We start from the raw sequence: 288,358 nt of genomic DNA, 5'->3' as shown, positions 1-288,358 counted from the left end.
TTCATGTTCCAATTCTGCCTACCAACAGAAAAATTAACATTTCCATCTCTAGGAAATGATTGCCCATGTTCCAACCTTTCATCCTTGAATCCTAACTGGCATGAACCACCATAATCAACACAATATTGCCTTGAAAGTTCTACCACAGCTTTGGCAGCTAGGCCTGCATGTTCTGCAAACTTAGCCGCGGCTTGAGCAGCAGAGGTAGCATCCTTAAATTTCATGTACCAATTCTGCCTACTAACAGAAAAATTACCATTACCATCTCCAGGAAATGATTGCCCATGTTCCAACCTTTCATCCTTGAAACCTAAGTGGCATGAACCACCATAATCAACACAATATTGCCTTGAAAGTTCTACCACAGCTCTGGCAGCTAGGCTTGCATGTTCTGCAAACTCAGCCATTGCTTGAGCAGCAGAGGTAGCATCCTTAAATTTCATGTTCCAATTCTGCCTACCAACAGAAAAATTACCATTACCATCTCCAGGAAATGATTGCCCATGTTCCAACCTTTCATCCTTGAATCCTAACTGGCATGAACCACCATAATCAACACAATATTGCCTAGAAAGTTCTACCACAGCTTTGGCAGCCAGGCCTGCATGTTCTGCAAATTTAGCCGCGGCTTGAGCAGCAGAGGTAGCATCCTTAAATTTCATGTTCCTATTCTGCCTACCAACAGAAAAATTAACATTTCCATCTATAGGAAATGATTACCCATGTTCCAACCTTTCATCCTTGAAACCTAAGTGGCATGAACCACCATCATCAACTGAATATTGCCTTGAAAGTTCTACAACAGCTCTGGCAGCTAGGCTTGCATGTTCTGCAAACTTAGCCGCTGCTTGAGCAGCAGAGGTAGCATCCTTAAATATCATGTTCCAATTCTGCCTACCAATATAAATATTACCATTACCATCTCTAGTAAATGATTGCCCATGTTCCAACCTTTCATCCTTGAAACCTAAGTGGCATGAACCACCATCATCAACTGAATATTGCCTTGAAAGTTCTACAACAGCTCTGGCAGCTAGGCTTGCATGTTCTGCAAACTTAGCCGCTGCTTAAGCAGCAGAGGTAGCATCCTTAAATATCATGTTCCAATTCTGCCTACCAACAGAAATATTACCATTACCATCTCTAGGAAATGATTGCCCATGTTCCAACCTTTCATCCTTGAAACCTAAGTTCTACAACAGCTCTTGTAGCTAGGGTTGCATGTTTTGCAAACTCAGCCGTTTCTTAAGCAGCAGAGGTAGCATCCTTAAATTTCATGTTCCAATTCTGCCTGCCAATGGAAAAATTACCATCTCTAGGAAATGATTGCCCTTGTTCCAACCTTTCATCCTTGAAACCTAAGTGGTATGAACCACCATCATCAACATAATATTGCATTGAAAGTTCTACCACAGCTCTGGCAGCTAGGCTTGCATGTTCTACAAACTCAGCCGGTTCTTGTACAGCAGAGGTAGCATCCTTAAACTTCATGTTCCAATTCTACTTGCCAACTGAAAAATTACCAGTACCATCTCTAGGTAATGATTGCCCATGTTCCAACTTTTCATCCTTGAAACCTAAGTGGCATGAACCACCATAATCAACACAATATTACCTTGAAAGTTCTACCACAGCTCTGGCAGCTAGGCTTCCATGTTCTGCAAACTCAGCCGTTGCTTGAGCAGCAGAGGTAGCATCCTTAAATTTCATGTTCCAATTCTGCCTACCAACAGAAAAATTACCATCACCATCTCGAGGAAATGATTGCCCATGTTCCAACCTTTCATCCTTGAAACCTAAGTGGCATGAACCACCATTATCAACACAATATTGCCTTGAAAGTTCGACAACAGCTCTGGCAGCTAGGCTTGCATGTTCTGCAAACTCAGCCGCTGCTTGAGCAGCAGAGGCAGCATCCTTAAATTTCATGTTCCAATTATGCCTGCCAACAGAAAAATTATCAATACCATCTCCAGGAAATGATTGCCCATGTTCAAACCATTCATCCTTGAAACCTAATTGGCATGAACCACCATCATCAACACAATATTGCCGAGAAAGTTCTACAACAGCTCTGGCAGCTAGGCTTGGATGTTCTTCAAACTCAGCCGCTGCTTGAGCAGCAGAGGTAGCATCCTTAAATTTCATTTTCCAATTCTACTTGCCAACAGAAAAATTACCATTACCATCTCCAGGAAATGACTGATCATGTTCCATCCTTTCATCCTTGAAACCCTAGGCATAAACCACCATCATCAACACAATATTACATTGAAAGTTCTACAACAGCTTTGGCAGCTAGGCCTGCATGTTCTGCAAACTTAGCCGCGGCTTGAGCAGCAGAGGTAGCATCCTTAAATTTCATGTTCCTATTCTGCCTACCAACAGAAAAATTAACTTTTCCATCTATAGGAAATGATTACCCATGTTCTAACCTTTCATCCTTGAAACCTAACTGGCATGAACCACCATAATCAACACAATATTGCCTAGAAAGTTCTACCACAGCTTTGGCAGCTAGGCCTGCATGTTCTGCAAACTTAGCCGCGGCTTGAGCAGCAGAGGTAGCATCCTTAAATTTCATGTTCCTATTCTGCCTACCAACAGAAAAATTAACATTTCCATTTATAGGAAATGATTACCCATGTTCCAACCTTTCATCCTTGAAACCTAAGTGGCATGAACCACCATCATCAACTGAATATTGCCTTGAAAGTTCTACAACAGCTCTGGCAGCTAGGCTTGCATATTCTGCAAACTTAGCCGCTGCTTGAGCAGCAGAGGTAGAATCCTTAAATATCATGTTCCAATTCTGCCTACCAACATAAATATTACCATTACCATCTCTAGGAAATGATTGCCCATGTACCAACCTTTCATCCTTGAAACCTAAGTGGCATGAACCACCATCATCAACTGAATATTGCCTTGAAAGTTCTACAACAGCTCTGGCAGCTAGGCTTGCATGTTCTGCAAACTTAGCCGCTGCTTGAGCAGCAGAGGTAGCATCCTTAAATATCATGTTCCAATTCTGCCTACCAACATAAATATTACCATTACCATCTCTAGGAAATGATTGCCCATGTTCCAACCTTTCATCCTTGAAACCTAAGTGGCATGAACCACCATAATCAACACAATATTGCCTTGAAAGTTCTACCACAGCTTTGGCAGCTAGGCCTGCATGTTCTGCAAACTTAGCCGCGGCTTGAGCAGCAGAGGTAGCATCCTTAAATTTCATGTACCAATTCTGCCTACTAACAGAAAAATTACCATTACCATCTCCAGGAAATGATTGCCCATGTTCCAACCTTTCATCCTTGAAACCTAAGTGGCATGAACCACCATAATCAACACAATATTGCCTTGAAAGTTCTACCACAGCTCTGGCAGCTAGGCTTGCATGTTCTGCAAACTCAGCCATTACTTGAGCAGCCGAGGTAGCATCCTTAAATTTCATGTTCCAATTCTGCCTACCAACAGAAAAATTACCATTACCATCTCCAGGAAATGATTGCCCATGTTCCAACCTTTCATCCTTGAATCCTAACTGGCATGAACCACCATAATCAACACAATATTGCCTTGAAAGTTCTACCACAGCTTTGGCAGCTAGGCCTGCATGTTCTGCAAACTTAGCCGTGGCTTGAGTAGCAGAGGTAGCATCCTTAAATTTCATGTTCCTATTCTGCCTACCAACAGAAAAATTAACATTTCCATCTATAGGAAATGATTACCCATGTTCCAACCTTTCATCCTTGAAACCTAAGTGGCATGAACCACCATCATCAACTGAATATTGCCTTGAAAGTTCTACAACAGCTCTGGCAGCTAGGCTTGCATGTTCTGCAAACTTAGCCGCTGCTTGAGCAGCAGAGGTAGCATCCTTAAATATCATGTTCCAATTCTGCCTACCAACATAAATATTACTATTACCATCTCTAGGAAATGATTGCCCATGTTCCAACCTTTCATCCTTGAAACCTAAGTGGCATGTACCACCATCATCAACACAATATTGCCTTGAAAGTTCTACAACAACTCTGGCAGCTAGGCTTGCATGTTCTTCAAACTTAGCCGCTGCTTGAGCAGCAGAGGTAGCATCCTTAAATATCATGTTCCAATTCTGCCTACCAACAGAAATATTACCATTACCATCTCTAGGAAATGATTGCCCATGTTCCAACCTTTCATCCTTGAAACCTAAGTGGCATGAACCTCCATAATCAACACAATATTGCCTTGAAAGTTCTACCACAGCTTTGGCAGCTAGGCCTGCATGTTCTGCAAACTTAGCCGCGGCTTGAGCAGCAGAGGTAGCATCCTTAAATTTCATGTTCCAATTCTGCCTGCCAAAAGAAAAATTACCAATACCATCTCCAGGAAATGATTGCCCATGTTCCAACCTTGAAACCTAAGTGGCATGAACCACCATCATATACACAATATTGTCGAGAAAGTTTTACAACAGCTCTGGCAGCTAGGCTTGCATGTTCTTCAAACTCAGCCGCTTCTTTAGCAACAGAGGTAACATCCTTAAATTTCATTTTCCAATTCTACCTGCCAACAGAAAAATTACCATCACCATCTCCAGGAAATGATTGATCATGTTCCATCCTTGAAACCTAAGTGGCATGAACCACAATCATCAACACAATATTTCCTTAAAAGTTCTACAACAGCTCTGGCAGCTAAGCTTGCATGTTCTCCAAACTCAGTCGCTGCTTGAGCAGCAGAGGTAGCATCCTTAAATTTCATGTTCCAATTCTGCCTACCAATAGAAAAATTACCATCTCCAGGAAATGATTGCCCAAATCCCAACCTTTCATCCTTGAAACCTAAGTGGCATGAACCACCATCATCACCACAATATTGCCTTGAAAGTTCACCAACAGCTCTGGCAGCTAGGCCTGCATGTTCTGCAAACTTAGCCACTGCTTGAGCAGCAGAGGTAGCATCCTTAAATTTCATGTTCCAATTCTGCCTACCAACAGAAAAATTACCATTATCATCTCCAGGAAATGATTACCCATGTTCCAACCTTTAATCCTTGAAACCTACGTGGCATGAACCACCATCATCAACACAATATTGCCTTGAAAGTTCTACAACAGCTCTGGCAGCTAGGGTTGCATGTTCTGCAAACTCAGCCGTTGCTTGAGCAACAGAGGTAGCATCCTTAAATTTCATGTTCCTATTCTGCCTACCAACAGAAAAACTAACATTTCCATCTCTAGGAAATGATTACCCATGTTCTAACCTTTCATCCTTGAAACCTAAGTGGCATGAACCACCATCATCAACTCAATATTGCCTTGAAAGTTCTACAACAGTTCTGGTGGCTAGGCTTGCATGTTCTGCAAACTCAGCCGCTGCTTGAGCAACAGAGGTAGCATCCTTAAATTTTATTTTCCAATTCTACCTGCCAACAGAAAAATTACCATTACCATCTCCAGGAAATGATTGATCATGTTCCATCCTTTCATCCTTGAAATCTAAGTGGCATGAACCAGTATCATCAACACAATATTGCCTTGAAAGTTCTACAACAGCTCTGGAAGCTAGGCTTGCATGTTCTGCAAACTCAACCGCTTCTTGAGCAGCAGAGGTATAATCCTTAAATTTCATGTTCCAATTCTGCCTGCCAACAGAAAAATTACCATCTCCAGGAAATGATTGCCCTTGTTCCAACCTTTCATCCTTGAAACCTAAGTGGCATGAACCACCATCATCAACATAATATTGCCTTGAAAGTTCTACCCCAGCTCTGGCAGCTAGGCTTGCATGTTCTACAAACTCAGTCATTGCTTGAGCAGCAGAGATAGCATCCTTAAATTTCATATTCCAATTCTACCTGCCAATAGAAAAATTACCATTACCATCTCTAGGAAATGATTGCCCATGTTCCAACCTTTCATCCTTGAAACCTAAGTGGCATGAACCACCATCATCAACACAATATTGCCTTGAAAGTTCTACAACAGCTCTGGCAGCTAGGGTTGCATGTTCTGCAAACTCAGTCGCTGCTTGAGCAACAGAGGTAGCATCCTTAAATTTCATGTTCCTATTCTGCCTACCAACAGAAAAACTAACATTTCCATCTCTAGGAAATGATTACCCATGTTCCAACCTTTCATCCTTGAAACCTAAGTGGCATGAACCACCATCATCAACACAATATTGCCTTGAAAGTTCTACAACAGCTCTGGCAGCTAGGCTTGAATGTTCTGCAAACTCAGCCGCTTCTTGAGCAGCAGAGGTATAATCCTTAAATTTCATGTTCCAATTCTACCTGCCAACTGAAAAATTACCAGTACCATCTCTAGGTAATGATTGCCCATGTTCCAACTTTTCATCCTTGAAACCAAAGTGGCATGAACCACCATAATCAACACAATATTACCTTGAAAGTTCTACCACAGCTCTGGCAGCTAGGCTTCCATGTTCTGCAAACTCAGCCGTTGCTTGAGCAGCAGAGGTAGCATCCTTAAATTTCATGTTCCAATTCTACCTACCAACAGAAAAATTACCATCATCATCTCGAGGAAATGATTGCCCATGTTCCAACCTTTCATCCTTGAAACCTAAGTGGCATGAACCACCATTATCAACACAAAATAGTAATGAGTTGTCAGAAGCTGAAAAGGAGCTTATACGCCAAATTGAGGAGCTAAAAGTGGAGAGCCAATCATTCGAGCATATTTCTGTTGATGATGCCCATGTTGAGAAAAGTACACTAGAGCCATGCGAGGTAGCAGATAATGTTATATTTGAAGACTCTAATGTGTGCACATATGAGGATATAAATAGTAATACAATTCTAAAGTTGGGGCGTGTTGGTCCTCATTCTAAACATTTTTCGACATTGTATTTGGATGATGACATGGAAATCGAGTCATCTAAGCCTTTGGAGGAGTCAATGGAAGAGGAACATGATGCCTATATTTTTGAATTTGTCATGCCAAAAAGCAAAAAATACATTCCTCATCTAAAGGCCGAGAAGTGTAGAGTGAAAAATTTATTACTTGGCCTGGTTATCTTTGTAGCCCCACCACTGGAGCATAGCCGCAAACTGGATGCCATGTTAGGGGCTCAATTCATAAGTTCGAGGTGGAGGCAAAAAGTGGTTCACGTCGTGCCGCTACGTTAAATCAGGCGCTTGTTGGGAGGCAACCCAGCATTACTGCTTTCTTTTATTTTTGTTTACTTTTTATTTTATTTTATTTTTATTATTTTGTAGTATTTATTTTTATTTTGTAGGATTATGAGCATAGGAAGCAAAGCCATTAGAAGAGTGCAAAAGTGAGCTAGATGGTGAGGACTAAGTGTGGGGTGCCCACACAAAGGACGATGTCTGGGGGAAGTCTGAGTACCTCGTGAGCCGCTATTGCTTCGGCCTTTGGCCTACCAGGGAGTCTCGTTTACCCTCTTATTATTTATAATGTGCATTGAGGACATTGCAAAATTTTAAGTGTGGGGTGAGAAGATCGTTTGGATGAGTTTCTGTGCTATTTTAGCTTAGTTGTAGTACTCATTCTTAAGTGTAGTAGCTTTTGTGAAAAAAAAGAAAAAAAGAAATTAAAAAAAAAAAAAACGAAAAAGTAGAAAAATTGGACTTTTCCCGACGATTGATCTCCTAGACAGTTTTCTTGAGGGATTAAAGTCTAAACAAAAATTCAAAATATATCTTTTAGCTTTCTTTAGGTAGTAATAATCCCCTGTGGTTTTTCTTTGTGCCTCGGTTCTTTTCCATGGGATGTAGTTTGAACCGAGTAATTTTTTTCTTTCCGAGTAGATTAGGAATTTAGGGAATAAAAGGAGCAAGAATGATGAACCTAGGCGCCCTTGACTTGTTTGATAGTAACATATTTATACTTTCGCATGTGTAGTATCTTCTGTATGATTTGAATTTATTGATGATGCCTTGTTAAATTGGATAACATGTTTTGTGGCGCCTATGTCTCGTTTACATGACTTATGTTCACCTTGTGCTTAATGCTTAATATCTCGTTGCTCTGTGAATACTTGCATTGTTTGAGAGTCGGAATGTGACCGTCCTTAGCGAGTCATGTGCCATGTGTGGTGAGGTTTTTGTGTAGTCCATGTATTATACTTGTGTCTAGAACTTGCCCGGTATGTGAGTTGAAGCGAAATTTTAGGTGATGCTCGGTTTGAAAAATAATTTTAGGCTTTCTTTGATCTTTTTGAGCTTATTGCTTATCACAAATAAAATCTATCCCTAGTTAAACCTTTTGAGCCTGTAGACCTTTTATTTGGTACCCACATTACAAGCCTATACCCTTTTTATTCTTAATTGACATTGTTTTGATCCTTTTACCTCTTAAAGCACTTTAATTGTTAGATGAGCGCTAAAAGAAGTAAGAAGGGACTAAGTGTGGGGTGACTTTTGAGTGGAACCAATGAAAGAAAGAAGGGTGCACTTATTTTGTAAAATAATACACCACTAGCGGAAATTGAAAGAGAAAAAAAAAAAAGAAAGAAAAATATAAATGAATAAATTGTTATCTTGTTCTTGCTAGTGGGTATGAACTAAAGTAGTGCTTAAAGAAAAAGGGACTGTTTTGGGGGTGATATTGTTTGTGAAATTGAAGTGGGGTTGAAGAAAAAAAATGCTTAAAGTAATTTTGTGATGTATTAAAGTGCTTAGGAGGGTGAGTCACTATTCCTTAAATATATCCTACCCGTCCCTTAGCCCACATTACAACCATGAAAAAGTCCTAATTGATTTTAGATCGAGCGAGCTTACATTAGTAGAGATTTACATTAAGGGCAAGCCTATGGTACCAACTACATGCATGTGACTTCTTTTGTGAGAGTGAGCGATTTTCTTTGTGATCATGAGATTCGAATGTGTGGATTGAACTCGCTCTCTTATTCTTGTTGTGAGGGCACATGGTTTCACGAGGGATAGGTAACGTTATTAGACTTCTCTATGATGTTGGGTGTTCAAGCCATGAGTGCATAGTGACATTGAGTCGGTTTTTGAGGTTAGGATTGTTGTGAGCATGTTGTCTTTGTTCGAATATGTTTAAAGAAGGGCATAAGTAAAGGGAAGTGTATGTGATGCATAGTCTAGAGCCTAATTGTTGCAAATAACCACGGTCATAGGTGCAGTGTGCTTTGAATGATAAGAGCTTAATTTTGTTTCGTCTACTATAGGATGGTTTGTTCGAGGACGAACAAAGGTTTAAGTGTGGGGTAGTGATGTTTGGCATATTTCGATATGTGTTGATGTTAATTTACCCATGTTTTAACCACTTCTTGATGTTATTTAATCTGTAAAACGCCCAACATGGTTTAATTATTGGTTTTATGACTAATTAAGTTATGTGTGACGATTTAAGGTGTTTGGAGTGCAAAATATGAAGAAAAGGTGGTCTAGCCAGAGGAAGAAGGGTTGGATGCGTCGCATCCAACCTAGAAAAACTACATCTTTCGTGCACCCTTAGCAGTGAAGTCGGCCCATAGCGTCCACCGTAGCATCCGAAGCTGAGAAGTGGAGGACGAGGTGGATGCGAAGCATCCACCGTAGCATCCGAAGCTGAGAAGTGGAGGACGAGGTGGATGCGACGCATCCACCCTAGCATCAATCCCTGAAGCTGATTTGGATTAGAAATAGGAGAACTTTGGCCCACGACTTTGGTACGCAATATATAAGCCAAAAACGCCTCTTTTAGGTCATCTAACATATTGGGAAGGGGGAAAAAAGCCACGAAAAAGCCGTGGAGGCCGGAATTCATCAAGTTCCATCTTTCTCCCACCAAACTTAGTAATTTTTATGTTTCCGTATATGATTTGTTGTTTGGCTACCATGTCTATGTGGAGCTAAACTTCACGTTCTAGGGTTGTGGTTCTTTCATGACTATTGTTATTCGGATATTGATTTTGACTTCTTGATTTATCATATTAGTTTATTTATTCAATCTTGCACTTAATTATTTAATTGTTTGATCACCAATTGAATATTATCTACGAATCTAGAATTGAACTCGAAAGTGGGAATTCTATATTGCATATAGGATTGAGTAGGGCAAGTTCTTGAACTCGGGCATCGGGGAACGGATTCGTGGTTAGGATAGACATATACCTAATTGCCTTGCTTGGTTGATTTACAGGAATTATAAATGCGTTCTTGTTGATTCTAACTCCATAGACATATAGGCGTTAGGTTAGCTTGAATAGGCAAGTAAGAACTCGACAGATTCTTATGAGCATTAACCCTGTCAACCAATAAGCTAGATAAATTAGTCGGTCAATTCAATTGAAGAATACAATAGGATTGTTAGATAGCCCATAACCCTAGATCGTTTTCATTACATTGATATCATAAAAATCTGCTCTTTCTCTGTTCAAAGTTTATTATTTATATTTTTCTTATTTAATTAGTTTAGAATAAAATATTTTTAGATTTAATTCGTGTTTAGATAATTGGGATAGTCTAATTTAGTTAATAGTTAATCATAAGTCCTCGTGGGTTCGACATCCGACTTTTAGTCACTTTATTACTTGACGACCGCGTATACTTGCGTGAGTGTGTTTGGTCGCAACAATACCCCATTATCAACACAATATTGCCTTGAAATTTCTACCACAGCTCTGGTAGCTAGGCTTGCAAGTTCTGCAAACTCAGCCGTTGCTTGAGCAGCAGAGGTAGCATCCTTAAATTTCATGTTCCAATTCTGTCTACCAACAGAAAAATTACCATTACCATCTCCAGGAAATGATTGCCCATGTTCCAACCTTTCATCCTTGAAACCTAAGTGGCATGAACCACCATCATCAACACAATATTGCCTTGAAAGTTCTACAACAGCTCTGGCAGCTAGGCTTGCATGTTCTGCAAACTCAGCCGCTGCTTGAGCAGCAGAGGTAGCATCCTTAAATTTCATGTTCCAATTCTGTCTACCAATAGAAAAATTACCATTACCATCTCCAGGAAATGATTGCCCATGTTCCAACCTTTCATCCTTGAAACCTAAGTGGCATGAACCACCATCATCAACACAATATTGCCTTGAAAGTTCTACAACAGCTCTGGCAGCTAGGCTTGAATGTTCTGCAAACTCAGCCGCTTCTTGAGCAGCAGAGGTATAATCCTTAAATTTCATTTTCCAATTCTACCTGCCAACAGAAAAATTACCATTTCCATCTCCAGGAAATGATTGATCATGTTCCATCCTTGAAACCTAAGTGGCATGAACCACAATCATCAACACAATATTTCCTTAAAAGTTCTACAACAGCTCTGGCAGCTAAGCTTGCATGTTCTGCAAACTCAGTCGCTGCTTGAGCATCAAAGGTAGCATCCTTAAATTTCATGTTCCAATTCTGCCTACCAATAGAAAAATTACCATCTCAATAAAATGATTGCCCAAATACCAACCTTTCATCCTTGAAACCTAAGTGGCATGAACCACCATCATCAACACAATATTCCCTTGAAAGTTCACCAACAGCTCTGGCAGCTAGGCCTGCATGTTCTGCAAACTTAGCCACTGCTTGAGCAGCAGAGGTAGCATCCTTAAATTTCATGTTCCAATTCTGCCTACCAATAGAAAAAATACCATTACCATCTCCAGGAAATGATTGCCCATGTTCCAACCTTTCATCCATGAAACCTAAGTGGCATGAACCACTATCATTAGTACAATATTGCCTTGAAAGTTCTGCAACAGCTCTGGCAGCTAGGCTTGCATGTTCTGCAAACTCAGCCGCTGCTTGAGCAGCAGAGGTAGCATCCTTAAATTTCATGTTCCAATTCTGCCTGCCAAAAGAAAAATTACCAATACCATTTCCAGGAAATGATTGCCCATGTTCTAACCTTGAAACCTAAGTGGCATGAACCACCATCATATACACAATATTGTCGAGAAAGTTCTACAACAGCTCTGGCAGCTAGGCTTGCATGTTCTTCAAACTCAGCCGCTTCTTTAGCAACAGAGGTAACATCCTTAAATTTCATTTTCCAATTCTACCTGCCAACAGAAAAATTACCATTACCATCTCCAGGAAATGATTGATCATGTTCCATCCTTGAAACCTAAGTGGCATGAACCACAATCATCAACACAATATTTCCTTAAAAGTTCTACAACAGCTCTGGCAGCTAAGCTTGCATGTTCTGCAAACTCAGTCGCTGCTTGAGCAGCAGAGGTAGCATCCTTAAATTTCATGTTCCAATTCTGCCTACCAATAGAAAAATTACCATCTCCAGGAAATGATTGCCCAAATCCCAACCTTTCATCCTTGAAACCTAAGTGGCATGAACCACCATCATCACCATAATATTGCCTTGAAAGTTCACCAACAGCTCTGGCAGCTAGGCCTGTATGTTCTGCAAACTTAGCCACTGCTTGAGCAGCAGAGGTAGCATCCTTAAATTTCATGTTCCAATTCTGCCTACCAACAGAAAATTTACCATTATAATCTCCAGGAAATGATTACCCATGTTCCAAGCTTTAATCCTTGAAACCTACGTGGCATGAACCACCATCATCAACACAATATTGCCTTGAAAGTTCTACAACAGCTCTGGCAGCTAGGGTTGCATGTTCTGCAAACTCAGCCGTTGCTTGAGCAACAGAGGTAGCATCCTTAAATTTCATGTTCCTATTCTGCCTACCAACAGAAAAACTAACATTTCCATCTCTAGGAAATGATTACCCATGTTCTAACCTTTCATCCTTGAAACCTAAGTGGCATGAACCACCATCATCAACTCAATATTGCCTTGAAAGTTCTACAACAGTTCTGGCAGCTAGGCTTGCATGTTCTGCAAACTCAGCCGCTGCTTGAGCAACAGAGGTAGCATCCTTAAATTTTATTTTCCAATTCTACCTGCCAACAGAAAAATTACCATTACCATCTCCAGGAAATGATTGATCATGTTCCATCCTTTCATCCTTGAAATCTACGTGGCATGAACCAGTATCATCAACACAATATTGCCTTGAAAGTTCTACAACAGCTCTGGAAGCTAGGCTTGCATGTTCTGCAAACTCAACCGCTTCTTGAGCAGCAGAGGTATAATCCTTAAATTTCATGTTCCAATTCTGCCTGCCAACAGAAAAATTACCATCTCCAGGAAATGATTGCCCTTGTTCCAACCTTTCATCCTTGAAACCTAAGTGGCATGAACCACCATCATCAACATAATATTGCCTTGAAAGTTCTACCCCAGCTCTGGCAGCTAGGCTTGCATGTTCTACAAACTCAGTCGTTGCTTGAGCAGCAGAGGTAGCATCCTTAAATTTCATATTCCAATTCTACCTGCCAATAGAAAAATTACCATTACCATCTCTAGGAAATGATTGCCCATGTTCCAACCTTTCATCCTTGAAACCTAAGTGGCATGAACCACCATCATCAACACAATATTGCCTTGAAAGTTCTACAACAGCTCTGGCAGCTAGGGTTGCATGTTCTGCAAACTCAGCCGCTGCTTGAGCAACAGAGGTAGCATCCTTAAATTTCATGTTCCTATTCTGCCTACCAATAGAAAAACTAACATTTCCATCTCTAGGAAATGATTACCCATGTTCCAACCTTTCATCCTTGAAACCTAAGTGGCATGAACCACCATCATCAACACAATATTGCCTTGAAAGTTCTACAACAGCTCTGGCAGCTAGGCTTGCATGTTCTGCAAACTCAGCCGCTGCTTGAGCAGCAGAGGTAGCATCCTTAAATTTCATGTTCCAATTCTGCCTGCCAAAAGAAAAATTACCATTACCATCTCCAGGAAATGATTGCCCATGTTCCAACCTTTCATCCTTGAAACCTAAGTGGCATGAACCACCATCATCAACACAATATTGCCTTGAAAGTTCTACAACAGCTCTGGCAGCTAGGCTTGAATGTTCTGCAAACTCAGCCGCTTCTTGAGCAGCAGAGGTATAATCCTTAAATTTCATGTTCCAATTCTGCCTGCCAACAGAAAAATTACCATCTCCAGGAAATGATTGCCCTTGTTCCAACCTTTCATCCTTAAAACCTAAGTGGCATGAACCACCATAATCAACACAATATTGCCTTGAAATTTCTACCACAGCTCTGGTAGCTAGGCTTGCAAGTTCTGCAAACTCAGCCGTTGCTTGAGCAGCAGAGGTAGCATCTTTAAATTTCATGTTCCAATTCTGTCTACCAACAGAAAAATTACCATTACCATCTCCAGGAAATGATTGCCCATGTTCCAACCTTTCATCCTTGAAACCTAAGTGGCATGAACCACCATCATCAACACAATATTGCCTTGAAAGTTCTACAACAGCTCTGGCAGCTAGGCTTGCATGTTCTGCAAACTCAGCCGCTGCTTGAGCAGCAGAGGTAGCATCCTTAAATTTCATGTTCCAATTCTGTCTACCAACAGAAAAATTACCATTACCATCTCCAGGAAATGATTGCCCATGTTCCAACCTTTCTTCCTTGAAACCTAAGTGGCATGAACCACCATCATCAACACAATATTGCCTTGAAAGTTCTACAACAGCTCTGGCAGCTAGGCTTGAATGTTCTGCAAACTCAGCCGCTTCTTGAGCAGCAGAGGTATAATCCTTAAATTTCATTTTCCAATTCTACCTCCCAATAGAAAAATTACCATCTCCAGGAAATGATTCCCCTTGTTCCAACCTTTCATCCTTAAAACCTAAGTGGCATGAACCACCATAATAAACACAATATTGCCTTGAAATTTCTACCACAGCTCTGGTAGCTAGGCTTGCATGTTCTGCAAACTCAACCGTTGCTTGAGCAGCAGAGGTAGCATCCTTAAATTTCATGTTCCAATTCTGTCTACCAACAGAAAATTACCATTACCATCTCCAGGAAATGATTGCCCATGTTCCAACCTTTCATCCTTGAATCCTAAGTGGCATGAACCACCATCATCAACACAATATTGCCTTGAAAGTTCTACAACTGCTCTGGCAGCTAGGCTTGCATGTTCTGCAAACTCAGTCCGCTGCTTGAGCAGCAGAGGTAGCATCCTTAAATTTCATGTTCCTATTCTGCCTACCAACAGAAAAACTATCATTTCCATCTCAAGGAAATGATTACCCATGTTCCAACATTTCATCCTTGAAACCTAAGTGGCATGAACCACCATCATCAACACAATATTGCCTTGAAAGTTCTACAACAGCTCTGGCAGCTAGGCTTGCATGTTCTGCAAACTCAGCCGCTGCTTGAGCAACAGAGGTAGCATCCTTAAATTTCATTTTCCAATTCTACCTGCCAACAGAAAAATTAGCATTACCATCTTCAAGAAATGATTGATCATGTTCCATCCTTCCATCCTTGAAATCTAAGTGGCATGAACAACCATCATTAACACAATATTGCCTTGAAAGTTCTACAACAGCTTTGGCAGCTAGGCCTGCATGTTCTGCAAACTTAGCCGCAGCTTGAGCTGCAAAGGTAGCATCCTTAAATTTCATATTCCAATTCTGCCTATCAACAGAAAAATTACCATTACCATCTCCAGGAAATGATTGCCCATGTTCCAACCTTTCATCCTTGAAACCTAAGTGGCATGAACCACCATCATCAACACAATATTGCCTTGAAAGTTCTACAACAGCTCTGGCAGCTAGGCTTGCATGTTCTGCAAACTCAGCCGCTTCTTGAGCAGTAGAGGTATAATCCTTAAATTTCATGTTCCAATTCTGCCTGCCAACAGAAAAATTACCATCTCCAGGAAATAATTGCCCTTGTTCCAACCTTTCATCCTTGAAACCTAAGTGGCATGAACCACCATAATCAACACAATATTGCCTTGAAATTTCTACCACAGCTCTGGTAGCTAGGCTTGCATGTTCTGCAAACTCAGCCGTTGCTTGAGCAGCAGAGGTAGCATCCTTAAATTTCATGTTCCAATTCTGTCTACCAACAGAAAAATTACCATTACCATCTCCAGGAAATGATTGCCCATGTTCCAACCTTTCATCCTTGAAACCTAAGTGGCATGAACCACCATCATCAACACAATATTGCCTTGAAAGTTCTACAACAGCTCTGGCAGCTAGGCTTGCATGTTCTGCAAACTCAGCCGCTGCTTGAGCAGCAGAGGTAGCATCCTTAAATTTCATGTTCCAATTCTGCCTGCCAACAGAAAAATTACCATTACCATCTCCAGGAAATGATTGCCCATGTTCCAACCTTTCATCCTTGAAACCTAAGTGGCATGAACCACCATCATCAACACAATATTGCCTTGAAAGTTCTACAACAGCTCTGGCAGCTAGGCTTGCATGTTCTGCAAACTCAGCCGCTGCTTGAGCAGCAGAGGTAGCATCCTTAAATTTCATGTTCCAATTCTGCCTGCCAACAGAAAAATTACCATTACCATCTCCAGGAAATGATTGCCCATGTTCCAACCTTTCATCCTTGAAACCTAAGTGGCATGAACCACCATCATCAACACAATATTGCCTTGAAAGTTCTACAACAGCTCTGGCAGCTAGGCTTGCATGTTCTGCAAACTCAGCCGCTGCTTGAGCAGCAGAGGTAGCATCCTTAAATTTCATGTTCCAATTCTGCCTGCCAACAGAAAAATTACCATTACCATCTCCAGGAAATGATTGCCCATGTTCCAACCTTTCATCCTTGAAACCTAAGTGGCATGAACCACCATCATCAACACAATATTGCCTTGAAAGTTCTACAACAGCTCTGGCAGCTAGGCTTGCATGTTCTGCAAACTCAGCCGCTGCTTGAGCAGCAGAGGTAGCATCCTTAAATTTCATGTTCCAATTCTGCCTGCCAACAGAAAAATTACCATTACCATCTCCAGGAAATGATTGCCCATGTTCCAACCTTTCATCCTTGAAACCTAAGTGGCATGAACCACCATCATCAACACAATATTGCCTTGAAAGTTCTACAACAGCTCTGGCAGCTAGGCTTGCATGTTCTGCAAACTCAGCCGCTTCTTGAGCAACAGAGGTATAATCCTTAAATTTCATGTTCCAATTCTGCCTGCCAACAGAAAAATTACCATCTCCAGGAAATGATTGCCCTTGTTCCAACCTTTCATCCTTGAAACCTAAGTGGCATGAACCACCATAATCAACACAATATTGCCTTGAAATTTCTACCACAGCTCTGGTAGCTAGGCTTGCATGTTCTGCAAACTCAGCCGTTGCTTGAGCAGCAGAGGTAGCATCCTTAAATTTCATGTTCCAATTCTGTCTACCAACAGAAAAATTACCATTACCATCTCCAGGAAATGATTGCCCATGTTCCAACCTTTCATCCTTGAAACCTAAGTGGCATGAACCACCATCATCAACACAATATTGCCTTGAAAGATCTACAACAGCTCTGGCAGCTAGGCTTGCATGTTCTGCAAACTCAGCCGCTGCTTGAGCAGCAGAGGTAGCATCCTTAAATTTCATGTTCCAATTCTATCTACCAACAGAAAAATTACCATTACCATCTCCAGGAAATGATTGCCCGTGGTCCAACCTTTCATCCTTGAAACCTAAGTGGCATGAACCACCATCATCAACACAATATTGCCTTGAAAGTTCTACAACAGCTCTGGCAGCCAGGCTTGAATGTTCTGCAAACTCAGCCGCTTCTTGAGCAGCAGAGGTATAATCCTTAAATTTCATGTTCCAATTCTGCCTGCCAACAGAAAAATTACCATCTCCAAGAAATGATTGCCCTTGTTCCAACCTTTCATCCTTAAAACCTAAGTGGCATGAACCACCATAATCAACACAATATTGCCTTGAAATTTCTACCACAGCTCTGGTAGCTAGGCTTGCATGTTCTGCAAACTCAGCCGTTGCTTGAGCAGCAGAGGTAGCATCCTTAAATTTCATGTTCCAATTCTGTCTACCAATAGAAAAATTACCATTACCATCTCCAGGAAATGATTGCCCATGTTCCAACCTTTCATCCTTGAAACCTAAGTGGCATGAACCACCATCATCAACACAATATTGCCTTGAAAGTTCTACAACAGCTCTGGCAGCTAGGCTTGCATGTTCTGCAAACTCAGCCGCTGCTTGAGCAGTAGAGGTAGCATCCTTAAATTTCATGTTCCAATTCTGTCTACCAACAGAAAAATTACCATTACCATCTCCAGGAAATGATTGCCCATGTTCCAACCTTTCATCCTTGAAACCTAAGTGGCATGAACCACCATCATCAACACAATATTGCCTTGAAAGTTCTACAACAGCTCTGGCAGCTAGGCTTGAATGTTCTGCAAACTCAGCCACTTCTTGAGCAGCAGAGGTATAATCCTTAAATTTCATGTTCCAATTCTGCCTGCCAATAGAAAAATTACCATCTCCAGGAAATGATTCCCCTTGTTCCAACCTTTCATCCTTAAAACCTAAGTGGCATGAACCACCATAATCAACACAATATTGCCTTGAAATTTCTACCACAGCTCTGGTAGCTAGGCTTGCATGTTCTGCAAACTCAGCCGTTGCTTGAGCAGCAGAGGTAGCATCCTTAAATTTCATGTTCCAATTCTGTCTACCAAAAGAAAATTACCATTACCATCTCCAGGAAATGATTGCCCATGTTCCAACCTTTCATCCTTGAATCCTAAGTGGCCTGAACCACCATCATCAACACAATATTGCCTTGAAAGTTCTACAACAGCTCTGGAAGCTAGGCTTGCATGTTCTGCAAACTCAGCCGCTGCTTGAGCAGCAGAGGTAGCATCCTTAAATTTCATGTTCCTATTCTGCCTACCAACAGAAAAACTATCATTTCCATCTCAAGGAAATGATTACCCATGTTCCAACCTTTCATCCTTGAAACCTAAGTGGCATGAACCACCATCATCAACACAATATTGCCTTGAAAGTTCTACAACAGCTCTGGCAGCTAGGCTTGCATGTTCTGCAAACTCAGCCGCTGCTTTTGCAACAGAGGTAGCATCCTTAAATTTCATTTTCCAATTCTACCTGCCAACAGAAAAATTAGCATTACCATCTTCAGGAAATGATTGATCATGTTCCATCCTTTCATCCTTGAAATCTAAGTGGCATGAACAACCATCATTAACACAATATTGCCTTGAAAGTTCTACAACAGCTTTGGCAGCTAGGCCTGCATGTTCTGCATACTTAGCCGCTGCTTGAGCTGCAAAGGTAGCATCCTTAAATTTCATGTTCCAATTCTGCCTATCAACAGAAAAATTACCATTACCATCTCCAGGAAATGATTGCCCATGTTCCAACCTTTCATCCTTGAAACCTAAGTGGCATGAACCACCATCATCAACACAATATTGCCTTGAAAGTTCTACAACAGCTCTGGCAGCTAGGCTTGCATGTTCTGCAAACTCAGCCGCTTCTTGAGCAACAGAGGTATAATCCTTAAATTTCATGTTCCAATTCTGCCTGCCAACAGAAAAATTACCATCTCCAGGAAATGATTGCCCTTGTTCCAACCTTTCATCCTTGAAACCTAAGTGGCATGAACCACCATAATCAACACAATATTGCCTTGAAATTTCTACCACAGCTCTGGTAGCTAGGCTTGCATGTTCTGCAAACTCAGCCGTTGCTTGAGCAGCAGAGGTAGCATCCTTAAATTTCATGTTCCAATTCTGTCTACCAACAGAAAAATTACCATTACCATCTCCAGGAAATGATTGCCCATGTTCCAACCTTTCATCCTTGAAACCTAAGTGGCATGAACCACCATCATCAACACAATATTGCCTTGAAAGATCTACAACAGCTCTGGCAGCTAGGCTTGCATGTTCTGCAAACTCAGCCGCTGCTTGAGCAGCAGAGGTAGCATCCTTAAATTTCATGTTCCAATTCTATCTACCAACAGAAAAATTACCATTACCATCTCCAGGAAATGATTGCCCGTGGTCCAACCTTTCATCCTTGAAACCTAAGTGGCATGAACCACCATCATCAACACAATATTGCCTTGAAAGTTCTACAACAGCTCTGGCAGCCAGGCTTGAATGTTCTGCAAACTCAGCCGCTTCTTGAGCAGCAGAGGTATAATCCTTAAATTTCATGTTCCAATTCTGCCTGCCAACAGAAAAATTACCATCTCCAGGAAATGATTGCCCTTGTTCCAACCTTTCATCCTTAAAACCTAAGTGGCATGAACCACCATAATCAACACAATATTGCCTTGAAATTTCTACCACAGCTCTGGTAGCTAGGCTTGCATGTTCTGCAAACTCAGCCGTTGCTTGAGCAGCAGAGGTAGCATCCTTAAATTTCATGTTCCAATTCTGTCTACCAACAGAAAAATTACCATTACCATCTCCAGGAAATGATTGCCCATGTTCCAACCTTTCATCCTTGAAACCTAAGTGGCATGAACCACCATCATCAACACAATATTGCCTTGAAAGTTCTACAACAGCTCTGGCAGCTAGGCTTGCATGTTCTGCAAACTCAGCCGCTGCTTGAGCAGCAGAGGTAGCATCCTTAAATTTCATGTTCCAATTCTGTCTACCAACAGAAAAATTACCATTACCATCTCCAGGAAATGATTGCCCATGTTCCAACCTTTCATCCTTGAAACCTAAGTGGCATGAACCACCATCATCAACACAATATTGCCTTGAAAGTTCTACAACAGCTCTGGCAGCTAGGCTTGAATGTTCTGCAAACTCAGCCACTTCTTGAGCAGCAGAGGTATAATCCTTAAATTTCATGTTCCAATTCTGCCTGCCAATAGAAAAATTACCATCTCCAGGAAATGATTCCCCTTGTTCCAACCTTTCATCCTTAAAACCTAAGTGGCATGAACCACCATAATCAACACAATATTGCCTTGAAATTTCTACCACAGCTCTGGTAGCTAGGCTTGCATGTTCAGCAAACTCAGCCGTTGCTTGAGCAGCAGAGGTAGCATCCTTAAATTTCATGTTCCAATTCTGTCTACCAACAGAAAATTACCATTACCATCTCCAGGAAATGATTGCCCATGTTCCAACCTTTCATCCTTGAATTCTAAGTGGCCTGAACCACCATCATCAACACAATATTGCCTTGAAAGTTCTACAACAGCTCTGGCAGCTAGGCTTGCATGTTCTGCAAACTCAGCCGCTGCTTGAGCAGCAGAGGTAGCATCCTTAAATTTCATGTTCCTATTCTGCCTACCAACAGAAAAACTATCATTTCCATCTCAAGGAAATGATTACCCATGTTCCAACCTTTCATCCTTGAAACCTAAGTGGCATGAACCACCATCATCAACACAATATTGCCTTGAAAGTTCTACAACAGCTCTGGCAGCTAGGCTTGCATGTTCTGCAAACTCAGCCGCTGCTTGAGCAACAGAGGTAGCATCCTTAAATTTCATTTTCCAATTCTACCTGCCAACAGAAAAATTAGCATTACCATCTTCAGGAAATGATTGATCATGTTCCATCCTTTCATCCTTGAAATCTAAGTGGCATGAACAACCATCATTAACACAATATTGCTTTGAAAGTTCTACAACAGCTTTGGCAGCTAGGCCTGCATGTTCTGCAAACTTAGCCGCTGCTTGAGCTGCAAAGGTAGCATCCTTAAATTTCATGTTCCAATTCTGCCTATCAACAGAAAAATTACCATTACCAATTCCAGGAAATGATTGCCCATGTTCAAACCTTTCATCCTTGAAACCTAAGTGGCATGAACCACCATCATCAACACAATATTGCCTTGAAAGTTCTACAACAGCTCTGGCAGCTAGGCTTGCATGTTCTGCAAACTCAGCCGCTTCTTGAGCAACAGAGGTATAATCCTTAAATTTCATGTTCCAATTCTGCCTGCCAACAGAAAAATTACCATCTCCAGGAAATGATTGCCCTTGTTCCAACCTTTCATCCTTGAAACCTAAGTGGCATGAACCACCATAATCAACACAATATTGCCTTGAAATTTCTACCACAGCTCTGGTAGCTAGGCTTGCATGTTCTGCAAACTCAGCCGTTGCTTGAGCAGCAGAGGTAGCATCCTTAAATTTCATGTTCCAATTCTGTCTACCAACAGAAAAATTACCATTACCATCTCCAGGAAATGATTGCCCATGTTCCAACCTTTCATCCTTGAAACCTAAGTGGCATGAACCACCATCATCAACACAATATTGCCTTGAAAGATCTACAACAGCTCTGGCAGCTAGGCTTGCATGTTCTGCAAACTCAGCCGCTGCTTGAGCAGCAGAGGTAGCATCCTTAAATTTCATGTTCCAATTCTATCTACCAACAGAAAAATTACCATTACCATCTCCAGGAAATGATTGCCCGTGGTCCAACCTTTCATCCTTGAAACCTAAGTGGCATGAACCACCATCATCAACACAATATTGCCTTGAAAGTTCTACAACAGCTCTGGCAGCCAGGCTTGAATGTTCTGCAAACTCAGCCGCTTCTTGAGCAGCAGAGGTATAATCCTTAAATTTCATGTTCCAATTCTGCCTGCCAACAGAAAAATTACCATCTCCAAGAAATGATTGCCCTTGTTCCAACCTTTCATCCTTAAAACCTAAGTGGCATGAACCACCATAATCAACACAATATTGCCTTGAAATTTCTACCACAGCTCTGGTAGCTAGGCTTGCATGTTCTGCAAACTCAGCCGTTGCTTGAGCAGCAGAGGTAGCATCCTTAAATTTCATGTTCCAATTCTGTCTACCAATAGAAAAATTACCATTACCATCTCCAGGAAATGATTGCCCATGTTCCAACCTTTCATCCTTGAAACCTAAGTGGCATGAACCACCATCATCAACACAATATTGCCTTGAAAGTTCTACAACAGCTCTGGCAGCTAGGCTTGCATGTTCTGCAAACTCAGCCGCTGCTTGAGCAGTAGAGGTAGCATCCTTAAATTTCATGTTCCAATTCTGTCTACCAACAGAAAAATTACCATTACCATCTCCAGGAAATGATTGCCCATGTTCCAACCTTTCATCCTTGAAACCTAAGTGGCATGAACCACCATCATCAACACAATATTGCCTTGAAAGTTCTACAACAGCTCTGGCAGCTAGGCTTGAATGTTCTGCAAACTCAGCCACTTCTTGAGCAGCAGAGGTATAATCCTTAAATTTCATGTTCCAATTCTGCCTGCCAATAGAAAAATTACCATCTCCAGGAAATGATTCCCCTTGTTCCAACCTTTCATCCTTAAAACCTAAGTGGCATGAACCACCATAATCAACACAATATTGCCTTGAAATTTCTACCACAGCTCTGGTAGCTAGGCTTGCATGTTCTGCAAACTCAGCCGTTGCTTGAGCAGCAGAGGTAGCATCCTTAAATTTCATGTTCCAATTCTGTCTACCAACAGAAAATTACCATTACCATCTCCAGGAAATGATTGCCCATGTTCCAACCTTTCATCCTTGAATCCTAAGTGGCCTGAACCACCATCATCAACACAATATTGCCTTGAAAGTTCTACAACAGCTCTGGAAGCTAGGCTTGCATGTTCTGCAAACTCAGCCGCTGCTTGAGCAGCAGAGGTAGCATCCTTAAATTTCATGTTCCTATTCTGCCTACCAACAGAAAAACTATCATTTCCATCTCAAGGAAATGATTACCCATGTTCCAACCTTTCATCCTTGAAACCTAAGTGGTATGAACCACCATCATCAACACAATATTGCCTTGAAAGTTCTACAACAGCTCTGGCAGCTAGGCTTGCATGTTCTGCAAACTCAGCCGCTGCTTGAGCAACAGAGGTAGCATCCTTAAATTTCATTTTCCAATTCTACCTGCCAACAGAAAAATTAGCATTACCATCTTCAGGAAATGATTGATCATGTTCCATCCTTTCATCCTTGAAATCTAAGTGGCATGAACAACCATCATTAACACAATATTGCCTTGAAAGTTCTACAACAGCTTTGGCAGCTAGGCCTGCATGTTCTGCATACTTAGCCGCTGCTTGAGCTGCAAAGGTAGCATCCTTAAATTTCATGTTCCAATTCTGCCTATAAACAGAAAAATTACCATTACCATCTCCAGGAAATGATTGCCCATGTTCCAACCTTTCATCCTTGAAACCTAAGTGGCATGAACCACCATCATCAACACAATATTGCCTTGAAAGTTCTACAACAGCTCTGGCAGCTAGGCTTGCATGTTCTGCAAACTCAGCCGCTTCTTGAGCAACAGAGGTATAATCCTTAAATTTCATGTTCCAATTCTGCCTGCCAACAGAAAAATTACCATCTCCAGGAAATGATTGCCCTTGTTCCAACCTTTCATCCTTGAAACCTAAGTGGCATGAACCACCATAATCAACACAATATTGCCTTGAAATTTCTACCACAGCTCTGGTAGCTAGGCTTGCATGTTCTGCAAACTCAGCCGTTGCTTGAGCAGCAGAGGTAGCATCCTTAAATTTCATGTTCCAATTCTGTCTACCAACAGAAAAATTACCATTACCATCTCCAGGAAATGATTGCCCATGTTCCAACCTTTCATCCTTGAAACCTAAGTGGCATGAACCACCATCATCAACACAATATTGCCTTGAAAGATCTACAACAGCTCTGGCAGCTAGGCTTGCATGTTCTGCAAACTCAGCCACTGCTTGAGCAGCAGAGGTAGCATCCTTAAATTTCATGTTCCAATTCTATCTACCAACAGAAAAATTACCATTACCATCTCCAGGAAATGATTGCCCGTGGTCCAACCTTTCATCCTTGAAACCTAAGTGGCATGAACCACCATCATCAACACAATATTGCCTTGAAAGTTCTACAACAGCTCTGGCAGCCAGGCTTGAATGTTCTGCAAACTCAGCCGCTTCTTGAGCAGCAGAGGTATAATCCTTAAATTTCATGTTCCAATTCTGCCTGCCAACAGAAAAATTACCATCTCCAGGAAATGATTGCCCTTGTTCCAACCTTTCATCCTTAAAACCTAAGTGGCATGAACCACCATAATCAACACAATATTGCCTTGAAATTTCTACCACAGCTCTGGTAGCTAGGCTTGCATGTTCTGCAAACTCAGCCGTTGCTTGAGCAGCAGAGGTAGCATCCTTAAATTTCATGTTCCAATTCTGTCTACCAACAAAAAAATTACCATTACCATCTCCAGGAAATGATTGCCCATGTTCCAACCTTTCATCCTTGAAACCTAAGTGGCATGAACCACCATCATCAACACAATATTGCCTTGAAAGTTCTACAACAGCTCTGGCAGCTAGGCTTGCATGTTCTGCAAACTCAGCCGCTGCTTGAGCAGCAGAGGTAGCATCCTTAAATTTCATGTTCCAATTCTGCCTGCCAACAGAAAAATTACCATTACCATCTCCAGGAAATGATTGCCCATGTTCCAACCTTTCATCTTTGAAACCTAAGTGGCATGAACCACCATCATCAACACAATATTGCCTTGAAAGTTCTACAACAGCTCTGGCAGCTAGGCTTGAATGTTCTGCAAACTCAGCCACTTCTTGAGCAGCAGAGGTATAATCCTTAAATTTCATGTTCCAATTCTGCCTGCCAATAGAAAAATTACCATCTCCAGGAAATGATTCCCCTTGTTCCAACCTTTCATCCTTAAAACCTAAGTGGCATGAACCACCATAATCAACACAATATTGCCTTGAAATTTCTACCACAGCTCTGGTAGCTAGGCTTGCATGTTCTGCAAACTCAGCCGTTGCTTGAGCAGCAGAGGTAGCATCCTTAAATTTCATGTTCCAATTCTGTCTACCAACAGAAAAATTACCATTACCATCTCCAGGAAATGATTGCCCATGTTCCAACCTTTCATCCTTGAAACCTAAGTGGCATGAACCACCATCATCAACACAATATTGCCTTGAAAGTTCTACAACAGCTCTGGCAGCTAGGCTTGCATGTTCTGCAAACTCAGCCGCTGCTTGAGCAACAGAGGTAGCATCCTTAAATTTCATTTTCCAATTCTACCTGCCAACAGAAAAATTAGCATTACCATCTTCAGGAAATGATTGATCATGTTCCATCCTTTCATCCTTGAAATCTAAGTGGCATGAACAACCATCATTAACACAATATTGCCTTGAAAGTTCTACAACAGCTTTGGCAGCTAGGCCTGCATGTTCTGCATACTTAGCCGCTGCTTGAGCTGCAAAGGTAGCATCCTTAAATTTCATGTTCCAATTCTGCCTATAAACAGAAAAATTACCATTACCATCTCCAGGAAATGATTGCCCATGTTCCAACCTTTCATCCTTGAAACCTAAGTGGCATGAACCACCATCAACAACACAATATTGCCTTGAAAGTTCTACAACAGCTCTGGCAGCTAGGCTTGCATGTTCTGCAAACTCAGCCGCTTCTTGAGCAACAGAGGTATAATCCTTAAATTTCATGTTCCAATTCTGCCTGCCAACAGAAAAATTACCATCTCCAGGAAATGATTGCCCTTGTTCCAACCTTTCATCCTTGAAACCTAAGTGGCATGAACCACCATAATCAACACAATATTGCCTTGAAATTTCTACCACAGCTCTGGTAGCTAGGCTTGCATGTTCTGCAAACTCAGCCGTTGCTTGAGCAGCAGAGGTAGCATCCTTAAATTTCATGTTCCAATTCTGTCTACCAACAGAAAAATTACCATTACCATCTCCAGGAAATGATTGCCCGTGGTCCAACCTTTCATCCTTGAAACCTAAGTGGCATGAACCACCATCATCAACACAATATTGCCTTGAAAGTTCTACAACAGCTCTGGCAGCCACGCTTGAATGTTCTGCAAACTCAGCCGCTTCTTGAGCAGCAGAGGTATAATCCTTAAATTTCATGTTCCAATTCTGCCTGCCAACAGAAAAATTACCATCTCCAGGAAATGATTGCCCTTGTTCCAACCTTTCATCCTTAAAACCTAAGTGGCATGAACCACCATAATCAACACAATATTACCTTGAAATTTCTACCACAGCTCTGGTAGCTAGGCTTGCATGTTCTGCAAACTCAGCCGTTGCTTGAGCAGCAGAGGTAGCATCCGTAAATTTCATGTTCCAATTCTGTCTACCAACAGAAAAATTACCATTACCATCTCCAGGAAATGATTGCCCATGTTCCAACCTTTCATCCTTGAAACCTAAGTGGCATGAACCACCATCATCAACACAATATTGCCTTGAAAGTTCTACAACAGCTCTGGCAGCTAGGCTTGCATGTTCTGCAAACTCAGCCGCTGCTTGAGCAGCAGAGGTAGCATCCTTAAATTTCATGTTCCAATTCTGCCTGCCAACAGAAAAATTACCATTACCATCTCCAGGAAATGATTGCCCATGTTCCAACCTTTCATCCTTGAAACCTAAGTGGCATGAACCACCATCATCAACACAATATTGCCTTGAAAGTTCTACAACAGCTCTGGCAGCTAGGCTTGAATGTTCTGCAAACTCAGCCACTTCTTGAGCAGCAGAGGTATAATCCTTAAATTTCATGTTCCAATTCTGCCTGCCAATAGAAAAATTACCATCTCCAGGAAATGATTCCCCTTGTTCCAACCTTTCATCCTTAAAACCTAAGTGGCATGAACCACCATAATCAACACAATATTGCCTTGAAATTTCTACCACAGCTCTGGTAGCTAGGCTTGCATGTTCTGCAAACTCAGCCGTTGCTTGAGCAGCAGAGGTAGCATCCTTAAATTTCATGTTCCAATTCTGTCTACCAACAGAAAATTACCATTACCATCTCCAGGAAATGATTGCCCATGTTCCAACCTTTCATCCTTGAATCCTAAGTGGCCTGAACCACCATCATCAACACAATATTGCCTTGAAAGTTCTACAACAGCTCTGGCAGCTAGGCTTGCATGTTCTGCAAACTCAGCCGCTGCTTGAGCAGCAGAGGTAGCATCCTTAAATTTCATGTTCCTATTCATGCCTACCAACAGAAAAACTATCATTTCCATCTCAAGGAAATGATTACCCATGTTCCAACCTTTCATCCTTGAAACCTAAGTGGCATGAACCACCATCATCAACACAATATTGCCTTGAAAGTTCTACAACAGCTCTGGCAGCTAGGCTTGCATGTTCTGCAAACTCAGCCGCTGCTTGAGCAACAGAGGTAGCATCCTTAAATTTCATTTTCCAATTCTACCTGCCAACAGAAAAATTAGCATTACCATCTTCAGGAAATGATTGATCATGTTCCATCCTTTCATCCTTGAAATCTAAGTGGCATGAACAACCATCATTAACACAATATTGCCTTGAAAGTTCTACAACAGCTTTGGCAGCTAGGCCTGCATGTTCTGCAAACTTAGCCGCTGCTTGAGCTGCAAAGGTAGCATCCTTAAATTTCATGTTCCAATTCTGCCTATCAACAGAAAAATTACCATTACCATCTCCAGGAAATGATTGCCCATGTTCCAACCTTTCATCCTTGAAACCTAAGTGGCATGAACCACCATCATCAACACAATATTGCCTTGAAAGTTCTACAACAGCTCTGGCAGCTAGGCTTGCATATTCTGCAAACTCAGCCGCTGCTTGAGCAGCAGAGGTAGCATCCATAAATTTCATGTTCCAATTCTGCCTGCCAACAGAAAAATTACCATCTCTAGGAAATGATTGCCCTTGTTCCAACCTTTCATCCTTGAAACCTAAGTGGCATGAACCACCATAATCAACACAATATTGCCTTGAAATTTCTACCACAGCTCTGGTAGCTAGGCTTGCATGTTCTGCAAACTCAGCCGTTGCTTGAGCAGCAGAGGTAGCATCCTTAAATTTCATGTTCCAATTCTGTCTACCAACAGAAAAATTACCATTACCATCTCCAGGAAATGATTGCCCATGTTCCAACCTTTCATCCTTGAAACCTAAGTGGCATGAACCACCATCATCAACACAATATTGCCTTGAAATTTCTACAACATCTCTGGCAGCTAGGCTTGCATGTTCTGCAAACTCAGCCGCTGCTTGAGCAGCAGAGGTAGCATCCTTAAATTTCATGTTCCAATTCTGTCTACCAACAGAAAAATTACCATTACCATCTCCAGGAAATGATTGCCCATAATCCAACCTTTCATCCTTGAAACCTAAGTGGCATGAACCACCATCATCAACACATTATTGCCTTGAAAGTTCTACAACAGCTCTGGCAGCTAGGCTTGAATGTTCTGCAAACTCAGCCGCTTCTTGAGCAGCAGAGGTATAATCCTTAAATTTCATGTTCCAATTCTTCCTGCCAACAGAAAAATTACCATCTCCAGGAAATGATTGCCCTTGTTCCAACCTTTCATCCTTAAAACCTAAGTGGCATGAACCACCATAATCAACACAATATTGCCTTGAAATTTCTACCACAGCTCTGGTAGCTAGGCTCGCATGTTCTGCAAACTCAGCCGTTGCTTGAGCAGCAGAGGTAGCATCCTTAAATTTCACGTTCCAATTCTGTCTACCAACAGAAAAATTACCATTACCATCTCCAGGAAATGATTTCCCATGTTCCAACCTTTCTTCCTTGAAACCTAAGTGGCATGAACAACAATCATCAACACAATATTGCCTTGAAATTTCTGCCACAGCTCTGGTAGCTAAGCTTGCATGTTCTACAAACTCAGCTGTTGCTTGAGCAGCAGAGGTAGCATCCTTAAATTTCATGTTCCAATTCTGTCTACCAACAGAAAAATTACCATTACCATCTCCAGGAAATGATTGCCCATGTTCCAACCTTTCATCCTTGAAACCTAAGTGGCATGAACCACCATCATCAACACATTATTGCCTTGAAAGTTCTACAACAGCTCTGGCAGCTAGGCTTGAATGTTCTGCAAACTCAGCCGCTTCTTGAGCAGCAGAGGTATAATCCTTAAATTTCATGTTCCAATTCTTCCTGCCAACAGAAAAATTACCATCTCCAGGAAATGATTGCCCTTGTTCCAACCTTTCATCCTAAAAACCTAAGTGGCATGAACCACCATAATCAACACAATATTGCCTTGAAATTTCTACCACAGCTCTGGTAGCTAGGCTTGCATGTTCTGCAAACTCAGCCGTTGCTTGAGCAGCAGAGGTAGCATCCTTAAATTTCATGTTCCAATTCTGTCTACCAACAGAAAAATTACCATTACCATCTCCAGGAAATGATTTCCCATGTTCCAACTTTTCTTCCTTGAAACCTAAGTGGCATGAACAACAATCATCAACACAATATTGCCTTGAAATTTCTGCCACAGCTCTGGTAGCTAGGCTTGCATGTTCTACAAACTCAGCCGTTGCTTGAGCAGCAGAGGTAGCATCCTTAAATTTCATGTTCCAATTCTGTCTACCAACAGAAAAATTACCATTACCATCTCTAGGAAATGATTGCCCATGTTCCAACCATTCATCCTTGAAACCTAAGTGGCATGAACCACCATCATCAACACAATATTGCCTTGAAAGTTCTACACCATCTCTGGCAGCTAGGCTTGAATGTTCTGCAAACTCAGCCGCTTCTTGAGCAGTAGAGGTATAATCCTTAAATTTCATGTTCCAATTCTGCCGGCCAACAGAAAAATTACCATCTCCAGGAAATGATTGCCTTTGTTCCAACCTTTCATCCTTGAAACCTAAGTGGCATGAACCACCATAATCAACACAATATTGCCTTGAAATTTCTACCACAGCTCTGGTAGCTAGGCTGCATGTTCTGCAAACACAGCCGTTGCTTGAGCAGCAGAGGTAGCATCCTTAAATTTCATGTTCCAATTCTGTCTACAAACAGAAAAATTACAATTACCATCTCCAGGAAATGATTGCCCATGTTCCAACCTTTCATCCTTGAAACCTAAGTGGCATGAACCAACATCATCAACAAAATATTGCCTTGAAAGTTCTACAACAGCTCTGGCAGCTAGGCTTGCATGTTCTGCAAACTCAGCCGCTGCTTGAGCAGCAGAGGTAGCTTCCTTAAATTTCATGTTCCAATTCTGTCTACCGATAGAAAAATTACCATTACCATCTCCAGGAAATGATTGCCCATGTTCCAACCTTTCTTCCTTGAAACCTAAGTGGCATGAACAACCATCATCAACACAATATTGCCTTGAAAGTTCTACAACAGCTCTGCTAGCTAGGCTTGCATGTTCTGCAAACTCAGCAGCTGCTTGAGCAACAGAGGTAGCATCTTTAAATTTCATGTTCCAATTTTTCCTGCCAACAGAACAATTACCAATACCATCTCCAGGAAATGATTGCCCATGTTCCAACTTTTCATCCTTGAAACCTAAGTGGCATGAACCGCCATCATCAACACAATATTGCCGAGAAAGTTCTACAACAGCTCTGGACGCTAGGCTTGCATGTTCTTCAAACTGAGCCGCTGCTTGAGCAACAGAGGTAGCATCCTTAAATTTCATGTTCCAATTCTGTCTACCAACAGAAAAATTACCATTACCATCTCCAGGAAATGATTGCCCATGTTCCAACCTTTCTTCCTTGAAACCTAAGTGGCATGAACCACCATCATCAACACAATATTGCCTTGAAAGTTCTACAACAGCTCTGGCAGCTAGGCTTGCATGTTCTGCAAACTCAGCCGCTGCTTGAGCAGCATAGGTAGCATCCTTAAATTTCATGTTCCAATTCTGCCTGCCAACAGAAAAATTACCAATACCATCTCCAGGAAATGATTGCCCATGTTCCAACCTTTCATCCTTGAAACCTAAGTGGCATGAACCACCATCATCAACACAATATTGCCGAGAAAGTTCTACAACAGCTCTGGTAGCTAGGCTTGCATGTTCTTCAAACTGAGCCGCTGCTTGAGCAACAGAGGTAGCATCCTTAAATTTCTTTTTACAATTCTACCTGCCAACAGAAAAATTACCATTACCATCTCCAGGAAATGATTGCCCATATTCCAACCTCTCATCCTTGAAACCTAAGTGGCATGAACCACCATCATCAATACAATATTACCTTGAAAGTTCTACAACAGCTCTGGCAGCTAGGCTTGCATGTTCTGCAAACTTAGCCGTTGCTTGAGCAGCAGAGGTAGCATCCTTAAATTTCATGTTCCAATTCTGCCTACCAACAGAAAAATTACCATTACCATCTCTAGGAAATGATTGCCCATGTTCCAACCTTTCATCCTTGAAACCTAAGTGGCATGAACCACCATAATCAACACAATATTGCCTTGAAAGTTCTGCAACAGCTCTGGCAGCTAGGGTTGCATGTTCTGCAAACTCAGCCGTTGCTTTAGCAGCAGAGGTAGCATCCTTAAATTTCATGTTCCTATTCTTCCTACCAACAGAAAAACTAACATTTCCATCTCTAGGAAATGATTACCCATGTTCCAACCTTTCATCCTTGAAACCTAAGTGGCATGAACCACCATCAACAACACAATATTGCCTTGAAAGTTCTACAACAGCTCTCGCAGCTAGGCTTGCATGTTCTTCAAACTCAGCCCCTGCTTGAGCAACAGAGGTAGCATCCTTAAATTTTATTTTCCAATTTTACCTGCCAACAGAAAAATTACCATTACCATCTCCAGGAAATGATGGATCATGTTCCATCCTTTCATCCTTGAAATCTAAGTGGCATGAACCACCATTATCAACACAATATTGCCTTGAAAGTTCTACAACAGCTTTGGCAGCTAGGCCTGCATGTTCTGCAAACTTAGCCGCTGCTTGAGCAGCAGAGGTAGCATCCTTAAATTTCATGTTCCAATTCTGCCTACCAACAGAAAAATTACCATTACCATCTCCAGGAAATGATTGCCCATGTTCCAACCTTTCATCCTTGAAACCTAAGTGGCATGAACCACCATCAACAACACAATATTTCCTTGAAAGTTCTACAACAGCTTTGGCAGCTAGGCTTGAATGTTCTGCAAACTCAGCCGCTTCTTTAGCAGTAGAGGTATAATCCTTAAATTTCATGTTCCAATTCTACCGGCCAACTGAAAAATTACCATCTCCAGGAAATGATTGCCCTTGTTCCAACCTTTCATCCTTGAAACCTAAGTGGCATGACCACCATAATCAACACAATATTGCCTTGAAATTTCTACCACAGCTCTGGTAGCTAGGCTTGCATGTTCTGCAAACTCAGCCGTTGCTTGAGCAGCAGAGGTAGCATCCTTAAATTTCATGTTCCAATTCTGTCTACCAACAGAAAAATTACCATTACCATCTCCAGGAAATGATTGCCCATGTTCCAACCTTTCATCCTTGAAACCTAAGTGGCATGAACCACCATCATCAACAAAATATTGCCTTAAAAGTTCTACAACAGCTCTGGCAGCTAGGCTTGCATGTTCTGCAAACTCAGCCGCTGCTTGAGCAGCAGAGGTAGCATCTTTAAATTTCATGTTCCAATTCTGTCTACCAACAGAAAAATTACCATTACCATCTCCAGGAAATGATTGCCCATGTTCCAACCTTTCTTCCTTGAAACCTAAGTGGCATGAACAACCATCATCAACACAATATTGCCTTGAAAGTTCTACAACAGCTCTGCTAGCTAGGCTTGCATGTTCTGCAAACTCAGCCGCTGCTTGAGCAGCAGAGGTAGCATCTTTAAATTTCATGTTCCAATTTTGCCTGCCAACAGAACAATTACCAATACCATCTCCATGAAATGATTGCCCATGTTCCATCTTTTCATCCTTGAAACCTAAGTGGCATGAACCGCCATCATTAATACAATATTGCCGAGAAAGTTCTACAACAGCTCTGGCAGCTAGTCTTGCATGTTCTTCAAACTGAGCCGCTGCTTGAGCAACAGAGGTAGCATCCTTAAATTTCATGTTCCAATTCTGTCTACCAACAGAAAAATTACCATTACCATCTCCAGGAAATGATTGCCCATGTTCCAACCTTTCTTCCTTGAAACCTAAGTGGCATGAACCACCATCATCAACACAATATTGCCTTGAAAGTTCTACAACAGCTCTGGCAGCTAGGCTTGCATGTTCTGCAAACTCAGCCGCTGCTTGAGCAGCAGAGGTAGCATCCTTAAATTTCATGTTCCTATTCTGCCTGCCAACAGAAAAATTCCCAATACCATCTCCAGGAAATGATTGCCCATGTTCCAACCTTTCATCCTTGAAACCTAAGTGGCATGAACCACCATCATCAACACAATATTGCCGAGAAAGTTCTACAACAGCTCTGGTAGCTAGGCTTGCATGTTCTTCAAACTGAGCCGCTGCTTGAGCAACAGAGGTAGCATCCTTAAATTTCTTTTTCAATTCTACCTGCCAATAGAAAAATTACCATTACCATCTCCAGAAAATGATTGCCCATATTCCAACCTTTCATCCTTGAAACCTAAGTGGCATGAACCACCATCATCAATACAATATTACCTTGAAAGTTCTACAACAGCTCTGGCTGCTAGGCTTGCATGTCAAACTTAGCCGTTGCTTGAGCAGCAGAGGTAGCATCCTTAAATTTCATGTTCCAATTCTGCCTACCAATAGAAAAATTACCATTACCATCTCTAGGAAATGATTGCCCATGTTCCAACCTTTCATCCTTGAAACCTAAGTGGCATGAACCACCATAATCAACACAATATTGCCTTGAAAGTTCTACAACAGCGCTGGCAGCTAGGGTTGCATGTTCTGCAAACTCAGCCGTTGCTTGAGCAGCAGAGGTAGCATCCTTAAATTTCATGTTCCTATTCTGCCTACCAACAGAAAAATTACCATTACCATCTCCAGGAAATGATTGCCCATGTTCCAACCTTTCTTCCTTGAAACCTAAGTGGCATGAACAACCATCATCAACACAATATTGCCTTGAAAGTTCTACAACAGCTCTGCTAGCTAGGCTTGCATGTCAAACTCAGCCGCTGCTTGAGCAGCAGAGGTAGCATCTTTAAATTTCATGTTCCAATTTTGCTTGCCAACAGAACAATTACCAATACCATCTCCATGAAATGATTGCCCATGTTCCAACTTTTCATCCTTGAAACCTAAGTGGCATGAACCGCCATCATCAGTACAATATTGCCGAGAAAGTTCTACAACAGCTCTGGCAGCTAGTCTTGCATGTTCTTTAAACTGAGCCGCTGCTTGAGCAACAGAGGTAGCATCCTTAAATTTCATGTTCCAATTCTGTCTACCAACAGAAAAATTACCATTACCATCTCCAGGAAATGATTGCCCATGTTCCAACCTTTCTTCCTTGAAACCTAAGTGGCATGAACCACCATCATCAACACAATATTGCCTTGAAAGTTCTACAATAGCTCTGGCAGCTAGGCTTGCATGTTCTGCAAACTCAGCCGCTGCTTGAGCAGCAGAGTTAGCATCCTTAAATTTCATGTTCCAATTCTGCCTGCCAACAGAAAAATTACCAATACCATCTCCAGGAAATGATTGCCCATGTTCCAACCTTTCATCCTTGAAACCTAAGTGGCATGAACCACCATCATCAACACAATATTGCCGAGAAAGTTCTACAACAGCTCTGGTAGCTAGGCTTGCATGTTCTTCAAACTGAGCCGCTGCTTGAGCAACAGAGGTAGCATCCTTAAATTTCTTTTTCCAATTCTACCTGCCAATAGAAAAATTACCATTACCATCTCCAGGAAATGATTGCCCATATTCCAACCTTTCATCCTTGAAACCTAAGTGGCATGAACCACCATCATCAATACAATATTACCTTGAAAGTTCTACAACAGCTCTGGCTGCTAGGCTTGCATGTTCTGCAAACTTAACCGTTGCTTGAGCAGCAGAGGTAGCATCCTTAAATTTCATGTTCCAATTCTGCCTACCAATAGAAAAATTACCATTACCATCTCTAGGAAATGATTGCCCATGTTCCAACCTTTCATCCTTGAAACCTAAGTGGCATGAACCACCATAATCAACACAATATTGCCTTGAAAGTTCTACAACAGCGCTGGCAGCTAGGGTTGCATGTTCCGCAAACTCAGCCATTGCTTGAGCAGCAGAGGTAGCATCCTTAAATTTCATGTTCCTATTCTGCCTACCAACAGAAAAACTAACATTTCCATCTCTAGGAAATGATTACCCATGTTCCAACCTTTCATCCTTGAAACCTAAGTGGCATGAACCACCATCATCAACACAATATTGCCTTGAAAGTTCTACAACAGCTCTGGCAGCTAGGCTTGCATGTTCTTCAAACTCAGCCGCTGCTTGAGCAACAGAGGTAGCATCCTTAAATTTTATTTTCCAATTTTACCTGCCAACAGAAAAATTACCATTACCATCTCCAGGAAATGATTGATCATGTTCCATCCTTTCATCCTTGAAATCTAAGTGGCATGAACCACCATCATTAACACAATATTGCCTTGAAAGTTCTACAACAGCTTTGGCAGCTAGGCCTGCATGTTCTGCAAACTTAGCCGCTGCTTGAGCAGCAGAGGTAGCATCCTTAAATTTCATGTTCCAATTCTGCCTACCAACAGAAAAATTACCATTACAATCTCCAGGAAATGATTGCCCATGTTCCAACCTTTCATCCTTGAAACCTAAGTGGCATGAACCACCATCATCAACACAATATTGCCTTGAAAGTTCTACAACAGCTCTTGCAGCTAGGGTTGCATGTTCTACAAACTCAGCCGTTGCTTGAGCAGCAGAGGTAGCATCCTTAATTTCATGTTCCAATTCTGCCTACCAACAGAAAAATTAACATTTCCATATCTAGGAAATGATTACCCATGTTCTAACCTTTCATCCTTGAAACCTAAGTGGCATGAACCACCATCATCAACACAATATTGCCTTGAAAGTTCTACAACAGCTCTGGCAACGAGGCTTGCATGTTCTGCAAACTCAGCCGCTTCTTGAGCAGCAGAGGTAGCATGCTTAAATTTCATGTTCCAATTCTGCCTGCCAACGAAAAAATTACCATCTCCAGGAAATGATTGCCCTTGTTCCAACCTTTCATCCTTGAAACCTAAGTGGCATGAACCACCATCATCAACAAAATATTCCATTGAAAGTTCTACCACAGCTCTGGCAGCTAGGCTTGCATGTTCTACAAACTCAGCCGTTGCTTGAGCAGCAGAGGTAGCATCCTTAAATTTCATGTTCCAATTCTACCTGCCAACAGAAAAATTACCATTACCATCTCTAGGAAATGATTGCCCATGTTCCAGCCTTTCATCCTTGAAACCTAAGTGGCATGAACCGCCATAATCAACACAATATTGCCTTGAAATTTCTACCACAGCTCTGGCAGCTAGGCTTGCATGTTCTGCAAACTCAGCCGTTGCTTGAGCAGCAGAGGTAGCATCCTTAAATTTCATGTTCCAATTCTATCTACCAACAGAAAAATTACCATTACCATCTCCAGGAAATGATAGCCCATGTTCCAACCTTTCATCCTTGAAACCTAAGTGGCATGAACCACCATCATCAACACAATATTGCCTTGAAAGTTCTACAACAGCTCTGGCAGCTAGGCTTGCATGTTCTTCAAACTCAGCCGCTGCTTGAGCAACAGAGGTAGCATCCTTAAATTTTATTTTCCAATTTTACCTGCCAATAGAAAAATTACCATTACCATCTCCAGGAAATGATTGCCCTTGTTCCAACCTTTCATCCTTGAAACCTAAGTGGCATGAACCACCATCATCAACACAATATTGCCTTGAAAGTTCTACCACAGCTCTAGCAGCTAGGCTTGCATGTTCTACAAACTCAGCCGTTGCTTGAGCAGCAGAGGTAGCATCCTTAAATTTCATGTTCCAATTCTACCTGCCAACAGAAAAATTACCATTACCATCTCTAGGAAATGATTGCCCATGTTCCAACCTTTCATCCTTGAAACCTAAGTGGCATGAACCATCATAATCAACACAATATTGCCTTGAAATATCTACCACAGCTCTGGCAGCTAGGCTTGCATGTTCTGCAAACTCAGCCGTTGCTTGAGCAGCAGAGGTAGCATCCTTAAATTTCATGTTCCAATTCTGTCTACCAACAGAAAAATTACCATTACCATCTCCAGGAAATGATTGCCCATGTTCCAACCTTTCATCCTTGAAACCGAAGTGGCATGAACCACCATCATCAACACAATATTGCCTTGAAAGTTCTACAACAGCTCTGGCAGCTAGGCTTGCATGTTCTTCAAACTCAGCTGCTGATTGAGCAACAGAGGTAGCATCCTTAAATTTTATTTTCCAATTTTATCTGCCAACAAAAGAATTACCATTACCATCTCCAGGAAATGATTGATCATGTTCCAACTTTTCATCCTTGAAACCTAAGTGGCATGAACCACCATCATCAACACAATATTGCCTTGAAAGTTCTACAACAGCTCTGGCAGCTAGGCTTACATGTTCTGCCAACTCAGCCGCTGCTTGAGCAGCAGAGGTAGCATCCTTAAATTTCATGTTCCAATTCTGCCTGCCAACAGAAAAATTACCAATACCATCTCCAGGAAATGATTGCCCTTGTTCCAACCTTTTATCCTTGAAACCTAAGTGGCTTGAACCACCATAATCAACACAATATTGCCTTGAAATTTCTACCACAGCTCTGGCAGCTAGGCTTGCATGTTCTGCAAACTCAGCCGTTGCTTGAGCAGCAGAGGTAGCATCCTTAAATTTCATGTTCCAATTCTATCTGCCAATAGAAAAATTACCATTACCATCTCCAGGAAATGATAGCCCATGTTCCAACCTTTCATCCTTGAAACCTAAGTGGCATGAACCACCATCATCAACACAATATTGCCTTGAAAGTTCTACAACAGCTCTGGCAGCTAGGCTTGCATGTTCTTCAAACTCAGCCGCTGCTTGAGCAACAGAGGTAGCATCCTTAAATTTTATTTTCCAATTTTACCTGCCAACAGAAAAATTACCATTACCATCTCCAGGAAATGATTGCCCTTGTTCCAACCTTTCATCCTTGAAACCTAAGTGGCATGAACCACCATCATCAACACAATATTGCCTTGAAAGTTCTACCACAGCTCTAGCAGCTAGGCTTGCATGTTCTACAAACTCAGCCGTTGCTTGAGCAGCAGAGGTAGCATCCTTAAATTTCATGTTCCAATTCTACCTGCCAACAGAAAAATAACCATTACCATCTCTAGGAAATGATTGCCCATGTTCCAACCTTTCATCCTTGAAACCTAAGTGGCATTAACCACCATAATCAACACAATATTGCCTTGAAATATCTACCACAGCTCTGGCAGCTAGGCTTGCATGTTCTGCAAACTCAGCCGTTGCTTGAGCAACAGAGGTAGCATCCTTAAATTTCATGTTCCAATTCTGTCTACCAACAAAAAAATTACCATTACCATCTCCAGGAAATGATTGCCCATGTTCCAACCTTTCATCCTTGAAACCTAAGTGGCATGAACCACCATCATCAACACAATATTGCCTTGAAAGTTCTACAACAGCTCTGGCAGCTAGGCTTGCATGTTCTTCAAACTCAGCTGCTGCTTGAGCAACAGAGGTAGCATCCTTAAATTTTAATTTCCAATTTTACCTGCCAACAAAGAAATTACCATTACCATCTCCAGGAAATGATTGATCATGTTCCAACTTTTCATCCTTGAAACCTAAGTGGCATGAACCACCATCATCAACACAATATTGCCTTGAATGTTCTACAACAGCTCTGGCAGCTAGGCTTACATGTTCTGCCAACTCAGCCGCTGCTTGAGCAGCAAAGGTAGCATCCTTAAATTTCATGTTCCAATTCTTCCTGCCAATAGAAAAATTACCAATACCATCTCCAGGAAATGATTGCCCATGTTCCAACCTATCATCCTTGAAACCTAAGTGGCATGAACCACCATCATCAACACAATATTGCCTTGAAAGTTCTTCAATAGCTCTTGCAGCTAGGGTTGTATGTTCTGCATACTCAGCCGTTGCTTGAGCAGCAGAGGTAGCATCCTTAAATTTCATGTTCCAATTCTGCCTACCAACAGAAAAATTAACATTTCCATCTCTAGGAAATGATTACCCATGTTCCAACCTTTCATCCTTGAAACCTAAGTGGCATGAACCACCATCATCAACACAATATTGCCTTGAAAGTTCTACAATAGCTCTGGCAGCTAGGCTTGTATGTTCTGCAAACTCAGCCGCTTCTTGAGCAGCAGAGGTAGCATGCTTAAATTTCATGTTAAAATTCTGCCTGCCAACGAAAAAATTACCATTACCATCTCTAGGAAATGATTGCCCATGTTCCAACCTTTCATCCTTGAAACCTAAGTGGCATTAACCACCATAATCAACACAATATTGCCTTGAAATATCTACCACAGCTCTGGCAGCTAGGCTTGCATGTTCTGCAAACTCAGCCGTTGCTTGAGCAACAGAGGTAGCATCCTTAAATTTCATGTTCCAATTCTGTCTACCAACAAAAAAATTACCATTACCATCTCCAGGAAATGATTGCCCATGTTCCAACCTTTCATCCTTGAAACCTAAGTGGCATGAACCACCATCATCAACACAATATTGCCTTGAAAGTTCTACAACAGCTCTGGCAGCTAGGCTTGCATGTTCTTCAAACTCAGCTGCTGCTTGAGCAACAGAGGTAGCATCCTTAAATTTTAATTTCCAATTTTACCTGCCAACAAAGAAATTACCATTACCATCTCCAGGAAATGATTGATCATGTTCCAACTTTTCATCCTTGAAACCTAAGTGGCATGAACCACCATCATCAACACAATATTGCCTTGAATGTTCTACAACAGCTCTGGCAGCTAGGCTTACATGTTCTGCCAACTCAGCCGCTGCTTGAGCAGCAAAGGTAGCATCCTTAAATTTCATGTTCCAATTCTTCCTGCCAATAGAAAAATTACCAATACCATCTCCAGGAAATGATTGCCCATGTTCCAACCTATCATCCTTGAAACCTAAGTGGCATGAACCACCATCATCAACACAATATTGCCTTGAAAGTTCTTCAATAGCTCTTGCAGCTAGGGTTGTATGTTCTGCATACTCAGCCGTTGCTTGAGCAGCAGAGGTAGCATCCTTAAATTTCATGTTCCAATTCTGCCTACCAACAGAAAAATTAACATTTCCATCTCTAGGAAATGATTACCCATGTTCCAACCTTTCATCCTTGAAACCTAAGTGGCATGAACCACCATCATCAACACAATATTGCCTTGAAAGTTCTACAATAGCTCTGGCAGCTAGGCTTGTATGTTCTGCAAACTCAGCCGCTTCTTGAGCAGCAGAGGTAGCATGCTTAAATTTCATGTTCCAATTCTGCCTGCCAACAGAAAAATTACCATTACCATCTCTAGGAAATGATTGCCCATGTTCCAACCTTTCATCCTTGAAACCTAAGTGGCATGAACCACCATCATCAACACAATATTGCCTTGAAAGTTCTACAACAGCTCTGGCAGCTAGGCTTGTATGTTATGCAAACTCAGCCGCTGCTTGAGCAGCAGGGGTAGCATCCTTAAATTTCATGTTCCTATTCTGCCTACCAACAGAAAAACTAACATTTCCATCTCTAGGAAATGATTACCCATGTTCCAACCTTTCATCCTTGAAACCTAAGTGGCATGAACCACCATCATCAACATAATATTGCCTTGAAAGTTCTACAACAGCTCTGGCAGCTAGGCTTGCATGTTCTTCAAACTCAGCCGCTGCTTGAGCAACAGAGGTAGCATCCTTAAATTTTATTTTCCAATTTTACCTGCCAATAGAAAAATTACCATTACCATCTCATGGAAATGATTGATCATGTTCCATCCTTTCATCATTGAAACCTAAGTGGCATGAACCACCATCATCAACACAATATTGCCTTGAAAGTTCTACAACAGCTTTGGCAGCTAGGCCTGCATGTTTTGCAAACTTAGCCGCTGCTTGAGCAGCAGAGGTAGCATCCTTAAATTTCATGTTCCAATTCAGCCTACCAACAGAAAAATTACCATTACCATCTCCAGGAAATGATTGCCCATGTTCCAACCTTTCATCCTTAAAACCTAAGTGGCATGAACCACCATCATCAACACAATATTGCCTTGAAAGTTCTACAACAGCACTTGCAGCTAGGGTTGCATGTTCTGCAAACTCAGCCATTGCTTGAGCAGCAGAGGTAGCATCCTTAAATTTCATGTTCCAATTCTGCCTACCAATAGAAAAATTAACATTTCCATCTCTAGGAAATGATTACCCATGTTCCAACCTTTCATCCTTGAAATCTAAGTGGCATGAATCACCCTCATCAACACAATATTGCCTTGAAAGTTCTACAACAGCTCTGGCAACTAGGCTTGCATGTTCTGCAAACTCAGCCGCTTCTTGAGCAGTAGAGGTAGCATGCTTAAATTTCATGTTCCAATTCTGCCTGCCAACGAAAAAATTACCATCTCCAGGAAATGATTGCCCTTGTTCCAACCTTTTATCCTTGAAACCTAAGTGGCATAAACCACCATCATCAACACAATATTTCCTTGAAAGTTCTACCACAGCTCTGGCAGCTAGGCTTGCATGTTCTACAAACTCAGCCGTTGCTTGAGCAGCAGAGGTTGCATCCTTAAATTTCATGTTCCAATTCTACTTGCCAACAGAAAAATTACCATTACCATCTCTAGGAAATGATTGCCCATGCTCCAACCTTTCATCCTTGAAACCTAAGTGGCATGAACCACCATAATCAACACAATATTGCCTTGAAATTTCTACCACAGCTCTGGCAGCTAGGGTTGCACGTTATGCAAACTCAGCCATTGCTTGAGCAGCAGAGGTAGCATCCTTAAATTTCATGTTCCAATTCTATCTACCAACAGAAAAACTACCATTACCATCTCCAGGAAATGATTGCCCAAGTTCCAACCTTTCATCCTTGAAACCTAAGCGTCATGAACCAGTATCATCAACACAATATTGCCTTGAAAGTTCTACAACAGCTCTGGCAGCTAGGCTTGCATGTTCTGCAAACTCAGCCGCTGCTTGAGCAGCAGAGGTAGCATCCTTAAATTTCATGTTCCAATTCTGCCTGCCAACAGAAAAATTACCAATACCATCTCCAGGAAATGATTGCCCATGTTCCAACCTTTCATCCTTGAAACCTAAGTGGCATGAACCACCATCATCAACACAATATTGCCGAGAAAGTTCTACAACAGCTCTGGCAGCTAGGCTTGCATGTTATTCAAACTCAGCCAATGCTTGAGCAATAGAGGTAGCATCCTTAAATTTCATTTTCCAATTCTACCTGCCAACAGAAACATTACCATCTCCAGGAAATGATTTCCCTTGTTCTAACCTTTCATCCTTGAAACCTAAGTGGCATGAACCACCATCATCAACACAATATTGCCTTGAAAGTTCTACCACAGCTCTGGCAGCTAGGCTTGCATGTTCTACAAACTCAGCCGTTGCTTGAGCAGCAGAGGTAGCATCCTTAAATTTCATGTTCCAATTCTGCCTACCAACAGAAAAATTAACATTTCCATCTCTAGGAAATGATTACCCATGTTCCAACCTTTCATCCTTGAAACCTAAGTGGCATGAACCACCATCATCAACATAATATTGCCTTGAAAGTTCTACAACAGCTCTGGCAGCTAGGCTTGCATGTTCTTCAAACTCAGCCGCTGCTTGAGCAACAGAGGTAGCATCCTTAAATTTTATTTTCCAATTTTACCTGCCAATAGAAAAATTACCATTACCATCTCATGGAAATGATTGATCATGTTCCATCCTTTCATCATTGAAACCTAAGTGGCATGAACCACCATCATCAACACAATATTGCCTTGAAAGTTCTACAACAGCTTTGGCAGCTAGGCCTGCATGTTTTGAAAACTTAGCCGCTGCTTGAGCAGCAGAGGTAGCATCCTTAAATTTCATGTTCCAATTCAGCCTACCAACAGAAAAATTACCATTACCATCTCCAGGAAATGATTGCCCATGTTCCAACCTTTCATCCTTAAAACCTAAGTGGCATGAACCACCATCATCAACACAATATTGCCTTGAAAGTTCTACAACAGCACTTGCAGCTAGGGTTGCATGTTCTGCAAACTCAGCCATTGCTTGAGCAGCAGAGGTAGCATCCTTAAATTTCATGTTCCAATTCTGCCTACCAATAGAAAAATTAACATTTCCATCTCTAGGAAATGATTACCCATGTTCCAACCTTTCATCCTTGAAATCTAAGTGGCATGAATCACCCTCATCAACACAATATTGCCTTGAAAGTTCTACAACAGCTCTGGCAACTAGGCTTGCATGTTCTGCAAACTCAGCCGCTTCTTGAGCAGTAGAGGTAGCATGCTTAAATTTCATGTTCCAATTCTGCCTGCCAACGAAAAAATTACCATCTCCAGGAAATGATTGCCCTTGTTCCAACCTTTTATCCTTGAAACCTAAGTGGCATGAACCACCATCATCAACACAATATTTCCTTGAAAGTTCTACCACAGCTCTGGCAGCTAGGCTTGCATGTTCTACAAACTCAACCGCTGCTTGAGCAGCAGAGGTTGCATCCTTAAATTTCATGTTCCAATTCTACCTGCCAACAGAAAAATTACCATTACCATCTCTAGGAAATGATTGCCCATGCTCCAACCTTTCATCCTTGAAACCTAAGTGGCATGAACCACCATAATCAACACAATATTGCCTTGAAATTTCTACCACAGCTCTGGCAGCTAGGGTTGCACGTTATGCAAACTCAGCCATTGCTTGAGCAGCAGAGGTAGCATCCTTAAATTTCATGTTCCAATTCTATCTACCAACAGAAAAACTACCATTACCATCTCCAGGAAATGATTGCCCAAGTTCCAACCTTTCATCCTTGAAACCTAAGCGTCATGAACCAGTATCATCAACACAATATTGCCTTGAAAGTTCTACAACAGCTCTGGCAGCTAGGCTTGCATGTTCTGCAAACTCAGCCGCTGCTTGAGCAGCAGAGGTAGCATCCTTAAATTTCATGTTCCAATTCTGCCTGCCAACAGAAAAATTACCAATACCATCTCCAGGAAATGATTGCCCATGTTCCAACCTTTCATCCTTGAAACCTAAGTGGCATGAACCACCATCATCAACACAATATTGCCGAGAAAGTTCTACAACAGCTCTGGCAGCTAGGCTTGCATGTTATTCAAACTCAGCCAATGCTTGAGCAATAGAGGTAGCATCCTTAAATTTCATTTTCCAATTCTACCTGCCAACAGAAACATTACCATCTCCAGGAAATGATTTCCCTTGTTCTAACCTTTTATCCTTGAAACCTAAGTGGCATGAACCACCATCATCAACACAATATTGCCTTGAAAGTTCTACCACAGCTCTGGCAGCTAGGCTTGCATGTTCTACAAACTCAGCCGTTGCTTGAGCAGCAGAGGTAGCATCCTTAAATTTCATGTTCCAATTCTGCCTACCAACAGAAAAATTAACATTTCCATCTCTAGGAAATGATTACCCATGTTCCAACCTTTCATCCTTGAAACCTAAGTGGCATGAACCACCATCATCAACATAATATTTCCTTGAAAGTTCTACAACAGCTCTAGCAGCTAGGCTTGCATGTTCTGCAAACTCAGCCGCTTCTTGAGTAGTAAAGGTAGCATCCTTAAAGTTCATGTTCCAATTCTGCCTGCCAACAGAAAAATTACCATTACCATTTCCAGGAAATGATTGCCCATGTTCCAACCTTTCATCCTTGAAACCTAAGTGGCATGAACCACCATCATCAACACAATATTGCCTTGAAACTTCTACAATAGCTCTGGCAGCTAGGCTTGCATGTTCTGCAAACTCAGCCACTGCTTGAGCAGCAGAGGTAGCATCCTTAAATTTCATGTTCCAATTCTACTTGCCAAAAGAAAAATTACCATTACCATCTCCAGGAAATGATTGCCCATGTTCCAACCTTTCATCCTTGAAACCTAAGTGGCATGAACCACCATCATCAACACAATATTGCCTTGAAAGTTCTACAACAGCTCTGGTAGCCAGGCTTGCATGTCCGTTTCTTGAGCAGTAAAGGTAGCATCCTTAAATTTCATGTTCCAATTTTGCCTGCCAACAGAAACATTACCATCTCCAGGAAATGATTGCCCTTGTTCCAACCTTTCATCCTTGAAACCTAAGTGGCATGAACCACCATCATCAACACAATATTGCCTTGAAAGTTCTACCACAGCTCTGGCAGCTAGGCTTGCATGTTCTACAAACTCAGCCGTTGCTTGAGCAGCAGAGGTAGCATCCTTAAATTTCAAGTTCCAATTCTGCCTACCAACAGAAAAATTAACATTTCCATCTCTAGGAAATGATTACCCATGTTCCAACCTTTCATCCTTGAAACCTAAGTGGCATGAACCACCATCATCAACATAATATTGCCTTGAAAGTTCTACAACAGCTCTGGCAGCTAGGCTTGCATGTTCTGCAAACTCAGCCGCTTCTTGAGTAGTAAAGGTAGCATCCTTAAATTTCATGTTCCAATTCTACCTGCCAACAGAAACATTACCATTACCATTTCCAGGAAATGATTGCCCATGTTCCAACCTTTCATCCTTGAAACCTAAGTGGCATGAACCACCATCATCAACACAATATTGCCTTGAAACTTCTACAACAGCTCTGGCAGCTAGGCTTGCATGTTCTGCAAATTCAGCCACTGCTTGAGCAGCAGAGGTAGCATCCTTAAATTTCATGTTCCACTTATGCCTGCCAAAAGAAAAATTACCATTACCATCTCCAGGAAATGATTGCCCATGTTCCAACCTTTCATCCTTGAAACCTAAGTGGCATGAACCACCATCATCAACACAATATTGCCTTGAAAGTTCTACAACAGCTCAGGTAGCTAGGCTTGCATGTCTGTTTCTTGAGCAGTAAAGGTAGCATCCTTAAATTTCATGTTCCAATTCTGCCTGCCAACAGAAAAATTACCATTACCATCTCTAGGAAATGATTGCCCATGTTCCAACCTTTCATCCTTGAAACCTAAGTGGCATGAACCGCCATCATCAACACAATATTGCCTTGAAACTTCTACAACAGCTCTGGCAGCTAGGCTTGCATGTTCTGCAAACTCAGCCGCTGCTTGAGCAGCAGAGGTAGCATCCTTAAATTTCATGTTCCAATTATGCCTCCCAACAGAAAAATTACCATTACCATCTCCAGGAAATGATTGCCCTTGTTCCAACCTTTCATCCTTGAAACCTAAGTGGCATGAACCACAATCATCAACACAATATTGCCTTGAAAGTTCTACCACAGCTCTTGCAGCTAGGCTTGCATGTTCTACAAACTCAGCCGTTGCTTGAGCAGCAGAGGTTGCATCCTTAAATTTCATGTTCCAATTCTGCCTACCAACAAAAAAATTAACATTTCCATCTCTAGGAAATGATTACCCATGTTCCAACCTTTCATCCTTGAAACCTAAGTGGCATGAACCACCATCATCAACATAATATTGCCTTGAAAGTTCTACAACAGCTCTGGCAGCTAGGCTTGCATGTTCTGCAAACTCAGCCGCTTCTTGAGCTGTAAAGGTAGCATCCTTAAATTTCATGTTCCAATTCTGCCTGCCAACAGAAAAATTACCATTACCATCTCCAGGAAATGAGTGCCCATGTTCCAACCTTTCATCCTTGAAACCTAAGTGGCATGAACCACCATCATCAACACAATATTGCCTTGAAACTTCTACAACAGCTCTGGCAGCTAGGCTTGCATGTTCTGCAAACTCAGCCGCTGCTTGAGCAGCAGAGGTAGCATCCTTAAATTTCATGTTCCACTTATGCCTGCCAAAAGAAAAATTACCATTACCATCTCCAGGAAATGATTGCCCATGTTCCAACCTTTCATCCTTGAAACCTAAGTGGCATGAACCACCATCATCAACACAATATTGCCTTGAAAGTTCTACAACAGCTCTGGCAGCTAGGCTTGCATGTCCGTTTCTTGAGCAGTAAAGGTAGCATCCTTAAATTTCATGTTCCAATTCTGCCTGCCAACAGAAAAATTACCATTACCATCTCCAGGAAATGATTGCCCATGTTCCAACCTTTCATCCTTGAAACCTAAGTGGCATGAACCACCATCATCAATACAATATTGCCTTGAAACTTCTACAACAGCTCTGGCAGCTAGGCTTGCATGTTCTGCAAACTCAGCCGCTGCTTGAGCAGCAGAGGTAGCATCCTTAAATTTCATGTTCCAATTATGCCTGCCAACAGAAAAATTACCATTACCATCTCCAGGAAATGATTGCCCATGTTCCAACCTTTCATCCTTGAAACCTAAGTGGCATGAACCACTATCATCAACACAATATTGCCTTGTAAGTTCAAGAACAGCTCTGGCAGTTAGGCTTCAATGTTCTGCAAACTCAGCCGCTGCTTGAGCAGCAGAGGTAGCATCCTTAAATTTCATGTTCCAATTCTGCCTGCCAACGGAAAAATTACCATCTCCAGGAAATGATTGCCCTTATTCCAAACTTTCATCCTTGAAACCTAAGTGGCATGAACCACCATCATCAACACAATATTGCCTCGAAAGTTCTACCACAACTCTGGCAGCTAGGCTTGCATGTTCTGCCAACTCAGCCGCTTCTTGAGCATCAGAGGTAGCATCCTTAAATTTCATGTTCCAATTCTGCCTACCAACAGAAAAATTAACATTTCCATCTCTAGGAAATGATTACCCATGTTCCAACCTTTCATCCTTGAAACCTAAGTGGCATGAACCACCATCATCAACATAATATTGCCTTGAAAGTTCTACAACAGCTCTGGCAGCTAGGCTTGCATGTTCTGCAAACTCAGCCGCTTCTTGAGTAGTAAAGGTAGCATCCTTAAATTTCATGTTCCAATTCTGCCTGCCAACAGAAAAATTACCATTACCATTTCCAGGAAATGATTGCCCATGTTCCAACCTTTCATCCTTGAAACCTAAGTTGCATGAACCACCATCATCAACACAATATTGCCTTGAAACTTCTACAACAGCTCTGGCAGCTAGGCTTGCATGTTGTGCAAATTCAGCCACTGCTTGAGCAGCAGAGGTAGCATCCTTAAATTTCATGTTCCACTTATGCCTGCCAAAAGAAAAATTACCATTACCATCTCCAGGAAATGATTGCCCTTATTCCAAACTTTCATCCTTGAAACCTAAGTGGCATGAACCACCATCATCAACACAATATTGCCTCGAAAGTTCTACCACAACTCTGGCAGCTAGGCTTGCATGTTCTGCCAACTCAGCCACTTCTTGAGCATCAGAGGTAGCATCCTTAAATTTCATGTTCCAATTCTGCCTACCAACAGAAAAATTAACATTTCCATCTCTAGGAAATGATTACCCATGTTCCAACCTTTCATCCTTGAAACCTAAGTGGCATGAACCACCATCATCATCATAATATTGCCTTGAAAGTTCTACAACAGCTCTGGCAGCTAGGCTTGCATGTTCTGCAAACTCAGCCGCTTCTTGAGTAGTAAAGGTAGCATCCTTAAATTTCATGTTCCAATTCTACCTGCCAACAGAAACATTACCATTACCATTTCCAGGAAATGATTGCCCATGTTCCAACCTTTCATCCTTGAAACCTAAGTGGCATGAACCACCATCATCAACACAATATTGCCTTGAAACTTCTACAACAGCTCTGGCAGCTAGGCTTGCATGTTCTGCAAATTCAGCCACTGCTTGAGCAGCAGAGGTAGCATCCTTAAATTTCATGTTCCACTTATGCCTGCCAAAAGAAAAATTACCATTACCATCTCCAGGAAATGATTGCCCATGTTCCAACCTTTCATCCTTGAAACCTAAGTGGCATGAACCACCATCATCAACACAATATTGCCTTGAAAGTTCTACAACAGCTCAGGTAGCTAGGCTTGCATGTCTGTTTCTTGAGCAGTAAAGGTAGCATCCTTAAATTTCATGTTCCAATTCTGCCTGCCAACAGAAAAATTACCATTACCATCTCTAGGAAATGATTGCCCATGTTCCAACCTTTCATCCTTGAAACCTAAGTGGCATGAACCGCCATCATCAACACAATATTGCCTTGAAACTTCTACAACAGCTCTGGCAGCTAGGCTTGCATGTTCTGCAAACTCAGCCGCTGCTTGAGCAGCAGAGGTAGCATCCTTAAATTTCATGTTCCAATTATGCCTCCCAACAGAAAAATTACCATTACCATCTCCAGGAAATGATTGCCCTTGTTCCAACCTTTCATCCTTGAAACCTAAGTGGCATGAACCACAATCATCAACACAATATTGCCTTGAAAGTTCTACCACAGCTCTTGCAGCTAGGCTTGCATGTTCTACAAACTCAGCCGTTGCTTGAGCAGCAGAGGTTGCATCCTTAAATTTCATGTTCCAATTCTGCCTACCAACAAAAAAATTAACATTTCCATCTCTAGGAAATGATTACCCATGTTCCAACCTTTCATCCTTGAAACCTAAGTGGCATGAACCACCATCATCAACATAATATTGCCTTGAAAGTTCTACAACAGCTCTGGCAGCTAGGCTTGCATGTTCTGCAAACTCAGCCGCTTCTTGAGCTGTAAAGGTAGCATCCTTAAATTTCATGTTCCAATTCTGCCTGCCAACAGAAAAATTACCATTACCATCTCCAGGAAATGAGTGCCCATGTTCCAACCTTTCATCCTTGAAACCTAAGTGGCATGAACCACCATCATCAACACAATATTGCCTTGAAACTTCTACAACAGCTCTGGCAGCTAGGCTTGCATGTTCTGCAAACTCAGCCGCTGCTTGAGCAGCAGAGGTAGCATCCTTAAATTTCATGTTCCACTTATGCCTGCCAAAAGAAAAATTACCATTACCATCTCCAGGAAATGATTGCCCATGTTCCAACCTTTCATCCTTGAAACCTAAGTGGCATGAACCACCATCATCAACACAATATTGCCTTGAAAGTTCTACAACAGCTCTGGCAGCTAGGCTTGCATGTCTGTTTCTTGAGCAGTAAAGGTAGCATCCTTAAATTTCATGTTCCAATTCTGCCTGCCAACAGAAAAATTACCATTACCATCTCCAGGAAATGATTGCCCATGTTCCAACCTTTCATCCTTGAAACCTAAGTGGCATGAACCACCATCATCAATACAATATTGCCTTGAAACTTCTACAACAGCTCTGGCAGCTAGGCTTGCATGTTCTGCAAACTCAGCCGCTGCTTGAGCAGCAGAGGTAGCATCCTTAAATTTCATGTTCCAATTATGCCTGCCAACAGAAAAATTACCATTACCATCTCCAGGAAATGATTGCCCATGTTCCAACCTTTCATCCTTGAAACCTAAGTGGCATGAACCACTATCATCAACACAATATTGCCTTGAAAGTTCAAGAACAGCTCTGGCAGTTAGGCTTCAATGTTCTGCAAACTCAGCCGCTGCTTGAGCAGCAGAGGTAGCATCCTTAAATTTCATGTTCCAATTCTGCCTGCCAACGGAAAAATTACCATCTCCAGGAAATGATTGCCCTTATTCCAAACTTTCATCCTTGAAACCTAAGTGGCATGAACCACCATCATCAACACAATATTGCCTCGAAAGTTCTACCACAACTCTGGCAGCTAGGCTTGCATGTTCTGCCAACTCAGCCGCTTCTTGAGCATCAGAGGTAGCATCCTTAAATTTCATGTTCCAATTCTGCCTACCAACAGAAAAATTAACATTTCCATCTCTAGGAAATGATTACCCATGTTCCAACCTTTCATCCTTGAAACCTAAGTGGCATGAACCACCATCATCAACATAATATTGCCTTGAAAGTTCTACAACAGCTCTGGCAGCTAGGCTTGCATGTTCTGCAAACTCAGCCGCTTCTTGAGTAGTAAAGGTAGCATCCTTAAATTTCATGTTCCAATTCTGCCTGCCAACAGAAAAATTACCATTACCATTTCCAGGAAATGATTGCCCATGTTCCAACCTTTCATCCTTGAAACCTAAGTGGCATGAACCACCATCATCAACACAATATTGCCTTGAAACTTCTACAACAGCTCTGGCAGCTAGGCTTGCATGTTGTGCAAATTCAGCCACTGCTTGAGCAGCAAAGGTAGCATCCTTAAATTTCATGTTCCACTTATGCCTGCCAAAAGAAAAATTACCATTACCATCTCCAGGAAATGATTGCCCTTATTCCAAACTTTCATCCTTGAAACCTAAGTGGCATGAACCACCATCATCAACACAATATTGCCTCGAAAGTTCTACCACAACTCTGGCAGCTAGGCTTGCATGTTCTGCCAACTCAGCCGCTTCTTGAGCATCAGAGGTAGCATCCTTAAATTTCATGTTCCAATTCTGCCTACCAACAGAAAAATTAACATTTCCATCTCTAGGAAATGATTACCCATGTTCCAACCTTTCATCCTTGAAACCTAAGTGGCATGAACCACCATCATCAACATAATATTGCCTTGAAAGTTCTACAACAGCTCTGGCAGCTAGGCTTGCATGTTCTGCAAACTCAGCCGCTTCTTGAGTAGTAAAGGTAGCATCCTTAAATTTCATGTTCCAATTCTACCTGCCAACAGAAACATTACCATTACCATTTCCAGGAAATGATTGCCCATGTTCCAACCTTTCATCCTTGAAACCTAAGTGGCATGAACCACCATCATCAACACAATATTGCCTTGAAACTTCTACAACAGCTCTGGCAGCTAGGCTTGCATGTTCTGCAAATTCAGCCACTGCTTGAGCAGCAGAGGTAGCATCCTTAAATTTCATGTTCCACTTATGCCTGCCAAAAGAAAAATTACCATTACCATCTCCAGGAAATGATTGCCCATGTTCCAACCTTTCATCCTTGAAACCTAAGTGGCATGAACCACCATCATCAACACAATATTGCCTTGAAAGTTCTACAACAGCTCAGGTAGCTAGGCTTGCATGTCTGTTTCTTGAGCAGTAAAGGTAGCATCCTTAAATTTCATGTTCCAATTCTGCCTGCCAACAGAAAAATTACCATTACCATCTCTAGGAAATGATTGCCCATGTTCCAACCTTTCATCCTTGAAACCTAATTGGCATGAACCGCCATCATCAACACAATATTGCCTTGAAACTTCTACAACAGCTCTGGCAGCTAGGCTTGCATGTTCTGCAAACTCAGCCGCTGCTTGAGCAGCAGAGGTAGCATCCTTAAATTTCATGTTCCAATTATGCCTCCCAACAGAAAAATTACCATTACCATCTCCAGGAAATGATTGCCCTTGTTCCAACCTTTCATCCTTGAAACCTAAGTGGCATGAACCACAATCATCAACACAATATTGCCTTGAAAGTTCTACCACAGCTCTTGCAGCTAGGCTTGCATGTTCTACAAACTCAGCCGTTGCTTGAGCAGCAGAGGTTGCATCCTTAAATTTCATGTTCCAATTCTGCCTACCAACAAAAAAATTAACATTTCCATCTCTAGGAAATGATTACCCATGTTCCAACCTTTCATCCTTGAAACCTAAGTGGCATGAACCACCATCATCAACATAATATTGCCTTGAAAGTTCTACAACAGCTCTGGCAGCTAGGCTTGCATGTTCTGCAAACTCAGCCGCTTCTTGAGCTGTAAAGGTAGCATCCTTAAATTTCATGTTCCAATTCTGCCTGCCAACAGAAAAATTACCATTACCATCTCCAGGAAATGAGTGCCCATGTTCCAACCTTTCATCCTTGAAACCTAAGTGGCATGAACCACCATCATCAACACAATATTGCCTTGAAACTTCTACAACAGCTCTGGCAGCTAGGCTTGCATGTTCTGCAAACTCAGCCGCTGATTGAGCAGCAGAGGTAGCATCCTTAAATTTCATGTTCCACTTATGCCTGCCAAAAGAAAAATTACCATTACCATCTCCAGGAAATGATTGCCCATGTTCCAACCTTTCATCCTTGAAACCTAAGTGGCATGAACCACCATCATCAACACAATATTGCCTTGAAAGTTCTACAACAGCTCTGGCAGCTAGGCTTGCATGTCCGTTTCTTGAGCAGTAAAGGTAGCATCCTTAAATTTCATGTTCCAATTCTGCCTGCCAACAGAAAAATTACCATTACCATCTCCAGGAAATGATTGCCCATGTTCCAACCTTTCATCCTTGAAACCTAAGTGGCATGAACCACCATCATCAATACAATATTGCCTTGAAACTTCTACAACAGCTCTGGCAGCTAGGCTTGCATGTTCTGCAAACTCAGCCGCTGCTTGAGCAGCAGAGGTAGCATCCTTAAATTTCATGTTCCAATTATGCCTGCCAACAGAAAAATTACCATTACCATCTCCAGGAAATGATTGCCCATGTTCCAACCTTTCATCCTTGAAACCTAAGTGGCATGAACCACTATCATCAACACAATATTGCCTTGTAAGTTCAAGAACAGCTCTGGCAGTTAGGCTTCAATGTTCTGCAAACTCAGCCGCTGCTTGAGCAGCAGAGGTAGCATCCTTAAATTTCATGTTCCAATTCTGCCTGCCAACGGAAAAATTACCATCTCCAGGAAATGATTGCCCTTATTCCAAACTTTCATCCTTGAAACCTAAGTGGCATGAACCACCATCATCAACACAATATTGCCTCGAAAGTTCTACCACAACTCTGGCAGCTAGGCTTGCATGTTCTGCCAACTCAGCCGCTTCTTGAGCATCAGAGGTAGCATCCTTAAATTTCATGTTCCAATTCTGCCTACCAACAGAAAAATTAACATTTCCATCTCTAGGAAATGATTACCCATGTTCCAACCTTTCATCCTTGAAACCTAAGTGGCATGAACCACCATCATCAACATAATATTGCCTTGAAAGTTCTACAACAGCTCTGGCAGCTAGGCTTGCATGTTCTGCAAACTCAGCCGCTTCTTGAGTAGTAAAGGTAGCATCCTTAAATTTCATGTTCCAATTCTGCCTGCCAACAGAAAAATTACCATTACCATTTCCAGGAAATGATTGCCCATGTTCCAACCTTTCATCCTTGAAACCTAAGTGGCATGAACCACCATCATCAACACAATATTGCCTTGAAACTTCTACAACAGCTCTGGCAGCTAGGCTTGCATGTTGTGCAAATTCAGCCACTGCTTGAGCAGTAGAGGTAGCATCCTTAAATTTCATGTTCCACTTCTGTCTACCAAAAGAAAAATTACCATTACCATCTCCAGGAAATGATTGCCCATGTTCCAACCTTTCATCCTTGAAACCTAAGTGGCATGAACCACCATCATCAACACAATATTGCCTTGAAAGTTCTACAACAGCTCTGGCAACTAGGCTTGCATGTCCGTTTCTTGAGCAGTAAAGGTAGCATCCTTAAATTTCATGTTCCAATTCTGCCTGCCAACAGAAAAATTACCATTACCATCTCCAGGAAATGATTGCCCATGTTCCAACCTTTCATCCTTGAAACCTAAGTGGCATGAACCACCATCATCAACACAATATTGCCTTGAAACTTCTACAACAGCTCTGGCAGCTAGGCTTGCATGTTCTGCAAACTCAGCCGCTGCTTGAGCAGCAGAGGTAGCATCCTTAAATTTCATGTTCCAATTATGCCTGCCAACAGAAAAATTACCATTACCATCTCCAGGAAATGATTGCCCATGTTCCAACCTTTCATCCTTGAAACCTAAGTGGCATGAACCACTATCATCAACACAATATTGCCTTGAAAGTTCTACGAACAGCTCTGGCAGTTAGGCTTCAATGTTCTGCAAACTCAGCCGCTGCTTGAGCAGCAGAGGTAGCATCCTTAAATTTCATGTTCCAATTCTGCCTGCCAACAGAAAATTTATCATTACCATCTCCAGGAAATGATTGCCCTTGTTCCAACCTTTCATCCTTGAAACCTAAGTGGCATGAACCACCATCATCAACACAATATTGCCTTGAAAGTTCTACCACAGCTCTGGCAGCTAGGCTTGCATGTTCTGCCAACTCAGCCGCTTCTTGAGCATCAGAGGTAGCATCCTTAAATTTCATGTTCCAATTCTGCCTACCAACAGAAAAATTAACATTTCCATCTCTAGGAAATGATTACCCATGTTCCAACCTTTCATCCTTGAAACCTAAGTGGCATGAACCACCATCATCAACATAATATTGCCTTGAAAGTTCTACAACAGCTCTGGCAGCTAGGCTTGCATGTTCTGCAAACTCAGCCGCTTCTTGAGCAGTAGAGGTAGCATCCTTAAATTTCATGTTCCAATTTTGCCTGCCAACAGAAAAATTACCATTACCATCTCCAGGAAATGATTGCCCATGTTCCAACCTTTCATCCTTGAAACCTAAGTGGCATGAACCACCATCATCAACACAATATTGCCTTGAAACTTCTACAACAGCTCTGGCAGCTAGGCTTGCATGTTCTGCAAACTCAGCCGCTGCTTGAGCAGCAGAGGTAGCATCCTTAAATTTCATGTTCCACTTATGCCTGCCAAAAGAAAAATTACCATTACCATCTCCAGGAAATGATTGCCCATGTTCCAACCTTTCATCCTTGAAACCTAAGTGGCATGAACCACCATCATCAACACAATATTGCCTTGAAAGTTCTACAACAGCTCTGGCAGCTAGGCTTGCGTGTCCGTTTCTTGAGCAGTAAAGGTAGCATCCTTAAATTTCATGTTCCAATTCTGCCTGCCAACAGAAAAATTACCATTACCATCTCCAGGAAATGATTGCCCATGTTCCAACCTTTCATCCTTGAAACCTAAGTGGCATGAACCACCATCATCAACACAATATTGCCTTGAAACTTCTACAACAGCTCTGGCAGCTAGGCTTGCATGTTCTGCAAACTCAGCCGCTGCTTGAGCAGCAGAGGTAGCATCCTTAAATTTCATGTTCCAATTATGCCTGCCAACAGAAAAATTACCATTACCATCTCCAGGAAATGATTGCCCATTGTTCCAACCTTTCATCCTTGAAACCTAAGTGGCATGAACCACCATCATCAACACAATATTGCCTTGAAAGTTCTACCACAGCTCTGGCAGCTAGGCTTGCATGTTCTGCAAACTCAGCCGCTGCTTGAGCAGCAGAGGTAGCATCCTTAAATTTCATGTTCCAATTCTGCCTACCAACAGAAAAATTACCATTACCATCTCCAGGAAATGATTGCCCATGTTCCAACCTTTCATCCTTGAAACCTAAGTGGCATGAACCACCATCATCAACATAATATTGCCTTGAAAGTTCTACAACAGCTCTGGCAGCTAGGCTTGCATGTTCTACAAACTCAGCCGCTGCTTGAGCAGTAGAGGTAGTATCCTTAAATTTCATGTTCCAATTCTGCCTGCCAACAGAAAAATTACCATTACCATCTCCAGGAAATGATTGCCCATGTTCCAACCTTTCATCCTTGAAACCTAAGTGGCATGAACCACCATCATCAACACAATATTGCCTTGAAACTTCTACAACAGCTCTGGCAGCTAGGCTTGCATGTTCTGCAAACTCAGCCGCTGCTTGAGCAGCAGAGGTAGCATCCTTAAATTTCATGTTCCACTTATGCCTGCCAAAAGAAAAATTACCATTACCATCTCCAGGAAATGATTGCCCATGTTCCAACCTTTCATCCTTGAAACCTAAGTGGCATGAACCACCATCATCAACACAATATTGCCTTGAAAGTTCTACAACAGCTCTGGCAGCTAGGTTTGCATGTCCGTTTCTTGAGCAGTAAAGGTAGCATCCTTAAATTTCATGTTCCAATTCTGCCTGCCAACAGAAAAATTACCATTACCATCTCCAGGAAATGATTGCCCATGTTCCAACCTTTCATCCTTGAAACCTAAGTGGCATGAACCACCATCATCAATACAATATTGCCTTGAAACTTCTACAACAGCTCTGGCAGCTAGGCTTGCATGTTCTGCAAACTCAGCCGCTGCTTGAGCAGCAGAGGTAGCATCCTTAAATTTCATGTTCCAATTATGCCTGCCAACAGAAAAATTACCATTACCATCTCCAGGAAATGATTGCCCATGTTCCAACCTTTCATCCTTGAAACCTAAGTGCCATGAACCACCATCATCAACATAATATTGCCTTGAAAGTTCTACAACAGCTCTGGCAGCTAGGCTTGCATGTTCTGCAAACTCAGCCGCTTCTTGAGCTGTAAAGGTAGCATCCTTAAATTTCATGTTCCAATTCTGCCTGCCAACAGAAAAATTACCATTACCATCTCCAGGAAATGATTGCCCATGTTCCAAACTTTCATCCTTGAAACCTAAGTGGCATGAACCACTATCATCAACACAATATTGCCTTGAAAGTTCTACCACAGCTCTGGCAGCTAGGCTTGCATGTTCTGCCAACTCAGCCGCTTCTTGAGCATCAGAGGTAGCATCCTTAAATTTCATGTTCCAATTCTGCCTACCAACAAAAAAATTAACATTTCCATCTCTAGGAAATGATTACCCATGTTCCAACCTTTCATCCTTGAAACCTAAGTGGCATGAACCACCATCATCAACATAATATGGCCTTGATAGTTCTACAAAGGCTCTGGCAGCTAGGCTTGCATGTTCTGCAAACTCAGCCGCTTCTTGAGCAGTAGAGGTAGCATCCTTAAATTTCATGTTCCAATTCTGCCTGCCAACAGAAAAATTACCATTACCATCTCCAGGAAAAGATTGCCCTTGTTTAAACCTTTCATCCTTGAAACCTAAGTGGTATGAACCACTATCATCAACACAATATTGCCTTTAAAGTTAAAGAACAGCTCTGGCAGTTAGGCTTGCATGTTCTGCAAACTCAACCGCTACTTGAGCAGCAGAGGTAGCATCCTTAAATTTCATGTTCCACTTCTGCCTACCAACAGAAAAATTACCATTACCATCTCTAGGAAATGATTGCCCATGTTCCAACCTTTCATCCTTGAAACCTAAGTGGCATGAACCACCATCATCAACACAATATTGCCTTGAAAGTTCTACAACAGCTCTGGTAGCTAGGCTTGCATGTCCGTTTCTTGAGCAGTAAAGGTAGCATCCTTAAATTTCATGTTCCAATTCTGCCTGCCAACAGAAAAATTACCATTACCATCTCCAGGAAATGATTGCCCATGTTCCAACCTTTCATCCTTGAAACCTAAGTGGCATGAACCACCATCATCAACACAATATTGCCTTGAAACTTCTACAACAGCTCTGGCAGCTAGGCTTGCATGTTCTGCAAACTCAGCCGCTGCTTGAGCAGCAGAGGTAGCATCCTTAAATTTCATGTTCCAATTATGCCTGCCAACAGAAAAATTACCATTACCATCTCCAGGAAATGATTGCCCTTGTTCTAACCTTTCATCCTTGAAACCTAAGTGGCATGAACCACCATCATCAACATAATATTGCCTTGAAAGTTCTACCATAGCTCTGGCAGCTAGGCTTGCATGTTCTACAAACTCAGCCGTTGCTTGAGCAGCAGAGGTAGCATCCTTAAATTTCATGTTCCAATTCTGCCTTCCAACAGAAAAATTAACATTTCCATCTCTAGGAAATGATTACCCATGTTCCAACCTTTCATCCTTGAAACCTAAGTGGCATGAACCACCATCATCAACATAATATTGCCTTAAAAGTTCTACAACAGCTCTGGCAGCTAGGCTTGCATGTTCTGCAAACTCAGCCGCTTCTTGAGCTGTAAAGGTAGCATCCTTAAATTTCATGTTCCAATTCTGCCTGCCAACAGAAAAATTACCATTACCATCTCCAGGAAATGATTGCCCATGTTCAAACTTTTCATCCTTGAAACCTAAGTGGCATGAACCACCATCATCAACACAATATTGCCTTGAAACATCTACAAACAGCTCTGGCAGCTAGGCTTGCATGTTCTGCAAACTCAGCCGCTGCTTGAGCAGCAGAGGTAGTATCCTTAAATTTCATGTTCCACTTATGCCTGCCAAAAGAAAAATTACCATTACCATCTCCAGAAAATGATTGCCCATGTTCCAACCTTTCATCCTTGAAACCTAAGTGGCATGAACCACCATCATCAATACAATATTGCCTTGAAAGTTCTACAACAGCTCTGGCAGCTAGGCTTGCATGTTCTGCAAACTCAGCCGCTTCTTGAGCAGTAAAGGTAGCATCCTTAAATTTCATGTTCCAATTCTGCCTGCCAACAGAAAAATTACCATTACCATCTCCAGGAAATGATTGCCCATGTTCCAACCTTTCATCCTTGAAAACTAAGTGGCATGAACCACCATCATCAACATAATATTGCCTTGAAAGTTCTACAACAGCTCTAGCAGCTAGGCTTGCATGTTCTGCAAACTCAGCCGCTTCTTGAGCAGTAAAGGTAGCATCCTTAAATTTCATGTTCCAATTCTGCCTGCCAACAGAAAAATTACCATTACCATCTCCAGGAAATGATTGCCCATGTTCCAACCTTTCATCCTTGAAAACTAAGTGGCATGAACCACCATCATCAACACAATATTGTCTTGAAACTTCTACAACAGCTCTGGCAGCTAGGCTTGCATGTTCTGCAAACTCAGCCGCTGCTTGAGCAGCAAAGGTAGCATCCTTAAATTTCATGTTCCACTGATGCCTGCCAAAAGAAAAATTACCATTACCATCTCCATGAAATGATTGCCCATGTTCCAACCTTTCATCCTTGAAACCTAAGTGGCATGAACCACCATCATCAACACAATATTGCCTTGAAAGTTCTACAACAGCTCTGGCAGCTAGGCTTGCATGTCCGTTTCTTGAGCAGTAAAGGTAGCATCCTTAAATTTCATGTTCCAATTCTGCCTGCCAACAGAAAAATTACCATTACCATCTCCAGGAAATGATTGCCCATGTTCCAACCTTTCATCCTTGAAACTTAAGTGGCATGAACCACCATCATCAATACAATATTGCCTTGAAACTTCTACAACAGCTCTGGCAGCTAGGCTTGCATGTTCTGCAAACTCAGCCACTGCTTGAGCAGCAGAGGTAGCATCCTTAAATTTCATGATCCAATTATGCCTGCCAACAGAAAAATTACCATTAACATCTCCAGGAAATGATTGCCCATGTTCCAACCTTTCATCCTTGAAACCTAAGTGGCATGAACCACCATCATCAACACAATATTGCCTTGAAACTTCTACAACAGCTCTGGCAGCTAGGCTTGCATGTTCTGCAAACTCAGCCGCTGCTTGAGCAGCAGAGGTAGCATCCTTAAATTTCATGTTCCAATTATGCCTGCCAACAGAAAAATTACCATTAATATCTCCAGGAAATGATTGCCCATGTTCCAACCTTTCATCCTTGAAACCTAAGTGGCATGAACCACCATCATCAACACAATATTGCCTTGAAACTTCTACAACAGCTCTGGCAGCTAGGCTTGCATGTTCTGCAAACTCAGCCGCTGCTTGAGCAGCAGAGGTAGCATCCTTAAATTTCATGTTCCACTTATGCCTGCCAAAAGAAAAATTACCATTACCATCTCCAGGAAATGATTGCCCATGTTCCAACCTTTCATCCTTGAAACCTAAGTGGCATGAACCACCATCATCAACACAATATTGCCTTGAAAGTTCTACAACAGCTCTGGCAGCTAGGTTTGCATGTCCGTTTCTTGAGCAGTAAAGGTAGCATCCTTAAATTTCATGTTCCAATTCTGCCTGCCAACAGAAAAATTACCATTACCATCTCCAGGAAATGATTGCCCATGTTCCAACCTTTCATCCTTGAAACCTAAGTGGCATGAACCACCATCATCAATACAATATTGCCTTGAAACTTCTACAACAGCTCTGGCAGCTAGGCTTGCATGTTCTGCAAACTCAGCCGCTGCTTGAGCAGCAGAGGTAGCATCCTTAAATTTCATGTTCCAATTATGCCTGCCAACAGAAAAATTACCATTACCATCTCCAGGAAATGATTGCCCATGTTCCAACCTTTCATCCTTGAAACCTAAGTGCCATGAACCACCATCATCAACATAATATTGCCTTGAAAGTTCTACAACAGCTCTGGCAGCTAGGCTTGCATGTTCTGCAAACTCAGCCGCTTCTTGAGCTGTAAAGGTAGCATCCTTAAATTTCATGTTCCAATTCTGCCTGCCAACAGAAAAATTACCATTACCATCTCCAGGAAATGATTGCCCATGTTCCAAACTTTCATCCTTGAAACCTAAGTGGCATGAACCACTATCATCAACACAATATTGCCTTGAAAGTTCTACCACAGCTCTGGCAGCTAGGCTTGCATGTTCTGCCAACTCAGCCGCTTCTTGAGCATCAGAGGTAGCATCCTTAAATTTCATGTTCCAATTCTGCCTACCAACAAAAAAATTAACATTTCCATCTCTAGGAAATGATTACCCATGTTCCAACCTTTCATCCTTGAAACCTAAGTGGCATGAACCACCATCATCAACATAATATGGCCTTGATAGTTCTACAAAGGCTCTGGCAGCTAGGCTTGCATGTTCTGCAAACTCAGCCGCTTCTTGAGCAGTAGAGGTAGTATCCTTAAATTTCATGTTCCAATTCTGCCTGCCAACAGAAAAATTACCATTACCATCTCCAGGAAAAGATTGCCCTTGTTTAAACCTTTCATCCTTGAAACCTAAGTGGTATGAACCACTATCATCAACACAATATTGCCTTTAAAGTTAAAGAACAGCTCTGGCAGTTAGGCTTGCATGTTCTGCAAACTCAACCGCTACTTGAGCAGCAGAGGTAGCATCCTTAAATTTCATGTTCCACTTCTGCCTACCAACAGAAAAATTACCATTACCATCTCTAGGAAATGATTGCCCATGTTCCAACCTTTCATCCTTGAAACCTAAGTGGCATGAACCACCATCATCAACACAATATTGCCTTGAAAGTTCTACAACAGCTCTGGTAGCTAGGCTTGCATGTCCGTTTCTTGAGCAGTAAAGGTAGCATCCTTAAATTTCATGTTCCAATTCTGCCTGCCAACAGAAAAATTACCATTACCATCTCCAGGAAATGATTACCCATGTTCCAACCTTTCATCCTTGAAACCTAAGTGGCATTAACCACCATCATCAACACAATATTGCCTTGAAACTTCTACAACAGCTCTGGCAGCTGGGCTTGCATGTTCTGCAAACTCAGCCGCTGCTTGAGCAGCAGAGGTAGCATCCTTAAATTTCATGTTCCAATTATGCCTGCCAACAGAAAAATTACCATTACCATCTCCAGGAAATGATTGCCCTTGTTCTAACCTTTCATCCTTGAAACCTAAGTGGCATGAACCACCATCATCAACATAATATTGCCTTGAAAGTTCTACCATAGCTCTGGCAGCTAGGCTTGCATGTTCTACAAACTCAGCCGTTGCTTGAGCAGCAGAGGTAGCATCCTTAAATTTCATGTTCCAATTCTGCCTGCCAACAGAAAAATTACCATTACCATCTCCAGGAAATGATTGCCCTTGTTCTAACCTTTCATCCTTGAAACCTAAGTGGCATGAACCACCATCATCAACATAATATTGCCTTGAAAGTTCTACCATAGCTCTGGCAGCTAGGCTTGCATGTTCTACAAACTCAGCCGTTGCTTGAGCAGCAGAGGTAGCATCCTTAAATTTCATGTTCCAATTCTGCCTTCCAACAGAAAAATTAACATTTCCATCTCTAGGAAATGATTACCCATGTTCCAACCTTTCATCCTTGAAACCTAAGTGGCATGAACCACCATCATCAACATAATATTGCCTTAAAAGTTCTACAACAGCTCTGGCAGCTAGGCTTGCATGTTCTGCAAACTCAGCCGCTTCTTGAGCTGTAAAGGTAGCATCCTTAAATTTCATGTTCCAATTCTGCCTGCCAACAGAAAAATTACCATTACCATCTCCAGGAAATGATTGCCCATGTTCAAACTTTTCATCCTTGAAACCTAAGTGGCATGAACCACCATCATCAACACAATATTGCCTTGAAACATCTACAAACAGCTCTGGCAGCTAGGCTTGCATGTTCTGCAAACTCAGCCGCTGCTTGAGCAGCAGAGGTAGTATCCTTAAATTTCATGTTCCACTTATGCCTGCCAAAAGAAAAATTACCATTACCATCTCCAGAAAATGATTGCCCATGTTCCAACCTTTCATCCTTGAAACCTAAGTGGCATGAACCACCATCATCAATACAATATTGCCTTGAAAGTTCTACAACAGCTCTGGCAGCTAGGCTTGCATGTTCTGCAAACTCAGCCGCTTCTTGAGCAGTAAAGGTAGCATCCTTAAATTTCATGTTCCAATTCTGCCTGCCAACAGAAAAATTACCATTACCATCTCCAGGAAATGATTGCCCATGTTCCAACCTTTCATCCTTGAAAACTAAGTGGCATGAACCACCATCATCAACATAATATTGCCTTGAAAGTTCTACAACAGCTCTAGCAGCTAGGCTTGCATGTTCTGCAAACTCAGCCGCTTCTTGAGCAGTAAAGGTAGCATCCTTAAATTTCATGTTCCAATTCTGCCTGCCAACAGAAAAATTACCATTACCATCTCCAGGAAATGATTGCCCATGTTCCAACCTTTCATCCTTGAAAACTAAGTGGCATGAACCACCATCATCAACACAATATTGCCTTGAAACTTCTACAACAGCTCTGGCAGCTAGGCTTGCATGTTCTGCAAACTCAGCCGCTGCTTGAGCAGCAAAGGTAGCATCCTTAAATTTCATGTTCCACTGATGCCTGCCAAAAGAAAAATTACCATTACCATCTCCATGAAATGATTGCCCATGTTCCAACCTTTCATCCTTGAAACCTAAGTGGCATGAACCACCATCATCAACACAATATTGCCTTGAAAGTTCTACAACAGCTCTGGCAGCTAGGCTTGCATGTCCGTTTCTTGAGCAGTAAAGGTAGCATCCTTAAATTTCATGTTCCAATTCTGCCTGCCAACAGAAAAATTACCATTACCATCTCCAGGAAATGATTGCCCATGTTCCAACCTTTCATCCTTGAAACTTAAGTGGCATGAACCACCATCATCAATACAATATTGCCTTGAAACTTCTACAACAGCTCTGGCAGCTAGGCTTGCATGTTCTGCAAACTCAGCCACTGCTTGAGCAGCAGAGGTAGCATCCTTAAATTTCATGATCCAATTATGCCTGCCAACAGAAAAATTACCATTAACATCTCCAGGAAATGATTGCCCATGTTCCAACCTTTCATCCTTGAAACCTAAGTGGCATGAACCACCATCATCAACACAATATTGCCTTGAAACTTCTACAACAGCTCTGGCAGCTAGGCTTGCATGTTCTGCAAACTCAGCCGCTGCTTGAGCAGCAGAGGTAGCATCCTTAAATTTCATGTTCCAATTATGCCTGCCAACAGAAAAATTACCATTAATATCTCCAGGAAATGATTGCCCATGTTCCAACCTTTCATCCTTGAAACCTAAGTGGCATGAACCACCATCATCAACACAATATTGCCTTGAAACTTCTACAACAGCTCTGGCAGCTAGGCTTGCATGTTCTGCAAACTCAGCCGCTGCTTGAGCAGCAGAGGTAGCATCCTTAAATTTCATGTTCCACTTATGCCTGCCAAAAGAAAAATTACCATTACCATCTCCAGGAAATGATTGCCCATGTTCCAACCTTTCATCCTTGAAACCTAAGTGGCATGAACCACCATCATCAACACAATATTGCCTTGAAAGTTCTACAACAGCTCTGGCAGCTAGGTTTGCATGTCCGTTTCTTGAGCAGTAAAGGTAGCATCCTTAAATTTCATGTTCCAATTCTGCGCCTGCCAACAGAAAAATTACCATTACCATCTCCAGGAAATGATTGCCCATGTTCCAACCTTTCATCCTTGAAACCTAAGTGGCATGAACCACCATCATCAATACAATATTGCCTTGAAACTTCTACAACAGCTCTGGCAGCTAGGCTTGCATGTTCTGCAAACTCAGCCGCTGCTTGAGCAGCAGAGGTAGCATCCTTAAATTTCATGTTCCAATTATGCCTGCCAACAGAAAAATTACCATTACCATCTCCAGGAAATGATTGCCCATGTTCCAACCTTTCATCCTTGAAACCTAAGTGCCATGAACCACCATCATCAACATAATATTGCCTTGAAAGTTCTACAACAGCTCTGGCAGCTAGGCTTGCATGTTCTGCAAACTCAGCCGCTTCTTGAGCTGTAAAGGTAGCATCCTTAAATTTCATGTTCCAATTCTGCCTGCCAACAGAAAAATTACCATTACCATCTCCAGGAAATGATTGCCCATGTTCCAAACTTTCATCCTTGAAACCTAAGTGGCATGAACCACTATCATCAACACAATATTGCCTTGAAAGTTCTACCACAGCTCTGGCAGCTAGGCTTGCATGTTCTGCCAACTCAGCCGCTTCTTGAGCATCAGAGGTAGCATCCTTAAATTTCATGTTCCAATTCTGCCTACCAACAAAAAAATTAACATTTCCATCTCTAGGAAATGATTACCCATGTTCCAACCTTTCATCCTTGAAACCTAAGTGGCATGAACCACCATCATCAACATAATATGGCCTTGATAGTTCTACAAAGGCTCTGGCAGCTAGGCTTGCATGTTCTGCAAACTCAGCCGCTTCTTGAGCAGTAGAGGTAGCATCCTTAAATTTCATGTTCCAATTCTGCCTGCCAACAGAAAAATTACCATTACCATCTCCAGGAAAAGATTGCCCTTGTTTAAACCTTTCATCCTTGAAACCTAAGTGGTATGAACCACTATCATCAACACAATATTGCCTTTAAAGTTAAAGAACAGCTCTGGCAGTTAGGCTTGCATGTTCTGCAAACTCAACCGCTACTTGAGCAGCAGAGGTAGCATCCTTAAATTTCATGTTCCACTTCTGCCTACCAACAGAAAAATTACCATTACCATCTCTAGGAAATGATTGCCCATGTTCCAACCTTTCATCCTTGAAACCTAAGTGGCATGAACCACCATCATCAACACAATATTGCCTTGAAAGTTCTACAACAGCTCTGGTAGCTAGGCTTGCATGTCCGTTTCTTGAGCAGTAAAGGTAGCATCCTTAAATTTCATGTTCAAATTCTGCCTGCCAACAGAAAAATTACCATTACCATCTCCAGGAAATGATTACCCATGTTCCAACCTTTCATCCTTGAAACCTAAGTGGCATTAACCACCATCATCAACACAATATTGCCTTGAAACTTCTACAACAGCTCTGGCAGCTGGGCTTGCATGTTCTGCAAACTCAGCCGCTGCTTGAGCAGCAGAGGTAGCATCTTTAAATTTCATGTTCCAATTATGCCTGCCAACAGAAAAATTACCATTACCATCTCCAGGAAATGATTGCCCTTGTTCTAACCTTTCATCCTTGAAACCTAAGTGGCATGAACCACCATCATCAACATAATATTGCCTTGAAAGTTCTACCATAGCTCTGGCAGCTAGGCTTGCATGTTCTACAAACTCAGCCGTTGCTTGAGCAGCAGAGGTAGCATCCTTAAATTTCATGTTCCAATTCTGCCTTCCAACAGAAAAATTAACATTTCCATCTCTAGGAAATGATTACCCATGTTCCAACCTTTCATCCTTGAAACCTAAGTGGCATGAACCACCATCATCAACATAATATTGCCTTGAAAGTTCAACAACAGCTCTGGCAGCTAGGCTTGCATGTTTTGCAAACTCAGCCGCTTCTTGAGCTGTAAAGGTAGCATCCTTAAATTTCATGTTCCAATTCTGCCTGCCAACAGAAAAATTACCATTACCATCTCCAGGAAATGATTGCCCATGTTCAAACCTTTCATCCTTGAAACCTAAGTGGCATGAACCACCATCATCAACACAATATTGCCTTGAAACATCTACAAACAGCTCTGGCAGCTAGGCTTGCATGTTCTGCAAACTCAGCCGCTGCTTGAGCAGCAGAGGTAGTATCCTTAAATTTCATGTTCCACTTATGCCTGCCAAAAGAAAAATTACCATTACCATCTCCAGAAAATGATTGCCCATGTTCCAACCTTTCATCCTTGAAACCTAAGTGGCATGAACCACCATCATCAATACAATATTGCCTTGAAAGTTCTACAACAGCTCTGGCAGCTAGGCTTGCATGTTCTGCAAACTCAGCCGCTTCTTGAGCAGTAAAGGTAGCATCCTTAAATTTCATGTTCCAATTCTGCCTGCCAACAGAAAAATTACCATTACCATCTCCAGGAAATGATTGCCCATGTTCCAACCTTTCATCCTTGAAAACTAAGTGGCATGAACCACCATCATCAACATAATATTGCCTTGAAAGTTCTACAACAGCTCTAGCAGCTAGGCTTGCATGTTCTGCAAACTCAGCCGCTTCTTGAGCAGTAAAGGTAGCATCCTTAAATTTCATGTTCCAATTCTGCCTGCCAACAGAAAAATTACCATTACCATCTCCAGGAAATGATTGCCCATGTTCCAACCTTTCATCCTTGAAAACTAAGTGGCATGAACCACCATCATCAACACAATATTGCCTTGAAACTTCTACAACAGCTCTGGCAGCTAGGCTTGCATGTTCTGCAAACTCAGCCGCTGCTTGAGCAGCAAAGGTAGCATCCTTAAATTTCATGTTCCACTTATGCCTGCCAAAAGAAAAATTACCATTACCATCTCCATGAAATGATTGCCCATGTTCCAACCTTTCATCCTTGAAACCTAAGTGGCATGAACCACCATCATCAACACAATATTGCCTTGAAAGTTCTACAACAGCTCTGGCAGCTAGGCTTGCATGTCCGTTTCTTGAGCAGTAAAGGTAGCATCCTTAAATTTCATGTTCCAATTCTGCCTGCCAACAGAAAAATTACCATTACCATCTCCAGGAAATGATTTCCCATGTTCCAACCTTTCATCCTTGAAACCTAAGTGGCATGAACCACCATCATCAATACAATATTGCCTTGAAACTTCTACAACAGCTCTGGCAGCTAGGCTTGCATGTTCTGCAAACTCAGCCACTGCTTGAGCAGCAGAGGTAGCATCCTTAAATTTCATGTTCCAATTATGCCTGCCAACAGAAAAATTACCATTAACATCTCCAGGAAATGATTGCCCATGTTCCAACCTTTCATCCTTGAAACCTAAGTGGCATGAACCACCATCATCAACACAATATTGCCTTGAAACTTCTACAACAGCTCTGGCAGCTAGGCTTGCATGTTCTGCAAACTCAGCCGCTGCTTGAGCAGCAGAGGTAGCATCCTTAAATTTCATGTTCCAATTATGCCTGCCAACAGAAAAATTACCATTAACATCTCCAGGAAATGATTGCCCATGTTCCAACCTTTCATCCTTGAAACCTAAGTGGAATGAACCACCATCATTAATACAATATTGCCTTGAAACTTCTACAACAGCTCTGGCAGCTAGGCTTGCATGTTCTGCAACCTCAGCCACTGCTTGAGCAGCAGAGGTAGCATCCTTAAATTTCATGTTCCAATTATGCCTGCCAACAGAAAAATTACCATTACCATCTCCAGGAAATGATTGCCCATGTTCCAACCTTTCATCCTTGAAACCTAAGTGGCATGAACCACCATCATCAACACAATATTGCCTTGAAACTTCTACAACAGCTCTGGCAGCTAGGCTTGCATGTTCTGCAAACTCAGCCGCTTCTTGAGCAGTAGAGGTAGCATCCTTAAATTTCATGTTCCAATTCTGCCTGCCAACAGAAAAATTACCATTACCATCTCCAGGAAAAGATTGCCCTTGTTTAAACCTTTCATCCTTGAAACCTAAGTGGTATGAACCACTATCATCAACACAATATTGCCTTTAAAGTTAAAGAACAGCTCTGGCAGTTAGGCTTGCATGTTCTGCAAACTCAACCGCTACTTGAGCAGCAGAGGTAGCATCCTTAAATTTCATGTTCCACTTCTGCCTACCAACAGAAAAATTACCATTACCATCTCTAGGAAATGATTGCCCATGTTCCAACCTTTCATCCTTGAAACCTAAGTGGCATGAACCACCATCATCAACACAATATTGCCTTGAAAGTTCTACAACAGCTCTGGTAGCTAGGCTTGCATGTCCGTTTCTTGAGCAGTAAAGGTAGCATCCTTAAATTTCATGTTCCAATTCTGCCTGCCAACAGAAAAATTACCATTACCATCTCCAGGAAATGATTGCCCATGTTCCAACCTTTCATCCTTGAAACCTAAGTGGCATGAACCACCATCATCAACACAATATTGCCTTGAAACTTCTACAACAGCTCTGGCAGCTAGGCTTGCATGTTCTGCAAACTCAGCCGCTGCTTGAGCAGCAGAGGTAGCATCCTTAAATTTCATGTTCCAATTATGCCTGCCAACAAAAAAATTACCATTACCATCTCCAGGAAATGATTGCCCTTGTTCTAACCTTTCATCCTTGAAACCTAAGTGGCATGAACCACCATCATCAACATAATATTGCCTTGAAAGTTCTACCATAGCTCTGGCAGCTAGGCTTGCATGTTCTACAAACTCAGCCGTTGCTTGAGCAGCAGAGGTAGCATCCTTAAATTTCATGTTCCAATTCTGCCTTCCAACAGAAAAATTAACATTTCCATCTCTAGGAAATGATTACCCATGTTCCAACCTTTCATCCTTGAAACCTAAGTGGCATGAACCACCATCATCAACATAATATTGCCTTGAAAGTTCTACAACAGCTCTGGCAGCTAGGCTTGCATGTTCTGCAAACTCAGCCGCTTCTTGAGCTGTAAAGGTAGCATCCTTAAATTTCATGTTCCAATTCTGCCTGCCAACAGAAAAATTACCATTACCATCTCCAGGAAATGATTGCCCATGTTCAAACTTTTCATCCTTGAAACCTAAGTGGCATGAACCACCATCATCAACACAATATTGCCTTGAAACATCTACAAACAGCTCTGGCAGCTAGGCTTGCATGTTCTGCAAACTCAGCCGCTGCTTGAGCAGCAGAGGTAGTATCCTTAAATTTCATGTTCCACTTATGCCTGCCAAAAGAAAAATTACCATTACCATCTCCAGAAAATGATTGCCCATGTTCCAACCTTTCATCCTTGAAACCTAAGTGGCATGAACCACCATCATCAATACAATATTGCCTTGAAAGTTCTACAACAGCTCTGGCAGCTAGGCTTGCATGTTCTGCAAACTCAGCCGCTTCTTGAGCAGTAAAGGTAGCATCCTTAAATTTCATGTTCCAATTCTGCCTGCCAACAGAAAAATTACCATTACCATCTCCAGGAAATGATTGCCCATGTTCCAACCTTTCATCCTTGAAAACTAAGTGGCATGAACCACCATCATCAACATAATATTGCCTTGAAAGTTCTACAACAGCTCTAGCAGCTAGGCTTGCATGTTCTGCAAACTCAGCCGCTTCTTGAGCAGTAAAGGTAGCATCCTTAAATTTCATGTTCCAATTCTGCCTGCCAACAGAAAAATTACCATTACCATCTCCAGGAAATGATTGCCCATGTTCCAACCTTTAATCCTTGAAACCTAAGTGGCATGAACCACCATCATCAACACAATATTGCCTTGAAACTTCTACAACAGCTCTGGCAGCTAGGCTTGCATGTTCAGCAAACTCAGCCGCTGCTTGAGCAGCAGAGGTAGCATCCTTAAATTTCATGTTCCAATTATGCCTGCCAATAGAAAAATTACCATTAACATCTCCAGGAAATGATTGCCCATGTTCCAACCTTTCATCCTTGAAACCTAAGTGGCATGAACCACCATCATCAATACAATATTGCCTTGAAACTTCTACAACAGCTCTGGCAGCTAGGCTTGCATGTTCTGCAAACTCAGCCTCTGCTTGAGCAGCAGAGGTAGCATCCTTAAATTTCATGTTCCAATTATGCCTGCCAACAGAAAAATTACCATTACCATCTCCAGGAAATGATTGCCCATGTTCCAACCTTTCATCCTTGAAACCTAAGTGGCATGAACCACCATCATCAATACAATATTGCCTTGAAACTTCTACAACAGCTCTGGCAGCTAGGCTTGCATGTTCTGCAAACTCAGCCACTGCTTGAGCAGCAGAGGTAGCATCCTTAAATTTCATGTTCCAATTATGCCTGCCAACAGAAATATTACCATTACCATCTCCAGGAAATGATTGCCCATGTTCCAACCTTTTATCCTTGAAACCTAAGTGGCATGAACCACCATCATCAACACAATATTGCCTTGAAACTTCTACAACAGCTCTGGCAGCTAGGCTTGCATGTTCTGCAAACTCAACCGCTGCATGAGCAGCAGAGGTAGCATCCTTAAATTTCATGTTCCAATTATGCCTGCCAACAGAAAAATTACCATTAACATCTCCAGGAAATGATTGCCCATGTTCCAACCTTTCATCCTTGAAACCTAAGTGGCATGAACCACCATCATCAACACAATATTGCCTTGAAACTTCTACAACAGCTCTGGCAGCTAGGCTTGCATGTTCTGCAAACTCAGCCGCTGCTTGAGCAGCAGAGGTAGCATCCTTAAATTTCATGTTCCAATTATGCCTGCCAACAGAAAAATTACCATTAACATCTCCAGGAAATGATTGCCCATGTTCCAACCTTTCATCCTTGAAACCTAAGTGGAATGAACCACCATCATTAATACAATATTGCCTTGAAACTTCTACAACAGCTCTGGCAGCTAGGCTTGCATGTTCTGCAACCTCAGCCACTGCTTGAGCAGCAGAGGTAGCATCCTTAAATTTCATGTTCCAATTATGCCTGCCAACAGAAAAATTACCATTACCATCTCCAGGAAATGATTGCCCATGTTCCAACCTTTCATCCTTGAAACCTAAGTGGCATGAACCACTATCATCAACACAATATTGCCTTGAAAGTTCAAGAACAGCTCTGGCAGTTAGGCTTCAATGTTCTGCAAACTCAGCCGCTGCTTGAGCAGCAGAGGTAGCATCCTTAAATTTCATGTTCCAATTCTGCCTGCCAATGGAAAAATTACCATCTCCAGGAAATGATTGCCCTTATTCCAACCTTTCATCCTTGAAACCTAAGTGGCATGAACCACAATCATCAACACAATATTGCCTTGAAAGTTCTACCACAGCTCTGGCAGCTAGGTTTGCATGTTCTGCCAACTCAGCCGCTTCTTGAGCATCAGAGGTAGCATCCTTAAATTTCATGTTCCAATTCTGCCTACCAACAGAAAAATTAATATTTCCATCTCTAGGAAATGATTACCCATGTTCCAACCTTTCATCCTTGAAACCTAAGTGGCATGAACCACCATCATCAACATAATATTGCCTTGAAAGTTCTACAACAGCTCTGGCAGCTAGGCTTGCATGTTCTGCAAATTCAGTCGCTTCTTGAGCAGTAGAGGTAGCATCCTTAAATTTCATGTTCCAATTCTGCCTGCCAACAGAAAAATTACCATTACCATCTCCAGGAAAAGATTGCCCTTGTTTAAACCTTTCATCCTTGAAACCTAAGTGGTATGAACCACTATCATCAACACAATATTGCCTTTAAAGTTCTAGAACAGCTACGGTAGTTAGGCTTGCATGTTCTGCAAACTCAACCGCTACTTGAGCAGCAGAGGTAGCATCCTTAAATTTCATGTTCCAATTCTGCCAGCCAACAGAAAAATTACCATTACCATCTCCAAGAAATGATTGCCCATGTTCCAACCTTTCATCCTTGAAACCTAAGTGGCATGAACCACCATCATCAACACAATATTGCCTTGAAAGTTCTACAACAGCTCTGGCAGCTAGGCTTGCATGTCCGTTTCTTGAGCAGTAAAGGTAGCATCCTTAAATTTCATGTTCCAATTCTGCCTGCCAACAGAAAAATTACCATTACCATCTCCAGGAAATGATTGCCCATGTTCCAACCTTTCATCCTTGAAACCTAAGTGGCATGAACCACCATCATCAATACAATATTGCCTTGAAACTTGTACAACAGCTCTGGCAGCTAGGCTTGCATGTTCTGCAAACTCAGCCGCTGCTTGAGCAGCAGAGGTAGCATCCTTAAATTTCATGTCCCAATTATGCCTGCCAACAGAAAAATTACCATTACCATCTCCAGGAAATGATTGCCCATGTTCCAACCTTTCATCCTTGAAACCTAAGTGGCATGAACCACTATCATCAACACAATATTGCCTTGAAAGTTCAAGAACAGCTCTGGCAGTTAGGCTTCAATGTTCTGGAAACTCAGCCGCTGCTTGAGCAGCAGAGGTAGCATCCTTAAATTTCATGTTCCAATTCTGCCTGCCAACGGAAAAATTACCATCTCTAGGAAATGATTGCCCTTATTCCAACCTTTCATCCTTGAAACCTAAGTGGCATGAACCACCATCATCAACACAATATTGCCTTGAAAGTTCTACCACAGCTCTGGCAGCTAGGCTTGCATGTTCAGCCAACTCAGCAGCTTCTTGAGCATCAGAGGTAGCATCCTTAAATTTCATGTTCCAATTCTGCCTACCAACAGAAAAATTAACATTTCCATCTCTAGGAAATGATTACCCATGTTCCAACCTTTCATCCTTGAAACCTAAGTGGCATGAACCACCATCATCAACATAATATTGCCTTGAAAGTTCTACAACAGCTCTGGCAGCTAGGCTTGCATGTTCTGCAAACTCAGCCGCTTCTTGAGCAGTAGAGGTAGCATCCTTAAATTTCATGTTCCAATTCTGCCTGCCAACAGAAAAATTACCATTACCATCTCCAGGAAAAGATTGCCCTTGTTTAAACCTTTCATCCTTGAAACCTAAGTGGTATGAACCACTATCATCAACACAATATTGCCTTTAAAGTTCTAGAACAGCTATGGCAGTTAGGCTTGCATGTTCTGCAAACTCAACCGCTACTTGAGCCGCAGAGGTAGCATCCTTAAATTTCATGTTCCAATTCTGCCTACCAACAGAAAAATTACCATTACCATCTCCAGGAAATGATTGCCCATGTTCCAACCTTTCATCCTTGAAACCTAAGTGGCATGAACCACCATCATCAACACAATATTGCCTTGAAAGTTCTACAACAGCTCTGGCAGCTAGGCTTGCATGTCCGTTTCTTGAGCAGTAAAGGTAGCATCCTTAAATTTCATGTTCCAATTCTGCCTGCCTACAGAAATATTACCATTACCATCTCCAGGAAATGATTGCCCATGTTCCAACCTTTCATCCTTGAAACCTAAGTGGCATGAACCACCATCATCAACACAATATTGCCTTGAAACTTCTACAACAGCTCTGGCAGCTAGGCTTGCATGTTCTGCAAACTCAGCCGCTGCTGGAGCAGCAGAGGTAGCATCCTTAAATTTCATGTTCCAATTATGCCTGCCAACAGAAAAATTACCATTAACATCTCTAGGAAATGATTGCCCATGTTCCAACCTTTCATCCTTGAAACCTAAGTGGCATGAACCACCATCATCAACACAATATTGCCTTGAATGTTCTACAACAGCTCTGGAAGCTAGGCCTGCATGTTCTGCAAACTCAGCCGCTTCTTGAACAGTAAAGGTAGCATCCTTAAATTTCATGTTCCAATTCTGCCTGCCAACAGAAAAATTACCATTACCATCTCCAGGAAAAGATTGCCCATGTTCCAACCTTTCATCCTTGAAACCTAAGTGGCATGAACCACCATCATCAACACAATATTGCCTTGAAACTTCTACAACAGCTCTGGCAGCTAGGCTTGCATGTTCTGCAAACTCAGCCGCTGCTTGAGCAGCAGAGGTAGCATCCTTAAATTTCATGTTCCACTTATGCCTGCCAAAAGAAAAATTACCATTACCATCTCCAGGAAATGATTTCCCATGTTCCAACCTTTCATCCTTGAAACCTAAGTGGCATGAACCACCATCATCAACACAATATTGCCTTGAAAGTTCTACAACAGCTCTGGTAGCTAGGCTTGCATGTCCGTTTCTTGAGCAGTAAAGGTAGCATCCTTAAATTTCATGTTCTAATTCTGCCTGCCAACAGAAAAATTACCATTACAATCTCCAAGAAATGATTGCCCATGTTCCAATCTTTCATCCTTGAAACCTAAGTGGCATGAACCACCATCATCAACACAATATTGCCTTGAAAGTTCTACAACAGCTCTGGCTGCTAGGCTTGCATGTCCGTTTCTTGAGCAGTAAAGGTAGCATCCTTAAATTTCATGTTCCAATTCTGCCTGCCAACAGAAAAATTACCATTACCATCTCTAGGAAATGATTGCCCATGTTCCAACCTTTCATCCTTGAAACCTAAGTGGCATGAACCACCATCATCAATACAATATTGCCTTAAAACTTCTACAACAGCTCTGACAGCTAGGCTTGCATGTTCTGCAAACTCAACCGCTGCTTGAGCAGCAGAGGTAGCATCCTTAAATTTCATGTTCCAATTATGCCTGCCAACAGAAAAATTACCATTACCATCTCCAGGAAATGATTGCCCATGTTCCAACCTTTCATCCTTGAAACCTAAGTGGCATGAACCACCATCATCAACACAATATTGCCTTGAAAGTTCTACAACAGCTCTGGCTGCTAGGCTTGCATGTCCGTTTCTTGAGCAGTAAAGGTAGCATCCTTAAATTTCATGTTCCAATTCTGCCTGCCAACAGAAAAATTACCATTACCATCTCCAGGAAATGATTGCCCATGTTCCAACCTTTCATCATTGAAACCTAAGTGGCATGAACCACCATAATCAACACAATATTGCCTTGAAACTTCTACAACAGCTCTGGCAGCTAGGCTTGCATGTTCTGCAAACTCAGCCGCTGCTTGAGTAGTAGAGGTAGCATCCTTAAATTTCATGTTCCAATTATGCCTGCCAAAAGAAAAATTACCATTACCATCTCAAGGAAATGATTGCCCATGTTCCAACCTTTCATCCTTGAAACCTAAGTGGCATGAACCACCATCATCAACACAATATTGCCTCGAAAGTTCTACAACAGCTCTGGCAGCTGGGCTTGCATGTCCGTTTCTTGAGCAGTAAAGGTAGCATCCTTTAATTTCATGTTCCAATTCTGCCTGCCAACAGAAAAATTACCATTACCATCTCCAGGAAATGATTGCCCATGTTCCAACCTTTCATCCTTGAAACCTAAGTGGCATGAACCACTATCATTAAGAAAATATTGCCTTGAAACTTCTACAACAGCTCTGACAGCTAGGCTTGCATGTTCTGCAAACTCAACCGCTGCTTGAGCAGCAGAGGTAGCATCCTTAAATTTCATGTTCCAATTATGCCTGCCAACAGAAAAATTACCATTACCATCTCCAGGAAATGATTGCCCATGTTCCAACCTTTCATCCTTGAAACCTAAGTGGCATGAACCACCATCATCAACACAATATTGCCTTGAAAGTTCTACAACAGCTCTGGCTGCTAGGCTTGCATGTCCGTTTCTTGAGCAGTAAAGGTAGCATCCTTAAATTTCATGTTCCAATTCTGCCTGCCAACAGAAAAATTACCATTACCATCTCCAGGAAATGATTGCCCATGTTCCAACCTTTCATCATTGAAACCTATGTGGCATGAACCACCATCATCAACACAATATTGCCTTGAAACTTCTACAACAGCTCTGGCAGCTAGGCTTGCATGTTCTGCAAACTCAGCCGCTGCTTGAGCAGTAGAGGTAGCATCCTTAAATTTCATGTTCCAATTATGCCTACCAACAGAAAAATTACCATTACCATCTCCAGGAAATGATTGCCCATGTTCCAACCTTTCATCCTTGAAACCTAAGTGGCATGAACCACCATCATCAACACAATATTGCCTTGAAAGTTCTACAACAGCTCTGGCAGCTAGGCTTGCATGTCCGATTCTTGAGCAGTAAAGGTAGCATCCTTAAATTTCATGTTCCAATTCTGCCTGCCAATAGAAAAATTACCATTACCATCTCTAGGAAATAATTTCCCATGTTCCAACCTTTCATCCTTGAAACCTAAGTGGCATGAACTACCATCATCAACAAAATATTTCCTTGAAACTTCTACAACAGCTCTGGCAGCTAGGCTCGCATGTTTTGCAAACTCAGCCGCTGCTTGAGCAGCAGAGGTAGCATCCTTAAATTTCTAGTTCCAATTATGCCTGCCAACAGAAAAATTACCATTACCATCTCTAGGAAATGATTGCCCATGTTCCAACCTTTCATCCTTGAAACCTAAGTGGCATGAACCACCATCATCAATACAATATTGCCTTGAATGTTCTACAACAGCTCTGGCAGCTAGGCTTGAATGTTCTGCAAACTCAGTCGTTGCTTGAGCAGCAGAGGTAGCATCCTTAAATTTCATGTTCCAATTATGGCTTCCAACAGAAAAATTACCAATAACATTTCCAGGAAATGATTGCCCATGTTCCAACCTTTCATCCTTGAATCCTAAGTGGCATGAACCACTATCATCAACACAATATTGCCTTGAAAGTTCTAGAACAGCTATGGCAGTTAGGCTTGCATGTTCTGCAAACTCAGCCGCTGCTTGAGCAACAGAGGTAGCATCCTTAAATTTCATGTTCCAATTCTGCCTACCAACAGAAAAATTTCCATTACCATCTCCAGGAAATGATTGCCCATGTTCCAACCTTTCATCCTTGAAACCCAAGTGGCATGAACCACCATCATCAATACAATATTGCCTTAAAAGTTCTACAACAGTTCTGGCAGCTAGGGTTGCATGTTCTGCAAACTCAGCCGTTGCTTGAGCAGCAAAGGTAGCATCCTTAAATTTAATGTTCCAATTCTGCCTGCCAACAGAAAAATTACCATTACCATCTCTAGGAAATGATTACCCATGTTCAAACCTTTCATCCTTGAAACCTAAGTGGCATGAACAACCATCATCAACACAATATTGCCTTGAAAGTTCTACAACAGCTCTGGCAGCTAGGCTTGCATGTACTGCAAACTCAGCCGTTGCTTGAGCATTAGAGATAGCATCCTTAAATTTCATGTTCCAATTCTGCCTACCAACAGAAAAATTAACATTTCCATCTCTAGGAAATGATTACCCATGTTCCAACCTTTCATCCTTGAAACCTAAGTGGCATTAACCACCATCATCAGCACAATATTTCCTTGAAAGTTCTAGAACAGCTCTGGCAGCTAGGCTTGCATGTTCTGCAAACTCAGCCACTTCTTGAGCAGCAGAGGTAGCATCCTTAATTTCATGTTCCAATTCTTCCTGCGAACAGAAAAATTACCATTACCATCTCTAGGAAATGAATGCCCATGTTCCAACCTTTCATCCTTGAAACCTAAGTTGCATGAACCACCATCATCAACACAATATTGCCTTGAAAGTTCTACAACTGCTCTGGCAGCTAGGCTTGCATTTTCTGCAAACTCAGCCGTTGCTTAAGCAGCAGAGGTAGCATCCTTAAATTTCATGTTCCGATTCTGCCTGCCAACATAAAAATTACCATTACCATCTCCAGGAAATGACTGCCCATGTTCCAACCTTTCATCCTTGAAACCTAAGTGGCATGAACCACCATCATCAACACAATATTGCCTTGAAAGTTCTACAACAGTTCTGGTAGCTAGGGTTGCATGTTCTGCAAACTCAGCTGTTGCTTGAGCAGCTGAGGTAGCATCCTTAAATTTCATGTTCAAGTTCTGCCTACCAACAGAAAAATTACCATTACCATCTCTAGGAAATGATTACCCATGTTCAAACCTTTCATCCTTGAAACCTAAGTGGCATGAACCACCATCATCAACACAATATTGCTTTGAAAGTTCTACAACAGCTCTGGCAGCTAGGCTTGCATGTTCTGCAAACTCAGCCGTTGCTTGAGGATCATAGGTAGCATCCTTAAATTTCATGTTCCAATTCTGCCTACCAACAGAAAAATTACCGTTACCATCTCCAGGAAATGATTGCCCATGTTCCAACCTTTCATCCTTGAAACCTAAGTTGCATGAACCACCATCATCAACACAATATTGCCTTGAAAGTTCTACACCAGCTCTGACAGCTAGGCTTGCATGTTCTGCAAACTCAGCCGTTGCTTGAGCAGCAGAGGTAGCATCCTTAAATTTCATGTTCCGATTCTGCCTGCCAACATAAAAATTACCATTACCATCTCCAGGAAATGATTGCCCATGTTCCAACCTTTCATCCTTGAAACCTAAGTGGCATGAACCACCATCATCAACACAATATTGCCTTGAAAGTTCTACAACAGTTCTGGTAGCTAGGGTTGCATGTTCTGCAAACTCAGCCGTTGCTTGAGCAGCTGAGGTAGCATCCTTAAATTTCATGTTCAAGTTCTGCCTACCAACAGAAAAATTACCATTACCATCTCTAGGAAATGATTACCCATGTTCAAACCTTTCATCCTTGAAACCTAAGTGGCATGAACCACCATCATCAACACAATATTGCTTTGAAAGTTCTACAACAGCTCTGGCAGCTAGGCTTGCATGTTCTGCAAACTCAGCCGTTGCTTGAGGATCATAGGTAGCATCCTTAAATTTCATGTTCCAATTCTCCCTGCCAATAGAAATATTACCATTACCATCTCCAGGAAATGATTGCCCATGTTCCAACCTTTCATCCTTGAAACCTGAGTGGCATGAACCACCATCATTAACACAATATTGCTTTGAATGTTCTACAACAGCTCTGACAGCTAGGCTTGCATGTTCTGCAAACTCAGCCGTTGCTTGAGCAGCAGAGGTAGCATCCTAAAATTTCATTTTCCAATTCTGCCTACCAACAGAAAAATTACCATTACCATCTCCAAGAAATGATTGCCCATGTTCCAACCTTTCATCCTTGAAACCTGAGTGGCATGAACCACCATCATCAACACAATATTGCCTTGAAAGTTCTACAACAGCTCTGGCAGCTAGGGTTGCATGTTCTGCAAATTTAGCCGTTGCTTGAGCAGCAGAGGTAGCATCCTTAAATTTCATGTTCCAATTTTGCCTACCAACAGAAAAATTAACATTTCCATCTCTTGGAAATGATTACCCATGTTCCAACTTTTCATCCTTCAAACCTAAGTGGCATGAACCACCATCATTAACACAATATTACCTTGAAAGTTCTACAACAGCTCTGGCAGCTAGGCTTGCATGTTCTGCAAACTCAGCCGCTACTTGAGCAGCAGAGGTAGCATCCTTAAATTTCATGTTCAAATTCTGTCTGCCAACAGAAAAATTATCATTACCATCTCCAGGAAATGATTGCCCATGTTCCAACCTTTCATCCATGAAACCTAAGTGGCATGAACCACCATCATCAACACAATATTGCCTTGGAAGTTCTACAACAGCTCTAGCAGCTAGGCTTGCATGTTCTGCAAACTCAGCCGCTGCTTGAGCAGCAAAGGTAGCATCCTAAAATTTCATTTTCCAATTCTGCCTACCAACAGAAAAATTACCATTACCGTCTCCAGGAAATGATTGTCCATGTTCCAACCTTTCATCCTTGAAACCTAAGTGGCATGGACCACCATCATCAACACAATATTGCCTTGAAAGTTCTAGAACAGCTCTGGCAGCTAGGCTTGCATGTTCTGCAAACTCAGCCGCTGCTTGAGTAGCAGCGGTAGCATCCTTAAATTTCATGTTCCAATTCTGCCTACCAACAGAAAAATTAACATTTCCATCTCTAGGAAATGATTACCCATGTTCCAACCTTTCATCCTTGAAACCTAAGTGGCATTAACCACCATCATCAGCACAATATTTCCTTGAAAGTTCTAGAACAGCTCTGGCAGCTAGGCTTGCATGTTCTGCAAACTCAGCCACTTCTTGAGCAGCAGAGGTAGCATCCTTAATTTCATGTTCCAATTCTTCCTGCGAACAGAAAAATTACCATTACCATCTCTAGGAAATGAATGCCCATGTTCCAACCTTTCATCCTTGAAACCTAAGTTGCATGAACCACCATCATCAACACAATATTGCCTTGAAAGTTCTACAACTGCTCTGGCAGCTAGGCTTGCATTTTCTGCAAACTCAGCCGTTGCTTAAGCAGCAGAGGTAGCATCCTTAAATTTCATGTTCCGATTCTGCCTGCCAACATAAAAATTACCATTACCATCTCCAGGAAATGATTGCCCATGTTCCAACCTTTCATCCTTGAAACCTAAGTGGCATGAACCACCATCATCAACACAATATTGCCTTGAAAGTTCTACAACAGTTCTGGTAGCTAGGGTTGCATGTTCTGCAAACTCAGCCGTTGCTTGAGCAGCTGAGGTAGCATCCTTAAATTTCATGTTCAAGTTCTGCCTACCAACAGAAAAATTACCATTACCATCTCTAGGAAATGATTACCCATGTTCAAACCTTTCATCCTTGAAACCTAAGTGGCATGAACCACCATCATCAACACAATATTGCTTTGAAAGTTCTACAACAGCTCTGGCAGCTAGGCTTGCATGTTCTGCAAACTCAGCCGTTGCTTGAGGATCATAGGTAGCATCCTTAAATTTCATGTTCCAATTCTGCCTACCAACAGAAAAATTACCGTTACCATCTCCAGGAAATGATTGCCCATGTTCCAACCTTTCATCCTTGAAACCTAAGTTGCATGAACCACCATCATCAACACAATATTGCCTTGAAAGTTCTACAACAGCTCTGACAGCTAGGCTTGCATGTTCTGCAAACTCAGCCGTTGCTTGAGCAGCAGAGGTAGCATCCTAAAATTTCATTTTCCAATTCTGCCTACCAACAGAAAAATTACCATTACCATCTCCAAGAAATGATTGCCCATGTTCCAACCTTTCATCCTTGAAACCTGAGTGGCATGAACCACCATCATCAACACAATATTGCCTTGAAAGTTCTACAACAGCTCTGGCAGCTAGGGTTGCATGTTCTGCAAATTTAGCCGTTGCTTGAGCAGCAGAGGTAGCATCCTTAAATTTCATGTTCCAATTTTGCCTACCAACAGAAAAATTAACATTTCCATCTCTTGGAAATGATTACCCATGTTCCAACTTTTCATCCTTCAAACCTAAGTGGCATGAACCACCATCATTAACACAATATTACCTTGAAAGTTCTACAACAGCTCTGGCAGCTAGGCTTGCATGTTCTGCAAACTCAGCCGCTACTTGAGCAGCAGAGGTAGCATCCTTAAATTTCATGTTCAAATTCTGTCTGCCAACAGAAAAATTATCATTACCATCTCCAGGAAATGATTGCCCATGTTCCAACCTTTCATCCTTGAAACCCAAGTGGCATGAACCACCATCATCAACACAATATTGCCTTGAAAGTTCTACAACAGCTCTGGCAGCTAGGCTTGCATGTTGTGCAAACTCAGCCGTTGCTTGAGCAGCAGAGGTAGCATCCTAAAATTTCATTTTCCAATTCTGCCTACCAACAGAAAAATTACCATTACCATCTCCAGGAAATGATTGCCCATGTTCCAACCTTTCATCCTTGAAACCTAAGTGGCATGGACCACCATCATCAACACAATATTGCCTTGAAAGTTCTAGAACAGCTCTGGCAGCTAGGCTTGCATGTTCTGCAAACTCAGCCGCTGCTTGAGTAGCAGCGGTAGCATCCTTAAATTTCATGTTCAAATTCTGTCTGCCAACAGAAAAATTATCATTACCATCTCCAGGAAATGATTGCCCATGTTCCAAACTTTCATCCTTGAAACCTAAGTGGCATGAACCACCATCATCAACACAATATTGCCTTGAAAGTTCTACAACAGCTCTGGCAGCTAGGCTTGCATGATCTGCAAACTCAGCCGCTGCTTGAGCAGCAGAGGTAGCATCCTTAAATTTCATGTTCCAATTCTGCCTACCAATAGAAAAATTACCATTACCATCTCCAGGAAATGATTGCCCATGTTCCAACCTTTCATCCTTGAAACCTAAGTTGCATGAACCACCATCATCAACACAATATTGCCTTGAAAGTTCTACAACAGCTCTGACAGCTAGGCTTGCATGTTCTGCAAACTCAGCCGTTGCTTGAGCAGCAGAGGTAGCATCCTAAAATTTCATTTTCCAATTCTGCCTACCAACAGAAAAATTACCATTACCATCTCCAGGAAATGATTGCCCATGTTCCAACCTTTCATCCTTGAAACCTAAGTGGCATGGACCACCATCATCAACACAATATTGCCTTGAAAATTCTAGAACAGCTCTGGCAGCTAGGTTTGCATGTTCTGCAAACTCAGCCGCTGCTTGAGCAGAAGAAGTAGCATCCTAAAATTTCATGTTCCAATTCTGCCTACTAATAGAAAAATTACCATTACCATCTCCAGGAAATGATTGCCCATGTTCCAACCTTTCATTCTTGAAACCTAAGTGGAAAGAACCACCATCATCAACACAATATTGCCTTGAAAGTTCTACAACACCTCTGACAGCTAGGCTTGCATGTTCTGCAAACTCAGCCGTTGCTTGAGCAGCAGAGGTAGCATCCTAAAATTTCATTTTCCAATTCTACCTACTAACAGAAAAATTACCATTACCATCTCCAGGAAATGATTGCCCATGTTCCAGCCTTTCATCCATGAAACCTAAGTGGCAAGAACCACCATCATTAACACAATATTGCTTTGAATGTTCTACAACAGCTCTGGCAGCTAGGGTTGCACGTTCTGCAAACTCAGCCGTTGCTTGAGCAGCAGAGGTAGCATCCTTAAATTTCATGTTCCAATTCTGCCTACCAACAGAAAAATTACCATTACCATCTCCAGGAAATGATTGTCCGTGTTCCAACCTTTCATCCTTGAAACCTAAGTGGCATGAACCACCATCATCAACACAATATTGCCTTGGAAGTTCTATAACAGCTCTAGCAGCTAGGCTTGCATGTTCTGCAAACTCAGCCGTTGCTTGAGCTACAGAGGTAGCATCCTAAAATTTCATGTTCCAATTCTGCCTACCAACAGAAAAATTACCATTACCATCTCCAGGAAATGATTGCCCATGTTCCAACCTTTCATCCTTGAAACCTAAGTGGCATGAACCACCATCATCAACACAATATTGCCTTGGAAGTTCTACAACAGCTCTAGCAGCTAGGCTTGCATGTTCTGCAAACTCAGCCGCTGCTTGAGCAGCAAAGGTAGCATCCTAAAATTTCATTTTCCAATTCTGCCTACCAACAGAAAAATTACCATTACCGTCTCCAGGAAATGATTGTCCATGTTCCAACCTTTCATCCTTGAAACCTAAGTGGCATGGACCACCATCATCAACACAATATTGCCTTGAAAGTTCTAGAACAGCTCTGGCAGCTAGGCTTGCATGTTCTGCAAACTCAGCCGCTGCTTGAGTAGCAGCGGTAGCATCCTTAAATTTCATGTTCCAATTCTGCCTACCAACAGAAAAATTAACATTTCCATCTCCAGGAAATGATTACCCATGTTCCAACCTTTCATCCTTGAAACCTAAGTGGCATTAACCACCATCATCAGCACAATATTTCCTTGAAAGTTCTAGAACAGCTCTGGCAGCTAGGCTTGCATGTTCTGCAAACTCAGCCACTTCTTGAGCAGCAAAGGTAGCATCCTAAAATTTCATTTTCCAATTCTGCCTACCAACAGAAAAATTACCATTACCGTCTCCAGGAAATGATTGTCCATGTTCCAACCTTTCATCCTTGAAACCTAAGTGGCATGAACCACCATCATCAACACAATATTGCCTTGAAAGTTCTACAACTGCTCTGGCAGCTAGGCTTGCATTTTCTGCAAACTCAGCCGTTGCTTAAGCAACAGAGGTAGCATCCTTAAATTTCATGTTCCGATTCTGCCTGCCAACATAAAAATTACCATTACCATCTCCAGGAAATGATTGCCCATGTTCCAACCTTTCATCCTTGAAACCTAAGTGGCATGAACCACCATCATCAACACAATATTGCCTTGAAAGTTCTACAACAGTTCTGGTAGCTAGGGTTGCATGTTCTGCAAACTCAGCCGTTGCTTGAGCAGCTGAGGTAGCATCCTTAAATTTCATGTTCAAGTTCTGCCTACCAACAGAAAAATTACCATTACCATCTCTAGGAAATGATTACCCATGTTCAAACCTTTCATCCTTGAAACCTAAGTGGCATGAACCACCATCATCAACACAATATTGCTTTGAAAGTTCTACAACAGCTCTGGCAGCTAGGCTTGCATGTTCTGCAAACTCAGCCGTTGCTTGAGGATCATAGGTAGCATCCTTAAATTTCATGTTCCAATTCTCCCTGCCAATAGAAATATTACCATTACCATCTCCAGGAAATGATTGCCCATGTTCCAACCTTTCATCCTTGAAACCTGAGTGGCATGAACCACCATCATTAACACAATATTGCTTTGAATGTTCTACAACAGCTCTGACAGCTAGGGTTGCACGTTCTGCAAACTCAGCCGTTGCTTGAGCAGCAGAGGTAGCATCCTTAAATTTCATGTTCCAATTCTGCCTACCAACAGAAAAATTACCATTACCATCTCCAGGAAATGATTGTCCGTGTTCCAACCTTTCATCCTTGAAACCTAAGTGGCATGAACCACCATCATCAACACAATATTGCCTTGGAAGTTCTACAACAGCTCTAGCAGCTAGGCTTGCATGTTCTGCAAACTCAGCCGTTGCTTGAGCTGCAGAGGTAGCATCCTAAAATTTCATGTTCCAATTCTGCCTACCAACAGAAAAATTACCATTACCATCTCCAGGAAATGATTGCCCATGTTCTAACCTTTCATCCTTGAAACCTAAGTGGCATGAACCACCATCATCAACACAATATTGCCTTGGAAGTTCTACAACAGCTCTAGCAGCTAGGCTTGCATGTTCTGCAAACTCAGCCGCTACTTGAGCAGCAAAGGTAGCATCCTAAAATTTCATTTTCCAATTCTGCCTACCAACAGAAAAATTACCATTACCGTCTCCAGGAAATGATTGTCCATGTTCCAACCTTTCATCCTTGAAACCTAAGTGGCATGAACCACCATTATCAACAAAATATTGCTTTGAAAGTTCTACAACAGCTCTGGCAGCTAGGCTTGCATGTTCTGCAAACTTAGCCGTTGCTTGAGCATTAGAGGTAGCATCCTTAAATTTCATGTTCCAATTCTGCCTACCAACAGAAAAATTAACATTTCCATCTCTAAGAAATGATTACCCATGTTCCAACCTTTCATCCTTGAAACCTAAGTGGCATTAACCACCATCATCAACACAATATTTCCTTGAAAGTTCTAGAACAGCTCTGGCAGCTAGGCTTGCATGTTCTGCAAACTCAGCCACTTCTTGAGCAGCAGAGGTAGCATCCTTAATTTCATGTTCCAATTCTTCCTGCGAACAGAAAAATTACCATTACCATCTCTAGGAAATGATTGCCCATGTTCCAACCTTTCATCCTTGAAACCTAAGTTGCATGAACCACCATCATCATCAACACAATATTGCCTTGAAAGTTCTACAACTGCTCTGGCAGCTAGGCTTGCATGTTCTGCAAACTCAGCCGTTGCTTAAGCAGCAGAGGTAGCATCCTTAAATTTCATGTTCCGATTCTGCCTGCCAACATAAAAATTACCATTACCATCTCCAGGAAATGATTGCCCATGTTCCAACCTTTCATCCTTGAAACCTAAGTGGTATGAACCACCATCATCAACACAATATTGCCTTGAAAGTTCTACAACAGTTCTGGTAGCTAGGGTTGCATGTTCTGCAAACTCAGCCGTTGCTTGAGCAGCTGAGGTAGCATCCTTAAATTTCATGTTCAAATTCTGCCTACCAACAGAAAAATTACCATTACCATCTCTAGGAAATGATTACCCATGTTCAAACCTTTCATCCTTGAAACCTAAGTGGCATGAACCACCATCATCAACACAATATTGCCTTGAAAGTTCTACAACAGCTCTGGCAGCTAGGCATGCATGTTCTGCAAACTCAGCCGTTGCTTGAGGATCATAGGTAGCATCCTTAAATTTCATGTTCCAATTCTCCTGCCAACAGAAAAATTACCATTACCATCTCCAGGAAATGATTGCCCATGTTCCAACCTTTCATCCTTGAAACCTGAGTGGCATGAAGCACCATCATCAACACAATATTGCCTTGAAAGTTCTACAACAGCTCTGGCAGCTAGGGTTGCATGTTCTGCAAATTTAGCCGTTGCTTGAGCAGCAGAGGTAGCATCCTTAAATTTCATGTTCCAATTCTCCCTGCCAACAGAAAAATTAACATTTCCATCTCCAGGAAATGATTGCCCATGTTCCAACCTTTCATCCTTGAAACCTGAGTGGCATGAACCACCATCATTAACACAATATTACCTTGAAAGTTCTACAACAGCTCTGGCAGCTAGGCTTGCATGTTCTGCAAAATCAGCCGCTGCTTGAGCAGCAGAGGTAGCATCCTTAAATTTCATGTTCAAATTCTGTCTGCCAACAAAAAAATTATCATTACCATCTCCAGGAAATGATTGCCCATGTTCCAACCTTTCATCCTTGAAACCTAAGTGGCATGAACCACCATCATCAACACAATATTGCCTTTAAAGTTCTACAACATCTCTGGCAGCTAGGCTTGCACGTTCTGCAAACTCAGCCGCTGCTTGAGCAGCAGAGGTTGCATCCTTAAATTTCATGTTCCAATTCTGCCTACCAACAGAAAAATTACCATTACCATCTCTAGGAAATGATTGCCCATGTTCCAACCTTTCATCCTTGAAACCTAAGTTGCATGAACCACCATCATCAACACAATATTGCCTTGAAAGTTCTACAACAGCTCTGACAGCTAGGCTTGCATGTTCTGCAAACTCAGCCGTTGCTTGAGCAGCAGAGGTAGCATCCTAAAATTTCATTTTCCAATTCTGCCTACCAACAGAAAAATTACCATTACCATCTCCAGGAAATGATTGCCCATGTTCTAACCTTTCATCCTTGAAACCTGAGTGGCATGAACCACCATCATCAACACAATATTGCCTTGAAAGTTCTACAACAGCTCTGGCCGCTAGGGTTGCATGTTCTGCAAATTTAGCCGTTGCTTGAGCAGCAGAGGTAGCATCCTTAAATTTCATGTTCCAATTCTGCCTACCAACAGAAAAATTAACATTTCCATCTCTAGGAAATGATTACCCATGTTCCAACTTTTCATCCTTCAAACCTAAGTGGCATGAACCACCATCATTAACACAATATGTCACGCCCCGAACCTAGGAGCGAGACAAGCACCCCGTGCCTCACCTAACCTGGCGTACCAAATTGCGACTAAGGGACTCTGAACACATAATGTCATACTTTGGCCATAGGGCCACCTTGCAAGACAATTTTCGAAGCAAAATATAAAACTGAATGGAAACTAGCACTAACTAAATATCAATATAAAGCTAGGCCGACAAGGCCGTCATAGCTACTACAGCTGACAAACCACCAATTTATACAAACCCAACATACTGCACTAACCAACAGGATATGCCTACAAGCCTCTACTGATAGATGTACTGTGATCGGAACAGGGCCCCGACCTACCCATAACATATATACAGATATACATAAGATGTACACAAAACTCTAGTCCTGGCAACTCCGAAAGACGTGGAGCTTACCGATCAGGCGGAACTCGGAAAACACCTACTGAGGAGGTCTACCCGTCTGTCTGTCTGAACCTGCACGCATGAAATGCAGCGCCCCCAAAAAGGGACGTCAGTACGAAATAATGTACCGAGTATGTAAGGCAATAAAATAACTGAAATCTGAAACTGAACTGATAATATGATAACTGAAATTAACTGGGAGTCAAAGATGATCTGGAGATATACTTACCTGCTGATACTGACTCAACTCCTTCAATATAGTAAGTAAAATAATTGTACGGCCTTATAAGGCTCGGTATATATAACTGCTCTGCCATAGTAGGCTCGCTTATAGGCGCTCGGCCATACTAGGCTATGTATCTCGACCATGCTGGGCTCGCTCATAGGCGCTCGGCCACAGTAGGCTCGGTATATAACTTTCCATCTGATCAGAGGTTGCCCAATAGGGGCCTGCCCATCGATTATAGCTCGATGGTAATGAAAATACTGTAATACTGTATATATAGGCTTGCTGCTCTCTTGACTGGAAGAAGACAATACTAAAATTGAATATAGAGTCTCGATAAGGAATAATATTGTAACTTATGAGACTAGAATAGTGTGAATAAATTCATGAATATGAACTTCTCTTTTTGTCTCATTACTAACACATGTAGCTACGAGATCATGCCAAAATGAAGGAAGGCTTAGCCTTAACATACCTTATCACAATCTTTTCAATCACCAAGTTGAACTCACCTCTTCGCACCTTAATCTACAAGAATGATAATAATACTATCGTTAAGTTACGAAAGGTACAACTATCGCACAACGAACGACAAACCTATTTTGTATTAAAACGGGCAGCATCTCCCCTATAATATGCCCTTCCTCCAACTTCAAGATAACACCAACAATACAAGGACAGAACAATAACAACATATATACATCATTTTCCAGCCCTATATACACCATCAAATACTACAAAACAGCCCAACACACCCCAATCTCTTCGTACACAAAACGACCACTGTAGTAGTGTCAAACGACCCGAAAATGTTATGACGAACGACCAGCCAACCACCCTACATTTATATGGTGTTTATAAACCCCTTCCTCCTCCAAAACTCCACAAAATAGTAATAAAACACGCAGCCCAACAGCAACACAAAACAGTCCACAAAACAGTCCGCTACAAGTGAATAACTCGAACTCACGGCTTCCGATCACCATCCCGTGAGTTCTTACAAGTATAGAACGACTTACCATGAATTTACAGAAGAAAAAATGGATGAAAGAGAGCAGTAAACTCACCTTATTTGTTGGATAACTCAGCTCCTATCTTGGTTCTTCAAACTCTAAGTTTTACCTCCAATTGGAACTTGAAAGGGAGAGAAAATCAATTAGGGTTTGTGGGAAGTTTTTGGGAGGATTCTTTGCAGAGCTTATGTCTGGTTATTATGCTCTATTTTAAGTCTAATATATGAAGAAAATAGGCCCTTAAAAGGCCTCTTTGGACGACCCGAAATGGCCCATTTTTGGGCTTTCATTTAAGCAAGTAGGTGACACACCTACTTGTCACCTAGCAGCTTGCGCAGTATCGCAAAAATGCACATATCTCTCTACTCCGATGTCGTATTGACAAATGGTTTAATGCGTTGGAAAATAGACTCATAGATCTTTAATTTGATGTGTGGAACACACCATAACTCTAAGTATATTGGGAGAAAATTGCAGTTACATTTGACCCAAAGTTTCAGTAAAACTTATGAATGTAACTTGTGATGACTTTCATCGACTTTTGTTCCACAACTCGCTTGACTTAAAAACATAACACACGGATGTAATACGACTAATATAAATCATAACATAATCTCTTTATCATGTTAATCACCCTAGTCTCACCCCAAAGGTACATGTTATAACATTCCCAACTTGTCGACTTTCGATGAAACATTGTTTTATTTAATTGCTTTAGCTTCTGAACTGTCCAACCCTCTTTGTACTTGTTGTTCATGATCTTCAATATTTGTAACCTCAGAGGTAACATGATTAACTTACTTTATATACTTTTAAATATTATCTCATTTTTTTGTCCTACATTAGTTTGCTTACGACGCATTTTTACATACGAAAATATAGGGTGTAACATCACTCCCCCCTTGGGAACATTCGTCCTCGAATGTTTACTCTTGGAGACTTTGGAAACTTTTTCCAGAGTATCCTTCGTACACTAGGTTAAAACCAACCTGCACGTAGCCAGAAACATACTATGCATGCCACACATGGCCAATCTTTATAAATAGCAGCAATTTGCCTCACCGACCGTAAATCATAAATATTGAAAGTGAAAAATAAAAGCTTACCTGATGACCTGCTAGCCTACATAGAGCTATGTTGTAGCGTCCCATCTCGAACCATATCTTCATTTTGAAATAGGTGGGGGTATTTAGACTTCATTTCTTCCTCCGATTCCCACGTCATCTCTTCTACATTCTTGCTCCTCCATAAAACCTTTACGGAAGCTACCTCCTTATTTCGTAGATTGCGGATTTGTCGGTCTAGGATGGCAACTGGAATTTCCTCATATGACAAGTCCTCTGTAATCTGTACATCATCCGTGGGCACCACTCGGGTAGGATCGCCAATGCACTTCCGTAGCATAGATACGTGAAAAACCGGATGGACAGACTCCAATTCTGAGGGCAACTCTAACTCATAAGCTAGTTGGCCCACTCTCCGAATGATCCTATAAGGCCCAATATACCGTGGGCTAAGCTTTCCTTTCTTGCCAAACCTCATCACGCCCTTCATAGGTGATACCTTTAAGAATACCCAGTCATTAATCCTGAACTCTAAGTCTCGTCGCCGCACGTCAGAATATGACTTCTGACGACTCTGAGCTGTCAACAGTCGCTCCCGGATAACCTTTACTTTCTCTATGGCCTGCTGAACCAGGTCTGGCCCATGTAACCCAGATTCTCCAACATCAAACCACCCTATAGGAGATCTGCACTTACGCCCATACAAAGCCTCGTACGGAGCCATCTGGATACTGGAGTGGTAACTGTTATTATATGCAAACTCGATAAGAGGTAGATGTTCATCCCAACTTCTTTTAAAATCCAACACACATACTCGTAACATATCCTCGAGCGTCTGAATTGTGCGCTCGGCTTGTCCATCAGTCTGTGGATGAAAAGCTGTGCTGAGATTCACCTGAGTCCCTAGACCTCTCTGAAATGACCTCCAAAAATGTGCTGTAAACTGAGCCCCACGGTCAGATATAATAGAAACTGGTACTCCGTGTAGCCGCACTATCTCCTTAATATATAACTTTGCATAATCTTCTGCTGTATATGTAGATCTGACCGGTAGGAAGTGAGCTGATTTCGTGAGCCTATCGACTATCACCCATATGGAATCGAACTTACGATTAGAACGAGGTAAACCCATGATAAAGTCCATGTTTATCGCCTCCCATTTCCATGTCGGGATCTCTATAGTCTGCATTAGCCCTCCGGGCTTCTGGTGTTCTACCTTCACTTGCTGGCAACTAGTACATTGGGCGACAAACTCAGCAATGTTCTTCTTAATATCATTCCACCAGTACATATCCTTAATGTCATGATACATCTTCGTCGATCCAGGGTGGATGGAATACCATGAATAATGTGCCTCTGACATAATCCTGTCTCGTAGCCCTGCTACATCTGGAACACACAAACGACCCTTGTATCTGAGAACCCCATCTCCCTTGAGCTCTAACAATGGCTTCTTCTGCTGCGGAACTCGCTCTCTCAACTCGACCAACTCTGGGTCCTCGTACTGCCTTTCCTTGACTTCAGCTATGAGGGATGGTTTTGCAGTGTTTTGGATTACAACTCCACCATCCTCAGAATCTACTAACCGAACCCCCAACGAAGCCAATTGATGAATATCTCTAGCTAATTGTCTTTTCTCGGGCTCTACATGTGCTAAGCTACCCATAGATCGGCGACTTAAGGCATCTGCTACAACATTAGCTTTCCCTGGATGGTAGAGAATGTTAACATCGTAATCTTTCAATAACTCAAGCCATCGCCTCTGTCGCAAATTCAACTCTTTCTGCTTGAAAATATATTGTAGGCTTTTATGATCAGTAAATATATCAACATGAACACCATATAAATAATGCCGCCATATCTTAAGTGCATGGACAACCGCAGCTAACTCGAGGTCGTGGGTCGGATAATTCCTCTCGTGCTTCCTCAACTGCCTTGAAGCATATGCAATTACCTTCCCATGTTGCATCAGGACACATCCTAACCCGACACCTGATGCATCACAATACACGGCATAACCCTCTAGACCCTCTGGAAGTGTTAGAACTGGAGCTGAGGTCAACTTGTTCTTAAGCTCTTGGAAACTCCGCTCACAAGCCTCTGTCCATTGAAACTTAGTTTCTTTCTGTGTCAACTTCGTCAATGGTGCCGAAAGGGAAGAAAAACCCTCTACGAACCTCCGATAGTATCCTGCTAAGCCTAGAAAGCTACGAACCTCTGTCGGAGTGGTAGGTCTAGGCCAAGATTTCACGGCCTCAATCTTCTGAGTGTCCACCTTTATCCCTTCATCTGATACAATATGCCCCAAGAATGCTACAGACTTCAACCAGAACTCACATTTAGAAAACTTAGCATACAACTTACGATCACGGAGGGTTTGGAGTACCGCTCGCAGGTGGTCCGCATGCTCATCCTCTGAACGGGAATAAACCAGAATATCATCAATAAATACTATCACGAACAGATCTAAAAATGGCCGGAATAGGCTATTCATCAAGTCCATAAATACAGCGGGTGCATTAGTCAACCCGAAGGACATGACAAGGAACTCGAAGTGGCCATATCGGGTCCTGAAGGCTGTCTTCGGAATATCTTTTTCCCGAACTCTGACCTGGTGGTACCCCGACCTCAAATCAATCTTGGAAAAGCATCTAGCTCCCTGCAACTGATCAAACAAGTCATCGATCCTTGGAAGTGGATACTTATTCTTAATAGTTACCTTGTTCAACTGCCTATAATCGATACACATCCTCAGCGAGCCGTCTTTCTTCCGCACAAATAGTACCGGTGCACCCCAAGGTGAGGTACTGGGCCTAATGTAACCTTTCTCCAGCAAATCTTTTAACTGCTCCTTCAACTCCTTCAATTCGGCAGGTGCCATTCTATACGGAGGGACGGATATTGGTTGAGTTCCTGGAAGCAAATCGATGCTAAAATCAATCTCTCGCTCTGGAGGAATACCTGGAAGCTCATCTGGAAACACATCTGCATACTCTTTGACTATGAGAATAGACTGAAGTGTAGGTATCTCAGCATCTGCATCTCTAACTCGCACAATATGATAAATGCACCCTTTTGCGATCATTTTCCTCGCCTTCAGATAGGAAATAAACCTACCTCTGGGTGTTGGTGTATTACCTACCCATTCAAGGACTGGCTCACCCGGAAAATGAAATTTGGCTACCTTTGCTCGGCAATCAACTGTGGCATAGCAAGCTGCCAACCAGTCCATGCCCATGATAGCATCAAAGTCCATCATCTCTAGCTCAACTAGGTCAGCTGAGGTCTGACGACTACAAATTGTCACCGTACAACCTCGGTAAACCCGTCTAGCAATAATCGATTCTCCAACCGGTGTAGATACCGCAAAAGGATCACTTAGTATTTCAGGCACTATACCAAACTTCCTCGCGACAAATGGGTTAATATACGATAAAGTAGATCCTGGGTCTATCAAAGCATAAGCATCGTGAGAGAAAATGGTTAATATACCTGTCACAACGTCTGGTGAAGACTCCTGGTCCTGTCGACCCGCTAAAGCATAGATACGGTTCTGATTACCACTTGAACTGGAACCTCTACCTCTGCCTCGACCTCTACCAGCCGAAGACTGAGACTCGCGCCTTGAAGGATGCACGGACATAGATGATCCTGTTGCTGAACTCGCTGGTTGTGCCATTCCCCCAGAATCTCTATTTGGGCAATCTCGCATCATATGCCCCGGACGCCCACATGTATAACAAGCATCAGAACCTGCTCGGCATTGACCCAAGTGTCCTCTACCACAGATGTCACACCGCGGAGGAAATGACCATGTCTGCGCAGAACCTCGTTGTCGCTGCAAACCCGACGCCCGTGAGCTCTCACCTGGTCCTGACTGAGTATAGCGGTCATACCCGTAACCCTGTAACTGAGGTGGCGGAGGCCTAGGTGGCCGTCCGAAGTACTGGGTCCTATAACTACCCTGAGATTGCTCCTGAGACCTGGGAAATCTCATCCTCTTACGTTGCCCTTGCTCAGCCCTCTCTGTACCCTGCTGTCGACGCCTACCCCTTTCTATATTCTGGGCGAATGCCTGAATCCGGGAGATATCCATACTATCCTGCAATGCAGCGGTGGCACATGCCTCGGTTAACTCTGGGGCTAACCCTGCTATAAACCTGTGAATCCTGTCCCGCATAGTAGAAACTATGGATGGTGCATATCTGGCCAATGAGTCAAAACGGAGACTATACTCTCGAACACTCATATTACCCTGCTTGAGGGCTAGAAACTGATCGACTCGAGCCTGTCGGATCTCCCGCGGTAAGTACTGGTCAAGGAAAGCATCTGAAAAATTCTCCCAAATAACTGGAGGTGTATCACGTCCCCTGGACCTCTCCCATCCCTCATACCAAAGGATGGCTATATCTCGGAGTCGAAAAGCTGCTAGCTCAACTGCCTCTTTCTCCGTGGCATGCATAACACGAAAGATCCTGTGAAGCTGATCTATGAAATCCTGCGGGTCCTCCCTCTGATCTGTCCCCGTGAACTCTGGGGGACTCAAAGCAATAAACTCTCGGACCCTTGAACTCCCAGACCCCTCAGAAGTTCCTGCACTAGCTGATGCCCTAGCATGTTGCTGGGTAGCTACCAACTGTGTCAACAAATGCACCGCACTCCTTAAGTCCTGATCTGATGGAAGTGGAGGGGGAACTGGATGTGCGGTTTCCCTAGGAATCTCCGTAGTTGGTGGAGGAGCCGGTAATGGCTGAGTAGGGGTCTCCCCTTGAGCCTCAGACTGGGCCCCATCTACTGGGGGTACCCTGTTGGTCCCCTCACCTACTACTGTATCTCTCCTCTGGCTAGCCGTAGTCTTCCTAGTCACCGTCATCTGTGCATGCAAACACCAACACATAAGTTTAATTCAAATTTCCTATAACTCAGTTCTATAGCACGATTTAGATTTCAAAGAAGTGTAACCAACTCCTAAATGCCCTGTAGTTCCTTGCTTATATAATGTGGTGCACAACACATCTATAAACAAGACCCTACTAGACACGGCTTGTAGACTCCCTAGGACAGAACTGCTCTGATACCAAGTTTGTCACGCCCCGAACCTAGGAGCGAGACAAGCACCCCGTGCCTCACCTAACCTGGCGTACCAAATTGCGACTAAGGGACTCTGAACACATAATGTCATACTTTGGCCATGGGGCCACCTTGCAAGACAATTTGCGAAGCAAAATATAAAACTGAATGGAAACTAGCACTAACTAAATATCAATATAAAGCTAGGCCGACAAGGCCGTCATAGCTACTACAGCTGACAAACCACCAATTTATACAAACCCAACATACTGCACTAACCAACAGGATATGCCTACAAGCCTCTACTGATAGATGTACTGTGATCGGAACAGGGCCCCGACCTACCCATAACATATATACAGATATACATAAGATGTACACAAAACTCTAGTCCTGGCAACTCCGAAAGACGTGGAGCTTACCGATCAGGCGGAACTCGGAAAACACCTACTGAGGAGGTCTACCCGTCTGTCTGTCTGAACCTGCACGCATGAAATGCAGCGCCCCCAAAAAAGGGACGTCAGTACGAAATAATGTACCGAGTATGTAAGGCAATAAAATAACTGAAATCTGAAACTGAACTGATAATATGATAACTGAAATTAACTGGGAGTCAAAGATGATCTGGAGATATACTTACCTGCTGATACTGACTCAACTCCTTCAATATAGTAAGTAAAATAATTGTACGGCCTTATAAGGCTCGGTATATATAACTGCTCTGCCATAGTAGGCTCGCTTATAGGCGCTCGGCCATACTAGGCTATGTATCTCGACCATGCTGGGCTCGCTCATAGGCGCTCGGCCACAGTAGGCTCGGTATATAACTTTCCATCTGATCAGAGGTTGCCCAATAGGGGCCTGCCCATCGATTATAGCTCGATGGTAATGAAAATACTGTAATACTGTATATATAGGCTTGTTGCTCTCTTGACTGGAAGAAGACAATACTAAAATTGAATATAGAGTCTCGATAAGGAATAATATTGTAACTTATGAGACTAGAATAGTGTGAATAAATTCATGAATATGAACTTCTCTTTGTCTCATTACTAACACATGTAGCTACGAGATCATGCCAAAATGAAGGAAGGCTTAGCCTTAACATACCTTATCACAATCTTTTCAATCACCAAGTTGAACTCACCTCTTCGCACCTTAATCTACAAGAATGATAATAATACTATCGTTAAGTTACGAAAGGTACAACTATCGCACAACGAACGACAAACCTATTTTGTATTAAAACGGGCAGCATCTCCCCTATAATATGCCCTTCCTCCAACTTCAAGATAACACCAACAATACAAGGACAGAACAATAACAACATATATACATCATTTTCCAGCCCTATATACACCATCAAATACTACAAAACAGCCCAACACACCCCAATCTCTTCGTACACAAAACGACCACTGTAGTAGTGTCAAACGACCCGAAAATGTTATGACGAACGACCAGCCAACCACCCTACATTTATATGGTGTTTATAAACCCCCTTCCTCCTCCAAAACTCCACAAAATAGTAATAAAACACGCAGCCCAACAGCAACACAAAACAGTCCACAAAACAGTCCGCTACAAGTGAATAACTCGAACTCACGGCTTCCGATCACCATCCCGTGAGTTCTTACAAGTATAGAACGACTTACCATGAATTTACAGAAGAAAAAATGGATGAAAGAGAGCAGTAAACTCACCTTATTTGTTGGATAACTCAGCTCCTATCTTGGTTCTTCAAACTCTAAGTTTTACCTCCAATTGGAACTTGAAAGGGAGAGAAAATCAATTAGGGTTTGTGGGAAGTTTTTGGGAGGATTCTTTGCAGAGATTATGTCTGGTTATTATGCTCTATTTTAAGTCTAATATATGAAGAAAATAGGCCCTTAAAAGGCCTCTTTGGACGACCCGAAATGGCCCATTTTTGGGCTTTCATTTAAGCAAGTAGGTGACACACCTACTTGTCACCTAGCAGCTTGCGCAGTATCGCAAAAATGCACATATCTCTCTACTCCGATGTCGTATTGACAAATGGTTTAATGCATTGGAAAATAGACTCATAGATCTTTAATTTGATGTGTGGAACACACCATAACTCTAAGTATATTGGGAGAAAATTGCAGTTACATTTGACCCAAAGTTTCAGTAAAACTTATGAATGTAACTTGTGATGACTTTCATCGACTTTTGTTCCACAACTCGCTTGACTTAAAAACATAACACACGGATGTAATACGACTAATATAAATCATAACATAATCTCTTTATCATGTTAATCACCCTAGTCTCACCCCAAAGGTACATGTTATAACATTCCCAACTTGTCGACTTTCGATGAAACATTGTTTTATTTAATTGCTTTAGCTTCTGAACTGTCCAACCCTCTTTGTACTTGTTGTTCATGATCTTCAATATTTGTAACCTCAGAGGTAACATGATTAACTTACTTTATATACTTTTAAATATTATCTCATTTTTTTGTCCTACATTAGTTTGCTTACGACGCATTTTTACATACGAAAATATAGGGTGTAACACAATATTACCTTGAAAGTTCTACAACAGCTCTGGCAGCTAGGCTTGCATGTTCTGCAAACTCAGCCGCTGCTTGAGCAGCAGAGGTAGCATCCTTAAATTTCATGTTCAAATTCTGTCTGCCAACAGAAAAATTATCATTACCATCTCCAGGAAATGATTGCCCATGTTCCAACCTTTCATCCTTGAAACCTAAGTGGCATGAACTACCATCATCAACACAATATTGCCTTGAAAGTTCTACAACAGCTTTGGCAGCTAGGCTTGCATGATCTGCAAACTCAGCCGCTGCTTGAGCAGCAGAGGTAGCATCCTTAAATTTCATGTTCCAATTCTGCCTACCAATAGAAAAATTACCATTACCATCTCCAGGAAATGATTGCCCATGTTCCAACCTTTCATCTTTGAAACCTAAGTTGCATGAACCACCATCATCAACATAATATTGCCTTGAAAGTTCTACAACAGCTCTGGCAGCTAGGCTTGCATGTTCTGCAAACTCAGCCGCTGCTTGAGCAGCAGAGGTAGCATCCTTAATTTCATGTTCCAATTCTGCCTGCCAACAGAAAAATTACCATTACCATCTCCAGGAAATGATTACCCAAGTTCCAACCTTTCATCCTTGAAACCTAAGTGGCATGAACCACCATCATCAACACAATATTGCCTTGAAAGTTATACAACAGCTCTGGCAGCTATGCTTGCATGTTCTGCAAACTCAGCCGCTACTTGAGCAGCAGAGGTAGCATCCTTAAATTTCATGTTCCAATTCTGCCTACCAACAGAAAAATTACCATTACCATCTCCAGGAAATGATTGCCCCTGTTCCAACCTTTCATCCTTGAAACCTAAGTGGCATGAACCACCATCATCAACACAATATTGCCTTGAAAGTTCTACAACAGCTCTGGCAGCTAGGGTTCCATGTTCTGCAAACTCAGCCGCAGCTTGAACAGCAGAGGTAGCATCCTTAAATTTCCTGTTCCAATTCTGCCTACCAACAAAAGAATTAACATTTCCATCTCTAGAAATTGATTACCCATGTTCCAACCTTTCATCCTTGAAACCTAAGTGGCATGAACCACCATCATCAACACAATATTGCCGAGAAAGTTCTACAACAGCTCTGGCAGCTAGGCTTGTATGTTCTTCAAACTCAGCCGCTGCTTGAGCAACAGAGGTAGCATCCTTAAATTTCATGTTCCAATTCTGCCTACCAGCAGAAAAATTAACATTTCCATATCTAGGAAATGATTACCCATGTTCCAACCTTTCATCCTTGAAACCTAAGTAGCATGAACCACCATCATCAACACAATATTGCCTTGAAAGTTCTACAATAACTCTGGCAGCTAGGGTTGCATGTTCTGCAAACTCAGCCGTTGCTTGAGCAGCAGAGGTAGCATCCTTAAATTTCATGTTCTAATTCTGCCTGCCAACAGAAAAATTACCATTACCATATCTAGGAAATGATTGCCCATGTTCCAACCTTTCATCCTTGAAACCTAAGTGGCATGAACCACCATCATCAACACAATATTGCCTTGAAAGTTCTACAACAGCTCAGGCAGCTAGGCTTGCATGTTCTGCAAACTCAGCCGTTGCTTGAGCAGTAGAGGTAGCATCCTTAAAATTCATGTTCCAATTCTGCCTACCAACAGTAAAATTACCATTACAATCTCCAGGAAATGATTACCCATGTTCTAACCTTTCATCCTGGAAACCTAAGTGGCATGAACCACCATCATCAACACAATATTGCCTTGAAAGTTCTACAACAGCTCTGGCAGCTAGGCTTGCATGTTCTGCAAACTCAGTCGCTTCTCGAGCAGTAGAGGTAGCATCCTTAAATTTCATGTTCCAATTCTGCCTGCCAACAGAAAAATTACCATTACCATCTCCAGGAAATGATTGCCCATGTTCCAACCTTTCATCCTTGAAACCTAAGTGGCATGAACCACCATTATCAACACAATATTGCCTTGAAAGTTCTATAACAGCTCTGGCAGCTAGGCTTACATGTTCTGCAAACTCAGCCGCTGCTTGAGCAGCAGAGGTAGCATCCTTAAATTTTATGTTCCAATTCTGCCTGCCAACAGAAAAATTACCATTACCATCTCCAGGAAATGATTGCCCATGTTCCAACCTTTCATCCTTGAAACCTAAGTGGCATGAACCACCATCATCAACACAATATTGCCTTGAAAGTTCTACAACAGCTCTGGCAGCTAGGCTTGCATGTTCTGCAAACTCAGCCGCTGCTTGAGCAGCAGAGGTAGCATCCTTAAATTTCATGTTCCAATTCTGCCTGCCAACAGAAAAATTACCATTACCATCTCCAGGAAATGATTGCCCATGTTCCAACCTTTCATCCTTGAAACCCAAGTGGCATGAACCACCATCATCAACACAATATTGCCTTGAAAGTTATACAACAGCTCTAGCAGCTAGGCTTGCATGTTCTGCAAACTCAGCCTCCAGGAAATGATTGCCCATATTCCAACCTTTCATCCTTGAAACCTAAGTGGCATGAACCACCATCATCAACACAACATTGCCTTGAAAGTTCTACAACAGCTCTGGCAGCTAGGCTTGCATGTTCTGCAAACTCAACTGTTGTTTGAGCATCAGAGGTAGCATCCTTAAATTTCATGTTCCAATTCTGCCTACCAACAGAAAAACTAACATTTCCATCTCTAGGAAATGATTACCCATGTTCCAACCTTTCATCCTTGAGACCTAAGTGGCATGAACCACCATCATCAACACAATATTGCCTTGAAAGTTCTACAACAGCTCTGACAGCTAGGCTTGCATGTTCTGCAAACTCAGCCGCTGCTTGAGCAGCAGAGGTAGCATCCTTAAATTTCATGTTCCAATTCTGCCTGCCAATAGAAAAATTACCATTACCATCTCTAGGAAATGATTACCCATGTTCCAACCTTTCATCCTTGAAACCTAAGTGGCATGAACCACCATCATCAACACAATATTGCCTTGAAAGTTCTACAACAGGTCTGGTTGCTAGGCTTGCATGTTCTGCAAACTCAGCCGCTGCTTGAGCAGCAGAGGTAGCATCCTTACATTTCATGTTCCAATTCTGCCTGCCAATAGAAAAATTACCATCACCATCTCCATGAAATGATTGCCCATGTTCCAACCTTTCATCCTTGAAACCTAAGTTGTATGAACCACCATCGTCAACACAATATTGCCTTGAAAGTTCTACAACAGCTCTGGCAGCTAAGGTTGCATGTTCTGCAAACTCAGTCGTTGCTTGAGCAGCAGAGGTAGCATCCGTAAATTTCATGTTCCAATTCTGCCTACCAACTGAAAAACTAACATTTCCATCTCTAGGAAATGATTGCCCTTGTTCCAACCTTTCATCCTTGAAACCTAAGTGGCATAAACCACCATCATCAACACAATATTGCCTTGAAAGTTATACAATAGCTCTGGCAGCTAGGCTTGCATGTTCTGCAAACTCAGCCGCTGCTTGAGCAGCAGAGGTAGCATCCTTAAATTTCATGTTCCAATTATGCCTGCCAACAAAAAAATTACCATTACCATATCTAGGAAATGATTACCCATGTTCCAACCTTTCATCCTTGAAATCTAAGTGGCATGAACCACCATCATCAACATAATATTGCCTTGAAAGTTCTACAACAGCTCTGGCAGCTAGGCTTGCATGTTCTGCAAACTCAGCCGCTGCTTGAGCAGCAGAGGTACCATCCTTAAATTTCATGTTCCAATTCTGCCTGCCAACAGAAGAATTACCATTACCATCTCCAGGAAATGATTGCCCATGTTCCAACCTTTCATCCTTGAAACCTAAGTGGCATGAACCACCATCATCAACAAAATATTACCGAGAAAGTTCTACAACAACTGTGGTAGCTAGGCTTGTATGTTCTTTAAACTCAGTCGCTGCTTGAGCAACAGAGGTAGCATCCTTAAATTTCATGTTCCAATTCTGCCTGCGAACAGAAAAATTACCATTACCATCTCCAGGAAATGATTGATCATGTTCCAACCTTTCATCCTTGAAACCTAAGTGGCATGAACCATAATCATTAACACAATATTGCCTTGAAAGTTCTACAACAGCTCTGGCAGCTAGGCTTGCAGTATCTACAAACTCAGCCTCCAGGAAATGATTGCCCATGTTCCAACCTTTCATCCTTGAAACCTAAGTGGCATGAACCAGCATCATCAATACAATATTGCCTTGAAAGTTCTACAATAGCTCTGGCAGCTAGGGTTGCATGTTCTGCAAACTCAGCCGTTGCTTGAGCAGCAGAGGTAGCATCCTTAAATTTCATCTTCCAATTCTGCCTAACAACAGAAAAACTAACATTTCCATCTCTAGGAAATGATTACCCATGTTCCAACCTTTAATCCTTGAAACCTAAGTGGCATGAACCACCATCATCAACACAATATTGCCTTGAAAGTTCTACAACAGCTCTGGCCGCTAGGCTTGCATATTCGGCAAACTCAGCCGCTGCTTGAGCAGCAGAGGTAGCATCCTTAAATTTCATATTCCAATTCTGCCTGCCAACAGCAAAATTACCATCTCCAGGAAATGATTGCCCTTGTTCCACCCTTTCATCCTTGAAACCTAAGTGGTATGAACAACCATCACCTACACAATATTGCCTTGAAAGTTCTACAACAGCTCTGGCAGCTAGGCTTGCTTGTTCTGCAAACTCAGCCGCTTCTTGAGCAGCAGTGGTAGAATCCTTAAATTTCAAGTTATAATTCTGCCTACCAGCAGAAAAATTACCATTACCATCTCTAGGAAATTATTGCCCATGTTCCAACCTTTCATCCTTGAAACCTAAGTGGCATGAACCACCATCATCAACACAATATTGCCTTGAAAGTTCTACAACAACTCTGGCAGTTAGGCTTGCATGTTTTGCAAACTCAGCCGCTGCCTGAGCAGCAGAGGTAGCATCCTTAAATTTCATGTTCCAATTCTGGCTACCAACAGAAAAATTTACCATCTCCAGGAAATGATTGCCCATGTTCCAACCTTTCATCCTTGAAACCTAAGTGGCACGAACCACCATCATCAACACAATATTGACTTGAAAGTTCTACAATAGCTCTGGCCGCTAGGCTTGCATATTCGGCAAACTCAGCCGCTGCTTGAGCAGCAGAGGTAGCATCCTTAAATTTCATATTCCAATTCTGCCTGCCAACAACAAAATTACCATCTCCAGGAAATGATTGCCCTTGTTCCAACCTTTCATCCTTGAAACCTAAGTGGTATGAACAACCATCACCTACACAATATTGCCTTGAAAGTTCTACAACAGCTTTGGCAGCTAGGCTTGCTTGTTCTGCAAACTCAGCCGCTTCTTGAGCAGCAGTGGTAGAATCCTTAAATTTCATGTTCCAATTCTGCCTACCAACAGAAAAATTACCATTACCATCTCTAGGAAATTATTGCCTATGTTCCAACCTTTCATCCTTGAAACCTAAGTGGCATGAACCACCATCATCAACACAATATTGCCTTGAAAGTTCTACAACAACTCTGGCAGTTAGGCTTGCATATTTTGCAAACTCAGCCGCTGCCTGAGCAGCAGAGGTAGCATCCTTAAATTTCATGTTCCAATTCTAGCTACCAACAGAAAAATTTACCATCTCCAGGAAATGATTGCCCATGTTCCAACCTTTCATCCTTGAAACCTAAGTGGCATGAACCACCATCATCAACACAATATTGACTTGAAAGTTCTACAATAGCTCTGGCCGCTAGGCTTGCATATTCGGCAAACTCAGCCGCTGCTTGAGCAGCAGAGGTAGCATCCTTAAATTTCATATTCCAATTCTGCCTGCCAACAACAAAATTACCATCTCCAGGAAATGATTGCCCTTGTTCCAACCTTTCATCCTTGAAACCTAAGTGGTATGAACAACCATAACCTACACAATATTGCCTTGAAAGTTCTACAACAGCTCTGGCAGCTAGGCTTGCTTGTTGTACAAACTCAGCCGCTTCTTGAGCAGCAGTGGTAGAATCCTTAAATTTCATGTTCCAATTCTGCCTGCCAATAGAAAAATTACCATTACCATCTCTAGGAAATGATTACCCATGTTCCAACCTTTCATCCTTGAAACCTAAGTGGCATGAACCACCATCATCAACACAATATTGCCTTGAAAGTTCTACAACAGGTCTGGTTGCTAGGCTTGCATGTTCTGCAAACTCAGCCGCTGCTTGAGCAGCAGAGGTAGCATCCTTACATTTCATGTTCCAATTCTGCCTGCCAATAGAAAAATTACCATCACCATCTCCATGAAATGATTGCCCATGTTCCAACCTTTCATCCTTGAAACCTAAGTTGTATGAACCACCATCGTCAACACAATATTGCCTTGAAAGTTCTACAACAGATCTGGCAGCTAAGGTTGCATGTTCTGCAAACTCAGTCGTTGCTTGAGCAGCAGAGGTAGCATCCGTAAATTTCATGTTCCAATTCTGCCTACCAACTGAAAAACTAACATTTCCATCTCTAGGAAATGATTGCCCTTGTTCCAACCTTTCATCCTTGAAACCTAAGTGGCATGAACCACCATCATCAACACAATATTGCCTTAAAAGTTATACAATAGCTCTGGCAGCTAGGCTTGCATGTTCTGCAAACTCAGCCGCTGCTTGAGCAGCAGAGGTAGCATCCTTAAATTTCATGTTCCAATTATGCCTGCCAACAAAAAAATTACCATTACCATATCTAGGAAATGATTACCCATGTTCCAACCTTTCATCCTTGAAACCTAAGTGGCATGAACCACCATCATCAACATAATATTGCCTTGAAAGTTCTACAACAGCTCTGGCAGCTAGGCTTGCATGTTCTGCAAACTCAGCCGCTGCTTGAGCAGCAGAGGTACCATCCTTAAATTTCATGTTCCAATTCTGCCTGCCAACAGAAGAATTACCATTACCATCTCCAGGAAATGATTGCCCATGTTCCAACCTTTCATCCTTGAAACCTAAGTGGCATGAACCACCATCATCAACAAAATATTACCGAGAAAGTTCTACAACAGCTCTGGTAGCTAGGCTTGTATGTTCTTTAAACTCAGTCGCTGCTTGAGCAACAGAGGTAGCATCCTTAAATTTCATGTTCCAATTCTGCCTGCGAACAGAAAAATTACCATTACCATCTCCAGGAAATGATTGATCATGTTCCAACCTTTCATCCTTGAAACCTAAGTGGCATGAACCATAATCATTAACACAATATTGACTTGAAAGTTCTACAACAGCTCTGGCAGCTAGGCTTGCAGTATCTACAAACTCAGCCTCCAGGAAATTATTGCCCATGTTCCAACCTTTCATCCTTGAAACCTAAGTGGCATGAACCACCATCATCAACACAATATTGCCTTGAAAGTTCTACAACAATTCTGGCAGTTAGGCTTGCATGTTTTGCAAACTCAGCCGCTGCCTGAGCAGCAGAGGTAGCATCCTTAAATTTCATGTTCCAATTCTGGCTACCAACAGAAAAATTTACCATCTCCAGGAAATGATTGCCCATGTTCCAACCTTTCATCCTTGAAACCTAAGTGGCACGAACCACCATCATCAACACAATATTGACTTGAAAGTTCTACAATAGCTCTGGCCGCTAGGCTTGCATATTCGGCAAACTCAGCCGCTGCTTGAGCAGCAGAGGTAGCATCCTTAAATTTCATATTCCAATTCTGCCTGCCAACAACAAAATTACCATCTCCAGGAAATGATTGCCCTTGTTCCAACCTTTCATCCTTGAAACCTAAGTGGTATGAACAACCATCACCTACACAATATTGCCTTGAAAGTTCTACAACAGCTTTGGCAGCTAGGCTTGCTTGTTCTGCAAACTCAGCCGCTTCTTGAGCAGCAGTGGTAGAATCCTTAAATTTCATGTTCCAATTCTGCCTACCAACAGAAAAATTACCATTACCATCTCTAGGAAATTATTGCCCATGTTCCAACCTTTCATCCTTGAAACCTAAGTGGCATGAACCACCATCATCAACACAATATTGCCTTGAAAGTTCTACAACAACTCTGGCAGTTAGGCTTGCATATTTTGCAAACTCAGCCGCTGCCTGAGCAGCAGAGGTAGCATCCTTAAATTTCATGTTCCAATTCTAGCTACCAACAGAAAAATTTACCATCTCCAGGAAATGATTGCCCATGTTCCAACCTTTCATCCTTGAAACCTAAGTGGCATGAACCACCATCATCAACACAATATTGACTTGAAAGTTCTACAATAGCTCTGGCCGCTAGGCTTGCATATTCGGCAAACTCAGCCGCTGCTTGAGCAGCAGAGGTAGCATCCTTAAATTTCATATTCCAATTCTGCCTGCCAACAACAAAATTACCATCTCCAGTAAATGATTGCCCTTGTTCCAACCTTTCATCCTTGAAACCTAAGTGGTATGAACAACCATCACCTACACAATATTGCCTTGAAAGTTCTACAACAGCTCTGGCAGCTAGGCTTGCTTGTTGTACAAACTCAGCCGCTTCTTGAGCAGCAGTGGTAGAATCCTTAAATTTCATGTTCCAATTCTACCTGCCAACAGAAAAATTACCATTACCATCTCTAGGAAATGATTGCCCATGTTCCAACCTTTCATCCTTGAAACCTAAGTGGCATGAACCACCATCATCAACACAATATTGCCTTGAAAGTTCTACAACAACTCTGGCAGTTAGGCTTGCATGTTTTGCAAACTCAGCCGCTGCCTGAGCAGCAGAGGTAGCATCCTTAAATTTCATGTTCCAATTCTGGCTACCAACAGAAAAATTACCATCCCCAGGAAATGATTGCCCATGTTCCAACCTTTAATCCTTGAAACCTAAGTGGCATGAACTACAATCATCAACACAATATTGCCATGAAAGTTCTACAACAGCTCTAACAGATAGGATTGCATGTTCTGCAAACTCAGCCGTTGCTTGAGCAGCAGAGGTAGCATCCTTAAATTTCATGTTCCAATTCTGCCTAACAACAGAAAAACTAACATTTCCATCTCTAGGAAATGATTACCCATGTTCCAACCTTTCATCCTTGAAACCTAAGTGGCATGAACCACCATCATCAACACAATATTGCCTTGAAAGTTCTACAACAGCTCTGGCCGCTAGGCTTGCATATTCGGCAAACTCAGCCGCTGCTTGAGCAGCAGAGGTAGCATCCTTAAATTTCATATTCCAATTCTGCCTGCCAACAGCAAAATTACCATCTCCAAGAAATGATTGCCCTTGTTCCAACCTTTCATCCTTGAAACCTAAGTGGTATGAACAACCATCACCTACACAATATTGCCTTGAAAGTTCTACAACAGCTCTGGCAGCTAGGCTTGCTTGTTCTGCAAACTCAGCCGCTTCTTGAGCAGCAATGGTAGAATCCTTAAATTTCATGTTATAATTCTGCCTACCAACAGAAAAATTACCATTACCATCTCTAGGAAATTATTGCCCATGTTCCAACCTTTCATCCTTGAAACCTAAGTGGCATGAACCACCATCATCAACACAATATTGCCTTGAAAGTTCTACAACAACTCTGGCAGTTAGGCTTGCATGTTTTGCAAACTCAGCCGTTGCCTGAGCAGCAGAGGTAGCATCCTTAAATTTCATGTTCCAATTCTGGCTACCAACAGAAAAATTACCATCTCCAGGAAATGATTGCCCATGTTTCAAACTTTCATCCTTGAAACCTAAGTGGTATGAACCACCATCATCAACACAATATTGACTTGAAAGTTCTACAATAGCTCTGGCCGCTAGGCTTGCATATTCGGCAAACTCAGCCGCTGCTTGAGCAGCAGAGGTAGCATCCTTAAATTTCATATTCAAATTCTGCCTGCCAACAGCAAAATTACCATCTCCAGGAAATGATTGCCCTTGTTCCAACCATTCATCCTTGAAACCTCTGTGGTATGAACAACCATCACCTACACAATATTGCCTTGAAAGTTCTACAACAGCTCTGGCAGCTAGGCTTGCTTGTTCTGCAAACTCAGCCGCTTCTTGAGCAGCAGTGGTAGAATCCTTAAATTTCATGTTCCAATTCTGCCTACCAACAGAAAAATTACCATTACCATCTCTAGGAAATTATTGCCCATGTTCCAGCCTTTCATCCTTGAAACCTAAGTGGCATGAACCACCATCATCAACACAATATTGCCTTGAAAGTTCTACAACAACTCTGGCAGTTAGGCTTGCATGTTTTGCAAACTCAGCCGCTGCCTGAGCAGCAGAGGTAGCATCCTTAAATTTCATGTTCCAATTCTGGCTACCAACAGAAATATTACCATCTCCAGGAAATGATTGCCCATGTTCCAACCTTTTATCCTTGAAACCTAAGTGGCATGAACCACAATCATCAACACAATATTGCTTTGAAAGTTCTACAACAGCTCTAATAGATAGGATTGCAAGTTCTGCAAACTCAGCCTCCAGGAAATGATTGCCCATGTTCCAACCTTTCATCCTTGAAACCTAAGTGGCATGAACCACCATCATCAACACAATATTGCCTTGAAAGTTCTACAACAGCTCTGGCAGCTAGGCTTGCATGTTATGCAAACTCAGCCGCTGCTTGAGCAGCAGAGGTAAGCATCCTTAAATTTCATGTTCCAATTCTTGCTACCAACAGAAAAATTACCATCTCTAGGAAATGATTGCCCATGTTCCAACCTTTCATCCTTGAAACCTAAGTGGCATGAACCACCATCATCAACACAATATTACCTTGATAGTTCTACAACAGCTCTAGCAGCTAGGCTTGCATGTTCTGCAAACTCAGCTGTTGCTTGAGCAGCATAGGTGGCATCCTTAAATAACATGTTCCAATTCTGCCTACCAACAGAAAAATTACCATTACCATCTCTAGGAAATTATTGCCCATGTTCCAACCTTTCATCCTTGAAACCTAAGTGGCATGAACCACCATCATCAACACAATATTACCTTGAAAGTTCTACAACAGCTCTAGCAGCTAGGCTTGCATGTTCTGCAAACTCAGCTGTTGCTTGAGCAGCATAGGTGGCATCCTTAAATAACATGTTCCAATTCTGCCTACCAAAAGAAAAATTACCATTACCATCTCTAGGAAATTATTGCCCATGTTCCAACCTTTCATCCTTGAAACCTAAGTGGCATGAACCACCATCATCAACACAATATTGCCTTGAAATTTCTACAACAGCTCTGGCAGCTAGGCTTGCATGTTCTGCAAACTCAGCCGCTGCTTGAGCAGCAGAGGTAGCATCCTTAAATTTCATGTTCCAATTCTGCCTGCCAATAAAAAAATTACCATTACTATCTCTAGGAAATGATTACCCATGTTCCAACCTTTCATCCTTGAATCCTAAGTGGCATGAACCACCACCATCAACACAATATTGCCTTGAAAGTTCTACAACAGCTCTGGCAGCTAGGCTTGCATGTTATGCAAACTCAGCCGCTGCTTGAGCAGCAGAGGTAGCATCCTTAAATTTCATGTTCCAATTCTGCCTACCAACAGAAAAATTACCATCTCTAGGAAATGATTGCCCATGTTCCAACCTTTCATCCTTGAAACCTAAGTGGCATGAACCACCATCATCAACACAATATTACCTTGATAGTTCTACAACAGCTCTAGCAGCTAGGCTTGCATGTTCTGCAAACTCAGCTGTTGCTTGAGCAGCATAGGTGGCATCCTTAAATAACATGTTCCAATTCTGCTTACCAAAAGAAAAATTACCATTACCATCTCTAGGAAATGATTGCCCATGTTCCAACCTTTCATCCTTGAAACCTAAGTGGCATGAACCACCGTCATCAACACAATATTGCCTTGAAAGTTCTACAACAGCTCTGGCAGCTAGGCTTGCATGTTCTGCAAACTCAGCCGCTTCTTGAGCAGCAGAGGTAGCATCCTTAAATTTCATGTTCTAATTCTGCCTACCAACAGAAAAATTACCATTACCATCTCTAGGAAATTATTGCCCATGTTCCAACCTTTCATCCTTGAAACCTAAGTGGCATGAACAACCATCATCAACACAATATTACCTTGAAAGTTCTAAAACAGCACTAGCAGCTAGGCTTGAATGTTCTGCAAACTCAGCTGTTGCTTGAGCAGCATAGGCGGCATCCTTAAATAACATGTTCCAATTCTTCCTACCAAAAGAAAAATTACCATTACCATCTCCAGGAAATGATTTCCCATGTTCCAACCTTTCATCCTTGAAACCTAAGTGGCATGAACCACCATCATCAACACAATATTGCCCTTGAAAGTTCTACAACAGCTCTGGCAGCTAGGCTTGCATGTTCTGCAAACTCATCCGCTTCTTGAGCAGTAGAGGTAGCATCCTTAAATTTCATGTTCTAATTCTGCCTACCAACAGAAAAATTACCATTACCATCTCTAGGAAATTATTGCCCATGTTCCAACCTTTCATCCTTGAAACCTAAGTGGCAAGAACCACCATCATCAACACAATATTACCTTGAAAGTTCTACAACAGCTCTAGCAGCTAGGCTTGAATGTTCTGCAAACTCAGCTGTTGCTTGAGCAGCATAGGCGGCATCCTTAAATAACATGTTCCAATTCTTCCTACCAAAAGAAAAATTACCATTACCATCTCCAGTAAATGATTTCCCATGTTCCAACCTTTCATCCTTGAAACCTAAGTGGCATGAACCACCATCATCAACACAATATTGCCTTGAAAGTTCTACAACAGCTCTGGCAGCTAGGCTTGCATGTTCTGCAAACTCAGTCGCTACTTGAGCAGTAGAGGTAGCATCCTTAAATTTCATGTTCTAATTCTGCCTACCAACAGAAAAATTACCATTACCATCTCTAGGAAATTATTACCCATGTTCCAACCTTTCATCCTTGAAACCTAAGTGGCATGAACCACCATCATCAACACAATATTACCTTGAAAGTTCTACAACAGTACTAGCAGCTAGGCTTGCATGTTCTGCAAACTCAGCTGTTGCTTGAGCAGCATAGGTAGCATCCTTAAATTACGTGTTCCAATTCTGCCTGCCAACAGAAAAATTACCATTACCATCTCCAGGAAATGATTGTCCACGTTCCAACCTTTCATCCTTGAAACCTAAGTGGCATGAACCACCATCATCAACACAATATTGCCTTGAAAATGCTACAACAGCTCTGGCAGCTAGGGTTGCATGTTCTGCAAACTCAGCTGCTTCTTTAGCAGTAGAGGTAGCATCCTTAAATTTCATGTTCTAATTCTGCCTACCAACAGAAAAATTACCATTACCATCTCTAGGAAATTATTGCCCATGTTCCAACCTTTCATCCTTGAAACCTAAGTGGCAAGAACCACCATCATCAACACAATATTACCTTGAAAGTTCTACAATAGCTCTAGCAGCTAGGCTTGAATGTTCTGCAAACTCAGCTGTTGCTTGAGCAGCATAGGCGGCATCCTTAAATAACATGTTCCAATTCTTCCTACCAAAAGAAAAATTACCATTACCATCTCCAGGAAATGATTTCCCATGTTCCAACCTTTCATCCTTGAAACCTAAGTGGCATGAACCACCATCATCAACACAATATTGCCTTGAAAGTTCTACAACAGCTCTGGCAGGTAGGCTTGCATGTTCTGCAAACTCAGCCGCTTCTTGAGCAGTAGAGGTAGCATCCTTAAATTTCATGTTCTAATTCTGCCTACCAACAGAAAAATTACCATTACCATCTCTAGGAAATTATTGCCCATGTTCCAACCTTTCATCCTTGAAACCTAAGTGGCATGAACCACCATCATCAACACAATATTGCCTTGAAAGTTCTACAACAGCTCTAGCAGCTAGGCTTGCATGTTCTGCAAACTCAGCTGTTGCTTGAGCAGCATAGGTAGCATCCTTAAATTACGTGTTCCAATTCTGCCTGCCAAAAGAAAAATTACCATTACCATCTCTAGGAAATTATTGCCCATGTTCCAACCTTTCATCCTTGAAACCTAAGTGGCATGAACCACCATCATCAACACAATATTGCCTTGAAAGTTCTACAACAGCTCTGGCAGCTAGGCTTGCATGTTCTGCAAACTCAGCCGCTACTTGAGCAGTAGAGGTAGCATCCTTAAATTTCATGTTCTAATTCTGCCTACCAACAGAAAAATTACCATTACCATCTCTAGGAAATTATTGCCCATGTTTCAACCTTTCATCCTTGAAACCTAAGTGGCATGAACCACCATCATCAACACAATATTACCTTGAAAGTTCTACAACAGCACTAGCAGCTAGGCTTGCATGTTCTGTAAACTCAGCTGTTGCTTGAGCAGCATAGGTAGCATCCTTAAATTACGTGTTCCAATTCTGCCTGCCAACAGAAAAATTACCATTACCATCTCCAGGAAATGATTGTCCATGTTCCAACCTTTCATCCTTGAAACCTAAGTGGCATGAACCACCATCATCAACACAATATTGCCTTAAAAATGCTACAACAGCTCTGGCAGCTATGGTTGTTCTGCAAACACAGCTGCTTCTTTAGCAGTAGAGGTAGCATCCTTAAATTTCATGTTCTAATTCTGCCTACCAACAGAAAAATTACCATTACCATCTCTAGGAAATTATTGCCCATGTTTCAACCTTTCATCCTTGAAACCTAAGTGGCAAGAACCACCATCATCAACAAAATATTACCTTGAAAGTTCTACAACAGCTCTAGCAGCTAGGCTTGAATGTTCTGCAAACTCAGCTGTTGCTTGAGCAGCATAGGCGGCATCCTTAAATAACATGTTCCAATTCTTCCTACCAAAAGAAAAATTACCATTACCATCTCCAGGAAATGATTTCCCATGTTCCAACCTTTCATCCTTGAAACCTAAGTGGCATGAACCACCATCATCAACACAATATTGCCTTGAAAGTTCTACAACAGCTCTGGCAGCTAGACTTGCATGTTCTGCAAACTTAGCCGCTTCTTTAGCAGTAGAGGTAGCATCCTTAAATTTCATGTTCTAATTCTGCCTACCAACAGAAAAATTACCATTACCATCTCTAGGAAATTATTACCCATGTTCCAACCTTTCATCCTTGAAACCTAAGTGGCAAGAACCACCATCATCAACAAAATATTACCTTGAAAGTTCTACAACAGCTCTAGCAGCTAGGCTTGAATGTTCTGCAAACTCAGCTGTTGCTTGAGCAGCATAGGCGGCATCCTTAAATAACATGTTCCAATTCTGCCTGCCAACAGAAAAATTACCATTACCATCTCCAGGAAATGATTTCCCGTGTTCCAACCTTTCATCCTTGAAACCTAAGTGGCATGAACCACCATCATCAACACAATATTGCCTTGAAAGTTCTACAACAGCTCTGGCAGCTAGACTTGCATGTTCTGCAAACTCATCCGCTTCTTGAGCAGTAGAGGTAGCATCCTTAAATTTCATGTTCTAATTCTGCATACCAACAGAAAAATTACCATTACCATCTCTAGGAAATTATTACCCATGTTCCAACCTTTCATCCTTGAAACCTAAGTGGCATGAACCACCATCATCAACACAATATTACCTTGAAAGTTCTACAACAGCTCTAGCAGCTAGGCTTACATGTTCTGCAAACTCAGATGTTGCTTGAGCAGCATAGGTGGCATCCTTAAATAACATGTTCCAATTCTGCCTGCCAATAGAAAAATTACCATTACCATCTCCAGGAAATGATTGTCCATGTTCCAACCTTTCATCCTTGAAACCTAAGTGGCATGAACCACCATCATTAACACAATATTGCCTTGAAAGTTCTACAATAGCTCTAGCAGCTAGGCTTGCATGTTCTGCAAACTCAGCCGTTGCTTGAGCAGTAGAGGTAGCATCCTTAAATTTCATGTTCCAATTCTGCCTGCCAATAGAAGAATTACCATTACCATCTCTAGGAAATGATTACCCATGTTCCAACCATTCATCCTTGAAACCTAAGTGGCATGAACCACCATCATCAACAGAATATTGCCTTGAAAGTTCTACAACAGCTCTGGCAGCTAGGCTTGTATGTGCTGCAAACTCAGCCGCTGCTTGAGCAGCAGAGGTAGCATCCTTAAATTTCATGTTCCAATTATGCCTGCCAACAGAAAAATTACCATCTCTAGGAAATGATTGCCCTTGTTCCAACCTTTCATCCTTGAAACCTAAGTGGTATGAATAACTATCATCAACACAATATTGCCTTGAAACTTCTACAACAGCTCTGGCAGCTAGGGTTGCATGTTCTGCAAACTCAACCGTTACTTGAGCAGCAGAGGTAGCATCCTTAAATTTCATGTTCCAATTCTGCCTACCAACAGAAAAACTAACATTTCCATCTCTAGGAAATGATTACCCATTTTCCAACCTTTCATCCTTGAAACCTAAGTGGCATGAACCACCATCATCAACACAATATTGCCTTAAAAGTTCTACAACAGCCCTGGCAGCTAGGGTTGCATGTTCTGCAAAGTCAGCCGCTGCTTGAGAAGTAGAGGTAGCATCCTTAAATTTCATATTCCAATTCTGCCTGTCAATAGAAAAATTACCATCTCCAGGAAATGATTGCCCATATTCCAACCTTCCATCCTTGAAACCTAAGTGGCATGAACCACTATCATCAACACAATATTGCCTTGAAAGTTCTACAACAGCTCTGGCAGCTAGGCTTGCATGTTCTGCAAACTCAGTCACTGCTTGAGCAGCAGAGGTAGCATCCTTAAATTTCATGTTCCAATTCTGTCTGCCAATAGAAAAATTACCATTACCATCACCAGGAAATGATTGCCCATGTTCCAACCACCATCATCAACACAATATTGCCTTGAAAGTTCTACAACAGCTCTGGAAGCTAGGCTTGCATGTTCAGCAAACTCAGCCGCTTCTTGAGCAGTAGAGGTAGCATCCTTAAATTTCATGTTCTAATTCTGCCTGCCAAGAGAAAAATTACTATTACCATCTCCAGGAAATGATTGCCCATGTTCCAACCTTTTATCCTTGAAACCTAAGTGGCATGAACCACCATCATCAACACAATATTGCCTTGAAAGTTCTACAACAGCTCTGGCAGCTAGGCTTGCATGTTCTGCAAACTCAGCCGCTGCTTGAGCAGCAGTGGTAGCATCCTTAAATTTCATGTTCCAATTCTTCCTGCCAATAGAAAAATCACCATTACCATCTCCAGGAAATGATTGCCCTTGTTCCAACCTTTCATCCTTGAAACCTAAGTGGTATGAACAACCATCATCAACACAACATTCCCTTGAAATTTGTACAACAGCTCTGGCAGCTAGGCTTGCATGTTCTGCAAACTCAGCCGCTTCTTGAGCAGTAGAGGTAGCATCCTTAAATTTCATGTTCTAATTCTGCCTACCAACAGAAACATTACCGTTACCATCTCTAGGAAATTATTGCCCATGTTCTAACCTTTCATCCTTGAAACCTAAGTGGCATGAACCACCATCATCAGCACAATATTGCCTTGAAAGTTCTACAACAGCTCTGGCAGCTAGGCTTGCATGTTCTGCAAACTCAGCCGCTGCTTGAGCAGCAGAGGTAGCATCCTTAAATTTCATGTTCCAATTCTGCCTGCCAACAGAAAAATTACCATTACCATCTCCAGGAAATGATTGCCCATGTTCCAACCTTTCATCCTTGAAACCTAAGTGGCATGAACCACCATCATCAACACAATATTGCCTTGAAAGTTCTACAACAGCTCTGGCAGCTAGGCTTGCATGTTCTGCAAACTCAGCCGCTGCTTGAGCAGCAGAGGTAGCATCCTTAAATTTCATGTTCCAATTCTGCCTGCCAACAGAAAAATTACCGTTACAATCTCTAGGAAATTATTGCCCATGTTCTAACCTTTCATCCTTGAAACCTAAGTGGCATGAACCACCATCATCAACACAATATTGCCTTGAAAGTTCTACAACAGCTCTGGCAGCTAGGCTTGCATGTTCTACAAACTCAGCTGCTGCTTGAGCAGCAGAGGTAGCATCCTTAAATTTCATGTACCAATTCTGCCTTCCAACAGAAGAATTACCATTGCAATCTCTAGGAAATGATTGGCCATGTTCCAACATTTCATCCTTGAAACCTAAGTGGCATGAACCACCATTGTCAACACAATATTGCCTTGAAATTTCTACAACAGCTCTGGCAGCTAGGCTTGCATGTTCTACAAACTCAGCCACTGCTTGAGCAGCAGAGGTAGCATCCTTAAATTTCATGTTCCAATTCTGCCTACCAACAGAAAAATTACCATTACCATCTCTAGGAAATTATTGCCCATGTTCCAACCTTTCATCCTTGAAACCTGTTACACCCTATATTTTCGTACGTAAAAATGCGTCGTAAGCTAACTAATGTAGGACCAAAAATGAGATAATATTTAAAAGTATATAAAGTAAGTTAATCATGTTACCTCTAAGGTTACAAATATTGAAGATCATGAACAACAAGTACAAAGAGGGTTGGACAGTTCAGAAGCTAAAGCAATTCAATAAAATAATATTTCGTCGAAAGTCGACAAGTTGGGAATGTTATAACATGTACCTTTGGGGTGAGACTAGGGTGATTAACATGATAAGGAGATTATGTTATGATTTATATTAGTCGTATGACATCCGTGTGTTATGTTTTAATGTTAAGCGAGTTGTGGAACAAAAGTCGATGAAAGTCATCACAAGTTACACTCATAAGTTTTACTGAAATTTTGGGTCAAATGTAACTGCGATTTTCTCCCAATATACTTAGAGTTATGGGGTGTTCCACCCATCAAATTAAAGATCTATGCGTCTATTTTCCAACGCATTAAACCGTTTGTCAATACGACATTGGAGTAGAAAGATATGGGCATATGTGCGATACTACGCAAGCTGCTAGGTGACAAGTAGGTGTGTCACCTACTTGCTTAAATGAAAGCCCAAAAATGGGCCATTTCGGGTCGTCCAAAGAGGCCTTTTAAGGGCCTATTTTCTTCATATATTAGACTTAAAATAGAGCATAATAACCAGACATAAGCTCTGCAAAGAATCCTCCCAAAAATTTCCCACAAACCCTAATTGATTTTCTCTCCCTTTCAAGTTCCAATTGGAGGTAAAACCTAGAGTTTGAAGAACCAAGATAAGAGCTGAGTTATCCAACAAATAAGGTGAGTTTACTTCTCTCTTTCATCCAATTTTTCTTCTGTAAATTCATGGTAAGTCGTTCTATACTTGTAAGAACTCACGGGACGGTGATCGGAAGCCGTGAGTTCGAGTTATTCACTTGTAGCGGACTGTTTTGTGGACTGTTTTGTGTTGCTGTTGGGCTGCATGTTTTACTACTATTTTGTGGAGTTTTGGAGGAGGAAGGGGGTTTATAAACACCATATAAATGTAGGGTGGTTGGCTGGTCGTTCGTCATAATATTTTCGGGTCGTTTGACACTACTACGGTGGTCGTTTTGTGTACGAAGAGATTGGGGTGTGTTGGGCTGTTTTGTAGTATTTGATGGTGTATATAGGGCTGGAAAATGATGTATATATGTTGTTATTGTTCTGTTCTTGTATTGTTGGTGTTATCTTGAATTTGGAGGAAGTAAGGATTATAGGGGAGATGCTGCCCGTTTTAATACAAAATAGGTTTGTCGTTCGTTGTGCGATAGTTGTACCATTCGTAACTTAACGATAGTATTATTATCATTCTTGTAGATTAAGGTGCGAAGAGGTGAGTTCAACTTGGTGATTGGAAAGATTGTGATAAGGTATGTTAAGGCTAAGCCTTCCTTCATTTTGGCATGATCTCGTAGCTGCATGTGTTAGTAATGAGACAAAAAGAGAAGTTCATATTCATGAATTTATTCACACTATTCTAGTCTCATAAGTTACAATATTATTCCTTATCGTGACTCTATATTCAATTTTAGTATTGTCTTCTTCCAGTCAAGAGAGCAGCAAGCCTATATATACAGTATTACAGTATTTTCATTACCATCGAGCTATAATCGATGGGCAGGCCCCTATTGGGCAACCTCTGATCAGATGGAAAGTTATATACCGAGCCTACTGTGGCCGAGCGCCTATGAGCGAGCCCAGCATGGTCGAGATACATAGCCTAGTATGGCCGAGCGCCTATGAGCGAGCCTACTATGGCACAGCAGTTATATATACCGAGCCTTATAAGGCCGTACAATTATTTTACTTACTACATTGAAGGAGTTGAGTCAGTATCAGCAGGTAAGTATATCTCCAGATCATCTTTGACTCCCAGTTACTTCCAGTTATTATATTATCAGTTCAGTTTCGATTTTCAGTTATGTTATTGCTTTACATACTCGGTACATTATTTCGTACTGACGTCCCTTTTCCGGGGACGCTGCATTTCATGCATGCAGGTTCAGATAGACAGACGAGTAGATCTCCTCAGTAGGTGTTTCCCGAGTTCAGCCTGATCAGTAAGCTCCACGCCTTTCGGAGTTGCCAGGTCTAGAGTGTTGTGTGCATCTTATGTATATCTGTATATATGTTATGGGTAGGTCGGGGCCCTGTTCCGATCATAGTACATCTATCAGTAGAGGCTTGTAGACATATCCTGTTGGTTAGTGCAGTATGTTGGGTTTGTAGGCCTGGTATGTATAATTTGGTGGTTTGTCAGCTGTAGTAGCTATGACGGCCTTTTCAGCCTAGCTTTATATTGATGTTTAGTTAGCGCTAGTTTCCATTTAGTTTTATATTTTGCTTCGCAAATTGTCTTGCAAGGTGGCCCCATGGCCAAAGTATGACATTATGTGTTCAGAGTCCCTTAGTCGTAATTTGGTACGCCAGGTTAGGTGAGGTACCGGGTGCTTGTCTCGCTCCTAGGTTCGGGGCGTGACAAACTTGTTTATAGATGTGTTGTGCACCACATTATATAAGTAGGGCACTACAGGGCATTTAGGAGTTGGTTACCCTTCTTTGAAATCTAAATCGTGCTATAGAACTGAGTTATAGGAAATTTGAATTAAACTTATGTGTTGGTGTTTGCATGCACAGATGACGGTGACTAGGAAGACTACGGCTAGCCAGAGGAGAGATACAGTAGTAGGTGAGGGGACCAGCAGGGTACCCCCAGTAGATGGGGCCCAGTCTGAGGCTCAAGGTGAGACCCCTACTCAGCCATTACCGGCTCCTCCACCAACTACGGAGATTCCTAGGGAAACCGCACATCCAGTTCCCCTCCACTTCCATCAGATCAGGACTTAAGGAGTGCGGTGCATTTGTTGACACAGTTGGTAGCTACCCAGCAACATGCTAGGGCATCAGCTAGTGCAGGAACTTCTGAGGGGTCTGGGAGTTCAAGGGTCCGAGAGTTTATTGCTTTGAGTCCCCCAGAGTTCACGGGGACAGATCAGAGGGAGGACCCACAGGATTTCATAGATCAGCTTCACAGGATCTTTTCGTGTTATGCATGCCACGGAGAAAGAGGCAGTTGAGCTAGCAGCTTTTCGACTCCGAGATATAGCCATCCTTTGGTATGAGGGATGGGAGAGGTCCAGGGGACGTGATGCACCTCCAGCTATTTGGGAGAATTTTTCAGATGCCTTCCTTGACCAGTACTTACCACGGGAGATCCGACAGGCTCGAGTCAATCAGTTTCTAGCCCTCAAGCAGGGTAATATGAGTGTTCGAGAGTATAGTCTCTGTTTTGACTCATTGGCCAGATATGCACCATCCATAGTTGCTACTATGCGGGACAGGATTCACAGGTTTATAGCAGGGTTAGCCCCAGAGTTAACCGAGGCATGTGCCACTGCTGCATTGCAGGATAGTATGGATATCTCCCGGATTCAGGCATTCGCCCAAAATATAGAAAGGGGTAGGCATCGGCAGCAGGGTACAGAGAGGGCTGAGCAAGGGCAACGTAAGAGGATGAGATTTCCCAGGTCTCAGGAGCAATATCAGGGTAGTTATAGGACCCAGTACTGCGGACGGCCACCTAGGCCTCTGCTACCTCAGTTACAGGGTTACAGGTATGACCGTTATACTAAGTCAGGACCAGGTGAGAGCTCACGGGCGTCGAGTTTGCAGCGACAATGAGGATCTGCGCAGACATGGTCATTTCCTCCACGGTGTGACATCTGTGGTAGAGGACACTTGGGCCAATGCCGAGCAAGTTCTGATGCTTGTTATACATGTGGGCGTCCAGGGCATATGATGCGAGATTGCCCAAATAGATATTTGGGGGGAATGGCACAACCAGCGAGTTCAGCAACAGGATCATCAATGTCAGTGCATCCTTCAGGGCGTGAGTCTCAGTCTTCGGCTGGTAGAGGTCGGGGCAGAGGTAGAGGTTCCAGTTCAAGTGGTAATCAGAACCGTATCTATGCTTTAGCGGGTCGACAGGACCAGGAGTCTTCACCAGACGTTGTGACAGGTATATTAACCATTTGCTCTCACGATGCTTATGCTTTGATAGACCCAGGATCTACTTTATCGTATATTACCCCATTTGTCGCGAGGAATTTTGGTATAGTGCCTGAAATACTAAGTGATCCTTTTGCGGTATCTACACCGGTCGGAGAATCGATTATTGCTAGACGGGTTTACCGAGGTTGTACGGTGACAATTTGTAGTCGTCAGACCTCAGCTGACCTAGTTGAGCTAGAGATGATGGATTTTGATGCTATCATGGGCATGGACTGGTTGGCAGCTTGCTATGCCACAGTTGATTGCCGAGCAAAGGCAGCCAGATTTCATTTTCCGGGTGATCCAGTCCTTGAATGGGTAGGTAATACACCAACACCCAGAGGTAAGTTTATTTCCTATCTGAAGGCAAGGAAAATGATCACAAAAGGGTGCATTTATCATATTGTGCGAGTTAGAGATGCAGATGCTGAGATACCTACACTTCAGTCTATTCCCGTAGTCAAAGAGTATGCAGATGTGTTTCCAGATGAGCTTCCAGGTATTCCTCCAGAGCGAGAGATTGATTTTAGCATCGATTTGCTTCCAGGAACTCAACCAATATCCGTCCCTCCGTATAGAATGGCACCTGGCGAATTGAAGGAGTTGAAGGAGCAGTTAAAAGATTTGCTGGAGAAAGGTTACATCAGGCCCAGTACCTCACCTTGGGGTGCACCAGTACTATTTGTGCGGAAGAAAGACGGCTCGCTGAGGATGTGTATCGATTATAGGCAGCTGAACAAGGTAACTATTAAGAATAAGTATCCACTTCCAAGGATCGATGACTTGTTTGATCAGTTGCAGGGGGCTAGATGCTTTTCAAAGATAGATTTGAGGTCGGGGTACCACCAGGTCAGAGTTCGGGAAAAAGATATTCCGAAGACAGCCTTCAGGACCCGATATGGCCACTTCGAGTTCCTTGTCATGTCCTTCGGGTTGACTAATGCACCCGCTGTATTTATGGACTTGATGAATAGCCTATTCCGGCCATATTTGATGGCCCAGAAAATTTTAGGTGATCGGGGTCTACGGCTCCCGGGACCACTCGGAAAGCGTAAGCTATATAGCACACGAAAATATGGGAATCGCGCGAAATTCTAGTTTTTTGGCGGAAAAACAGAAAAAACTAGGACCGATCATGGCTGGGCGGTGACTATGGTTCCTTAGGTCTTATTTGATAGTCCGGAAAAATTTTAGGCGATAGGGGTCCGGAGACCCGGGACCACTCGGAAGGCGTGGGCTATATAACACACAAAAATATGGGATCGCGCGGAATTCTAGTTGTTTGGTCGAAAAACGCAAAAAATGAGGAACGATCATGGCGGGGCGGATACTATGGTTCCTTAGGTCGTATTTGATAGTCCGGAAAAATTTTAGGCGATAGGGGTCCGGAGGTCCCGGGACCACTCGGAAGGTGTGGGCTATAACACACAAAAATATGGGAATCGCGCGGAATTCTAGTTGTTTGGCCGAAAAATGCAAAAAATAAGGAACGATCATGGCGGGGCGGATACTATGGTTCCTTTGGTCGTATTTGATTGCCCGGAAAACGTTTAGGCGATCGGGGTCCGCGGCTCTTGGGACCACTCGGAATGCGTGGGTATAGCACACAAAAATATGGGCACCCGCTGTATTTATGGACTTGATGAATAGCCTATTCCGGCCATTTTTAGATCTGTTCGTGATAGTATTTATTGATGATATTCTGGTTTATTCCCATTCAGAGGATGAGCATGCGGACCACCTGCGAGCGGTACTCCAAACCCTCCGTGATCGTAAGTTGTATGCTAAGTTTTCTAAATGTGAGTTCTGGTTGAAGTCTGTAGCATTCTTGGGGCATATTGTATCAGATGAAGGGATAAAGGTGGACACTCAGAAGATTGAGGCCGTGAAATATTGGCCTAGACCTACCACTCCGACAGAGGTTCGTAGCTTTCTAGGCTTAGCAGGATACTATCGGAGGTTCGTAGAGGGTTTTTCTTCCCTTTCGGCACCATTGACGAAGTTGACACAGAAAGAAACTAAGTTTCAATGGACAGAGGCTTGCGAGCGGAGTTTCCAAGAGCTTAAGAACAGGTTGACCTCAGCTCCAGTTCTAACACTTCCAGAGGGTCTAGAGGGTTATGCCGTGTATTGTGATGCATCAGGTGTCGGGTTAGGATGTGTCCTGATGCAACATGGGAAGGTAATTGCGTATGCTTCAAGGCAGTTGAGGAAGCACGAGAGGAATTATCCGACCCACGACCTCGAGTTAGCTGCGGTTGTCCATGCACTTAAGATATGGCGGCATTATTTATATGGTGTTCATGTTGATGTATTTACTGATCATAAAAGCCTACAATATATCTTCAAGCAGAAAGAGTTGAATTTGCGACAGAGGCGATGGCTTGAGTTATTGAAAGATTACGATGTTAACATTCTCTACCATCCAGGGAAAGCTAATGTTGTAGCAGATGCATTAAGTCGTCGATCTATGGGTAGCTTAGCACATGTAGATCCCGAGAAAAGACAATTAGCTAGAGAGATTCATCAATTGTCTTCGTTGGGGGTTCGGTTAGTAGATTCTGAGGATGGTGGAGTTGTACTCCAAAACACTACAAAATCATCCCTCATAGCGGAAGTCAAGGAAAGGCAGTACGAGGACCCAGAGTTGGTCGAGCTGAGAGAGCGAGTTCCGCAACAGAAGAAACCACTGTTAGAGCTAAAGGGAGATGGGGTTCTCAGATATAGGGGTCGTTTGTGCGTTCCAGATGTAGCAGGGCTACGAGATAGGATTATGTCAGAGGCACATTATTCATGGTATTCCATCCATCCTGGGTCGACGAAGATGTATCATGACATTAAGGATGTGTACTGGTGGAATGATATGAAGAAGAACATTGCTGAGTTTGTTGCCCAATGTACTAGTTGCCAGCAAGTGAAGATAGAGCACCAGAAGCCTGGAGGGCTAATGCAGACTATAGAGATCCCGACATGGAAATGGGAGGCGATAAACATGGACTTTATCACGGGTTTACCTCGTTCTAATCGTAAGTTCGATTCCATATGGGTGATAGTCGATAGGCTCACGAAATCAGCTCACTTCCTACCGGTCAGATCTACATATACAGCAGAAGATTATGCCAAGTTATATATTAAGGAGATAGTGCGGCTACACGGAGTACCAGTTTCTATTATATCTGACCGTGGGGCTCAGTTTACAGCACATTTTTGGAGGTCATTTCAGAGAGGTCTAGGGACTCAGGTAAATCTCAGCACAGCTTTTCATCCACAGACTGATGGACAAGCCGAGCGCATAATTCAGACGCTCGAGGATATGTTACGAGTATGTGTGTTGGATTTTAAAAGAAGTTGGGATGAACATCTACCTCTTGTCGAGTTTGCATATAATAACAGTTACCACTCCAGTATTCAGATGGCTCTGTACGAGGCTTTGTATGGGCGTAAGTGCAGATCTCCTATAGGGTGGTTTGATGTTGGGGAATCTGGGTTATATGGGCCAGACCTGGTTCAACAGGCCATAGAGAAAGTAAAGCTTATCCGGGAGCGACTGTTGACAGCTCAGAGTCGTCAGAAGTCATATTCTGACGTGCGGCGACGAGACTTAGAGTTCAGGATTAATGACTGGGTATTCTTAAAGGTATCACCTATGAAGGGCGTGATGAGGTTTGGCAAGAAAGGCAAGCTTAGCCCACGGTATATTGGGCCTTATAGGATCATTCGGAGAGTGGGCCAAGTAGCTTATGAGTTAGAGTTGCCCTCAGAATTGGAGTCTGTCCATCCGATTTTTCATGTATCTATGCTACGAAAGTGCATTGGCGATCCTACCCGAGTGGTGCCCACGGATGATGTACAGATTACAGAGGACTTGTCATACGAGGAAATTCCAGTTGCCATCCTAGACCGACAAATCCGCAATCTACGAAATAAGGAGGTAGCTTCCGTAAAGGTTTTATGGAGGAGCAAGAATGTAGAAGAGATGACGTGGGAATCGGAGGAAGAAATGAAGTCTAAATACCCCCACCTATTTCAAACTGAAGATATGGTTCGAGATGGGACGCTACAACATAGCTCTATGTAGGCTAGCAGGTCATCAGGTAAGCTTTTATTTTTCACTTTCAATATTTATGATTTACGGTCGGTGAGGCAAATTGCTGCTATTTATAAAGATTGGCCATGTGTGGCATGCATAGTATGTTTCTGGCTATGTGCAGGTTGGTTTTAACCTAGTGTACGAAGGATACTTTGGCAAAATTTTCCAAAGTCTCTAAGAGTAAACATTCGAGGACGAATGTTCCCAAGGGGGAGTGATGTTACACCCTATATTTTCGTACGTAAAAATGCGTCGTAAGCAAACTAATGTAGGACCAAAAATGAGATAATATTTAAAAGTATATAAAGTAAGTTAATCATGTTACCTCTAAGGTTACAAATATTGAAGATCATGAACAACAAGTACAAAGAGGGTTGGACAGTTCAGAAGCTAAAGCAATTAAATAAAACAATGTTTCGTCGAAAGTCGACAAGTTGGGAATGTTATAACATGTACCTTTGGGGTGAGACTAGGGTGATTAACATGATAAGGAGATTATGTTATGATTTATATTAGTCGTATGACATCCGTGTGTTATGTTTTAATGTCAAGCGAGTTGTGGAACAAAAGTCGATGAAAGTCATCACAAGTTACACTCATAAGTTTTACTGAAATTTTGGGTCAAATGTAACTGCGATTTTCTCCCAATATACTTAGAGTTATGGGGTGTTCCACCCATCAAATTAAAGATCTATGAGTCTATTTTCCAACTCATTAAACCGTTTGTCAATACGATATTGGAGTAGAAAGATATGCGCAAGCTGCTAGGTGACAAGTAGGTGTGTCACCTACTTGCTTAAATGAAAGCCCAAAAATGGGCCATTTTGGGTCGTCCAAAGAGGCCTTTTAAGGGCCTATTTTCTTCATATATTAGACTTAAAATAGAGCATAATAACCAGACATAAGCTCTGCAAAGAATCCTCCCAAAAATTTCCCACAAACCCTAATTGATTTTCTCTCCCTTTCAAGTTCCAATTGGAGGTAAAACCTAGAGTTTGAAGAACCAAGATAAGAGCTGAGTTATCCAACAAATAAGGTGAGTTTACTTCTCTCTTTCATCCAATTTTTCTTCTGTAAATTCATGGTAAGTCGTTCTATACTTGTAAGAACTCACGGGACGGTGATCGGAAGCCGTGAGTTCGAGTTATTCACTTGTAGCGGACTGTTTTGTGGACTGTTTTGTGTTGCTGTTGGGCTGCGTGTTTTACTACTATTTTGTGGAGTTTTGGAGGAGGAAGGGGGTTTATAAACACCATATAAATGTAGGGTGGTTGGCTGGTCGTTCGTCATAACATTTTCGGGTCGTTTGACACTACTACGGTGGTCGTTTTGTGTACGAAGAGATTGGGGTGTGTTGGGCTGTTTTGTAGTATTTGATGGTGTACATAGGGCTGGAAAATGATGTATATATGTTGTTATTGTTCTGTTCTTGTATTGTTGGTGTTATCTTGAATTTGGAGGAAGTAAGGATTATAGGGGAGATACTGCCCGTTTTAATACAAAATAGGTTTGTCGTTCGTTGTGCGATAGTTGTACCTTTCGTAACTTAACGATAGTATTATTATCATTCTTGTAGATTAAGGTGCGAAGAGGTGAGTTCAACTTGGTGATTGGAAAGATTGTGATAAGGTATGTTAAGGCTAAGCCTTCCTTCATTTTGGCATGATCTCGTAGCTACATGTGTTAGTAATGAGACAAAAAGAGAAGTTCATATTCATGAATTTATTCACACTATTCTAGTCTCATAAGTTACAATATTATTCCTTATCGAGACTCTATATTCAATTTTAGTATTGTCTTCTTCCAGTCAAGAGAGCAGCAAGCCTATATATACAGTATTACAGTATTTTCATTACCATCGAGCTATAATCGATGGGCAGGCCCCTATTGGGCAACCTCTGATCAGATGGAAAGTTATATACCGAGCCTACTGTGGCCGAGCGCCTATGAGCGAGCCCAGCATGGTCGAGATACATAGCCTAGTATGGCCGAGCGCCTATGAGCGAGCCTACTATGGCAGAGCAGTTATATATACCGAGCCTTATAAGGCCGTACAATTATTTTACTTACTATATTGAAGGAGTTGAGTCAGTATCAGCAGGTAAGTATATCTCCAGATCATCTTTGACTCCCAGTTACTTCCAGTTATTATATTATCAGTTCAGTTTCGATTTTCAGTTATGTTATTGCCTTACATACTCGGTACATTATTTCGTACTGACGTCCCTTTTCCGGGGACGCTGCATTTCATGCATGCAGGTTCAGATAGACAGACGAGTAGATCTCCTCAGTAGGTGTTTCCCGAGTTCAGCCTGATCAGTAAGCTCCACGCCTTTCGGAGTTGCCAGGTCTAGAGTGTTGTGTGCATCTTATGTATATCTGTATATATGTTATGGGTAGGTCGGGGCCCTGTTCCGATCATAGTACATCTATCAGTAGAGGCTTGTAGACATATCCTGTTGGTTAGTGCAGTATGTTGGGTTTGTAGGCCTGGTATGTATAATTTGGTGGTTTGTCAGCTGTAGTAGCTATGACGGCCTTTTCAGCCTAGCTTTATATTGATGTTTAGTTAGCGCTAGTTTCCATTCAGTTTTATATTTTGCTTCGCAAATTGTCTTGCAAGGTGGCCCCATGGCCAAAGTATGACATTATGTGTTCAGAGTCCCTTAGTCGTAATTTGGTACGCCAGGTTAGGTGAGGCACCGGGTGCTTGTCTCGCTCCTAGGTTCGAGGCGTGACAAAACCTAAGTGGCATGAACCACCATCATCAACACTATATTGCCTTGAAAGTTCTAAAATAGCTCTGGCAGCTAGGCTTGAATGTTCTGCAAACTCAGCCGCTGCTTGAGCAGTAGAAGTAGCATCCTTAAATTTCATGTTCAAATTTTGCCTGCCAACAGAAAAATTACCATCTCCAGGAAATGATTATCCTTGTTTAAACCTTTCATCCTTGAAACCTAAGTGGTATGAACCACTATCATCAACACAATATTGCCTTGAAAGTTCTACAACAGCTCTGGCAGCTAGGCTTGCATGTTCTGCAAACTCAGCTGCTTCTTGAGCATCAGAGGTGGCATCCTTAAATTGCATGTTCCAATTCTGCCTACCAACAGAAATATTACCATTACCATCTCCAGGAAATGATTGCCCATGTTCCAACCTTTCATCCTTGAAACCTAAGTGGCATGAACCACCATCATCAACATAATATTGCCTTAAAAGTTCTACAACAACCCTGGCAGCTAGGGTTGCATGTTCTGCAAAGTCAGCCGCTGCTTGAGAAGTAGAGGTAGCATCCTTAAATTTCATATTCCAATTCTGCCTGTCAATAGAAAAATTACCATCTCCAGGAAATGATTGCCCATATTCCAACCTTCCATCCTTGAAACCTAAGTAGCATGAACCACTACCATCAACACAATATTGCCTTGAAAGTTCCACAACAGCTCTGGCAGCTAGGCTTGCATTTTCTGCAAACTCAGTCGCTACTTGAGCAGCAGAGGTAGCATCCTTAAATTTCATGTTCCAATTCTGCCTGCCAACAGAAAAATTACCATTACAATCTCCAGGAAATGATTGCGCATGTTCCAACACTTCATCCTTGAAACCTAAGATGCATGAACCACCATTATCAACAAAATATTGCCTTGAAAGTTCTACAACAGCTCTGGCAGCTAGGCTTGCATGTTCTGCAAACTCAGCCGCTGCTTGAGCAGCAGAGGTAGCATCATTAAATTTCATGTTCCAATTCTGCCTACCAACAGAAAAATTACCATTACCATTTCTAGGAAATTATTGCCCATGTTCCAACCTTTCATCCTTGAAACCTAATTGGCATGAACCACAATCATCAACACTATATTGCCTTGAAAGTTGTACAATAGCTCTGGCAGCTAGGCTTGCATGTTCTACAAACTCAGCCGCTGCTTGAGCAGCAGAAGTAGCATCCTTAAATTTCATGTTCCAATTCTGCCTGCCAATATAAAAATTACCATCTCTAGGAAATGATTGCCCTTGTTTAAACCTTTCATCCTTGAAACCTAAGTGGTATGAACCACCATCGTCAACACAATATTGCCTTGAAAGTTCTACAACAGCTCTGGCAGCTAGGCTTGCATGTTCTGCAAACTCAGCCGCTTCTTGAGCATCAGAGGTAGCATCCTTAAATTACATATTCCAATTCTGCCTACCAACAGAAAAATTACCATTACCATCTCCAGCAAATGATTGCTCATGTTCCAACCTTTCATCCTTGAAACCTAAGTGGCATGAACCACCATCATCAATACAATATTGCCTTAAAAGTTCTACAACAGCCCTGGCAGCTAGTGTTGCATGTTCTGCAAAGTCAGCCGCACTTGAGTAGTAGAGGTAGCATCCTTAAATTTCATATTCCAATTCTGCCTGTCAATAGAAAAATTACCATCTCGAGGAAATGGTTGCCCATAATCCAACCTTCCATCCTTGAAACCTAAGTGGCATGAACCACCATTATCAATACAATATTGCCTTGAAAGTTCTACAACAGCTCTGGCGGCTAGGCTTGCATGTTCTGCAACTCAGCCGCTGCTTGAGCAGCAGAGGTAGCATCCTTAAATTTCATGTTCCAATTCTGCCTGCCAATAGAAAAATTACCATTACCATCTCCAGGAAATGATTGCCCATGTTCCAACCTTTAATCCTTGAAACCTAAGTGGCATGAACCACCATCATCAACACAATATTGCCTTGAAAGTTTTACAACAGCTCTGGCAGCTAGGCTTGCATGTTCTGCAAACTCAGCCGCTTCTTGAGCAGTAGAGGTAGCATCCTTAAATTTCATGTTCTAATTCTGCCTGCCAATAGAAAAATTACTATTACCATCTCCAGGAAATGATTGCCCATGTTCCAACCTTTCATCCTTGAAACCTAAGAGGCATGAACCACCATCATCAACACAATATTACCTTGAAAGTTCTACAACAGCTCTGGCAGCTAGGCTTGCATGTTCTGCAAACTAAGCCGATGCTTGAGCAGCAGAGGTAGCATCCTTAAATTTCATGTTCCTATTCTGCCTGCCAACAGAAAAATTACCATTACCATCTCCAGGAAATCATTGCCCATGTTCCAACCTTTCATCCTTAAAACCTTAGTGGCATGAACCACCATCATCAACACAATATTACCTTGAATGTTCTACAACTGCTCTGGCAGCTAAGCTTGCATGTTCTGCAAACTCAATCGCTGCTTGAGCAGCAGAGGTAGCATCCTTAAATAATGTTCCAATTCTGCCTGCCAACAGAAAAATTACCATTACCATCTCCAGGAAATGATTGCCCATTTTCCAACCTTTAATCCTTGAAACCTAAGTGGAATGAACCACCATCATCAACATTATATTGCCTTGAAAGTTCTATAACAGCTCTGACAGCTAGGCTTGCATGTTCTGCAAACTCAGCCGTTGCTTGGGCAGCAGAGGTAGCATCCTTAAATTTCATGTTCCAATTCTGCCTGCCAACAGAAAAATTACCATTACCATCTCCAGGAAATGATTTCCCATGTTCCAACCTTTCATCCTTGAAACCTAAGTGGCATGAACCACCATCATCAACACAATATTGCCTTGAAAGTTCTACAACAGCTCTGGCAGCTAGGCTTGCATGTTCTGCAAACTCAGCCGCTGCTTGAGCAGCAGAGGTAGCATCCTTAAATTTCATGTTCCAATTCTGCCTGCCAACAGAAAAATTACCATTACCATCTCCAGGAAATGATTGCCCATGTTCCAACCTTTCATCCTTGAAACCTAAGTGGCATGAACCACCATCATCAACACAATATTGCCTTGAAAGTTCTACAACAGCTCTGGCAGCTAGGCTTGCATGTTCTGCAAACTCAGCCGCTGCTTGAGCAGCAGAGGTAGCATCCTTAAATTTCATGTTCCAATTCTGCCTGCCAACAGAAAAATTACCATTACCATCTCCAGGAAATGATTGCCCATGTTCCAACCTTTCATCCTTGAAACCTAAGTGGCATGAACCACCATCATCAACACAATATTGCCTTGAAAGTTCTACAACAGCTCTGGCAGCTAGGCTTGCATGTTCTGCAAACTCAGCCGCTGCTTGAGCAGCAGAGGTAGCATCCTTAAATTTCATGTTCCAATTCTGCCTGCCAACCGAAAAATTACCATTACCATCTCCACGAAATGATTTCCCTTGTTCCAACCTTTCATCCTTGAAACCTAATTGGCATGAACCACCATCATCAACATAATGTTGCCTTGAAAGTTCTACAACAGCTCTGGCAGCTAGGCTTGCATGTTCTGCAAACTCAGCCGATGCTTGGGCAGCAGAGGTAGCATCCTTAAATTTCATGTTCCAATTCTGCCTGCCAACAGAAAAATTACCATTACCATCTCCAGGAAATGATTTTCCATGTTCCAACCTTTCATCCTTGAAACCTAAGTGGCATGAACCACCATCATCAACACAATATTGCCTTGAAAGTTCTACAACAGCTCTGGCAGCTAGGCTTGTTTGTTCTGCAAACTCAGCCGCTGCTTGAGCAGCAGAGGTAGCATCCTTAAATTTCATGTTCCAATTCTGCCTGCCAACAGAAAAATTACCATTACCATCTCCAGGAAATGATTTCCCATGTTCTAACCTTTCATCCTTGAAACCTAATTGGCATGAACCACCATCATCAACATAATGTTGCCTTGAAAGTTCTACAACAGCTCTGGCAGCTAGGCTTGCATGTTCTGCAAACTCAGCCACTGCTTGAGCAGCAGAGGTAGCATCATTAACTTTCATGTTCCAATTCTACCTACCAACAGAAAAATTACCATTACCATCTCCAGGAAATGTTTGCCCATGTTCCAACCTTTCATCCTTGAAACCTTAGTGGCATGAACCACCATCATCAACATAATGTTGCCTTGAAAGTTCTACAACAGCTCTGGCAGCTAGGCTTGCATGTTCTGCAAACTCAGCCGATGCTTGAGCAGCAGAGGTAGCATCCTTAAATTTCATGTTCCAATTCTGCCTGCCAACAGAAAAATTACCATTACCATCTCCAGGAAATCATTGCCCATGTTCCAACCTTTCATCCTTCAAACCTAAGTGGCATGAACCACCATCATCAACACAATATTGCCTTGAAAGTTCTACAACAGCTCTGGCAGCTAGGCTTGCATGTTCTGCAAACTCAGTCGCTGCTTGAGCAGCAGAGGTAGCATCCTTAAATTTCATGTTCCAATTCTGCCTGCCAACAGAAAAATTACCATTACCATCTCCAGGAAATGATTTCCCATGTTCTAACCTTTCATCCTTGAAACCTAATTGGCATGAACCACCATCATCAACATAATGTTGCCTTGAAAGTTCTACAACAGCTCTGGCAGCTAGGCTTGCATGTTCTGCAAACTCAGCCGATGCTTGAGCAGCAGAGGTAGCATCATTAAATTTCATGTTCCAATTCTACCTACCAACAGAAAAATTACCATTACCATCTCCAGGAAATGATTTCCCATGTTCCAACCTTTCGTCCTTGAAACCTAATTGGCATGAACCACCATCATCAACACTATATTGCCTTGAAAGTTGTACAATAGCTCTGGCAGCTAGGCTTGCATGTTCTACAAACTCAGCCGCTGCTTGAGCAGCAGAAGTAGCATCCTTAAATTTCATGTTCCAATTCTGCCTGCCAATATAAAAATTACCATCTCTAGGAAATGATTGCCCTTGTTTAAACCTTTCATCCTTGAAACCTAAGTGGTATGAACCACTATCGTCAACACAATATTGCCTTGAAAGTTCTACAACAGCTCTGGCAGCTAGGCTTGCATGTTCTGCAAACTCAGCCGATGCTTGAGCAGCAGAGGTAGCATCCTTAAATTTCATGTTCCAATTCTGCCTGCCAACAGAAAAATTACCGTTACCATCTCCAGGAAATCATTGCCCATGTTCCAACCTTTCATCCTTCAAACCTAAGTGGCATGAACCACCATCAGCAATACAATATTGCCTTAAAAGTTCTACAACAGCCCTGGCAGCTAGTGTTGCATGTTCTGCAAAGTCAGCCGCACTTGAGTAGCAGAGGTAGCATCCTTAAATTTCATATTCCAATTCTGCCTGTCAATAGAAAAATTACCATCTCCAGGAAATGATTGCCCATAATCCAACCTTCCATCCTTGAAACCTAAGTGGCATGAACCACCATTATCAATACAACATTGCCTTGAAAGTTCTACAACAGCTCTGGCGGCTAGGCTTGCATGTTCTGCAACTCAGCCGCTGCTTGAGCAGCAGAGGTAGCATCCTTAAATTTCATGTTCCAATTCTGCCTGCCAATAGAAAAATTACCATTACCATCTCCAGGAAATGATTGCCCATGTTCCAACCTTTAATCCTTGAAACCTAAGTGGCATGAACCACCATCATCAACACAATATTGCCTTGAAAGTTTTACAACAGCTCTGGCAGCTAGGCTTGCATGTTCTGCAAACTCAGCCGCTTCTTGAGCAGTAGAGGTAGCATCCTTAAATTTCATGTTCTAATTCTGCCTGCCAATAGAAAAATTACTATTACCATCTCCAGGAAATGATTGCCCATGTTCCAACCTTTCATCCTTGAAACCTAAGAGGCATGAACCACCATCATCAACACAATATTACCTTGAAAGTTCTACAACAGCTCTGGCAGCTAGGCTTGCATGTTCTGCAAACTAAGCCGATGCTTGAGCAGCAGAGGTAGCATCCTTAAATTTCATGTTCCTATTCTGCCTGCCAACAGAAAAATTACCATTACCATCTCCAGGAAATCATTGCCCATGTTCCAACCTTTCATCCTTAAAACCTTAGTGGCATGAACCACCATCATCAACACAATATTACCTTGAATGTTCTACAACTGCTCTGGCAGCTAAGCTTGCATGTTCTGCAAACTCAATCGCTGCTTGAGCAGCAGAGGTAGCATCCTTAAATAATGTTCCAATTCTGCCTGCCAACAGAAAAATTACCATTACCATCTCCAGGAAATGATTGCCCATTTTCCAACCTTTAATCCTTGAAACCTAAGTGGAATGAACCACCATCATCAACATTATATTGCCTTGAAAGTTCTATAACAGCTCTGACAGCTAGGCTTGCATGTTCTGCAAACTCAGCCGTTGCTTGGGCAGCAGAGGTAGCATCCTTAAATTTCATGTTCCAATTCTGCCTGCCAACAGAAAAATTACCATTACCATCTCCAGGAAATGATTTCCCATGTTCCAACCTTTCATCCTTGAAACCTAAGTGGCATGAACCACCATCATCAACACAATATTGCCTTGAAAGTTCTACAACAGCTCTGGCAGCTAGGCTTGCATGTTCTGCAAACTCAGCCGCTGCTTGAGCAGCAGAGGTAGCATCCTTAAATTTCATGTTCCAATTCTGCCTGCCAACAGAAAAATTACCATTACCATCTCCAGGAAATGATTGCCCATGTTCCAACCTTTCATCCTTGAAACCTAAGTGGCATGAACCACCATCATCAACACAATATTGCCTTGAAAGTTCTACAACAGCTCTGGCAGCTAGGCTTGCATGTTCTGCAAACTCAGCCGCTGCTTGAGCAGCAGAGGTAGCATCCTTAAATTTCATGTTCCAATTCTGCCTGCCAACAGAAAAATTACCGTTACCATCTCCAGGAAATCATTGCCCATGTTCCAACCTTTCATCCTTCAAACCTTAGTGGCATGAACCACCATCATCAACACAATATTACCTTGAAAGTTCTACAACTGCTCTGGCAGCTAAGCTTGCATGTTCTGCAAACTCAGTCGCTGCTTGAGCAACAGAGGTAGCATCCTTAAATAATGTTCCAATTCTGCCTGCCAATAGAAAAATTACCATTACCATCTCCAGGAAATGATTGCCCATGTTCCAACCTTTCATCCTTGAAACCTAAGTGGAATGAACCACCATCATCAACACTATATTGCCTTGAAAGTTCTATAACAGCTCTGGCAGCTAGGCTTGCATGTTCTGCAAACTCAGCCGTTGCTTGGGCAGCAGAGGTAGAATCCTTAAATTTCATGTTCCAATTCTGCCTGCCAACAGAAAAATTACCATTACCATCTCCAGGAAATGATTTCCCATGTTCCAACCTTTCATCCTTGAAACCTAATTGGCATGAACCACCATCATCAACATAATGTTGCCTTGAAAGTTCTACAACAGCTCTGGCAGCTAGGCTTGCATGTTCTGCAAACTCAGCCGATGCTTGAGCAGCAGAGGTAGCATCCTTAAATTTCATATTCCAATTCTGCCTGCCAAAAGAAAAATTACCGTTACCATCTCCAGGAAATCATTGCCCATGTTCCAACCTTTCATCCTTCAAACCTTAGTGGCATGAACCACCATCATCAACACAATATTACCTTGAAAGTTCTACAACTGCTCTGGCAGCTAAGCTTGCATGTTCTGCAAACTCAGTCGCTGCTTGAGCAGCAGAGGTAGCATCCTTAAATAATGTTCCAATTCTGCCTGCCAACAGAAAAATTACCATTACCATCTCCAGGAAATGATTGCCCATGTTCCAACCTTTCATCCTTGAAACCTAAGTGGAATGAACCACCATCATCAACACTATATTGCCTTGAAAGTTCTATAACAGCTCTGGCAGCTAGGCTTGCATGTTCTGCAAACTCAGCCGTTGCTTGGGCAGCAGAGGTAAGCATCCTTAAATTTCATGTTCCAATTCTGCCTGCCAACAGAAAAATTACCATTACCATCTCCAGGAAATGATTTCCCATGTTCCAACCTTTCATCCTTGAAACCTAATTGGCATGAACCACCATCATCAACATAATGTTGCCTTGAAAGTTCTACAACAGCTCTGGCAGCTAGGCTTGCATGTTTTGCAAACTCAGCCGATGCTTGAGCAGCAGAGGTAGCATCCTTAAATTTCATGTTCCAATTTTGCCTGCCAACAGAAAAATTACCATTACCATCGCCCGGAAATCATTGCCCATTTTCCAACCTTTAATCCTTGAAACCTAAGTGGAATGAACCACCATCATCAACACTATATTGCCTTGAAAGTTCTATAACAGCTCTGGCAGCTAGGCTTGCATGTTCTGCAAACTCAGCCGTTGCTTGGGCAGCAGAGGTAGCATCCTTAAATTTCATGTTCCAATTCTGCCTGCCAACAGAAAAATTACCATTACCATCTCCAGGAAATGATTTCCCATGTTCCAACCTTTCATCCTTGAAACCTAAGTGGCATGAACCACCATCATCAACACAATATTGCCTTGAAAGTTCTACAACAGCTCTGGCAGCTAGGCTTGCATGTTCTACAAACTCAGTCGCTGCTTGAGCAGCAGAGGTAGCATCCTTAAAAATGTTCCAATTCTGCCTGCCAACAGAAAAATTACCGTTACTATCTCCAGGAAATGATTGCCCATGTTCCAACCTTTCATCCTTGAAACCTAAGTGGAATGAACCACCATCATCAACACTATATTGCCTTGAAAGTTCTATAACAGCTCTGGCAGCTAGGCTTGCATGTTCTGCAAACTCAGCCGTTGCTTGGCAGCAGAGGTAGCATCCTTAAATAATGTTCCAATTCTGCCTGCCAACAGAAAAATTACCATTACCATCTCCAGGAAATGATTGCCCATGTTCCAACCTTTCATCCTTGAAACCTAAGTGGAATGAACCACCATCATCAACACTATATTGCCTTGAAAGTTCTATAACAGCTCTGGCAGCTAGGCTTGCATGTTCTGCAAACTCAGCCGTTGCTTGGGCAGCAGAGGTAGCATCCTTAAATTTCATGTTCCAATTCTGCCTACCAACAGAAAAATTACCGTTACCATCTCCAGGAAATGATTTCCCATGTTCCAACCTTTCATCCTTGAAACCTAAGTGGCATGAACCACCATCATCAACACAATATTGCCTTGAAAGTTCTACAACAGCTCTGGCAGCTAGGCTTGCATGTTCTGCAAAATCAGCCGCTGCTTGAGCAGCAGAGGTAGCATCCTTAAATTTCATGTTCCAATTCTGCCTGCCAACAGAAAAATTACCATTACCATCTCCAGGAAATGATTTCCCATGTTCTAACCTTTCATCCTTGAAACCTAATTGGCATGAACCACCATCATCAACATAATGTTGCCTTGAAAGTTCTACAACAGCTCTGGCAAATGGCTTGCATGTTCTGCAAACTCAGCCGCTGCTTGAGCAGCAGAGGTAGCATCATTAAATTTCATGTTCCAATTCTACCTACCAACAGAAAAATTACCATTACCATCTCCAGGAAATGTTTGCCCATGTTCCAACCTTTCATCCTTGAAACCTTAGTGGTATGAACCACCATCATCAACATAATGTTGCCTTGAAAGTTCTATAACAGCTCTGGCAGATAGGCTTGCATGTTCTGCAAACTCAGCCGATGCTTGAGCAGCAGAGGTAGCATCCTTAAATTTCATGTTCCAATTCTGCCTGCCAACAGAAAAATTACCATTACCATCTCTAGGAAATGATTGCCCATGTTCCAACCTTTCATCCTTGAAACCTAAGTGACATGAACCAGCATCATCAACAAAATATTGCCTTGAAAGTTCTACAACAGCTCTGGCAGCTAAGCTTGCATGTTCTGCAAACTCAGCCGCTGCTTGAGCAGCAGAGGTAGCATCATTAAATTTCATGTTCCAATTCTACCTACCAACAGAAAAATTACCATTACCATCTCCAGGAAATGATTTCCCATGTTCCAACCTTTCATCCTTGAAACCTAACTGGCATGAACCACCATCATCAACACTATATTGCCTTGAAAGTTGTACAATAGCTCTGGCAGCTAGGCTTGCATGTTCTACAAACTCAGCCGCTGCTTGAGCAGCAGAAGTAGCATCCTTAAATTTCATGTTCCAATTCTGCCTGCCAATATAAAAATTACCATCTCTAGGAAATGATTGCCCTTGTTTAAACCTTTCATCCTTGAAACCTAAGTGGTATGAACCACCATCGTCAACACAATATTGCCTTGAAAGTTCTACAACAGCTCTGGCAGCTAGGCTTGCATGTTCTGCAAACTCAGCCGCTTCTTGAGCATCAGAGGTAGCATCCTTAAATTACATATTCCAATTCTGCCTACCAACAGAAAAATTACCATTACCATCTCCAGCAAATGATTGCCCATGTTCCAACCTTTCATCCTTGAAACCTAAGTGGCATGAACCACCATCATCAATACAATATTGCCTTAAAAGTTCTACAACAGCCCTGGCAGCTAGTGTTGCATGTTCTGCAAAGTCAGCCGCACTTGAGTAGTAGAGGTAGCATCCTTAAATTTCATATTCCAATTCTGCCTGTCAATAGAAAAATTACCATCTCCAGGAAATGATTGCCCATAATCCAACCTTCCATCCTTGAAACCTAAGTGGCATGAACCACCATTATCAATACAATATTGCCTTGAAAGTTCTACAACAGCTCTGGCGGCTAGGCTTGCATGTTCTGCAACTCAGCCGCTGCTTGAGCAGCAGAGGTAGCATCCTTAAATTTCATGTTCCAATTCTGCCTGCCAATAGAAAAATTACCATTACCATCTCCAGGAAATGATTGCCCATGTTCCAACCTTTAATCCTTGAAACCTAAGTGGCATGAACCACCATCATCAACAGAATATTGCCTTGAAAGTTTTACAATAGCTCTGGCAGCTAGGCTTGCATGTTCTGCAAACTCAGCCGCTTCTTGAGCAGTAGAGGTAGCATCCTTAAATTTCATGTTCTAATTCTGCCTGCCAATAGAAAAATTACTATTACCATCTCCAGGAAATGATTACCCATGATCCAACCTTTCATCCTTGAAACCTAAGAGGCATGAACCACCATCATCAACACAATATTACCTTGAAAGTTCTACAACAGCTCTGGCAGCTAGGCTTGCATGTTCTGCAAACTAAGCCGATGCTTGAGCAGTAGAGGTAGCATCCTTAAATTTCATGTTCCAATTCTGCCTGCCAACAGAAAAATTACCATTACCATCTCCAGGAAATCATTGCCCATGTTCCAACCTTTCATCCTTGAAACCTAAGTGGCATGAACCACCATCATCAACACAATATTACCTTGAATGTTCTACAACTGTTCTGGCAGCTAGGCTTGCATGTTCTGCAAACTCAGTCGCTGCTTGAGCAGCAGAGGTAGCATCCTTAAATAATGTTCCAATTCTGCCTGCCAACAGAAAAATTACCATTACCATCTCCAGGAAATGATTGCCCATGTTCCAACCTTTCATCCTTGAAACCTAAGTGGAATGAACCATCATCATCAACACTATATTGCCTTGAAAGTTCTATAACAGCTCTGGCAGCTAGGCTTGCATGTTCTGCAAACTCAGCCGTTGCTTGGGCAGCAGAGGTAGCATCCTTAAATTTCATGTTCTAATTCTGCCTGCCAATAGAAAAATTACTATTACCATCTCCAGGAAATGATTGCCCATGATCCAACCTTTCATTCTTGAAACCTAAGAGGCATAAACCACCATCATCAACACAATATTACCTTGAAAGTTCTACAACAGCTCTGGCAGCTAGGCTTGCATGTTCTGCAAACTAAGCCGATGCTTGAGCAGCAGAGGTAGCATCCTTAAATTTCATGTTCCAATTCTGCCTGCCAACAGAAAAATTACCATTACCATCTCCAGGAAATCATTGCCCATGTTCCAACCTTTCATCCTTGAAACCTAAGTGGCATGAACCACCATCATCAACACAATATTACCTTGAATGTTCTACAACTGCTCTGGCAGCTAGGCTTGCATGTTCTGCAAACTCAGTCGCTGCTTGAGCAGCAGAGGTAGCATCCTTAAATAATGTTCCAATTCTGCCTGCCAACAGAAAAATTACCATTACCATCTCTAGGAAATGATTGCCCATGTTCCAACCTTTCATCCTTGAAACCTAAGTAGAATGAACCACCATCATCAACACTATATTGCCTTGAAAGTTCTATAACAGCTCTGGCAGCTAGGCTTGCATGTTCTGCAAACTCAGCCGTTGCTTGGGCAGCAGAGGTAGCATCCTTAAATTTCATGTTCCAATTCTGCTTGCCAATAGAAAAATTACCATTACCATCTCCAGGAAATGATTTCCCATGTTCCAACCTTTCATCCTTGAAACCTAAGTGGCATGAACCACCATCATCAACACAATATTGCCTTGAAAGTTCTACAAAAGCTCTGGCAACTAGGCTTGCATGTTCTGCAAACTCAGCCGCTGCTTGAGCAGCAGAGGTAGCATCCTTAAATTTCATGTTCCAATTATGCCTGCCAACAGAAAAATTACCATTACTATCTCCAGGAAATGATTTCCCATGTTCCATCCTTTCATCCTTGAAACCTAATTGGCATGAACCACCATCATCAACATAATGTTGCCTTGAAAGTTCTACAACAGCTCTGGCAGCTAGGCTTGCATGTTCTGCAAACTCAGCCGATGCTTGAGCAGCAGAGGTAGGCATCCTTAAATTTCATGTTCCAATTCTGCCTGCCAACAGAAAAATTACCGTTACCATCTCCAGGAAATCATTGCCCATGTTCCAACCTTTCATCCTTCAAACCTTAGTGGCATGAACCACCATCATCAACACAATATTACCTTGAAAGTTCTACAACTGCTCTGGCAGCTAAGCTTGCATGTTCTGCAAACTCAGTCGCTGCTTGAGCAGCAGAGGTAGCATCCTTAAATAATGTTCCAATTCTGCCTGCCAACAGAAAAATTACCATTACCATCTCCAGGAAATGATTGCCCATGTTCCAACCTTTCATCCTTGAAACCTAAGTGGAATGAACCACCATCATCAACACTATATTGCCTTGAAAGTTCTATAACAGCTCTGGCAGCTAGGCTTGCATGTTCTGCAAACTCAGCCGTTGCTTGGGCAGCAGAGGTAGCATCCTTAAATTTCATGTTCAAATTCTGCCTGCAAACAGAAAAATTACCATTACCATCTCCAGGAAATGATTTCCCATGTTCCAAACTTTCATCCTTGAAACCTAATTGGCATGAACCACCATCATCAACATAATGTTGCCTTGAAAGTTCTACAACAGCTCTGGCAGCTAGGCTTGCATGTTCTGCAAACTCAACCGATGCTTGAGCAGCAGAGGTAGCATCCTCAAATTTCATGTTCCAATTCTGCCTGCCAACAGAAAAATTACCATTACCATCTCCCGGAAATCATTGCCCATTTTCCAACCTTTAATCCTTAAAACCTAAGTGGAATGAACCACCATCATCAACACTATATTGCCTTGAAAGTTCTATAACAGCTCTGGCAGCTAGGCTTGCATGTTCTGCAAACTCAGCCGTTGCTTGGGCAGCAGAGGTAGCATCCTTCAATTTCATGTTCCAATTCTGCCTGCCAACAGAAAAATTACCATTACCATCTCCAGGAAATGATTTCCCATGTTCCAACCTTTCATCCTTGAAACCTAAGTGGCATGAACCACCATCATCAACACAATATTGCCTTGAAAGTTCTACAACAGCTCTGGCAGCTAGGCTTGCATGTTCTGCAAACTCAGTCGCTGCTTGAGCAGCAGAGGTAGCATCCTTAAATTTGTTCCAATTCTGCCTGCCAACTGAAAAATTACCATTACCATCTCCAGGAAATGATTGCCCATGTTCCAACCTTTCATCCTTGAAACCTAAGTGGAATGAACCACCATCATCAACACTATATTTCCTTGAAAGTTCTATAACAGCTCTGGCAGCTAGGCTTGCATGTTCTGCAAACTCAGCCGTTGCTTGGGCAGCAGAGGTAGCATCCTTAAATAATGTTCCAATTCTGCCTGCCAACAGAAAAATTACCATTACCATCTCCAGGAAATGATTGCCCATGTTCCAACCTTTCATCCTTGAAACCTAAGTGGAATGAACCACCATCATCAACACTATATTGCCTTGAAAGTTCTATAACAGCTCTGGCAGCTAGGCTTGCATGTTCTGCAACCTCAGCCGTTGCTTGGGCAGCAGAGGTAGCATCCTTAAATTTCATGTTCCAATTCTGCCTGCCAACAGAAAAATTACCATTACCATCTCCAGGAAATGATTTCCCATGTTCCAACCTTTCATCCTTGAAACCTAAGTGGCATGAACCACCATCATCAACAGAATATTGCCTTGAAAGTTCTACAACAGCTCTGGCAGCTAGGCTTGCATGTTCTGCAAACTCAGCCGCTGTTTGAGCAGCAGAGGTAGCATCCTTAAATTTCATGTTCCAATTCTGCCTGCCAACAGAAAAATTACCATTACCATCTCCAGGAAATGATTTCCCATGTTCTAACCTTTCATCCTTGAAACCTAATTGGCATGAACCACCATCATCAACATAATGTTGCCTTGAAAGTTCTACAACAGCTCTGGCAGCTAGGCTTGCATGTTCTGCAAACTCAGCCGCTGCTTGAGCAGCAGAGGTAGCATCATTAAATTTCATGTTCCAATTCTACCTACCAACAGAAAAATTACCATTACCATCTCCAGGAAATGTTTGCCCATGTTCCAACCTTTCATCCTTGAAACCTTAGTGGCATGAACCACCATCATCAACATAATGTTGCCTTGAAAGTTCTACAACAGCTCTAGCAGCTAGGCTTGCATGTTCTACAAACTCAGCCGATGCTTGAGCGGGAGAGGTAGCATCCTTAAATTTCATGTTCCAATTCTGCCTGCCAACAGAAAAATTACCATTACCATCTCTAGGAAATGATTGCCCATGTTCCAACCTTTCATCCTTGAAACCTATATGGCATGAACCAGCATCATCAACAAAATATTGCCTTGAAAGTTCTACAACAGCTCTGGCAGCTAAGCTTGCATGTTCTGCAAACTCAGCCGCTGCTTGAGTAGCAGAGGTAGCATCCTTAAATTTCATGTTCCAATTCTTCCTGCCAACAGAAAAATTACCATTACCATCTCCAGGAAAGGATTTCCCATGTTCTAACCTTTCATCCTTGAAACCTAATTGGCATGAATCACCATCATCAACATAATGTTGCCTTGAAAGTTCTACAACAGCTCTGGCAGCTAGGCTTGCATGTTCTGCAAACTCAGCCGCTGCTTGAGCAGCAGAGGTAGCATCATTAAATTTCATGTTCCAATTCTACCTACCAACAGAAAAATTACCATTACCATCTCCAGGAAATGTTTGCCCATGTTCCAACCTTTCATCCTTGAAACCTTAGTGGCATGAACCACTATCATCAACATAATGTTGCCTTGAAAGTTCTACAACAGCTCTGGCAGCTAGGCTTGCATGTTCTGCAAACTCAGCCGATGCTTGAGCAGCAGAGGTAGCATCCTTAAATTTCATGTTCCAATTCTGCCTGCCAACAGAAAAATTACCATTACCATCTCTAGGAAATGATTGCCCATGTTCCAACCTTTCATCCTTGAAACCTAAGTGGCATGAACCACCATCATCAACACAATATTGCCTTGAAAGTTCTACAACAGCTCTGGCAGCTAGGCTTGCATGTTCTGCAAACTCAGCCGCTGCTTGAGCAGCAGAGGTAGCATCCTTAAATTTCATGTTCCAATTCTGCCTGCCAACAGAAAAATTACCATTACCATCTCCAGGAAATGATTGCCCATGTTCCAACCTTTCATCCTTGAAACCTAAGTGGCATGAACCACCATCATCAACACAATATTGCCTTGAAAGTTCTACAACAGCTCTGGCAGCTAGGCTTGCATGTTCTACAAACTCAGCCGCTGCTTGAGCAGCAGAGGTAGCATCCTTAAATTTCATGTTCCAATTCTGCCTGCCAACAGAAAAATTACCATTACCATCTCCAGGAAATCATTGCCCATGTTCCAACCTTTCATCCTTCAAACCTTAGTGGCATGAACCACCATCATCAACACAATATTACCTTGAAAGTTCTACAACTGCTCTGGCAGCTAGGCTTGCATGTTCTGCAAACTCAGTCGCTGCTTGAGCAGCAGAGGTAGCATCCTTAAATTTCATGTTCCAATTCTGCCTGCCAACAGAAAAATTACCATTACCATCTCCAGGAAATCATTGCCCATGTTCCAACCTTTCATCCTTGAAACCTAATTGGCATGAACCACCATCATCAACATAATGTTGCCTTGAAAGTTCTACAACAGCTCTGGCAGCTAGGCTTGCATGTTCTGCAAACTCAGCCGCTGCTTGAGCAGCAGAGGTAGCATCATTAAATTTCATGTTCCAATTCTGCCTGCCAACAGAAAAATTACCATTACCATCTCCAGGAAATGATTTCCCATGTTCCAACCTTTCATCCTTGAAACCTAATTGGCATGAACCACCATCATCAACATAATGTTGCCTTGAAAGTTCTACAACAGCTCTGGCAGCTAGGCTTGCATGTTCTGCAAACTCAGCCGATGCTTGAGCAGCAGAGGTAGCATCCTTAAATTTCATGTTCCAATTCTGCCTGCCAACAGAAAAATTAACATTACCATCTCCCGGAAATCATTGCCCATTTTCCAACCTTTAATCCTTGAAACCTAAGTGGAATGAACCACCATCATCAACACTATATTGTCTTGATAGTTCTATAACAGCTCTGGAAGCTAGGCTTGCATGTTCTGCAAACTCAGCCGTTGCTTGGGCAGCAGAGGTAGCATCCTTAAATTTCATGTTCTAATTCTGCCTGCCAACAGAAAAATTACCATTACCATCTCCAGGAAATGATTTCCCATGTTCCAACCTTTCATCCTTGAAACCTAAGTGGCATGAACCACCATCATCAACACAATATTGCCTTGAAAGTTCTACAACAGCTCTGGCAGCTAGGCTTGCATGTTCTGCAAACTTAGTCGCTGCTTGAGCAGCAGAGGTAGCATCCTTAAATAATGTTCCAATTCTGCCTGCCAACAGAAAAATTACCATTACCATCTCCAGGAAATGATTGCCCATGTTCCAACCTTTCATCCTTGAAACTAAGTGGAATGAACCACCATCATCAACACTATATTGCCTTGAAAGTTCTATAACAGCTCTGGCAGCTAGGCTTGCATATTCTGCAAACTGAGCCGTTGCTTGGGCAGCAGAGGTAGCATCCTTAAATAATGTTCCAATTCTGCCTGCCAACAGAAATGTTACCATTACCATCTCGAGGAAATCATTGCCCATGTTCCAACCTTTCATCCTTGAAACCTAAGTGGAATGAACCACCATCATCAACACTATATTGCCTTGAAAGTTCTATAACAGCTCTGGTAGCTAGGCTTGCATGTTCTGCAAACTCAGCCGTTGCTTGGGCAGCAGAGGTAGCATCCTTAAATTTCATGTTCCAATTCTGCCTGCCAACAGAAAAATTACCATTACCATCTCCAGGAAATGATTTCCCATGTTCCAACCTTTCATCCTTGAAACCTAATTGGCATGAACCACCATCATCAACATAATGTTGCCTTGAAAGTTCTACAACAGCTCTGGCAGCTAGGCTTGCATGTTCTGCAAACTCAGCCGATGCTTGAGCAGCAGAGGTAGCATCCTTAAATTTCATGTTCCAATTCTGCCTGCCAACAGAAAAATTACCATTACCATCTCCCGGAAATCATTGCCCATTTTCAAACCTTTAATCCTTGAAACCTAAGTGGAATGAACCACCATCATCAACACTATATTGTCTTGAAAGTTCTATAACATCTCTGGCAGCTAGGCTTGCATGTTCTGCAAACTCAGCCGTTGCTTGGGCAGCAGAGGTAGCATCCTTAAATTTCATGTTCCAATTCTGCCTGCCAACAGAAAAATTACCATTACCATCTCCAGGAAATGATTTCCCATGTTCCAACCTTTCATCCTTGAAACCTAAGTGGCATGAACCACCATCATCAACACAATATTGCCTTGAAAGTTCTACAACAGCTCTGGCAGCTAGGCTTGCATGTTCTGCAAACTTAGTCGCTGCTTGAGCAGCAGAGGTAGCATCCTTAAATAATGTTCCAATTCTGCCTGCCAACAGAAAAATTACCATTACCATCTCCAGGAAATGATTGCCCATGTTCCAACCTTTCATCCTTGAAACTAAGTGGAATGAACCACCATCATCAACACTATATTGCCTTGAAAGTTCTATAACAGCTCTGGCAGCTAGGCTTGCATGTTCTGCAAACTGAGCCGTTGCTTGGGCAGCAGAGGTAGCATCCTTAAATAATGTTCCAATTCTGCCTGCCAACAGAAATGTTACCATTACCATCTCCAGGAAATGATTGCCCATGTTCCAACCTTTCATCCTTGAAACCTAAGTGGAATGAACCACCATCATCAACACTATATTGCCTTGAAAGTTCTATAACAGCTCTGGCAGCTAGGCTTGCATGTTCTGCAAACTCAGCCGTTGCTTGGGCAGCAGAGGTAGCATCCTTAAATTTCATGTTCCAATTCTGCCTGCCAACAGAAAAATTACCATTACCATCTCCAGGAAATGATTTCCCATGTTCCAACCTTTCATCCTTGAAACCTAATTGGCATGAACCACCATCATCAACATAATGTTGCCTTGAAAGTTCTACAACAGCTCTGGCAGCTAGGCTTGCATGTTCTGCAAACTCAGCCGATGCTTGAGCAGCAGAGGTAGCATCCTTAAATTTCATGTTCCAATTCTGCCTGCCAACAGAAAAATTACCATTACCATCTCCCGGAAATCATTGCCCATTTTCAAACCTTTAATCCTTGAAACCTAAGTGGAATGAACCACCATCATCAACACTATATTGTCTTGAAAGTTCTATAACATCTCTGGCAGCTAGGCTTGCATGTTCTGCAAACTCAGCCGTTGCTTGGGCAGCAGAGGTAGCATCCTTAAATTTCATGTTCCAATTCTGCCTGCCAACAGAAAAATTACCATTACCATCTCCAGGAAATGATTTCCCATGTTCCAACCTTTCATCCTTGAAACCTAAGTGGCATGAACCACCATCATCAACACAATATTGCCTTGAAAGTTCTACAACAGCTCTGGCAGCTAGGCTTGCATGTTCTGCAAACTCAGTCGCTGCTTGAGCAGCAGAGGTAGCATCCTTAAATAATGTTCCAATTCTGCCTGCCAACAGAAAAATTACCATTACCATCTCCAGGAAATGATTGCCCATGTTCCAACCTTTCATCCTAGAAACTAAGTGGAATGAACCACCATCATCAACACTATATTGCCTTGAAAGTTCTATAACAGCTCTGGAAGCTAGGCTTGCATGTTCTGCAAACTCAGCCGTTGCTTGGGCAGCAGAGGTAGCATCCTTAAATAATGTTCCAATTCTGCCTGCCAACAGAAAAATTACCATTACCATCTCCAGGAAATGATTGCCCATGTTCCAACCTTTCATCCTTGAAACCTAAGTGGAATGAACCACCATCATCAACACTATATTGCCTTGAAAGTTCTATAACAGCTCTGGCAGCTAGGCTTGCATGTTCTGCAAACTCAGCCGTTGCTTGGGCAGTAGAGGTAGCATCCTTAAATTTCATGTTCCAATTCTGCCTGCCAACAGAAAAATTACCATTACCATCTCCAGGAAATGATTTCCCATGTTCCAACCTTTCATCCTTGAAACCTAAGTGGCATGAACCACCATCATCAACACAATATTGCCTTGAAAGTTCTACAACAGCTCTGGCAGCTAGGCTTGCATATTCTGCAAACTCAGCCGCTGCTTGAGCAGCAGAGGTAGCATCCTTAAATTTCATGTTCCAATTCTGCCTGCCAACAGAAAAATTACCATTACCATCTCCAGGAAATGATTTCCCATGTTCTAACCTTTCATCCTTTAAACCTAATTGGCATGAACCACCATCATCAACATAATGTTGCCTTGAAAGTTCTACAACAGCTCTGGCAGCTAGGCTTGCATGTTCTGCAAACTCAGCCGCTGCTTGAGCAGCAGAGGTAGCATCATTAAATTTCATGTTCCAATTCTACCTACCAACAGAAAAATTACCATTACCATCTCCAGGAAATGTTTGCCCATGTTCCAACCTTTCATCCTTGAAACCTTAGTGGCATGAACCACCATCATCAACATAATGTTGCCTTGAAAGTTCTACAACAGCTCTGGCAGCTAGGCTTGCATGTTCTGCAAACTCAGCCGATGCTTGAGCAGCAGAGGTAGCATCCTTAAATTTCATGTTCCAATTCTGCCTGCCAACAGAAAAATTACCATTACCATCTCCAGGAAATCATTGCCCATGTTCTAACCTTTCATCCTTCAAACCTAAGTGGCATGAACCACCATCATCAATACAATATTGCCTTGAAAGTTCTACAACAGCTCTGGCAGCTAGGCTTGCATGTTCTGCAAACTCAGTCGCTGCTTGAGCAGCAGAGATAGCATCCTTAAATTTCATGTTCCAATTCTGCCTGCCAACAGAAAAATTACCATTACCATCTCCAGGAAATGTTTGCCCATGTTCCAACCTTTCATCCTTGAAACCTAATTGGCATGAACCACCATCATCAACATAATGTTGCCTTGAATGTTCTACAATAGCTCTGGCAGCTAGGCTTGCATGTTCTGCAAACTCAGCCGCTGCTTGAGCAGCAGAGGTAGCATCATTAAATTTCATGTTCCAATTCTACCTACCAACAGAAAAATTACCATTACCATCTCCAGAAAATGATTTCCCATGTTCCAACCTTTCATCCTTGAAACCTAATTGGCATGAACCACCATCATCAACATAATGTTGCCTTGAAAGTTCTACAACAGCTCTGGCAGCTAGGCTTGCATGTTCTGCAAACTCAGCCGATGCTTGAGCAGCAGAGGTAGCATCCTTAAATTTCATATTCCAATTCTGCCCTCCAACAGAAAAATTACCATTACCATCTCCAGGAAATCATTGCCCATGTTCCAACCTTTCATCCTTCAAACCTTAGTGGCATGAACCACCATCATCAACATAATGTTGCCTTGAAAGTTCTACAACAGCTCTGGCAGCTAGGCTTGCATGTTCTGCAAACTCAGCCGATGCTTGAGCAGCAGAGGTAGCATCCTTAAATTTCATGTTCCAATTCTGCCTGCCAACAGAAAAATTACCATTACCATCTCCAGGAAATCATTGCCCATGTTCCAACCTTTCATCCTTCAAACCTAAGTGGCATGAACCACCATCATCAATACAATATTGCCTTGAAAGTTCTACAACAGCTCTGGCAGCTAGGCTTGCATGTTCTGCAAACTCAGCCGTTGCTTGAGCAGCAGAGGTAGCATCCTTAAATTTCATGTTCCAATTCTGCCTGCCAATAGAAAAATTACCATTACCATCTCCAGGAAATGATTTTCCATGTTCCAACCTTTCATCCTTGAAACCTAATTGGCATGAACCACCATCATCAACACAATATTGCCTTGAAAGTTCTACAACAGCTCTGGCAGCTAGGCTTGCATGTTCTGCAAACTCAGCCGTTGCTTGGGCAGCAGAGGTAGCATCCTTAAATTTCATGTTCCAATTCTGCCTGCCAACAGAAAAATTACCATTACCATCTCCAGGAAATGATTTCCCATGTTCCAACCTTTCATCCTTGAAACCTAAGTGGCATGAACCACCATCATCAACACAATATTGCCTTGAAAGTTCTACAACAGCTCTGGCAGCTAGGCTTGCATGTTCTGCAACCTCAGCCGTTGCTTGAGCAGCAGAGATAGCATCCTTAAATTTCATGTTCCAATTCTGCCTGCCAACAGAAAAATTACCATTACCATCTCCAGGAAATCATTGCCCATGTTCCAACCTTTCATCCTTGAAACCTAATTGGCATGAACCACCATCATCAACATAATGTTGCCTTGAATGTTCTACAACAGCTCTGGCAGCTAGGCTTGCATGTTCTGCAAACTCAGCCGCTGCTTGAGCAGCAGAGGTAGCATCATTAAATTTCATGTTCCAATTCTACCTACCAACAGAAAAATTACCATTACCATCTCCAGGAAATGATTTCCCATGTTCCAACCTTTCATCCTTGAAACCTAATTGGCATGAACCACCATCATCAACATAATGTTGCCTTGAAAGTTCTACAACAGCTCTGGCAGCTAGGCTTGCATGTTCTGCAAACTCAGCCGATGCTTGAGCAGCAGAGGTAGCATCCTTAAATTTCATATTCCAATTCTGCCCTCCAACAGAAAAATTACCATTACCATCTCCAGGAAATCATTGCCCATGTTCCAACCTTTCATCCTTCAAACCTTAGTGGCATGAACCACCATCATCAACATAATGTTGCCTTGAAAGTTCTACAACAGCTCTGGCAGCTAGGCTTGCATGTTCTGCAAACTCAGCCGATGCTTGAGCAGCAGAGGTAGCATCCTTAAATTTCATGTTCCAATTCTGCCTGCCAACAGAAAAATTACCATTACCATCTCCAGGAAATGATTGCCCATGTTCCAACCTTTCATCCTAGAAACTAAGTGGAATGAACCACCATCATCAACACTATATTGCCTTGAAAGTTCTATAACAGCTCTGGAAGCTAGGCTTGCATGTTCTGCAAACTCAGCCGTTGCTTGGGCAGCAGAGGTAGCATCCTTAAATAATGTTCCAATTCTGCCTGCCAACAGAAAAATTACCATTACCATCTCCAGGAAATGATTGCCCATGTTCCAACCTTTCATCCTTGAAACCTAAGTGGAATGAACCACCATCATCAACACTATATTGCCTTGAAAGTTCTATAACAGCTCTGGCAGCTAGGCTTGCATGTTCTGCAAACTCAGCCGTTGCTTGGGCAGTAGAGGTAGCATCCTTAAATTTCATGTTCCAATTCTGCCTGCCAACAGAAAAATTACCATTACCATCTCCAGGAAATGATTTCCCATGTTCCAACCTTTCATCCTTGAAACCTAAGTGGCATGAACCACCATCATCAACACAATATTGCCTTGAAAGTTCTACAACAGCTCTGGCAGCTAGGCTTGCATATTCTGCAAACTCAGCCGCTGCTTGAGCAGCAGAGGTAGCATCCTTAAATTTCATGTTCCAATTCTGCCTGCCAACAGAAAAATTACCATTACCATCTCCAGGAAATGATTTCCCATGTTCTAACCTTTCATCCTTTAAACCTAATTGGCATGAACCACCATCATCAACATAATGTTGCCTTGAAAGTTCTACAACAGCTCTGGCAGCTAGGCTTGCATGTTCTGCAAACTCAGCCGCTGCTTGAGCAGCAGAGGTAGCATCATTAAATTTCATGTTCCAATTCTACCTACCAACAGAAAAATTACCATTACCATCTCCAGGAAATGTTTGCCCATGTTCCAACCTTTCATCCTTGAAACCTTAGTGGCATGAACCACCATCATCAACATAATGTTGCCTTGAAAGTTCTACAACAGCTCTGGCAGCTAGGCTTGCATGTTCTGCAAACTCAGCCGATGCTTGAGCAGCAGAGGTAGCATCCTTAAATTTCATGTTCCAATTCTGCCTGCCAACAGAAAAATTACCATTACCATCTCCAGGAAATCATTGCCCATGTTCTAACCTTTCATCCTTCAAACCTAAGTGGCATGAACCACCATCATCAATACAATATTGCCTTGAAAGTTCTACAACAGCTCTGGCAGCTAGGCTTGCATGTTCTGCAACCTCAGCCGTTGCTTGAGCAGCAGAGATAGCATCCTTAAATTTCATGTTCCAATTCTGCCTGCCAACAGAAAAATTACCATTACCATCTCCAGGAAATCATTGCCCATGTTCCAACCTTTCATCCTTGAAACCTAATTGGCATGAACCACCATCATCAACATAATGTTGCCTTGAATGTTCTACAACAGCTCTGGCAGCTAGGCTTGCATGTTCTGCAAACTCAGCCGCTGCTTGAGCAGCAGAGGTAGCATCATTAAATTTCATGTTCCAATTCTACCTACCAACAGAAAAATTACCATTACCATCTCCAGGAAATGATTTCCCATGTTCCAACCTTTCATCCTTGAAACCTAATTGGCATGAACCACCATCATCAACATAATGTTGCCTTGAAAGTTCTACAACAGCTCTGGCAGCTAGGCTTGCATGTTCTGCAAACTCAGCCGTTGCTTGAGCAGCAGAGGTAGCATCCTTAAATTTCATGTTCCAATTCTGCCTGCCAATAGAAAAATTACCATTACCATCTCCAGGAAATGATTTTCCATGTTCCAACCTTTCATCCTTGAAACCTAATTGGCATGAACCACCATCATCAACATAATGTTGCCTTGAATGTTCTACAACAGCTCTGGCAGCTAGGCTTGCATGTTCTGCAAACTCAGCCGCTGCTTGAGCAGCAGAGGTAGCATCATTAAATTTCATGTTCCAATTCTACCTACCAACAGAAAAATTACCATTACCATCTCCAGGAAATGATTTCCCATGTTCCAACCTTTCATCCTTGAAACCTAATTGGCATGAACCACCATCATCAACATAATGTTGCCTTGAATGTTCTACAACAGCTCTGGCAGCTAGGCTTGCATGTTCTGCAAACTCAGCCGCTGCTTGAGCAGCAGAGGTAGCATCATTAAATTTCATGTTCCAATTCTACCTACCAACAGAAAAATTACCATTACCATCTCCAGGAAATGATTTCCCATGTTCCAACCTTTCATCCTTGAAACCTAATTGGCATGAACCACCATCATCAACATAATGTTGCCTTGAAAGTTCTACAACAGCTCTGGCAGCTAGGCTTGCATGTTCTGCAAACTCAGCCATTGCTTGAGCAGCAGAGGTAGCATCCTTAAATTTCATGTTCCAATTCTGCCTGCCAATAGAAAAATTACCATTACCATCTCCAGGAAATCATTGCCCATGTTCCAACCTTTCATCCTTGAAACCTAATTGGCATGAACCACCATCATCAACATAATGTTGCCTTGAATGTTCTACAACAGCTCTGGCAGCTAGGCTTGCATGTTCTGCAAACTCAGCCGCTGCTTGAGCAGCAGAGGTAGCATCATTAAATTTCATGTTCCAATTCTACCTACCAACAGAAAAATTACCATTACCATCTCCAGGAAATGATTTCCCATGTTCCAACCTTTCATCCTTGAAACCTAATTGGCATGAACCACCATCATCAACATAATGTTGCCTTGAAAGTTCTACAACAGCTCTGGCAGCTAGGCTTGCATGTTCTGCAAACTCAGCCGTTGCTTGAGCAGCAGAGGTAGCATCCTTAAATTTCATGTTCCAATTCTGCCTGCCAATAGAAAAATTACCATTACCATCTCCAGGAAATGATTTTCCATGTTCCAACCTTTCATCCTTGAAACCTAATTGGCATGAACCACCATCATCAACACAATATTGCCTTGAAAGTTCTACAACAGCTCTGGCAGCTAGGCTTGCATGTTCTGCAAACTCAGCCGTTGCTTGGGCAGCAGAGGTAGCATCCTTAAATTTCATGTTCCAATTCTGCCTGCCAACAGAAAAATTACCATTACCATCTCCAGGAAATGATTTCCCATGTTCCAACCTTTCATCCTTGAAACCTAAGTGGCATGAACCACCATCATCAACACAATATTGCCTTGAAAGTTCTACAACAGCTCTGGCAGCTAGGCTTGCATGTTCTGCAACCTCAGCCGTTGCTTGAGCAGCAGAGATAGCATCCTTAAATTTCATGTTCCAATTCTGCCTGCCAACAGAAAAATTACCATTACCATCTCCAGGAAATCATTGCCCATGTTCCAACCTTTCATCCTTGAAACCTAATTGGCATGAACCACCATCATCAACATAATGTTGCCTTGAATGTTCTACAACAGCTCTGGCAGCTAGGCTTGCATGTTCTGCAAACTCAGCCGCTGCTTGAGCAGCAGAGGTAGCATCATTAAATTTCATGTTACAATTCTGCCTGCCAACAGAAAAATTACCATTACCATCTCCAGGAAATGATTTCCCATGTTCCAACCTTTCATCCTTGAAACCTAATTGGCATGAACCACCATCATCAACATAATGTTGCCTTGAAAGTTCTACAACAGCTCTGGCAGCTAGGCTTGCATGTTCTGCAAACTCAGCCGATGCTTGAGCAGCAGAGGTAGCATCCTTAAATTTCATATTCCAATTCTGCCCTCCAACAGAAAAATTACCATTACCATCTCCAGGAAATCATTGCCCATGTTCCAACCTTTCATCCTTCAAACCTTAGTGGCATGAACCACCATCATCAACATAATGTTGCCTTGAAAGTTCTACAACAGCTCTGGCAGCTAGGCTTGCATGTTCTGCAAACTCAGCCGATGCTTGAGCAGCAGAGGTAGCATCCTTAAATTTCATGTTCCAATTCTGCCTGCCAACAGAAAAATTACCATTACCATCTCCAGGAAATCATTGCCCATGTTCCAACCTTTCATCCTTCAAACCTAAGTGGCATGAACCACCATCATCAATACAATATTGCCTTGAAAGTTCTACAACAGCTCTGGCAGCTAGGCTTGCATGTTCTGCAAACTCAGCCGTTGCTTGAGCAGCAGAGGTAGCATCCTTAAATTTCATGTTCCAATTCTGCCTGCCAATAGAAAAATTACCATTACCATCTCCAGGAAATGATTTTCCATGTTCCAACCTTTCATCCTTGAAACCTAATTGGCATGAACCACCATCATCAACACAATATTGCCTTGAAAGTTCTACAACAGCTCTGGCAGCTAGGCTTGCATGTTCTGCAAACTCAGCCGTTGCTTGGGCAGCAGAGGTAGCATCCTTAAATTTCATGTTCCAATTCTGCCTGCCAACAGAAAAATTACCATTACCATCTCCAGGAAATGATTTCCCATGTTCCAACCTTTCATCCTTGAAACCTAAGTGGCATGAACCACCATCATCAACACAATATTGCCTTGAAAGTTCTACAACAGCTCTGGCAGCTAGGCTTGCATGTTCTGCAACCTCAGCCGTTGCTTGAGCAGCAGAGATAGCATCCTTAAATTTCATGTTCCAATTCTGCCTGCCAACAGAAAAATTACCATTACCATCTCCAGGAAATCATTGCCCATGTTCCAACCTTTCATCCTTGAAACCTAATTGGCATGAACCACCATCATCAACATAATGTTGCCTTGAATGTTCTACAACAGCTCTGGCAGCTAGGCTTGCATGTTCTGCAAACTCAGCCGCTGCTTGAGCAGCAGAGGTAGCATCATTAAATTTCATGTTCCAATTCTACCTACCAACAGAAAAATTACCATTACCATCTCCAGGAAATGATTTCCCATGTTCCAACCTTTCATCCTTGAAACCTAATTGGCATGAACCACCATCATCAACATAATGTTGCCTTGAAAGTTCTACAACAGCTCTGGCAGCTAGGCTTGCATGTTCTGCAAACTCAGCCGATGCTTGAGCAGCAGAGGTAGCATCCTTAAATTTCATGTTCCAATTCTGCCCTCCAACAGAAAAATTACCATTACCATCTCCAGGAAATCATTGCCCATGTTCCAACCTTTCATCCTTCAAACCTTAGTGGCATGAACCACCATCATCAACATAATGTTGCCTTGAAAGTTCTACAACAGCTCTGGCAGCTAGGCTTGCATGTTCTGCAAACTCAGCCGATGCTTGAGCAGCAGAGGTAGCATCCTTAAATTTCATGTTCCAATTCTGCCTGCCAACAGAAAAATTACCATTACCATCTCCAGGAAATCATTGCCCATGTTCCAACCTTTCATCCTTCAAACCTAAGTGGCATGAACCACCATCATCAATACAATATTGCCTTGAAAGTTCTACAACAGCTCTGGCAGCTAGGCTTGCATGTTCTGCAAACTCAGCCGTTGCTTGAGCAGCAGAGGTAGCATCCTTAAATTTCATGTTCCAATTCTGCCTGCCAATAGAAAAATTACCATTACCATCTCCAGGAAATGATTTTCCATGTTCCAACCTTTCATCCTTGAAACCTAATTGGCATGAACCACCATCATCAACACAATATTGCCTTGAAAGTTCTACAACAGCTCTGGCAGCTAGGCTTGCATGTTCTGCAAACTCAGCCGTTGCTTGGGCAGCAGAGGTAGCATCCTTAAATTTCATGTTCCAATTCTGCCTGCCAACAGAAAAATTACCATTACCATCTCCAGGAAATGATTTCCCATGTTCCAACCTTTCATCCTTGAAACCTAAGTGGCATGAACCACCATCATCAACACAATATTGCCTTGAAAGTTCTACAACAGCTCTGGCAGCTAGGCTTGCATGTTCTGCAAACTTAGTCGCTGCTTGAGCAGCAGAGGTAGCATCCTTAAATAATGTTCCAATTCTGCCTGCCAACAGAAAAATTACCATTACCATCTCAAGGAAATGTTTGCCCATGTTCCAACCTTTCATCCTTGAAACCTTAGTGGCATGAACCACCATCATCAACATAATGTTGCCTTGAAAGTTCTACAACAGCTCTGGCAGCTAGGCTTGCATGTTCTGCAAACTCAGCCGATGCTTGAGCAGCAGAGGTAGCATCCTTAAATTTCATGTTCCAATTCTGCCTGCCAACAGAAAAATTACCATTACCATCTCCAGGAAATCATTGCCCATGTTCCAACCTTTCATCCTTCAAACCTAAGTGGCATGAACCACCATCATCAATACAATATTGCCTTGAAAGTTCTACAACAGCTCTGGCAGCTAGGCTTGCATGTTCTGCAAACTCAGCCGCTGCTTGAGCAGCAGAGGTAGCATCCTTAAATTTCATGTTCCAATTCTGCCTGCCAACAGAAAAATTACCATTACCATCTCCAGGAAATGATTTCCCATGTTCCAACCTTTCATCCTTGAAACCTAATTGGCATAAACCACCATCATCAACATAATGTTGCCTTGAAAGTTCTACAACAGCTCTGGCAGCTAGGCTTGCATGTTCTGCAAACTCAGCCGCTGCTTGAGCAGCAGAGGTAGCATCATTAAATTTCATGTTCCAATTCTACCTACCAACAGAAAAATTACCATTACCATCTCCAGGAAATGATTTCCCATGTTCCAACGTTTCATCCTTGAAACCTAATTGGCATGAACCACCATCATCAACATAATGTTGCCTTGAAAGTTCTACAAAAGCTCTGGCAGCTAGGCTTGCATGTTCTGCAAACTAAGCCGATGCTTGAGCAGCAGAGGTAGCATCCTTGAATTTCATGTTCCAATTCTGCCTGCCAACAGAAAAATTACCATTACCATCTCCAGGAAATCATTGCCCATGTTCCAACCTTTCATCCTTCAAACCATAGTGGCATGAACCACCATCATCAACACAATATTACCTTGAAAGTTCTACAACTGCTCTGGCAGCTAAGCTTGCATATTCTGCAAACTCAGTCACTGCTTGAGCAGCAGAGGTAGCATCCTTAAATAATGTTCCAATTCTGCCTGCCAACAGAAAAATTACCATTACCATCTCAAGGAAATGATTGCCCATGTTCCAACCTTTCATCCTTGAAACCTAAGTGGAATGAACCACCATCTTCAACACTATATTGCCATGAAAGTTCTATAACAGATCTGGCAGCTAGGCTTGCATGTTCTGCAAACTCAGCCGTTGCTTGGGCAGCAGAGGTAGCATCCTTAAATTTCATGTTCCAATTCTGCCTGCCAACAAAAAAGTTACCATTACCATCTCCAGGAAATGATTTCCCATGTTCCAACCTTTCATCCTTGAAACCTAAGTGGCATGAACCACCATCATCAACACAATATTGCCTTGAAAGTTCTACAACAGCTCTGGCAGCTAAGCTTGCATGTTCTGCAAACTCAGTCGCAGCTTGAGCAGCAGAGGTAGCATCCTTAAATAATGTTCCAATTCTGCCTGCCAACAGAAAAATTACCATTACCATCTCCAGGAAATGATTGCCCATATTCCAACCTTTCATCCTTGAAACCCAAGTGGAATGAACCACTATCATCAACACTATATTGCCTTGAAAGTTCTATAACAACTCTGGCAGCTAGGCTTGCATGTTCTGCAAACTCAGCCGTTGCTTGGGCAGCAGAGGTAGCATCCTTAAATTTCATGTTCCAATTCTGCCTGCCAACAGAAAAATTACCATTACCATCTCCAGGAAATGATTTCCCATGTTCCAACCTTTCATCCTTGAAACCTAAGTGGCATGAACCACCATCATCAACACAATATTGCCTTGAAAGTTCTACAACAGCTCTGGCAGCTAGGCTTGCATGTTCTGCAAACTCAGCCGCTGCTTGAGCAGCAGAGGTAGCATCCTTAAATTTCATGTTCCAATTCTGCCTGCCAACAGAAAAATTACCATTACCATCTCCAGGAAATGATTTCCCATGTTCCAACCTTTCATCCTTGAAACCTAATTGGCATGAACCACCATCATCAACATAATGTTGCCTTGAAAGTTCTACAACAGCTCTGGCAGCTAGGCTTGCATGTTCTGCAAACTCAGCCGCTACTTGAGCAGCAGAGGTAGCATCATTAAATTTCATGTTCCAATTCTACCTAGCAACAGAAAAATTACCATTACCATCTCAAGGAAATGTTTGCCCATGTTCCAACCTTTCATCCTTGAAACCTTAGTGGCATGAACCACCATCATCAACATAATGTTGCCTTGAAAGTTCTACAACAGCTCTGGCAGCTAGGCTTGCATGTTCTGCAAACTCAGCCGATGCTTGAGCAGCAGAGGTAGCATCCTTAAATTTCATGTTCCAATTCTGCCTGCCAACAGAAAAATTACCATTACCATCTCCAGGAAATCATTGCCCATGTTCCAACCTTTCATCCTTCAAACCTAAGTGGCATGAACCACCATCATCAATACAATATTGCCTTGAAAGTTCTACAACAGCTCTGGCAGCTAGGCTTGCATGTTCTGCAAACTCAGCCGTTGCTTGAGCAGCAGAGGTAGCATCCTTAAATTTCATGTTCCAATTCTGCCTGCCAATAGAAAAATTACCATTACCATCTCCAGGAAATGATTTCCCATGTTCCAACCTTTCATCCTTGAAACCTAATTGGCATGAACCACCATCATCAACATAATGTTGCCTTGAAAGTTCTACAACAGCTCTGGCAGCTAGGCTTGCATGTTCTGCAAACTCAGCCGCTGCTTGAGCAGCAGAGGTAGCATCCTTAAATTTCATGTTCCAATTCTGCCTGCCAACAGAAAAATTACCATTACCATCTCCAGGAAATGATTTCCCATGTTCCAACCTTTCATCCTTGATACCTAATTGGCATGAACCACCATCATCAACATAATGTTGCCTTGAAAGTTCTACAACAGCTCTGGCAGCTAGGCTTGCATGTTCTGCAAACTCAGCCGCTGCTTGAGCAGCAGAGGTAGCATCATTAAATTTCATGTTCCAATTCTACCTACCAACAGAAAAATTACCATTACCATCTCAAGGAAATGTTTGCCCATGTTCCAACCTTTCATCCTTGAAACCTTAGTGGCATGAACCACCATCATCAACATAATGTTGCCTTGAAAGTTCTACAACAGCTCTGGCAGCTAGGCTTGCATGTTCTGCAAACTCAGCCGATGCTTGAGCAGCAGAGGTAGCATCCTTAAATTTCATGTTCCAATTCTGCCTGCCAACAGAAAAATTACCATTACCATCTCCAGGAAATCATTGCCCATGTTCCAACCTTTCATCCTTCAAACCTAAGTGGCATGAACCACCATCATCAATACAATATTGCCTTGAAAGTTCTACAACAGCTCTGGCAGCTAGGCTTGCATGTTCTGCAAACTCAGCCGCTGCTTGAGCAGCAGAGGTAGCATCCTTAAATTTCATGTTCCAATTCTGCCTGCCAACAGAAAAATTACCATTACCATCTCCAGGAAATGATTTCCCATGTTCCAACCTTTCATCCTTGAAACCTAATTGGCATGAACCACCATCATCAACATAATGTTGCCTTGAAAGTTCTACAACAGCTCTGGCAGCTAGGCTTGCATGTTCTGCAAACTCAGCCGCTGCTTGAGCAGCAGAGGTAGCATCATTAAATTTCATGTTCCAATTCTACCTACCAACAGAAAAATTACCATTACCATCTCCAGGAAATGATTTCCCATGTTCCAACGTTTCATCCTTGAAACCTAATTGGCATGAACCACCATCATCAACATAATGTTGCCTTGAAAGTTCTACAAAAGCTCTGGCAGCTAGGCTTGCATGTTCTGCAAACTAAGCCGATGCTTGAGCAGCAGAGGTAGCATCCTTGAATTTCATGTTCCAATTCTGCCTGCCAACAGAAAAATTACCATTACCATCTCCAGGAAATCATTGCCCATGTTCCAACCTTTCATCCTTCAAACCTTAGTGGCATGAACCACCATCATCAACACAATATTACCTTGAAAGTTCTACAACTGCTCTGGCAGCTAAGCTTGCATGTTCTGCAAACTCAGTCGCTGCTTGAGCAGCAGAGGTTGCATCCTTAAATAATGTTCCAATTCTGCCTGCCAACAGAAAAATTACCATTATCATCTCCAGGAAATGATTGCCCATGTTCCAACCTTTCATCCTTGAAACCTAAGTGGAATGAACCACCATCTTCAACACTATATTGCCTTGAAAGTTCTATAACAGCTCTGGCAGCTAGGCTTGCATGTTCTGCAAACTCAGCCGTTGCTTGGGCAGCAGAGGTAGCATCCTTAAATTTCATGTTCCAATTCTGCCTGCCAACAAAAAAGTTACCATTACCATCTCCAGGAAATGATTTCCCATGTTCCAACCTTTCATCCTTGAAACCTAAGTGGCATGAACCACCATCATCAACACAATATTGCCTTGAAAGTTCTACAACAGCTCTGGCAGCTAGGCTTGCATGTTCTGCAAACTCAGCCGCTGCTTGAGCAGCAGAGGTAGCATCCTTAAATTTCATGCTCCAATTCTGCCTGCCAACAGAAAAATTACCATTACCATCTCCAGGAAATGATTTCCCATGTTCCAACCTTTCATCCTTGAAACCTAATTGGCATGAACCACCATCATCAACATAATGTTGCCTTGAAAGTTCTACAACAGCTCTGGCAGCTAGGCTTGCATGTTCTGCAAACTCAGCCGATGCTTGAGCAGCAGAGGTAGCATCCTTAAATTTCATGTTCCAATTCTGCCTGCCAACAGAAAAATTACCATTACCATCTCCAGGAAATCATTGCCCATGTTCCAACCTTTCATCCTTCAAACCTTAGAGGCATGAACCACCATCATCAACACAATATTACCTTGAAAGTTCTACAACTGCTCTGGCAGCTAAGCTTGCATGTTCTGCAAACTCAGTCGCTGCTTGAGCAGCAGAGGTTGCATCCTTAAATAATGTTCCAATTCTGCCTGCCAACAGAAAAATTACCATTATCATCTCCAGGAAATGATTGCCCATGTTCCAACCTTTCATCCTTGAAACCTAAGTGGAATGAACCACCATCTTCAACACTATATTGCCTTGAAAGTTCTATAACAGCTCTGGCAGCTAGGCTTGCATGTTCTGCAAACTCAGCCGTTGCTTGGGCAGCAGAGGTAGCATCCTTAAATTTCATGTTCCAATTCTGCCTGCCAACAAAAAAGTTACCATTACCATCTCCAGGAAATGATTTCCCATGTTCCAACCTTTCATCCTTGAAACCTAAGTGGCATGAACCACCATCATCAACACAATATTGCCTTGAAAGTTCTACAACAGCTCTGGCAGCTAGGCTTGCATGTTCTGCAAACTCAGCCGCTGCTTGAGCAGCAGAGGTAGCATCCTTAAATTTCATGTTACAATTCTGCCTGCCAACAGAAAAATTACCATTACCATCTCCAGGAAATGATTTCCCATGTTCCAACCTTTCATCCTTGAAACCTAATTGGCATGAACCACCATCATCAATATAATGTTGCCTTGAAAGTTCTACAACAGCTCTGGCAGCTAGGCTTGCATGTTCTGCAAACTCAGCCGTTGCTTGGGCAGCAGAGGTAGCATCCTTAAATTTCATGTTCCAATTCTTCCTGCCAACAGAAAAATTACCATTACCATCTCCAGGAAATGATTTCCCATGTTCCAAACATTCATCCTTGAAACCTAAGTGGCATGAACCACCATCATCAACACAATATTGCCTTGAAAGTTCTACAACAGCTCTGGCAGCTAGGCTTGCATGTTCTGCAAACTCAGCCGCTGCTTGAGCAGCAGAGGTAGCATCCTTAAATTTCATGCTCCAATTCTGCCTGCCAACAGAAAAATTACCATTACCATCTCCAGGAAATGATTTCCCATGTTCCAACCTTTCATCCTTGAAACCTAATTGGCATGAACCACCATCATCAACATAATGTTGCCTTGAAAGTTCTACAACAGCTCTGGCAGCTAGGCTTGCATGTTCTGCAAACTCAGCCGATGCTTGAGCAGCAGAGGTAGCATCCTTAAATTTCATGTTCCAATTCTGCCTGCCAACAGAAAAATTACCATTACCATCTCCAGGAAATCATTGCCCATGTTCCAACCTTTCATCCTTCAAACCTTAGTGGCATGAACCACCATCATCAACACAATATTACCTTGAAAGTTCTACAACTGCTCTGGCAGCTAAGCTTGCATGTTCTACAAACTCAGTCGCTGCTTGAGCAGCAGAGGTAGCATCCTTAAATAATGTTCCAATTCTGCCTGCCAACAGAAAAATTACCATTATCATCTCCAGGAAATGATTGCCCATGTTCCAACCTTTCATCCTTGAAACCTAAGTGGAATGAACCACCATCTTCAACACTATATTGCCTTGAAAGTTCTATAACAGCTCTGGCAGCTAGGCTTGCATGTTCTGCAAACTCAGCCGTTGCTTGGGCAGCAGAGGTAGCATCCTTAAATTTCATGTTCCAATTCTGCCTGCCAACAAAAAAGTTACCATTACCATCTCCAGGAAATGATTTCCCATGTTCCAACCTTTCATCCTTGAAACCTAAGTGGCATGAACCACCATCATCAACACAATATTGCCTTGAAAGTTCTACAACAGCTCTGGCAGCTAGGCTTGCATGTTCTGCAAACTCAGCCGCTGCTTGAGCAGCAGAGGTAGCATCCTTAAATTTCATGTTCCAATTCTGCCTGCCAACAGAAAAATTACCATTACCATCTCCAGGAAATGATTGCCCATGTTCCAACCTTTCATCCTTGAAACCTAATTGGCATGAACCACCATCATCAATATAATATTGCCTTGAAAGTTCTACAACAGCTCTGGCAGCTAGGCTTGCATGTTCTGCAAACTCAGCCGCTGCTTGAGCAGCAGAGGTAGCATCATTAAATTTCATGTTCCAATTCTACCTACCAACAGAAAAATTACCATTACCATCTCCAGGAAATGTTTGCCCATGTTCCAACCTTTCATCCTTGAAACCTTAGTGGCATGAACCACCATCATCAACATAATGTTGCCTTGAAAGTTCTACAACAGCTCTAGCAGCTAGGCTTGCATGTTCTGCAAACTCAGCCGATGCTTGAGCAGCAGAGGTAGCATCCTTAAATTTCATGTTCCAATTCTGCCTGCCAAAAGAAAAATTACCATTACCATCTCCAGGAAATCATTGCCCATGTTCCAACCTTTCATCCTTCAAACCTAAGTGGCATTAACCACCATCATCAATACAATATTGCCTTGAAAGTTCTACAACAGCTCTGGCAGCTAGGCTTGCATGTTCTGCAAACTCAGCCGCTGCTTGAGCAGCAGAGGTAAGCATCCTTAAATTTCATGTTCCAATTCTGCCTGCCAACAGAAAAATTACCATTACCATCTCCAGGAAATGATTTCCCATGTTCCAACCTTTCATCCTTGAAACCTAATAAGCATGAACCACCATCATCAACATAATGTTGCCTTGAAAGTTCTACAACAGCTCTGGCAGCTAGACTTGCATGTTCTGCAAACTCAGCCGCTGCTTGAGCAGTAGAGGTAGCATCATTAAATTTCATGTTCCAATTCTACCTACCAACAGAAAAATTACCATTACCATCTCCAGGAAATGATTTCCCATGTTCCAACCTTTCATCCTTGAAACCTAATTGGCATGAACCACCATCATCAACATAATGTTGCCTTGAAAGTTCTACAACAGCTCTGGCAGCTAGGCTTGCATGTTCTGCAAACTCAGCCGATGCTTGAGCATCAGAGGTAGCATCCTTAAATTTCATGTTCCAATTCTGCCTGCCAACAGAAAAATTACCATTACCATCTCCAGGAAATCATTGCCCATGTTCCAACCTTTCATCCTTCAAACCTTAGTGGCATGAACTACCATCATCAACACAATATTACCTTGAAAGTTCTACAACTGCTCTGGCAGCTAAGCTTGTATGTTCTGCAAACTCAGTCACTGCTTGAGCAGCAAAGGTAGCATCCTTAAATAATGTTCCAATTCTGCCTGCCAACAGAAAAATTACCATTACCATCTCCAGGAAATGATTGCCCATGTTCCAACCTTTCATCCTTGAAACCTAAGTGGAACGAACCACCATCATCAACACTATATTGCCTTGAAAGTTCTATAACAGCTCTGGCAGCTAGGCTTGCATGTTCTGTAAACTCAGCCGTTCCTTGGGCAACAGAGGTAGCATCCTTAAATTTCATGTTCCAATTCTGCCTGCCAACAGAAAAATTACCATTACCATCTCCAGGAAATTATTTCCCATGTTCCAACCTTTCATCCTTGAAACCTAAGTGGCATGAACCACCATCATCAACACAATATTGCCTTGAAAGTTCTACAACAGCTCTGGCAGCTAGGCTTGCATGTTCTGCAAACTCAGCCGCTGCTTGAGCAGCAGAGGTAGCATCCTTAAATTTCATGTTCCAATTCTGCCTGCCAACAGAAAAATTACCATTACCATCTCCAGGAAATGATTTCCCATGTTCCAACCTTTCATCCTTGAAACCTAATTAGCATGAACCACCATCATCAACATAATGTTGCCTTGAAAGTTCTACAACAGCTCTGGCAGCTAGGCTTGCATGTTCTGCAAACTCAGCCGCTGCTTGAGCAGCAGAGGTAGCATCATTAAATTTCATGTTCCAATTCTACCTACCAACAGAAAAATTACCATTACCATCTCCAGGAAATGTTTGCCCATGTTCCAACCTTTCATCCTTGAAACCTTAGTGGCATGAACCACCATTATCAACACAATATTGCCTTGAAAGTTCTACAACAGCTCTGGCAGCTAGGCTTGCATGTTCTGCAAACTCAGTCGCTGCTTGAGCAGCAGAGGTAGCATCATTAAATTTCATGTTCCAATTCTACCTACCAATAGAACAATTACCATTACCATCCCCAGGAAATGACTGCCCTTGTTTAAACCTTTCATCCTTGAAACCTAAGTGGTATGAACCACCATCATCAACACAATATTGCCTTGAACGTTTACAATAGTTCTGGCAGCTAGGTTTGCATGTTTTGAAAACTCAGCCACTGCTTGAGCAGTAGAGGTAGCATCCTTAAATTTCATAATCCAATTCTGCCTGCCAATAGAAAATTTACCATCTCCAGGAAATGATTGCCTATGTTCCAACCTATTATTCTTGAAACCTAAGTGGCATGAATCACCATCATCAACATAATATTGCCTTCAAAGTTCTACAACAGCTCTGGCAGCTAGGCTTGCATGTTCTGCAAACTCAGCCGCAGCTTGAGCAGCAGAGGTAGCATCCTTCAATTTTATGTTCCAATTCTGCCTGCCAACAGAAAAATTACCATTACCATCTCCAGGAAATGATTGCCCATGTTCCAACCTTTCATCCTTCAAACCTAAGTGGCATGAATCACCATCATCAACACAATATTGCCTTGAACGTTTACAACAGTTCTGGCAGCTAGGTTTGCATGTTCTGAAAACTCAGCCGCTGCTTGAGCAGCAGAGGTAGCATCCTTAAATTTCATGTCCCAATTCTACCTGCCAACAGAAAAATTACCATTACCATCTCCAGGAAATGATTTCCCATGTTCCAACCTTTCATCCTTGAAACCTAAGTGGCATGAACCACCATCATCAACACAATATTGCCTTGAAAGTTCTACAACAGCTCTGGCAGCTAGGCTTGCATGTTCTGCAAACTCAGCCGCAGCTTGAGCAGCAGAGGTAGCATCCTTCAATTTTATGTTCCAATTCTGCCTGCCAACAGAAAAATTACCATTACCATCTCCAGGAAATGATTGCCCATGTTCCAACCTTTCATCCTTGAAACCTTAGTGGCATGAACAACCATTATCAACACAATATTGCCTTGAAAGTTCTACAACAGCTCTGGCAGCTAGGCTTGCATGTTCTGCAAACTCAGTCGCTGCTTGAGCAGCAGAGGTAGCATCATTAAATTTCATGTTCCAATTCTACCTACCAATAGAAAAATTACCATTACCATCTCCAGGAAATGACTGCCCTTGTTTAAACCTTTCATCCTTGAAACCTAAGTGGTATGAACCACCATCATCAACACAATATTGCCTTGAACGTTTACAACAGTTCTGGCAGCTAGGTTTGCATGTTCTGAAAACTAAGCCGCTGCTTGAGCAGCAGAGGTAGCATCCTTAAATTTCATGTTCCAATTCTACCTGCCAACAGAAAAATTACCATTACCATCTCCAGGAAATGATTTCCCATGTTCCAACCTTTCATCCTTGAAACCTAAGTGGCATGAACCACCATCATCAACACAATATTGCCTTGAAAGTTCTACAACAGCTCTGGCAGCTAGGCTTGCATGTTCTGCAAACTCAGCCGCTGCTTGAGCAGCAGAGGTAGCATCCTTAAATTTCATGTTCCAATTCTGCCTGCCAACAGAAAAATTACCATTACCATCTCTAGGAAATGATTGCCCATGTTCCAACCTTTCATCCTTGAAACCTAAGTGGCATGAATCACCATCATAAACATAATATTGCCTTCAAAGTTCTACAACAGCTCTGGCAGCTAGGCTTGCATGTTCTGCAAACTCAGCCGCTGCTTGAGCAGCAGAGGTAGCATCATTAAATTTCATGTTCCAATTCTACCTACCAACAGAAAAATTACCATTACCATCTCCAGGAAATGTTTGCCCATGTTCCAACCTTTAATCCTTGAAACCTTAGTGGCATGAACCACCATTATCAACACAATATTGCCTTGAAAGTTCTACAACAGCTCTGGCAGCTAGGCTTGCATGTTCTGCAAACTCAGTCGCTGCTTGAGCAGCAGAGGTAGCATCATTAAATTTCATGTTCCAATTCTACCTACCAATAGAACAATTACCATTACCATCTCCAGGAAATGACTGCCCTTGTTTAAACCTTTCATCCTTGAAACCTAAGTGGTATGAACCACCATCATCAACACAATATTGCCTTGAACGTTTACAATAGTTCTGGCAGCTAGGTTTGCATGTTCTGATAACTCAGCCACTGCTTGAGCAGCAGAGGTAGCATCCTTAAATTTCATGATCCAATTCTGCCTCCCAATAGAAAATTTGCCATCTCCAGGAAATGATTGCCCATGTTCCAACCTTTTATTCTTGAAACCTAAGTGGCATGAATCACCATCATCAACATAATATTGCCTTCAAAGTCTACAACAGCTCTGGCAGCTAGGCTTACATGTTCTGCAAACTCAGCCGCAGCTTGAGCAGCAGAGGTAGCATCCTTCAATTTTATGTTCTAATTCTGCCTGCCAACAGAAAAATTACCATTACAATCTCCAGGAAATGATTGCCCATGTTCCAACCTTTCATCCTTCAAACCTAAGTGGCATGAATCACCATCATCAACACAATATTGCCTTGAACGTTTACAACAGTTCTGGCAGCTAGGTTTGCATGTTCTGAAAACTCCGCCGCTGCTTGAGCAGCAGAGGTAGCATCCTTAAATTTCATGATCCAATTCTGCCTGCCAATAGAAAATTTACCATCTCCAGGAAATGATTGCCCATGTTCCAACCTTTTATTCTTGAAACCTAAGTGGCATGAATCACCATCTTCAACATAATATTGCCTTCAAAGTTCTACAACAGCTCTGGCAGCTAGGCTTGCATGTTCTGCAAACTCAGCCGCAGCTTGAGCAGCAGAGGTAGCATCCTTCAATTTTATGTTCCAATTCTGCCTGCCAACAGAAAAATTACCATTACCATCTCCATGAAATGATTGCCCATGTTCCAACCTTTCATCCTTCAAACCTAAGTGGCATGAATCACCATCATCAACACAATATTGCCTTGAAAGTTCTACAACTGCTCTGGCAGCTAGGCTTGCATGTTCTGCAAACTCAGTCGTTCCTTGAGCAGCAGAGGTAGCATCCTTAAATATCATGTTCCAATTCTGCCTGCCAACAGAAAAATTACCATTACAATCTCCAGGAAATGATTGCCCATGTTCTAACCTTTCATCCTTGAAACCTAAGTGGCATGAACCACCATCATCAACACAATATTGCCTTAAAAGTTCTACAACAGCTCTGGCAGCTAGGCTTGCATGTTCTGCAAACTCAGCCGCTTTTTGAGCAGTAGAGGTAGCATCCTTAAATTTCATATTCTAATTCTGCCTGTCAATAGAAAAATTACCATCTCCAGGAAATGATTGCCCATAATCCAACCTTCCATCCTTGAAACCTAAGTGGCATGAACCACCATCATCAACACAATATTGCCTTGAAAGTTATATAATAACTCTGGTAGCTAGGCTTGCATGTTCTGCAAACTCAGCCGCTGCTTGAGCAGCAGAGGTAGCATCCTTAAATTTCATATTCCAATTCTGCCTGCCAACAGAAAAATTACCTTTACCATCTTCAGGAAATGATTGCCCATGTTCCAACCTTTCATCCTTGAAACCTAAGTGGCATGAACCACCATCATCAACACAATATTGCCTTGAAAGTTCTACAACAGCTCTAGCAGCTAGGCTTGCATGTTCTACAAACTCTGCCGCTTCTTGAGCAGTAGAGGTAGCATCCTTAAATTTCATGTTCTAATTCTGCCTGCCAATAGAAAAATTACTATTACCATCTCCAGGAAATGATTGCCCATGTTCCAACCGTTCATCCTTGAAACCTAAGTGGCATGAACCACCATCATCAACACAATATGGCCTTGAAAGTTCTACAACAGCTCTGGCAGCTAGGCTTGCATGTTCTGCAAACTAAGCCGATACTTGAGCTGCAGAGGTAGCATCCTTAAATTTCATGTTCCAATTCTGCCTGCCAATAGAAAAATTACCATTACCATCTCCAGGAAATGATTGCCCATAATCCAACCTTCCATCCTTGAAACATAAGTGGCATGAACCACCATCATCAACACAATATTGCCTTGAAAGTTCTACAACTGCTCTGGTAGCTAGGCTTGCATGTTCTGCAAACTCAGTTGCTGCTTGAGCAGCAGAGGTAGCATCCTTAAATATCATGTTCCAATTCTGCCTGCCAATAGAAAAATTACTATTACCATCTCCAGGAAATGATTGCCCATGTTCCAACCTTTCATCCTTGAAACCTAAGTGGCATGAACAACAATCATAAACACTATATTGCCTTGAAAGTTCTATAACAGCTCTGGCAGCTAGGCTTGCATGTTCTACAAACTCAGCCGCTGCTTGGGCAGCAGAGGTAGCATCCTTAAATTTCATATTCCAATTCTGCCTGCCAACAGAAAAATTACCATTACCATCTCCAGGATATGATTACCTATGTTCCAACCTTTCATCCTTGAAACCTAAGTGGCATGAACCACCATCATCAACACAATATTGCCTTGAAAGTTCTACAATAGCTCTGGCAGCTAGGCTTGCATTTTCTGCAAACTCAGCCGCTTCTTGAGCAGTAGAGGTAGCATCCTTAAATTTCATGTTCTAATTTTGCCTGCCAATAAAAAAATTACTATTACCATCTCCAGGAAATGATTTCCCATGTTCCAACCTTTCATCCTTGAAACCTAAGTGGCATGAACCACCATCATCAACTCAATATTGCCTTGAAAGTTCTACAACAGCTCTGGCAGCTAGGCTTGCATGTTCTGCAAACTAAGCCGATACTTGAGCAGCAGAGGTAGCATCCTTAAATATCATGTTCCAATTCTGCCTGCCAATAGAAAAATTACCATTACCATCTCCAGGAAATGATTGCCCATGTTCCAACCTTTCATCCTTGAAACCTAAGTGGCATGAACCACCATTATCAACACTATATTGCCTTGAAAGTTCTATAATAGCTCTGGCAGCTAGGCTTGCATGTTCTACAAACTCAGCCGCTGCTTGGGCAGCAGAGGTAGCATCCTTAAATTTCATGTTCCAATTCTGCCTGCCAACAGAAAAATTACCATTACCATCTCCAGGATATGATTACCCATGTTCCAACCTTTCATCCTTGAAACCTAAGTGGCATGAACTACCATCATCAACACAATATTGCTTTGAAAGTTCTACAACAGCTCTGGCAGCTAGGCTTGCATGTTCTGCAAACTCAGCCGTTGCTTGATCAGCAGAAGTAGCATCCTTAAATATCATGTTCCAATTCTGCCTGCCAATAGAAAAATTACCATTACCATCTCCAGGAAATGATTGCCCATGTTCCAACCTTTCATCCTTGAAACCTAAGTGGCATGAACCACCATTATCAACACTATATTGCCTTGAAAGTTCTATAACAGCTCTGGCAGCTAGGCTTGCATGTTCTACAAACTCAGCTGCTGCTTGGGCAGCAGAGGTAGCATCCTTAAATTTCATGTTCCAATTCTGCCTGCCAACAGAAAAATTACCATTACCATCTCCAGGATATGATTACCCATGTTCCAACCTTTCATCCTTGAAACCTAAGTGGCATGAACCACCATCATCAACACAATATTGCCTTGAAAGTTCTACAACAGCTCTGGTAGCTAGGCTTGCATGTTTTGCAAACTCAGCCGTTGCTTGATCAGTAGAGGTAGCATCCTTAAATTTCATGTTCCAATTCTACCTACCAACAGAAAAATTACCATTACCATCTCTAGGAAATGATTGCCCATGTTCCAACCTATCATCCTTGAAATCTAAGTGGCATGAACCACCATCATCAACACAATATTGCCTTGAAAGTTCTACAACAGCTCTGGCAGCTAGGCTTGCATGTTCTTCAAACTCAGCCGCTGCTTGAGCAGCAGAAGTAGCATCCTTAAATTTCATGTTCCAATTCTGCCTGCCAACAGAAAAATTACCATCTCCATGAAATGATTGCCCTTGTTTAAACCATCCATCCTTGAAACCTAAGTGTTATGAACCACCATCATCATCACAATATTGCCTTGAAAGTTCTACAACAGCTCTAGCATCTAGGCTTGCATGTTCTGCAAACTCAGCCGCTGCTTGAGAAGCAGAGGTAGCATCCTTAAATTTTATGTTCAAATTCAGCCTGCCAACAGAAAAATTACCATTACCATCTCTAGGAAATGATTGCCCATGTTCCAACCTTTCATCCTTGAAACCTAAGTGGCATGAACCACCATCATCAACACAATGTTGCCTTGAAAGTTCTACAAGAGCTCTGGCAGCTAGGGTTGCATGTTCTGCAAACTCAGCCGCTGCTTGAGCAGCAGAGGTAGCATCATTAAATTTCATGTTCTTATTCTACCTACCAACAGAAAAATTACCATTACCATCTCCAGGAAATGATTGCCCATGTTCCAACCTTTCATCCTTAAAACCTTAGTGGCATGAACCACCATTATCAACACAATATTGCCTTAAAAGTTCTACAACAGCTCTGGCAGCTAGGCTTGCATGTTCTGCAAACTCAGTCACTGCTTGAGCAGCAGAGGTAGCATCATTAAATTTCATGTTCCAATTCTACCTACCAATAGAACAATTACCATTACCATCTCCAGGAAATGATTGCCCTTGTTTAAACCTTTCATCCTTGAAACCTAAGTGGTATGAACCACCATCATCAACACAATATTGCCTTGAAAGTTCTACAACAGCTCTGGCAGCTAGGTTTGCATGTTCTGCAAACTCAGCCGCTTCTTGAGCAGTAGAGGTAGCATCCTTAAATTTCATATTCCAATTCTGCCTGTCAATAGAAAAATTACCATCTCCAGGAAATGATTGCCCATAATCCAACCTTCCATCCTTGAAACATAAGTGGCATGAACCACCATCATCCACACAATATTGCCTTGAAAGTTCTACAACAGCTCTGGCAGCTAGGCTTGCATGTTCTGCAAACTCAGCCGCTGCTTGAGCAGCAGAGGTAGCATACTTAAATTTCATGTTCCAATTCTGCCTGCCAACAGAAAAATTACCTTTACCATCTCCAGGAAATGATTGCCCATGTTCCAACCTTTCATCCTTGAAACCTAAGTGGCATGAACCACCATCATCAACACAATATTGCTTTGAAAGTTCTACAACAGCTCTGGCAGCTAGGCTTGCATGTTCTGCAAACTCAGCCGCTTCTTGAGCAGTAGAGGTAGCATCCTTAAATTTCATGTTCTAATTCTGCCTGCCAATAGAAAAATTACTATTACCATCTCCAGGAAATGATTGCCCATGTTCCAACCTTTCATCCTTGAAACCTAAGTGGCATGAACCACCATCATCAACACAATATTGCCTTGAAAGTTCTACAGCAGCTCAGGCAGCTAGGCTTGCATGTTCTGCAAACTAAGCCGATACTTGAGCAGCAGAGGTAGCATCCTTAAATTTCATGTTCCAATTCTGCCTGCCAACAGAAAAATTACCATTACCATCTCCAGGAAATCATTGCCCATGTTCCAACCTTTCATCCTTCAAACCTTAGTGGCATGAACCACCATCATCAACACAATATTGCCTTGAAAGTTCTATAACTGCTCTGGTAGCTAGGCTTGCATGTTCTGCAAACTCAGTCGCTGCTTGAGCAGCAGAGGTAGCATCCTTAAATATCATGTTCCAATTCTGCCTGCCAACAGAAAAATTACCATTACCATCTCCAGGAAATGATTGCCCATGTTCCAACCTTTCATCCTTGAAACCTAAGTGGCATGAACCACCATCATCAACACTATATTGCCTTGAAAGTTCCATAACAGCTCTGGCAGCTAAGCTTGCATGTTCTACAAACTCAGCCGCTGCTTGGGCAGCAGAGGTAGCATCCTTAAATTTCATGTTCCAATTCTGCCTGCCAATAGAAAAATTACAATTACCATCTCCAGGATATGATTACCCATGTTCCAACCTTTCATCCTTGAAACCTAAGTGGCATGAAGCACCATCATCAACACAATATTGCCTTAAAAGTTCTACAACTGCTCTGGCAGCTAGGCTTGCATGTTCTGCAAACTAAGCCGATACTTGAGCAGCAGAGGTAGCATCCTTAAATTTCATGTTCCAATTCTGCCTGCCAACAGAAAAATTACCACTACCTTCTCAAAGAAATCATTGCCCATGTTCCAACCTTTCATCCTTCAAACCTTAGTGGCATGAACCACCATCATCAACACAATATTGCCTTGAAAGTTCTACAACTGCTCTGGCAGCTAGGCTTGCATGTTCTGCAAACTCAGTCGCTGCTTGAGCAGCAGAGGTAGCATCCTTAAATATCATGTTCCAATTCTGCCTACCAATAGAAAAATTACCATTACCATCTCCAAGAAATGATTGCCCATGTTCCAACCTTTCATCCTTGAAACCTAAGTGGCATGAACCACCATCATCAACACTATATTGCCTTGAAAGTTCTATAACAGCTCTGGCAGCTAGGCTTGCATGTTCTACAAACTCAGCCCCTGCTGCGGCAGCAGAGGTAGCATCCTTAAATTTCATGTTCCAATTCTGCTTGCCAACAGAAAAATTACCATTACCATCTCCAGGATATGATTACCCATGTTCCAACCTTTCATCCTTGAAACCTAGGTGGTATGAACCACCATCATCAACACAATATTGCCTTGAAAGTTCTACAACAGCTCTGGCAGCTAGGCTTACATGTTCTGCAAACTCAGTCGTTGCTTGACCAGCAGAGGTAGCATCCTTAAATTTCATGTTCCAATTCTACCTACCAACAGAAAAATTACCATTACCATCTCTAGGAAATGATTGCCCATGTTCCAACCTTTCATCCTTGAAATCTAAGTGGCATGAACCACCATCATCAACACAATATTGCCTTGAAAGTTCTACAACAGCTCTGGCAGCTAGGCTTGCATGTTCTGCAAACTCAGCCGCTGCTTGAGCAGTAGAAGTAGCATCCTTAAATTTCATGTTCCAATTCTGCCTGCCAACAGAAAAATTACCATCTCCAGGAAATGATTGCCCTTGTTTAAACCTTTCATCCTTGAAACCTAAGTGTTATGAACCACCATCATCAACACAATATTGCCTTGAAAGTTCTACAACAGCTTTAGCATCCAGGCTTGCATGTTCTGCAAATTCAGCCGCTGCTTGAGAAGCAGAGGTAGCATCCTTAAATTTTATGTTCCAATTCTGCCTGCCAACAGAAAAATTACCATTACCATCTCTAGGAAATGATTGCCCATGTTCCAACCTTTCATCCTTGAAACCTAAGTGGCATGAACCACCATCATCAACACAATGTTGCCTTGAAAGTTCTACAAGAGCTCTGGCAGCTAGGGTTGCATGTTCTGCAAACTCAGCCGCTGCTTGAGCAGCAGAGGTAGCATCATTAAATTTCATGTTCCAATTCTACCTACCAACAGAAAAATTACCATTACCATCTCCAGGAAATGATTACCCATGTTCCAACCTTTCATCCTTAAAACCTTAGTGGCATGAACCACCATTATCAACACAATATTGGCTTGAATGTTCTACAACAGCTCTGGCAGCTAGGCTTGCATGTTCTGCAAACTCAGTCGCTGCTTGAGCAGCAGAGGTAGCATCATTAAATTTCATGTTCCAATTCTACCTTCCAATAGAACAATTACCATTACCATCTCCAAGAAATGATTGCCCTTGTTTAAACCTTTCATCCTTGAAACCTAAGTGGTATGAACCACCATCATCAACACAATATTGCCTTGAAAGTTCTACAACAGCTCTGGCAGCTAGGTTTGCATGTTCTGCAAACTCAGCCGCTTCTTGAGCAGTAGAGGTAGCATCCTTAAATTTCATATTCCAATTCTGCCTGTCAATAGAAAAATTACCATCTCCAGGAAATGATTGCCCATAATCCAACCTTCCATCCTTGAAACATAAGTGGCATGAACCACCATCATCAACACAATATTGCCTTGAAAGTTCTACAACAGCTCTGGCAGCTAGGCTTGCATGTTCTGCAAACTCAACCGCTGCTTGAGCACAGAGGTAGCATCCTTAAATTTTCATGTTCCAATTCTGCCTGCCAACAGAAAAATTACCATTACCATCTCCAGGAAATGATTGCCCATGTTCCAACCTTTCATCCTTGAAACCTAAGTGGCATGAACCACCATCATCAACACAATATTGCCTTGAAAGTTCTACAACAGCTCTGGCAGCTAGGCTTGCATGTTCTGCAAACTCAGCCGCTTCTTGAGCAGTAGAGGTAGCATCCTTAAATTTCATGTTCTAATTCTGCCTGCCAATAGAAAAATTACTATTACCATCTCCAGGAAATGATTGCCCATGTTCCAACCTTTCATCCTTGAAACCTAAGTGGCATGAACCACCATCATCAACACAATATTGCCTTGAAAGTTCTACAACAGCTCTGGCAGCTAGGCTTGCATGTTCTGCAAACTAAGCCGATACTAGAGCAGCAGAGGTAGCATCCTTAAATTTCATGTTCCAATTCTACCTACCAACAGAAAAATTACCATTACCATATCCAGGAAATCTTTGCCCATGTTCCAACCTTTCATCCTTCAAACCTTAGTGGCATGAACCACCATCATCAACACAATATTGCCTTGAAAGTTCTACAACTGCTCTGGTAGCTAGGCTTGCATGTTCTGCAAACTCAGTCGCTGCTTGAGCAACAGAGGTAGCATCCTTAAATATCATGTTCCAATTCTGCCTGCCAATAGAAAAATTATCATTACCATCTCGAGGAAATGATTGCCCATGTTCCAACCTTTCATCCTTGAAACCTAAGTGGCATGAACCACCATCATCAACACTATATTGCCTTGAAAGTTCTATAACAGCTCTGACAGCTAAGCTTGCATGTTCTACAAACTCAGCCGCTGCTTGGGCAGCAGAGGTAGCATCCTTAAATTTCATGTTCCAATTCTGCCTGCCAACAGAAAAATTACCATTACCATCTCCAGGATATGATTACCCATGTTCCAACCTTTATTCCTTGAAACCTAAGTGGCATGAACCACCATCATCAACACAATATTGCCTTGAAAGTTCTACAACTGCTCTGGCAGCTAGGCTTGCATGTTCTGCAAAACTAAGCCGATACTTGAGCAGCAGAGGTAGCATCCTTAAATTTCATGTTCCAATTCTGCCTGCCAACAGAAAAATTACCATTACCTTCTCCAATGTTCCAACCTTTCATCCTTCAAACCTTAGTGGCATGAACCACCATCATCAACACAATATTGCCTTGAAAGTTCTACAACTGCTCTGGCAGCTAGGCTTGCATGTTCTACAAACTCAGTCGCTGCTTGAGCAGCAGAGGTAGCATCCTTAAATATCATGTTCCAATTCTGCCTGCCAATAGAAAAATTACCATTACCATCTCCAAGAAATGATTGCCCATGTTCCAACCTTTCATCCTTGAAACCTAAGTGGCATGAACCACCATCATCAACACTATATTACCTTGAAAGTTCTAGAACAGCTCTGGCAGCTAGGCTTGCATGTTCTACAAACTCAGCCGCTGCTTGGGCAGCAGAGGTAGCATCCTTAAATTTCATGTTCCAATTCTGCCTGCCAACAGAAACATTACCATTACCATCTCCAGGATATGATTACCCATGTTCCAACCTTTCATCCTTGAAACCTAAGTGGCATGAACCACCATCATCAACACAATATTGCCTTGAAAGTTCTACAACAGCTCTAGCAGCTAGGCTTGCATGTTCTGCAAACTCAGCCGTTGCTTGACTAGCAGAGGTAGCATCCTTAAATTTCATGTTCCAATTCTACCTACCAACAGAAAAATTACCATTACCATCTCTAGGAAATGATTGCCCATGTTCCAACCTTTCATCCTTGAAATCTAAGTGGCATGAACCACCATCATCAACACAATATTGCCTTGAAAGTTCTACAACAGCTCTGGCAGCTAGGCTTGCATGTTCTGCAAACTCAGCCGCTGCTTGAGCAGTAGAAGTAGCATCCTTAAATTTCATGTTCCAATTCTGCCTGCCAACAGAAAAATTACCATCTCCAGGAAATGATTGCCCTTGTTTAAACCTTTCATCCTTGAAACCTAAGTGTTATGAACCACCATCATCAACACAATATTGCCTTGAAAGTTCTACAACAGCTTTAGCATCTAGGCTTGCATGTTCTGCAAACTCAGCCGCTGCTTGAGAAGCAGAGGTAGCATCCTTAAATTTTATGTTCCAATTCTGCCTGCCAACAGAAAAATTACCATTACCATCTCTAGGAAATGATTGCCCATGTTCCAACCTTTCATCCTTGAAACCTAAGTGGCATGAACCACCATCATCAACACAATGTTGCCTTGAAAGTTCTACAAGAGCTCTGGCAGCTAGGGTTGCATGTTCTGCAAACTCAGCCGCTGCTTGAGCAGCAGAGGTAGCATCATTAAACTTCATGTTCCAATTCTACCTACCAACAGAAAAATTACCATTACCATCTCAGGAAATGATTGCCCATATTCTAACCTTTCATCCTTAAAACCTTAGTGGCATGAACCACCATTATCAACACAATATTGCCTTGAAAGTTCTACAACAACTCTGGCAGCTAGGCTTGCATGTTCTGCAAACTCAGCCGCTGCTTGAGCAGCAGAGGTAGCATCATTAAATTTCATGTTCCAATTCTACCTACCAACAGAAAAATTACCATTACCATCTCCAGGAAATGATTACCCATGTTCCAACCTTTCATCCTTAAAACCTTAGTGGCATGAACCACCATTATCAACACAATATTGGCTTGAATGTTCTACAACAGCTCTGGCAGCTAGGCTTGCATGTTCTGCAAACTCAGTCGCTGCTTGAGCAGCAGAGGTAGCATCATTAAATTTCATGTTCCAATTCTACCTTCCAATAGAACAATTACCATTACCATCTCCAAGAAATGATTGCCCTTGTTTAAACCTTTCATCCTTGAAACCTAAGTGGTATGAACCACCATCATCAACACAATATTGCCTTGAAAGTTCTACAACAGCTCTGGCAGCTAGGTTTGCATGTTCTGAAAACTCAGCCGCTGCTTGAGCTGCAGAGGTAGCATCCTTAAATTTCATGTTTCCAATTCTGCCTGCCAATAGAAAATTTACCATCTCCAGGAAATGATTGCCCATGTTCCAACCTTTTATTCTTGAAACCTAAGTGGCATGAATCACCATCATCAACATAATATTGCCTTGAAAGTTCTGCAACAGCTCTGGTAGCTAGGCTTGCATGTTCTGCAAACTCAGCCTCAGCTTGAGCAGCAGAGGTAGCATCCTTAAATTTTATGTTCCAATTCTGCCTGCCAACAGAAAAAATACCATTACCATTTCTAGGAAATGATTGCCCATGTTCCAACCTTTCATCCTTGAAACCTAAGTGGCATGAACCACCATCATCAACACAATGTTGCCTTGAAAGTTCTACAACAGCTCTGGCAGCTAGGGTGTCATGTTCTACAAACTCAGCCGCTACTTGAGCAGCAGAGGTAGCATCTTTAAATTTCATGTTCCAATTCTATCTACCAATAGAAATATTACCATTACCATCTCCAGGAAATGATTGCCCATGTTCCAACCTTTCATCCTTCAAACCTAAGTGGCATGAATCACCATCATCAACACAATATTGCCTTGAAAGTTCTACAATTGCTTTGGCAGCTAGGCTTGCATGTTCTGCAAACTCAGCCGCTACTTGAGCAGCAGAGGTAGCATCCTTAAATTTCATGTTCCAATTCTACCTACCAATAGAAATATTACCATTACCATCTCCAGGAAATGATTGCCCATGTTCCAACCTTTCATCCTTGAAACCTAAGTGGCATGAACCACCATCATCAACACAATATTGCCTTGAAAGTTCTACAACAGCTCTGGCAGCTAGGCTTGCATGTTCTGCAAACTCAGCCGCTTCTTGAGCAGTAGAGGTAGCATCCTTAAATTTCATATTCCAATTCTGCCTGTCAATAGAAAAATTACCATCTCCAGGAAATGATTGCCCATAATCCAACCTTCCATCCTTGAAACCTAAGTGGCATGAACCACCATCATCAACACAATATTGCCTTGAAAGTTCTACAATAGCTCTGGCAGCTAGGCTTGCATGTTCTGCAAACTCAGCCGCTGCTTGAGCAGCAGAGGTAGCATCCTTAAATTTCATGTTCCAATTCTGCCTGCCAATAGAAAAATTACCATTACCATCTCCAGGAAATGATTGCCCATGTTCCAACCTTTCGTCCTTGAAACCTAAGTGGCATGAACCACCATCATCAACACAATATTGCCTTGAAAGTTCTACAACAGCTCTGGCAGCTAGGCTTGCATGTTCTGCAAACTCAGCCGTTGCTTGACTAGCAGAGGTAGCATCCTTAAATTTCATGTTCCAATTCTACCTACCAACAGAAAAATTACCATTACCATCTCTAGGAAATGATTGCCCATGTTCCAACCTTTCATCCTTGAAATCTTAGTGGCATGAACCACCATCATCAACACAATATTGCCATGAAAGTTGTACAACAGCTCTGGCAGCTAGGCTTGCATGTTCTGCAATCTCAGCCGTTGCTTGAGCAGCAGAAGTAGCATCCTTAAATTTCATGTTCCAATTCTGCCTGCCAACAGAAAAATTACCATCTCCAGGAAATGATTGCCCTTGTTTAAACCTTTCATCCTTGAAACCTAAGTGTTATGAACCACCATCATCAACACAATATTGCCTTGAAAGTTCTACAACAGCTTTAGCATCTAGGCTTGCATGTTCTGCAAACTCGGCCGCTGCTTGAGAAGTAGAGGTAGCATCCTTAAATTTTATGTTCCAATTCTACCTGCCAACAGAAAAATTACCATTACCATCTCTAGGAAATGATTGCCCATGTTCCAACCTTTCATCCTTGAAACCTAAGTGGCATGAACCACCATCATCAACACAATGTTACCTTGAAAGTTCTACAAGAGCTCTGGCAGCTAGGGTTGCATGTTCTGCAAACTCAGTCGCTGCTTGAGCAGCAGAGGTAGCATCATTAAATTTCATGTTCCAATTCTACCTACCAATAGAAAAATTACCATTACCATCTCCAGGAAATGATTGACCATATTCCAACCTTTCATCCTTAAAACCATAGTGGCATGAACCACCATTATCAACACAATATTGCATTGAAAGTTCTACAACAGCTCTGGCAGCTAGGCTTGCATGTTCTGCAAACTCAATCGCTGCTTGAGCAGCAGAGGTAGCATCATTAAATTTAATGTTCCAATTCTACCTACTAATAGAACTATTACCATTACCATCTCCAGGAAATGATTGCCCTTGTTTAAACCTTTCATCCTTGAAACCTAAGTGGTATGAACCACCATCATCAACACAATATTGCCTTGAAAGTTCTACAACAGCTCTGGCAGCTAGGTTTGCATGTTCTGAAAACTCAGCCGCTGCTTGAGCTGCAGAGGTAGCATCCTTAACTTTTATGTTCCAATTCTGCCTGCCAATAGAAAATTTACCATCTCCAGGAAATGATTGCCCATGTTCCAACCTTTTATTCTTGAAACCTAAGTGGCATGAACCACCATCATTAACACAATATTGCCTTGAAAGTTCTACAATAGCTCTGGCAGCTAGGCTTGCATGTTCTGCAAACTCAGCCGCTGCTTGAGCAGCAGAGGTAGCATCCTTAAATTTCATGTTCCAATTCTGCCTGCCAATAGAAAAATTACCATTACCATCTCCAGGAAATGATTGCCCATGTTCCAACCTTTCATCCTTGAAACCTAAGTGGCATGAACCACCATCATCAACACAATATTGCCTTGAAAGTTCTACAACAGCTCTGGCAGCTAGGCTTGCATGTTCTGCAAACTCAGCCGTTGCTTGACTAGCAGAGGTAGCATCCTTAAATTTCATGTTCCAATTCTACCTACCAACAGAAAAATTACAATTACCATCTCTAGGAAATGATTGCCCATGTTCCAACCTTTCATCCTTGAAATCTTAGTGGCATGAACCACCATCATCAACACAATATTGCCATGAAAGTTGTACAACAGCTCTGGCAGCTAGGCTTGCATGTTCTGCAATCTCAGCCGTTGCTTGAGCAGCAGAAGTAGCATCCTTAAATTTCATGTTCCAATTCTGCCTGCCAACAGAAAAATTACCATCTCCAGGAAATGATTGCCCTTGTTTAAACCTTTCATCCTTGAAACCTAAGTGTTATGAACCACCATCATCAACACAATATTGCCTTGAAAGTTCTACAACAGCTTTAGCATCTAGGCTTGCATGTTCTGCAAACTCGGCCGCTGCTTGAGAAGCAGAGGTAGCATCCTTAAATTTTATGTTCCAATTCTACCTGCCAACAGAAAAATTACCATTACCATCTCTAGGAAATGATTGCCCATGTTCCAACCTTTCATCCTTGAAACCTAAGTGGCATGAACCACCATCATCAACACAATGTTACCTTGAAAGTTCTACACGAGCTCTGGCAGCTAGGGTTGCATATTCTGCAAACTCAGTCGCTGCTTGAGCAGCAGAGGTAGCATCATTAAATTTCATGTTCCAATTCTACCTACCAATAGAAAAATTACCATTACCATCTCCAGGAAATGATTGACCATATTCCAACCTTTCATCCTTAAAACCATAGTGGCATGAACCACCATTATCAACACAATATTGCATTGAAAGTTCTACAACAGCTCTGGCAGCTAGGCTTGCATGTTCTGCAAACTCAATCGCTGCTTGAGCAGCAGAGGTAGCATCATTAAATTTAATGTTCCAATTCTACCTACTAATAGAACTATTACCATTACCATCTCCAGGAAATGATTGCCCTTGTTTAAACCTTTCATCCTTGAAACCTAAGTGGTATGAACCACCATCATCAACACAATATTGCCTTGAAAGTTCTACAACAGCTCTGGCAGCTAGGTTTGCATGTTCTGAAAACTCAGCCGCTGCTTGAGCTGCAGAGGTAGCATCCTTAACTTTCATGTTCCAATTCTGCCTGCCAATAGAAAATTTACCATCTCCAGGAAATGATTGCCCATGTTCCAACCTTTTATTCTTGAAACCTAAGTGGCATGAACCACCATCATTAACACAATATTGCCTTGAAAGTTCTACAATAGCTCTGGCAGCTAGGCTTGCATGTTCTGCAAACTTAGCCGCTGCTTGAGCAGCAGAGGTAGCATCCTTAAATTTCATGTTCCAATTCTGCCTGCCAATAGAAAAATTACCATTACCATCTCCAGGAAATGATTGCCCATGTTCCAACCTTTCATCCTTGAAACCTAAGTGGCATGAACCACCATCATCAACACAATATTGCCTTGAAAGTTCTACAACAGCTCTGGCAGCTAGGCTTGCATGTTCTGCAAACTCAGCCGTTGCTTGACTAGCAGAGGTAGCATCCTTAAATTTCATGTTCCAATTCTACCTACCAACAGAAAAATTACCATTACCATCTCTAGGAAATGATTGCCCATGTTCCAACCTTTCATCCTTGAAATCTTAGTGGCATGAACCACCATCATCAACACAATATTGCCATGAAAGTTCTACAACAGCTCTGGCAGCTAGGCTTGCATGTTCTGCAAACTCAGCCGTTGCTTGAGCAGCAGAAGTAGCATCCTTAAATTTCATGTTCCAATTCTGCCTGCCAACAGAAAAATTACCATCTCCAGGAAATGATTGCCCTTGTTTAAACCTTTCATCCTTGAAACCTAAGTGTTATGAACCACTATCATCAACACAATATTGCCTTGAAAGTTCTACAACAGCTTTAGCATCTAGGCTTGCATGTTCTGCAAACTCGGCCGCTGCTTGAGAAGCAGAGGTAGCATCCTTAAATTTTATGTTCCAATTCTGCCCGCCAACAGAAAAATTACCATTACCATCTCTAGGAAATGATTGCCCATGTTCCAACCTTTCATCCTTGAAACCTAAGTGGCATGAACCACCATCATCAACACAATGTTGCCTTGAAAGTTCTACAAGAGCTCTGGCAGCTAGGGTTGCATGTTCTGCAAACTCAGTCGCTGCTTGAGCAGCAGAGGTAGCATCATTAAATTTCATGTTCCAATTCTACCTTCCAATAGAAAATTTACCATTACCATCTCCAGGAAATGATTGCCCATATTCCTTCCTTTCATCCTTAAAACCTTAGTGGCATGAACCACCATTATCAACACAATATTGCCTTGAAAGTTCTACAACAGCTCTGGCAGCTAGGCTTGCATGTTCTGCAAACTCAATCGCTGCTTGAGCAGCAGAGGTAGCATCGTTAAATTTCATGTTCCAATTCTACCTACCAATAGAACTATTACCATTACCATCTCCAGGAAATGATTGCCCTTATTTAAACCTTTCATCCTTGAAACCTAAGTGGTATGAGCCACCATCATCAACACAATATTGCCTTGAAAGTTCTACAACAGCTCTGGCAGCTAGGTTTGCATGTTCTGAAAACTCAGCCGCTGCTTGAGCTGCAGAGGTAGCATCCTTAAATTTCATGTTCCAATTCTGCCTGCCAATAGAAAATTTACCATCTCTAGGAAATGATTGCCCATGTTCCAACATTTTATTCTTGAAACATAAGTGGCATGAATCACCATCATCAACATAATATTGCCTTGAAAGTTCTACAACAGCTCTGGTAGCTAGGCTTGCATGTTCTACAAACTCAACCGCAGCTTGAGCAGCAGAGGTAGCATCCTTAAATTTTATGTTCCAATTCTGCTTGTCAATAGAAATATTACCATTACCATCTCCAGGAAATGATTGCCCATGTTCCAACCTTTCATCCTTGAAACCTAAGTGGCATGAACCACCATCATCAACACAATATTGCCTTGAAAGTTCTACAACAGCTCTGGCAGCTAGGCTTGCATGTTCTGCAAACTCAGCCGCTGCTTGAGCAGCAGAGGTAGCATCCTTAAATTTCATGTTCCAATTCTGCCTGCCAACAGAAAAATTACCATTACCATCTCCAGGAAATGATTGCCCATGTTCCAACCTTTCATCCTTGAAACCTAAGTGGCATGAACCACCATCATCAACACAATATTGCCTTGAAAGTTCTACAACAGCTCTGGCAGCTAGGCTTGCATGTTCTGCAAACTCAGCCGCTTCTTGAGCAGTAGAGGTAGCATCCTTAAATTTCATATTCCAATTCTGCCTGTCAATAGAAAAATTACCATCTCCAGGAAATGATTGCCCATGTTCCAACCTTTCATCCTTGAAACCTAAGTGGCATGAACCACCATCATCAACACAATATTGACTTGAAAGTTCTACAACAGCTCTGGCAGCTAGGCTTGCATGTTCTACAAACTCAGTCGTTGCTTGACCAGTAGAGGTAGCATCCTTAAATTTCATGTTCCAATTCTACCTACCAACAGAAAAATTACCATTACCATCTCTAGGAAATGATTGCCCATGTTCCAACCTTTCATCCTTGAAACCTAAGTGGCATGAACCACCATTATTAACACAATATTGCCTTGAAAGTTCTACAACAGCTCTGGCAGCTAGGCCTGCATGTTCTGCAAACTCAATCGCTGCTTGAGCAGCAGAGGTAGCATCATTAAATTTCATGTTCCAATTCTACCTACCAACAGAACTATTACCATTACCATCTCCAGGAAATGATTGCCCTTGTTTAAACCTTTCATCCTTGAAACCTAAGTGGTATGAACCACCATCATCAACACAATATTGCCTTGAAAGTTCTACAACAGCTCTGGCAGCTAGGTTTGCATGTTCTGAAAACTCAGCTGCTGCTTGAGCTGCAGAGGTAGCATCCTTAAATTTCATGTTCCAATTCTGCCTGCCAATAGGAAATTTTCCATCTCCAGGAAATGATTGCCCATGTTCCAACATTTTATTCTTGAAACCTAAGTGGCATGAATCACCATCATCAACATAATATTTCCTTGAAAGTTCTACAATAGCTCTGGTAGCTAGGCTTGCATATTCTGCAAACTCAGTCGCTGCTTGAGCAGCAGAGGTAGCATCCTTAAATATCATGTTCTAATTCTGCCTGCCAACAGAGAAATTACCATTACCATCTCCAGGAAATGATTGCCCATGTTCCAACCTTTCATCCTTGAAACCTAAGTGGCATGAACCACCATCATCAACACAATATCGCCTTGAAAGTTCTACAACAGCTCTGGCAGCTAGGCTTGCATGTTCTGCAAACTCAGCCGCTTCTTGAGCAGTAGAGGTAGCATCCTTAAATTTCATATTCCAATTCTGCCTGTCAATAGAAAAATTACCATCTCCAGGAAATGATTGCCCATAATCCAACCTTCCATCCTTGAAACCTAAGTGGCATGAACCACCATCATCAACACAATATTGCCTTGAAAGTTCTACAATAGCTCTGGCAGCTAGGCTTGCATGTTCTGAAAACTCAGCCGCTGCTTGAGCAGCAGAGGTAGCATCCTTAAATTTCATGTTCCAATTCTGCCTGCCAATAGAAAAATTACCATTACCATCTCCAGGAAATGATTGCCCATGTTCCAACCTTTCATCCTTGAAACCTAAGTGGCATGAACCACCATCATCAATACAATATTGCCTTGAAAGTTCTACAACAGCTCTGGCAGCTAGGCTTGCATGTTCTGCAAACTCAGCCGTTGCTTGACTAGCAGAGGTAGCATCCTTAAATTTCATGTTCCAATTCTACCTACCAACAGAAAAATTACCATTACCATCTCTAGAAAATGATTGCCCATGTTCCAACCTTTCATCCTTGAAATCTTAGTGGCATGAACCACCATCATCAACACAATATTGCCATGAAAGTTCTACAACAACTCTAGCAGCTAGGCTTGCATGTTCTGCAAACTCAGCCGTTGCTTGAGCAGCAGAAGTAGCATCCTTAAATTTCATGTTCCAATTCTGCCTGCCAACAGAAAAATTACCATCTCCAGGAAATGATTGCCCTTGTTTAAACCTTTCATCCTTGAAACCTAAGTGTTATGAACCACCATCATCAACACAATATTGCCTTGAAAGTTCTACAACAGCTTTAGCATCTAGGGTTGCATGTTCTGCAAACTCGGCCGCTGCTTGAGAAGCAGAGGTAGCATCCTTAAATTTTATGTTCCAATTCTGCCTGCCAACAGAAAAATTACCATTACCATCTCTAGGAAATGATTGCCCATGTTCCAACCTTTCATCCTTGAAACCTAAGTGGCATGAACCACCATCATCAACACAATGTTACCTTGAAAGTTCTACAAGAGCTCTGGCAGCTAGGGTTGCATGTTCTGCAAACTCAGTCGCTGCTTGAGCTGCAGAGGTAGCATCATTAAATTTCATGTTCCAATTCTACCTACCAATAGAAAAATTACCATTACCATCTCCAGGAAATGATTGACCATATTCCAACCTTTCATCCTTAAAACCTTAGTGGCATGAACCACCATTATCAACACAATATTGCATTGAAAGTTCTACAACAGCTCTGGCAGCTAGGCTTGCATGTTCTGCAAACTCAATCGCTGCTTGAGCAGCAGAGGTAGCATCATTAAATTTCATGTTCCAATTCTACCTACTAATAGAACTATTACCATTACCATCTCCAGGAAATGATTGCCCTTGTTTAAACCTTTCATCCTTGAAACCTAAGTGGTATGAACCACCATCATCAACACAATATTGCCTTGAAAGTTCTACAACAGCTCTGGCAGCTAGGTTTGCATGTTCTGAAAACTCAGCCGCTGCTTGAGCTGCAGAGGTAGCATCCTTAACTTTCATGTTCCAATTCTGCCTGCCAATAGAAAATTTACCATCTCCAGGAAATGATTGCCCATGTTCCAACCTTTTATTCTTGAAACCTAAGTGGCATGAACCACCATCATTAACACAATATTGCCTTGAAAGTTCTACAACAGCTCTGGCAGCTAGGCTTGCATGTTCTGCAAACTCAGCCGCTGCTTGAGCAGCAGAGGTAGCATCCTTAAATTTCATGTTCCAATTCTGCCTGCCAACAGAAAAATTACCATTACCATCTCCAGGAAATGATTGCCCATGTTCCAACCTTTCATCCTTGAAACCTAAGTGGCATGAACCACCATCATCAACACAATATTGCCTTGAAAGTTCTACAACAGCTCTGGCAGCTAGGCTTGCATGTTCTGCAAACTCAGCCGCTGCTTGAGCAGCAGAGGTAGCATCCTTAAATTTCATGTTCCAATTCTGCCTGCCAACAGAAAAATTACCATTACCATCTCCAGGAAATGATTGCCCATGTTCCAACCTTTCATCCTTGAAACCTAAGTGGCATGAACCACCATCATCAACACAATATTGCCTTGAAAGTTCTACAACAGCTCTGGCAGCTAGGCTTGCATGTTCTGCAAACTCAGCCGCTGCTTGAGCAGCAGAGGTAGCATCCTTAAATTTCATGTTCCAATTCTGCCTGCCAACAGAAAAATTACCATTACCATCTCCAGGAAATGATTGCCCATGTTCCAACCTTTCATCCTTGAAACCTAAGTGGCATGAACCACCATCATCAACACAATATTGCCTTGAAAGTTCTACAACAGCTCTGGCAGCTAGGCTTGCATGTTCTGCAAACTCAGCCGCTGCTTGAGCAGCAGAGGTAGCATCCTTAAATTTCATGTTCCAATTCTGCCTGCCAACAGAAAAATTACCATTACCATCTCTAGGAAATGATTGCCCATGTTCCAACCTTTCATCCTTGAAACCTAAGTGGCATGAACCACCATCATCAACACAATGTTGCCTTGAAAGTTCTACAAGAGCTCTGGCAGCTAGGGTTGCATGTTCTGCAAATTCAGCCACTACTTGAGCAGCAGAGGTAGCATCATTAAATTTCATGTTCCAATTCTACCTACCAACAGGAAAATTACCACTACCATCTCCAGGAAATGATTGCCCATATTCCATCCTTTCATCCTTAAAACCTTAGTGGCATGAACCACCATTATCAACACAATATTGCCTTGAAAGTTCTACAACAGCTCTGGCAGCTAGGCTTGCATGTTCTGCAAACTCAATCGCTGCTTGAGCAGCAGAGGTAGCATCATTAAATTAAATGTTCCAATTCTACCTACCAATAAAACTATTACCATTACCATCTCCAGGAAATGATTGCCCTTATTTAAACCTTTCATCCTTGAAACCTAAGTGGTATGAACCACCATCATCAACACAATATTGCCTTGAAAGTTCTACAACAGCTCTGGCAGCTAGGTTTGCATGTTCTGAAAACTCAGCCGCTGCTTGAGCTGCAGAGGTAGCATCCTTAAATTTCATGTTCCAATTCTGCCTGCCAATAGAAAATTTACCATCTCCAGGAAATGATTGCCCATGTTCCAACATTTTATTCTTGAAACATAAGTGGCATGAATCACCATCATCAACATAATATTGCCTTGAAAGTTCTACAACAGCTCTGGTAGCTAGGCTTGCATGTTCTACAAACTCAGCCGCAGCTTGAGCAGCAGAGGTAGCATCCTTAAATTTTATGTTCCAATTCTGCTTGTCAATAAAAATATTACCATTACCATCTCCAGGAAATGATTGCCCATGTTCCAACCTTTCATCCTTCAAACCTAAGTGGCATGAATCACCATCATCAACACAATATTGCCTTGAAAGTTCTACAACTGCTCTGGCAGCTAGGCTTGCATGTTCTGCAAACTCAGCCGCAGCTTGAGCAGCAGAGGTAGCATCCTTAAATTTTATGTTTTAATTCTGCCTGCCAACAGAAAAATTACCATTACCATTTATAGGAAATGATTGCCCATGTTCCAACCTTTTATCCTTGAAACCTAAGTGGCATGAACCACCATCATCAACACAATGTTGCCTTGAAAGTTCTACAACAGCTCTGACAGCTTGGGTTGCATGTTCTGCAAACTCAGCCGCTACTTGAGCAGCAGAGGTAGCATCATTAAATTTCATGTTCCAATTCTACCTACGAACAGAAAAATTACCATTACCATCTCCAGGAAATGATTGCCCATGTTCCAACCTTGCATCCTTCAAACCTAAGTGGCATGAATCACCATCATCAACACAATATTGCCTTGAAAGTTCTACAACTGCTCTGGCAGCTAGGCTTGCATGTTCTGCAAACTCAGTCGCTGCTTGAGCAGCAGAGGTAGCATCCTTAAATATCATGTTCCAATTTTGCCTGCCAACAGAAAAATTACCATTACCATCTCCAAGAAATGATTGCACATGTTCCAACCTTTCATCCTTGAAACCTAAGTGGCATGAACCACCATCATCAACACAATATTGCCTTGAAAGTTCTACAACAGCTCTGGCAGCTAGGCTTGCATGTTCTGCAAACTCAGCCGCTACTTGAGCTACAGAGGTAGCATCCTTAAATTTCATGTTCCAATTCTACCTACGAATAGAACAATTATCATTACCATCTCCAGGAAATGATTGCCCTTGTTTAAACCTTTCATCCTTGAAACCTAAGTGGTATGAACCACCATCATCAACACAATATTGCCTTGAAAGTTCTACAACAGCTCTGGCAGCTAGGTTTGCATGTTCTGAAAACTCAGCCGATGCTTGAGCTGTAGAGGTAGCATCCTTAAATTTCATGTTCCAATTCTGCCTGCCAATAGAAAATTTACCATCTCCAGGAAATGATTGCCCATGTTCCAACCTTTTATTCTTGAAACCTAAGTGGCATGAATCACCATCATCAACATAATATTGCCTTGAAAGTTCTACAACAGCTCTGCTAGCTAGGCTTGCATGTTCTGCAAACTCAGCCGCAGCTTGAGCAGCAGAGGTAGCATCCTTAAATTTTATGTTTTAATTCTGCCTGCCAACAGAAAAATTACCATTACCATCTCTAGGAAATGATTGCCCATGTTCCAACCTTTAATCCTTGAAACCTAAGTGGCATGAACCACCATCATCAACACAATGTTGCCTTGAAAGTTCTACAACAGCTCTGACAGCTTGGGTTGCATGTTCTTCAAACTCAGCCGCTACTTGAGCAGCAGAGGTAGCATCATTAAATTTCATGTTCCAATTCTACCTACGAACAGAAAAATTACCATTACCATCTCCAGGAAATGATTGCCCATGTTCCAACCTTGCATCCTTCAAACCTAAGTGGCATGAATCACCATCATCAACACAATATTGCCTTGAAAGTTCTACAACAGCTCTGGCAGCTAGGCTTGCATGTTCTGCAAACTCAGTCGCTGCTTGAGCAGCAGAGGTAGCATCCTTAAATATCATGTTCCAATTCTGCCTGCCAACAGAAAAATTACCATTACCATCTCCAGGAAATGATTGCCCATGTTCCAACCTTTCATCCTTGAAACCTAAGTGGCATGAACCACCATCATCAACACAATATTGCCTTGAAAGTTCTACAACAGCTCTGGCAGCTAGGCTTGCATGTTCTGCAAACTCAGCCGCTGCTTGAGCAGCAGAGGTAGCATCCTTAAATTTCATGTTCCAATTCTGCCTGCCAACAGAAAAATTACCATTACCATCTCCAGGAAATGATTGCCCATGTTCCAACCTTTCATCCTTGAAACCTAAGTGGCATGAACCACCATCATCAACACAATATTGCCTTGAAAGTTCTACAACAGCTCTGGCAGCTAGGCTTGCATGTTCTGCAAACTCAGCCGCTGCTTGAGCAGCAGAGGTAGCATCCTTAAATTTCATGTTCCAATTCTGCCTGCCAACAGAAAAATTACCATTACCATCTCCAGGAAATGATTGCCCATGTTCCAACCTTTCATCCTTGAAACCTAAGTGGCATGAATCACCATCATCAACACAATAATGCCTTGAAAGTTCTACAACTGCACTGGTAGCTAGGCTTGCATGTTCTGCAAACTCAGTCGCTGCTTGAGCAGCAGAGGTAGCATCGTTAAATATCATGTTCCAATTCTGCCTGCCAACAGAAAAATTACCATTACCATCTCCAGGAAATGATTGCCTATGTTCCAACCTTTCATCCTTGAAACCTTAGTGGCATGAACCACCATTATCAATACAATATTGCCTTGAAAGTTCTACAACAGCTCTGGCAGCTAGGCTTGCATGTTCTGCAAACTCAATCGCTGCTTGAGCAGCAGAGGTAGCATCATTAAATTTCATGTTCCAATTCTACCTACCAATACTACAATTACCATTACCATCTCTAGGAAATGATTGCCCTTGTTTAAACCTTTCATCCTTGAAACCTAAGTGGTATGAACCACCATCATCAACACAATATTGCCTTGAAAGTTCTACAACAGCTCTGGCAGCTAGGTTTGCATGTTCTGAAAACTCAGCCGATGCTTGAGCTGTAGAGGTAGTATCCTTAAATTTCATGTTCCAATTCTGCCTGCCAATAGAAAATTTACCATCTCCAGCAAATCATTGCCCATGTTCCAACCTTTTATTCTTGAAACCTAAGTGGCATGAATCACCATCATCAACATAATATTGCCTTGAAAGTTCTACAACAGCTCTGGTAGCTAGGCTTGCATGTTCTGCAAACTCAGCCGCAGCTTGAGCAGCAGAGGTAGCATCCTTAAATTTTATGTTTTAATTCTGCCTGCCAACAGAAAAATTACCATTACCATCTCTAGGAAATGATTGCCCATGTTCCAACCTTTTATCCTTGAAACCTAAGTGGCATGAAACACCATCATCAACACAATGTTGCCTTGAAAGTTCTACAACAGCTCTAACAGCTCGGGTTGCATGTTCTGCAAACTCAGCCGCTACTTGAGCAGCAGAGGTAGCATCATTAAATTTCATGTTCCAAATCTACCTACGAACAGAAAAATTACCATTACCATCTCCAGGAAATGATTGCCCATGTTCCAACCTTTCATCCTTCAAACCTAAGTGGCATGAATCACCATCATCAACACAATATTGCCTTGAAAGTTCTACAACAGCTCTGGCAGCTAGGCTTGCATGTTCTGCAAGCTCAGCCGCTGCTTGAGCAGCAGAGGTAGCATCCTTAAATTTCATGTTCCAATTCTGCCTGCAAATAGAAAAATTACCATTACCATCTCCAGGATATGATTACCCATGTTCCAACCTTTCATCCTTGAAACCTAAGTGGCGCGAACCACCATCATCAACACAATATTGCCTTGAAAGTTTTACAACAGCTCTAGCAGCTAGGCTTGCATGTTCTGCAAACTCAGCCGCTGCTTGAGCAGCAGAGGTAGCATCCTTAAATTTCATGTTCCAATTCTGCCAACCAACAGAAATATTACCATTACCATCTCCAGGAAATGATTGCCCATGTTCTAACCTTTCATCCTTCAAACCTAAGTGGCATGAACCACCATCATCAACACAATATTGCCTTGAAAGTTCTACAACTGCTCTGGCAGCTAGGCTTGCATGTTCTGCAATCTCAGTCGCTGCTTGAGCAGCAGAGGTAGCATCCTTAAATATCATGTTCCAATTTTGCCTGCCAACAGAAGAATTACCATTACCATCACCAGGAAATGATTGCCCATGTTCCAACCTTTCATCCTTGAAACCTAAGTGGCATGAACCATCATCATCAACACTATATTGCCTTGAAAGCTCTACAACAGCTCTGGCAGCTAGGCTTGCATGTTCTGCAAACTCAGCCGCTGCTTGAGCAGCAGAGGTAGCATCCTTAAATTTCATGATCCAATTCTGCCTACGAATAGAAAAATTACCATTACCATCTCCAGGATATGATTACCCATGTTCCAACCTTTCATCCTTGAAACCTAAGTGGCATGAACCACCATCATCAACACAATATTGCCTTGAAAGTTCTACAACAGCTCTAGCAGCTAGGCTTGCATGTTCTGCATACTCAGTCGTTGCTTGACCAGCAGAGGTAGCATCCTTAAATTTCATGTTCCAATTCTGCCTACCAACAGAACAATTACCATTATCATCTCTAGGAAATGATTGCCGATGTTCCCACCTTTCATCCTTGAATCCTAAGTGGCATGAACCACCATCATCAACACAATGTTGCCTTGAAAGTTCTACAACAGCTCTGGCAGCCAGGATTGCATGTTCTGCAAACTCAGCTGCTGCTTGAGAAGCAGAAGTAGCATCCTTAAATTTCATTTTCCAATTCTGCCTGCCAACAGAAAAATTACCATCTCCAGGAAATGATTGCCCTTGTTTAAACCTTTCATCCTTGAAACCTTAGTGGTATGAACCACCATCATCAACACTATATTGCCTTGAAAGTTCTACAAAAGCTCTGGCAGCTAGGCTAGCATGTTCTACAAACTCAGCCACTGCTTGAGCAGCAGAGGTTGCATCCTTAAATTACATGTTCCAATTCTCCCCGCCAATAGAAAAATTACCATTACCATCTCCTGGAATTGATTGCCCATGTTCCAACCTTTCATCCTTGAAACCTAAGTGGCATGAACCATCATCATCAACACTATATTGCCTTGAAAGCTCTACAACAGCTCTGGCAGCTAGGCTTGCATGTTCTGCAAACTCAGCCGCTGCTTGAGCAGCAGAGGTAGCATCCTTAAATTACATGTTCCCATTCTGCCTGCCAACAGAAAAATTACCATTACCATCTCGAGGAAATGATTGCCCATGTTCCAACCTTTCATCCTTCAAACCTAAGTGGCATGAACCACCATCATCAACAAAATATTGCCTTGAAAGTTCTACAACAGCTCTGGCAGCTAGGCTAGCATGTTTTGCAAACTCAGCCATTGCTTGACCAGCAGAGGTAGCATCCTTAAATTTCATGTTCCAATTCTGCCTGCCAATAGAAAAATTACCATTACCATCTCCAGGAAATGATTGCCCATGTTCCAACCTTTCATCCTTGAAACCTAAGTGGCATGAACCACCATCATCAATACAATATTGCCTTGAAAGTTCTACAACAGCTCTGGTAGCTAGGCTAGCATGTTCTGCAAACTCAGCCGTTGCTTGACCAACAGAGGTAGCATCCTTAAATTTCATGTTCCAATTCTCCCTGCCAATAGAAAAATTACCATTACCATCTCCAGGAAATGATTGCCCATGTTCCAACCTTTCATCCTTAAAACCTAAGTGGCATGAACCACCATCATCAATACAATATTGCCTTGAAAGTTCTACAACAGCTCTGGCAGCTAGGCTTGCATGTTTTGCAAACTCAGTCGCTTCTTGAGCATCATAGGTAGCATCCTTAAATTTCATGTTCCAATTCTTCTTCCCAATAGAAAAATTACCATTACAATCTCCAGGAAATGCTTGCCCATGTTCCAACCTTTCATCCTTGAAACCTAAGTGGCATGAACCACCACCATCAACACAATATTGCCTTGAAAGTTCTACAACGGCTCTGGCAGCTAGGCTAGCATGTTCTGCAAACTCAGCCACTGCTTGAGCAGCAGAGGTAGCATCCTTAAATATCATGTTCCAATTCTGCCTACCAACAGAAAAATTACCATTACCATCTCCAGGAAATGATTGCCCATGTTCCAACCTTTCATCCCTGAAACCTAAGTGGCATGAACTACCATCATCAACACAATGTTGCCTTGAAAGTTCTACAACAGCTCTGGCAGCTAGGCTTGCATGTTCTGCAAACTTAGCTACTGCCTGAGCAGCAGAGGTAGCATCCTTAAATTTCATGTTCCAATTCTGCTTGCCAACAGAAAAATTACCATCTCCACGAAATGAATGCCCTTGTTTAAACCTTTCATCCTTTAAACCTAAGTGGTATGAACCACCATCAACAACACTATATTGCCTTGAAAGTTCTACAAAAGCTCTGGCAGCTAGGCTTGAATGTTCTGCAAACTCAGCCGCTGCTTGAGCAGCAGAGGTAGCATCCTTAAATTTCATGTTCCAATTCTGCCAACCAACAGAAAAATTACCATTACCATCTCCAGGAAATGATTGCCCATGTTCCAACCTTTCATGCTTCAAACCTAAGTGGCATGAACCACTATTATCAACACAATATTGCCTTGAAAGTTCTACAACAGCTCTGGCAGCTAGGCTAGCATGTTTTGGAAACTCAGCCGTTGCTTGACCAGCAGAGGTAGCATCCTTAAATTTTGTGTTCCAGTTCTGCCTGCCTATAGAAAAATTACCATTACCATCTCCAGGAAATCATTGCCCATGTTCCAACCTTTCATCCTTGAAACTTAAGTGGCATGAACCACCATCATCAACACAATATTGCCTTGAAAGTTCTACAACATCTCTGGCAGCTAGGCTTGCATGTTCTGCAAACTCAGCCGCTTCTTGAGCATCATAGGTAGCATCCTTAAATTTCATGTTCCAATTCTTCTTCCCAATAGAAAAATTACCATTACAATCTCCAGGAAATGCTTGCCCATGTTCCAACATTTCATCCTTGAAACCTAAGTGGCCTGAACCACCATCATCAACACAAGATTGCCTTGAAAGTTCTACAACGGCTCTGGCAGCTAGGCTAGCATGTTCTGCAAACTCAGCCACTGCTTGAGCAGCAGAGGTAGCATCCTTAAATTTCATGATCCAATTCTTCCTGCCAACAGAAAAATTACCATTGCCATCTCCAGGATATGATTACCCTTGTTCCAACCTTTCATCCTTGAAAAATAAGTGGCATGAACCACCATCATCAACATAATATTGCCTTGAAAGTTCTACAACAGCTCTAGCAGCTAGGCTTGCATGTTCTGCAAACTCAGTCGTTGCTTGACCAGCAGAGGTAGCATCCTTAAATTTCATGTTCCAATTCTTCCTACCAACAGAAAAATTACCATTTCCATCTCTAGGAAATGATTGCCGATGTTCCAACCTTTCATCCTTGAAACCTAAGTGGCATGAACCACCATCATCAACATAATGTTGCCTTGAAAGTTCTACAACAGCTCTGGCAGCTTAGCTTGCATGTTCTGCAAACTCAGCTGCTGCTTGAGCAGCAGAAGTAGCATCCTTAAATTTCATGTTCCAATTCTGCCTGCCAACAGAAAAATTACCATTTCCAGGAAATGATTGCCCTTGTTTAAACCTTTCATCCTTGAAACCTAAGTGGTATGAACCACCATCATCAACACTATATTACCTTGAAAGTTCTACAACAGCTCTGGCAGCTAGGCTTGCATGTTCTGCAAACTCAGCCGCTGCTTGAGCAGCAGAGGTAGCATCCTTAAATTTTATGTTCCAATTCTGCCTGCCAACAGAAAAATTACCATTACCATCTCCAGGATATGATTACCCATGTTCCAACCTTTCATCCTTGAAACCTAAGTGGCATGAACCACCATCATCAACACAATATTGCCTTGAAAGTTCTACCACAACTCTGGCAGCTAGGCTAGCATGTTCTGCAAACTCAGCCGTTGCTTGACCAGCAGAGGTAGCATCTTTAAATTTCATGTTCCAATTTTGCCTGCCAATAGAAAGATTACCATTAGCATCTCCAGGAAATGATTGCCCATGTTCCAACCTTTCATCCTTAAAACCTAAGTGGCATGAACCACCATCATCAACACAATATTGCCTTGAAAGTTTTACAACAGCTCTGGCAGCTAGGCTTGCATGTTTTGCAAACTCAGCTGCTTCTTGAGCATCATAGGTAGCATCCTTAAATTTCATGTTCCAATTCTTCTTCCCAATAGAAAAATTACCATTACAATCTCCAGGAAATGCTTGCCCATGTTCCAACATTTCATCCTTGAAACCTAAGTGGCATGAACCACCATCATCAACACAATATTGCCTTGAAAGTTCTACAACAGCTCTGGCAGCTAGGCTTGTATGTTCTGCAAACTCAGCCGTTGCTTGACTTGCAGATGTAGCATCCTTAAATTTCATGATCCAATTCTTCCTGCCAACAGAAAAATTACCATTGCCATCTCCAGGATATGATTACCCATGTTCCAACCTTTCATCCTTGAAACATAAGTGGCATGAACCACCATCATCAACATAATATTGCCTTGAAAGTTCTACAACAGCTCTAGCAGCTAGGCTTGCATGTTCTGCAAACTCAGTCGTTGCTTGACCAGCAGAGGTAGCATCCTTAAATTTCATGTTCCAATTCTTCCTACCAACAGAAAAATTACCATTTCCATCTCTAGGAAATGATTGCCGATGTTCCAACCTTTCATCCTTGAAACCTAAGTGGCATGAACCACCATCATCAACATAATGTTGCCTTGAAAGTTCTACAACAGCTCTGGCAGCTTAGCTTGCATGTTCTGCAAACTCAGCTGCTGCTTGAGCAGCAGAAGTAGCATCCTTAAATTTCATGTTCCAATTCTGCCTGCCAACAGAAAAATTACCATCTCCAGGAAATGATTGCCCTTGTTTAAACCTTTCATCCTTGAAACCTAAGTGGTATGAACCACCATCATCAACACTATATTACCTTGAAAGTTCTACAACAGCTCTGGCAGCTAGGCTTGCATGTTCTGCAAACTCAGCCGCTGCTTGAGCAGCAGAGGTAGCATCCTTAAATTTCATGTTCCAATTCTGCCTGCCAACAGAAGAATTACCATTACCATCTCCAGGATTTGATTGCCCATGTTCCAACCTTTCATCCTTAAAACCTAAGTGGCATGAACCACCATCATCAACACAATATTGCCTTTAAAGTTCTACAACAGCTCTGGCAGCTAGGCTTGCATGTTTTGCAAACTCAGCCGCTTCTTGAGCATCATAGGTAGCATCCTTAAATTTCATGTTCCAATTCTTCCTGCCAATAGAAAAATTACCATTACCATCTCCAGGAAATGATTGCCCATGTTCCAACCTTTCATCCTTGAAACCTAAGTGGCATGAACCACCATCATCAACACAATATTGCCTTGAAAGTTCTACAACAGCTCTGGCAGCTAGGCTTGCATGTTCTGCAAACTCAGCCGCTGCTTGAGCAGCAGAGGTAGCATCCTTAAATTTCATGTTCCAATTCTGCCTGCCAACAGAAAAATTACCATTACCATCTCCAGGAAATGATTGCCCATGTTCCAACCTTTCATCCTTGAAACCTAAGTGGCATGAACCACCATCATCAACACAATATTGCCTTGAAAGTTCTACCACAGCTCTGGCAGCTAGGCTTGCATGTTCTGCAAACTCAGCCGCTGCTTGAGCAGCAGAGGTAGCATCCATAAATTTCATGTTCCAATTCTGCCTGCCAACAGAACACATTACCATCTCCAGGAAATGATTGCCCATGTTCCAACCTTTCATCCTTGAAACCTAAGTGGCATGAACCACCATCATCAACACAATATTGCCTTGAAAGTTCTACAACAGCTCTGGCAGCTAGGCTTGCATGTTCTGCAAACTCAGCCGCTGCTTGAGCAGCAGAGGTAGCATCCTTAAATTTCATGTTCCAATTCTACCTGCCAACAGAAAAATTACCATTACCATCTCCAGGATATGATTACCCATTTTCCAACCTTTCATCCTTAAAACCAAAGTGGCATGAACCACCATCATCAACACAATATTGCCTTGAAAGTTCTACAACAGCTCTGGCAGCTAGGCTAGCATGTTCTGCAAATTCAGCCGTTGCTTGACCAGCAGGGGTAGCATCCTTATATTTCATGTTCCAATTCTGCCTGCCAATAGAAAAATTACCATTACTATCTCCAGGAAATGATTACCCATGTTCCAACCTTTCATTCTTGAAACCTAAGTGGCATGAACCACCATCATCAACACAATATTGCCTTGAAAGTTCTACAACAGCTCTGGCAGCTAGGCTAGCATGTTCTGCAAACTCAGCATCTGCTTGAGCAGCAGAGGTAGCATCCTTAAATATCGTGTTCCAATTCTGCCTGCCAACAGAAAAATTATTATTACCATCTCCAGGAAATGATTGCCCATGTTCCAACCTTTCATCCTTGAAACCTAAGTGGCATGAACCACCATCATCAACACAATGTTGCCTTGAAAGTTCTACAAGAGCTCTGGCAGCTAGGCTTGCATGTTCTGCAAACTTAGTTGCTGCTTGAGCAGCAGAAGTAGCATCCTTAAATTTCATGTTCCAATTCTGCCTGCCAACAGAAAAATTACCATCTCCAGGAAATGATTGCCCTTGTTTAAACCTTTCATCCTTAAAACCTAAGTGGTATGAACCACCATCATCAACACAATATTGCCTTGAATGTTCTACAACAGATCTGGCAGCTAGGCTTGCATGTTCTGCAAACTCAGCCGCTGCTTGAGCAGGAGAGGTAGCATCCTTAAATTTCATGTTCCAATTCTACCTGCCAACAGAAAAATTACCATTACCATCTCCAAGATATGATTACCCATTTTCCAACCTTTCATCCTTGAAACCTAAGTGGCATGAACCACCATCATCAACACAATATTGCCTTGAAAGTTCTACAACAGCTCTGGCAGCTAGGCTAGCATGTTCTGCAAACTCAGCCGTTGCTTGACGAGCAGAGGTAGCATCCTTATATTTCATGTTCCAATTCTGCCTACCAATAGAAAAATTACCATTACCATCTCCAGGAAATGTTTGCCCATGTTCCAACCTTTTATCCTTGAAACCTAAGTGGCATGAACCACCATCATCAACACAATATTGCCTTGAAAGTTCTACAACAGCTCTGGCAGCTAGGCTTGCATGTTCTGCAATCTCAGCCACTTCTTGAGCATCAGAAGTAGCATCCTTAAATTTCATGTTCCAATTCTTCTTCCCAATAGAAAAATTACCATTACAATCTCCAGGAAATGATTGCCCATGTCCCTTTCATCCTTGAAACCTAAGTGGCATGAACCACCATCATCAACACAATATTGCCTTGAAAGTTCTACAACTACTCTGGTAGCTAGGCTAGCATGTTCTGCAAACTCAGCCGCTGCTTAAGCAGCAGAGGTAGCATGCTTAAATATCATGTTCCAATTCTGCCTGCCAATAGAAAAATTACCATTACCATCTTTAGGAAATGATTTCCCATGTGCCAATGTTTCATCCTTGAAACCTAAGTGGCGCGAAGCACCATCATCAACACAATATTGCCTTGAACGTTCTACAACAGCTCTGGCAGCTAGGTTTGCATGTTCTGCAAACTCAGCCGCTGCTTGAGCAGCAGAGGTAGCATCCTTAAATTTCACGTACCAATTCTGCCAACCAACAGAAAAATTACCATTACCATCTCCAGGAAATGATTGCCCATGTTCCAACCTTTCATCCTTCAAACCTAAGTGGCATGAACCACCATCATCAACACAATATTGCCTTGAAAGTTCTACAACAGCTCTGGCAGCTAGGCTTGCATGTTCTGCAAATTCAGTCGTTGCTTGAGCAGCAGAGGTAGCATCCTTAAATATCATGTTCCAATTCTGCCTGCCAACAGAAAAATTACCATTACCATCTCCAGGAAATGATTGCCCATGTTCCAACCTTTCATCCTTGAAACCTAAGTGGCATGAACCACCATTATCAACACTATATTGCCTTGAAAGTTCTACAACAGCTCTGGCAGCTAGGCTTGCATGTTCTGCAAACTCAGCCGCTACTTGAGTAGCAGAGGTAGCATCCTTAAATATCATGTTCCAATTCTGCCTGCCAACATAAAAATTACCATTACCATCTCTAGGAAATGATTGCCCACGTTCCAACCTTTCATCCTTGAAACCTAAGTTGCATTAACCTCCATCATCAACACAATGTTGCCTTGAAAGTTCTACAACTGCTCTGGCAGCTAGGCTTGCATGTTCTGCAAACTTGGCTGCTGCTTGAGCAGCTGAAGTAGCATTCTTAAATTTCATGTTCCAATTCTGTCTGCCAACAGAAAAATTACCATCTCCAGGAAATGATTGCCCTTGTTTAAACCTTTCATCATTTAAACCTAAGTGGTATGAACCACCATCATCAACACTATATTGCCTTGAAAGTTCTACAATAGCTCTGGCAGCTAGGCTTGCATGTTCTGCAAACTCAGCCGCTGCTTGAGCAGCAGAGGTAGCATCCTTAAATTTCATGTTCCAATTCTACCTGCCAACAGAAAAATTACCATTACCATCTCCAGGATATGATTACCCATTTTCCAACCTTCCATCCTTGAAACCTAAGTGGCATGAACCACCATCATCAACACAATATTGCCTTGAAAGTTCTACAACAGCTCTGGCAGCTAGGCTAGCATGTTCTACAAACTCGGTCAAGTATGTTCTGCAAACTCAGCCGTTGCTTGACCAGCAGAGGTAGCTTGCTTAAATTTCATGTTCCAATTCTGCCTGCCAACAGAAAAATTACCATTACCATCTCTAGGAAATGATTTCCCATGTGCCAATGTTTCATCCTTGAAACCTAAGTGGCGCGAAGCACCATCATCAACACAATATTGCCTTGAACGTTCTACAACAGCTCTGGCAGCTAGGCTTGCATGTTCTGTAAACTCAACCGCTGCTTGAACAGCATAGGCAGAATCCTTAAATTTCATGTTCCAATTCTACCAACCAACGGAAAAATTACCATTACCATATCCAGGAAATGATTGCCCATGTTCCAACCTTTCATCCTTCAAACTTAAGTGGCATGAACCACCATCATCAACACAATATTGCCTTGAAAGTTCTACAACAGCTCTGGCAGCTAGGCTTGTATGTTCTGCAAACTCAGTCGCTGCTTGAGCAGCAGAGGTAGCATCCTTAAATATCATGTTCCAACTCTGCCTGCCAACAGAAAAATTACCATTACCATCTCCAGCAAATGATTGCCCATGTTCCAACCTTTCATCCTTGAAACCTATGTGGCATGAACCACCATCATCAACACAATATTGCCTTGAAAGTTCTACAACAGCTCTGGCAGCTAGGCTTGCATGTTCTGCAAACTTAGCTGCTGCTTGAGCAGTAGAAGTAGCATCCTTAAATTTAATGTTCCAATTCTGCCTGCCAACAGAAAAATTACCATCTCCATGAAATGATTGCCCATGTTCCAACCTTTCATCCTTGAAACCTAAGTGGCATGAACCACCATTATCAACACTATATTGCCTTGAATGTTCTACAACAGCTCTGGTAGCTAGGCTAGCATGTACTGCAAACTCAGCAGCTGCTTGAGCAGCAGAGGTAGCATCCTTAAATATCATGTTCCAATTCTGCCTGCCAACAGAAAAATTACCATTACCATCTCCAGGAAATGATTGCCCATATTCCAACCTTTCATCCTTGAAACCTAAGTGGCATGAACCACCATCATCAACACTATATTGCCTTGAAAGTTCTACAACAGCTCTGGCAGCTAGGCTTGCATGTTCTGCAAACTCAGCTGCTGCTTGAGCAGCAGAGGTAGCATCCTTAAATTTCATGTTCCAATTCTGCCTGCCAATAGAAAGATTACCATTACCATCTCCGGGATATGATTACCCATGTTCCAACCTTTCATCCTTGAAACCTAAGTGGCATGAGCCACCATCATCAACACAATATTGCCTTGAAAGTTCTACAACTGCTCTGGCAGCTAGGCTAGCATGTTCTACAAACTCAGCCGTTGCTTGAGCAGCAGAGGTAGCATCCTTAAATATCATGTTCCAATTCCGCCTGCCAACAGAAAAATTACCATTACCATCTCCAGGAAATGATTGCCCATGTGCCAATGTTTCATCCTTGAAACCTAAGTGGCATGAACCACCATCATCAACACAATATTGCCTTGAAAGTCCTACAACAGCTCTGGCAGCTAGGCTTGCATGTTCTGCAAACTCAGCCACTGCTTGAGCAGCAGAGGTAGCATTCTTAAATTTCATCTTCCAATTCTGCCAACCAACAGAAAAATTACCATTACCATCTCCAGGAAATGATTGCCCATGTTCCAACCATTCATCCTTCAAACCTAAGTGGCATGAACCACCATCATCAACACAATATTGCCTTGAAAGTTCTACAACAGCTCTGGCAGTTAGGCTTGCATGTTCTGCAAACTCAGTCGCTGCTTGAGCAGCAGAGGTAGCATCCTTAAATATCATGTTCCAATTCTGCCTGCCAACAGAAAAATTACCATTACTATCTCCAGGAAATGATTGCCCATGTTCCAATCTTTCCTCCTTAAAATCTAATTGGCATGAACCACCATCATCAACATCATATTTCCTTGAAAGTTTTACAACAGCTCTGGCAGCTAGGCTTGCATGTTCTGCAAATGCAGCCGCTGCTTGAGCAGCAGCGGTAGCATCCTTAAATTTCATTTTCCAATTCTGCCTGCCAATAGAAAGATTACCATTACCATCTCCAGGATATGATTACCCATGTTCCAACCTTTCATCCTTGAAACCTAAGTGGCATGAACCACCATCATCAACACAATATTGCCTTGAAAGTTCTACAACTGCTCTGGCAGCTAGGCTAGCATGTTCTGCAAACTCAGCCGTTGCTTGAGCAGCAGAGGTAGCATCCTTAAATATCATGTTCCAATTCTGCCTGCCAACAGAAAAATTACCATTACCATCTCCAGGAAATGATTGCCCATGTGCTAATGTTTCATCCTTGAAACCTAAGTGGCATGAACCACCATCATCAACACAATATTGCCTTGAAAGTCCTACAACAGCTCTGGCAGCTAGGCTTGCATGTTCTGCAAACTCAGCCGCTGCTTGAGCAGCAGAGGTAGCATCCTTAAATTTCATATTCCAATTCTGCCTGCCAATAGACAAATTACCATCTCCAAGAAATGATTGCCCATATTCCAACCTTTCATCCTTGAAACCTAAGTGGCAGGAACAACCATCATCAACACAATATTGCCTTGAAAGTACTACAATAGCTCTGGCAGCTAGGCTTGCATGTTCTGCAAACTCATCCGCTGCTTGAGCGGCAGATGTAGCATCCTTAAATTTCATGTTCCAATTCTGCTTGCCAATAGACAAATTGCCATTACCATCTCAGGAAATGATTGCCCATGTTCCAACCTTTCATCCTTGAAACCTAAGTGGCATGAACCACCATTATCAACACTATATTGCCTTGAAAGTTTTACAACAGCTCTGGCAGCTAGGCTTGCATGTTCTGCAAATGCAGCCGCTGCTTGAGCAGCAGAGGTAGCATCCTTAAATATCATGTTCCAATTCTGCCTGCCAACAGAAAAATTACCATTACCATCTCCAGGAAATGATTGCCCATGTTCCAACCTTTCATCCTTGGAACCTAAGTGGCATGAACCACCATCATCAACACTATATTGCCTTGAAAGTTCTATAACAGCTCTGGCAGCTAGGCTTGGATGTTCTGCAAACTTAGCCGCTGCTTGAGCAGCAGAGGTAGCATCCTTAAATTTCATGTTCCAATTCTGCCTGCCAACAGAAAAATTACCATTACCATCTCCAGGATATAATTACCCATGTTCCAACCTTTCATCCTTGAAACCTAGGTGGTATGAACCACCATCATCAACACAATATTGCCTTGAAAGTTCTACAACAGCTCTGGCAGCTAGGCTTACATGTTCTGCAAACTCAGTCGTTGCTTGACCAGCAGAGGTAGCATCCTTAAATTTCATGTTCCAATTCTGCCTGCCAGCAGAAAAATTACCATTACCATCTCCAGGAAATTATTGCCCATGTGCCAATGCTTCATCCTTGAAACCTAAGTGGCGCGAAGCACCATCATCAACATAATATTGCCTTGAACGTTCTACAACAGCTCTGGCAGCTAGGCTTGCATGTTCTGCAAATTCAGCCGTTGCTTGAGCAGCAGAGGTAGCATCCTTAAATTTCATGTTCCTATTCTGCCTGCCAACAGAAAAATTACCATTACTATCTCCAGGAAATGATTGCCCATGTTCCAACCTTTCATCCTTCAAACCTAAGTGGCATGAACCACCATCATCAACACAATATGGCCTTGAAAGTTCTACAACAGCTCTGGCAGCGAGGCTTGCATGTTCTGCAAACTCAGTCGCTGCTTGAGTAGCAGAGGTAGCATCCTTAAATATCATGTTCCAATTCTGCCTGCCAACAGAAAAATTACCATTACCATCTCCAGGAAATGATTGCTCATGTTCCAACCTTTCATACTTGAAACCTAAGTGGCATGAACCACCATCATCAATAAAATATTATCTTGAAAGTTCTACAACAGCTCTGGTAGCTAGGCTAGCATATACTGTAAACTCAGCCGCTGCTTGAGCAGCAGAGGTAGCATCCTTAAATATCATGTTCCAATTCTGCCTGCCAACAGAAAAATTACCATTACCATCTCCAGGAAATGATTGCCGATGTGCCAATGTTTCATCCTTGAAACGTAAGTGGCATGAACCACCATTATCAACATAATATTGCCTTGAAAGTTCTACAACTGCTCTGGCAGCTAGGCTAGCATGTTCTGCAAACTAAACCGCTGCTTGAGCAGCAGAGGTAGCATCCTTAAATATCATGTTCCTATTCTGCCTGCTAACAGAAAAATTACCATTACTATCTCCAGGAAATGATTGCCCATGTTCCAACCTTTCATCCTTGAACCCTAAGTGGCATGAACCACCATTATGAACACTATATTACCTTGAAAGCTCTACAACAGCTCTGGTAGCTAGGCTAGCATGTTCTGCAAACTCAGCCGATGCTTGAGCAGCAGAGGTAGCATCCTTAAATTTCATGTTCCCATTCTGCCTGCCAACAGAAAAATTACCATTACCATCTCGAGGAAATGATTGCCCATGTTCCAACCTTTCATCCTTCAAACCTATGTGGCATGAACCACCATCATCAACACAATATTGCCTTGAAAGTTCTACAATAGCTCTGGCAGCTAGGCTTGCATGTTCTGCAAACTCAGTCGCTTCTTGAGCAGCAGAGGTAGCATCCTTAAATATCATGTTCCAATTCTGCCTGCCAACAGAAAAATTACCATTACTATCTCCAGGAAATGATTGCCCATGTTCCAACCTTTCATCCTTGAACCCTAAGTGGCATGAACCACCATTATCAACACTATATTACCTTGAAAGCTCTACAACAGCTCTGGTAGCTAGGCTAGCATGTTCTGCAAACTCAGCCGATGCTTGAGCAGCAGAGGTAGCATCCTTAAATTTCATGTTCCCATTCTGCCTGACAACAGAAAAATTACCATTACCATCTCGAGGAAATGATTGCCCATGTTCCAACCTTTCATCCTTCAAACCTATGTGGCATGAACCACCATCATCAACACAATATTGCCTTGAAAGTTCTACAATAGCTCTGGCAGCTTGGCTAGCATGTTCTGCAAACTCCGTCGCTGCTTGAGCAGCAGAGGTAGCATCTTTAAATATCATGTTCCAATTCTGCCTGCCAACAGAAAAATTACCATTACCATCTCCAGGAAATGATTGCCCATGTTCCAACCTTTCATCCTTGGAACCTAAGTTTCATGAACCACCATCATCAACATTTTATTGCCTTGAAAGTTCTACAACAGCTCTGGCAGCTAGGCTTGGATGTTCTGCAAACTCAGCCGCTGCTTGAGCAGCAGAGGTAGCATCCTTAAATTTCATGTTCCAATTCTGCCTGCCAATAGAAAAATTACCATTACCATCTCCCGGATATGATTGCCCATGTTCCAACCTTTTATACTTGAATCCTAAGTGGCATGAACCACCATCATCAACACAATATTGCCTTGAAAGTTCTACAACAGCTCTGGCAGCTAGGCTAGCATATTCTGCAAACTCAGCCGCTGCTTGAGCAGCAGAGGTAGCATCCTTAAATATCATGTTCCAATTCTGCCTGCCAACAGAAAAATTACCATTACCATCTCCAGGAAATGATTGCCCATGTGCCAATGTTTCATCCTTGAAACCTAAGTGGCGCGAAGCACCATCATCAACAAAATATTACCTTGAACGTTCTACAACAGCTCTGGCAGCTAGGCTTGCATGTTCTGCAAACTCAGCCGTTGCTTGAGCAGCAGAGGTAGCATCCTTAAATTTCATGTTCCAATTCTGCCAACCAACAAAACAATCACCATTACCATCTCCAGGAAATGATTGCCCATGTTCCAACCATTCATCCTTCAAACCTAAGTAGCATGAACCACCATCATCAACACAATATTGCCTTGAAAGTTCTACAACAGCTCTGGCAGCTTGGCTTGCATGTTCTGCAAACTCAGTCGCTGCTTGAGCAGCAGAGGTAGCATCCTTAAATATCATGTTCCTATTCTGCCTGCCAACAGAAAAATTACCATTACTATCTCCAGGAAATGATTGCCCATGTTCCAACCTTTCATCCTTGAAACCTAAGTGGCATGAACCACCATTATCAACACTATATTGCCTTGAAAGTTCTACAACAGCTCTGGCAGCTAGGCTTGCATGTTCTGCAAACTCAGCTCGCTGCTTGAGCAGCAGAGGTAGCATCCTTAAATTTCATGTTCCAATTCTGCCTGCCAACAGAATAATTACCATTACCATCTCCAGGAAATGATTGCTCATGTTCCAACCTTTCATACTTGAAACCTAAGTGGCATGAACCACCATCATCAACAAAATATTATCTTGAAAGTTCTACAACAGCTCTGGTAGCTAGGCTAGCATATACTGTATACTCAGCTGCTGCTTGAGCAGCAGAGGTAGCATCCTTAAATATCATGTTCCAATTCTGCCTGCCAACAGAAAAATTACCATTACCATCTCCAGGAAATGATTGCCCATGTTCCAACCTTTCATCCTTGGAACCTAAGTGGCATGAACCACCATCATCAACACTATATTGCCTTGAAAGTTCTATAACAGCTCTGGCAGCTAGGCTTGGATGTTCTGCAAACTCAGTCGCTGCTTGAGCAGCAGAGGTAGCATCCTTAAATTTCATGTTCCAATTCTGCCTGCCAACAGAAAAATTACCATTACCATCTCCAGGATATAATTACCCATGTTCCAACCTTTCATCCTTGAAACCTAGGTGGTATGAACCACCATCATCAACACAATATTGCCTTGAAAGTTCTACAACAGCTCTGGCAGCTAGGCTTACATGTTCTGCAAACTCAGTCGTTGCTTGACCAGCAGAGGTAGCATCCTTAAATTTCATGTTCTAATTCTGCCTGCCAGCAGAAAAGTTACCATTACCATCTCCAGGAAATGATTGCCCATGTGCCAATGCTTCATCCTTGAAACCTAAGTGGCGCGAAGCACCATCATCAACACAATATTGCCTTGAACGTTCTACAACAGCTCTGGCAGCTAGGCTTGCATGTTCTGCAAACTCAGCCGTTGCTTGAGCAGCAGAGGTAGCATCCTTAAATTTCATGTTCCTATTCTGCCTGCCAACAAAAAAATTACCATTACTATCTCCAGGAAATGATTGCCCATGTTCCAACCTTTCATCCTTGAAACCTAAGTGGCATGAACCACCATTATCAACACTATATTGCCTTGAAAGTTCTACAACAGCTCTGGCAGCTAGGCTTATATGTTCTGCAAACTCAGTCGCTGCTTGAGCAGCAGAGGTAGCATCCTTAAATATCATGTTCCAATTCTGCCTGCCAGCAGAAAAATTACCATTACCATCTCCAGGAAATGATTGCCCATGTGCCAATGCTTCATCCTTGAAACCTAAGTGGCGCGAAGCACCATCATCAACACAATATTGCCTTGAACGTTCTACAACAGCTCTGGCAGCTAGGCTTGCATGTTCTGCAAACTCAGCCGTTGCTTGAGCAGCAGAGGTAGCATCCTTAAATTTCATGTTCCAATTCTGCCTGCCAACAGAATAATTACCATTACCATCTCCAGGAAATGATTGCTCATGTTCCAACCTTTCATACTTGAAACCTAAGTGGCATGAACCACCATTATCAACACTATATTGCCATGAAAGTTCTACAACAGCTCTGGCAGCTAGGCTTGCATGTTCTGCAAACTCAGTCGCTGCTTGAGCAGCAGAGGTAGCTTCCTTAAATATCAAGTTCCAATTCTGCCTGCCAACAGAAAAATTACCATTACCCTCTCCAGGAAATGATTGCTCATGTTCCAACCTTTCATACTTGAAACCTAAGTGGCATGAACCACCATCATCAACAAAATATTATCTTGAAAGTTCTACAACAGCTCTGGTAGCTAGGCTAGCATATACTGTATACTCAGCTGCTGCTTGAGCAGCAGAGGTAGCATCCTTAAATATCATGTTCCAATTCTGCCTGCCAACAGAAAAATTACCATTACCATCTCCAGGAAATGATTGCCCATGTTCCAACCTTTCATCCTTGGAACCTATGTGGCATGAACCACCATCATCAACACTATATTGCCTTGAAAGTTCTATAACAGCTCTGGCAGCTAGGCTTGGATGTTCTGCAAACTTAGCCGCTGCTTGAGCAGCAGAGGTAGCATCCTTAAATTTCATGTTCCAATTCTGCCTGCCAACAGAAAAATTACCATTACCATCTCCAGGATATAATACCCATGTTCCAACCTTTCATCCTTGAAACCTAGGTGGTATGAACCACCATCATCAACACAATATTGCCTTGAAAGTTCTACAACAGCTCTGGCAGCTAGGCTTACATGTTCTGCAAACTCAGTCGTTGCTTGACCAGCAGAGGTAGCATCCTTAAATTTCATGTTCCAATTCTGCCTGCCAGCAGAAAAATTACCATTACCATCTCCAGGAAATTATTGCCCATGTGCCAATGCTTCATCCTTGAAACCTAAGTGGCGCGAAGCACCATCATCAACATAATATTGCCTTGAACGTTCTACAACAGCTCTGGCAGCTAGGCTTGCATGTTCTGCAAATTCAGCCGTTGCTTGAGCAGCAGAGGTAGCATCCTTAAATTTCATGTTCCTATTCTGCCTGCCAACAGAAAAATTACCATTACTATCTCCAGGAAATGATTGCCCATGTTCCAACCTTTCATCCTTGAAACCTAAGTGGCATGAACCACCATTATCAACACTATATTGCCTTGAAAGTTCTACAACAGCTCTGGCAGGCAAACTCAGTCGCTGCTTGAGCAGCAGAGGTAGCATCCTTAAATATCATGTTCCAATTCTGCCTGCCAACAGAAAAATTACCATTACTATCTCCAGGAAATGATTGCCCATGTTCCAACCTTTCATCCTTGAACCCTAAGTGGCATAAACCACCATTATCAACACTATATTACCTTGAAAGCTCTACAACAGCTCTGGTAGCAGCTAGGCTAGCATGTTCTGCAAACTCAGCCGATGCTTGAGCAGCAGAGGTAGCATCTTTAAATTTCATGTTCCCATTCTGCCTGCCAACAGAAAAATTACCATTACCATCTCGAGGAAATGATTGCCCATGTTCCAACCTTTCATCCTTCAAACCTATGTGGCATGAACCACCATCATCAACACAATATTGCCTTGAAAGTTCTACAATAGCTCTGGCAGCTTGGCTAGCATGTTCTGCAAACTCCGTCGCTGCTTGAGCAGCAGAGGTAGCATCCTTAAATATCATGTTCCAATTCTGCCTGCCAACAGAAAAATTACCATTACCATCTCCAGGAAATGATTGCCCATGTTCCAACCTTTCATCCTTGGAACCTAAGTTTCATGAACCACCATCATCAACATTTTATTGCCTTGAAAGTTCTACAACAGCTCTGGCAGCTAGGCTTGGATGTTCTGCAAACTCAGCCGCTGCTTGAGCAGCAGAGGTAGCATCCTTAAATTTCATGTTCCAATTCTGCCTGCCAATAGAAAAATTACCATTACCATCTCCCGGATATGATTGCCCATGTTCCAACCTTTTATACTTGAAACCTAAGTGGCATGAACCACCATCATCAACACAATATTGCCTTGAAAGTTCTACAACAGCTCTGGCAGCTAGGCTAGCATATTCTGCAAACTCAGCCGCTGCTTGAGCAGCAGAGGTAGCATCCTTAAATATCATGTTCCAATTCTGCCTGCCAACAGAAAAATTACCATTACCATCTCCAGGAAATGATTGCCCATGTGCCAATGTTTCATCCTTGAAACCTAAGTGGCGCGAAGCACCATCATCAACAAAATATTACCTTGAACGTTCTACAACAGCTCTAGCATCTAGGCTTGCATGTTCTGCAAACTCAGCCGTTGCTTGAGCAGCAGAGGTAGCATCCTTAAATTTCATGTTCCAATTCTGCCAACCAACAAAACAATTACCATTACCATCTCCAGGAAATGATTGCCCATGTTCCAACCATTCATCCTTCAAACCTAAGTAGCATGAACCACCATCATCAACACAATATTGCCTTGAAAGTTCTACAACAGCTCTGGCAGCTTGGCTTGCATGTTCTGCAAACTCAGTCGCTGCTTGAGCAGCAGAGGTAGCTTCCTTAAATATCATGTTCCTATTCTGCCTGCCAACAGAAAAATTACCATTACTATCTCCAGGAAATGATTGCCCATGTTCCAACCTTTCATCCTTGAAACCTAAGTGGCATGAACCACCATTATCAACACTATATTGCCTTGAAAGTTCTACAACAGCTCTGGCAGCTAGGCTTGCATGTTCTGCAAACTCAGTCGCTGCTTGAGCAGCAGAGGTAGCATCCTTAAATTTCATGTTCCAATTCTGCCTGCCAACAGAATAATTACCATTACCATCTCCAGGAAATGATTGCTCATGTTCCAACCTTTCATACTTGAAACCTAAGTGGCATGAACCACCATCATCAACAAAATATTATCTTGAAAGTTCTACAACAGCTCTGGTAGCTAGGCTAGCATATACTGTATACTCAGCTGCTGCTTGAGCAGCAGAGGTAGCATCCTTAAATATCATGTTCCAATTCTGCCTGCCAACAGAAAAATTACCATTACCATCTCCAGGAAATGATTTCCCATGTTCCAACCTTTCATCCTTGGAACCTAAGTGGCATGAACCACCATCATCAACACTATATTGCCTTGAAAGTTCTATAACAGCTCTGGCAGCTAGGCTTGGATGTTCTGCAAACTCAGCCGCTGCTTGAGCAGCAGAGGTAGCATCCTTAAATTTCATGTTCCAATTCTGCCTGCCAATAGAAAAATTACCATTACCATCTCCAGGATATAATTACCCATGTTCCAACCTTTCATCCTTGAAACCTAGGTGGTATGAACCACCATCATCAACACAATATTGCCTTGAAAGTTCTACAACAGCTCTGGCAGCTAGGCTTACATGTTCTGCAAACTCAGTCGTTGCTTGACCAGCAGAGGTAGCATCCTTAAATTTCATGTTCCAATTCTGCCTGCCAGCAGAAAAATTACCATTACCATCTCCAGGAAATGATTGCCCATGTGCCAATATTTCATCCTTGAAACCTAAGTGGCGCGAAGCACCATCATCAACACAATATTGCCTTGAACGTTCTACAACAGCTCTGGCAGCTAGGCTTGCATGTTCTGCAAACTCAGCCGTTGCTTGAGCAGCAGAGGTAGCATCCTTAAATTTCATGTTCCTATTCTGCCTGCCAACAGAAAAATTACCATTACTATCTCCAGGAAATGATTGCCCATGTTCCAACCTTTCATCCTTGAAACCTAAGTGGCATGAACCACCATTATCAACACTATATTGCCTTGAAAGTTCTACAACAGCTCTGGCAGCTAGGCTTATATGTTCTGCAAACTCAGTCGCTGCTTGAGCAGCAGAGGTAGCATCCTTAAATTTCATGTTCCAATTCTGCCTGCCAGCAGAAAAATTACCATTACCATCTCCAGGAAATGATTGCCCATGTGCCAATGCTTCATCCTTGAAACCTAAGTGGCGCGAAGCACCATCATCAACACAATATTGCCTTGAACATTCTACAACAGCTCTGGCAGCTAGGCTTGCATGTTCTGCAAACTCAGCCGTTGCTTGAGCAGCAGAGGTAGCATCCTTAAATTTCATGTTCCAATTCTGCCTGCCAACAGAATAATTACCATTACCATCTCCAGGAAATGATTGCTCATGTTCCTACCTTTCATACTTGAAACCTAAGTGGCATGAACCACCATTATCAACAATATATTGCCATGAAAGTTCTACAACAGCTCTGGCAGCTAGGCTTGCATGTTCTGCAAACTCAGTCGCTGCTTGAGCAGCAGAGGTAGCTTCCTTAAATTTCATGTTCCAATTCTGCCTGCCAACAGAAAAATTACCATTACCCTCTCCAGGAAATGATTGCTCATGTTCCAACCTTTCATACTTGAAACCTAAGTGGCATGAACCACCATCATCAACAAAATATTATCTTGAAAGTTCTACAACAGCTCTGGTAGCTAGGCTAGCATATACTGTATACTCAGCTGCTGCTTGAGCAGCAGAGGTAGCATCCTTAAATATCATGTTCCAATTCTGCCTGCCAACAGAAAAATTACCATTACCATCTCCAGGAAATGATTGCCCATGTTCCAAACTTTCATCCTTGGAACCTAAGTGGCATGAACCACCATCATCAACACTATATTGCCTTGAAAGTTCTATAACAGCTCTGGCAGCTAGGCTTGGATGTTCTGCAAACTCAGCCGCTGCTTGAGCAGCAGAGGTAGCATCCTTAAATTTCATGTTCCAATTCTGCCTGCCAACAGAAAAATTACCATTACCATCTCCAGGATATAATTACCCATGTTCCAACCTTTCATCCTTGAAACCTAGGTGGTATGAACCACCATCATCAACACAATATTGCCTTGAAAGTTCTACAACAGCTCTGGCACCTAGGCTTATATGTTCTGCAAACTCAGTCATTGCTTGACCAGCAGAGGTAGCATCCTTAAATTTCATGTTCCAATTCTGCCTGCCAGCAGAAAAATTACCATTACCATCTCCAGGAAATGATTGCCCATGTGCCAATGCTTCATCCTTGAAACCTAAGTGGCGCGAAGCACCATCATCAACACAATATTGCCTTGAACGTTCTACAACAGCTCTGGCAGCTAGGCTTGCATGTTCTGCAAACTCAGCCGTTGCTTGAGCAGCAGAGGTAGCATCCTTAAATTTCATGTTCCTATTCTGCCTGCCAACAGAAAAATTACCATTACTATCTCCAGGAAATGATTGCCCATGTTCCAACCTTTCATCCTTGAAACCTAAGTGGCATGAACCACCATTATCAATACTATATTGCCTTGAAAGTTCTACAACAGCTCTGGCAGCTAGGCTTGCATGTTCTGCAAACTCGGTCGCTGCTTGAGCAGCAGAGGTAGCATCCTTAAATTTCATGTTCCAATTCTGCCTGCCAACAGAATAATTACCATTACCATCTCCAGGAAATGATTGCTCATGTTCCAACCTTTCATACTTGAAACCTAAGTGGCATGAACCACCATTATCAACACTATATTGCCTTGAAAGTTCTACAACAGCTCTGGCAGCTAGGCTTGCATGTTCTCCAAACTCAGCCGCTGCTTGAGCAGCAGAGGTAGCATCCTTAAATTTCATGTTCCAATTCTGCCTGCCAACAGAAAAATTACCATCACCATCTCGAGGAAATGATTGCTCATGTTCCAACCTTTCATACTTGAAACCTAAGTGGCATGAACCACCATCATCAACAAAATATTATCTTGAAAGTTCTACAACAGCTCTGGTAGCTAGGCTAGCATATACTGTATACTCAGCTGCTGCTTGAGCAGCAGAGGTAGCATCCTTAAATATCATGTTCCAATTCTGCCTGCCAACAGAAAAATTACCATTACCATCTCCCGGAAATGATTGCCCATGTTCCAACCTTTCATCCTTGGAACCTAAGTGGCATGAACCACCATCATCAACACTATATTGCCTTGAAAGTTCTACAACAGCTGTGGCAGCTAGGCTTGGATGTTCTGCAAACTCAGCCGCTGCTTGAGCAGCAGAGGTAGCATCCTTAAATATCATGTTCCAATTCTGCCTGCCAACAGAAAAATTACCATTACCATATCCAGGAAATGATTGCCCATGTTCCAACCTTTCATCCTTGAAACCTAAGTGGCATGAACCACCATTATCAACACTATATTGCCTTGAAAGTTCTACAACAGCTCTGGCAGCTAGGCTTGGATGTTTTGCAAACTCCGCCACTCCTTGAGCAGCAGAAGTAGCATCCTTAAATTTCATGTTCCAATTCTGCCTGCCAACAGAAAAATTACCATCTCCAGGAAATGATTGCCCTTGTTCCAGCCTTTCATACTTGAAACCTAAGTGGCATGAACCACCATCATCAACAAAATATTGTCTTGAAAGTTCTACAATAGCTCTGGTAGCTAGGCTAGCATGTACTGCAAACTCAGTCGCTGCTTGAGCAGCAGAGGTAGCTTCCTTAAATATCATGTTCCAATTCTGCCTGCCAACAGAAAAATTACCATTACCATCTCCAGGAAATGATTGCCCATGTTCCAACCTTTCATCCTTGAAACCTAAGTGGCATGAACCACCATCATCAACATAATATTGCCTTGAAAGTTCTACAACAGCTCTGGCAACTACGGTTGCATGTTCTGCAAAGTCAGCCGCTGCTTGAGCAGCAGAGGTAGCATCCTTAAATTTCATATTCCAATTCTGCCTGCCAATAAAAAGAATTACAATCTCCAGAAAATGATTGCTTATATTCCATCTTTTCATCCTTGAAACCTAAGTGGCATGAACTACCATTATCAACACAATATTTCCTTGAAAGTTCTACAACAGCTCTAGCAGCTATGCTTGCATGTTCTACAAACTCAGCCGCTACTTGAGCAGCAGAGGTAGCATCCTTAAATTTCATGTTCCAATTCTACCTGCCAACAAAAAAATTACAATTACCATCTCCAGGAAATGATTGCCCATGTTCCAACCTTTCAACCTTGAAACCTAAGTGGCATGAAACACCATCATCAATAAAATATTGCCTTGAAAGTTCTACAACAGCTCTGGCATCTAGGATTACATGTTCTGCAAAGTCTGCCGCTACTTGAGCAGCAGAGATAGCATCCTTAAATTTCATGTTCCAATTATGCCTGCCAACAGAAAAATTACCATTACCATCTCCAGGATATGATTGCCTATGTTCCAACCTTTCATCCTTGAAACCTAAGTGGCATGAACCACCATCATCAACACAATATTGCCTTGAAAGTTGTACAACAACTCTGGCAGCTAGGCTTGCAGGTTCTGCAAACTCAGTCATTGCTTGAGCAGTAGAGGTAGCATCCTTAAATTTCATGTTCCAATTCTGCCTGCCAACAAAAAAATTACCATCTCCAGGAAATGATTGCCCATGTTCCAACCTTTCATCCTTGAAACCTAAGTGGCATGAACAACTACCATCAACACAATATTGCCTTGAAAGTTCTACAACAGCTCTGGCAGTTAGGCTAGCATGTTCTGCAAACTCAGCCACTGCTTGAGCAGCAGAGGGAGCATCCTTAAATATCATGTTCCAATTCTGCCTGCCAACAGAAAAATTACCATTACTATCTCCCGGAAATGATTGCCCATGTTCCAACCTTTCATACTTGAAACCTAAGTGGCATGAACCACCATCATCAACATAATATTGCCTTGAAAGTTCTACAACAGCTCTGGCAACTACGGTTGCATGTTCTGCAAAGTCAGCCGCTTCTTGAGCAGTAGAGGTAGCATACTTAAATTTCATATTCCAATTCTGCCTGCCAATAAAAAGAATTACCATCTCCAGGAAATGATTGTCCATATTCCAACCTTTCATCCTTGAAACCTAAGTGGCATAAACCACCATCATCAACAAAATATTGCCTTGAAAGTCCTACAATATCTCTGGAAACTAGGCTTGCATGTTCTGCGAACTCAGCCGCTACTTGAGCAGTAGAGATAGCATCCTTAAATTTCAGGTGCCAATTCTACCTACTAACAAAAAAATTACAATTACCATCTCCAGGAAAAGATTGCCCATGTTCCAACCTTTCATCCTTGAAACCTAAGTGGCATGAACCACCATCATCAACAAAATATTGCCTTGAAAGTTCTACAACAGCTCTTGAACCTAGGCTTACATGTTCTGCAAATTCAGCCGCTACTTGAGCAGCAGAGGTAGCATCCTTAAATTTCATGTTCCAATTATGCCTGCCATTAGAAAAATTACCATTACCATATCCAGGAAATAATTGCCCATGTTCCAACCTTTCATCCTTAAACCTAAGTGGTATGAACCACCATCATCAACACAATATTGCCTAGAATGTTGCACAACAACTCTGGCAGCTAGGCTTGCATATTCTGCAAACTCAGCCCCTGCTTGAGCAACAAAGGTAGCATCCTTAAATTTTATTTTCCGGTTCTGCCTGCCAAACAGAAAAATTACCATTATCATCTCCGGGAAAAGATTGCCCATGTTCCAACCTTTCATCCTTGAAACCTAAGTGGCATGAACCACTATCATCAACACAATACTGCCTTGCAAGTTCTACAACAGCTCTGGCAGCTAGGCTTGCATGTTCTGCAAACTCAGCTGTTCCTTGAGCAGCAGAGGTAACATCCTTAAATTTCATGTTCCAATTCTGCCTGCCAACAGAAAAATTACCATCTCCAGGAAATGATTGCCCATGTTCCAACCTTTCATCCTTGAAACCCAAGTGGCATGAACCACCATCATCAACATAATATTGCCTTGAAAGTTCTACAACAGCTCTGGCAACTACGGTTGCATGTTCTGCAAAGTCAGCCGCTGCTTGAGCAGCAGAGGTAGCATCCTTAAATTTCATATTCCAATTCTGCCTGCCAATAAAAAGAATTACAATCTCCAGAAAATGATAGCCCATATTCCATCTTTTCATCCTTGAAACCTAAGTGGCTTGAACCACCATCATCAACACAATATTTCCTTGAAAGTTCTACAACAGCTCTGGCAGCTAGGCTTGCATGTTCTACAAACTCAGCCGCTACTTGAGTAGCAGAGGTAGCATCCTTAAATTTCATGTTCCAATTCTACCTGCCAACAAAAAAATTACAATTACCATCTCCAGGAAATGATTGCCCATGTTCCAACCTTTCAACCTTGAAACCTAAGTGGCATGAAACACCATCATCAATAAAATATTGCCTTGAAAGTTCTACAACAGCTCTGGCACCTAGGATTACATGTTCTGCAAAGTCTGCCGCTACTTGAGCAGCAGAGGTAGCATCCTTAAATTTCATGTTCCAATTATGCCTGCCAACAGAAAAATTACCATTACCATCTCCAGGATATGATTGCCCATGTTCCAACCTTTCATCCTCGAAACCTAAGTGGCATGAACCACCATCATCAACACAATATTGCCTTGAAAGTTGTACAATAACTCTGGCAGCTAGGCTTGCAGGTTCTGCAAACTCAGTCGTTGCTTGAGCAGCAGAGGTAGCATCCTTAAATTTCATGTTCCAATTCTGCCTGCCAATAAAAAAATTACCATCTCTAGGAAATGATTGCCCATGTTCCAACCTTTCATCCTTGAAACCCAAGTGGCATGAACCACTATCATCAACACAATATTGCCTTGAAAGTTCTACAACAGCTCTGGCAGTTAGGCAAGCATGTTCTGCAAACTCAGCCGCTGCTTGAGCAGCAGAGGTAGCATCCTTAAATACCATGTTCCAATTCTGCCTGCAAACAGAAAAATTACCATTAATATCTCCAGGAAATGATTACCCATGTTCCAACCTTTCATACTTGAAACCTAAGTGGCATGAACCACCATCATCAACAAAATATTACCTTGAAAGTTCTACAACAACTCTGGCAACTACGGTTGCATGTTCTGCAAAGTCAGCCGCTGCTTGAGCAGCAGAGGTAGCATCCTTAAATTTCATATTCCAATTCTGCCTGCCAATAAAAAGAATTACCATCTCCAGAAAATGATTGCCCATATTCCAACCTTTCATCCTTGAAACCTAAGTGGCATGAACCGCCATCATCAACACAATATTGCCTTGAAAGTTCTACGACTGCTCTAGCAGCTAGGGTTGCATGTTGTGCAAAGTCAGCCGCCGCTTGAGCAGCAGAGGTAGCATCCTTAAATTTCATGTTCCATTTCTGCCTGCCAATAGAAAAATTACCATGTCCAGGAAATGATTGCCCATATTCCAACCTTTCATCCTTGAAACCTAAGTGGCATGAACCACCAACATCAACACAATATTGCCTTGAAAGTTCTACAACAGCTCTGGAAACTAGGCTCGTATATTCTGCAAAGTCAGCCCCTGGTTGAGCAGCAGAGGTAGCATCCTTAAATTTCATGTTCCAATTCTGCCTACCAACAGAAAAATTACCATTACCATATCCAGGAAATGATTGCCCAAGTTCCAACCTTTCATCCTTGAAACCTAAGTGGCATGAACCACTATCATCAACACAATATTTCCTTGAAAGTTCTAGAGCAGCTCTGGCAGCTATGCTTGCATTTTTTGCAAACTCAGCCGCTGCTTGAGCATCAGAGGTAGCATCCTTAAATTTCATGTTCCAATTCTGCCTGCCAACAGGAAAATTACCATCTCCAGGAAATGATTGCCCATGCTCCAACATTTCATCCTTGAAACCTAAGTGGCATGAACCACCATCATCAACACAATATTGCCTTGAAACTTCTACAACAGCTCTGGCAGCTAGGCTAGCATGTTGTGCAAACTCAGCCGCTGCTTGAGCAGCAGAGGTAGCATCCTTAAATATCATGTTCCAATTCTGCCTGCCAACAGAAAGATTACTATCTCCAGGAAATGATTGCCCATATTCCAACCTTTCATCCTTGAAACCTAAGTGGCATGAACCACCAACATCAACACAATATTGCCTTTAAAGTTCTATAACAGCTCTGGAAACTAGGCTCATATATTCTGCAAAGTCAGCCCCTGGTTGAGCAGCAGAGGTAGCATCCTTAAATTTCATGTTCCAATTCTGCCTTGCCAACAGAAAAATTACCATTACCATATCCAGTAAATGATTGCCCATATTCCAACCTTTCATCCTTGAAACCTAAGTGGCATGAACCACTATCATCAACACAATATTTCCTTAAAAGTTCTACAACAGCTCTAGCAGCTATGCTTGCATTTTCTGCAAACTCAGCAGCTACTTGAGCATCAGAGGTAGCATCCTTAAATTTCATGTTCCAATTCTACATCCAAACAGAGAAATTACCTTCTCGAGGAAATGATTGCCCATATTCCAACCTTTCATCCTTGAAACCTAAGTGGCATAAACCACCATCATCAACACAATATTGCCTTGAAAGTCCTACAACAGTTCTGGCAGCTAGGCTTGCATGTTCTGCAAACTCAACCGCTGCTTGAGCAGCAGAGGTAGCATCCTTAAATTTCAAGTTTCAATTCTGCCTGCCAACAGAAAAATTACCATTACCATCTCTAGGAAATGATTGCCTATGTTCCAACTTTCATCCTTGAAACCTAAGTGGCATGAACCACCATCATCAACAAAATATTGACTTGAAAGTTCTACAACAGCTCTGGCACCTAGGCTTACATGTTCTGCAAAGTCAGCCGCTACTTGAGCAGCAGAGGTAGCATCCTTAAATTTCATGTTCCAATTCTGCCTGCCAACAGAAAATTACCATTACCATCTCCAGGAAATGATTTCCCATGTTCCAACCTTTCATCCTTGAAACCTAAGTGGCATGAACCACTATTATCAATACAATATTGCCTTGAAAGTTCTGCAATAGCTCTGGCAGCTAGGCTTGCATTTTCTGCAAACTCAACCGCTGCTTGAGCATCAGAGGTAGCATCCTTAAATTTCATGTTCCAATTCTGCATGCCAACCGAAATATTACCATATCCAGGAAATGATTGCCCATGTTCCAACCTTTCATCCTTAAACCTAAGTGGGATGAACCACCATCATCAACACAATATTGCCTAGAATGTTGCACAACAACTCTGGCAGCTAGGCTTGCATATTCTGCAAACTCAGCCCCTGCTTGAGCTACAGAGGTAGCATCCTTAAATTTTATTTTCCGGTTCTGCCTGCCAAACAGAAAAATTACCATTACCATCTCTGGGAAATGATTGCCCATGTTCCAACCTTTTATCCTTGAAACCTAAGTGGCATGAACCACTATCATCAACACAATATTGCCTTGCAAGTTCTACAACAGCTCTGGCAGCTAGGCTTGCATGTTCTGCAAACTCAGCTGTTCCTTGAGCAGCAGAGGTAGCATCCTTAAATTTCATGTTCCAATTCCGCCTGCCAACAGAAATATTACCATCTCCAGGAAATGATTGCCCATGTTCCAACCTTTCATCCTTGAAACCTAAGTGGCATGAACCACCATCATCAACATAATATTGCCTTGAAAGTTCTACAACAGCTCTGGCAACTACGGTTGCATGTTCTGCAAAGTCAGCCGCTGCTTGAGCAGCAGAGGTAGCATCCTTAAATTTCATATTCCAATTCTGCCTGCCAATAAAAAGAATTACAATCTCTAGAAAATGATTGCCCATATTCCATCTTTTCATCCTTGAAACCTAAGTGGCATGAACCACCATCATCAACACAATATTTCCTTGAAAGTTCTACAACAGCTCTAGCAGCTATGCTTGCATGTTCTACAAACTCAGCCGCTACTTTAGCAGCAGAGGTAGCATCCTTAAATTTCATGTTCCAATTCTACCTGCCAACAAAAAAATTACAATTACCATCTCCAGGAAATGATTGCCCATGTTCCAACCTTTCAACCTTGAAACCTAAGTGGCATGAAACACCATCATCAATAAAATATTGCCTTGAAAGTTCTACAACAGCTCTGGCACCTAGGATTACATGTTCTGCAAAGTCTGCCGCTACTTGAGCAGCAGAGATAGCATCCTTAAATTTCATGTTCCAATTATGCCTGCCAACAGAAAAATTACCATTACCATCTCCAGGATATGATTGCCTATGTTCCAACCTTTCATCCTTGAAACCTAAGTGGCATGAACCACCATCATCAACACAATATTGCCTTGAAAGTTGTACAACAACTCTGGCAGCTAGGCTTGCAGGTTCTGCAAACTCAGTCGTTGCTTGAGCAGTAGAGGTAGCATCCTTAAATTTCATGTTCCAATTCTGCCTGCCAACAAAAAAATTACCATCTCCAGGAAATGATTGCCCATGTTCCAACCTTTCATCCTTGAAACCTAAGTGGCATGAACCACTATCATCAACACAATATTGCCTTGAAAGTTCTACAACAGCTCTGGCAGTTAGGCTAGCATGTTCTGCAAACTCAGCCACTGCTTGAGCAGCAGAGGGAGCATCCTTAAATATCATGTTCCAATTCTGCCTGCCAACAGAAAAATTACCATTACTATCTCCCGGAAATGATTGCCCATATTCCAACCTTTCATACTTGAAACCTAAGTGGCATGAACCACCATCATCAACATAATATTGCCTTGAAAGTTCTACAACAGCTCTGGCAACTACGGTTGCATGTTCTGCAAAGTCAGCCACTTCTTGAGCAGTAGAGGTAGCATACTTAAATTTCATATTCCAATTCTGCCTGCCAATAAAAAGAATTACCATCTCCAGGAAATGATTGCCCATATTCCAACCTTTCATCCTTGAAACCTAAGTGGCATAAACCACCATCATCAACAAAATATTGCCTTGAAAGTCCTACAATATCTCTGGAAACTAGGCTTGCATGTTCTGCGAACTCAGCCGCTACTTGAGCAGTAGAGATAGCATCCTTAAATTTCAGGTGCCAATTCTACCAACTAACAAAAAAATTACAATTACCATCTCCAGGAAAAGATTGCCCATGTTCCAACCTTTCATCCTTGAAACCTAAGTGGCATGAACCACCATCATCAACAAAATATTGCCTTGAAAGTTCTACAATAGCTTTTGAACCTAGGCTTACATGTTCTGCAAAGTCAGCCGCTACTTGAGCAGCAGAGGTAGCATCCTTAAATTTCATGTTCCAATTATGCCTGCCATTAGAAAAATTACCATTACCATATCCAGGAAATGATTGCCCATGTTCCAACCTTTCATCCTTAAACCTAAGTGGGATGAACCACCATCATCAACACAATATTGCCTAGAATGTTGCACAACAACTCTGGCAGCTAGGCTTGCATATTCTGCAAACTCAGCCCCTGCTTGAGCAACAAAGGTAGCATCCTTAAATTTTATTTTCCGGTTCTGCCTGCCAAACAGAAAAATTACCATTATCATCTCCGGGAAAAGATTGCCCATGTTCCAACCTTTCATCCTTGAAACCTAAGTGGCATGAACCACTATCATCAACACAATACTGCCTTGCAAGTTCTACAACAGCTCTGGCAGCTAGGCTTGCATGTTCTGCAAACTCAGCTGTTCCTTGAGCAGCAGAGGTAGCATCCTTAAATTTCATGTTCCAATTCTGCCTGCCAACAGAAAAATTACCATCTCCAGGAAATGATTGCCCATGTTCCAACCTTTCATCCTTGAAACCTAAGTGGCATGAACCACCATCATCAACATAATATTGCCTTGAAAGTTCTACAACAGCTCTGGCAACTACGGTTGCATGTTCTGCAAAGTCAGCCGCTACTTGAGCAGCAGAGGTAGCATCCTTAAATTTCATATTCCAATTCTGCCTGCCAATAAAAAGAATTACAATCTCCAGAAAATGATTGCCCATATTCCATCTTTTCATCCTTGAAACCTAAGTGGCTTGAACCACCATCATCAACACAATATTTCCTTGAAAGTTCTACAACAGCTCTGGCAGCTAGGCTTGCATGTTCTACAAACTCAGCCGCTACTTGAGTAGCAGAGGTAGCATCCTTAAATTTCATGTTCCAATTCTACCTGCCAACAAAAAAATTACAATTACCAACTCCAGGAAATGATTGCCCATGTTCCAACCTTTCAACCTTGAAACCTAAGTGGCATGAAACACCATCATCAATAAAATATTTCCTTGAAAGTTCTACAACAGCTCTAGCACCTAGGATTACATGTTCTGCAAAGTCTGCCGCTACTTGAGCAGCAGAGGTAGCATCCTTAAATTTCATGTTCCAATTATGCCTGCCAACAGAAAAATTACCATTACCATCTCCAGGATATGATTGCCCATGTTCCAACCTTTCATCCTCGAAACCTAAGTGGCATGAACCACCATCATCAACACAATATTGCCTTGAAAGATGTACAACAACTCTGGCAGCTAGGCTTGCAGGTTCTGCAAACTCAGTCGTTGCTTGAGCAGCAGAGGTAGCATCCTTAAATTTCATGTTCCAATTCTGCCTGCCAACAAAAAAATTACCATCTCCAGGAAATGATTGCCCATGTTCCAACCTTTCATCCTTGAAACCCAAGTGGCATGAACCACTATCATCAACACAATATTGCCTTGAAAGTTCTACAACAGCTCTGGCAGTTAGGCAAGCATGTTCTGTAAACTCAGCCGCTGCTTGAGCAGCAGAGGTAGCATCCTTAAATATCATGTTCCAATTCTGCCTGCAAACAGAAAAATTACCATTAATATCTCCAGGAAATGATTACCCATGTTCCAACCTTTCATACTTGAAACCTAAGTGGCATGAACCACCATCATCAACAAAATATTACCTTGAAAGTTCTACAACAACTCTGGCAACTACGGTTGCATGTTCTGCAACGTCAGCCGCTGCTTGAGCAGCAGAGGTAGCATCCTTAAATTTCATATTCCAATTCTGCCTGCCAATAAAAAGAATTACCATCTCCAGAAAATGATTGCCCATATTCCAACCTTTCATCCTTGAAACCTAAGTGGCATGAACCGCCATCATCAACACAATATTGCCTTGAAAGTTCTACGACTGCTCTAGCAGCTAGGGTTGCATGTTGTGCAAAGTCAGCCGCCGCTTGAGCAGCAGAGGTAGCATCCTTAAATTTCATGTTCCATTTCTGCCTGCCAATAGAAAAATTACCATGTCCAGGAAATGATTGCCCATATTCCAACCTTTCATACTTGAAACCTAAGTGGCATGAACCACCAACATCAACACAATATTGCCTTGAAAGTTCTACAACAGCTCTGGAAACTAGGCTCGTATATTCTGCAAAGTCAGCCCCTGGTTGAGCAGCAGAGGTCGCATCCTTAAATTTCATGTTCCAATTCTGCCTACCAACAGAAAAATTACCATTACCATATCCAGGAAATGATTGCCCAAGTTCCAAACTTTCATCCTTGAAACCTAAGTGGCATGAACCACTATCATCAACACAATATTTCCTTGAAAGTTCTAGAGCAGCTCTGGCAGCTATGCTTGCATTTTCTGCAAACTCAGCCGCTGCTTGAGCATCAGAGGTAGCATCCTTAAATTTCATGTTCCAATTCTGCCAGCCAACAAGAAAATTACCATCTCCAGGAAATGATTGCCCATGCTCCAACATTTCATCCTTGAAACCTAAGTGGCATGAACCACCATCATCAACACAATATTGCCTTGAAACTTCTACAACAGCTCTGGCAGCTAGGCTAGCATGTTGTGCAAACTCAGCCGCTGCTTGAGCAGCAGAGGTAGCATCCTTAAATATCATGTTCCAATTCTGCCTGCCAACAGAAAGATTACCATCTCCAGGAAATAATTGCCCATATTCCAACCTTTCATCCTTGAAACCTAAGTGGCATGAACCACCAACATCAACACAATATTGCCTTTAAAGTTCTATAACAGCTCTGGAAACTAGGCTCATATATTCTGCAAAGTCAGCCCCTGGTTGAGCAGCAGAGGTAGCATCCTTAAATTTCATGTTCCAATTCTGCCTTGCCAACAGAAAAATTACCATTACCATATCCAGTAAATGATTGCCCATGTTCCAACCTTTCATCCTTGAAACCTAAGTGGCATGAACCACTATCATCAACACAATATTTCCTTAAAAGTTCTACAACAGCTCTAGCAGCTATGCTTGCATTTTCTGCAAACTCAGCAGCTACTTGAGCATCAGAGGTAGCATCCTTAAATTTCATGTTCCAATTCTACATCCAAACAGAGAAATTACCTTCTCGAGGAAATGATTGCCCATATTCCAACCTTTCATCCTTGAAACCTAAGTGGCATAAACCACCATCATCAACACAATATTGCCTTGAAAGTCCTACAACAGTTCTGGCAGCTAGGCTTGCATGTTCTGCAAACTCAACCGCTGCTTGAGCAGCAGAGGTAGCATCCTTAAATTTCATGTTTCAATTCTGCCTGCCAACAGAAAAATTACCATTACCATCTCTAGGAAATGATTGCCCATGTTCCAACTTTCATCCTTGAAACCTAAGTGGCATGAACCACCATCATCAACAAAATATTGACTTGAAAGTTCTACAACAGCTCTGGCACCTAGGCTTACATGTTCTGCAAAGTCAGCCGCTACTTGAGCAGCAGAGGTAGCATCCTTAAATTTCATGTTCCAATTCTGCCTGCCAACGGAAAATTACCATTACCATCTCCAGGAAATGATTTCCCATGTTCCAACCTTTCATCCTTGAAACCTAAGTGGCATGAACCACTATCATCAATACAATATTGCCTTGAAAGTTCTGCAATAGCTCTGGCAGCTAGGCTTGCATTTTCTACAAACTCAACCGCTGCTTGAGCATCAGAGGTAGCATCCTTAAATTTCATGTTCCAATTCTGCATGCCAACCGAAATATTACCATCTCCAGGAAATTTTTGCCCATGTTCCAACCTTTCATCATTGAAACCTAAGTGGCATGAACCACCATCATCAACAAAATATTGCCTTGAAAGTTCTACAACAGCTCTGGCACCTAGGCTTACATGTTCTGCAAAGTCAGCCGCTACTTAAGCAGCAGAGGTAGCATCCTTAAATTTCATGTTCCAATTCCGCCTGCCAACAGAAAATTACCATTACCATCTCGAGGAAATGATTTCCCATGTTCCAACCTTTCATCTTTGAAACCTTAGTGGCATGAACTACCATCATCAACACAATATTGCCTTGAAAGTTGTACAACAACTCTCGCAGCTAGGCTTGCATAATCTGCAAACTTAGCCCCTGCTTGAGTAGCATAGGTAGCATCCTTAAATTTCATGTTCCAATTCTGCCTGCCAACAGAAAAATTACCATTACCATCTCCGGGAAATGATTGCCCGTGTTCCAACCTTTCATCTTTGAAACCTAAGTGGCATGAACCACTATCATCAACACAATATTGCCTTGAAAGTCCTACAACAGCTCTGGCAGCTAAGGTTGCATGTTCTGCAAACTCAGCCGCTACTTGAGCAGCAGAGGTAGCATCATTAAATTTCATGTTCCAATTCTACCTACCAACAGAAAAATTACCATTACCATCTCCGGGAAATGATTGCCCATGTTCCAACCTTTCATCCTTCAAACCTAAGTGGCATGAATCACCATCATTAACACAATATTGCCTTGAAAGTTCTACAACAGCTCTGGCAGCTAGGCTTGTATGTTCTGCAAAATCAGCCGCTGCTTGAGCAGCAAAGGTAGCATCCTTAAATTTCATGTTCCAATTCTACCTGCCAATAGAAAAATTACCAATACCATCTCTAGGAAATGATTTCCCATGTTCCAATCTTTCATCCTTGAAACCTAAGTGGCATGAACCACCATCATCAACACAATATTCTCTTGAATGTCCTACAATAGCTCTGGCAGCTAGGCTTGCATGTTTTGCAAACTCAGCCGCTCCTTGAGCAGCAGAGGTAGCATCCTTAAATTTCATGTTCCAATTCTACTTGCCAACAGAAAAATTACCAATACCATCTTCAGGAAATGATTGCCCATGTTCCAACCTTTCATCCTTAAAACCTAAGTGGCATGAACCACCATCATCAACACAATATTGCATTGAAAGTTCTACAACAACTCTGGCACCTAGGCTTACATGTTCTGCAAAGTCAGCCGCTGCTTGAGTAGTAGAGGTAGCATCCTTAAATTTCATGTTCTAATTTGGCCTGCCAACAGAAAAATTACCATTACCTTCTCTAGGAAATGATTGCCCATGTTCCAACCTTTCATCCTTGAAACCTAATTGGCATGAACCACTATCATCAACACAATATTGCCTTGAAAGTTCTACAACACCTATGGCAGCTAGGCTTGCATATTTTGCAAACTCAGCCCCTGCTTGAGCAGCAAAGGTAGCATCCTTAAATTTCATGTTCCAATTCTGCCTGCTAACAGAAATATTACCATTACCATCTCTAGGAAATGATTGCCCATGTTCAAACCTTCCATCCTTGAAACCTAAGTGGCATGAACCACCTTCATCAACACAATATTGCCTTGAAAGTTCTACCACAGCTCTTGCAGCTAGGCTTGCATGTTCTACAAACTCAGCCGCTGCTTGAGCAGCAGAGGTAGCATCCTGAAATTTCATGTTCCAATTCTGCCTGCCAACAGAAAAATTACCATTACCATCTCCAGGAAATGATTGCCCATATTCAAAGCTTTCATCCTTGAAACCTAAGTGGCATGAACCACCATCATCAACACAATATTGCCTTTAAAGTTCTACAACAGCTCTGGCACCTAGGATTACATGTTCTGCAAAGTCAGCCGCTGCTTGAGCCGCAGAGGTAGCGTCCTTAAATTTCATGTTCCAATTCTGCCTGCCAACAGAAAAATTACCATTACCATCTATAGGAAATGATTGCCCATGTTCCAACCTTTAATCCTTGAAACCTAAGTGGCATGAACCATCATCATCAACACAATATTTCCTTGAACGTTCTACCACAGCTCTGGCAGTTTGGCTTGCATGTTCTGCAAACCCAACCACTGCTTGAGCAACAGAGGTAGCATCCTAAAATTTCATTTTCCAGTTCTGCCTGCCAACAGAAAAATTACCATTAGCATCTACAGGAAATGATTGCCCATGTTCCAAACTTTCATCCTTGAAACCTAAGTGTCATGAACCACCATCATCAACACAATATTACCTTGAGTGTTCTACAATAGCTCTGGCAGCTAGGCTTGCATGTTCTGCAAACCCAACCGCTGCTTGAGCAATAGAGGTAGCATCTTAAAATTTCATGTTCCAATTCTGCCTGCCAACAGAAAAATTACCAATACCATCTCCAGGAAATGATTGCCCATGTTCCAACCTTTCATCCTTGAAACCTAGGTGGCATGAACCACCATCATCAACATAATATTGCCTTGAAAGTTCTACAACAGCTCTGGCAGCTAGGCTTGCATGTTCTGCAAACTCAGCCGCTGCTTGGGCAGCAGAGGTAGCATCCTAAAATTTCATGTTCCAATTCTGCCTGCCAACAGAAAAATTACCAATACCATCTCCAGGAAATGATTGCCCATGTTCCAACCTTTCATCCTAGAAACCTAGGTGGCATGAACCACCATCATCAACACAATATTGCCTTGAAAGTTCTACAACAGCTCTGGCAGCTAGGGTTGCATGTTCTGCAAAGTCAGCCGCTACTTGAGCAGCAGAGGTAGCATCCTTAAATTTCATGTTCCAATTCTGCCTGCCAATAGAAAAATTACCATCTCCAGGAAATTATTGCCCATATTCCATCCTTTCATCCTTGAAACATAAGTGGCATGAACCACCATCATCAACACAATAATGCCTTGAAAGTTCTACAACCTGTCTGGTAACTAGGCTCGCATATTCTGCAAAGTCAGCCCCTGCTTGAGCAGCAGAGGTAGCATCCTTAAATTTCATGTTCCAATTCTGCCTGCCAACAGATAAATTACCATTACCATCTCCAGGAAATGATTGCCCATGTTCCAACCTTTCATCCTTGAAACCTAATTGGCATGAACCACCATTATTAACACAATATTACCTTGAAAGTTCTACAACAGCTCTGGCAGCTAGGCTTGCATGTTCTGCATAGTCAGCCGTTGCTTGAGCAGCAGAGGTAGCATCCTTAAATTTCATGTTCCAATTATGCCTGCCAACAGATAAATTACCATTACCATCTCTAGGAAATGATTGCCCATTTCCCAACCTTTCATCCTTGTAACCTAAGTTGCATGAACCACCAATATAAACAAATATTGCCTTGAAAGTTCTACAACATCTCTGGCAACTAGGCTTGCATATTCTGCAAACTGGGCCCCTGCTTGAGCAGCAGAGGTAGCATCCTTAAATTTCATGTTCCAATTCTGCCTGCCAATAGAAAAATTACCATTACCACCTCCAGGAAATGATTGCCCATGTTCCAACCTTTCATCCTTGAAACCTAAGTGGCATGAACCACCATCATCAACACAATATTGTCTTGAAAGTTCAACAACAGCTCTGGCAGCTAGGCTTGCATGTTTTGCACACTTAGCCGTTGCTTGAGCAACAGAGGTAGCATCCTTAAATTTCATTTTCCAATTCTACCTGCCAACAGAAAAATTACTATTACCATCTCCAGGAAATGATTGCCCATGTTCCAACCTTTCATCCTTGAAACCTAAGTGGCATGAACCACCATCATCAACATAATATTGCCTTAAAAGTTCTACAACAGCTCTGGCAGCTAGGCTTGCATGATCTGCGAACTCAGCCGCAACTTGAGCAGCAGAGGTAGCATCCTTAAATTTCATGTTCCAATTCTGCCTGCCAACAGAAAAATTACCAATACCATCTCCAGGAAATGAATGCCCATGTTCCAACCTTTTCATCCTTGAAACCTAAGTGGCATGAACCACCATCATCAACACAATATTGCCTTGAATTTCTACAACAGCTCTGGCACCTAGACTTGCATGTTCTGCAAACTCAGCCACTACTTGAGCAACAGAGGTAGCATCCTTAAATTTCATTTTCCTATACTACCTGCCAACAGAAAAATTACCATTACCATCTCCAGGAAATGATTGATCATGTTCCAACCTTTCATCCTTGAAACCTAAGTGGCTTGAACCACCATCATCAACATAATAGTGCCTTGAAAGTTCTACAACTGCTCTGGTAGCTAGGGATGCATGTTTTGCAAAGTCAGCCGCTGCTTGAGCAGCAGAGGTAGCATCCTTAAATTTCATGTTCCAATTCTGCCTACAAATAGAAACATTACCATCTCCAAGAAATGATTGCCCATATTCTAACCTTTCATCCTTGAAACCTAAGTGGCATGAACCATCATCATCAACACAATATTGCCTTGAAAGTTCTACAACAACTCTGGTAGCTAGGGTTGCATGTTCTGCAAAGTCAGCCGGTGCTTGAGCAGCAGAGGTAGCATCCTTAAATTTTATGTTCCAATTCTGCCTGCCAATAGAAACATTACCATCTCCATGAAATGATTGCCCATGTTCCAACCTTTCATCCTTGAAACCTAAGTGGCATGAACCACCATCATCAACACAATATTGCCTTGAAAGTTCTATAACAACTCTGGCAGCTAGGCTTGCATGTTCTGCAAACTCAGCCGCTGTTTGAGCAATAGAGGTAGCATCCTTAAATTTCATGTTCCAATTCGGCCTGCCATAAGAAAAATTTCCATTACCATGTCCAGGAAATGATTGCCCATGTTCCTACCTTTAATCCTTGAAACGTAAGTGGAATGAACCACCATCATCAACACAATATTGCCTTGAATGTTCTACAACAGCGCTGGCACCTAGGCTTACATATTCTGCAAAGTCAGCCGCTGCTTAAGTAGAAGAGGTAGCATCCTTACTTTTCATGTTCCAATTATGACTGCCAACAGAAAGATTACCATGACCATCTCCAGGAAATGATTGCCCATGTTCCAACCTTTCATCCTTGAAACCTAAGTGGCATGAACCACCATCATCAACACAATATTGTCTTGAAAGTTCTACAATAGCTCTGGCAGCTAGGCTTGCATTTTCTTCAGACTTAGCCGCTGCTTGAGCAACAGAGGTAGCATCCTTAAATTTCATTTTCCAATTCTACCTGCCAACAGAAAAATTACCATTACCATCTACAGGAAATGATTGCCCATGTTCCAACCTTTCATCCTTGAAACCTAAGTGGCATGAACCACCATCATCAACACAGTTTTTCCTTGAACGTTCTACAACAGCTCTGGCAGCTAGGCTTGCATGTTCTGCAAACTCAGCCGCTGCTTGAGCAACAGAGGTAGCATCATAAAATTTCATGTTCCAATTCTGCCTGCCAACAGAAAAATTACAATTACCATCTCCAGGAAATGATTGTCGATGTTCCAACCTTTCATCCTTAAAACCTAAGTGGCATGAACCACCATCATCAACACAATATTGCCTTGAAAGTTCTACAATAGCTCTGGCAGCTAGGTTTGCATGTTCTGCAAACTCAACCGTTGCTTGAGCAGCAGAGGTAGCATCCTTAAATTTCATGTTCCAATTCTGCCTGCCAACAGAAAATTACCAATACCATCTCCAGGAAATGATTGCCCATGTTCCAACCTTTCATCCTTGAAACCTAAGTGGCATGAACCACCATCATCAACACAATATTGCCTTGAAATTTCTACAACAGCTCTGGCAGCTACGCTTGCATGTTCTGCACACTCAGCCGCTGCTTGAGCAACAAAGGTAGCATCCTTAAATTTCATTTTCCAATTGTACCTACCAACAGAAAAATAACCATTACCATCTACAGGAAATGATTGCCGATGTTCCAACCTTTCATCCTTGAAACCTAAGTGGCATGAACCACCATCATCAACACAATATTTCCTTTAATGTTCTACAATAGCTTTGGTAGCTAGGCTTGCATGTTCTGCAAGCTCAGCTGCTACTTGAGCAACAGAGGTAGCGTCCTAAAATTTCATGTTCCAATTCTGCCTGCCAACAGAAAAATTACCATTACAATCTCCAGGAAATGATTGCCCAAGTTCCAACCTTTCATCCTTGAAACCTAGGTGGCATGAACCACCATTATCAACACAATATTGCCTTGAAAGTTCTACAACAGCTCTGGCAGCTAGGCTTGCATGTTCTGCAAACTCAGCCGATGCTTGAGCAGCAGAGGTAGCATTCTTAAATTTCATTTTCCAATTCTACCTGCCAACAGAAAAATTACCATTACCATCTACAGGAAATGATTGCCCATGTTCCAACCTTTCATCCTTGAAACCTAAGTGGCATGAACCACCATCATCAACACAATATTGCCTTGAAAGTTCTATAACAACTCTGGTAGCTAGGCTTGCATGTTCTGCAAACTCAGCCGCTGCTTGAGCAACAGAGGTAGCATCCTTAAATTTCATGTTCCAGTTCGGCCTGCCAACAGAAAAATTACCATTACCATCTCCAGGAAATGATTGCCCATGTTCCAACCTTTAATCCTTGAAACGTAAGTGGCATGAACCACCATCATCAACACAATATTGCCTTGAATGTTCTACAACAGCTTTGGCACCTAGGCTTACATATTCTGCAAAGTCAGCCGCTGCTTAAGCAGAAGAGGTAGCATCCTTACAGTTTATGTTCCAATTATGACTGCCAACAGAAAAATTACCATTACCATCTCCAGGAAATGATTGCCCATGTTCCAACCTTTCATCATAGAAACCTAAGTGGCATGAACCACCATCATCAACACAATATTGCCTTGAAAGTTCTACAACAGCTCTGGCAGCTAGGGTTGCATGTTCTGCAAAGTCAGCCGCTACTTGAGCAGCAGAGGTAGCATCCTTAAATTTCATGTTCCAATTCTGCCTGCCAATAGAAAAATTACCATCTCCAGGAAATTATTGCCCATATTCCATCCTTTCATCCTTGAAACGTAAGTGGCATGAACCACCATCATCAACACAATAATGCCTTGAAAGTTCTACAACCTGTCTGGTAACTAGGCTCGCATATTCTGCAAAGTCAGCCCCTGCTTGAGCAGCAGAGCTAGCATCCTTTAATTTCATGTTCCAATTCTGCCTGCCAACAGATAAATTACCATTACCATCTCCAGGAAATGATTGCCCATGTTCCAACCTTTCATCCTTGAAACCTAATTGGCATGAACCACCATTATTAACACAATATTACCTTGAAAGTTCTACAACAGCTCTGGCAGCTAGGCTTGCATGTTCTGCATAGTCAGCCGTTGCTTGAGCAGCAGAGGTAGCATCCTTAAATTTCATGTTCCAATTATGCCTGCCAACAGATAAATTACCATTACCATCTCTAGGAAATGATTGCCCATTTCCCAACCTTTCATCCTTGTAACCTAAGTTGCATGAACCACCAATATAAACAAAATATTGCCTTGAAAGTTCTACAACATCTCTGGCAACTAGGCTTGCATATTCTGCAAACTGGGCCCCTGCTTGAGCAGCAGAGGTAGCATCCTTAAATTTCATGTTCCAATTCTGCCTGCCAATAGAAAAATTACCATTACCACCTCCAGGAAATGATTGCCCATGTTCCAACCTTTCATCCTTGAAACCTAAGTGGCATGAACCACCATGATCAACACAATATTGTCTTGAAAGTTCAACAACAGCTCTGGCAGCTAGGCTTGCATGTTTTGCACACTTAGCCGTTGCTTGAGCAACAGAGGTAGCATCCTTAAATTTCATTTTCCAATTCTACCTGCCAACAGAAAAATTACTATTACCATCTCCAGGAAATGATTGCCCATGTTCCAACCTTTCATCCTTGAAACCTAAGTGGCATGAACCACCATCATCAACATAATATTGACTTAAAAGTTCTACAACAGCTCTGGCAGCTAGGCTTGCATGATCTGCGAACTCAGCCGCAGCTTGAGCAGCAGAGGTAGCATCCTTAAATTTCATGTTCCAATTCTGCCTGCCAACAGAAAAATTACCAATACCATCTCCAGGAAATGAATGCCCATGTTCCAACCTTTCATCCTTGAAACCTAAGTGGCATGAACCACCATCATCAACACAATATTGCCTTGAATTTCTACAACAGCTCTGGCACCTAGACTTGCATGTTCTGCAAACTCAGCCACTACTTGAGCAACAGAGGTAGCATCCTTAAATTTCATTTTCCAATACTACCTACCAACAGAAAAATTACCATTACCATCTCCAGGAAATGATTGATCATGTTCCAACCTTTCATCCTTGAAACCTAAGTGGCTTGAACCACCATCATCAACATAATAGTTCCTTGAAAGTTCTACAACTGCTCTGGTAGCTAGGGATGCATGTTTTGCAAAGTCAGCCGCTGCTTGAGCAGCAGAGGTAGCATCCTTAAATTTCATGTTCCAATTCTGCCTACAAATAGAAACATTACCATCTCCAAGAAATGATTGCCCATATTCTAACCTTTCATCCTTGAAACCTAAGTGGCATGAACCATCATCATCAACACAATATTGCCTTGAAAGTTCTACAACAGCTCTGGTAGCTAGGGTTGCATGTTCTGCAAAGTCAGCCGGTGCTTGAGCAGCAGAGGTAGCATCCTTAAATTTTATGTTCCAATTCTGCCTGCCAATAGAAACATTACCATCTCCATGAAATGATTGCCCATGTTCCAACCTTTCATCCTTGAAGCCTAAGTGGCATGAACCACCATCATCAACACAATATTGCCTTGAAAGTTCTATAACAACTCTGGCAGCTAGGCTTGCATGTTCTACAAACTCAGCCGTTGCTTGAGCAATAGAGGTAGCATCCTTAAATTTCATGTTCCAATTCGGCCTGGCATAAGAAAAATTTCCATTACCATGTCCAGGAAATGATTGCCCATGTTCCTACCTTTAATCCTTGAAACGTAAGTGGAATGAACCACCATCATCAACACAATATTGCCTTGAATATTCTACAACAGCGCTGGCACCTAGGCTTACATATTCTGCAAAGTCAGCCGCTGCTTAAGCAGAAGAGGTAGCATCCTTACTTTTCATGTTCCAATTATGACTGCCAACAGAAAGATTACCATTACCATCTCCAGGAAATGATTGCCCATGTTCCAACCTTTCATCCTTGAAACCTAAGTGGCATGAACCACCATCATCAACACAATATTGTCTTGAAAGTTCTACAATAGCTCTGGCAGCTAGGCTTGCATGTTCTTCAGACTTAGCCGCTGCTTGAGCAACAGAGGTAGCATCCTTAAATTTCATTTTCCAATTCTACCTACCAACAGAAAAATTACCATTATCATCTACAGGAAATGATTGCCCATGTTCCAACCTTTCATCCTTGAAACCTAAGTGGCATGAACCACCATCATCAACACAGTTTTTCCTTGAACGTTCTACAACAGCTCTGGCAGCTAGGCTTGCATGTTCTGCAAACTCAGCCGCTGCTTGAGCAACAGAGGTAGCATCATAAAATTTCATGTTCCAATTCTGCCTGCCAACAGAAAAATTACGATTACCATCTCCAGGAAATGATTGTCGATGTTCCAACCTTTCATCCTTAAAACCTAAGTGGCATGAACCACCATCATCAACACAATATTGCCTTGAAAGTTCTACAATAGCTCTGGCAGCTAGGTTTGCACGTTCTGCAAACTCAGCCGTTGCTTGAGCAGCAGAGGTAGCATCCTTAAATTTCATGTTCCAATTCTGCCTGCCAACAGAAAATTACCAATACCATCTCCAGGAAATGATTGCCCATGTTCCAACCTTTCATCCTTGAAACCTAAGTGGCATGAACCACCATCATCAACACAATATTGCCTTGAAATTTCTACAACAGCTCTGGCAGCTACGCTTGCATGTTCTACACACTCAGCCGCTGCTTGAGCAACAAAGGTAGCATCCTTAAATTTCATTTTCCAATTGTACCTACCAACAGAAAAATTACCATTACCATCTACAGGAAATGATTGCCGATGTTCCAACCTTTCATCCTTGAAACCTAAGTGGCATGAACCACCATCATCAACACAATATTTCCTTTAATGTTCTACAATAGCTTTGGCAGCTAGGCTTGCATGTTCTGCAAGCTCAGCCGCTACTTGAGCAACAGAGGTAGCGTCCTAAAATTTCATGTTCCAATTCTGCCTGCCAACAGAAAAATTACCATTACAATCTCCAGGAAATGATTGCCCAAGTTCCAACCTTTCATCCTTGAAACCTAAGTGGCATGAACCACCATTATCAACACAATATTGCCTTGAAAGTTCTACAACAGCTCTGGCAGCTAGGGTTGCATGTTCTGCAAACTCAGCCGCTGCTTGAGCAGCAGAGGTAGCATCCTTAAATTTCATGTTCCAATTCTGCCTGCCAATAGAAAAATTACCATTACCATCTACAGGAAATGATTGCCCATGTTCCAACCTTTCATCCTTGAAACCTAAGTGGCATGAACCACCATCATCAACACAATATTGCCTTGAAAGTTCTATAACAACTCTGGTAGCTAGGCTTGCATGTTCTGCAAACTCAGCCGCTGCTTGAGCAACAGAGGTAGCATCCTTAAATTTCATGTTCCAGTTCGGCCTGCCAACAGAAAAATTACCATTACCATATCCAAGAAATGATTGCCCATGTTCCAACCTTTAATCCTTGAAACATAAGTGGCATGAACCACCATCATCAACACAATATTGCCTTGAATGTTGTACAATAGCTTTGGCACCTAGGCTTACATATTCTGCAAAGTCAGCCGCTGCTTAAGCAGAAGAGGTAGCATCCTTACATTTTATGTTCCAATTATGACTGCCAACAGAAAAATTACCATTACCATCTCCAGGAAATGATTGCCCATGTTCCAACCTTTCATCCTTGAAACCTAAGTGGCATGAACCACCATCATCAACATAATATTGTCTTGAAAGTTCTACAACAGCTCTGGCAGCTAGGCTTGCATGTTCTTCAGACTTAGCCGCTGCTTGAGCAACAGAGGTAGCATCCTTAAATTTTATTTTCCAATTCTACCTACCAACAGAAAAATTACCATTACCATCTACAGGAAATGATTGCCCATGTTCCAACCTTTCATCCTTGAAACCTAAGTGGCATGAACCACCATCATCAACACAGTTTTTCCTTGAACGTTCTACAACAGCTCTGGCAGCTAGGCTTGCATGTTCTGCAAACTCAGCCGCTGCTTGAGCAACAGAGGTAGCATCATAAAATTTCATGTTCCAATTCTGCCTGCCAACAGAAAATTTACGATTACCATCTCCAGGAAATGATTGTCGATGTTCCAACCTTTCATCCTTAAAACCTAAGTGGCATGAACCAACATCATCAACATAATATTGCCTTGAAAGTTCTACAATAGCTCTGGCAGCTAGGTATGCATGTTCTGCAAACTCAGCCGTTGCTTGAGCAGCAGAGGTAGCATCCTTAAATTTCATGTTCCAATTCTGCCTGCCAACAGAAAATTACCAATACCATCTCCAGGAAATGATTGCCCATGTTCCAACTTTTCATCCTTGAAACCTAAGTGGCATGAACCACTATCATCAACACAATATTGCCTTGAAATTTCCACAACAGCTCTGGCAGCTACGCTTGCATGTTCTACACACTCAGCCGCTGCTTGAGCAACAGAGGTAGCATCCTTAAATTTCATTTTCCAATTCTACCTGCCAACAGAAAAATTACCATTACCATCTACAGGAAATGATTGCCCATGTTCCAACCTTTCATCCTTGAAACCTAAGTGGTATGAACCACCATAATTAACACAATATTTCCTTGAACGTTCTACAACAGCTCTGTCAGCTAGGCTTGCATGTTCTGCAAACTCAGCCGCTGCTTGAGCAGCAGAGGTAGCATCCATAAATTTCATGTTCCAATTCTGCCTGCCAATAGAAAAATTACCATTACCATCTCCAGGAAATGATTGCCCATGTTCCAACCTTTCATCCTTGAAACCTAAGTGGCATGAACCACCATCATCAACACAATATTGCCTTGAAAGTTCTACAACAGCTCTGGCAGCTAGGCTTGCATGTTCTGCAAACTCAGCCGCCGCTTGAGCAGTAGAGGTCGCATCCTTAAATTTCATGTTCCAATTCTTCCTTCCAACAGAAATATTACCAATACCATCTCCAGGAAATGATTGCCTATGTACCAACCTTTCATCCTTGAAACCTAAGTGGCATGAACAACCATCACAAACACAATATTGCCTTGAAATTTCTACAACAGCTCTGGCAGCTAGGCTTGCATGTTCTGCAAACTCAGCCGCTACTTGAGCAATAGAGGTAGCATCCTTAAATTTCATTTTCCAATTCTACCTGCCAATAGAAAAATTACCATTACCATCTCCAGGAAATGATTGATCATGTTCCAACCTTTCATCCTTGAAACCTAAGTGGCATGAACCACCATCAGCAACACAATATTTCCTTGAAAGTTCTACAACAGCTCTGGTAGCTAGGGTTGCATGTTCTGCAAAGTCAGCCGTTGTTTGAGCAGCAGAGGTAGCATCCTTAAATTTCATGTTCCAATTCTTCCTGCCAATAGAAACATTACCATCTCTAGGAAATGATTGCCCATATTCCAACCTTTCATCCTTGAAACCTAAGTGGAATGAACCACCATCATCAACACAATATTTCCTTGAAAGTTCTACAACAGCTCTGGTAGCTAGAGTTGCATGTTCTGCAAAGTCAGCCGTTGCTTGAGCAGCAGAGGTAGCATCCTTCAATTTCATGTTCCAATTCTGCCTGCTAATAGAAACATTACCATCTCCAGGAAATGATTGCCCATGTTCCAACCTTTCATCCTTGAAACCTAAGTGGCATGAACCACCATCATCAACACAATATTGCCTTAAATGTTCTATAACAACTATGGTAGCTAGGCTTGCATGTTCTGCAAACTCAGCCGCTGCTTGAGCAGCAAAGGTAGCATCCTTAAATTTCATGTTCCAATTCTGCCTGCCAACAGAAAAATTACCATTACCATCTCCAGGAAATGATTGCCCATGTTCCAACCTTTCATTCTTGAAACCTAAGTGGCATGAACCACCATCATCAACACAATATTGCCTTGAAATTTCTACAATAGCTCTGGCAGCTAGGCTTACATGTTCTGCAAAGTCATCCGCTGCTTGAGCAGCAGAGGAGGCATCCTTAATTTTCATGTTCCAATTATGACTGCCAACAGAAAAATTAGAATTACCATCTCCAGGAAATGATTGCCCATGTTCCAACCTTTCATACTTGAAACCTAAGTGGCATGAACCACCATCATCAACACAATATTGTCTTGAAAGTTCTACAACAACTCTAGCAGCTAGGCTTGCATATTCTGCAAACTCAGCCCCTGCTTGAGCAGCAAATGTAGAATCCTTAAATTTCATGTTCCAATTCTGCCTGCGAACAGAAGAATTACCAATACCATCTCCAGGAAATGATTGCCCATGTTCCAACCTTTTATCCTTGAAACCTAAGTGGCATGAACCACCATCACCAACACAATATTGCCTTGAAATTTCTACAACAGCTCTGGCAGCTAGGCTTGCATGTTCTGCAAACTCAGCCGCTGCTTGAGCAACTGAGGTAGCATCCTTAAATTTCATTTTCCAATTCTACCTGCCAATAGAAAAATTACCATTACCATCTCCAGGAAATGATTGATCATGTTCCAACCTTTAATCCTTGAAACCTAAGTGGCATGAACCACCATCATCAACACAATATTGCCTTGAAAGTTCTGTAATAGCTCTGGTAGCTAGGGTTGCAAGTTCTGCAAAGTCAGCCGCTGCTTGAGCAGCAGAGGTAGTATCCTTAAATTTCATGTTCCAATTCTGCCTGCCAATAGAAACATTACCATATCCAGGAAATGATTGATAATGTTCCAACCTTTCATCCTTGAAACCTAAGTGGCATGAACTACCATCATCAACACAATATTGCCTTGAAAGTTCTACAACAGCACTGGCAGCTAGGCTTGCATGTTCTGCAAACTCAGCCGCTGCTTGAGCAGCAGAGGTAGCATCCTTAAATTTCATGTTCCAATTCTGCTTGCCAACAGAAAAATTACCATTACCATTTCCAGGAAATTATTGCCCATGTTCCAACCTTTCATCCTTGAAACCTAAGTGGAATGAACTACCATCATCAACACAATATTGCCTTGAAAGTTTTACAACAGCTCTGTCAGCTAGGCTTGCATGTTCTGCAAACTCAGCCGTTGCTTGAGCAATAGAGGTAGCATCCTTAAATTTCATTTTCCAATTCTACCTGCCAACAGAAAAATTAGCATTACCATCTCTATGAAATGATTGATCATGTTCCAACCTTTCATCCTTGAAACCTAAGTGGCATGAACCACCATCATCAACACAATATTGCCTTAAAATTTCTACAACAGCTCTGGCAGCTAGGCTTGCATGTTCTGCAAACTCAGCCGCTGCTTGAGCAATAGAGGTAGCATCCTTAAATTTCGTTTTCCAATTCTACCTGCCAACAGAAAAATTATCATTACCATCTCTAGGAAATGATTGATCATGTTCCAACCTTTCATCCTTGAAACCTAAGTGGCATGAACCACCATCATCAACACAATATTGCCTTGAAAGTTCTACAATAACTCTGGTAGCTAGGGTTGCATGTTCTGCATAGTCAGCCGCTGCTTGAGCAGCAGAGGTAGCATCCTTAAATTTCATGTTCCAATTCTGCCTGCCAATAGAAACATTACCATCTCCAGGAAATGATTGCCCATATTCCAACCTTTCATCCTTGAAACCTAAGTGGCATGAACCATCATCATCAACACAATATTGCCTTGAAAGTTCTACAACAGCTATGGTAGCTAGGGTTGCATGTTCTGCAAAGTCAGCCGCTACTTGAGTAGCAGAGTTAGCATCCTTAAATTTCATATTCCAATTCTGCCTGCCAATAGAAACTTTACCATCTCCAGGAAATGATTGCCCATGTTCTAACCTTTCATCCTTGAAACTTAAGTGGCATGAACCACCATCATCAACACAGTATTGCCTTGAAAGTTCTATAACAACTCTGGCAGCTAGGCTTTCATGTTCTGCAAACTCAGCCGCTACTTGAGTAGCAGAGGTAGCATCCTTAAATTTCATATTCCAGTTCTGCCTGCCAATAGAAAAATTACCATTACCATCTCCAGGAAATGATTGCCCATGTTCCAACCTTTCATCCTTGAAACCTAAGTGGCATGAACTACCATCATAAACGCAATATTTCCTTGAAAGTCCTACAACAACTCTGGCAGCTAGGGTTGCATGTTCTGCAAACTCAGCCGCTGCTTGAGTAGCAGAGGTAGCATCCTTAAATTTCATGTTCCAATTCTGCCTGCCAACAGAAAAATTACCATTACCATCTCCAGGAAATGATTGACCATGTTCCAACCTTTCATCCTTGAAACCTAAGTGGCAAGAACCACCATCATCAACACAATATTGCCTTGAAAGTTCTATAACAGCTATGGCAGCTAGGCTTGCATATTCTGCAAACTCATCCCCGGCTTGAGCAGCTGAGGTAGCATCCTTAAATTTCATGCTCCAATTCTGCCTGCCAACAAAAAAGTTACCATTACAATCTCTAGGAAATGATTTCCCATGTTCCAACATTTCATCCTTGAAACCTAAGTGGCATGAACCACCATCATCAATAAAATATTGCCTTGAATGTTCTACAACAGCTCTGGTAGCTAGGGTTGCATGTTCTACAAGGTCAGCCGCAGCTTGAGCAGCAGAGGTAGCATCCTTAAATTTCATGTTCCAATTCTGCCTGCCAATAGAAACATTACCATCTCCAGGAAATGATTGCCCATATTCCAACCTTTTATCCTTGAAACCTAAGAGGCATGAACCACCATAATCAACACAATATTGCCTTGAAAGTTCTACAATAGTTCTGGTAGCTAGGATTGCATGTTCTGCAAAGTCAGCCGCTGCTTGAGTAGCAGAGTTAGCATCCTTAAATTTCATGTTCCAATTCTGCCTGCCAATAGAAACATTACCATCTCCAGGAAATGATTGCCCATGTTCTAACCTTTCATCCTTGCAACCTAAGTTGCATGAACCACCATCATCAACACAGTATTGCCTTCAAAGTTCTATAACAACTCTGGCAGCTAGGCTTGCATGTTCTGCAAACTCAGCCGCTACTTGAGTAGCAGAGGTAGCATCCTTAAACTTCATGTTCCAATTATGCCTGCCAACAGAAAAATTACCATTACCATCTCCACGAACTGATTGCCCATGTTCCAACCTTTCATCCTTGAAACCTAAGTGGCATGAACCACCATCATCAACACAATATTGTCTTGAAAGTTCTACAACAGCTCTGGCAGCTAGGCTTGCATATTCTGCAAACTCAGCCCCTGCTTGAGCAGCAAATGTAGAATCCTTAAATTTCATGTTCCAATTCTGCCTGCGAACAGAAGAATTACCAATACCATCTCCAGGGAATGATTGCCCATGTTCCAACCTTTTATCCTTGAAACCTAAGTGGCATGAACCACCATCACCAACACAATATTGCCTTGAAATTTCTACGACAGCTCTGGCAGCTAGGCTTGCATGTTCTGCAAACTCAGCCGCTGCTTGAGAAATAGAGGTAGCATCCTTAAATTTCATTTTCCAATTCTACCTGCCAATAGAAAAATTACCATTACCATCTCCAGGAAATGACTGATCATGTTCCAGCCTTTCATCCTTGAAACCTAAGTGGCATGAACCACCATCATCAACACAATATTGCCTTGAAAGTTCTACAATAGCTCTGGTAGCTAGGGTTGCATGTTCTGCAAAGTCAGCCGCTGCTTGAGCAGCAGAGGTAGCATCCTTAAATTTCATGTTCCAATTCTGCCTGCCAATAGAAACATTACCATCTCCAGGAAATGATTGCCCATGTTCCAACCTTTCATCCTTGAAACCTAAGTGGCATGAACCAACATCATCAACACAATATTGCCTTGAATGTTCTATAACAACTCTGGTAGCTAGGCTTGCATGTTCTGCAAACTCATCCGCTGCTTGAGCAGCAGAGGTAGCATCTTTAAATTTCATGTTCCAATTCTTCCTGCCAACAGAAAAATTACCTTTACCATCTCCAGGAAATGATTGCCCATGTTCCAACCTTTCATCCTTGAAACCTAAGTGGCATGAACCACCATCATCAACACAATATTGCCTTGAAATTTCTACAACAGCTCTGGCAGCTAGGCTTACATGTTCTGCAAAGTCAGCCGCTGCTTGAGCAGCAGAGGTAGCATCCTTAATTTTCATGTTCCAATTATGACTGCCAACAAAAAAAATAACTATTACCATCTCCAGGAATTGATTGCCCATGTTCCAACCTTTCATCCTTGAAACCTAAGTGGCATGAACCACTATCATCAACACAATATTGTCTTGAAAGTTCCACAACAGCTCTGGCAGCTAGGCTTGCATATTCTGCAAACTCAGCCCCTGCTTGAGCAGCAAATGTAGAATCCTTAAATTTCATGTTCCAATTCTGCCTGCCAATAGAAACATTACCATCTCCAGGAAATGATTGCCCATGTTCCAACCTTTCATCCTTGAAACCTAAGTGGCATGAACCAACATCATCAACACAATATTGCCTTGAATGTTCTATAACAACTCTGGTAGCTAGGCTTGCATGTTCTACAAACTCAGCCGCTGCTTGAGCAACAGAGGTAGCATCCTTAAATTTCATGTTCCAATTCTGCCTGCCAACAAAAACATTACCATTACCATCTCTAGGAAATGATTGCCCATGTTCCAACCTTTCATCCTTGAAACCTAAGTGGCATGAACCACCATCATCAACACAATATTTCCTTGAAAGTCCTATAACAGCTCTGGCAGCTAGGTGTGCATGTTCTGCAAACTCAACCGCTGCTTGAGCAACAGAGGTAGCATCCTTAATTTTCATGTTCCAATTATGATTGCCAACAAAAAAATAACTATTACCATCTCCAGGAATTGATTGCCCATGTTCCAAACTTTCATCCTTGAAACCAAAGTGGCATGAACCACCATCATCAACACAATATTGTCTTGAAAGTTCCACAACAGCTCTGGCAGCTAGGCTTGCATATTCTGCAAACTCAGCCCCTGCTTGAGCAGCAAATGTAGAATCCTTAAATTTCATGTTCCAATTCTGCCTGCGAACAGAAGAATTACCATTACCATCTCCAGGAAATGATTGCCCATGTTCCAACCTTTAATTCTTGAAACCTAAGTGGCATGAACCACCATCATCAACACAATATTATCTTGAAAGTTCTACAACAGCTCTGGCACCTAGGGTTGCATATTCTGAAAACTCAGCCACTGCTTGAGCAGCAGAGGTAGCATACTTAAATTTCATGTTCCAATTCTACCTGCCAACAGAAAAATTACCATCTCCAGGAAATAATTGCCCATGTTCCAACCTTTCATCCTTGAAACCTAAGTGGCATGAACTACCATCATCAATACAATATTGCCTTGAAAGTCCTACAACAGCTCTGGCAGATAGGCTTGCATATTCTGCAAACTCAGCCGCTGCTTGGGCAGCAGAGGTAGCATTCTTAAATTTTATGTTCCAATTCTGCCTGCCAACAGAAAAATTACCATTATCATCTCCAGGAAATTATTGCCCATGTTCCAACCTTTCATCCTTGTAGCCTAAGTGACATGAACAACCATCATCAATACAATATTGCCTTGAAAGTTCTACAACAGCTCTATCAGCTAGGCTTGCATATTCTGCAAACTCAGCCCCTGCTTGAGCAGCAAATGTAGAATCCTTAAATTTCATGTTCCAATTCTGCCTGCGAACAGAAGAATTACCATTACCATCTCCAGGAAATGATTGCCCATGTTCCAACCTTTAATTCTTGAAACCTAAGTGGCATGAACCACTATCATCAACACAATATTGTCTTGAAAGTTCTACAACAGCTCTGGCACCTAGGGTTGCATGTTCTGAAAACTCAGCCACTGCTTGAGCAGCAGAGGTAGCATACTTAAATTTCATGTTCTAATTCTGCCTGCCAACAGAAAAATTACCATCTCCAGGAAATGATTGCCCATATTCAAACCTTTCATCCTTGAAACCTAAGTGGCATGAACCACCATCATCAACACTATATTGCCTTGAAAGTCCTACAACAGCTCTGGCAGATAGGCTTGCATATTCTGCAAACTCAGCCGCTGCTTGAGCAGCAGAGGTAGCATCCTTAAATTTCATGTTCCAATTCTGCCTACCAACAGAAAAATTACCATTATCATCTCCAGGAAATTATTGCCCATGTTCTAACCTTTCATCCTTATAGCCTAAGTGGCATGAACCACCATCATCAACACAATATTGCCTTGAATGTTCTAGAACAGCTCTGGCAGCTAGGCTTGCAAGTTCTCCAAACTCAGCCACTACTTATGCAGCAGAGGTAGCATCCTTAAATTTCATGTTCCAATTCTACCTGCCAACAGAAAAATTACCATTACCATATCCAGGAAATGATTGATAATGTTCCAACTTTTCATCCTTGAAACCTAAGTGGCATGAACTACCATCATCAACACAATATTGCCTAGAAAGTTCTACAACAGCTCTGGCAGCTAGGCTTGCATGTTCTGCAAACTCAACCGCTGCTTGAGCAGCAGAGGTAGCATCCTTAAATTTCATGTTCCAATTCTGCTTGCCAACAGAAAAATTGCCATTACCATCTCCAGGAAATTATTGCCCATGTTCCAACCTTTTATCCTTGAAACCTAAGTGGAATGAACCACCATCATCAACCCAATATTGCCTTGAAAGTTCTACAACAGCTCTGGCAGCCAGGCTTGCATGTTCTGCAAACTCAGCCGCTACTTGAGCAGCAGAGGTAGCATCCTTAAATTTCATGTTCCAATTCTGCCTGCTAACAGAAAAATTACCAATACCATCTCCAGGAAATGAATGCCCATGTTCCAACCTTTCATCCTTGAAACCTAAGTGGCATGAACCACCATCATCAACATAATATTGCCTTGAAATTTCTACAACAGCTCTGGCAGCTAGGCTTGCATATTCTGCAAACTAAGCTGATGCTTGAGCAGCAGAGGTAGCATCCTAAATTTCATGTTCCAATTCAGCCTGCCAACAGACAAATTACCATCTCCAAGAAATGATTGCCCATATTCCAACCTTTCATCCTTGAAACCTAAGTAGCATGAACCACCATCATCAACACAATATTTCCTTGAAAGTTCTACAACAGATATGGCAGCTAGGGTATCATGTTCTGCAAAGTCAGCCGCTGCTTGAGCAGCAGAGGTAGCATCCTTAAATTTCATGTTCCAATTCTGCCTGCCAATAGAAAAATTACCATTACCATCTCCAGGAAATGATTGCCCATGTTCCAACCTTTCATCCTTGAAACCTAAGTGGCATGAACCACCATCATCAACACAATATTGCCTTGAAAGTCCTACAACAGCTCTAGCAGCTAGGCTTGCATGTTCTACAAACTCAGCCGCTGCTTGAGCAACAGAGGTAGCATCCTTAAATTTCATGTTCCAATTCTGCCTGCCAACAAAAACATTACCATTACCATCTCTAGGAAATGATTGCCCATGTTCCAACATTTCATCCTTGAAACCTAAGTGGCATGAACCACCATCATCAACACAATATTTCCTTGAAAGTCCTATAACAGCTCTGGCAGCTAGGTGTGCATGTTCTGCAAACTCAACCGCTGCTTGAGCAACATAGGTAGCATCTTTAAATTTCATGTTCCAATTCTGCCTGCCAACAGAAAAATTACCATCTCCAGGAAATAATTGCCCATATTCCAACCTTTCATCCTTGAAACCTAAGTGGCAAGAACCACCATCATAAATACAATATTGCCTTGAAAGTTCTACAATAGCTCTGGTAGCTAGGCTTGCATGTTCTGCAAACTCAACCAATGCTTGAGCAGCAGATGTAGCATCCTTAAATTTCATGTTGCAATTCTTCCTGAAAACAGAAAAATTACCATTACTATCTCCAGGAAATAATTGCCCATTTTCCAACCTTTCATCCTGGAAACCTAAGTGGCATGAACCACCATCATCAACACAATATTGCCTTGAAAGTTCTACAACAGCTCTGGCAACTAGGGTTGCATGTTCTGCAAAGTCGGCCGCTGCTTGAGCAGCAGAGGTAGCATCCTTAAATTTCATGTTCCAATTCTGCCTGCCAACAGAAAAATTACCATCTCCAGGAAATGATTGCCCATATTCAAACCTTTCATCCTTGAAACCTAAGTGGCATGAACCACCATCATCAACACAATATTGCCTTGAAAGTCCTACAACAGCTCTAGCAGCTAGGCTTGCATGTTCTACAAACTAAGCCGCTACTTGAGCAACAGAGGTAGCATCCTTAAATTTCATGTTCCAATTCTGCCTGCCAACAAAAACATTACCATTACCATCTCTAGGAAATGATTGCCCATGTTCCAACCTTTCATCCTTGAAACCTAAGTGGCATGAACCACCATCATCAACACAATATTTCCTTGAAAGTCCTATAACAGCTCTGGCAGCTGGGTGTGCATGTTCTGCAAACTCAACCGCTGCTTGAGCAACAGAGGTAGCATCCTTAAATTTCATGTTCAAATTCTGCCTGCCAACAGAAAAATTACCATCTCCAGGAAATAATTTCCCATATTCCAGCCTTTCATCCTTGAAACCTAAGTGGCATGAACCACCATCATAAATATAATATTGCCTTGAATGTTCTACAATAGCTCTGGTAGCTAGGCTTGCATGTTCTGCAAACTCAACCAATGCTTGAGCAGCATATGTAGCATCCTTAAATTTCATGTTTCAATTCTTCCTGCCAACAGAAAAATTACCATTACTATCTCCAGGAAATAATTGCCCATGTTCCAACCTTTCATCCTGGAAACCTAAGTGGCATGAACCACTATCATCAACACAATATTGCCTTGAAAGTTCTACAACAGCTCTGGCACCTAGTGTTGCATGTTCTGAAAACTCTGCCACTGCTTGAGCAGCACAGGTAGCATACTTAAATTTCATGTTCCAATTCTGCCTGCCAACAGAAAAATTACCATCTCCAGGAAATGATTGCCCATATTCAAACCTTTCATCCTTGAAACCTAAGTGGCATGAACCACCATCATCAACACTATATTGCCTTGAAAGTCCTACAACAGCTCTGGCAGATAGGCTTGCATATTCTGCAAACTCAGCCGCTGCTTGAGCAGCAGAGGTAGCATCCTTAAATTTCATGTTCCAATTCTGCCTACCAACAGAAAAATTACCATTATCATCTCCAGGAAATTATTGCCCATGTTCTAACCTTTCATCCTTGTAGCCTAAGTGGCATGAACCACCATCATCAACACAATATTGCCTTGAATGTTCTAGAACAGCTCTGGCAGCTAGGCTTGCAAGTTCTGCAAAGTTAGCCGCTGCTTGAGCAACAGAGGTAGCATCCTTAAATTTCATGTTCCAATTCTACCTGCCAACAGAAAAATTACCATTACCATATCTAGGAAATGATTGATAATGTTCCAACCTTTCATCCTTGAAACCTAAGTGGCATGAACTACCATCATCAACACAATATTGCCTAGAAAGTTCTACAACAGCTCTGGCAGCTAGGCTTGCATGTTCTGCAAACTTAGCCGCTGCTTGAGCAGCAGAGGTAGCATCCTAAAATTTCATATTCCAATTCTGCTTGCCAACAGAAAAATTGCCATTACCATCTCCAGGAAATTATTGCCCATGTTCCAACCTTTTATCCTTGAAACCTAAGTAGAATGAACCACCATCATCAACCCAATATTGCCTTGAAAGTTCTACAACAGCTCTGGCAGCCAGGCTTGCATGTTCTGCAAACTCAGCCGCTACTTGAGCAGCAGAGGTAGCATCCTTAAATTTCATGTTCCAATTCTGCCTGCTAACAGAAAAATTACCAATACCATCTCCAGGAAATGAATGCCCATGTTCCAACCTTTCATCCTTGAAACCTAAGTGGCATGAACCACCATCATCAACATAATATTGCCTTGAAATTTCTACAACAGCTCTGGCAACTAGGCTTGCATATTCTGCAAACTAAGCCGATGCTTGAGCAGCAGAGGTAGCATCCTAAATTTCATGTTCCAATTCTGCCTGCCAACAGACAAAATTACCATCTCCAAGAAATGATTGCCCATATTCCAACCTTTCATCCTTGAAACCTAAGTAGCATGAACCACCATCATCAACACAATATTTCCTTGAAAGTTCTACAACAGCTATGGCAGCTAGGGTATCATGTTCTGCAAAGTCAGCCGCTGCTTGAGCAGCAGAGGTAGCATCCTTAAATTTCATGTTCCAATTCTGCCTGCCAATAGAAAAGTTACCATTACCATCTCCAGGAAATGATTGCCCATGTTCCAACCTTTCATCCTTGAAACCTAAGTGGCATGAACCACCATCATCAACACAATATTGCCTTGAAAGTCCTACAATAGCTCTAGCAGCTAGGCTTGCATGTTCTACAAACTCAGCCGCTGCTTGAGCAACAGAGGTAGCATCCTTAAATTTCATGTTCCAATTCTGCCTGCCAACAAAAACATTACCATTACCATCTCTAGGAAATGATTGCCCATGTTCCAACCTTTCATCCTTGAAACCTAAGTGGCATGAACCACCATCATCAACACAATATTTCCTTGAAAGTCCTATAACAGCTCTGGCAGCTAGGTGTGCATGTTCTGCAAACTCAACCGCTGCTTGAGCAACATAGGTAGCATCCTTAAATTTCATGTTCCAATTCTGCCTGCCAACAGAAAAATTACCATCTCCAGGAAATAATTGCCCATATTCCAACCTTTCATCCTTGAAACCTAAGTGGCATGAACCACCATCATAAATACAATATTGCCTTGAAAGTTCTACAATAGCTCTGGTAGCTAGGCTTGCATGTTCTGCAAACTCAACCAATGCTTGAGCAGCAGATGTAGCATCCTTAAATTTCATGTTGCAATTCTTCCTGCCAACAGAAAAATTACCATTACTATCTCCAGGAAATAATTGCCCATGTTCCAACCTTTCATCCTGGAAACCTAAGTGGCATGAACCACCATCATCAACACAATATTGCCTTGAAAGTTCTACAACAGCTCTGGCAGCTAGGGTTGCATGTTCTGAAAACTCAGCCACTGCTTGAGCAGCAGAGGTAGCATACTTAAATTTCATGTTCCAATTCTGCCTGCCAACAGAAAAGTTACCATCTCCAGGAAATGATTGCCCATATATAAACCTTTCATCCTTGAAACCTAAGTGGCATGAACCACCATCATCAACACTATATTGCCTTGAAAGTCCTACAACAGCTCTGGCAGATAGGCTTGCATATTCTGCAAACTCAGCCGCTGCTTGAGCAGCAGAGGTAGCATCCTTAAATTTCATGTTCCAATTCTGCCTACCAACAGAAAAATTACCATTATCATCTCCAGGAAATTATTGCCCATGTTCTAACCTTTCATCCTTGTAGCCTAAGTGGCATGAACCACCATCATCAACCCAATATTGCCTTGAAAGTTCTACAATAGCTCTGGCAGCTAGGCTTGCATATTCTGCAAACTCAGCCCCTGCTTGAGCAGCAAATGTAGAATCCTTAAATTTCATGTTCCAATTATGCCTGCGAACAGAAGAATTACCAATACCATCTCCAGGAAATGATTGCCCATGTTCCAACCTTTTATCCTTGAAACCTAAGTGGAATGAACCACCATCACCAACACAATATTGCCTTGAAATTTCTACAGCAGCTCTGGCAGCTAGGCTTGCATGTTCTGCAAACTCAGCCGCTGCTTGAGAAATAGAGGTAGCATCCTTAAATTTCATTTTCCAATTCTACCTGCCAATAGAAAAATTACCATTACCATCTCCAGGAAATGATTGATCATGTTCCAGCCTTTCATCCTTGAAACCTAAGTGGCATGAACCACCATCATCAACACAATATTGCCTTGAAAGTTCTACAATAGCTCTGGTAGCTAGGGTTGCATGTTATGCAAAGTCAGCCGCTGCTTGAGCAGCAGAGGTAGCATCCTTAAATTTCATGTTCCAATTCTGCCTGCCAATAGAAACATTACCATCTCCAGGAAATGATTGCCCATGTTCCAACCTTTCATCCTTGAAACCTAAGTGGCATGAACCAACATCATCAACACAATATTGCCTTGAATGTTCTATAACAACTCTGGTAGCTAGGCTTGCATGTTCTGCAAACTCATCCGCTGCTTGAGCAGCAGAGGTAGCATCTTTAAATTTCATGTTCCAATTCTTCCTGCCAACAGAAAAATTACCATTACCATCTCCAGGAAATGATTGCCCATGTTCCAACCTTTCATCCTTGAAACCTAAGTGGCATGAACCACCATCATCAACACAATATTGCCTTGAAATTTCTACAACAGCTTTGGCAGCTAGGCTTACATGTTCTGCAAAGTCAGCCGTTGCATGAGCAGCAGAGGTAGCATCCTTAATTTTCATGTTCCAATTATGACTGCCAACAAAAAAAAAACTATTACCATCTCCAGGAATTGATTGCCCATGTTCCAACCTTTCATCCTTGAAACCTAAGTGGCATGAACCACCATCATCAACACAATATTGTCTTGAAAGTTCCACAACAGCTCTGGCAGCTAGGCTTGCATATTCTGCAAACTCAGCCCCTGCTTGAGCAGCAAATGTAGAATCCTTAAATTTAATGTTCCAATTCTTCCTGCCAATAGAAACATTACCATCTCCAGGAAATGATTGCCCATGTTCCAACCTTTCATCCTTGAAACCTAAGTGGCATGAACCAACATCATCAACACAATATTGCCTTGAATGTTCTATAACAACTCTGGTAGCTAGGCTTGCATGTTCTACAAACTCAGCCGCTGCTTGAGCAACAGAGGTAGCATCCTTAAATTTCATGTTCCAATTCTGCCTGCCAACAAAAACATTACCATTACCATCTCTAGGAAATGATTGCCCATGTTCCAACCTTTCATCCTTGAAACCTAAGTGGCATGAACCACCATTATCAACACAATATTTCCTTGAAAGTCCCATAACAGCTCTGGCAGCTAGGTGTGCATGTTCTGCAAACTCAACCGCTGCTTGAGCAACAGAGGTAGCATCCTTAATTTTCATGTTCCAATTATGATTGCCAACAAAAAAATAACTATTACCATCTCCAGGAATTGATTGCCCATGTTCCAAACTTTCATCCTTGAAACCAAAGTGGCATGAACCACCATCATCAACACAATATTGTCTTGAAAGTTCCACAACAGCTCTGGCAGCTAGGCTTGCATATTCTGCAAACTCAGCCCCTGCTTGAGCAGCAAATGTAGAATCCTTAAATTTTCATGTTCCAATTCTGCCTGCGAACAGAAGAATTACCATTACCATCTCCAGGAAATGATTGCCCATGTTCCAACCTTTAATTCTTGAAACCTAAGTGGCATGAACCACCATCATCAACACAATATTATCTTGAAAGTTCTACAACAGCTCTAGCACCTAGGGTTGCATATTCTGAAAACTCAGCCACTGCTTGAGCAGCAGAGGTAGCATACTTAAATTTCATGTTCCAATTCTGCCTGCCAACAGAAAAATTACCATCTCCAGGAAATGGTTGCCCATATTCCAACCTTTCATCCTTGAAACCTAAGTGGCATGAACTACCATCATCAACACAATATTGCCTTGAAAGTCCTACAACAGCTCTGGCAGATAGGCTTGTATATTCTGCAAACTCAGCCGTTGCTTGAGCAGCAGAGGTAGCATTCTTAAATTTTATGTTCCAATTCTGCCTGCCAACAGAAAAATTACCATTATCATCTCCAGGAAATTATTGCCCATGTTCCAACCTTTCATCCTTGTAGCCTAAGTGGCATGAACCACCATCATCAATACAATATTGCCTTGAAAGTTCTACAACAGCTCTGGCAGCTAGGCTTGCATATTCTGCAAACTCAGCCCCTGCTTGAGCAGCAAATGTAGAATCCTTAAATTTCATGTTCCAATTCTGCCTGCGAACAGAAGAATTACCATTACCATCTCCGGGAAATGATTGCCCATGTTCCAACCTTTAATTCTTGAAACCTAAGTGGCATGAACCACCATCATCAACACAATATTGTCTTGAAAGTTCTACAACAGCTCTGGCACCTAGGGTTGCATGTTCTGAAAACTCAGCCACTGCTTGAGCAGCAGAGGTAGCATACTTAAATTTCATGTTCCAATTCTGCCTGCCAACAGAAAAATTACCATCTCCAGGAAATGATTGCCCATATTCAAACCTTTCATCCTTGAAACCTAAGTGGCATGAACCACCATCATCAACACTATATTGCCTTGAAAGTACTACAACAGCTCTGGCAGATAGGCTTGCATATTCTGCAAACTCAGCCGCTGCTTGAGCAGCAGAGGTAGCATCCTTAAATTTCATGTTCCAATTCTGCCTACCAACAGAAAAATTACCATTATCATCTCCAGGAAATTATTGCCCATGTTCTAACCTTTCATCCTTGTAGCCTAAGTGGCATGAACCACCATCATCAACACAATATTGCCTTGAATGTTCTAGAACAGCTCTGGCAGCTAGGCTTGCAAGTTCTGCAAAGTTAGCCGCTGCTTGAGCAATAGAGGTAGCATCCTTAAATTTCATGTTCCAATTCTACCTGCCAACAGAAAAATTACCATTACCATATCCAGGAAATGATTGATAATGTTCCAACCTTTCATCCTTGAAACCTAAGTGGCATGAACTACCATCATAAACACAATATTGCCTAGAAAGTTCTACAACAGCTCTGGCAGCTAGGCTTGCATGTTCTGCAAACTCAGCCGCTGCTTGAGCAGCAGAGGTAGCATCCTTAAATTTCATGTTCCAATTCTGCTTGCCAACAGAAAAATTGCCATTACCATCTCCAGGAAATTATTGCCCATGTTCCAACCTTTTATCCTTGAAACCTAAGTGGAATGAACCACCATCATCAACCCAATATTGCCTTGAAAGTTCTACAACAACTCTGGCAGCCAGGCTTGCATGTTCTGCAAACTCAGCCGCTACTTGAGCAGCAGAGGTAGCATCCTTAAATTTCATGTTCCAATTCTGCCTGCTAATAGAAAAATTACCAATACCATCTCCAGGAAATGAATGCCCATGTTCCAACCTTTCATCCTTGAAACCTAAGTGGCTTGAACCACCATCATCAACATAATATTGCCTTGAAATTTCTACAACAGCTCTGGCAGCTAGGCTTGCATATTCTGCAAACTAAGCCGATGCTTGAGCAGCAGAGGTAGCATCCTAAATTTCATGTTCCAATTCCGCCTGCCAACAGACAAATTACCATCGCCAAGAAATGATTGCCCATATTCCAACCTTTCATCCTTGAAACCTAAGTAGCATGAACCACCATCATCAACACAATATTTCCTTGAAAGTTCTACAACAGCTATGGCAGCTAGGGTATCATGTTCTGCAAAGTCAGCCGCTGCTTGAGCAGCAGAGGTAGCATCCTTAAATTTCATGTTCCAATTCTGCCTGCCAATAGAAAAATTACCATTACCATCTCCAGGAAATGATTGCCCATGTTCCAACCTTTCATCCTTGAAACCTAAGTGGCATGAACCACCATCATCAACACAATATTTCCTTGAAAGTCCTACAACAGCTCTAGCAGCTAGGCTTGCTTGTTCTACAAACTCAGCCGCTGCTTGAGCAACAGAGATAGCATCCTTAAATTTCATGTTCCAATTCTGCCTGCCAACAAAAACATTACCATTACCATCTCTAGGAAATGATTGCCCATGTTCCAACCTTTCATCCTTGAAACCTAAGTGGCATGAACCACCATCATCAACACAATATTTCCTTGAAAGTCCTATAACAGCTCTGGCAGCTAGGTGTGCATGTTATTCAAACTCAACCGTTGCTTGAGCAACATAGGTAGCATCCTTAAATTTCATGTTCCAATTCTGCCTGCCAACAGAAAAATTACCATCTCCAGGAAATAATTGCCCATATTCCAACCTTTGATCCTTGAAACCTAAGTGGCATGAACCACAATCATAAATACAATATTGCCTTGAAAGTTCTACAATAGCTCTGGTAGCTAGGCTTGCATGTTCTGCAAACTCAACCAATGCTTGAGCAGCAGATGTAGCATCCTTAAATTTCATGTTGCAATTCTTCCTGCCAACAGAAAAATTACCATTACTATCTCCAGGAAATAATTGCCCATGTTCCAACCTTTCATCCTGGAAACCTAAGTGGCATGAACCACCATCATCAACACAATATTGCCTTGAAAGTTCTACAACAACTCTGGCAGCTAGGGTTGCATGTTCTGCAAAGTCGGCCGCTGCTTGAGCAGCAGAGGTAGCATCCTTAAATTTCATGTTCCAATTCTGCCTGCCAATAGAAAAATTACCATCTCCAGGAAATGATTGCCCATATTCCAACCTTTCATCCTTGAAACCTAATTGGCATGAACCACCATCATCAACACAATATTGCCTAGAAAGTCCTACAACAGCTCTGGCAGCTAGGCTTGCATGTTCTGCAAACTTAGCCGCTGCTTGAGCAGCAGAGGTAGCATCCTTAAATTTCATGTTCCAATTTTGCCTGCCAACAGAAAACTTACAATCTCTAGGAGATGATTACCCATGATCCAACCTTTTATCCTTGAAACCTAAGTGGAATAAACCACCAACATCAACACAATATTGCCTTGAAAGTTCTACATCAGTTCTGGCAGCTAGGGTTGCATGTTCTGCAAAGTCGGCCGCTGCTTGAGCAGCAGAGGTAGCATCCTTAAATTTCATGTTCCAATTCTGCTTGCCAATAGACAAATTACCATTACCATCTCAGGAAATGATTGCTCATATTCCAACCTTTCATCCTTGAAACCTAAGTGGTATGAACCACCATCATCAACACAATATTGCCTTAAAAGTACTATAACAGCTCTGGCAGCTAGGCTTGCATGTTCTGCAAACTCAGCCGCTGCTTGAGCAGCAGATGTAGCAGCCTTAAATTTCATGTTCCAATTCTGCCTACCAACAGAAAAATTACCATTACCATCTCAAGAAATGATTGCCCATGTTCCAACCTTTAATTCTTGAAACCTAAGTGGCATGAACCACCATCATCAACACAATATTATCTTGAAAGTTCTACAACAGCTCTGGCACCTAGGGTTGCATGTTCTGAAAACTCAGCCACTGCTTGAGCAGCAGAGGTAGCATACTTAAATTTCATGTTCCAATTCTGCCTGCCAACAGAAAAATTACCATCTCCAGGAAATGATTGCGCATATTCCAACCTTTCATCCTTGAAATCTAAGTGGCATGAACCACCATCATCAACACTATATTGCCTTGAAAGTCCTACAACAGCTCTGGCAGATAGGCTTGCATATTCTGCAAAATCAGCCGCTGCTTGAGCAGCAGAGGTAGCATCCTTAAATTTCATGTTCCAATTCTGCCTACCAACAGAAAAATTACCATTATCATCTCCAGGAAATTATTGCCCATGTTCCAACCTTTCATCCTTGTAGCCTAAGTGGCATGAACCACCATCATCAACACAATATTGCCTTGAATGTTCTAGAATAGCTCTGGCAGCTAGGCTTGCAAGTTCTGCAAAGTTAGCCGCTGCTTGAGCAGCAGAGGTAGCATCCTTAAATTTCATGTTCCAATTCTACCTGCCAACAGAAAAATTACCATTACCATATCCAGGGAATGATTGATAATGTTCCAACCTTTCATCCTTGAAACCTAAGTGGCATGAACTACCATCATCAACACAATATTGCCTAGAAAGTTCTACAACAGCTCTGGCAACTAGGCTTGCAAGTTCTGCAAAGTTAGCCGCTGCTTGAGCAGCAGAGGTAGCATCCTTAAATTTCATGTTCCAATTCTACCTGCCAACAGAAAAATTACCATTACCATATCCAGGAAATGATTGATAATGTTCCAACCTTTCATCCTTGAAACCTAAGTGGCATGAACTACCATCATCAACACAATATTGCCTAGAAAGTTCTACAACAGCTCTGGCAGCTAGGCTTGCATGTTCTGCAAACTCAGCCGCTGCTTGAGCAGCAGAGGTAGCATCCTTAAATTTCAAGTTCCAATTCTGCTTGCCAACAGAAAAATTACCATTACCATCTCCAGGAAATTATTGCCCATGTTCCAACCTTTTATCCTTGAAACCTAAGTAGAATGAACTACTATCATCAACACAATATTGCCTAGAAAGTTCTACAACAGCTCTGGCAGCTAGCCTTGCATGTTCTGCAAACTCAGCCGCTGCTTGAGCAATAGAGGTAGCATCCTTAAATTTCATGTTCCAATTCTGCTTGCCAACAGAAAAATTACCATTACCATCTCCAGGAAATTATTGCCCATGTTCCAACCTTTTATCCTTGAAACCTAAGTGGAATGAACCACCATCATCAACACAATATTGCCTTGAAAGTACTACAACAGCTCTGGCAGCTAGGCTTGCATGTTCTGCAAACTCAGCCGCTACTTGAGCAGCAGAGGTAGCATCCTTAAATTTCATGTTCCAATTCTGCCTGCCAATAGACAAATTACCATCTCCAAGAAATGATTGCCCATATTCCAACCTTTCATCCTTGAAACCTAAGTAGCATGAACCACCATCATCAACACAATATTTCCTTGAAAGTTCTACAACAGCTATGGCAGCTAGGGTATCATGTTCTGCAAAGTCAGCCGCTGCTTGAGCAGCAGAGGTAGCATCCTTAAATTTAATGTTCCAATTCTGCCTGCCAATAGAAAAATTACCCTTACCATCTCTAGGAAATGATTGCCCATGTTCCAACCTTTCATCCTTGAAACCTAAGTGGCATGAACCACCATCATCAACACAATATTGCCTTGAAAGTCCTACAACCGCTCTAGCAGCTAGGCTTGCATGTTCTACAAACTCAGCCGCTACTTGAGCAACAGAGGTAGCATCCTTAAATTTCATGTTCCAATTCTGCCTGCCAACAAAAACATTACCATTACCATCTCTAGGAAATGATTGCCCATGTTCCAACCTTTCATCCTTGAAACCTAAGTGGCATGAACCACCATCATCAACACAATATTTCCTTGAAAGTCCTATAACAACTCTGGCAGCTGGGTGTGCATGTTCTGCAAACTCAACCGCTGCTTGAGCAACAGAGGTAGCATCCTTAAATTTCATGTTCAAATTCTGCCTGCCAACAGAAAAATTACCATCTCCAGGAAATAATTGCCCATATTCCAACCGTTCATCCTTGAAACCTAAGTGGCATGAACCACCATCATAAATATAATATTGCCTTGAAAGTTCTACAATAGCTCTGGTAGCTAGGCTTGCATGTTCTGCAAACTCAACCAATGCTTGAGCAGCAGATGTAGCATCCTTAAATTTCATGTTCCAATTCTTCCTGCCAACAGAAAAATTACCATTACTATCTCTAGGAAATAATTGCCCATGTTCCAACCTTTCATCCTGGAAACCTAAGTGGCATGAACCACCATCATCAACACAATATTGCCTTGAAAGTTCTACAACAGCTCTGGAAGCTAGGGTTGCATGTTCTGCAAAGTCGGCCGCTGCTTGAGCAGCAGAGGTAGCATCCTTAAATTTCATGTTCCAATTCTGCCTGCCAATAGAAAAATTACCATCTCCAGGAAATGATTGCCCATATTCCAACCTTTCATCCTTGAAACCTAATTGGCATGAACCACCATCATCAACACAATATTGCCTAGAAAGTCCTACAACAGCTCTGGCAGCTAGGCTTGCATGTTCTGCAAACTTAGCCGCTGCTTGAGCAGCAGAGGTAGCATCCTTAAATTTCATATTCCAATTTTTCCTGCCAACAGAAAACTTACAATCTCTAGGAGATGATTACACATGTTCCAACCTTTTATCCTTGAAACCTAAGTGGAATAAACTACCATCATCAACTCAATATTGCCTTGAAAGTTCTACAACAGTTCTGGCAGCTAGGGTTGCATGTTCTGCAAAGTCGGCCGCTGCTTGAGCAGCAGAGGTAGCATCCTTAAATTTCATGTTCCAATTCTGCTTGCCAATAGACAAATTACCATTACCATCTCAGGAAATGATTGCCCATATTCCAACCTTTCATCCTTGAAACCTAAGTGGCATGAACCACCATCATCAACACAATATTGCCTTGAAAGTACTATAACAGCTCTGGCAGCTAGGCTTGCATGTTCTGCAAACTCAGCCGCTGCTTGAGCAGCAGATGTAGCATCCTTAAATTTCATGTTCCAATTCTGCCTACCAACAGAAAAATTACCATTACCATCTCAGGAAATGATTGCCCATGTTCCAACCTTTCATCCTTGAAACCTAAGTGGCATGAACCACCATCATCAACACAATATTGCCTTGAAAGTCCTACAACAGCTCTGGCAGCTAGGCTTGCATGTTCTGCAAACTCAGCCATTGCTTGAGCAGTAGAGGTAGCATTCTTAAATTTCATGTTCCAATTCTGCCTGCCAATAGACAAATTACCATCTCCAAGAAATGATTGCCCATATTCCAACCTTTCATCCTTGAAACCTTAGTGGCATGAACCACCATTATCAACACAATATTGCCTTGAAATTTCTACAACAGCTCTGGCACTAGGCTTGCATGTTCTGCAAACTCAGCCGCTGCTTGAGCAACAGAGGTAGCATCCTTAAATTTCATTTTCCAATTCTACCTACCAACAGAAAAATTACCATTACCATCTCCAGGAAATGATTGATCATGTTCCAACCTTTCATCCTTGAAACCTAAGTGGCATGAACCACCATCATCAACATAATATTGCCTTGAAAGTTCTACAACAGCTCTGGTAGCTAGGGTTGCATGTTCTGCAAAGTCAGCCGTAGCTTGAGCAGCAGAGGTAGCATCCTTAAATTTCATGTTCCAATTCTGCCTGCCAATAGAAACTTTACCATCTCCAGGAAATGATTGCCTATATTCCAACATTTCATCCTTGAAACCTAAGTGGCATGAACCACCATCATCAACACAATATTGCCTTGAAAGTTCTACAACAGCTCTGGCAGCTAGGGTTACATGTTCTGCAAAGTCGGCCGCTGCTTGAGCAGCAGAGGTAGCATCCTTAAATTTCATGTTCCAATTCTGCCTGCCAATAGAAAAATTACCATCTCCAGGAAATGATTGCCCATATTCCAACCTTTCATCCTTGAAACCTAATTGGCATGAACTTCCATCATCAACACAATATTGCCTAGAAAGTCCTACAACAGCTCTGGCAGCTAGGCTTGCATGTTCTGCAAACTTAGCCGCTGCTTGAGCAGCAGAGGTAGCATCCTTAAATTTCATGTTCCAATTTTGCCTGCCAACAGAAAACTTACCATCTCTAGGAAATGATTACCCATGTTCCAACCTTTTATCCTTAAAACCTAAGTGGAATAAACCACCATCATCAACACAATATTGCCTTGAAAGTTCTACAACAGTTCTGGCAGCTAGGGTTGCATGTTCTGCAAAGTCGGCCGCTGCATGAGCAGCAGAGGTAGCATCCTTAAATTTCATGTTCCAATTCTGCTTGCCAATAGATAAATTACCATCTCCAAGAAATGATTGCCCATATTCCAACCTTTCATCCTTGAAACCTAAGTGGCATGAACCACCATCATCAACACAATATTGCCTTGAAAGTACTATAACAGCTCTGGCAGCTAGGCTTGCATGTTCTGCAAACTCAGCTGCTGCTTGAGCAGCAGATGTAGCATCCTTAAATTTTATGTTCCAATTCTGCCTACTAACAGAAAAATTACCATTACCATCTCAGGAAATGATTGCCCATGTTCCAACCTTTCATCCTTGAATCCTAAGTGGCATGAACCACCATCATCAACACAATATTGCCTTGAAAGTCCTACAACAGCTCTGGCAGCTAGGCTTGCATGTTCTGCAAACTCAGCCGCTGCTTGAGCAGCAGAGGTAGCATCCTTAAATTTCATGTTCCAATTCTACCTGCCAATAGACAAATTACCATCTCCAAGATATGATTGCCCATATTCCAACCTTTCATCATTGAAACCTAAGTGGCATGAACCAGCATAATCAACATAATATTACCTTGAAAGTATTACAACAGATCTGGCAGCTATGCTTGCATGTTCTGCAAACTCAGCCGCTGCTTGAGCAGCAGATGTAGCATCCTTAAATTTCATGTTCCAATTCTGCCTGCTAACAGAAAAATTACCATTACCATCTCAGGAAATAATTGCCCATGTTCCAATCTTTCATCCTTGAAACCTAAGTGGCATGAACCACCATCATCAACACAATATTGCCTTGAAAGTTCTACAACAGCTCTGGCAGCTAGGGTTACATATTCTGCAAAGTCGGCCGCTGCTTGAGCAGCAGAGGTAGCATCCTTAAATTTCATGTTCCAATTCTGCCTGCCAATAGAAAAATTACCATCTCCAGGAAATGATTGCCCATATTCCAACCTTTCATCCTTGAAACCTAATTGGCATGAACCACCATCATCAACACAATATTGCCTAGAAAGTCCTACAACAGCTCTGGCAGCTAGGCTTGCATGTTCTGCAAACTTAGCCGCTGCTTGAGCAGCAGAGGTAGCATCCTTAAATTTCATGTTCCAATTTTGCCTGCCAACAGAAAACTTACCATCTCTAGGAAATGATTACCCAGGTTCCAACCTTTTATCCTTGAAACCTAAGTGGAATAAACCACCATCATCAACACAATATTGCCTTGAAAGTTCTACAACAGTTCTGGCAGCTAGGGTTGCATGTTCTGCAAAGTCGGCCACTGCTTGAGCAGCAGAGGTAGCATCCTTAAATTTCATGTTCCAATTTTGCTTTCCAATAGATAAATTACCATCTCCAAGAAATGATTGCCCATATTCCAACCTTTCATCCTTGAAACCTAAGTGGCATGAACCACCATCATCAACACAATATTGCCTTGAAAGTACTATAACAGCTCTGGCAGCTAGGCTTGCATGTTCTGCAAACTCAGCTGCTGCTTGAGCAGCAGATGTAGCACCCTTAAAATTCATGTTTTAATTCTGCCTACCAACAGAAAAATTACCATTACCATCTCAGGAAATGATTGCCCATGTTCCAACCTTTCATCCTTGAAACCTAAGTGGCTTGAACCACCATCATCAACACAATATTGCCTTGAAAGTCCTACAACAGCTCTGGCAGCTAGGCTTGCATGTTCTGCAAACTCAGCCGCTACTTGAGCAGCAGAGGTAGCATCCTTAAATTTCATGTTCCAATTCTGCCTGCCAATAGACAAATTACCATCTCCAAGAAATGATTGCCTATATTCCAACCTTTCATCATTGAAACCTAAGTGGCATGAACCACCATCATCAACACAATATTGCCTTGAAAGTACTACAACAGCTCTGGCAGCTAGGCTTGCATGTTCTGCAAACTCAGCCGTTTCTTGAGCAGCAGATGTAGCATCCTTAAATTTCATGTTCCAATTCTGCCTGCCAACAGAAAAATTACCATTACCATCTCAGGAAATGATTGCCCATGTTCCAACCTTTCATCCTTGAATCCTAAGTGGCATGAACCACCATCATCAACACAATATTGCCTAGAAAGTCCTACAACAGCTCTGGCAGCTAGGCTTGCATGTTCTGCAAACTCAGCCGCTGCTTGAGCAGGAGATGTAGCATCCTTAAATTTCATGTTCCAATTCCGCCTACCAACAGAAAAATTACCATTACCATCTCAGGAAATGATTGCCCATGTTCCAACCTTTGATCCTTGAAACCTAAGTGGCATGAACCACCATCATTAACACAATATTGCCTTGAAATCCTACAACAGCTCTGGCAGCTAGGCTTGCATATTCTGCAAACTCAGCCGCTGCTTGAGCAGTAGAGGTAGCATCCTTAAATTTCATGTTCCAATTCTGCCTGCCAATAGACAAATTACCATCTCCAAGAAATGATTGCCCATATTCCAACCTTTCAACCTTGAAACCTAAGTGGCATGAACCACCATCATCAAAACAATATTGCCTTGAAAGTCCTACAACAGCTCTGGCAGCTAGGCTTGCATGTTCTGCAAACTCAGCCGCTGCTTGAGCAGCAGATGTAGCATCCTTAAATTTCATGTTCCAATTCTGCCTACCAACAGAAAAATTACCATTACCATCTCAGGAAATGATTGCCCATGTTCCAACCTTTGATCCTTGAAACCTAAGTGGCATGAACCACCATCATCAACACAATATTGCCTTGAAAGTCCTACAACAGCTCTGGCAGCTAGGCTTGCATGTTCTGCAAACTCAGCCGCTACTTGAGCAGCAAAGGTAGCATCCTTAAATTTCATGTTCCAATTCTGCCTGCCAATAGACAAATTACCATCTCCAAGAAATGATTGCCCATATTCCAACCTTTCATCCTTGAAACCTAAGTGGCATGAACCACCATCATCAACACAATATTTCCTTGAAAGTACTACAATAGCTCTGGCAGCTAGGCTTGCATGTTCTGCAAACTCATCCGCTGCTTGAGCGACAGATGTAGCATCCTTAAATTTCATGTTCCAATTCTGCCTGCCAACAGAAAAATTACCATTACCATCTCAGAAAATGATTGCCCATGTTCCAACCTTTCATCATTGAAACCTAAGTGGCATGAACCACCATCATTAACACAATATTGCCTTGAAATCCTACAACAGCTCTGGCAGCTAGGCTTGCATATTCTGCAAACTCAGCCGCTGCTTGAGCAGCAGAGGTAGCATCCTTAAATTTCATGTTCCAATTTTGCTTTCCAATAGATAAATTACCATCTCCAAGAAATGATTGCCCATATTCCAACCTTTCATCCTTGAAACCTAAGTGGCATGAACCACCATCATCAACACAATATTGCCTTGAAAGCACTATAACAGCTCTGGCAGCTAGGCTTGCATGTTCTGCAAACTCAGCTGCTGCTTGAGCAGCAGATGTAGCACCCTTAAAATTCATGTTTTAATTCCGCCTACCAACAGAAAAATTACCATTACCATCTCAGGAAATGATTGCCCATGTTCCAACCTTTCATCCTTGAAACCTAAGTGGAATGAACCACCATCATCAACACAATATTGCCTTGAAAGTCCTACAACAGCTGTGGCAGCTAGGCTTGCATGTTCTGCAAACTCAGCTGCTACTTGAGCAGCAGAGGTAGCATCCTTAAATTTCATGTTCCAATTCTGCCTGCCAATAGACAAATTACCATCTCCAAGAAATGATTGCCTGTATTCAAACCTTTCATCATTGAAACCTAAGTGGCATGAACCACCATCATCAACACACAATATTGCCTTGAAAGTACTACAACAGCTCTGGCAGCTAGGCTTGCATGTTCTGCAAACTCAGCAGTTTCTTGAGCAGCAGATGTAGCATCCTTAAATTTCATGTTCCAATTCTGCCTGCCAACAGAAAAATTACCATTACCATCTCAGGAAATGATTGCCCATGTTCCAACCTTTCATCCTTGAATCCTAAGTGGCATGAACCACCATCATCAACACAATATTTCCTTGAAAGTACTACAATAGCTCTGGCAGCTAGGCTTGCATGTTCTGCAAACTCAGCCGCTGCTTGAGCAGGAGATGTAGCATCCTTAAATTTCATGTTCCAATTCCGCCTACCAACAGAAAAATTACCATTACCATCTCAGGAAATGATTGCCCATGTTCCAACCTTTGATCCTTGAAACCTAAGTGGCATGAACCACCATCATTAACACAATATTGCCTTGAAAGTACTATAACAGCTCTGGCAGCTAGGCTTGCATGTTCTGCAAACTCAGCTGCTGCTTGAGCAGCAGATGTAGCACCCTTAAAATTCATGTTTTAATTCTGCCTACCAACAGAAAAATTACCATTACCATCTCAGGAAATGATTGCCCATGTTCCAACCTTTCATCCTTGAAACCTAAGTGGCATGAACCACCATCATCAACACAATATTGCCTTGAAAGTCCTACAACAGCTCTGGCAGCTAGGCTTGCATGTTCTGCAAACTCAGCCGTTGCTTGAGCAGCAGATGTAGCATCCTTAAATTTCATGTTCCAATTCTGCCTGCCAATAGACAAATTACCATCTCCAAGAAATGATTGCCTATATTCCAACCTTTCATCATTGAAACCTAAGTGGCATGAACCACCATCATCAACACAATATTGCCTTGAATGTACTACAACAGCTCTGGCAGCTAGGCTTGCATGTTCTGCAAACTCAGCCGTTGCTTGAGCAGCAGATGTAGCATCCTTAAATTTCATGTTCCAATTCTGCCTGCCAACAGAAAAATTACCATTACCATCTCAGGAAATGATTGCCCATGTTCCAACCTTTCATCCTTGAATCCTAAGTGGCATGAACCACCATCATCAACACAATATTACCTAGAAAGTCCTACAACAGCTCTGGCAGCTAGGCTTGCATGTTCTGCAAACTCAGCCGCTGCTTGAGCAGGAGATGTAGCATCCTTAAATTTCATGTTCCAATTCCGCCTACCAAAAGAAAAATTACCATTACCATCTCAGGAAATGATTGCCCATGTTCCAACCTTTGATCCTTGAAACCTAAGTGGCATGAACCACCATCATCAACACAATATTGCCTTGAAAGTCGTACAACAGCTCTGGCAGCTAGGCTTGCATATTCTGCAAACTCAGCCGCTGCTTGAGCAGTAGAGGTAGCATCCTTAAATTTCATGTTCCAATTCTGCCTGCTAATAGACAAATTACCATCTCCAAGAAATGATTGCCCATATTCCAACCTTTCATCCTTGAAACCTAAGTGGCATGAACCACCATCATCAACACAATATTGCCTTGAAAGTCCTACAACAGCTCTGGCAGCTAGGATTGCATGTTCTGCAAACTCAGCCGCTGCTGGAGCAGCAGATGTAGCATCCTTAAATTTCATGTTCCAATTCTGCCTACCAACAGAAAAATTACCATTACCATCTCAGGAAATGATTGCCCATGTTCCAACCTTTGATCCTTGAAACCTAAGTGGCATGAACCACCATCATCAACACAATATTGCCTTGAAAGTCCTACAATAGCTCTGGCAGCTAGGCTTGCATGTTCTGCAAACTCAGCCACTGCTTGAGCAGCAAAGGTAGCATCCTTAAATTTCATGTTCCAATTCTGCCTGCCAATAGACAAATTACCATCTCCAAGAAATGATTGCCCATATTCCAACCTTTCATCCTTGAAACCTAAGTGGCATGAACCACCATCATCAACACAATATTTCCTTGAAAGTACTACAATAGCTCTGGCAGCTAGGCTTGCATGTTCTGCAAACTCATCCGCTGCTTGAGCGACAGATGTAGCATCCTTAAATTTCATGTTCCAATTCTGCCTGCCAACAGAAAAATTACCATTACCATCTCAGGAAATGATTGCCCATGTTCCAACCTTTCATCATTGAAACCTAAGTGGCATGAACCACCATCATCAACACAATATTGCCTTGAAATCCTACAACAACTCTGGCAGCTAGGCTTGCATATTCTGCAAACTCAGCCGCTGCTTGAGCAGCAGAGGTAGCATCCTTAAATTTCATGTTCCAATTTTTCTTTCCAATAGACAAATTACCATCTCCAAGAAATGATTGCCCATATTCCAACCTTTCATCATTGAAACCTAAGTGGCATGAACCACCATCATCAACACAATATTGCCTTGAAAGTACTAAAACAGCTCTGGCAGCTAGGCTTGCATGTTCTGCAAACTCAGCCGTTGCTTGAGCAGCAGATGTAGCATCCTTAAATTTCATGTTCCAATTCTGCCTGCCAATAGACAAATTACCATCTCCAAGAAATGATTGCCTATATTCCAACCTTTCATCATTGAAACCTAAGTGGCATGAACCACCATCATCAACACAATATTGCCTTGAATGTACTACAACAGCTCTGGCAGCTAGGCTTGCATGTTCTGCAAACTCAGCCGTTGCTTGAGCAGCAGATGTAGCATTCTTAAATTTCATGTTCCAATTCTGCCTGCCAACAGAAAAATTACCATTACCATCTCAGGAAATGATTGCCCATGTTCCAACCTTTCATCCTTGAATCCTAAGTGGCATGAACAACCATCATCAACACAATATTACCTAGAAAGTCCTACAACAGCTCTGGCAGCTAGGCTTGCATGTTCTGCAAACTCAGCCGCTGCTTGAGCAGGAGATGTAGCATCCTTAAATTTCATGTTCCAATTCCGCCTACCAAAAGAAAAATTACCATTACCATCTCAGGAAATGATTGCCCATGTTCCAACCTTTGATCCTTGAAACCTAAGTGGCATGAACCACCATCATCAACACAATATTGCCTTGAAAGTCGTACAACAGCTCTGGCAGCTAGGCTTGCATATTCTGCAAACTCAGCCGCTGCTTGAGCAGCAGAGGTAGCATCCTTAAATTTCATGTTCCAATTCTGCCTGCCAATAGACAAATTACCATCTCCAAGAAATGATTGCCCATATTCCAACCTTTCATCCTTGAAACCTAAGTGGCATGAACCACCATCATCAACACAATATTGCCTTGAAAGTCCTACAACAGCTCTGGCAGCTAGGATTGCATGTTCTGCAAACTCAGCCGCTGCTGGAGCAGCAGATGTAGCATCCTTAAATTTCATGTTCCAATTCTGCCTACCAACAGAAAAATTACCATTACCATCTCAGGAAATGATTGCCCATGTTCCAACCTTTGATCCTTGAAACCTAAGTGGCATGAACCACCATCATCAACACAATATTGCCTTGAAAGTCCTACAACAGCTCTGGCAGCTAGGCTTGCATGTTCTGCAAACTCAGCCGCTGCTTGAGCAGCAGAGGTAGCATCCTTAAATTTCATGTTCCAATTCTGCCTGCCAATAGACAAATTACCCTCTCCAAGAAATGATTGCCTATATTCCAACCTTTCATCCTTGAAACCTAAGTGGCATGAACCACCATCATCAACACAATATTGCCTTGAAAGTACTACAATAGCTCTGGCAGCTAGGCTTGCATGTTCTGCAAACTCATCCGCTGCTTGAGCGACAGATGTAGCATCCTTAAATTTCATGTTCCAATTTTGCCTGCCAACAGAAAAATTACCATTACCATCTCAGGAAATGATTGCCCATGTTCCAACCTTTCATCTTTGAAACCTAAGTGGCATGAACCACCATCATCAACACAATATTGACTAGAAAGTCCTACAACAGCTCTGGCAGCTAGGCTTGCATGTTTTGCAAACTTAGCCGCTGCTTGAGCAGCAGAGGTAGCATCCTTAAATTTCATGTTCCAATTTTGCCTGCCAATAGAAAACTTACCATCTCCAGGAAATGATTACCCATGTTCCAACCTTTTATCCTTGAAACCTAAGTGGAATAAACCACCATCATCAACACAATATTACCTTGAAAGTTCTACAATAGTTCTGGCAGCTAGGGTTGCATGTTCTGCAAAGTCGGCCGCTGCTTAAGCAGCAGAGGTAGCATCCTTTAATTTCATGTTCCATTTCTGACTGCCAATAGAAAAATTACCATCTCCAAGAAATGATTGCCCACATTCCAACCTTTTATCCTTGAAACCTAAGTGGCATGAACCACCATCATCAACACAATATTGCCTTGAAAGTACTATAACAGCTCTGGCAGCTATGCCTGCATGTTCTGCAAACTCAGCTGCTGCTTGAGCAGCAGATGTAGCATCCTTAAAATTCATGTTTTAATTCTGCCTACCAACAAAAAAATTACCATTACCATCTCAGGAAATGATTGCCCATGTTCCAACCTTTCATCCTTGAAACCTAAGTGGCATGAACCACCATCATCAATACAATATTGCCTTGAAAGTCCTACAACAGCTCTGGCAGCTAGGCTTGCATGTTCTGCAAACTCAGCCGCTACTTGAGCAGCAGAGGTAGCATCCTTAAATTTCATGTTCCAATTCTGCCTGCCAATAGACAAATTACCATCTCCAAGAAATGATTGCCCATATTCCAACCTTTCATCCTTGAAACCTAAGTGGCATGAACCACCATCATCAACACAATATTTACTTGAAAGTACTACAATAGCTCTGGCAGCTAGGCTTGCATGTTCTGCAAACTCATCCGCTGCTTGAGCGACAGATGTAGCATCCTTAAATTTCATGTTCCAATTCTGCCTGCCAACAGAAAAATAACCATTACCATCTCAGGAAATGATTGCCCATGTTCCAACCTTTCATCATTGAAACCTAAGTGGCATGAACCACCATCATCAACACAATATTGCCTTGAAAGTCCTACAACAGCTCTGGCAGCTAGGCTTGCATATTCTGCAAACTCAGCCGCTACTTGAGCAGCAGAGGTAGCATCCTTAAATTTCATGTTCCAATTCTGCCTGCCAATAGACAAATTACCATCTCCAAGAAATGATTGCCTATATTCCAACCTTTCATCATTGAAACCTAAGTGGCATGAACCACCATCATCAACACAATATTGCCTTGAATGTACTACAACAACTCTGGCAGCTAGGCTTGCATGTTCTGCAAACTCAGCCGTTGCTTGAGCAGCAGATGTAGCATCCTTAAATTTCATGTTCCAATTCTGCCTGCCAAGAGAAAAATTACCATTACCATCTCAGGAAATGATTGCCCATGTTCCAACCTTTCATCCTTGAATCCTAAGTGGCATGAACCACCATCATCAACACAATATTACCTAGAAAGTCCTACAACAGCTCTGGCAGCTAGGCTTGCATGTTCTGCAAACTCAGCCGCTGCTTGAGCAGGAGATGTAGCATCCTTAAATTTCATGTTCCAATTCCGCCTACCAAAAGAAAAATTACCATTACCATCTCAGGAAATGATTGCCCATGTTCCAACCTTTGATCCTTGAAACCTAAGTGGCATGAACCACCATCATCAACACAATATTGCCTTGAAAGTCGTACAACAGCTCTGGCAGCTAGGCTTGCATATTCTGCAAACTCAGCCGCTGCTTGAGCAGCAGAGGTAGCATCCTTAAATTTCATGTTCCAATTCTGCCTGCCAATAGACAAATTACCATCTCCAAGAAATGATTGCCCATATTCCAACCTTTCATCCTTGAAACCTAAGTGGCATGAACCACCATCATCAACACAATATTGCCTTGAAAGTCCTACAACAGCTCTGGCAGCTAGGATTGCATGTTCTGCAAACTCAGCCGCTGCTGGAGCAGCAGATGTAGCATCCTTAAATTTCATGTTCCAATTCTGCCTACCAACAGAAAAATTACCATTACCATCTCAGGAAATGATTGCCCATGTTCCAACCTTTGATCCTTGAAACCTAAGTGGCATGAACCACCATCATCAACACAATATTGCCTTGAAAGTCCTACAACAGCTCTGGCAGCTAGGCTTGCATGTTCTGCAAACTCAGCCGCTGCTTGAGCAGCAGAGGTAGCATCCTTAAATTTCATGTTCCAATTCTGCCTGCCAATAGACAAATTACCCTCTCCAAGAAATGATTGCCTATATTCCAACCTTTCATCCTTGAAACCTAAGTGGCATGAACCACCATCATCAACACAATATTGCCTTGAAAGTACTACAATAGCTCTGGCAGCTAGGCTTGCATGTTCTGCAAACTCATCCGCTGCTTGAGCGACAGATGTAGCATCCTTAAATTTCATGTTCCAATTTTGCCTGCCAACAGAAAAATTACCATTACCATCTCAGGAAATGATTGCCCATGTTCCAACCTTTCATCTTTGAAACCTAAGTGGCATGAACCACCATCATCAACACAATATTGACTAGAAAGTCCTACAACAGCTCTGGCAGCTAGGCTTGCATGTTTTGCAAACTTAGCCGCTGCTTGAGCAGCAGAGGTAGCATCCTTAAATTTCATGTTCCAATTTTGCCTGCCAATAGAAAACTTACCATCTCCAGGAAATGATTACCCATGTTCCAACCTTTTATCCTTGAAACCTAAGTGGAATAAACCACCATCATCAACACAATATTACCTTGAAAGTTCTACAATAGTTCTGGCAGCTAGGGTTGCATGTTCTGCAAAGTCGGCCGCTGCTTAAGCAGCAGAGGTAGCATCCTTTAATTTCATGTTCCATTTCTGACTGCCAATAGAAAAATTACCATCTCCAAGAAATGATTGCCCACATTCCAACCTTTTATCCTTGAAACCTAAGTGGCATGAACCACCATCATCAACACAATATTGCCTTGAAAGTACTATAACAGCTCTGGCAGCTAGGCCTGCATGTTCTGCAAACTCAGCTGCTGCTTGAGCAGCAGATGTAGCACCCTTAAAATTCATGTTTTAATTCTGCCTACCAACAGAAAAATTACCATTACCATCTCAGGAAATGATTGCCCATGTTCCAACCTTTCATCCTTGAAACCTAAGTGGCATGAACCACCATCATCAACACAATATTGCCTTGAAAGTCCTACAACAGCTCTGGCAGCTAGGCTTGCATGTTCTGCAAACTCAGCCGCTACTTGAGCAGCAGAGGTAGCATCCTTAAATTTCATGTTCCAATTCTGCCTGCCAATAGACAAATTACCATCTCCAAGAAATGATTGCCCATATTCCAACCTTTCATCCTTGAAACCTAAGTGGCATGAACCACCATCATCAACACAATATTTCCTTGAAAGTACTACAATAGCTCTGGCAGCTAGGCTTGCATGTTCTGCAAACTCATCCGCTGCTTGAGCGACAGATGTAGCATCCTTAAATTTCATGTTCCAATTCTGCCTGCCAACAGAAAAATTACCATTACCATCTCAGGAAATGATTGCCCATGTTCCAACCTTTCATCATTGAAACCTAAGTGGCATGAACCACCATCATCAACACAATATTGCCTTGAAAGTCCTACAACAGCTCTGGCAGCTAGGCTTGCATATTCTGCAAACTCAGCCGCTACTTGAGCAGCAGAGGTAGCATCCTTAAATTTCATGTTCCAATTCTGCCTGCCAATAGACAAATTACCATCTCCAAGAAATGATTGCCTATATTCCAACCTTTCATCATTGAAACCTAAGTGGCATGAACCACCATCATCAACACAATATTGCCTTGAAAGTACTACAACAGCTCTGGCAGCTAGGCTTGCATGTTCTGCAAACTCAGCCGTTGCTTGAGCAACAGGTGTAGCATCCTTAAATTTCATGTTCCAATTCTGCCTGCCAATAGACAAATTACCATCTCCAAGAAATGATTGCCTATATTCCAACCTTTCATCATTGAAACCTAAGTGGCATGAACCACCATCATCAACACAATATTGCCTTGAATGTACTACAACAGCTCTGGCAGCTAGGCTTGCATGTTCTGCAAACTCAGCCGTTGCTTGAGCAGCAAAGGTAGCATCCTTAAATTTCATGTTCCAATTCTGCCTGCCAATAGACAAATTACCATCTCCAAGAAATGATTGCCCATATTCCAACCTTTCATCCTTGAAACCTAAGTGGCATGAACCACCATCATCAACACAATATTTCCTTGAAAGTACTACAATAGCTCTGGCAGCTAGGCTTGCATGTTCTGCAAACTCATCCGCTGCTTGAGCGACAGATGTAGCATCCTTAAATTTCATGTTCCAATTCTGCCTGCCAACAGAAAAATTACCATTACCATCTCAGGAAATGATTGCCCATGTTCCAACCTTTCATCATTGAAACCTAAGTGGCATGAACCACCATCATCAACACAATATTGCCTTGAAAGTCCTACAACAGCTCTGGCAGCTAGGCTTGCATGTTCTGCAAACTCAGCCGCTACTTGAGCAGCAGAGGTAGCATCCTTAAATTTCATGTTCCAATTCTGCCTGCCAATAGACAAATTACCATCTCCAAGAAATGATTGCCTATATTCCAACCTTTCATCATTGAAACCTAAGTGGCATGAACCACCATCATCAACACAATATTGCCTTGAAAGTACTACAACAGCTCTGGCAGCTAGGCTTGCATGTTCTGCAAACTCAGCCGTTGCTTGAGCAGCAGATGTAGCATCCTTAAATTTCATGTTCCAATTCTGCCTGCCAATAGACAAATTACCATCTCCAAGAAATGATTGCCTATATTCCAACCTTTCATCATTGAAACCTAAGTGGCATGAACCACCATCATCAACACAATATTGCCTTGAATGTACTACAACAGCTCTGGCAGCTAGGCTTGCATGTTCTGCAAACTCAGCCGTTGCTTGAGCAGCAGATGTAGCATCCTTAAATTTCATGTTCCAATTCTGCCTGCCAAAAGAAAAATTACCATTACCATCTCAGGAAATGATTGCCCATGTTCCAACCTTTCATCCTTGAATCCTAAGTGGCATGAACCACCATCATCAACACAATATTACCTAGAAAGTCCTACAACAGCTCTGGCAGCTAGGCTTGCATGTTCTGCAAACTCAGCCGCTGCTTGAGCAGGAGATGTAGCATCCTTAAATTTCATGTTCCAATTCCGCCTACCAAAAGAAAAATTACCATTACCATCTCAGGAAATGATTGCCCATGTTCCAACCTTTGATCCTTGAATCCTAAGTGGCATGAACCACCATCATCAACACATTATTGCCTTGAAAGTCGTACAACAGCTCTGGCAGCTAGGCTTGCATATTCTGCAAACTCAGCCGCTGCTTGAGCAGTAGAGGTAGCATCCTTAAATTTCATGTTCCAATTCTGCCTGCCAATAGACAAATTACCATCTCCAAGAAATGATTGCCCATATTCCAACCTTTCATCCTTGAAACCTAAGTGGCATGAACCACCATCATCAACACAATATTGCCTTGAAAGTCCTACAACAGCTCTGGCAGCTAGGATTGCATGTTCTGCAAACTCAGCCGCTGCTGGAGCAGCAGATGTAGCATCCTTAAATTTCATGTTCCAATTGTACCTACCAACAGAAAAATTACCATTACCATCTCAGGAAATGATTGCCCATGTTCCAACCTTTGATCCTTGAAACCTAAGTGGCATGAACCACCATCATCAACACAATATTGCCTTGAAAGTCCTACAACAGCTCTGGCAGCTAGGCTTGCATGTTCTGCAAACTCAGCCACTGCTTGAGCAGCAGAGGTAGCATCCTTAAATTTCATGTTCCAATTCTGCCTGCCAATAGACAAATTACCATCTCCAAGAAATGATTGCCTATATTCAAACCTTTCATCCTTGAAACCTAAGTGGCATGAACCCCCATCATCAACACAATATTGCCTTGAAAGTACTACAATAGCTCTGGCTGCTAGGCTTGCATGTTCTGCAAACTCATCCGCTGCTTGAGCGACAGATGTAGCATCCTTAAATTTCATGTTCCAATTTTGCCTGCCAATAGAAAAATTACCATTACCATTTCAGAAAATGATTGCCCATGTTCCAACCTTTCATCTTTGAAACCTAAGTGGCATGAACCACCATCATCAACACAATATTGCCTAGAAAGTCCTACAACAGCTCTGGCAGCTAGGCTTGCATGTTTTGCAAACTTAGCCGCTGCTCGAGCAGCAGAGGTAGCATCCTTAAATTTCATGTTCCAATTTTGCCTGCCAACAGAAAACTTACCATCTCCAGGAAATGATTACCCATGTTCCAACCTTTTATCCTTGAAACCTAAGTGGAATAAACCACCATCATCAACACAATATTACCTTGAAAGTTCTACAATAGTTCTGGCAGCTAGGGTTGCATGTTCTGCAAAGTCGGCCGCTGCTTAAGCAGCAGAGGTAGCATCCTTTAATTTCATGTTCCATTTCTGACTGCCAATAGAAAAATTACCATCTCCAAGAAATGATTGCCCACATTCCAACCTTTTATCCTTGAAACCTAAGTGGCATGAACCACCATCATCAACACAATATTGCCTTGAAAGTACTATAACAGCTCTGGCAGCAAGGCCTGCATGTTCTGCAAACTCAGCTGCTGCTTGAGCAGCAGATGTAGCATCCTTAAAATTCATGTTTTAATTCTGCCTACCAACAAAAAAATTACCATTACCATCTCAGGAAATGATTGCCCATGTTCCAACCTTTCATCCTTGAAACCTAAGTGGCATAAACCACCATCATCAACACAATATTGCCTTGAAAGTCCTACAACAGCTCTGGCAGCTAGGCTTGCATGTTCTGCAAACTCAGCCGCTGCTTGAGCAGCAGAGGTAGCATCCTTAAATTTCATGTTCCAATTCTGCCTGCCAATAGACAAATTACCATCTCCAAGAAATGATTTCCTATATTCCAACCTTTCATCATTGAAACCTAAGTGGCATGAACTACCATCATCAACACAATATTGCCTTGAAAGTACTACAACAGCTTTGGCAGCTAGGCTTGCATGTTCTGCAAACTCAGCCGTTGCTTGAGCAGCAGATGTAGCATCCTTAAATTTCATGTTCCAATTCTGCCTGCCAACAGAAAAATTACCATTACCATCTCAGGAAATGATCGCCCATGTTCCAACCTTTCATCCTTGAATCCTAAGGGGCATGAACCACCATCATCAACACAATATTGCATAGAAAGTCCTACAACAGCTCTGGCAGCTAGGCTTGCATGTTCTGCAAACTCAGCCGCTGCTTGAGCAGGAGATGTAGCATCCTTAAATTTCATGTTCCAATTCCGCCTACCAACAGAAAAATTACCATTACCATCTCAGGAAATGATTGCCCATGTTCCAACCTTTGATCCTTGAAACCTAAGTGGCATGAACCACCATCATCAACACAATATTGCCTTGAAAGTCCTACAACAGCTCTGGCAGCTAGGCTTGCAAGTTCTGCACACTCAGCCGCTGCTTGAGAAGCAGAGGTAGCATCCTTAAATTTCATGTTCCAATTCTGCCTGCCAATAGACAAATTACCATCTCCAAGAAATGATTGCCCATATTCCAACCTTTCATCCTTGAAACCTAAGTGGCATGAACCACCATCCTCAACACAATATTGCCTTGAAAATACTACAATAGCTCTGGCAGCTAAGCTTGCATGTTCTGTAAACTCATCCGCTGCTTGAGCGGCAGATGTAGCATCCTTAAATTTCATGTTCCAATTCTGCCTGCCAACAGAAAAATTACCATTACCATCTCAGGAAATGATTGCCCATGTTCCAACCTTTCATCCTTGAAACCTAAGTGGCATGAACCACCATCATCAACACAATATTGCCTTGAAAATTCTCCAACAGCTCTGGCAGCTAGGCTTGCAAGTTCTGCAAACTTAGCCGCTGCTTGAGTAGTAGATGTAGCATCCTTAAATTTCATGTTCCAATTCTGCGCGGCAACAAAAGAATTACCATTACCATCTCAGGAAATGATTGCCCATGTTCCAACCTTTTATCCTTGAAACCTAAGTGACTTGAACCACCATCATCAACACAGTATCGCCTTGAAAGTTCTATAACAACTCTGGCAGCTAGGCTTGCATGTTCTGCAAACTCAGCCATTGCTTGAGCAGCAGAGGTAGCATCCTTAAATTTCATGTTGTAATTCTGCCTGCCAACAGAAAAATTACCATTACCATCTCTAGGAAATGATTGCCCATGTTCCAACCTTTCATCCTTGAAACCTAAGTGGCATGAACCACCATCATCAACGCAATATTGCCTTGAAAGTCCTACAACAGCTCTGGCAGCTAGGCTTGCATGTTCTGCAAACTCAGCCGCTGCTTGAGTAGCAGAGGTAGAATCCTTAAATTTCATGTTCCAATTCTGCCTGCCAACAGAAAAATTACCATTACCTTCTCAAGGAAATGATTGCCCATGTTTCAATCTTTCATCCTTGAAACCTAAGTGGCATGAACCACCATCATCAACACAATATTGCCTTGAAAGTTCTACAACAGCTCTGGCATCTAGGCTTGCATATTCTGCAAACTCAGCCGCTGCTTGAGCAGCAGAGGTAGCATCCTTAAATTTCATGTTCCAATTCTGCCTGCCAACAGAAAAATTACCATTACCATCTCTAGGAAATGATTGCCCATGTTCCAACCTTTCATCCTTGAAACCTAAGTGGCATGAACCACCATCATCAACACAATATTTCCTTGAAAGTTCTACAACAGCTCTGGCAGCTAGGGTATCATGTTCTGCAAAGTCAGCCGCTGCTTGAGCAGCAGAGGTAGCATCCTTAAATTTCATATTCCAATTCTGCCTGCCAATAAAAAAATTACCATTACCATCTCCAGGAAATGATTGCCCATGTTCCAACCATTCATCCTTGAAACCTAAGTGGCATGAACCACCATTATCAACACAATATTGCCTTGAAAGTCCTACAACAGCTCTGGCAGCTAGGCTTGCATGTTCTACAAACTCAGACGCTGCTTGAGCAATAGAGGTAGCATCCTTAAATTTCATGTTCCAATTCTGCCTGGGAACAAAAACATTACCATTACCATCTCCAGTAAATGATTGCCCATATTCCAACCTTTCATCCTTGAAACCTAAGTGGCATGAACCACCATCATAAATACAATATTGCCTTGAAAGTTCTATAATAGCTCTGGCAGCTAGGCTTGCATGTTCTGCAAACTCAACCACTGCTTGAGCAGCAGATGTAGCATCCTTAAATTTCATGTTCCAATTCTGCCTGCCAAAAGAAAAATTACCATTACTATCTCCAGGAAATAATTGTCCATGTTCCAAACTTTCATCCTTGAAACCTAAGTGGCATGAACCACCATCATCAACACAATATTGCCTTGAAAGTTCTACAACAGCTCTGGCAGCTAGTCTTGTATGTTCTGCAAAGTCGGCCGCTGCTTGAGCAGTAGAGGTAGCATTCTTAAATTTCATGTTCCAATTCTGCCTGCCAATAGAAAAATTACCATCTCCAGGAAATGATTGCCCATATTCCAACCTTTCATCCTTTAAACCTAATTGGCATGAACCATTTCATCATCAACACAATATTGCCTAGAAATTCCTACAACAACTTTGGCAGCTAGGCTTGCATGTTCTGCATACTTAGCCGCTGCTTGAGCAGCAGAGGTAGCATCCTTAAATTTCATGTTCCAATTTTTCCTGCCAATAGAAAACTTACCATCTCCAGGAAATGATTACCCATGTTCCAACCTTTTATCCTTGAAACCTAAGTGGAATAAACCACCATCATCAACACAATATTGCCTTGAAAGTTCTACAACAGTTCTGGCAGCTAGGGTTGCATGTTCTACAAAGTCGGCCGCTGCTTGAGCAGTAGAGGTAGCATCCTTAAATTTCATGTTTCAATTCTGCCTGCCAATAGACAAATTACCATCTCCAAGAAATGATTGCCCATATTTCAACCTTTTATCCTTGAAACCCAAGTGGCATGAACCACCATCATCAACACAATATTGCCTTGAAAGTACTACAACAGCTCTGGCAGCTAGGCTTGCATGTTCTGCAAACTCAGCCGCAGCTTGAGCAGCAGATGTAGCATCCTTAAATTTCATATTCCAATTCTGCCTGGCAACAGAAAAATTACCATTACCATCTCAGGAAATGATTGCCCATGTTCCAACCTTTCATCCTTGAAACCTAAGTGGCATGAACCACCATCATCAACACAATATTGCCTTGAAATTTCTACAACAGCTCGGGCAGCTAGGCTTGCATGTTCTGCAAACTCAGCCACTGCTTGATCAGCAGAGGTAGCATCCTTAAATTTCATATTCCAATTTTGCCTCCCAATAGAAAAATGACCATTAACATCTCCAGGAAATGATTGCCCATGTTCCAACCATTCATCCTAGAAACCCAAGTGGCATGAACCACCATCATCAACACAATAATGCTTGAAAGTTCTACAACAGCTCTGGTACCTAGGCTTGCATATTTTGCAAAGTCAGTTGCTTCTTGAGCAGCAGAGGTAGCATCCTTAAATTTCATGATCAAATTCTGCCTGCCAACAGAAAAATTACCATCTCCAGGAAATGATGGCCCATGTTCCTACCTTTCATCCCTTAAACCTAAGTGGAATAAACTACCATCATCAACATAATATTGCCTTGAAAGTTCTACAATAGCTCTGGCAGCTAGGGTTGCATGTTCTGCAAAGTCGGCCGCTGCTTGAGTAGCAGAGGAAGCATCCTTAAATTTCATGTTCTAATTCCGCCTGCCAACGGAAAAATTACCATTACCATCTCTAGGAAATGATTGCCCATGTTCCAACCTTTCATCCTTGAAACCTAAGTGGCATGAACCACCATCATCAACACAATATTTCCTTGAAAGTTCTAAAATAGCTCTGGCAGCTAGGCTTGCATATTCTGCAAACTCAGCCCCTGCTTGAGCAACAAAGAAAGCATCCTTAAATTTCATGTTCCAATTCTGCCTGCTAACAGAAAAATAACCATTACCATCTCCAGGAAATGATTGCCCATGTTCCAACCTTTTATCCTTGAAACCTAAGTGGCATTAACCACCATCATCAATATAATATTTCCTTGAAAGTCCTACAACAGCTCTGGCAGCTAGGCGTGCATGTTCTGCAAACTCAACCGCTGCTTGAGCAACAGATGTAGCATCCTTAAATTTCATGTTCCAAAACTGCCTACCAACAGAAAAATTACCATTACCATCTCAGGAAATGATTGCCCATGTTCCAACCTTTGATCCTTGAAACCTAAGTGGCATGAACCACCATCATCAACACAATATTGCCTTGAAAGTCCTACAACAGCTCTGGCAGCTAGGCTTGCATGTTCTGCAAACTTAGCCGCTGCTTGAGCAGCAGAGGTAGCATCCTTAAATTTCATGTTCCAATTCTGCCTGCCAATAGACAAATTACCATCTCCAAGAAATGATTGCCCATATTCCCACCTTTCATCCTTGAAACCTAAGTGGCATGAACCACCATCATCAACACAATATTGCCTTGAAAGTCCTACAACAGCTCTGGCAGCTAGGCTTGCATGTTCTGCAAACTCAGCCGCTACTTGAGCAGCAGATGTAGCATCCTTAAATTTCATGTTCCAATTCTGCCTACCAACAGAAAAATTAACATTTCCATCTCAGGAAATGATTGCCCATGTTCCAACCTTTGATCCTTGAAACCTAAGTGGCATGAACCACCATCATCAACACAATATTGCCTTGAAAGTCCTACAACAGCTCTGGCCGCTAGGCTTGCATGTTCTGCAAACTCAGCCGCTGCTTGAGCAGCAGAGGTAGCATCCTTAAATTTCATGTTCCAATTCTGCCTGCCAATAGACAAATTACCATCTCCAAGAAATGATTGCCCATATTCCAACCTTTCATCCTTGAAACCTAAGTGGCATGAACCACCATCATCAACACAATATTGCCTTGAAAGTACTACAACAGCTCTGGCAGCTAGGCTTGCATGTTCTGCAAACTCATCCGCTGCTTGAGCAGTAGATGTAGCATCCTTAAATTTCATGTTCCAATTCTGCCTGCCAACAGAAAAATTACCATTACCATCTCAGGAAATGATTGCCCATGTTCCAACCTTTCATCCTTGAAACCTAAGTGGCATGAACCACCATCATCAACACAATATTGCCTTGAAAGTCCTACAACAGCTCTGGCAGCTAGGATTGCATGTTCTACAAACTCAGCCGCTGCTGGAGCAGCAGATGTAGCATCCTTAAATTTCATGTTCCAATTCTGCCTGCCAATAGACAAATTACTATCTCAAAGAAATGATTTCCCATATTCCCACCTTTCATCCTTGAAACCTAAGTGGCATGAACCACCATCATCAACACAATATTGCCTTGAAAGTCCTACAACAGCTCTGGCAGCTAGGCTTGCATGTTCTGCAAACTCAGCCGCTACTTGAGCAGCAGATGTAGCATCCTTAAATTTCATGTTCCAATTCTGCCTACCAACCGAAAAATTAACATTTCCATCTCAGGAAATGATTGCCCATGTTCCAACCTTTGATCCTTGAAACCTAAGTGGCATGAACCACCATCATCAACACAATATTGCCTTGAAAGTCCTACAACAGCTCTGGCAGCTAGGCTTGCATGTTCTGCAAACTCAGCCGCTGCTTGAGCAGCAGAGGTAGCATCCTTAAATTTCATGTTCCAATTCTGCCTGCCAATAGACAAATTACCATCTCCAAGAAATGATTGCCCATATTCCAACCTTTCATCCTTGAAACCTAAGTGGCATGAACCACCATCATCAACATAATATTGCCTTGAAAGTACTACAACAGCTCTGGCAGCTAGGCTTGCATGTTCTGCAAACTCATCCGCTGCTTGAGCAGTAGATGTAGCATCCTTAAATTTCATGTTCCAATTCTGCCTGCCAACAGAAAAATTACCATTACCATCTCAGGAAATGATTGCCCATGTTCCAACCTTTCATCCTTGAAACCTAAGTGGCATGAACCACCATCATCAACACAATATTGCCTTGAAAGTCCTACAACAGCTCTGGCAGCTAGGCTTGCATGTTCTGCAAACTCAGCCGCTACTTGAGCAGCAGATGTAGCATCCTTAAATTTCATGTTCCAATTCTGCCTACCAACAGAAAAATTACCATTTCCATCTCAGGAAATGATTGCCCATGTTCCAACCTTTGATCCTTGAAACCTAAGTGGCATGAACCACCATCATCAACACAATATTGCCTTGAAAGTCCTACAACAGCTCTGGCAGCTAGGCTTGCATGTTCTGCAAACTCAGCCGCTGCTTGAGCAGCAGAGGTAGCATCCTTAAATTTCATGTTCCAATTTTTCCTGCCAATAGAAAACTTACCATCTCCAGGAAATGATTACCCATGTTCCAACCTTTTATCCTTGAAACCTAAGTGGAATAAACCACCATCATCAACATAATATTGCCTTGAAAGTTCTACAACAGTTCTGGCAGCTAGGGTTGCATGTTCTACAAAGTCGGCCGCTGCTTGAGCAGTAGAGGTAGCATCCTTAAATTTCATGTTTCAATTCTGCCTGCCAATAGACAAATTACCATCTCCAAGATATGATTGCCCATATTTCAACCTTTTATCCTTGAAACCCAAGTGGCATGAACCACCATCATCAACACAATATTGCCTTGAAAGTACTACAACAGCTCTGGCAGCTAGGCTTGCATGTTCTGCAAACTCAGCCGCTGCTTGAGCAGCAGATGTAGCATCCTTAAATTTCATATTCCAATTCTGCCTGGCAACAGAAAAATTAACAATACCATCTCAGGAAATGATTGCCCATGTTCCAACCTTTCATCCTTGAAACCTAAGTGGCATGAACCACCATCATCAACACAATATTGCCTTGAAATTTCTACAACAGCTCGGGCAGCTAGGCTTGCATGTTCTGCAAACTCAGCCACTGCTTGATTAGCAGAGGTAGCATCCTTAAATTTCATATTCCAATTTTGCCTCCCAATAGAAAAATGACCATTAACATCTCCAGGAAATGATTGCCCATGTTCCAACCATTCATCCTAGAAACCCAAGTGGCTTGAACCACCATCATCAACACAATAATGCTTGAAAGTTCTACAACAGCTCTGGTACCTAGGCTTGCATATTTTGCAAAGTCAGTTGCTTCTTGAGCAGCAGAGGTAGCATCCTTAAATTTCATGATCAAATTCTGCCTGCCAACAGAAAAATTACCATCTCCAGGAAATGATGGCCCATGTTCCTACCTTTCATCCCTTAAACCTAAGTGGAATAAACTACCATCATCAACATAATATTGCCTTGAAAGTTCTACAATAGCTCTGGCAGCTAGGGTTGCATGTTCTGCAAAGTCGGCCGCTGCTTGAGTAGCAGAGGAAGCATCCTTAAATTTCATGTTCTAATTCCGCCTGCCAACGGAAAAATTACCATTACCATCTCTAGAAAATGATTGCCCATGTTCCAACCTTTCATCCTCGAAACCTAAGTGGCATGAACCACCATCATCAACACAATATTTCCTTGAAAGTTCTACAATAGCTCTGGCAGCTAGGCTTGCATATTCTGCAAACTCAGCCCCTGCTTGAGCAACAAAGAAAGCATCCTTAAATTTCATGTTCCAATTCTGCCTGCTAACAGAAAAATAACCACTACCATCTCCAGGAAATGATTGCCCATGTTCCAACCTTTTATCCTTGAAACCTAAGTGGCATTAACCACCATCATCAATATAATATTTCCTTGAAAGTCCTACAACAGCTCTGGCAGCTAGGCGTGCATATTCTGCAAACTCAACCGCTGCTTGAGCAACAGATGTAGCATCCTTAAATTTCATGTTCCAAAACTGCCTACCAACAGAAAAATTACCATTACCATCTCAGGAAATGATTGCCCATGTTCCAACCTTTGATCCTTGAAACCTAAGTGGCATGAACCACCATCATCAACACAATATTGCCTTGAAAGTCCTACAACAGCTCTGGCAGCGGGGCTTGCATGTTCTGCAAACTTAGCCGCTGCTTGAGCAGCAGAGGTAGCATCCTTAAATTTCATGTTCCAATTCTGCCTGCCAATAGACAAATTACCATCTCCAAGAAATGATTGCCCATATTCCCACCTTTCATCCTTGAAACCTAAGTGGCATGAACCACCATCATCAACACAATATTGCCTTGAAAGTCCTACAACAGCTCTGGCAGCTAGGCTTGCATGTTCTGCAAACTCAGCCGCTACTTGAGCAGCAGATGTAGCATCCTTAAATTTCATGTTCCAATTCTGCCTACCAACAGAAAAATTAACATTTCCATCTCAGGAAATGATTGCCCATGTTCCAACCTTTGATCCTTGAAACCTAAGTGGCATGAACCACCATCATCAACACAATATTGCCTTGAAAGTCCTACAACAGCTCTGGCAGCTAGGCTTGCATGTTCTGCAAACTCAGCCGCTGCTTGAGCAGCAGAGGTAGCATCCTTAAATTTCATGTTCCAATTCTGCCTGCCAATAGACAAATTACCATCTCCAAGAAATGATTGCCCATATTCCAACCTTTCATCCTTGAAACCTAAGTGGCATGAACCACCATCATCAACACAATATTGCCTTGAAAGTACTACAACAGCTCTGGCAGCTAGGCTTGCATGTTCTGCAAACTCATCCGCTGCTTTAGCAGTAGATGTAGCATCCTTAAATTTCATGTTCCAATTCTGCCTGCCAACAGAAAAATTACCATTACCATCTCAGGAAATGATTGCCCATGTTCCAACCTTTCATCCTTGAAACCTAAGTGGCATGAACCACCATCATCAACACAATATTGCCTTGAAAGTCCTACAACAACTCTGGCAGCTAGGATTGCATGTTCTGCAAACTCAGCCGCTGCTGGAGCAGCAGATGTAGCATCCTTAAATTTCATGTTCCAATTCTTCCTGACAATAGACAAATTACCATCTCCAAGAAATGATTGCCCATATTCCCACCTTTCATCCTTGAAACCTAAGTGGCATGAACCACCATCATCAACACAATATTGCCTTGAAAGTCCTACAACAGCTCTGGCAGCTAGGCTTGCATGTTCTGCAAACTCAGCCGCTACTTGAGCAGCAGATGTAGCATCCTTAAATTTCATGTTCCAATTCTGCCTACCAACAGAAAAATTAACATTTCCATCTCAGGAAATGATTGCCCATGTTCCAACCTTTGATCCTTGAAACCTAAGTGGCATGAACCACCATCATCAACACAATATTGCCTTCAAAGTCCTACAACAGCTCTGGCAGCTAGGCTTGCATGTTCTGCAAACTCAGCCGCTGCTTGAGCAGCAGAGGTAGCATCCTTAAATTTCATGTTCCAATTCTGCCTGCCAATAGACAAATTACCATCTCCAAGAAATGATTGCCCATATTCCAACCTTTCATCCTTGAAACCTAAGTGGCATGAACCACCATCATCAACACAATATTGCCTTGAAAGTACTACAACAGCTCTGGCAGCTAGGCTTGCATGTTCTGCAAACTCATCCGCTGCTTGAGCAGTAGATGTAGCATCCTTAAATTTCATGTTCCAATTCTGCCTGCCAACAGAAAAATTACCATTACCATCTCAGGAAATGATTGCCCATGTTCCAACCTTTCATCCTTGAAACCTAAGTGGCATGAACCACCATCATCAACACAATATTGCCTTGAAAGTCCTACAACAGCTCTGGCAGCTAGGCTTGCATGTTCTGCAAACTCAGCCGCTACTTGAGCAGCAGATGTAGCATCCTTAAATTTCATGTTCCAATTCTGCCTACCAACAGAAAAATTACCATTTCCATCTCAGGAAATGATTGCCCATGTTCCAACCTTTGATCCTTGAAACCTAAGTGGCATGAACCACCATCATCAACACAATATTGCCTTGAAAGTCCTACAACAGCTCTGGCAGCTAGGCTTGCATGTTCTGCAAACTCAGCCGCTGCTTGAGCAGCAGAGTTAGCATCCTTAAATTTCATGTTCCAATTCTGCCTGCCAATAGAAAAATTACCATCTCCAAGAAATGATTGCCCATATTCCAACCTTTCATCCTTGAAACCTAAGTGGCATGAACCACCATCATCAACACAATATTGCCTTGAAAGTACTACAACAGCTCTGGCAGCTAGGCTTGCATGTTCTGCAAACTCATCCGCTGCTTGAGCGGTAGATGTAGCATCCTTAAATTTCATGTTCCAATTCTGCCTGCCAACAGAAAAATTACCATTACCATCTCAGGAAATGATTGCCCATGTTCCAACCTTTCATCCTTGAAACCTAAGTGGCATGAACTACCATCATCAACACAATATTGCCTAGAAAGTCCTACAACAGCTCTGGCAGCTAGGCTTGCATGTTTTGCAAACTTAGCCGCTGTGTTGCGACCAAACACACTCACGCAAGTATACGCGGTCGTCAAGTAATAAAGTGACTAAAAGTCGGATATCGAACCCACGAGGACTTATAATTAACTATTAACTAAATTAGACTATCCTTATTATCTAAACAAGAATTAAATCTAAAAATATTTTATTCCAACTAATTAAATAAGAAAAATATAAATAATAAACTGTGAACAGAGAAAGAGCAGATTTTTATGATATCAATGTAATGAAAACGATCTAGGGTTATGGGCTATCTAACAATCCTATTGTATTCTTCAATTTAATTGACCGACTGATTTATCTAGCTTATTGGTTGACAGGGTTAATGCTCATAAGAATCTGTCGAGTTCTTACTCGCCTATTCAAGCTAACCTAACGCCTATATGTCTATGGAGTTAGAATCAACAAGAACGCATTTATAATTCCTGTAAATCAACCAAGCAAGGCAATTAGGTATATATCTATCCTAACTACGAATCCGTTCCCCGATGCCCGAGTTCAAGAACTTGCCCTACTCAATCCTATATGCAATATAGAATTCCCACTTTCGAGTTCAATTCTAGATTCGTAGATAATATTCAATTGGTGATCAAGCAATTAAATAATTAAATGCAAGATTGAATAAATAAACTAATATGATAAATCAAGAAGTCAAAATTAATATCCGAATAACAATAGTCATGAAAGAACCACAACCCTAGAACGTGAAGTTTAGCTCCACATAGACATGGTAGCCAAACAAATCATATAAAGAAACATAAAAATTACTAAGTTTGGTGGGAGAAAGAAGAAACTTGATGAACTCCGGCCTCCACAGCTCTTTCGTGGCTTTTTTCCTCTTCCCAA

Source organism: Nicotiana tomentosiformis, chromosome 3 (genome assembly GCF_000390325.3).
Source record: "Nicotiana tomentosiformis chromosome 3, ASM39032v3, whole genome shotgun sequence".
Classification (NCBI taxonomy): domain Eukaryota; kingdom Viridiplantae; phylum Streptophyta; class Magnoliopsida; order Solanales; family Solanaceae; genus Nicotiana; species Nicotiana tomentosiformis.
The sequence above is the reverse complement of the archived record's forward strand: the minus strand, read 5'-3'. Positions refer to the sequence as shown.